This window comes from Cyanistes caeruleus, chromosome 4 (assembly GCF_971803275.1).
Source record: "Cyanistes caeruleus chromosome 4, bCyaCae1.hap1.1, whole genome shotgun sequence".
NCBI classification, from domain to species: Eukaryota; Metazoa; Chordata; class Aves; order Passeriformes; family Paridae; genus Cyanistes; species Cyanistes caeruleus.
The window spans coordinates 25694178-25982535 of NC_141704.1; the positions used below are offsets into that span (position 1 = coordinate 25694178).

A 288358-nucleotide genomic window follows, 5' to 3' on the forward strand; every position below is an offset into this window, starting at 1 on the left:
TCAAAGTGTCCTGAATGAAGAATTTGGTTTCTAACCTGTACTGAAATCTGTGATGATGCTACTCATGCTCTGTCTCTGGCATGGTTAATTTCAAGATAGTCTTGCTATGTATCTTAACCTGTACTGTACTATTAGATTACAATGAAGGCTTTCCCTTTGATATAGGCAAGGGAAATAGGAAACATTAAATGATGTGATGGAAAAAGGTGACATTTTTGAGTTCAAGAACAATGTTCTATAAAGACTGAATCTTTCCATGCATGGAGTGCCATAAAAGCGAAAGCCAAATGCTATCTGAATAAGCTGGTTAAGGAGCCACTCTTTAATTTCATATAATGGGAAGATATTCTGCATAAAGCTTGGACACTCTTTAAGAAGCTTAGTGTCTTTCTTCCTCCTGTTTGTAGCCATATGAAACAGGTTTGTGTTTCAGAGTTGGCTGCTAAAGTTAATTCTTCCAGTTGCTTTTCTCTCCATTTGGCTGGATGATGCTAAATGCAATTTAGCAGGAGATGATTTCATAATCTAATTAATGGTGAGCTCAGCCATATTTACAATGGTACATTACAGGTTCATGCCCAGTGTACTCACCTCACTGTTTTATTGAATTCCTGGTTCGTTGAAGCGGTGATGGCCAATCCTTAGCTAGAAGAAGCTGGCTTAGTCCTAGTATCTGGCTCACTTAGTGTGGTATAAAGTCAGGGCAGAATGTGGCATTGCATTTTATATCTGGAAATATTGTAAACATGGCCTTGAAAATATATATAGGAATATTTTATCTATATAGAAACTATTTACATGATGAAGTATACGTCCTAATCAGAGATTAATAGCTCCTCATTAGTGCAATATGATGTATTATTTGTGCAACATAAACTGATCATCTTAAAATAGCTTTGTGCAATTTAACTATGCAAAGAAGATAGTTTTTAAATGCTGTTCTTGTTCTTAGCCACATAAAAATAGGGAATACAATATTTGAAATGTATCACCAAAATTGTAACATCTAATACTATCAGATGGAGAGAGGCCAACATAGCTCACACACCATGGCATCTATTAATAGACCTGATCCCTATTGCAATGTCAACTGTAACATTAATCCTTGTTTTAAATCATAGTAGCTCAAATAGCAGCTGCTACTAGTTGTACAGTTCTCTTTCAGTTTATATCAGCAAGCCCAATGGAGTCTTTTGAAGGACCTAGTCAGGTTAACAGAGCAAAGTTATTACAAGTCCCCACTGGAAATGATTTCACTTCAGAGGACGAAGATGTTAATATTGACATTAAACTTCGTTTCTCCCCACGTCCCCGAAGACGGAATTCTTCAGCTTCAGAGGAAGAGGAGGCAGATACTCCCACCAACATCTCAAGAAAAGTTTCATTTGCTGATGCATTTGGGTTTGATCTTGTGTCTGTTAAAGAATTCAATATCTGGGAGTTTCCAAATACAGGACAAGAAAATGATATAGAAGACGAAGTTTTTCCTCAGGATGAATACTTTTTGTCCCAGCAGTTTACATTGCCTGCTTCTCAAGAAGAGCTTTTACAAAAGGTGCGAGAGCAGAAAGTAATGTTGGAGTCAGTCCTCTTCCTGCCTGGGATTACCTGTATGAACGGCATCATACGAGTCCTCAATGTATCCTTTGAAAAGCAGGTGTATGTTCGAATGACATTGAATAACTGGCTCAGTTATTATGACATCCTCGCAGAGTTCATGCCTAATTCTTGTGGTGGTGAAACAGACCAGTTTTGCTTTAAGATTTCCTTGGTGCCTCCTTTCCAGGAAGATGGAACTAAGGTGGAATTCTGTATACGCTATGAGACATCAGTTGGTACCTTCTGGGCAAACAATGATGACAAAAATTACACACTGATTTGTCACAAGAAAGAAACTGTGCCCAAGGTGGATAATAAACCCCAGAAAGAGGTTACAGATAGGTGTCTTAAAGGCTGCTTAAAGACAACACAAAGCAGGTGAGGTTACACCTTAATTTTTGGTAATTTAGAATATAGCTGGCTAATTCTGGCTTTCTATGTGTGCATACTCAAGTCAAGACATGTTATTGTCTTCTGTTTTAATTTTTTTTCTAAATGAAAAATTAGACCAAGAACTGTTGTTTGTATATATCAGCCAGTGGTTTTCTGCAGACATATTAGTTGGGATCATAATTTAATGTATGCCATACATTTGAAAAGGAGTGTGAGGGTCTATAAACTCTCTAGACACTGTGTACCGATTCTGATCTCTGTAGGATACAAACTGAGCTGGCATCAATGGGATCTTTGTTCCAGACTAAGGTAGCTGTACAGTTAAAATAATTTGCATCCACTTCCTTTGTAAGTCAACAAAAATTTAAAAGCAAAACAAAAGCTGGATTCTCACACAAATTATTTTATGGTTCTTTCTCTACATGCAATTATTAAATCAGAAACAGCACTGGTGGTTGATGAAGCAGAAGTGGATAACTTAGGGAAGAATCCAGCTGGTTCAATACTTTTCTGCAAGTGGTTGGGCTATTCTGCAAGTTGTATATTGGGGCTCTAATTCCTTTTCCCTGCCACTGGTTCATGCTTCTGCTTCACAAATGGTGGAAAGTAGTATATTTAATAAGGCAGAATCAGTAATATATTAAAGAGAAAATATCTTATCTAAATTTATCTTCTAGATACTGTTCTGGCAGTTGTTAACTTATACTTTAATTGCATATAGAGACACTTAGGAATAGTATTTTCTGGTTTCTTACTTTTTAACTATGTTCTTTCTGCTAGCAAAACAATGTTGCATGCAAAAATCTAATTCTTAATTATTTCCCTCCTCAAATTCACTTTAAATCAGTTGGAATTCTTTATTTCTGCAGAATTAAATCTGTATTTTGCCTGTCATGTCCTTTGCCACTTGGATGCCAGAACTAAGCTGATGTCAGGTTTTTTAATTTATGTTGGTGTTTTAGTTCCTGTACTATTTCCAAATGAGACAGGGCTGTTTGATTTTGCTGGTGCTCTTCCACTGGACTGAAGTGGTAGGGAAGGGGGAACAGAACTGCAGCAGTGGTGGGAGCTTAAGGAAGAGGGAGACAGCCAGGGCTTCTTCTGCTCCAAGCCTTCATTCCCAAAACCAGATTTGCTGTGCTGGGAACTTCTGCCAGCCCTAAGCACACATTAGCCCTGTGAGGAGAGGTTTGCAATATGGCTCAGTGCTTGTATCAACATCACAGGCTGGGAGCCACCCCAAGGCCAGCCCAAGGCCTGGTCCATAGCCAGTCCACAAAGCTCTCCTGACAAGTGTCCCTTGGGCCAGCTCTGGAACCCTCATGGTGATACTTCCATGAAGGAACATCAGAGCAGAGGGAACGATGCTTTTACATGGCCTGTGGTCAATTCCTGACATTTGTGTCTGTTTTTATACAAAATTTCTGTGTTTCAAGGAGTGTCACATGACCCATTCTGGGTAAGTAAGATAGCCTGAGATTGCCTGCAGAAGGGCTGTGATATCAAACACCATAGTGCAAACATCATGTGCAGGCAGTATGACTCCAGCCTGAGCTGAGGTAGCCCACAAGGAAAAGATGATGGATGTGGGGAGCTGAATCTCAATTTAGTGAGCCCTGGGCTTCCACATGGTTTCAGAAATAACCTGAAAATTTAGGCTTCTAAGGTGAAATGACTTCTGAATGCTTAATTCCCTAAAGTTTCCATGACATGCATAGTGCTACCAAGAGTTGTAGAAGCCTTCCTTCGCATGGATACTCTTTAACATAGATATACTAAATGATTTATGTGTAAGCCAGACAGAGAGATGTTTTAAAAAAAGAGAAAGGAGCTAATGTGTCTTTTTCACAATATAAAATTACTTTGTCTCTAATCAGACTATAAAGTTGTCTCTCCCTGTGTCAGACTGAAGAGGAATGCATATGTGTGTATGTGTGTATACATTTATGTGTATAGTTGTCCATATAGACACATACACACATGTAAATTTAAAAATATTTAAACCAAAGTGGTCAGATTCTTGTCTACATTAGGATCTACTACACATTTCTGTCGAACGGTTAACAAGCATGCACTTTCAAGACTCTCTTTAGTGGCAGAAAAATGTACAGTGACCTTACAATAAGTGCAAAAATGAGCTGAAATTTCTGAAATTCCAAATATCTTCAGAATATTGTTTCAGTGGCCACCAAGGCTTCTGAAAGACAGCTCTGGCAGTATGTAATCCAGGTCTAATTTTATGCTACAGGGACTTTGACTTCACAAGAGTCACAGATTTGCCAGTGTAAATGAGGTCAGCATCAGGGACTTTTGTTTCAAAATAACTAAGATGCCAGCTTCCATTGCTCACTTGTTTTTCAAAGTGTCTTTGTATGCATTGCCCCTTTGAGTGAGGAGGAACACCCTGCAGACATCTGCAAAAGTACCTCATTATTCTCCTTCAGACCCTCATTAAAACTCCTTTGCTTTGCTATCTCAAAAAAAGCACAGGAGAAACAAACCCCCCAAAACTGGCAAAGTGAGGCTGCTGATGTGCTGCTACTCCTTCATCTCACATCGAGCAGTGCTGCCCATTTACCAGCTCTCCTCCACCAGCCCATCTCTCTCCTCTTACTTTTAGTTTGGATGATAAACTCTGCAGCACCCAGCTATGCTGGGCGGTGATAGAACAGGTAGCGAAGCTGGGGGGAGGTGATCCTTGAACATAACTAACTTGTTCTTGGAGCTGCAGCTGAGCAAATAGGTAGAATTAAAAGCCATTTTATCTATGATTCTCACAACAAGTGACAGGTGGGGCCTATTGCTGTCTATACCCATGAGTTAGACATCTTAAGATTTTCCTTATCACAATCTGAATAAAAGGATAATTTTAAAGGATGCTCATTTATGCTTCTGTTTCAAATTTAGAAACTTGTAATAAGATTTTTAATATTTTTTTTTAAACTCTTGGCTCTGAGATATTTATACTTTCTCTAAAAATGTACAATTTACCTCTGCAGTTAAAAAATAAGACATGAAAGGATCATGTTTTATAAGCAGAGAGTCTGATCCACTCTAGGGCATACTTGTGTGACTCATTAAATGTCATTAGCAAGGATTAGTTGTGTTAGTTAGGTGAAAAGAATAATATTCCCTTTCAGTGGAAGTTACTGGGGAAACACAATAATATGACTATTTCAAGTTACGCTTAAGAACATGGTCCAGGCCTAAGATGAGTGAATGAGGGCAACAGGCTGATTTCTGACACCATTAAGAAATTAACTTTAAAAATGAACTTAACCCTCAAAAGTTGCTCCTGAAAAAAAATTCATAGTGAAAAGGAAAAATGCATCAAATAATTAATGCTGAAAACCGTCTGTATTTGGATATTCAGAACCACATTACTTAAAACTCTGCCTCTACATTTCATATTTCATTTGCTTTTGCTTCCATGTCTTCTCTTAAAGTTTCATAAAGTATTTGGTTCTAGCTGTATTTTAACAACCTAAAATTATTTCTTCTTAAGGTTTTACATTTTTTGTGGTTTTTAAAAGTTAAAGGATGCACAGGGGCAAAATACAGTTTGGAAAAATAATGTTTAAATTAATTAATTTATGCTTGCGTCTGTATGAAGAAAGTGTTTGCTTAGCTTGTCATAGTCATAAATATACTTCAGGAGAAAAATTGAGTCCTCAAATTTTAAGACTGACTGGAAATGAAAAAGCTTCTACCAATAAACAGACCTAATTTCCATCCTATTTATATAAATATATACACACAAGAATGTTTAGTTAGATATACATAATAGTCAGAAAAATGTAAATTAATTGCATCAGCTCCACTCTTTTCTCTTTTTTTGACTGTCATGCTTTTGGGATTTATCCATAAATAATGATTCTGAACATGAATTCTTCCCAGTCCTCAAATTTAGACCACATGATTTTATTGTGGACACCAGGCTCCTGCATTGGTCTGATCAGACAGGAACTGGTTGGGTGTCACATGAGGCAGACTCCTGCAGATTGTGCTGAGAGGTGCAGAGATGGAGTTACGGAAGCCATGTCCTCTGTCACGGGGGATGCTACATCCCATTTCTGTGCTCAGCCTTGGTTTGCCATCTGTCAAGAGCAAAAGTGACAGCACCAGGAAAATGGCTGATAAGCATGAGAATTGTTTTACAGGAGGGTATTTTGTGTTTGGACTTCTGTCCTCCGACAAGGAAGGGGAAGGTTAGTATTTTGTCACAACAGTTGGAGTTAATCCTCCCTTAGTTCTGTGAGTCCACAAATACACAACTCTGAACTTATCCACAAGTGAATCACTGATCCATCTGATATTGATCCTATGCTTTTTTCTTTGTAACCGCTGAACTGTACATTTTTTTTGAGTAGTAGTGCATCAATTCCCTTCCCTCCACGATGCCGCTTTCAAACATAATGCAGGATAGGACAATGGCTCTTACAAGAGCTGCTCTTTGTACAACATGCAATGAGACAGAAGACGTTGTCTGTGGGCTGCCAGTGCCAAATTTGACAGCACATATACTGAATGATCTCTAAGCAATTGTCACTGAGAAAATTTCTTCTGTGCTTGAGTACCTTTCTTTTTCAGCTGCTGATCATCTCCTTTCTGATGGGAGGCAAAGGAAGTAAAAGTTGCTGAAGATGCAGCTTGGCAGGACAGCACTGTGCTCAGTCACTCTCCCTAGGCAGATGGCAGAGCAGTGCCTAGGTTGTGCTGAGAAATGTAGTTTTGATTCAGCTCCTCTTGGCCTTTCCCACAAGCTCATCATGTGATCAAAAAAAAAAAATCAAAGGCTTCTGACAAAGATGTTTGGAAACAGTCTCTCATGCACTTTGCTATGAGGAACAACTGTATCATTCCTTTCTGTTCCATTTAAAACATGGCATTTAAATTATATTCCCTATTAATCCTTGTTCTTTTGATTGTGTGTCATCACAATCAGGAAGGGAAAAGAAGAGCAGGAAAGGTGTTAAAACACACATCTTCTTTGTGTACTTCTATTTAATCTCAGGGTTGTTTCTGGCATTTTAAGTCATGAGCTACATCTTGATCAGCATACAGATATGGGATTTGACTAAAGTTTATTGCTATTAATAGGAAATGACTGCAGTCACTGTTTTTACCAGGAGAGCAGCTGCTAGAGAAGCTATCCATTCACAGGGAGCCAGCTAAGAGGAACACTCCTCTCTCTTTGTTTAATGTGACTTAGTATTCCCAGACCTTCTCTTGTCCCCTGGTCATTGCCAGTCTTTCTCAATTGTAGAATTAGATAGGGCTGGCACCGAAATAAGACTTTTCCCTGTACTTGAGGACCATGATTATCAGGGACACAGGTTAATTTTTTAAGGTGCTCTGAAATATATTATTCAAACAAGTGGGATAAGGGCAAGCTGTGGAACTGTGTTTGACTCAGCATTAGGAATGCTTCTTAGCAGCAACTCCAGGGTTATCTTTTGAGGAAATTGCTGCAGCCTTACTCTCCAAAGTAATTTAGAATAAGCTAAGATAAACCACTTGAAAAATATTCTCCAGAGAACAATCCTACTTGGCCAGAAACTATGCTCAATTTTTTTTTTCTCTCTGTTTAATCATAATATTTCAAAATCTGGGCATGCATACTATTTGAAATATGAAACTTATTAAAGGCCCTAAAGATAGATATTTAGGTTAATGGCTTAAGTCTATGAATGCTATCTGAGAAGTGTTAAAGAGAGAGGTGGAAGATGTGGGTGAGAAGGGCATGCACAGACAAATAGACACATTCTTCTTGTACTTGTGGTCTCCTAGTTGGAGAGCATCTCAAAGCTGAAAACCTGTCACATTTTTACTTTTGGTGGTTTTAAACTGTGCCACCCATCTGCCATCCATTTATTGGACTAGAAATATTGAAAGAAGATTCTTAAATTTTCATGGGAATAACCCATGAAAATAACATGTTGCTGTACTGGCAATCCTAGCCTAGTACTTGCACTGGAATTTATTTCTTATCAGTGGGTTCTTATTCATTTCCATGATATGCTTTAGAAACTGCTCTCACCAATGCTACAGAACAGAAATTTATGTTCTATTGTGCTGAAATATTGGTTGCTACAAAGCTTTTTCAGTTGCTTGCATGAAATCATATAAAACCAATGCTCTGTAATCTGGATGTCATTTCTCAGCCATGATAAGTACTTGTATTATATATGCATTGCTTGGCTTTACACTTGTAAAATTTTTTTTTTTCCAGTTACTACAGTTTCACCAGTTTATTTAAATATGCCAATACTGTAACACTATTAGGACTGACTTGTAGAACTTTTTAATTCAGCAACTGGCTTTATCCTGCAATAGGCACAATAAATAATTTAATAAATGTCAGGAGTCTCACTGAACTTTGTAGAATTCTTCAGGTGTAAAACTGTCTTTGAATGTTAATATTTACAGGACCAGATGCTCTTTCAGATTGCTGGTTAAGGACCTTTGGAAAAATAGAAGTACATTGCTAAATGAACTCCTGTATGTTCAATGATTCTTTTGTTTAGGAAGATATCTATTTCTGCAAATTGAACCAGGCTGTAAGTGACCATTTCAGTAGTCTCTCCTGTCCACCATTCAGGTACTACAGTTCATAAATGTTCAGTTGGAAAAAAAAAAATTGTTCCATTACATTCACCTTGACTTTGCTAAATGTTAGTCTTGAAAAGAAGTTTAAAGTTAGTGCAACATTAGCTGAGAGCACTGGAGTCATGTTTAATCATTGCAATGACTACCAGTGTCATTTGAGCTGTTTATTCTGATTATGAACTTTAAGCTGTGATCCAGTCCCAGCACTGTAACTCTGAAAATGAAGCAAATTGTAGCAATGAAATTAACACTATAGCGTAGGTCTAGAGAAACAATTGCCCATGGTATTTTTAATATAAAATGTGGATTATCTTCTCATCTACAAACGGTGGAAAAAATGGTCCAAACAAATACTTTGAAAGTTAAATGAAATCTCTGCCTTAGGGCAAAGGAGAGGGTAAGACCTTTTAAACACCGTGGGAGAATGTTAGAAGTGGCTATTTGATCCCTAGACCTTCAGTGACACACACAAGTATTAGTTGACATGCCAAAGCATAATAGGGGGCTTGGTTTTCTGCGTATCTTTCACTCTCCTGATTCGTGAAATCAGCTGATACTCTAACACTAAACATGAAGAATTATTACTGCTGGTTACTAAATGTAGTCCTGAAGGGCACTGGGCTACACAATTGGATGTGAACTAGGCAAAGCTAGTATGTTTTTCTTACCTTGAACTTAGGTGCACCAAGTGGACTGACATTTACATTTTGTTTTGATGCACAGTTGTCTCTGCAATAACATTTATAGATGCTGAGTGATAATTATAAGATATGCTAGGCTGAAACACTTCATGTTATGGTAGAGGGCTGGGGAGTCTGTCAGTCTCTGCAGCTATCCTAGTAAATCTGAGCCAGTGTCTCCTAGGTTTTTTCTATGTCTTGATATTTCTATGTATTGATACCAATCACACAGCTGCCTTCCTTCTGTGGGGTAGTAAGTATGTGAAAAATGAAAAGAAAAAAAAGGTTATAAAAGTCTCTTGTCATGATAATGCCTGTGATTTTCATCCTATTGACATACTTATTGAATTTACAATTGCTTTCCAAGATTTAGATCATAGTTGACCTCTCTTAGGAACAACTCTGTAAGGTTGTTTTTTTTGTGGTCACCCTTTCTGTTCTCCTCCCCAGGAGTGATATCTGTGTCTTAGTCTCACCTGACTGCCATCTATCTCTCTACATTCTATCTAAGGCACTTACCACGTTCTTGTATACGTGCCTCGGCACACTGCAGGCAGCCTCTCGGAAAATACTCTCTTCTGACATGCCAAGAGACCTCTATTTTCCCCATGTGAGATTCAGAAAAAGACCAGAGGCAACATAGGTTAATGTTTTTCTCCTCTCAGATTTATCCAAAATAGGCACAACTTGAAAGTTTCTCTGCTTCAATATTTTAAAGCAGTGAGGAAAAGAAACAAGAGAGGAGCAAAGGGACGCCACCCCCAGCTCCTTTCTACAGAACCATTTTGATATTTGATCATGCCTCTTCCAGACGAAATAGTGACCTATGAAGCATATTCTCTGACATTAAGCCAAGCCTAGTGCTCATAAAACTTGACTGCTCACTCTCCTTTTCCTCTTTTTCAACAGTTGGCCCTGGAGATAGATATACAAATAGAAAAGTCCTGTATTACTAATTCACAATGGACCTCTCAGTAGACTTTCTAACACTGACCTGGAGAATATTTTTGAAGGAGGTTCTCTGTTTATGAAATAGCCCATTCTGTGAAAGGAAGCAATGAATTTTCTGACCAAACCACATATAAAACAGCTGTATTATACTTTTGAACAGGTACTGCTTCAACATTGCTACATGGATATCACTATAAGGTACAACAATCATGACAGAACTGTGAAAGGATCTGAAAAAAGTGGCAGTGCTCCTGCTTATAATTGCTATAGCTTAATTTAAGGTATAACTGACTTATTATGCAATGGGTTCTAATGGAATCTTCATACTCATAATCATGAGACTTGGGGATAGACAGTGCTATATTAAAGGTCTGAGCCTGGCACCAAATTGGTATTGGGTTCCTGGTTCAAACTGGATGGCACTAAAATCTTCAAATGGACACATATACATCTATATTTTTAAAAAAATAAAAATGTATGAATGTTTTGCTATTAAAACTCAAGGTCTCTTTTAATGAGCTAGAAAATAAAGACTAATTTCTTGGGACTTTGTTTGCTTTGAGGCAATGATTATTCTCATCCCAAGTCAGGCCAATGCATTTTGTTCTGTGCCACCCATGTCCCTGCTTCAATCATAAAATAAGACTGAAAAATGAAAATATTAGTAATTGGAAAAATATAATCCCCTGGATAACACCAATCCAATAATCTTAATAAAAATAGATTTATTACAAACATTGTCTGAATCCTACTGGGAATTATCTTCGCAGAAAAAATGCTTAAATTCCCTTACAGCTGCTCTCTTGATCAATCGTCCCCCTTGATACTATTAATCATAATACCATATACTGCTTATTCTGAGCATCTTTTTCAACTTCACTTTCACTTTCCAAACTTCTGTTCTACAGTCCTTTATTGTCCTTTTTTGGGCTCACTTTCTCTCCTTTTCTGGTAACAGCCCCTTTTCTTATGTGAGAAGACAAAAACTAAGGGATATTTCCTCAAGGTGGAGAAATACCACAGGTTAATATCGTCTTCCTCAAATTTCAGACATTTAAGTAGAGGTTCTTTGTGGCTCTATTTTCACTCAAGATGCTTGTGAAGTTTGCTTGACCAACTCTTCTGGAAGTGAAGTCTTCTATTCCCAGGGTAGTTTCCAAAACGCATCCGCAAATGCCCTCACCTCCTGCTCCAATAATGAGGGCACCACGCCGTCTCCTGCCCCTGTCCTCTGCTTCCTGACTATCAACAAGGAAGCTAATTAGTGTCAGTCCCATTTGTTGGGTGACACCTATTTACTAAGAACTAGGTTGAGCCGTCTCTAACAGCGCTGAGGTAGTTGAAGGTCATAGAAGAAAATCAATCTTGCCTAGATTCATAATCGGGGCGACTATTTTTCATACAGATTCATTTTAAAAGGATCAGTCATAATGGCAATATTTTAAAATATTCTTTTTATTTAGTTATTTATTTATTATCTAGTATATATGTTATCTAGTGTATATATATTATCTAATATATATTATCTAGGTATTTATTATCTAGTTATTTCTGCTTAGTGTTCACACAGCTCTTCATTTAAAGATGTTGATTTTGTCTGCAGCTTTTGCTTCTGAATCTTTTCTTTTGTGGTCTCAATCAGTTTTGAATCTAATATAATTTTAAATTATGATTTCCTGCATTGTTTACATTAAATTCTTTTTCTGTTGTGCTTCTGTTTTTTAAAATACCTCCTGAAAGAAAGTAATGGTATAAACAGAAAGCCATGATACCACCACACATGGTTCAGACATGTATAACATGGCATCTCCACAAGGAAGGATCATTTGAAGCCCAAATGTTTTCAGGTGGGAATTGGACATATTTCAGGTAAAGCCACCTGAGAAGTCAAAATTAGGAGTGTGCATTAGGAGCCCAGAATCGAGGAATGGTGCTGGATGAGCTTCAGCTGTCCTCTATTTTGTTGTTGAGCAATTCTCCACACTGTGCTCACACTGCTCTGAGCAGGCTTGGTCTGTCTCTAATTAGTGCGGCTGTTGGCTTCTGCTGTTCTTGAGGTCTAGTTCCCAGGACTCTGCCTCGAGTTTTGGAAAGAGGCAGTTCTTTCAGCCTGAGGATGCTGCCACTGCCCAGGCCCACAGCTCTGCCACCTCTCCATCTCTGCTCCCCAACACCTCCCTGAACTTCAGGGCAGCTCCATCAAATTGCAGCACAGCTCTGACAGCCCCACCTCATTTTAAGATCATCCTTTTTTAACAGTATGTAAAAGCCTGAAAAATGACCTAGAGCATTTCCCTGAAAAGTGTTTTAGACAAGTACTTAATTTCCTTGCATCTTGCTTTCAGAGCCAATTTAGAGCTTTTTCCAGCTTTCCCTGACTAATGGGTTTGGTAGTTTAGAACTTACACAGGCTGCCTCACACTGACTGCCCTTTGCTGGTTGCTACTTTTGCTCTGCTCACTTTATTCTCTCCTCTAAACCCTGGGAAGACCCTTCCCTGTTCCAATTTTATGTGCCCAATATCGCTGCCTTCTTGGACAGCCATAATTCTGTGTCCTGTTGTTTAGTGCTCTCCCTAGGGTCTAATACTAGAATTTTATTTTCATTTTCTTTTATACCTATGTCTTGCCTTAAAAAAAAAAAACAACAAAACAGAGGACTATTTAATATTCTCAAGCAGTAATGTCAATTTTCTTGCATTTTCTTTATATACACCACAGTTTGTTGCAAAACATCCACCTGTAGGGTGCACATCTTTTTTGTACGCACCCTAATCTTCATACACTCCAAATCTGGCTTGAATTATTTAAATTCTTTAGCAATCATAGCAATAACCTTTTTCTGTATTTAGATGATTTCTAAGAAAAAAACATATTTCCTTAATTTCTGGCAAATTCTTGTCAATACCTTTATATACAAGTTGCTATAAAGATTAGCTATTCTTATCTAATTGTTTCTTGGAGTTTAAGACTGTCTCAGCAGGAGTTGCTGAGGGATGAAACTTCTAATGATGATTTAAAGCAGTGAAGTGTGTAGGCTGAAACTGAAATAATTATTGCTGTAACCCTCTAAGCACTCCACGTTCCTCAAGAGAAAATACTTTGTTCAGAACAGACCCTGAACAACAAAATGCGAAGAAAGTAAAATAATAAAAAAACCCTCCAACCCTTGAAGCAGGATGATAATTTAGAAATAGAATCAGTATAATGTGAAGATGTTCTCAACAACTGCTCACAAATGCATCAGACATCACAATTAAAAGGAAATAATAATTATGGCCCCATTCTAAAGTATGGAATATTCTATTCCATTCAATAAGTCATGAACACTTTAAAACCATCAGTGTAATCTACAAACCTATATTTACAACATTAAACTGGATGTTCTGCCTTTTCAATAACTGTCATCTCATCTCTATTATTTTCACCTCAGACTCTAATTGTTTCTTTTATAGGAGCTAACCTACCAGTGTCCTTGGCAGTACAGTTTATGGCTCATGCATTTACAGTAATTGTTTGGGCAATTTGCCACACAGTATAACAATCTTCACATCACAATCAGTTTTTTATAATAAACAGCATTAGTTGTGAAAAATACAAGTGATGCATGATTCTTATGGTAGATAAAGGGCACTGAAGATGCCCTTTAGAAAAAGAAAGGAAAACGCTCAAGCCCTGAACTACTTGAGAAAAATACTGATGTCACAATAGAGCTAATTAATTTGATGGTACAAACAAGAGGGGGAAAGGGCCTTGCATTCATTAGTGTCAATTCCAAATGAGAGCATACTGTTCATAAAAATAATATTCTGCCTTGATTTAGACTAAATGTGCAGGTAAACAAATAAGAAGCACTAGGTCTGGCAATAACAATGATTCTGCTCCTTAGCTTTTTTAAGGTTCTTTCTTTCCTTACAGACACAGGGAGCAGATACAGCTTACAAGTGGAACTCTGGAGGAGGACAGATCCTAGTGCCCACCAGCTGGTTTGGTCCAGTGGCACTGCCAGGCACTGCTGGGGACTGGGCCTGGGAAGCTCAACAGGCACTTTATGGCTTCTGTCCATAGCACCCAGGTGGTGGAACATAAACGTGTCTCACTGCATGCGTCTCTGCTGCAGATGTTTTGTGGCCACCCAGTTTTCAAGAGTCCTGGAACAGGAGGTGATCAGTGGTGAGGCCATTGGACACACCCCAAGCAGGCACTCTTCCATGTTAGAAATTTTCCAGAGAAGAAGTATATTTTCCCTCTTATGCCAGTGCATAGGCAGGTAATTCTCAGCCTCCTTGTCATCTCCAGACCACATTATGGAGCCTGGTGGTGCTGCAGCACAGCGAGGCAAGGCCCCAGGAGGCACAGAGGTGGGTTTGAGCCAGGGCTGTACCTCCTCTTCCTGAGCTCACCTGTGAATTCCCTGGCAGCACCAGGGCTTGAGACTAAGAACTGCATGTGATAATAAATTGTGAAATGGTTTTACTCTTAAACTATTGCTTCAAATGCTAAGAATACAGATATCAGTTTAAATCAGTAGGGAGACTTGTCCCTGTAGTGAGTTTTGAACTCAGCAATATGGAGGCATGGAATGGGTTTGTCTTTGCTCATTAGTTAGTTCATATATCCAGTCAGTGAGACAGAATAAAATTAACTATGGAGACACCATCACAAAATGAAGTCTACACTTTGAAGGTCCACATCAGGATCCTTGGTGGCTCCGGAACCAGAATGAAGCTTATGCTTTGACTTGCTTTTTTTATTTTATTTTATTTTTTTAATCTTTTTTTTAGTATCAAGGGGTTGGGTTTTTTTTCCTTCTTGCATTTTCCCCTCAGTGTGAATTGGTTTCGGAAATATTTTGTCACCTGTTCAACTGGCATTTTAGGACCAATACAAATACAGCAATATTTTAAAGCAAGCCAAATGTTACGGGGGTTGTATTAGTAAAAAAAATATCTTGAATTCTTATTCTTCTGAGCCTTACAAGCAATTGAATAGAACATTAGAGCTCTGCTTAGAACTTTACATGTACAAAACCTTTCTTATTCCTTTCCAAAATTCTTTTTTCCCGAGAAACTCATTCTTGTTTCATGTTTATGAATTTTGAATGATACTGCATACAATACTACTGAATCTTAGAATTGCATGTGGAAAACCCTTTCTCTAGTTTCTCTCCCAGGTCTTTGAGAAATTTTGCAGGCTTTTTACTTTTGATGTTTACATAAACATTTTAAAATAATTTATGCTGTTGCTTGTTTAAATGCAGTTATTTCCTTCTTTACTTCCTTCTGAAATTACATCTGCTGCTAATGATACAAAAATAACCAAACTAAGCTGCCTGCCTTTCCCTCCCCATATTCCCTTTCTCAGCTCCGTGGGGTTACAGTTCTGTGCAGAATTGCCTGTTTGCTCCAGTGACAGCTCAAACATGAGTACTTAACTGCACTAATTTACTTTTTGCTCTTCTGCTTCTCAGTAAAACACTGCTGACACATGTAACTACCTCATTTTAGGGATCTCACATGTTGTTTACATCCCAGTGGCATCATTCTGCTGCAAGGCTGGCTATTTTTGGCACTCGATCCAAAAGCACTAGTTATATTGAAGGCTGCTGCTATATGAGGTTACTCTTAGACTTAGAAATCTGTCCTGAAATTAAAATATAACTATGGTTTGGTTAGCAACTTCAGTCTTGCTAGCTCTTTTCATGAGGACATTTTAGCTTCACCTCAGCTTCAATTTCAATACGTTCTATTCTACCTTCAAGGTAGAATTTTGATTTGTTTTGAATCTACAGTAAAAATCAGAAGCATGAAAGAATCCACAAAACCTAAGACTATTTTTAAATAAAATAATGTTAAAAACTTTTTTCCCTTTTACATATTTTAACTAAATATTTAATACATTTACATTTAATACAGAAATACATACTTTGAATGCTTTAATAACCTCATACCTCTCTGAATTTCAGACTAAATAGTATTATCCCACATTTTCTTTTAAATATAGTATAAAATTGATCAGGATGCATTAATTTCAGAGTTTTTCAGGTACAATTCCATCTCTTTATACTCTGTAATCCAGCAATTTTAGCCTTTTTTCACATTTTTAGAAATAAATATCTTATGACTTAGTAAGATCCAGCATAAGTGGATATAGCACAGAACAAAGTACCAAGAATTATATAAATATACAGACACAACTTTAGCCAAATGTTGGTGTGTGAATTAAAATCATGACAAGCTATGATAAGTCCCACCCACTATGAAGAAATTTGTTACTCCTATCTATTGTCCCAAACCTATTTCAGGCAAGACCAAAGCATCTGCTGTTCCATAGTGAAAACTCCTGCAGGCGTAACTCTCAGGGCATACAGCTGCACAGGAGCGTTTGAAATAGGGCTGGGATTGTGACTGTGGGATCATGAAAGTCTCATTCCCTTGGGAAATGTGTTGCATAATCTCATTCACAAAAATATATTCCTGTTTCCACAGTGAGACCTTCTCAATTTCTTGTGTCTGATACTTGCACCGATAAACTACAGGATAAACGTTCCTAGTGCTTGCAGATCTTTTAAGTTTTCACAACAAATACTTTTGTGATCTCTTTATATTAATGCATTAACAGTCTTGCTGCCTTTTTTGTCTTTTGAATATTTAGCCCTTTGCTATATCAATAGAGGCAGTTTATTCCTCCTTTCACACTTTGTTGTGCTGAAAATAGAACTACTCAATCTGTCTCCTTGGTTAATGTAGAATTTTCATTCTGCCAGTCTTCCTCTAGTTCTCTTCTGAACATCTTTCAGGTTGAATCAGTCTTTCTTGGACATTATAGACAAACATTCTAGAGGAGCTCTTGTTGGTGCCTGGTGCCACAACATGAACATTTCGTGGAAATCTTTCATAGCTGGGACTACCTTCCCTGAGACATTACTGCTGAACTTGGTTTGCCTTTATATCACAGTGTCTGTTTCATCTCACACCAGTGGCTTGGAAATGGTTTCTGGCAAAAAAACTCCTCTGATTTTTCTTGTTCACCTGTTTCTTCCAACTTCTGAGGCCTAGTTTTGTGGCAGAAATTCTTTCTAGTCCCTAAATGTATAACCTGGCACTTTATAATTTTGAATTTCATCCCTTATCTATTATTCTGATCCTCCAGGCCACCGATTTCTTTCAATCCTCCTCTGTGTTGGTGATGTCTCCCAACTTCCTCTCTGCCACAGATTTAATTTAACTTTGACTTCTTGTGCTTTGGTCTGTAATAACATGACTGAGTAAGTCTGATTACATGGCTTGTCCTCTCCGATTCCCCAGCGACGCCTGCTAGCTCCACAGCCCAGCTCCTGGGACCCTGCTTGGCACCGAGCCCCTCTCCCACCGCCCAGCTCTGATGCTCATCTCCCTCTTCTCTCGTTTAATTAATAAATTTCCCATGTGGCTGCACAACAAATGCTTTAATGAAGTCCAGATAACTGATTTTTAGACAAGGGAAATATAGTAATCTTATCAAAGACAGATATTATCAGGTGAGTCTGGCATTTTTACGGCATTTTCCATTTATCTTTATTTCTTCTCTCATTTTTAAGTCTATTGTGAAAACTTTTTGAAGACACTTGGGCCTGTAGTTGCCTTGACACTATTTCTCTTCCTTTTCCTAAATATAGCTTCTACTTTTTCTACTCTTCTGATATTGTTACAGTATAGGGCCACTTGACTAGATCTGAATAGCAAAGGTTTTAAACCAATATGTGTTTGTCTCTGTTTGGTCTCTCATATTTGGGTCAGAGATTATATGCTTCTCTTAATTGGAGGATATTTAAACAAGTTCTGCTAGTATTATATTATATTATATTATATTATATTATATTATATTATATTTATTATATTATATTATATTATATTATATTATATTATATTATATTATATTATATTATATTATATTATATTATATTATATTATATTATATTATATTATATTATATTATATTAATATAGCATTCTGCTATATTATTTCTGGATGAAATAATATAATTTTCTAAATTGCTGTTCACATCAGTTATGTCCTGCAAGATTTATCTTCCTATAAGAATCTGCCCCACCACTAGCCCTGTGGTAGAAGAGTTTATGAGAAGTCTTTTGTTTGTGGTGTTATATATAGATTATCTCAAATTTTGATGAAGCCTCACTTCTAAAAAAAAATTCTTATTTAACTTAAAAGGGTTGGTTCAAAAGCCTTGACATATGTGAGTTTATTCCAACCCTTCATGAAGTCAAATAAAAATTGTTTATTGACTGATTTTTTTCTTCTCACTTAGACATTTTCTGTCTACTCTTCACATCTTTAGCTCCAGTTTAACATTTCCATCAAGTTTAACATTTCCTCTCTGGCATGCAAATTCCACATAACTTTGGGACTTCTGAACTCCTTCACATAATGTCAATCACAATTTCAGTCCTCTGGTTCCTACTAATTAACCCCTGAATTTCATATTTGTTCTTTCTAATGCAAAATTACAATGATAACCTGTTTTCAGTCCTGACTTATTTTTTTAACTCAATACAAGTGAATGATAATTTCATCAAGAATTAATCATATGAGCATAGGTTTTGGGGTTTTTAAATTCATAAGTTCCTGGTGTGCTTTATGAAGCTGTGTCCCATTCAGCTGAATGAGAAAAAACAACAGAGCTTCTGCAGGTTTACAGCTACTTATGCTGGAATGGAATTGTGTAATCTGACATAAAGGATTTTTTTCTAGCTTGCATCATTGTCAGAATACCTGGGTTACTTAAAAATAACAGTAAAGGCTTTTAACAGAATACAAATGTTGTGTCTCTCATCATATAGGGTATTTAGACCATGCCTCACAACAAAGTGCAATAATTAATTTCTGAAACAAACGCTTAATATTCTAATTTAAAAATATGCTCATGGAATTCTGATACTGTGCAAGGACATTTTCAGAGGAATATAGAGAAAATATAGAGAAAAAACTTATGAACTAGAGAAACACCTTCTAATTGCCTCTGTTTGATGAAGGGGCTAATTTTTATTTGCTTTAGGGAAGTATTTCAGTCCTTAGGATATAGAAATAAGTTTCAGATTGTTCAGTAGTTATACACACCCACAGCCTCAAAATATAATTTCTTAAATTGAAGTGGTGATTTAAATTACTATTGTTTTATGCTCCTTGTGATCCTCAAACACTGCAGTATCAATATCCTCAATTTAAGCCAATTTTAAATTTCCCCTGAGAATAATTATATGAGGACAGATATTTCTCATCTAAAATTAAATTAAGTAAAATAAATGTTACATTGACGTTCCCCATACTCAGGTATTTGCAGGACAGGTGTGCACAAATAATGGGCTATAAACCAGAAATCTTTATAAAATTAATTATTATTAATTTATAAATTTATAAATTAATTATAAAATTAAGTGTAATAGGCAAGAAATTATGCTACAAGCCCTGCAGTGTAGCTGTGAGGCTGTGTTATCATTGCCATTTTTTACCTGTATTGCTGTTGTGAAAAGAAACTTGTGGGCCAGGGCTCCATATGCTACTAGAACAAAAGTTAAGGAAAAATTCAGCTCTAATCACAGCAAAAGTAAAACTGAGGGGCTCAGATCACACATACATTGAGTGTTACAGTCCCAACCACTAAAAATCCATAACTACATTCCAGTCTGAATTTAAAGTTACAAGGTGAGAATCATGCTGCTTTAGATAATTTCCAAAGATGTAGGTTCCTTTTAGTCAGTCTCTTTCAGAGGTAAAGAAGCATCTCTGCAAGATATGTCACTCCACCTTACTCAAGATTCCCATGTTATAGGGAATGAATCTCCTTTTAGAAGTGATAATTACTCACCACTGATAATAGGGATTATATACAGGACTGTCTGAACACAGATGTTAGAACAATAAGGCTAGATAAGGTAACACTATCCTGGCACACACCCATAATTATCCATTTTGAAGCATCTTTTTTCCTGTACATTTAAAGGTTTATAAAATAGGTACTCATCCTTTGCATCCTTATTCAAACCCTGTGTGAATATTTTTACACTGAAAATTTCTTAATCGAAACAAAAAATATTCACTGCATAGGAAACACAGGAAATGGGGCAGATTTCAGTTTCTCCTTTCTCCAAGGTATGAAAACAAAGCTAAAGAGTAAGGATCCTGCTTGCACATCCAACTCCATTTGGAGCAGGCAAATCTGCCCTCCAGTTTTTCCCCAGATGTTCTCTGTTCTGGTAATCTGGGTATTTTTTGCATGAATGATGTGATTTATCACATGAGGGTGTGATAGAAGCTGAAAGTGGCACTGCTACTTGGATGCTACAGAATACAAATACAGGCGCTGTGAACTCTAGCTAGCAGTAGATTAGGCTAGATATAGGCATTAACAACTCCCCTTCTTCTGGGAATGCCTCTTGAATGAAAAACCTGTCAAACTCTTGTTCCTTTAAGAAGGAGACGAGAGTCCCATCTAGCAGCAAATGGTTCCATCCCTGCTTTCCAAGAGTTGTGGCATCCATATGGTTCAACACTGTAGGTAGTCAGCTCCTTTCAAAGAAACATAGACACTTTAGGATGCTCTTTTTTTCACCACTGGGAAGCAGTGGATGGTTTCCTGCTGGGCCATGTGGTTTTGGGATCATTGTTTTGGTGTGATGATTCTGTTCATGAGTTTTACATGTCTCGGCTCCTAATCTGGGGCTTTTGCAGACACCCTAATAACATCTAAATGTTTTGATGCATCTGTATCACGGTTAAACCCCAGCCTACACAGTGCCTAGATTTATGGGAGCAGGTGAGTGAAAAAGATGCAAAAGAGGAGAAGAAAACTGGGAACTAGACGTAACACTAAGCCAAGCCTTTGAACTGTAAAAAAACCCCAACAACAAACAAAAAGCAGCCACTCTCCCCAAACCCCTATGTATAAATAATAACCGCTAATAATTTACCTTAAAACCACCACAGATCTACCGAAAAAAGGTGAATCTGCCACCTTTTTCAGAATGAAATGCAGATTATAACAACTGCAGGCAGGGGAACATGCAACTCAGTGTGAGTGGAGGAGTGAAAAATACATGGAGGTTGTGCACATACCAGAATTCAAGAGTGACATGACATTCCTACACATTGCAGGAGTATTTACCATTATTGCAATTAATGGTGAAAAAGAATCACTGAAAGAGCATTAAATCTCGTGCTTCAAGGACAGCTTCTAGCAAAAAATGGCCAAAAGGCAATTTAAGAGGGCAGTGCAAATTACTCCAAGTATTTTCCTACAACAGCTCCACACCTTCCCCTGAAGTATCTGATAGTGACCAGTGTCAGAGATCAGATGCTAGACTGGCAAGAGTTTCTGTCTGCTTTAGTCTGGCAAACCCTATAAAGACTGGTTTTTAAAAAGTTGGTGACAGTACATGTCTACGTTCTTTTAATAGAGTATAAATTTAGCATCCTCCTTCTGAATTAAGCATTTAGGTGGCAGAGTTAATGTTATATCAATTCAAATGAAAGACACTAGGAGAAAATAGAAGGAGAAAAGATTAATATTTGAAAATTAGAAAGTAATTTTCAGTAACAGAGGTGGACGGCTGGTTGAAAATCACATAAATTAAGAACTACAGAAAAAAAAAATTGCTCCTCATAGAGGAGTCATTAGGAGTGATATAATAATTTACATTTTACATAAGTGACATTCTTTTAACAATTTTTTTCTTTTTCCACTAAAGGTTAGATCCCTATAAGCAGACAATTCCAACTGCTAGGACTTGGCAGTTCGATTGATATCAACTGATATTGATGAGGACTGCAGGCACTCAGCATCTCTCTGTAGGTGTTTTTTGTGATGAACCTGGCCTTTGTTTTCACAGGCAGCAAAGCAACAGAAAAAATTGCACTAGCTGAAGGAAGCAGAATTTGTTCCTGCTGGCCAGGCATAGTTTAGCAACAGGATTTATACTGTACACATGCAGGGAGAATCTTTTGATTTATTTCAGATAACAAAGATGCCTTTTTCCAGCCATCTCTGTAAACATACAAATATTTGAAAAATACAAGCAAGAGAGAGCCCTGGCCTCTCAAACACATATATCCTTCCAGACCCTTGCCTGACCCCAAAATTATGCTCTCCTGTCACTGACCCATCTAATCACCTTTGTGCTGCTTTCTCAGAAAAGGCCTGGGAAAACCCATCAGATTTGCAATGTAATCTGAAGCTCAACACATTCTCATTTTCTTGCCCAATTCTTTCTTATGACCAAGCCTTAATATCAGGTCACTCAAAAAGTGCTACATTTTATGTAGCTGTTATTTTCAGAATTTCAAACAGCGTTTAAAATGCTGTGTAATTAACTAGTAGTCTTCACATTTGAGTCTAAGGGGAATTAGAACAATATTTTTTGCAGAATAACACAAGAAGTTTCTTTTTGTTTAACAGAAAAGAAGAAATATTGGCAATGTCTGATGATGGCACATGGAATAACTCAAGGACTTCAGGTACAACACCCGGTTTAATTAGTTCTTCCTTACTGCACATGTTAATTAAAAATAGTATAACAACCAGCCTCATGGAAATGATTCAACTGGTTTTTTTAACTCTTCAGACACAAACATCCCAGAGATTGTTTATTCACAAGCAGAAGACAAAGACACCAAACTAGCTAATGAAAATAGAAAAGAGAAAAATGCAGAATACAACCAGGGTGATCACAAAGATGATGAAGAAGAATTAGAGTTGCTGGTAAGTGTTATACAATTATATCTACAGTATTAAATGATTTGAATCCATTTACGCTTCAAAGCTGGTGAAATGCCCCCTTTTAACAGAGCTGACTGATGTACTAATTTACAAATGTAAAGCCTTGGTCTGTACTTACACTGAATCTCTAACTGATTCAACAAAAGAAGGTGCTTTGATTTCGGTACAGTGCATCAACTTTTTCTGGTCTTAAATTAATGATGTCTCCCTTTTACTTCTTTACCAGAGGCTCTGAAAGACAGTTCTAAGGAATTAGAAGGGTGACATTTAAAAAAATCTCCCCTCTTAGTTTCTAAGATGGGAATATTTTTAAATATATGCTTTCTATTTGAAAAAATTTTATATTTGCATTACTGTTTACTTACGAGATTTTTGAAATTGTAACTATATGAGCATAAGTAAGAATATATATATATATTTTTATTAGGAGATTATTCTATATCAGTATTTTACATTATGTATTTTACAATGAATTTCACACTCAGTGAATATTCAATCTATTTGGATTTGTGTGCATGCGTGTGTGTGAGGTTTGCCTTGCATTTCTCAGTATGAAAGAAAAAATGGCAATAAATGAGACACGTACAGCAATCTATTATTCCCAGTGTCTGTTCTCAGCTCATATCATTTGGGTGCACAGATTCATAATCATAGATTATAACAGCTATCACCTGTGAAAATGCGAATGCTGAATCAGACAAGAGAGGAAGATGGGAACCGTTCTTTTTTTCTTGTTGATAGAGAGTAAAAATTCCTCTCACTTGAATATAAATTTTTCTTGTCTTTTACTTTAAAAAGTTGAAAATTGTTGCTTTTTGTGGGACCTTTCACTGCCTGAAAAGTCAACCTTTTGGTTCTTTTTTCTTTATGGTGAAATGTGCAAAGGAGGACCTCTAAAATCCCTTGTTGTTCTCAATCCACCCTTTTACAAAAAAAGAAGAGGATCAAATATAACCATTTGTTTATCAATTGCCAGACTTGTCCATACAATAAATGAAGGGGGAGCTATAATTTAGATGTTAATTTGCACTGTGCGCTCTTTAATGAATTAAACAATGAAGGCTTATAATACATGGAAATACAACCAAATCTTTGAAACACACAGGCATTGGCTCACAAGACAGCTGTGCAGTTGACAAGTAACATGAGCCTTATGTGAGAAGAAGGGGAAATCGTAAGATTTGCATATAATTATTGAGATCATGCAAATGTCAGTTATGAGGAGGGGAAAAAAACACAGGCATCTCACTGTTAAATCCTGACAGTTGGCATCACTGAAGAACTCAAATACACTTGAGCACTGGTTGGCAGAGGGTCATTAAAACAGAATTTGCAGAGACATTAGCTCCCTCACTTTTCTTTGAGTGACGTTTTACTATTAATAGTTTGCAGAGGCTTTGCAGAAAACATATTAATAAGAGAAACTGTAATGGGGGTATCTACAGCAAGTGCAAATGTATAAAGGGGTGCCCAAGAAGCTAGCCTCTAATTGATCAGCTAGTGCTATCAGTGTGACTCTGCTAAAGTGAGAAGAGAGTGCAATGACAAGCAGGCATAGCTGAATAATACAATATGATATTTGGAAGCTAGGAGGGAGAATGATTAGTTTCTGGCCTTTTACTTTGCTAATCTCATTTCCAACTCATGTCTTACCAGATTGTCTAAAAACAGTCTGGTTTGAAGCCTGTAAAATGGTCCCTGAGAGAAATGAAGCACAGATAATCCTTACAGTATTTGTCAGTGTGAAATGTGTCTTTGTTTTACTGGACAATACTGTACATTACCAGACACTGATGTACTGTATCAATGCCCTCGTTTAAGCACCATTCCTCCCCCCTCACCCCACAGCTTCCTCTCTCCAAATCTAGAATCAAATGTATAGAGAACAAATTAGCCTGCCTTTAAGGGAATATTCTCTTCAGATTTAATTTGTATAAAATCCACTAGCAGCTTACTGAACTCATGAATAAAGAGAGCGGGTTCTGAGCACTATTTTATTTCCTGCTCCTTTCAGCACCACCAGAAAGCTCATTACCTATGTTAAAAAATACATGCAATGCAAATTTTGCAAATGGTTTGAAACATGTTTCCATAAAAGCTTTGTTACTGAAAACAAAACTTTCTATAATGAAATCCTGCCTCCTTCATTTGGCATATTTTTGCAAAGCACTTTTTGATCATTCTTTTCTATTCTATTGTTTCAGTTAAATCAGCACTTCACAGGAGCTAGAGGTACCTCTTCCAGAGATGAAAGAAATTTATACACAACAGAACCAATTAATTTTCTAAGTGAAACTGAAAGATTGGTGAAAAAGCTAACCTGTATGGAAAGAAGCGGTGACTTGCACCCTGTGCCTATCAGATCCTCATCTGAAAACTCTTCACATGCTATAGGAGAAGAACTAAAAGATAAAGCTAAGTATTCTGTGAGAGATTATAATAATCAGCTAACAGGGAAGGAAGTCACTGCTGGCTCAGTAAACAGCTATGGGCGGTCTTTGGAACATACTGGTACCAGTGAAAGCCTTTTATTGGCAAAACATTTTCCTCTGACAAAGCAGAATGAGGCTATCAATTTTATGGCTACTGGCTCAAGCCAACAAGGAGAGAGGCACACAGATATTTCAAAAGGTGAAATAGATAGTGCCTCGGGAAATAAGATGATGGAGAGGTTATTCATCAGTGAGGATGCTGCTGGTACCTCAAAAGGGGCCTGTGAAACGAGACCAGAAACCATTTTGCCAGAGCATGATGAATCCGTGCAATTAAATGCATGCATAGCAAGGACGCTGGACGGTAACGCTAATCCAGCTCTGGAGCACCGGGCACCACAAACGTCTCACCAGACTTTGGATTCATTGTTGTCAGATGCTGACAGAAATGAAGGAAAAATCAAGATGATTGAAAGCAAAGTTCAGGTACATTTAAGAGGAGATTTATATGCCAGCGCTTTTGAACGTGCTGGTGTCTCAACAGATTCCACACAAAAAAAAGGAGTTGGTGAAATGTCAGAAAAGAACACTGATTTAGGGAAGCAGAAGAAAGTCGTTGAAGTGGCAGACTTGGCATCAATTGGTGAGGAGGAAGCATACAGGCCTTTCAAGTCATATGGGAAACACAATGCCAAAGCCCTGAACTCAGCACCTCTGCCAGCTGAGAACAACAAGCAGGCACCCAGGGCCACCAGCGTGGATGAAAGGCGACCTGAGAACACTCAGGAGCTCAGAGGATTCAGGAGGTTAAAAGACAGAGAGAGGTCAGATGACTCAAATAAAGGGAGACCCATTGGAAAGGAAAGTGAAGCAAACTTTGCAGAGCAGAGGTGGCAAGAAACGGGGAGTGAGGCTCTGTGGAGCGCGAGGGGGAGCATGGAACCACAGACCGTGACTTCCACAAAGGAATTGTTTGCCTGCCAGGAGGCAGAGAGTTGTGAAAAGTCTTCTGTCTCTGAGCAGGTTATTACAGAGAAAACAGAGGCAGGTACAGCTTATATAATTAAAACAACATCAGAAAGTGCTCCAGAAAAAATGCCTGGCAGTGAAAAAGCAGTAATTGTTAAGCTACCTCAAGAGACTGCACTAAGTGACAGGCCCACAGAGGAAAAGGAAACAGCGTTTGATACACGTGAAGGGAGAAATGATGGTTCACATTATGCTCTTTGTCAACTCAACACAGTGGGTGTATTATATGACACTGAATTTGAAAAGGAATCAGTTTTAGGTATTTATAATGCATGCGTACATGAAACACTGCAAGGAGAAACGACGCCTGTATGCAATAGCAGGGAAAAATGTGCCAGAGCACAACCAGATAATATTCTACCTGTAGGAGAAGCAGTAAAGGCTTCTGCTACAGGAGAGAAAGATTTGCAGGAGGGTTTATGTTCAGAAGTACCTGAAAGCCCCCTGAGCACTCAGAAGCATCTATTCCTTGAGAAAGCAGAAGAGCTCTACAGGGAAGAAAGCCATGGTGATACGCTTTCCTGTTTGTGTTCTAAAGCTGAAACAAAAATGCCACCTTCTGGTACAAATACTGTGCCTACTTACAGTTATAAAAGCTCTTCAGTGGCATCTTCAGAAGGGCCCACTGTGGAAAGAGGCAGGGAGCACCTGCATAGACACTTTGAATCCAAAGTCATTGAGAAGGTAGCTGCTGAGTCAGGGTACAATTTAAATCTAACAGATGAAATTACATGTATTAAAAAAATCTGCTCTCCTGAAGTTGAGAAAGAAGAAGTACCTTCCACTTCAGACACAGCAAGTTTTGGAGAAGGAAGAGGAAGGAATACAGGTCAATTTTTTCATCAAGCAGAGCTCCAGCAAGAGAAGTCATGGAGGCCAGAGGCTTTCATTAGTAAGCCTACCAAAGAAAATGGAAGAACAGACTCTCAAGCTGACCATTTAATAACCGAAGGGAAAACACTAAACTGGCTTAATGACTCACAGAAAGAAAGCCAATACACTCCTGATTCTGCAGATACTTCTAACCAGAAGAGTGAAGCACTTAAGTTACCTAGTGAGTCTCCAGGTCTAAAACATACTGCTTTCAAAATATTTTATTTCTTCTTGTTTCTTCTATTTGCTGCAACACTCTACCACTATGATTTGATGGTCTGCCTTGCACTCTACCTGTTCTCCTTGTATTGGCTATACCACGAAGGAAGACGAAACAAGGAGTCTGTCAAGAAGGAATAACAGACTGTCAGCTGTGCTCAGGATCCATGGTCAATAACCTCCAATTCCACCACAGCATTTTCACTGTTAAAGAGTTTAGTCTTTGCTAGAACCAAAGCAAGATTTCCACAGCAGCATCTTTTACTAAGAGATCACATATGAAGTTGAGCCTTCATATAAGTAATTAAACTATGCAGGACCATTATGTTTGGATCATTAAATACCTATATGAAGATGAGTTCTGAAGCACGTCAAGTTAAAATGAAGTACAGCTGTTGCTTCTTAGCAGGATATGAAGAAGCAATGTTTCATGTCTCCATAGTACTTAAGCCCACCATTTACTTGCTTTAATTTCTTTTGCATCAAAGCTTCGTATTTTTCTGGGAAATTTTTTCCTAAGATTCTGTGTGGTACATAACAACACAAGGAACAATATAAAACCTAAGTCAGTATTTTGGTGCTGACATTGCAGTTGATAATCTGCTAGTGTAATTAGCCAATGCTCTAAGCAATGCATCTGTTGACAGTTTAATGCATTTTTCCAAATTTTTATTTCATTATTTTGACTTAGAGCTTCAGCAGTATCCCTGTTTGAAAAGTGTAAGGCTTTGACTTCAATAACATCATGTAACTTCCAGGATATAACTGTGTAGCAGAATAGATGTGCTGTTTCCACCCTGTAAAGATTGAAGGTCACAGCCACAGGCCTCTTACTGATCACTCACATGCACAAAAATTTTTTGGGTTTTGCAAATGAGGACTGAGTAACAGGACTGAGAATTTCACTGAAGTGTTATTCTGGGCAAAGCCTTTAAGTGACATTTTTCATCAGAATTGCTTGAGCATACCTACAAAGCATTAAATAAATGTTACAAAGGGATGCTATAACTGTGTGGAGCATGTCTGAATTAGATTTACTGCTTTTTTCCCTATGGCTTGCAATCTAGAGCTAAAAAAACACCGAGAGAGAGCACTGAGCATGACCCTGTGGTTCAGGGAGGCTGTTTTGTCTGGTTTGGGTAAGGCAGAAAAGACTGCAGGGCAGTCAGAATCTGCCCTAAGGAGAGCCCAAATTGACCCTGTGCAGCAGTTCTGTGGGGTAGACACGTGGGCAGCTTTGCTGCATGGTGTCCCACACTGCAGGTGTCCCACACAAGATCAAGCCCAAATTTTGTCCAGAAGGAAAAGAATGGACAGGTTATGATGCTCTTCAGCCATTTCCCAGAGGATGTTCAGAGATGCTATCACAGGTAGGATATTAAAAGAAGCACCAAGACTGCATAATGTCTCTGAAGCCATAGAAATTAAGAAGGTAAAAAAGTTGTTTTAAAGCTCTGTTTGTTTCACTGTCCTTACTACCACTGTGAAATACCATAACTGAAAGTCTTGGTTGCATATCTGACTGGTTATGTAATAGTATAATTATTTAGTTGTTAGCTTAGCTCTGGAATAAATGTTTTGAAGTCTATGTAAAACTTATTGACATATTTCAGGATGATATGAAACTCTGTTACAGGAGGCACCTTGGCATTCCTGTTCTGCAGGAATGTAAAACCTTGGAACATTTTCACTTAGCAGTGCATTCAGTGGGGTAAGCAAGTATGTGTGTGATCTATTGCTAATAGGTGTTTTGGTGGCTGGATACCTTGAAGACTTCTGACAGCAATCCATGAATGAGTTATAGTGATGGACTAGAGGCATTAAGGAGCTACCCCAAGGGCTGTGTCCAGATGTTCAAAGGTATATATGAGGAAAATATTCATTGAGATAAAGAAATTTATTCAATAGGCATTAGGAGATGAATCCAATAAAAAGCTTAGGCTTAGACTTAAAGCAGGATTGAAGTTAAATCAGTGTAAGTCCAAAGTAATGATTGCAGACCTTCCTTTATTTGGAGACAACAAATGCTGAAAGAACCTATCCTTTTCATGATGTTTATACATCTCCAAAAAGCACAACCTTGCCTTACTTCTGGTGGTTTACCTCCTGCAGTGTGACAAGTCCCTGGTCTAAGTGGATCAGATTTTCAGCTTCACTGGGATAGAGACATCAGGTATTGCTTTACTTCATAGTATGGTGAAAACTCTGAAATAACACCTAATATACTCTGAAAGAATCAAGGTCCTCAGACAGAGGTATAAAAAGTGAAGAAAGCCTCCTGTACCTGTCCTGCTGAAAGTCTCACAAGGCCAGATTCCTCAAGTGAGAGAAATCAAAGACATTGGGCACATTTCAATCTTACAATTAAAACAACCATGGCAGAAAGTAAAATCTTTAGATTCAGTCAGCAGTTAAAAGCCCCAACAATCTAATTTACCACATAGCTTTTTAAAGCAAAATTCATAAACTTCAGAGCAAGGACCAAAGTCCAGGTTCCTGACTGGTTAGGTAAGATCTCTACAAACTAAGTCACAGGATTCAAACCCATGTTTGAATATCTTCAGCTTTACCAAACCTCAGCCTTTCATCCAGCAGAATGTACTGTTGGAGTAGTAGTATTATGAGGAGTATTATTATGAGGAGGACTGTGCTCACTGGAGTTTGGCAGTACCGCTGTACATTGATGGTTTCCTACTTTCTCAGCTGAATAAAACTTAAAATGGTTCTCTGCACAGAACAATAGATTTTTTTTTTTACCATTTGAGGCTAGAGACTCATTTGATGCTCCCATCACAGGAGTTTTCTTTTCCCAGAACCTGTCCATTTTTAAGAGAGGTGTTAATCTGACACAGTCTAAATCCCCAAGCACCTGAGACAGCTAAAGAACTTTAAATGTCTTGGGCACATGTCTTGTTTTAAGCAGAGCTGAATGGTTCAGTCACCATGGAAGTATAAAAGCCTGGTTGTGTTTTTCTATTGAATCTTGGGGTTTCTAAGCAGTGTGCAGTTTAAGAATCCTTTAGCTCCTTCTCACAGAAGCACAGACATCTCTGAACCATAGTAGAGCCATACATTTGTGTGGTAGTTGTCTCTATGTAATCTGCAAGGTGAAAATTTTGTTTCTTATGCATTTCAGCCCATAATATTTGGTTCATTGTCAAAGGCTCAGCTCAGCTGATTAAAGAGCAAGAAAAGGGTTAGAGATGATTGATGGACCCAGGACCATAGGTGGAGGAAAGTCAATGAATTGAATCAGTCTCTGGACAACAGAAAAATGTTACACAGAGCTCAGTAGAGTCAATATGACCTGCAAAAAAATTGTAAGGGATAAATAGAGAGGATCTATTAATACAGACAATCATGAAAAATTAGTGGGTTTTTCATATGTGTCATATTTTAAACAATTCCTAAATATCAGCTAACATTTAGCTAAATTACTTCAATCTCTACAGAAAGTGTGCTTTAAACAGCTGTATTCCTGTATTCAACAGGTTAAACATCTGAGTTTGCCATTTTAACACGTACAGTCATCCAGAGTTGGAATTTAGGGTAAATATTTGAGTGTTAGGATAAGCATATTTCATCTACATTCAAGTGGAATACTGTTAGCATTTCTCAGATTTGGATTGGGATTTTATGTTCTATATTTAAAATATTTAATCAGCATATCGTACTTTATGATTGCAAAACAGGACTCAAGACTGATCTGTGAGCACAGGTGCCCGAACTTTAAAATATGTATGTGCTTAAAACAACAAAGCAAGTAATTTTATCTTCTTTTATTTATCATTTGATAAGCGATCTTTTAAAAATCTTCTTACTTTTGTTTCTAGTATAAAAGAAACACCTTTATAACATTGGCAAAGTATTGGGCTTTTCTTACTTCAGGGAATAAGTGGTGAGTTGTGCTCTTGCAGTGATTCATATTTAGCTTGCCTACAAGGCAACAGTAACATATTTCTAGTTAATACTTTAATTTCTAATAGATTCTAGTTATTTCTTACAGAAAGAAGGTGTGATCCTAGATGGTAGGGTAATCCTGTGGTCACAAAGGGTTTGACTCTGGTACAATATAGTGATCAAAAATAATATAATTTAAAAAGGCTTCCTTGCATTATTGCAAGGTATATGAGGTGTATCTACATTCCATACCATGGCAAGTATGTCCCATGGCTATTATCCAAGCTGCACATGTAACAAATAAATTAATTTTTATATTGTGGCATGTCTAATCTGTTGAATTGGCTTAAATATAAATTCAGGGCAGAAGAGAAGAATTTCTGCATTCAGATATCTTGCTAGGAGGTAGTCAGAACAAGCTACATCATTAATGACTTGTTGTTGCTAATTGCTTGCTGGTTCTTATCCATCAGTGACTTTTGGCTCAACAGAGGATAAGCTCTGAAACAAGATACAGCCTTTAAAGGCCTAGTTAATATTGGAAATTAAAAAATAAAGAGGACAGAATATGAACTAGATCCCTAAAGGAAGGTTAATATGATGATGTTCTGAGTCACTATACTAAATTTTATATGCCAAATAATATATACACCCCTGAATAAAACACCTGAACTCTCTAGTCATTGAACATATGAATGAGAATCAAAACAGACAATGTGTTAAATATGGAACTGTCAAATTTTTCTAATAAAAACCCCTGATGGCAGAGTTAGGTCTTACACCCTTGCCCTGCCAGTTACTGCTGGGCAGGGACATGCTTTTTTCAGGTCAGGTTCCATATTCTGCAGCCCTCTTGTGCACTGAAGTACCTAAACAGCTGCCTTCAGGAACAGGATACTCTGCAGAAAACAAACCTAGAGTTTTGGGACAAGAGAAAGTTTAACCCCTTAAGCCATAGATTAGAGGGATATTTGATATAAACTTTGTTCCAAGAATAACTCGTGCATCTTATGTGAAATTCTATTTAGATAAAATACAAAACCAATACCAAGACCTTTACATCTCCTCAGTGAGGTCTACTTCTTAGACTATAAATTTACTTTTCCAGGCTTACATCAGTGCCTCATGAATCAGGAGTGGAGAACTGTTCTAGCCATGAACTGTGAATTTCTCTCTTAGACCTATAAAGGTGCTTAAATCCCAGCACAGTTCCACTTCAGGAAATCATGTCCTTTTGTGACTCCCAGCTGGGCTTGCTAAGACTTGCAGCTCTTCTGAGAGCACTGTCTGCAAAGGAGACCTAGAGCTATATGGATAATGACAGGACTCAGAACGTCTTTCTGATCTAGAAGGTCTTGATGCTGCTGGGGATTCAGAATTCAGGTAGGTGTCAAGGGAGATTTTTTGACCAAAACTACACATGCCTGAGTGAGGACAGTATTTGTCAAAAATATAAGGAGATTGAAGGGAACAGATAATTTCTGAGTTCAGAGTAGGTATGAACCAGGTGAGCTGAGCTGTTTAACAAGTGTGATATGTGTGATTTGGTGGTACATGAGATATGTGTGTTCATGTGTATGTGGGTGGCTCTAGGAAAAGGGAATGGGAAGGTGAGAACTAGATTCCATAGAAGAATGGAAAAGAAATAGTAAACAGAATGTCTAATTGGAAAGTTTTCTCTAGAGATGTGAAAGTTTACTAAGTTCTGAGTAGTTGGACAGACAACACAAATATGGTATTAGCTATATAAAGTATAAAAATTAAAATACATGCTAACTTCTTTTTGTAACTTATCAACTGCCACTTAATGGAATTATAGTGGAGCATATCATGCCCTTGACCTTAATATTCAGTGATTCAAGATTAGAGCATTGCTCTGAGGACTAGAAACACAGCCTCCTTCTCAGGACGTTCCAACCCTCCAGGGGGACAGCCTCAGGCTGGAGCCACAAACCTGCCTCATGTCTGTTTATGCAGGTCAGTCCCCAATGACATGAAGCTATGTGTGTCAGGAGAAAACAAGAGTATGTGTCAGACAGTGCTTATTAGTGCAGAAATATAAAACTATCTGAAAATAGTGAAGCTCCCACAATCCCTGTGTTGTCTGGTATAGTTCAGAGCCATGTAGGAGCTTCTTTGATTTTCTAGTAGCATACATGGCTGCAGGAGGACATTTAGATTCCTAAGGACTACAGGGCAGGAGCATGTCTTGAATATATGTGATGACAGGGAGATCATAGAGCACACAGGCTCATTTAAGCCACCACACAAGCTATATCTCTGTGGAAATTTCTGATCCTCTCTACCAGTGATCTTTCTGGGGCTGCTAGCTGCTTGTGCTCCTGGCACTACCTTCTCCACTGAAGGACAGAAGGCAGCTCCATACTGCAGATTTTCCAGTGTCCCTGAAGGGGAAGTGAGTACTTCTGAGGAAAAGACAAAAGTTACCTTATTAAGTAAGTCCCCTTTATTAGGGAGGAATCCTTTCTGCTTCTAGGGCAGCCATGGACAATTAGGAGTGGCCTGAACTCTTTAAAAACAAAAAACAATGATTGGCTCGGGGGAAAGTTCCGATTAAGCTCCTCAGAAACTCCTTATTTATTCATACAAGCTATTTACCTGTCTGTCCCTCTGTGCTATGAATGTACCAAGATCCCTGACTGATAAAGGACAAGAGCAGGAGGCCTCTTGTGTAGGTTTCAGACCTCCTTGAATGGTCTTGGCTGTTGAATGGTCTTGGGGCAGTTAGGCACACTAAGCAAGGCCTATGGGAAATGTCTCAGCAATCACCAGTCTTGGCCTGTACCCATCTTAATTTCATGTTTTGGGAGACAGAAGTAAGGCTTTTATAAGAGCTTTATAAGATTAGGTGTGAAAGGGAAATACTGCTTGATAAATTACTGGTTTATCAAGCAGTTTTATAAAAAATTGTGACATAATTTTAGTGTCTAATCCCTCTGTATAATGCAGCATTTTTGTAGAATTATGGCAGAATTACTAATAAAGCTTATAGAGTAGAGGAAAGAATGGAAGATAAAATTAGCAGGAAAAGAGAGGGAGAAAGCAAGGAAGCAAGCAAGCAGGCATGTGCTGCACTGGTCCATAGCAGAGAAGAGATTTATAAATGGGAAAATTATCTTTTTCTAAGTTCAGGTTGAGTTTGTGATTAACCACTGTTCTTTAAGCCATGCTGCACTCCAGACAAGAGCACAAACACAGACAAGTCTTTTTATTTTCCCACCTTGTATTTTAGTAACAAAAAAAAAAATCATCAGTATTAGAAAGCCAGTTAATAAAGGCTTTGTTCCTGGGGGCAGAGGCAATTCTTCTGTTAACCTTGCAGGTGAGGTGGGCAGGCTGCTGTAAAGGCAGTGTTTGGATGGTGTGGCCAGGATGTGCTCACAGCCTGCTTTGCTGGGACTCGGCTCTGTGCGTTTCACATACACCCACTCATGTGGCCATTAGCAACCACTTGAACTACCTGTGTCCTTGCCTTCTATCTTATGCTTAGTGTGCATGGTAAACTGCATGTACAGCAATTCACTGTGCTAGTCATTACATGATATATAATTTGGTATAAAGAAATGTTTAAATAAATTGTTATTTTGAAATTATCAAACATTGGAAGACATACAGTGTAAGAAACTCAACACGATCAACTGCAGCTGTGACCTTTTAGACTAACTGATCTGAACAGACTTACACCTGCAGCTGTACATCATCCTTTAACATAAACATATCAAGTGAGAAGCAAACATGGTGTTTTTTATAAGGTGTGTTTTCTGATACAGCATAAAGTAATAGCATGACTTGCTATGTACTTTCCTTTTAATTCTGAAAAAGTCAAGAATTTATACATTCAATAAAAATTGATTTTAAATTAGATTAATGACAACTGCAATCTCATTAATTGTATTTTTAATAAACCAATGCTGAACTGTGTTCAATTGCGTGGATACAAAGTGACATTTTCTGCTATGCACTAGATATCACAATTTTCATGTTTGTTCCATGAGATATTCACATTGCTGTGGGCAGGTTTTCTTCGCAGTCCATAGGGCTTGAAGCAGGTGCCCATCAGCTGGGAGTGCAGCCCAGAGCTCTCAGTGCATGAGAAGAGACAGTATTTTGGAAGAAAGTTTCATGGTAGTCTAAATTAAATTAGTAACAAAAACTTGCATCTAGATTTCAATACTTATCATGTCTCTTTCTTGACCTTATTTGCCTCTTGTCTGGCATCACAGCTATAATTAAGACAACTTCTTTTTCAGATGCCCAGTTGGTGAAAGATGGCTGGGGATACAATTAGAAGAAACCAAGTTTTATTCATATCCTAATGTAAATTATAATGGTATAGAAATTATAAAATACAGTTGCTGGTCCCAGGATGGAATGAAGTTGGCATATTCAAATCCTATTCCCTGATGATTCCCCACACCAAAATCTGCAACCATAGCATCTGCTAAGGGGGATGGGATGGAATGGAATGGAATGGAATGGAATGGAATGGAATGGAATGGAATGGAATGGAATGGAATGGAATGTGGTGCAGAATGGAGAGAGCCATTGACCAGACTCTGTTGGAATCCTCACAGGGAGATATTTTGCAGCTGAGAAGCTGCATACACCTGCCAACCAGGGGAGATGGGAGATGTCTTGCTGTTGAGCCAACAACTGTGGCAAAATCACTCTCCTTAGATTATACCCTAATTGTAATCTTAACACACACCTTTATCCCAAAATTACCCACCTCCAAGGTATGACCACCTTCACTGGCCATTCACGCTGTACTCTTTTTGACTGTATCTTTAAAAGTGAAGTGAGAGAATTTTACACCCATCAGTAAACAAAGAATTTATTAATAAAGTCACTCAAGCTCCACTAAACATAAAGAAATATAAGTAAGTTGAAAACAGGGGGGAAAGCAGGAAAGAGTCCATTGCAACTGCTGAGATCAGTCAATGGGCTTAACCTCTCTTCGCCCTTATAGGGATACCTATTGGCATCCCTACCCATGCTAAATAATTTTATTGGACCTTTTCTGTGTATTGCTTTGAATACATTTTTGCAGTCAGCTACTATCACTGACAGTCCTCGAACCTTAACCTGCCACAATTTTACATTAATTAAGGATGTTACTCCATTAGTGTGAGTCTTTCACGAGCACTGTACAGCTGCTGGCAGTGGGTTATACTCAAATAAAGAGGAAGACCCACTGAGGGGGCATAAAGTGGAAAGACTTGCTGAGGGGTCTCCCTTATGTTGTTGGTGTGTTTACCTAAGCCACTCAAATCACCCTCTGATCCAGCAGGACTGCTCAATGAGGAGTCCCCCTAACAGAATGCTGACAATCTGGTTGGGCACAAAGGTCTTGCCTTTCCTGACAGACAAATGAAATACTAAGGTTCAAGTAAACCTCCCCAAACTAAGGGTCCAGGAAATCTCCCCTTTTTTGCACGTTACCTATTCTTTAATACCTACGTCCTTTAAAATGTTCATATTCCACAAGCTATCCCGCTCAATTTGACATGATGAAGACTGCATTTGGGTTTTTGCTTTTTTCTTTTACTTCAGTTTAGTACAAAGACTTAGTAATGCAAATATATGGCAGATAATTTACTTATATACAAATAAAACCATACCATAGTACAAACTACCATTACATTAGTGGTAAACAAATCACTGGAATTGGACAGCAGCAAGATAAACTGGTGCTGGCAGTCAGGCAGATAGAGCTCTGCTGTGGTCAGTCTACACAGAAGTGACTACTAAAGCAGAGAATTCAAACTCCTGACCCTGGAACACCTATGGAATGGTTTATCTTCTAGAGATACACTCCTACAGTTGCTAAAGTCTTCAGGGAAAACCTGTCTAACTGCAACATTTAAAATTGCAATTCCCCTTCAAAAAACCTACCTTGCTGCATCTGCAATACTTTTCCTCATGTCTGGCAGTCCAGACAAAGCTGTTTATTAATCACACTATAATTTCCCCTCCTGGCTTGGAGTCTCCTGCAGCTGTGCAGAGATGCAGGTGTGTCTAATCAGTGCCTTGCAGGCAAGGGGAGGCTTGGTCTGCTCACAATCTGGGTCAGCACGAGGCTGCTCTCCTGATGGGCAGAGGTGGCTGAGCACACTGCCAAGTTTGATCAATGAGCCCTCCCTGGGATGGGCTGCTCTGAACTACTGAGATGGGAAAGCAGTCCTTGGTTTGCACAAAGGATGGCACAATGAGCCTACATCTGCTTGGAGAAAACAGAGAAATAGTTCAATAGGTGAAGGTGCTGAAGAATGGAAGGTGGGTGGATAAAGTCAAGCCAAGCAAATTACTCCACTGAATCTGAAATACATGAACTTTAGACAAATTCTTCACTTAGATTTGTTCATAAAATCTTAATGATTTTATACAAATTTTTAAAAAGTGCAAAATTTAAGTTTTACTATGTCATTTTGCAATGCCACAAATGCAGTTTCAAGAAATTGCTGAAAATTTCATAGTTCTGCTTAGCAGATTGGTTCAAGTTCATGTTGGAAAATCTTTCTAGTAAAAATCTTGGGATTAGACAGCAGAGAATTAAAAAAAACAACAACCTTATTTAAAATGCACATGCCTAAGACACAACCTGTGGAGCAGGTTTATGTTACCTGAGAATGACTGGAAGGTCTAGCAGATTGCAGTCTAAGAGGCTTTCAGTAAGTTTGGCTACAGTTTTTGTTATATGCTACAGTGATAAACAATTTTTGTCATACCTTATTAACAGCCTCTCCTTGCTATTATTACTTGTGCTCTGTATTATGAAGACTGTATCTTTTGGCATGAGTATCTTCCCATATCAAAATGCTTCTGGCTGGAGCTGCATATTCATCTCTTGTTAATGAGTGGAAATTAAAAACAATAAATGAAATGATGGATAGGACAAGGACATTTTCTGAGGGGCTTGCCTGCAGCATAGGTGCAGCAGAAACTTCCACTGAGCTATGATTTCACAGAATGACAGAATGAGCTAAGGTTGAAGGGACCCACAAGGATCATTGAGTCCAACTCTCAGCTCAGCACAGGACATGCCCAAGAGTCACATCATGTATCTGAGAGAATTGCCCAAAGGTATCTCTGACAGACTCTGATGCTGTGACCACTCCCCTGGGGAACCTGTTGCCCAACCACCCTTTTTCTAATATCCAACCTAAACCTCCCCTGGCACAACTTCAGGCCGTTCCCTCAGGTGCTGTCACTGGGCACCACAGAGAAGAGATCAATGCCTGCCCCTCCTCTTCCCCTCAGGAGGAATTTGTAACTGTGATGAGCTTTCCCTTCAGTTTCCACTTTAGCCACTCCTCAAAAGGTTTCTCCTCAAGGCCCTTTACCTTCCTTTTGGTTCTCTTTTGGATGCTCTCTAATAGTTTTATATCCTTCTTTTATTGTGGCTCCCAGAACTGCCCCCAGCACTGGAGGTGAGGCTGCCCCAGCTCAGAGCAGAGGGGACAATCCCCTCCCTTGCCCAGCTGGCCATGCTGTGCCTGATGTCCCCCAGGACAGGGCTGGCCCTCCTGGTGCCAGGGCACTGCTGGCTCACATTCAACTGGCCATCAACCAGGACCCCCAGGTCCCTTTCTGCAGCATCTCATTCCCCAGTCTGTCCATCTGTACATCCAGAGCTGCCCCATCCCAGGTGCAGAATCTGGAACTTTCCAATGTTGAACTTCATGTGGTTGGTTGTGCCCTGTTCTCTCATTTGTCTCCCTGCCCTCAAAAGAGTCAGCAGCTCCTCCCAGTTTTGTATCATCTGCAAACTTGCTCAGTGTCCCCTCCTGTACAATGTCCAAGTCATTTATGAGGATGTTGAAGAGCACAGGGCCAAGGATGGAGCTTGTGGAACCCCACTAGTGCCAGGTCACCAGTCTGATGTCACCCCAGTCACTGTAACCCTTTGTGCCCAGCTCATGAGCCAGCTGCTCACCCATCACATGGGGTGTTTATCCAGCTGAGTGCTGGACATTTTGTCCAGAAGGATCCTGTGACAGGCAGTATCAAAAGCTGTGCTGAAATCCCAAGGGATTACATCACCTGGCTTCCCTTGGTAGGCTGGGTGAGTTTCCTTGTCATAAAATGAAATCAGGTTTGATAAGCAGGACTTTCCTCTCATGAAGTTGTGCCAGCTTTTGACATTAGACTGCATTGTCTTTCATGTTTTTTTCAATATCTCCCAGAATAATCTTCTCCATAACTTTGCAAAGTGCTGAAGTGAGACTGACAGGCCTGTAGTCCTTGAAAACCAGGACAGTGTTTGCAGGGTTCCAGTCAGCCAAGACCTCTCCAGATTCTCAGGACTGCTCAAAAATCATCAAGAGAGGTTTTACAATGACATCAGCAGCTCTTTGAAGGATTTTGGATAAATCCCATCATGCCCCATAGATTTATAGGGATCCAACTGGAGAAGCAGATCTGCACATTTTCATGATTGACTGAGAGCTGATCATTCTCTCAGCCATGGTCCTCCAGCTCAGGGCACTGAGATCCTCTTGGCTCATCATCCATGTTGAGGACTGAGGCAAAGAACATGTTAAATACCTCTGCCTTGTCCATGTCCCTGTTTGTGAGGTGACCATCCTCTTCCTGTAATTGTCAGTGTTAATTTTACACCTGGCCAATTGCCATTAATAATTTTTTTTTACAAAATATTTGGTTTTACTGTCCCCCACAGTTCTGGCAGCTTCAACTCCAGTTGAGTTTTGGCTATATGAATTTTGTCCCTGCAGTGGCAAACAGTATCTGTGTATTTGTCCCATGTTACCTGACCTTTCTTCCACTAGGCATACACCCTCCTAACTTGCCTTATTTCCAAGAGAAGAATCCAGCTCAGCTGAGCTGACCTTCTGCCTCACCTGCATGACTTCCAGCATTTAGGAGTTGCCTGTTTCTGTGCCCTAAATAAGTGATATTTTAAAAGTGACCAGCACAAATGGACTTCAACACCTGCAAAAGCATATTTTCCAGGGGAACATACTTACTAATTCCCAGAACAACGTGAAATCTGCCCTCCTCATGCCCAGAAGCTGAATTTTTGCTTCTTTTCCTCCCATCAGCAGTTTTTAAACTCAATTTCTTTGTGGTCACTGTGGTCAAGATGGCTGTGAATCACTGCTTCGCTCACAAGATCCACTCTGTTTACAAGGAGCAGATCAAAGAATTGAGAGGAAAGCAAAAGACAGAACAGAGAAACAGCAGAAAAGAACCATCACAGCATAATCCTACTGTACCTGGGTGGATTGATTTCCTAGCAGAAGGGCCCACCTGGCTTATAAGTACTACTCAGGACAGCAATAGCTGTCCTGTTGAGGATCTATCCTCCTGCAGAGCCTAGAGGATACGACAAAGGTAGGCTGGATTTGGGTGGCAAACCCTGAGGCTCTGTCCTTTATGGAGTGCAGGCACATCCCCTAGTTATTTAAGTGACAAGCAGGTGTAGTCTGCACCCCCAGCCAGACCAGAAGGGATAAGAAATATCTGGGTTTAAAAGTGGTAGATTGGAGTGGAATTTGGTTCACTGCTTTGTAGCATATATGTAAGCTGTTCATGTTTAGAACCACATTTAATTCAGGGCCTGAGCATGTCTTGGCACACCAAGGTCGAAATATTCAAGTCTAGGAAGTAAAAGATGTGTTTTTAAAGGTAAGGATAGTGAAATCAATGAAAGATGCTTAAAGCATTTCTGAATTGGGCTCTGATTTTAATTTAATAGATGATTTTTTTTTTTCCCCTTTTGCAAAATACTTTCAGAGCAACTACTGTATACTTTTCATTCTAACAAGTGAAGGTGGAAGGTTGTACTGGGGCAGTGTGGAAGCTCCAGAACAAATAGGGATAAATATCTCTAAAACTTGCTGACTGTTTCATTTTCAGGAAAGAGGGATTGCAGGATGATGGCAGCTGACAGGAGCCAGAGTCCAGGGATGTGCTGCGTGACTGTCCCAGAAGCCAAAATATTCTCTGACATCTCTAACAAAAAATTATCATCATTATTATGATCTCTTGCATAGCGGATCATGGAACTTCAAATAAGCGATTCCAGAATAAGAGACAGTGTCTATTTAAAAACAGACCTACTCTTGATTTAAGGAGAGTGAATGAGAATGCTTTGTATCCTTTGATAATCTGTTCCAGTGGTTAATTATTCTCATTGTCAAAAATGCATGTCTTTGTTCCTTATTTGGATGTATGCTAATTTCAAACAGGTGTTTTCTTTTGATTGTGCAATTAAAACACTGTAAAGAAATGTACAAGGCACTTCAGACAAACGGAAATTCTTAACAACTTCTTTATTGTAAAACTTTACAATTGTATAATTATGATAAAACTGTTTTCCACTCTCCCTTTAGCTGGCTTGTAAAGATTTTTCAAAGAATTTGGCACTTTAAAACTATAATTAGAATGTAAAGTTGTAAGACGTTTTTATTTGTTTAAGAAAGTATAGATTTTATTTTTAATGGGGAAAAATACTTTAAGATTGTAGTTTATTACCAGCTTAAATGCTATGAGGCTACATTTTTTCCAATCCAAATGGGACTGCACTGTGTGAGATAAACCATTCTGAACCAACCCCAAATATAATGTTAGTTTCAGAGTCTTATTTCTCAAAGAATAAAAATAAAAAATTAAGTTATAACGATTAAGACCCGTGCGCTGTTGCTGCACTGAATACAGAGTCAGACTACGTGCCTGATCCGCCTCTGCACGGCCCATGATGCCCTTTTCCCACATCCATGACCTTACAGCACTTCTTTGGCCATGTGGGAGTGTGCTCTGTGAGTTCTTGGCAGCGCCGCTGCTGCCTGCTGGCGCACACCACACGCAGCCCCTGGCACCAGCTCCAGGGGAAAGGCAGCAGCAGAAGAGGTCACTGCTGAAGGGCCAGAAGGAGGCATGAAGATCAGCCAGGGATGGCTGTGGTGGTGGTGGTGGTGGTTCAGACTGGATCCTGCACACAGCTGGAGTAGCTCAGGTGTGGTGTGGTGGGAGACACAGCTGGTGGCATGGCATGGCATGGCATGGCATGGGGAGGACAGCACTACAGCCTCAGCCTCTGCCTTCCACGGATGCAGCTGGGGACATGAGGAAGATTGGTGTGCTGTTTGATGCCTTTATTATTGTGACTTCTCTCTCCAAAGCCCAGCCTCACATCCTCAAGTGTATACCCTAGCATATCTCACAGTGTATTTCCTTTGTTTTTCATGTGCATTACTAGCAACGAGAGCTTGAAACATCTCAGAAGACAGAAGAACTCTGAATGCAGCAGAATCTGCCTCTCAGGATTAAAAAGAGTTCTGGACATACAGGACATGTATTTTGGACTGAATGTCATTTGTACTCCTCATGTCTTTCCTTACTGTTGCACAGGAGGCAACAGAGAAAAAACCAGCAGAATAGGAAGCCAAAATCTACTTGGTTAGAAGTGTTTCTTTAGTTTCTTAAACTTTGGTGGCAGCTTAGATCTGCTACAGCCCAAGGTCTTCCAGCAAACTGCCAAGACATGACTTTAAGCTGCCCAGTGGGAAGAACTGATAGGGCAGCTCACTAGTGAAATGTCAGGAAAGAGGCATAACATTTGGCACATTTTTGAATGTGCCTTGTGATTTGGGGTGCTCAACTGAAACAGAATATGGGCCAGATATCTTTGATGGACAGGGGATCTGCTTTTAGAAATAGTAGCTGCAATGTCTCATGTGTGCTGAAGTCACGTCATGGTCAAGAGGGCACCGTGGGTCATGACGTAGCACAGAATTTGCACCTGCAGTGTCTGCACAGAAGGATCCACAGATGTGCTGCTCTCCCACCTGTGTATATCAATAGCTTTTCCAAGATTTAAGATGTTGACTTGTATAAAATTAGAAACAAATTAATTCATGTAGCGAATAGTAATTGCAAAATTCTTGAATTATTACAGTTTGGACTGACATGATGGCATAAATTGAAATCTGTGTCACTGTTTGAAAAGCAGTTTGATATTAGATATCAATTTGCTGCTAAGTCCAAAATTATCTAAATGAGAATGAGATTTACAGATAGTTTTTTAAATGCTAATTTTTCATTTATTGTTATTTTTATTTCCCAAATTACTGTCCCATGCTGCTGTGCTCAGAAAACTTATTTAATTCAAGTATTATCTCGTTATGGTGAGAGGTTTTTGTGAGCCACACTACAGTGAGAAAAACAATGCTATATTTGTCAGTCCAGCAGCACTGATGTAGCTATAGAATAGAGCTGTGTCCCAGGCACTGCATGAATCTTTAACAAGGCTATCAGTACTGCACTTAGATGCTATAGTTATGGTCACATTAGGAATAACAGCTCAACCAGCTAAATGTGGCTTCCAAATCATTATTGCTAATGCTTATGTACTAGATTTGGCAAAAATAACACAAATTGAATTTTAAATGTCCAATATGGTCAGGCTGAGTTGTCAGTGAAAAAAAAAATTGCTTTTGACCTTGTAAAGTGAGTCCATAATTTCCTTTTGTGAATTTATTCAAATTATGAATTTAAAATAGCAAATTTTAAAATGGCACCTAAAGCTGCCAACAATAAAAGTAAGAATGTAAGATGAAACTAAGAATTGATGGTATGGTAAATAATGCAGTTTTCAGAGGTCTCATATGTTCCTTTCACAATCTCACAACCATTACCTCCAGTTCTTTTCAGTTCACCACACCAGAGAAGAGAGTTAGACAAAGTGAGTAAGTGAATTGTCCATCATTCTTTTCTTTATGTAATAGTGAGAATCAATAAATTCCCATTCAAAGGGACTGAGTTTAACCCACTCAGTAATCCTGCCTCACAGAAATTCTAAAATATTTTCTTTTCTTTGTCATCACCTTTAAGCATGCAAAATGAGGTTTATGGAGAGTGGGAATTACAGAGAAAAGCGGTTGATGGAAGATTAGGTGTGTGTTTATATGCAGAAAATTCACAGTTCATCAAGCAGGTCCTCATATAATCTGTGGTTGAGCCACTTGTAGCACTTGTAGCTTGGAAATTTTTTTGCTCAGGGACATGATTTCTCTCAGTGCTCAATTTTGTCCCCAACAATTCGTGTTGCTTCACAGCCAAAAAAAAAAAAAATGGTGCATACTTGCATGCATACAGCGTTTGACAACATTTTTGAAATTATAAACTTTAAATACAGACAAATGACTGCTCAATGCATCAGACCAAATTCAACAAACCCATTCAGAACAGCTCAGAATGACTTTGTTCACGCATCCCAACATTTTTCCATCAACAGCTGCCTTTTCAGTAAAGAAGGAATTAAGCACTAAGATCCTCTAAACATGAAAACATTGAGCAACTATGGCAACTTTCATCACTTGTAACCTTGTGAAACATACTGCAATTCATTTATGTTTTTCCACCCAGGCTTTCAGTACTGGGACTCACAGCAGTAGGTGTTCCAGCTGTTTGAACAGTACTGTACAGAATGGCTATCAGGAAGGTTTGATTTGGTGTTTATTTTGGCATAAAACCCCTAGAGTTAATGTTTGGTACTCTAAAACAACTTTAAAACTTGCTTGGGAGTGGACCACTCCAAGGCATGTACAAACATATACGGATCTGTGCTGGAATACAGTGCTGGCTTGGAAGAGGGTAACTAAATGTGCCTGAGCTAATAACCTACCTTGGAATACAAGTTGATTTTACAAACTTGATTTGGTTTGCACCCATCTACTCAGATGTAAAATCAATTGTCACTCATACCAGGGTCTACGTGGAAAAATAAATAATTTGCTAACTGAACTCAACTGATTGCACAGAAATACACTCCATTATGAAGAGAGGAGGGAAACATGAAGCTGGGAATGTGAGAAAAAGGCAACCTGCCTTTCCAGCAGCAATTCACTCTAAAACCAGCTGTCAGCACATGCCCCTACAATCTTATAGAGAAAGGTGAAAGTTTTACTGAAATTAACATTATAAGCATTTAACTAAGCATTTAAATCTAAATGCATAGAAGGTCTTAATGAAAAGTGTTTTTACTTCCTTGAAATCGGTTTTTTAAAAACCTTTAGGATTCCAGCTTTCCTAGAGAGAGAATTTACTGGAGTGGCCATAATTTGCATTTTATTTCTGTGGAAAGTTGGTGAATTTGTAGGACAGTCAAGTCACATATCCTACTGAGTGATAGAGAAGTTTGTATAGAGCTTCTTGTCTTAATAATTCATTGCAGTACCAGTCCTATTCTGTAATGTTAATGGGATACTGTACAAGACTACAGTGTATAGGAAACTACTCTTAAATACATTCATCTCCTTTCCATCACAGCCACAAGAAGAGAAAGACAATAGAAGGATGGATTTTATGTCTATTCAGTTACATTTTGTGCACAAAGAGAATACAAATATATTGTTAGTCTTGCTCTTTATTAATTGCCTCACTACCTATTGACTCAAGCTCAGGTGGTATATTTTCAAAAGCATTAATAACCTCTTTGTGTTCTAGGTCAGTCTTCCTCAGTCTTTTAAAGATGGTAATTCCTTATTTCAAGTCAATATTACAACCACCCCTACATTTATTATAAAGTGAGAGTAAAAAATGTTTATATGTGGTAATACAATGGGCTGGTTTAATCCAGTGTGTGTTGAAAGAATGGTTATATCCATGCCTGAAAATCAACCCTGAATGGTATGTCTTGGGCCTCCCTTCTCTGATTGTCTCCGTGTGGGATGTGACCCATCGGTACCCTAGGAGGTACCCATCTTTCCTATCCATACAAGAGTCCAAGACAGATTGCATGCATCCAGCTCTTGTCTCAACTGAGACCAAAAAACCAAAAAAACCCACAAAACCACAAAAAAAAAAAAAATATTTGCACCCATGTTGGAGAACTAGGAAGTGCTACACAGTCAGCATTTTGATTTTAATCAGAAAACACTGGGGACTGAAATAGGAAGGAAGAGTCAATTGTGGTGGTTGGGAGGGAGAGGATCTCACAGATCTCAGGTACCTTGATGGTTTTGACATCCTGAGAGTTATTCTGGGACTAGGGCTCTGCTTATACTTTAAACTCTTTGCAGACCCACTAATTTTGCAGTCACGAACTATCACAGCGTGATGACACAGCACTGCTTCAGGCAGATAGTGGCTGCAGGCTGAGGAGATGCCTGATGTCCAATTCTGTATTTCTGCTCTTACTCACACAGCCCAGCACTCATTTCAGAAACAACAAATAGTTGCAGGGTTTGTCACAACTGCAGTGCCTCATTTCTTCATCCCTCAGGCTTCAGCTGGCCTTTCGATTCTGTGGAACCTCTCAAACTTTCATCTTCCAGTCCAATATTTCTGGCACCAATTCACTGCATTCACCTTGGCAAACCAATAATCTGTTTCTGCACGTGAGTCCTTCTCTCCTTGAAGGCATTATAGGGCAGTTTAGCCATTTTCCAGTCTTTTAAAAGGACAGTATAATTAATGCCACACAAAAGCATACTGGAGAAGTAATGGCTTCCCATCTCTGAAATAATGGGCAACCAGTGCTTGAGGTTGTATTAAAACTTAGGTAAAATAGCTGAAGAGACTACCAGCACTGTGTTATCTGTCCAAGACAGATGAGTCCAGCTGCATTTACTGGCTTTCTTCATGTGCTCTGGACTTTCTCTGGCTAGGAAGAAGCTCTGTGCATCTGCCAAAACCTTCCAGGCTGGGAAATCTTCTGGTTCTGAGATTGTTTGTGTGACCTAATAGGATTGGGCCCACATTAAGTGTGTCCTTGCAGGGCAAGTAGAAATACTTGGGAGTGTGAGAAAATTAGTGGAGCAAGATGGAACCTGTTCAGATCCTACATGTCCGGAGTAAGTAATTGTGGTAGGAGCCAGCTCCATTCCAGAGGGATCAGCTGAGTGTTGCTGTGACGTTTGTGAGTATTTCCAGCTCTGAAACTGTCTTGCAATTTTGCATGAGCTCATTCTCCATGGAGCCAACTAGACTTTTTTTATTCTATCTCCAAGCCATATGGAGACTAGTCAAAACTTTCCCAAAGCCACATGCCAACGCTGGAAAGGGATGCTCTCCCGCACCTGCTGGACCAAAACTGTTACCCATATTTGGGACACAGACAATCCACAGCCAAATTCTATCATCATGGATAAAAATACCTCAAAAAAAATTCTAAAAATCATAATTTATTATTTTCTCTCTTATATCCTGATAAATCCAAAGTACTTCAGGTATAGCTGCACGGTCTGTTTGTCTCAATCTTGTGTTTTTTAGTTTTAGGTGCTGTGTGTGTGACAGAGAACACAATTCAATACCTCTTTAGGATTTCCCCTATGAAATGTAGGTGTTTCCTCCTCAGGAAGGTGACTTGCTGTGACCTTTCAGAAAACTCGTTATCATTCGTCTTTGGCTGCTTGGGACTTGCCTTTATTTACTCCCTGCTGTCCTTAGAAACTGCATTAAGTGCTCCTTGTTGTGGCCACTCAGGCAGCAACCTCAGAGTTTGCAAGACCCTAAAGACAGGTTTGTAGTGCTGTTCTCATGCTGTGTTCAAGTAGTCTTGGATTCTCTAACACAGGTTTCACCTATTTCAGGAGCATTTCACCAGGCATCAAAGTACTTAAAATATGGTCTTTAAATTGGAAATACAGCTCATGGGGTGTGGCTTTGAAGGCAATTCCAGTTTTTATCAAGTCAGATGTTTAGTTTAGCACTGTGCTGCTCTCTGTAAGTAAAACTTAATATAGTACTGTGTAAAACAAATTTAGATATGGTGGAAAAGTATATCGCTGCTCCCAAGATAAGAAGAAATACAGTTTCAAGTGCAGTATTTGTACTCAGACCTATTTTCTGCCTTTGAAACGGCAGTGGGTCAAAAGACAGATAAAATTTCTTGAAGTGAGTAACTCAGGGATCCTTTATGGTTGTTATTTTCTGTGTGGAAACACCATCTGAAGCTCATGCCAAAATGCTACATTATTTCCGCAGTTTTGTGTGTAAATTGTGCTGCTTTAGACTGAATAAAAATACTAAAATTATTCCTTATCGAATTTCTTGATCACTGTAGCTAGGACTTAATGAAGAATGGTGTACAAAAATAAAATAGAATGGTATGTTATGGAAAACTACTTGTCTAAAACCAGTTTATGGCTACAAAGTGTATTATTCCATCAGTATTTAGGTAGTTGCCATGACAAATTTGATACCATTTACCTAGCCTGAGTTTCCATTTGTCTCCAGGGTATTTTAGACCAGGAAAATAAAAGTAGATGTATGGTGTTGGTTTTGGGATTTTTTTCCTATTTGATAGGCTTCTTCACATTAGATGATTGTCTTAATTAAGCTATTAGGAACTTTATCATGACATATTCTCTGCATCCAAAAGACTTCCGAATATATGAAGTCATAATGCAACAAAATAAAAACTATACCACAAAATGTAAATGCAGTATGTACAGGTGAAACAGTAATATATGTGAATAGAAGGGACATGAAAATTGCCACAAAACATGATATGATAAACAAAATATGATAAACACAGATTCAAGGAAAGACTCAGAAGTTGTTATTTCCTTGGTGAGATATGGAGGTTTCCACATGACAGAGGAAATCCTGTCTAATGGCTGCTCATTACATATCCTGTTTATTCATAGAGCATCTCTAGAAAAATGTGTATTTTCACTTAGACTGGTACTAGGAAAAAAAAAAAAAAAAAATACCAGAAGATTCCCCAGAACTTCAATTTTTTTGATTGTATGAGTTCTTTTCACTAGAACAAAAGTGTGTCAATGCAAAAGTAAGAAACCAATCAAAACCAAAAAAATTCTTAAACTTCAAATCTTTTCATGTTTGAAAGATAAATATAGTGAAAGTATGCTGATTTTAGAAGTTACTTGGTAAGGACAAAAAGCAACATGTCTGCATAATGTCTGCAAGCTTTTCCAGCAACTTCAAAGATGGGCATTTATGGCAGCAAGACCAGGATGTGAATCTACAGTATCATTATGTGGACAAAACTGAAATAAACATCTACTTTATGTCTACTAGGATCTATTTTCCCATCAGTAAAACCCAATAAATGGTTAGATCTACTATTACTATGGAACTGAAGAACAAGATAAAGCAAAGAAGTTCCTCCTCCGAACTCTGCTTAGTAAGAGTCACTAAATATCAGTAACACAAATGTTCAGCTCACAAATAAGGAGATGCTGTGAGATCCTCCATTAATTTACTCTCGCCTGATTAACACCTAGCACCTGAAATTTATTCTCCCCCAATAAGTGTAGTGGGAATATTTTAAATAAAACCCAGGAAATCTTGATTTTTTTTTTCTATTAATTTCTATTCAATGGCATTTTTGTACCCTGAAAACTACATTGTTGCATTTACATGAAACAACTATTATTCATATTCATATTCTTAATAGAACAAAAATGGAATATCAAGAGAGGAATTAGAATTTTTGGCAAAATTTAGAGCAAGAAAATATTCAACAAAGAATAAGATTCTTTTGGGAAACAGTTTTAAATACTGCTGATGTGCCGTATTTCATTGTTCTAAGCATTCTAAAAAATGTTAGGGTACCCTTTTAATATGTGCTGGGGCAATTTTTCCACAACTAAGTTTTCCTTTTGCTAATAATATCATTAAAATTAATATTTTTCAAACAATTTTCACTGCATTAATAAGTTGTTTTCCCTCAGTGTGTGTTCTAAAAAAAAATCACTAAAACTATGGTAGTTTGATAATGTTGTTTAAGGTTGAAAGACAGAGAAAAGTTTCATACTAAATCTCACATCATACCCTCAGCAGACAAGATACTGTTTGGGCTGGCTTGCTGCACTCTTAATGGAGGGAAATGCTGTCTCTGTGTAGTCCCTCTTCTCACATATCTGTCTTAAAAATAACATCAATAAAGATGTGATATGCCAGTAACATTCATTAGGGCAGACCTGAAGCAACTCAGACTGTGGATCAAATTTCTAGATATTGAAAATGAAGCTAAGATTCTGACACTAAGTAACACTCACATTAGCATCACAATATTTGTATCTGAAAGGTCCCAGCTAGAAGTGATGTGATTCACTGGCTGATACCCATCTTGATGGACAACACCTAAGATTTTCTGATCTGTGAGACAGGTAACTCAGTTTCAGGAAATGTCTGGTTGCTTACAGTTTTATCTTTTTCAGGCATGGAAAGCCACCAAAACCTTGATGAAGAAATTAATTCCTAAGTAAAAAAAAAAAAAAAAAAAAAAAAGGGAGAGCAAAAAATAAAAAAAAAAAAAGAAAAAAGAAAGGAACATGTATGCTTTCTGCATGCCACTTTATATGAGCAGTCTGACACATTTTTTTTTATATTTTAGTGACATTTGCTGCAATACAGCCTGTACTACAGGGAAAGTAACAGCCTTTTTTATATATAATCGATACTGTACCAACCCAGTTCAAAGACAAGTCAGACTAACAATACTTTGAGATGGCTGGCACATTATGCATTCTGGAAATTCTAATTTTATGTAAATTTTGAAAATGTATGCATGTGCCAGAGTTTCTCTTTGTTCATGCACTGTTTTAGCATGTGTAAGTAGGAGAGGCTGCCATACAACACGGGATGCAAAACAGCAGATGGGGGTGATTTAGTCTCTGAGGAACTCTAATTTCCTCTGAAAAAGTACTCAGGTTTGTTATTTTATTACTATGGGGAAATATATATTTTAAAATATATTAACAATTAGTGCTTGTCTAGTTGGAAAATATCTCAGAATACCTTTAAGAAATAGTTCTCTCTGTGGACACTAATTCCTCTGCAGGAGTCCACTGTGAAAATGGATTAAGCTAAACTGGAATAAACCCCCGAAGTCTTAGCGTTGCAGAGCATCTACAGAGAGACTTAGAGCATAGCAGTTATTGTGCTTGAAATTTATGCCCTGACATATTTTGTTGTGACTTCCTCATACGGACAGACCCGCTCTTTATTGCCTCCAGATGCAGTTACGAAATTATACTACTTCTTTCTGCATTTGCTGATAAAACTCTACACTGAAGACTGATTAGGGGTGACTAAACTTTGCAGTCAGAGGTTGAATAGTGCATCCCTGAAATACTCATTTTATGCAGATTTAAAAAATAAATACATTTACAATGGTTTCTTCTTTGTTCTGCAACTGTTCTGGCATGTCAGATTAGTGGTAGATGCCACACAGCAGGAGCCAGGAAATTCTGTCTGAAAAAGAGATGAGGTTTAGAGTAATTTTAGTTGCTGTCACGACCAGAGTTCCCAAGTAAAGGGACACATTTAATACTGTTGTAATCAGGATATTTTAAGCATTTAAAGAATTCGTGTTTGTGTTGTCAGATTATTTGCTGGAGTTTCATACCCAAGCAACTGTACGTATGTGGTGAGGGTGTAAGAAGGAGGTTGCATTTACTGTGCTCTTTTGCATTACTTCAGTCTCAAAAAAATTGTGACTAACACAATTTTGAAGTGTCAAATGGATATTCCTGAAGTGCTCATTTTGGTTATTACCTTCCAGATACAAAATGCAAAGGTGGCTCTAGGTCTTGCTGGCGTTGGATGACCCACCACATGCCTATGTTTGTGCAAAAGTTCCCACTGATTCAACAGTACAGAATTTAAGACAAATGTATGGTGTTTGGGAAAAGTGTGCTTAGATTACAGGTCTACAAACTTTGATTTTTCTAGAAAGCCAAGATAAAAAAATTACTATATTCAACTGAAAATCCATGGTCTGCAGGTATTCAACTAGGATCTTCTGAATGTATTAAGTAACAAGAATATGTTGTATTATTTTGGAAAACACTTGTTGTGAAAAGAAATACTGAAATATTTTCCAAAAAAACAGTCACAAAAGTTTCTGTGGTGATGAACCTCTAGTGATTAATGGGCTGGCTTGGTTTCCAGATTTGCCCCACCAAGCATTTATTGTACTTTTGAGTTTGAATCCATGTGTTTGCTTGAATGCTTTTGTGCTCCTTTTGCTTAGGTCAAACACACAGGACTGTTCTTTTCCTTGGTATCTGGCCCATATCTAGTCCTAGAATGTCTGAAAGGTACATCTCCAAAATAAAATGAAACCCAAATAGCCAAGCAGCTGAAGCCCCAGGAACAGGCCTGCTAAGTTTTCCTTGGTGAGAAAAGCATTTTTTCCTCAGAATAACTCTTTCATGGAGGCTTAAAAATATGTTTCGAGGAAATTAGTTTTGCTTTTCAGCCCTCTAAGAACAAACATGTGGTGGTCAGCCACCACATTTCAAATAAGCTACTGCATTTCAAATGAGAGTATCATATTTATGGAAGTATAGGGGACATGGGATTTATGGAAGTATATTTTAATCTTTTTTTTTTATGTATAGATGTGTATAGCAGGATCCTGACCTTGGATCTTATGTTCTGGTGGGTGCACGGACCCCACTACCATTATTGTGTCCAGCTATGAAGAAATAAAAAGCATAATTTGGATGAGAGAGAGAGAGAGAGACTCAGCCTGTGGACTGGGATATGGAAGTATTTTCACTTTTAGTTTTCATTGGTGGATTTTTCACTGAGGATTCTCTTCTATCCTATCTGTTGCCTCTTATAAATCATACAAAGAAATTTGAAATCTGAAGCTTGCTGTTGTTGGCATTTGAACCTAATGTCAAAGTGCTTTTTGCTGTCCTACTTGTGAAGTAGACAACCTGTGTTGAATGTCCTTGAAACAGTAATTTTGGTAGGCTCTAGCCTTTTTCATGCATAGCAGTCTGGCTTCAGAAGCATGGATAACCCAAATATTCTTAACATTCCCTGGCATACATTTTCACCTTTGAAGAGAGTTACTAGTATTAGCTTTAAATTACCAGCTGGAGGAAAAAAGAGTAATCTGACTGCCCTTTCACAGTCAGTCTTGGACCCTGAAAGAAAGATGTGCAGACGCTTAACTTGTCCAGAAGCAGCACCAACACTTACATCTGCCTCATAAAGAAATGCAAAATCTATCCCATAGCTGCTTCACTAAATACATCTTCTGTGACACTTATAACATTAGTTTTACATAGTCAGTAAATTATATTTTCAAGTTTTCACAACTGATATGGGTTTGGATCCAGTCTTGGCCCAAACCTAGAAAGTTTACCAGTGCGTAACCTCACTGTGTAGCTTTGCATAGCTAAATATTTTCATCACGTTCAGTGAAGTTGTGGTTCACATTAATTCAGAAATAGGCATGATCCAAGGAGACCCTGCAGAACATGAACATCTGACTCTCCAGAACAGGCAGATTATATTAAAGTCTACAATGTATCCTACAACACAGATACAAGCTAAGAAGCTGGTATAGCAGTATGACTGAAGCAATGTAAGTATATATAAATAGTCTTCCTATTTTAATAAATATTAGTTCTTCTCAAATTAGAAATGTTTCCGTAGTAGAACAGAGAATAAAAAAATAAATAGAATTTTATCTCACCACTTATACATATTTACATTTTGTATTAGTCATACATTCCTTCTTTCCTTTGCTTTTCTTTTTTCCTGTCTGACGTATTACAGTTACATCCTAACACCAACTTCTTTCAGGCTGTTTCCACCACTCCTTTTTATGAAGGGTAAATTCATTTATGAAGGGTATATTCTTCACTTACAAAACTCGTTTTGTCTGTGATATTTCATCTCTGGTAGCAATGTCCAGCCTCAAGGATTCACATGATCACTACATGCCCTATTGATGCAGTAAGACAAGGATGCACTTAAAATTGTAGTGTATATTAGGGTTCAACTGAGGTTTGGGGCTGCATTTGCACATGGAAAAACTTGGGTCCTAAGGAGATGGACTGTGCAAGAGGTTTTGCACCCAGAACCAAAATATGCTGTATTTAAGCTCCTCTTGTCTTCTCAGATGAAAATTGCAAAGAGTGGGTGACAGGGATGTGTGGGTGTAATTGTATAGTTAGGCACATGCTGCTGTATTTTAGCACATACTGTCCCCTGCTGGGAATAATCGTATTACTGGTAAAAGTGAAGTTGTGTGTTCATCCTTCCATTCAAAAAGGTAGGCTGGTAAGGTCTTCTTTGTCTTTCCCTTTCAGACAAAGGTATGGTTTGCCTTGATCACCACCATGCCAAGGATGCAAACATTTCCATTTCTTGAGGATTTCATTCCATCAGATGGTATTGCTGTATGCTGGATGCAGCTGAAGGCACTGCAGAGGCTCTCATGGAGAAGGAATGGCATAGCTTGACCTGTCCATGGGATGGGCTGCCATGTGCCCACCAGCATGTATGATATCCATATTGGTTGCCCCAGGGAAAAGCTTCTCATACAGTGTTAGTGTCTGCCTGCTAGTGCCCCACATAAACCTCACAGAGCTTCACAACCATTTTATTTCTTCAGAAGATGTCAAATGGAAAGTTCTCTGTTCTGTTGCAAAAATAAGAGATGAACACTGATACTCCCCTCATCTCACCAGACATCAAGGCTTTCCTTCCCCGTGACCATGTGGTCAGTGGAAATCAAAGGTCTGGGGCAGGAGGGCAGCCTGGGGCCCAACAAACATAACAGGTCTTCTGGACTGACTGTAACTCATGCCCATCCCTGCTCTTGCCCATCTCTAGGTGTCTGGAGCTCCCTAGCCGACGGCACGCAAGGTTGTTTTGGTGCCCATGCTCTCTGCACACCAAAGCAGTCCCCTCGGGAACAGCAAGATTCTTAATACAGAGATGGGGTTTATTTGCTAAAAGATGCCATGGCTGTTTTGGTTATGTCTGGCTGTTCAATTAAAAATGGTTCTTTTGATTAAGCTATGCTAGACTTCATGAATTAGTTTATACTCCTCTTTTTCCTCTAAAATTTTACTTGTTAGCTCTATGCACATGAGGTACATTCTTGTCATTCATTCCTGCCTGGCAGTCGTAAGAAGTTTCAGGGACTGAAACCCCATACGTCCTTCATCAACAGTTTTTCTGTTTTGCAGACTGAATTTCTGATATTTAAGGTGGCATTTTCTATAAAGCTTAGCAATGCTTAGCAATATGATAACTGTCTGGTGAAGGTCTTGAATTATGTACATTTTGACAATTATGCAGTCTGTGTGTGACTTTCAGAAACAGGAACAATTTTTGTTAGCTGCATTTTATGTTGGTGTCCCTCTGTTTGTCAATTACCATTTTCTTTTATCTTTCTCAGCAGCTGTTCGTCTTCCCTTTTAGAGGGTAGACTGTATCACAGACTCAATGTGTTACCAAATATTTGTTTTTCTTAGAACCTCAGAACTGAGGGATTTGGATAAGAAAATTTTTCACTGTGAGTCACTGTTCATATTCTTTTTCAACACACTGTATAGCTAATATTAATAAAGCTATAAAATAATGTGTGAGTAGGAGTCCCCAACATTATTTTTTCCCTTATTTAAAAATACAGTAACAAATAAGAAATTCAAATTTTCCATTGCAAATGGATATTGGCTTACATGTGTGTCAGCCATGGGACATGTTGGCACATTATAGGAACATTGCATAAGTTCATTACTACTATGAGGATGCATATATTTTATTTTTTTTTATTGAACATTGGTAACTTAAACATTATAGGCCAAAAAAATGAGAATTGCAGGAGGGAAAAGAGTCTAAATTAGAGTTAACTTCTGGGACATTTTTATATAAGTGTTGGGTTTTTTTTCTTTTTTCTTAATGTCTCATCTCGAAGATTTCTTTGTCCTGTCCCTTTAAAGATTGTTAGTTTCAAGTTAAAAAACCCCAAGAGAATGAAAAATAAAAGGAAAATGAAAATAGGGGGGAAATGCAAGCTGCATGCCACATATGTGCATGTGGAAAATGGGTTCTCTATGAGACTGTCCATGCAGCACATCAGCATATTGGACAAAGTCTCCATTCAAAGCCCATTATGTTCTTTAACTAAAACTCCTTTAGAAATCTTTATCTAAAATATTAAGGAGCTGTACAATGGATTTCAGCACCCTGCATGTTCACAGGAGCGATTCAAGCCATTGATGACTCTTTAGCAGGACTGTTAGCTTCTCTTCTATGTCCTTCCTTAAATTACAAGTTCTTGTCCACCTGGCCTTCAGCTCTCAGGGTAAAAAAAGGTGAGATAAAAAGGAAGAGTTGTTTTTCAAACTAATAATCTAAGTATTACAACCACAAAAAGAAGTGGTTTTTGTGGAAGATGGGGAATTGATGTGGAAAGTAAGACTAGATTAACCTCCTGTCCTTATTCCAAGCTGCTGGAACGAGGCGGGACTCAGGCTGGAGGTTGTAAAGCCATGCAGAGATGACACACTCTCCGTGTTAATGCGCTAAAAGAGAGGTTATATTGGTCTGCACACTTCTTCAGTTTTGTGTTCTTCTGGAGCTGAATCATTCCAGAAGAGAAGGTGTTGTTTCACTGTAAAATACCTTAGGCCCTAATTATTCTTAATGCTTAAGGTTTCCTCCTGGAAAGTAGGACATGTGAGTTCAGCTTTCCTCACCAGCTGGGGACATGCTGTGTGTTTGGTGCCTGAGGAAACTCACTGGGGAAAGTAAGGGATACCAATGACACTTCTGAAACATAAACCCAAGCCCTTAACACCACACTATCTGCCTTGATTAGAAATGTGGTTTTTAAACAGAATTATATTGTTTCAGGTCTAAATCTTATGATGACCTTTGGACACAACTATCCTGTAAGTATAGTACCTATACTTCATGGTATTCTATACTACATGGCACTTCACTTAAGGTTTTGATTTTCCTCAGGCTGTCTCCTAATGGACACTACAGATCTCCTCCAGGGTCAAAACAAAGTGTTAACAGAGTTAGATCTGAAGATGGAAGTTTGGATTTAAAGTAAGAAATTTGAATTCACCACAAAGGAGACCTCAATTATTTTATTGTAATTACAAGCTGATACACTCTAATTTATTACAGTCAAGGATGAAGTTCTTAGGGAAACTTAGGTGGATTTTAGGTTACTAGATAAAAATTATATTATTTTCTTTATAAAGAGAACATATTCTGATTCATTAATTTTAAGATACATTGATTAAAAGGAATATGCTTCACTGGTCTTGTAAATCCCTGTGAAGAAAGGCAGGCTGTGGAAAGCAGAAAACACGTGCATCACTGTTTTGTGAAAGAAAAATGTTCAGGGTATTTTCAAAGGTTCAGTTAGAAGCCTGGTATTTAGCTGCCACTTGTGGCTTTCAAGTCCTTCCCCAGAGATTAGCAGTTGTCTCAAGGACAGGCAAGGGACCAGGTTACTTTCTCCCCTCTAATGAGTGTGATGGGAGCATGTGCCTGGAGTTTAGGCAGGAGACAGGAGTGACAGCATGAGATGAGTCACTTCCCATGCCAGCTACTTAATCTCTTTGCTTTTAATGCATTAATTTTTGAAGTGAAAATGTTGGTGTGAGAAAGCCATCACAAGCTGTGGCCAGGCTTTGGCTGGTCAGTTACAATAGGAGCATTGACACTCTTCTGTCCTGCTTGGGTTGCCTTTTCACAGTCTGAGCTTAAAGTCAGAACGTTCTTTTTCATGTCTGTTCTGAACCTACAGATTTCTGGAGGAAAAATTGCTGACGTAGAATAACAGAAAAAATAGGTTATTGTTGCAGGAGTTGCCTTTTGATTTAAACTAGACTGGAAAGCACAAAAAATGAGCTGTTAGTTGTAGGAGAGTTATCACACCAGCGCCACTTTCTTGTTACTCTTACTGAAGATGGAATTTTCATCAAGAAACACATGCAATGTTTAGATTCTTACTGCATCACCTCTCAAATGTAATAACAATAACATTCATGTCTGTTTCTTTGAGAACTCTACTGGTTAGTAAAATGACATCTATGTAATTAAATATGTAAATTTGTAATTAAATATGTAAACAATGGGAAACCATCTTTACAAGAAAATTATTTTGAAATTGAGACAGCATATGCTCTACCTTTTGTCTCTCACATTTAATACAACAACATGCAGTGACAACATGAATGCATGCATTGCACTGCTTTCTTCCCAGGCCATGTGTAAGGCAGAGGCCAAAGAAGTCAGCAAAGTTTTTTGGAAACAATTGTGGAGTTTTTTGGAAAACAATTTTCATTTTGCTCCTGGGTTTATGTTGATTTTAGTTATTAATAACAAAATTAATTCATGTTACTTGAATCAATGTTTTGTATTTAAGTAAATGTCAATAAATATTCACAGACATATTGAATGGTTTCCAGAGAAATTGGAGGTTTTTTATTGGTTTGGATAAACATATGTTTATTTAAATAATTCAAAATAACTAAACATGTTTGTTATGCACATTAAGACAAAGACTATAAAAGTATGGTTGTCCATAGGGTAGTTTACCATGTTTGTCCCTTTTCAGAGATGAATAGAAAAGATGCACTATGCTGTAAATCTGCTTCATTAAAGCAATGCTATTTTTTTCCCTAAAAAAGATTTTATCAGACACTTTTTTTTGTGGGTGAGCAGGATTTTTTGAACCAGTCTTTCAAGTCATCTCTTAAATACAACATGTATAGAAATAGTCACTAGATTTAAAATTAATGCTTTCATCACATAAAAATAATATATTTGTATAAATATGAATATAAGACCTTGTAAGAATGTAATCCTTCCAGATGCCTCCAGTTCTAGTTACTTGTTTAAAGGAAAGTCAACTATCTTGACCAAGTCTGGAGTGTTAATTAAACTGAATAATCTGGCATTGAATCCAGTGCATTTTGGCTCATATTGAGCTGTCTGATTTAGGTCCTGCAGGGTGCAGTGCTACCTTGCATGGTGAGCTGAATAATTATTTATATCTCAGTGAACACTAATATCTCTGCTTATCTAGCTTTACACAGGCTGTCGAGCTAGCCGTTCCTGAAGAGATCATTCAGCTGGGCAATGTTGTCCCACCCGGTGGGTCAGGGTCCAGCTGGCCTTTTCCCATTCTGTGGGGATGGCTTGAAAGTGCTGGAACAACGGTTTTACACCACATTGATTTTATAATCCCTAATCCAATGTCTCCAGGGGGACTATAATTCTTTGTAACAGGCATAAAACAAAGAGATAAATGTTAAAGTTCCTAATGAAAATGGAGGTACCAAGGATCCACTGAGGGTCTCTGTGTTTATTTGCAGGGTAGCAATTCACACTACTTAGGGCAATTATTTTTTGAAAACACTGTTTCTGAGAACAGCACAGTACAAAAAAATGCACAGGCCAAAGGTTTGTCAAGTTGCTAAAGTGAACCCACATTACTTCCACATTAATCAGGTTTATGAGTTTATATATTTTAATGATGCTATACAGCACTCCTTTGTATGAGTATTTATACTCACATTAATACTAATATTTATATGTGCTAAGGCAGTAAGGTGTGAGGCTGAATTTATGCCATTTAGCTTCATATATTCTTACAAATGTAGTCTAAAGGGTCTCATTTTGGCTTGGAATGTGAAATTATCAAAGACTAAGAAAATAATTTGAAGTCTCAATTCATAAAATACTTACGACTTTTGCCTAAAATTCCACAGTTATTTCAGGGTTCCAGAACAGTGCATGTTTCTATTTTGTTCTGAAAGTATGAAAAACTCCAATAAATTATCTGAATGAAAATAAAACTGTGAGTTTAACAATAAAAATGAGCTTTAACAGAATGAAAAGTGGATGTTGACCTCCATAAAAACAAATCGTAATTACGATAATTTTTCCCAAAACGTTAAAATGTCCTTGAATTCCTGCTCCCGTTCTCCAGCATCCTTACAGCACTTCCAGCATGGTATGGTCTTCAGGTTTAATAAGCAACCACTTTTTTCCATCATCTAGGTCATTAACAAAAGTACTGAAAATCAGAACAAGTTGGATCCCTGTGCATGCATCCTTCCATTCCTGACAGTGAACCACTACTAAGTTCTCTCTGAGTATAGTTTTCTACTGATCACATAGGAGTTTTATGAAAGCTATGTTTTCCTATCTGGCTTTTAAGATTTTCATGTGAAGTAAGTTTACTCCCTGCTGAAGACCAGCCACAGCAGCCCCAGGACCACATGCACAAAAAGGTGAGCAAGAGTGATGCTCTTACCTGAGGCTATAGCACAGAGCCTGCTACCCTGGCTAGCTTTGTCCCCACTGGGTGTGTGCAGCAGGGATGTTTCCACCATTCAAGACAGATATGTGCATATTGATGCTCCAATTAAAAAAAAAAAAAAAATTTGCCTCTCAGGTCCAAAGGGACCAAAGGGACTATGCTGATTAGTGAGGCTAACAGCTAAAGTCTAGTCTTAACATATCTCACCCCAAAATTCCTCCATGAAGCCCAGGGTTGTTCATTATCTGCACATCCTTTTGCATTTTAATGGATTTTCAGTCAGCTTGAGGACAGAAGGGAACAGGCTCTGAAGAGTTGAAGGAATACCCACAATGAAACAGTTTTCCTTTCTTTTCTCTATGCTCACAAGAGGCTAAAGGATCACCTAACATCACTGCTTAATGAGGAAGTAATTCCTCTTGGAAGTCCAGCAACTTTGGTGAAGTTTTAGCTTATCAGTCAGTAATATGCAGGAATATCCTGCTAAAGATAATCAGTGATGGAGATTTTACTAGCACTTGGTGAGCTGTTACTCAGCATAACAGGAAAGAAAGGTAGGTTTTAAGACCACTGCTTCTGATGTTCTCGAGGTTCCTGGTAATAAAGTGTCCATGACAGCAACAGCTTAGGGAAGTCATAAACTCTGTAGCCTTATTCCCATCTTATCCTGCTCTATGGTCTCATCTGTCTCTCCACCTTCATCCTTGCAACGATGCCTGTGGACATCTATTTTGTGGCTGTCTGTATGCTTCAGGGAAACATATAGTAAAATGAAGGCTTTTAATACAGCTCCAGGTATCTTAAGTAGTAAATAAGGGCAGGAACAGAATCTTATCCTGCATTCACACATTGATGAATTGTACTAAGTTTGATGTTTCTTTAAGTCACAGAGAAATATTAGTCACTGAAAATGTATTTAATGACATAAATGAAAAGGTCAGTAAGAAATGCAGCATATTACTCTAAAATTTACAGAATTACCATTTTGAATATGAAAAAAAATACAAATTTGAGAGCAATTAGAGTTCAGTGCATCTGAATTATTCAAGGTACTCATTGAATAAGGCTCCACATTATAACTGATTTCATGGAACAATTTTAACAAAATTCAGAAAACAATTTTAAGGAAAAAATGTAAAAACTGAAAAAGTTACCATATATAGTTCCTGTAGGTAACATGACTGCAAATTGAATTCTTCAAATATATTTTCAAAAAAATATTATGTAAGAAAAAGCACAAGAAAAGAAGACATGAAATGAATGTGAAATTCTCATACCCCAAACTAAAAGCAAAATAATGTTTCATTATGTCCACTACATATATGACTTTGTGTTAACTACCTCCTGAAAACAATGTGTGTTTAATCCTGAAAATCATCCGTCTTATGATATAACAAAGGGATCTTTGGGAAAATATTTCACTAATAGTTCTTCATGGTAACAAATCTCTTTTAAGATCCAAGCATTACAAACTGCTGAATTCCAAATTTTAACAGAAGAAATTATAGACTAGAATAATTCAAATTTAGTCCCAGGAGGATTGACAGATCAAGGTATTAGGAATGAGCACACATTTGAACCTGAAACATCTTTCTCAGGAAATGTTGTTGTCTGTTGTTCAGCAATAAAATAATTTGTGAAAGCTTGAAATAATATTGCATTTAAAAACTGCTCAAGAGAAACTAAAGAAGGAATTTATACAAAATAATATTCAGAGCCATGAGAGACTCTCTGAGTCTACCAAACCACATCTCATCCAAAATCTGATTTCATCCAAAGTCACTGGATAGGAGACAGGTACACATCCATAAGCTGTGGATGGTGGCCAAAAGGCAGGCATCTCTGACCTGCAAGGCAAACATGATCCAAATATTTTCAAGGGATAAATAGCAGGAAACAACAACAACAACAAAAAATGTTTGAGAAAGTATTTCTGTGCAGCTGTTTATATTAAATTCAAAGGAAAGTAATCAGAATTGTACATTGATATGAAAATGTATCAGCTATCACAATGGGCCAATTTGACTTTTCTCCCCAAATGTTCACTTAAACACTACAGCAATTGCAGGCTGCTCAGTACTTCCACAAACAGAGCTGAACTTTCTAATTCACAAATAAACATTTAAGTAAACACAGCATAAATGAGTATACCTATTTTGCTGAAAAACAAGATCGGGAAAAATTACTAAAGTGCATTTCTTTGTTTTCTTATTCACCTGTTACTATCTTGCCTACTTTCCCTTTTCCCAAGTGTAAATTATATTTAGACTAGCATACCAACATGTAATTACATGTATTTTCATTATCTCGTAATTTGGCTTGGGAATCTACACTGTATGCACAAAACGCTGATTGCCTGCAGCTGCGGACAAATGATTATTTAGATAAGCAAGCAAGTTGATGAGATGAACCAGAAACTTGGAAAAAAGTCACTCTTAGTCTTGGTGCTTGGAGGAACAGTTCAAACCCCTGGGACGCATTGGGACTAAAGGGTCTGGGTAAACTTATCTATTGTACTTGTTTTGGTATTAGCCAGCAACAGTATACAATGTCCTTGACTGCTTAAAGCATAAATATTTATTTCTAAATGCTTCTTTGATTTAAACTGTGGCCAAGTTCTAGGGATAAGGCTATGAATAGCAAAGTACTACTGTATGACATTTATTTTAACCAGCTTTACTAAACATCATACTCCCCATCCTCATTTTTTCACAGCTCACTGTTTATTTAGCAAGTGGCATCTTCAGACTTAAAAAAGAAGAAAAAAAGAGCAGCCAAGAAATATGAAAAACTATGATAATGATAATTTCACAAAGCTTTCTAAATGAGAATATAAATGTCTGCAATTAATTGTAATATCAGTGTTTTTCAGGTGCCAAAAATCCAACAAACCCCAAACTACCAAATGAACCCTGAATCAAAAGAAATCTAAACAAAAAGTTGTCTTCTGAAAAACTAACTTTTCCAGGTAGTTCAGGTACCATTAGCAACTCAGAAAACTGCTGGTAAGGAAAATACCAAAACCCTTTTAACACCTTCAATTCTTTCCTAAGCACATGAATATCTAAAACTCTCCAAAAACTCAGCCTGTCCCTATAATCTCACAAGTCAAGAAATACCAAGTGCATAACTGAAGTGCTTTAGTGGCAGTACTACAGTAAAACACCTTTACAACAAAGAATAGAGAAGTGAATTATTTGAAACTAATAGGGTGGGCCTGACAGCTTCTGAGGTGTGCAGCTGCCATAACATGCCCCCAGGTCCTGTGCAGCCTCCTCACACAGCTGGTCCCAGGGCTGCCTGCTGCTCCAAACCTCCTGCCTTTCTGCCTCTGCATCCAGGGGAGTGCTGCTGCTCCACCCCATGCTCTGCCCCAAGCGATGGCTGCAACAGCCTTCTGCCCCGCTGGAGCCAAAATAAGAAGATGCTTTACTCTGGGTCCAGTTGAAACACAGTGTTTTTGTGGTGACACCTGTTAAACTAATTTGTAATGACAAATCCAAAATGGAAATAAGCACATATTCAATTTAATAAGAGGATTTTAATTTCACGAGCAATAATATCTTAAGGATAATAAAAAGCGCATTTAGGAGACATTTTTTTCCAGCCTTGAAACAGGAAAACATGTTGGAAGAGATGGCCTGTCAATCTTACTTTGGGCAATGTTTTCTACAAATTGTTTTCTTGTGATGCAAAATATTTTTCATGTAGTAAATAATGCCAAACATCACTGTAAATCCTATATTTTCATTCAGTTTAGATTAATTCCTATTCTGGAAATAAATCTGTGACAGAAAACTTGAAAATAAAATCTTTTCTGACCTTCACTTGTGTAATATAGCTAGGTTTTAGATAGTATTTGAAGATGAAAATCACTGTAGTAACTTCAGGTATATCAGATATATATAGTTCACATGAAAAATAACTGAACAGAAGAAGCCTTCTTTTCTCTTTTTTCATTTTTTTTTTTTTAAGGATGCAGGTGATTTTATTAGGTCAAGTACACGATTTTTTTATTTTTTTTTTTACAGGGTAGAAAATAATTTCATTGTTGGCATTCTATTTTAGCAGCCTGACTGGAGTTGCTTTAGTGAGATATATATTTTAAGACTGTAGCACTGAAAGGTCTCAGCTTGAACTCTGTCCTAAATACACAGAATCTGATGCATGCATTAACTGTTGAACTTCAGTGGGCTAGTATAATTAGAGCTGAACCAGTGTTTCAAAGGTGATTCCTGTTCTTGCCTTCTGTATGCATTTTTCATTATTTCTTTATTGTTTGTTCTCTTTTTACATTGAAGAAAGCTCTGTCTAAAACAAGCTGTATATGGGCAATACTATCAACACATTTATTTGTGAAGCTTTACCACTGCAGTCTGTAATGCATTAAAAACAAAAAGGCTGTATCTGTGTATTGTTAATAATTATTAGGGAAGTGTGTAGTCCTGTCCCAGGGTTTTGTAAGCAAGGTCATGGTACAATAAGAGTTGCAAGCTCTGTAAGCATTAGTTGTATTTGCATATGTCAGAACAGTCTGTGAATACTAAAGGCACAAACACTTCACATCTGCTTCTGTTTACTCCCATGCTAACAGTCAAAAGTACAAAAGTACTGTGTTAATTGCTCTGTTACATACTGACTGTTGACACATTCTCCATAGAGCTTTCATAAATACACTGTTGCAAACAAACTACTAATGACTTTGCTTATTTCCAGCCCATCTTTAAAAGAAATCCAGAATATATACACAGATTAATGATTCCTCTATTTAGCAGTGTGTCTTGTTGCTTGCTATTGTGGAGGCTTGTATAAAGGCAGTATCAATTAAGTAGCAATTATCTATGAAGTGGGAAAAAAAAGTGATGATATAAATAAGTAATGTGCATGAAGTGAGAATTTCTGAAAACAACTTGAGGTGAACTCTGAGGCAAGGGCACCGACTAGTGAACAAACCCTCTCCATCTGCTCTTCTATCTAAAACCATTAGAGCCCAATTTGAAGTCTGACTAAACAGCGGTGATAACTGTGGGCCTCCATTGAGATTTTTCACTATATATGACATGCCCTGGAGAAATTTAAAAAAAATAAGGATGGGAGCTGAGGGAAAAAAATTAGACTCCTAAAAACCACCACTAACAAGCTAATAATATTTAAATTTGTGCTTCAAGTTTCTTTTTGCTATGACACTTCAATATAGAAATACAATTATCTAGTTATTAAAAAACAATAAAGGAGCTGCATCCCAAACCCACTAAGCACAGTGTGGTGTTTAGTTTCTGACAATGGTCTGCTTCTTCTGAAGGAGAGAGAAAAGCCCACGGTGTGCCTCACCTTCCTCAAACAGCAAGCACTGATGGTTTTCTGAATGCCCCTTCTTTTCTGGTATTGAATTTTGTCATTCTTTAAGAACCTTTCAAAAATGGTCTTCACCTCCATCATTCAGATGCTGACATCCATTGCTGTAAATGCAGCATAAGGGTAATTAATTTATTATTTATTATTTTTTTTAATGGTTCCTTCAATTTGTGTGACAGAATAAGATAAAATGAAGTTACTCTTTATATCATTTGCTATCGTATGTCTGTCCCCTGCACTTACATTTTTCCTCATTTTGGTCAAGACTGTATGACAGTCACCAGGAGCAAGTCACTCATTTATTAGCTCCATCTTATTGATTTATTCATGTCTTCGGCATTCAATCAGGTCCAGTGAAGAGTAATAAAGCATTCTGACAGAAAAAACACATTATGTACTTTTTCTCTATTTAATGTTCTTGCAAATCTCCCCACTCTATCATACATAATACAGATAGAGATGTAGACCTTAGGTCTGTAAAGACAGTCTTGCAGCCACACCAATGAGGTCTCAGGTGTCTTTCATTTCATGAAACTGGTGCTTTTCAGCCTTGGTTCACACCACACTTGGGCTGTGAACAGCAGTGGTCTCACCACCCTGTCTCTGTGTGTGCCAGTGCCCATGAATCATTTTAACACAATTTTCTCATCCTAGTTTTCCACAAATGTCTAGTTATAAACCTGCAAAGAATCAAGGCCACTCCAGATCAAACCTAAGTACACTCTCGGTAGGATGAAGGGAAGGATGCGCGTGTGAGCACCACCTGGAAGGGAAGGATGCTCCTGTCTCTACCCACTGACCCCCCCATCGAGGCTCTGAGAGAGTCCTGTTATCCCAGCATTCAGTCATCTGTACACAACAGCTGCAGCCATCGCCTCTGGCTTCTCCCACAGACATACATTATTCCTTCTTTTCCATATGGCTGTTTGATCATGCCACGTTTGACCACCTCTTCCAGATTCTGTTTTCGTGCTATGGACAATCCCAAATCATCTCCACACAAAAGCACATGTGTGTCTGTGTGTCTGTGTGTGTGTGTGTGCGCAGAAGTTACAGAAATGAAAAAGCCTAATTGTCTAAAAGCAATTGGTGACAGAAACAGGAGGGAGTGCTCTGACCATGCTGCCCTGGTCCCAAAGCCAGCAGTCCTGCCAGGGCCAAGAATGTGCTCCCTGAAGGCCAGTGCCCTCCGCATGCGGCAGACTGTGTGTGTGGGGTGAGCTCACTGCTGACCAGGGACTACTAGGCTGGCATTCTCTTACTCCTCCTGCAACTCCAGTGCCAAGGAAAGCATGATGGGGTAGAGAGAAGAGCTAAAAGCTCTTCAGTTGCCTCCCCTTGAGTGCTGGGCTTGATAGAAACGGGTTTTGCTTCTATGTTACAGCTCAGCACGACATTTACAGCAAACAGATATTTCTCCCGGTTCACAATTGCTTTTCTCAGTTCAATTATGACAAACCATATAAATTCTCCAAGATCTTGCTCTGTAGTCTCTGCTCAATCTCTTTTTTCACAAATCATTATCAGATCTTGAAGACAGATATCAATCACCATAAGCCAGAGACCAGAAGTCAGAAAGAAGCATTTTTCGAAGAATTCCAGAATTGCAAAAAAAGGTCTTTCAGCACTATTTTCCTGGACATGGAAATCAGGCCTTTCTACAGAAAATTAAAAGTGGTTTTCTCCTTAGCTTGGTTCTTGGACCCAGTATTAAACACAAAAGCTGAACACCGGCTGGAGCCAGGACTTCTTGACAGCACTCCAGCAGATGGAGTCAGCAAACACTGGCTCTAGCATGTCGTTTGCAGAAATTCAGGTTTGCTTGAGAGGACTTTAGAGTGCAACCCTGTTTAGAGAGTACTTTAGAGAGAGCTGTTCTAAGGATTTTTGTGGACTTGAGCTTCTCAATGTAAGAATAAAGTGTGGATCATTCCAGTGAATAATTCTAGGGAGCAGGAAGATGTTAGGTTCTTGAGCTAGGGTTTGCCATGAATGTGGGAGCCTGAAACTTCCTTGGCAGGATTGCTTCTGACAAAGGCCACAGTTGTCCTTAAATTGGAAAAAGCAACTTCACACCTTCATTACCATACACCACCACACCTTCATTAGAACAGTCCTGAGAAATTTTCTATTTACCTGCTAAACTGGTAATTCAGACTTTGGTTATTTTAGCAATGATAAGAGACCAGTAACAGTCAAGTTTCTTTATTGCTTTTTAACAATATTGTACCTAATCCTTGTTTGTTTGGTGAAGTTTTTTTCAGATTGTTTTGTTTTAAATACATGAAAACCCAGACAACCAGAGAACCTTTCTTTGCTTGCTCACCTGAGCAAACACCATGACACATCTGTTTTATCAGTAGTGCTCCCAAAGGTCTGACTCCTAAGGCTTCTTACTTCTAATACTGGTTGGTTATCTCATCCAGCTAATTTTATATATATCTCTATATAATATCTCAGCTATTTCTCCTTACAGCACTACTCAGCAGCAGCCCTTCATGTCTGTGTAGAGTCATATATACATATATAGCTTGATTTTCAGATCTGAACTGGTTTTTTTAGATTAACTGCAGCTATAAAGAGAGGAAATGTTTTCCTTCTATTTTCTCAAAGAGAAGTTTTGAAACAAATAGTGTCAAAAATCTTTGACCAAACCTGCAAAGAAAAATATTTCAATTTTCTCTTTATAAAACCAATGTAAAATAGAAATCTTAGGATCTCAAAGGTTTGGCCATGCCTATTTTAAACTATAATATACTTTTCAACTATATCTTAGTTGATTTTAACAGTTCCTGAGAGCTGAGGTGTTTGAACTAGCAACCCTGAACACAATAAAGTTAGTACAACCTGAGGAATGCCAGGAAGGCAGCACCAGGGGTAAGATTGCCTCGTGGCTGTGTGAAGACAGGTAAAGTGCCCCGTGTAAATACTACATCTCTGTGGGTTCTCAGTCAGCAAAATGAGAAAATTATACTTATTTTATTTATCAAGTGCTTTGAAGTCCTTAGATAAAAGGAGAGCCTTCAATATCTTGAAAGTCCTGAATAAATCGGTTCCTACCTTCATCTAAGTGCTATTGAGAACCTCAAATACTTTATTTCCTCACCTAGAGTGAGCAGTTCAATCCAGTCTGCTCAGGGCATCCCTAAACACACAGACAAAACTAAGCTTTAAAAAACATAAAAATCCATAACTTGTGATGTATGACAACCTCATTAAAAAAAAAAGAAAAAAAAAAAAAGGAGGAGAAAAAAGGTTACCTATTCTTTAATGTAGGGATCTAATGAGGAAGAGCAAGGCTCAGTTGCTTTTTCTACTTCAAGGAAATCAGATACACTTTTTCCTACCTTTTAGGCAAATCCTGAATATCAGATTATAAAAGCCCTTTCTGGGGACACTCACTTCATTTTATATTCAAATTTAAAATTAAGTAGGTTGGCTCTGGGTCTGGATGTCTCTGTGGATCTTGCATTAAGTGATTCAACTAAACCTGCCTGGAAAGCATATGTCACAGCAAGGAACATGCCATTCTTCTCTAATATTCCTAACAGCACATATAAAAGCAGGTAGGTAGATGGCTCTGTGGCTCTTGGATGTAAATTAAATGAAACAACAATGTTCCAAATCATGGTTGTATCTCTCATACTGAACTCGTAAGAGATTACAAGGAGAAAAGTGTAGCAAAGTCCTTTGGTTTGACATTCTCAGTTGCAAAACAGAGTAATAGTTTTCTACCTATATAGTATGTAAATATCTTTCTTACGTTAGATTTGTCTTCATGAACTGCCACAGTGAAGAAAGACTTTTAAAAAGGAGATATTATGAGCATAAGTAGGTGAATTATGGAGGAAAAAAACCAGAAGATTAAGTATAAGAACAGCTACTAGTCAATAGCATGTAGAGATTTATTAATGCACTTATTCTTTTCTGCTACATATTAGTCCCTTATTAGCATGTTTTACCTGAGCTTGTCACAGTCTTATTTCTGAATTAAAACAAATGACAACATTAATAAGTTAAAATTAAATATTTGAGATATTTTAATATTTGAGATACTTTCAAAGGTGAGGCAACTTTAAAAATTCTGTCACATGTAGCAAAACAATTACAACATATAAATGCTAACTAATGAAAACATGTATTTCATGAAAATAAATGTTCCATAAGTACTTTGGATGTTTAATTACTAGGTAATATGCAACTACTTTGACAGAAAGTTTCATTAAAGGATAGTAAGAAGAAGAACAGAAGAAGTATTCACTATTTTTAGAATTACTGAATTTCTCAATGCCTGTTCATGTAACTCAACAACATTAAACAAGAAATTGTTCTGCCATTGGTAGCAAAATCTCTGTAAAATCTGTAACAGGTATTTATCTCCAAACGCCTTCAATTAAAACTAACATAGCTGAAAAATAATTTGAAGGACTGTTTTTTCTCCATAACATTGATAATGTTTAAACACATATATGCAAATAACTCCAGTTTATGGACAATTTTTTCAGATACTCTTAAGATAGCTGAGCAGCCTTAAATTTTGAATGCCTTTTAATTGAGGCAATCAACAGCTGCTGCCCAAACTTTGTGTGGCCGTCACTAGGGCTGGTCCTGGTTGCAGACAAATATATGATAGACCTCAATACCCATTTTTCTTTTGACTCCCTTCTCTATGTGTTTAGATATAGCTTCTGCTTTCACTGTAAAAACTATGTAATATATTGCAGACCTTCTTAGGTGTCCTGAAATTGTATATGGCAAGGTTTAGGTAACAGAATGTATGACAACAAAGTAGTGGGTTCTGTCATTCAGTGTTTCTATTTCCTGGAATTATGGTTATTATGAAATATTCAGTGGCTTCTTGGCCATTAAAGAGGCAGATCCCCAGCCATGGGCTTGTGGAAGTCTTACAAGTGTCCTGCCCTTCACCATATGTGTGTAAGCTGACAAGTCAATGCTCCTTGCCTTCCCCAGAAAACCTGTCCTTCCACGTCGGGACAGCCTGCTCAGGTAAGGAAGGTTTTATTCCAGTGCAAGTGCTGGAAGCAGGAGTTCTTCTAACCCATCTTAAATGTCTCTGTTCACACGTCATCTGCAGCAGATTGGTGCAAGCAGTATGCCATAAAGATTGCAAAGAATACTCTGCCAATATTTAAGCAATTGTCTCTTCTTAAAAAGTATCTTTACATCATGTATGTCTCAGGTAACAATGGTACAGAAGTTTACTGTGCACTATAGGGACTAGAAATACTGTGAATCAAAGTGCTTCATGTTCATATTTTATTTTACATGTTTAGATTTTTAAATTTTCTGAACAATGCTTAATAGGCAAGAAAGTTACCTTACAACTTCAATGAGACAATGCACCTAACAAGTATAGTTTAACATGCCCATCCTCTCTGATTTACCTCTACATCCATACTTGCTCCTTTAAACCGCTCATGGTGGCCAAACATGTGTCAGTATCAGAACATTTGCAGCTGCTTCCTGCCTCTTTTTAGTGCTCTGCAGTGATCTCCTGCTTTTCTCTTGCTTTCCCATTGGCAAAGCTCATGTCGAAAAGTGACCTGATCTTCGTGGCAGTTTTCACCAGGACCAGTGTTCCATTTCAGGCTTGAGACAATCCCTGGTTCTTGGTCTTTGATTTTCTGTGGCTCTAACGGAAGTCCCCTAAGGGAAAATTGCTTTGGGCTTTCTAGCTGAGGTTTGTAGTTATATTTACCAAGAATTTCAGAAAACTTATGAGGGGGTAGGAAAAAGGACTTATTCATTGGCATATGTTTAAAAAGGAAAAAAGAATCTGTCTATGCATTCCCCAATTTCCACACTCAGAGCTTTCAGTTTCATGGCAATCTTAGTCCATTTCATGCTGGAGATGTGTCAAACTGAGAACCAAGGGAAAAGCAAGGATTGCTTAGTGAACAGAGGTTAACAATATTATTATATGCCTAAAATAAAATCATCCTTATTTTTAGAGATCAAAGTAAACCCAGGATATATATTTTTCATGTTTTTTCTCCACATCTACTCAAAGCAGCCAGATGGATTTGAGAGTCACTGAAATAACAGAGGAGGACCTGTCCAAACCTAATCATTTTCTGCTGGTAATGCTGGTAGGCAAAAGCCTTGGAGATCACTTCTGTGCCGCAGAGGAGGTGGAGCTCAGCTGCTCATGCTTGTTAACAACTGAAATGAAGCAAATAATTTCCATGAGCAATCTCTTGGGAAAATGTTGCCTGTTGGGTCTGTTTGTGAAGTGTCTGAGCAGATCATTCAATTCTTGGATTTCTCCATTCCTTTTGAATATTTGGTTACTTCCTAATTTAGTTAATCTTGTTGTGGGACCATTCACAAACACCTTAGTGCATGTTCTTGAACTAAGTACTATGCATTGTTGTGGTTTTCTGCATAAGTGGCATTGTATTCTATATTTTTTTCAGCTAAAACTCAAATGGAAAATTGCAAAAGTTACATCTCACAGTGCAATTTTGAAGCTGACTTTGTAGAACTAGTGCAGCAGCTCACTTCCAAAGCCTGCACTTCATATATACTTATGTCAGTAAAAGCTGTGCTCTTGAACATTCCTGGAAAGGAAATAAAAGATTGTTGAGAGTAAAGTCAAATTAAATTTAGTTTGGACTGCTAATATGAATATTTATAAATATTTTTTCCCAGTATTTGTGGAAAATTGTGCTGCCATAATATTCTTCTGTTTTTCCAAAATACACTTTTCTAACCAGGAAAAGTAAGCAAATACTTGAGCTACTCAGTGTAGAGAAAGACTGAAATGCCCACATGGACGTTGGATGCTATTGAAAGAAGAGGTAATTGCTCTGTCCAGAACCACTTTCTTTAGTTTGCTGGATGTTCCCTGATGGAACAGAAGTTCAGACCAGCTCATATAACACAGTATCATACAGGATTGTGTGTCTATACCATTTTCATCACCTGCCTTCTGGTCAATGTTGAGGCCACAATCCTATGAACACCTACATTCTCACGCACCTGGGTAGAGCAGGAACTCTTATCACTTCCTTTGTTTTGCTGAGCAAGGCTTTAACATTCTAAGGATACAGGAGATACTGTAAAATAAAGAGCATATATAAATCACTGAATTATGCACATTAGAAGGGCTCTTCTTGTCTATTTCTTTCAAATTTTCTTTTCATTACCATTTCTATTTCCAGCATATTCCATCCAGTTTTATACCACTGTTGTGCTGGGCTTTCTTTGTAAACTCATATCGCTTGCACTCTTTGTTAAGCAAAACAACCCTTCTTCTCTAGGAAAAAAAATTTACTTTTCCCTGAGTCCTTTCTTCTTCTTCCAGGCTAATCTTGATACTCTGCGCTGCTCTCTCTGCCCTCTAATTCCATCCATGTCTTCTCTCCATGGCCTCTCCACGAATCTTCATTTATACTATAATTCATAAATAATACTTTGAATTTACATATCCTTTTACAAATATTAATTAATTAGTGCTCATGTACTTGTAGAGAGCAAGCACATTGTCCTCGCTTGACAGATAGGGAAACAACAGCTGAGAGCACACTGCTCTCTGCTTTCATGGTGCCTAACACATTGGGGTCTCTTGCAATATTTGGTTTATGGACAATAATGTATCAAATATTCACAGCAGCAATAAGTGATTTAATCAGAAATTGAAATTGAATTGGAATGCAACAGAGGTGTGTGTACCTGCACTTACATTTGATTTTCATTCCAACAGAGCACCTAAGCCAGAGCACTGCTCTCCTGATACTATTATGAAGGTACTTCACTGTTCTCCATCACAGTGGGACAGCTGGACACCTCGAGATGTTTCAAAGGAGAAAACTGCCCTGCAGAGCAGAGAGGGAAAACACTACAGAATTTTAATTTTGGAGGAAAAAACCCACACCCTCTCCACTCCCCAGGAGAAAAGGAAATCAAAAACAAACCATCAAAATACCTAAAATCTGGATTTGATAAGCTTTTTGCTTTAAATATTGTTTTTCAGTTTCTAGAGTCTAATATAATAGGAAGGGCTGGAAATTTTATTTTTATAAGGATTATTATGATCACCCTTATTACATTTAGCGTCCAGAATCAGGGAGCTGCTTTGTCAGGTTTTCCTGAACCCCAAAGGCTCATTGTATTTGCAAGAGTAAATGTCTAAATATTGGACATCACTGAATCTATTTGACTAAGTTACTACCAGTAGCACAGCAGCTGCTGTACCGTTTTCTAACCTAACATGTGTTTGCCACCCATATTATCAGATTTACACAGAGGTTGTTGTTGCCAAAAGCAGAAGAGAGGTAAATTCCAACACTGTGACCCTTTGCAATCAAGAAACCTGCATTTATTCCAGTGCCTCTCCATAGAATGCAAGGGAATGGCTCCCAAGGAACCCAGAAATTCATCCACAAACGAAGAGTATAGATTCAGTCTTGCAAATAATCAGGTATCACTGTGAAAAACAGCAAGCCACTGCACTAAGGAGAAAATTGTGGAAACAATGTTTTGGAAAAAAAATAGGAAAAGAAAAATAATGACCTAATATATCCAAATATATTAGGTCCAAATAACCTAAAAAAATGAGAATTCAGATGTCTTAATATATTTAAATATGTGTATGCATACACACACCCCTCCTGTACCCTTCACATTAAGGCTGTTGGGAATTTTCCTGGAAGTGAGCTCAAGGTGAAAGGCCAGCACCCAGAGCTGCACTGGACAGCGGGTTCGGGCCCCATTGTCCCTCCCTGCAGCTCTCCACAGGCTGCACAGCCGCTGTCCCGGCCCCACAGGATAATTATCAATTATCAGCTATCAATTATCAGGATAATTATCAATTAGCAGCGCTTTCCGCAGAGGTGCAGCAAACCAGAGCGCAGTGGAGGAGACCAAAGGCAGCAGTTGGATCACCAGAGAGGTCACGGCAGTTTTGGGGGATATTTTGCAAAAGAGACGGTGTCCTGGGTTGATTGACGGTCACTGATTTTAACAAGAGGCCCGCGGCAGTGGAAAACCCGCGGGTGAGGGCCGGTTTTCCCGGTCTCTGCGGGAAGGCCGCAGCCGGCGGGGCGGGAGGCGGCCCGGCCAGGCGGCGGTTGCCAGGCGCCAGGCGCCATCTTGTGGCTGCCGGGCGAACTGCGGGCCCGCCACACGGGACTCGCCCCGAGGGTTTGCTGCTCCTGAGGCTACCAGGGAAAGCCTTTCCGAGGCTCCAAAAATTCACTTAAATCCGCGTTTCTACCAGGATTCCCTGCTTCCCGACACTGTCCTTGCCCACGGCTCTCACCAAGATGAGGTTCCCTGCTCTAGGGCGGTGTTGAATGTCAGAGCCGAGGCGGTGATACGAGAAATGTTCCTACACCGACCGACTTCGGGACTGGCTGCGTGCCTACCAAACATTAGAAGAACTGGCTTTTCAGTAGCCTACACAAGAAACTTGGGAGACAGAGATCTTGCACCGATGAGTGCCATTTTCTTCTTTGCCAGATAGTGTTTGCAGTATCTGTGCAGTTTCCAGGTCAAGGCATGTTATGCGTAGCTGTGTTGAAGAACTTAGCAAGAGTCTGTGTCTATGAGTGTAGATGCGCTTGAAGAATTTATTAGCCAGTGGATTGTTACATTGTAAACAAAAGGGGGTTTTGATACTATATTTAAATAATCCTTCGTTGCAACCAGGCTCCATGTACAATCTTACTTGTGCTGACTGTATAGCTAATGGATCATTCAGTTCTTAAAGTATAGGTTTGTCTTGAGTCTTCTGATTTCATCTGTGCCGTGCTGATGTGATGACCCATGGCACAATATTCAGCTGTTTCTCAGGGGGTTTTACAAGCCTAACAGAAGTTCCAGGTGTTTTCATACCTCAGCTAACTTGAACATGTCAATACCTTTCTACATTGTTTATGGAAGCCTTAGGTTTACACTTCTTCCTAAAGCAATTTCTTTTAACATTCCTGAGTACAGTTTTCACGCCCCAGAGATATGGAGACCTTGTATTGTTTAATGTCCTCCCCAGTGAATAAGGGAATAAAATGCATGGTATGTTAAGTGAATTAAAATATTAATTCAATGACCTCCTTCTTTCAAAAGAGAAAATGTTATTTTAGTATTCCATTTTATTCCTCTTTGTTAGTCTTAGTAACTTGGGCTTATTATCTCTTGCTAGTACCTTTAGATTGCCTCTTCAGTTAGCTTTCTGACTTCTGATTTTTACTTTGTCCTTTTTTCCTTTGTATTATAATTTGCTTGATCAAATAAGTTGGAAGGTTTACAACAGTTTTTCCAGCCTTTTTATGAACCATGGAGAGCACCTCTTCCAATTCTTCTGCTAGTAATAAAGAAGAAATACAGAGTATTATAAAAATACACCAAAAAAAATTATTTTGTTTTTAAACTTATGAGTGTTTGGCAGAAATTTTGTAAAAGAGCTAGTTAGCATACCCTTAAATCAAAGCATGAACTGAAGATACAGGATATTTGTGGGTGAGGATGTACACTTGGGAGCTGAGAGGACCCTCCCAAGACATTGCCTTCCGACATTTGCCTTCTTGATAGGGTATATAAACACATAGATGACAACTTACTGTGGCCTACCAACCAGTGGTGTTTCCCAAATAACTGGTTGATCTCTAGAGTTTATTTCCACTAGCTGGAGTGACACAACAGACAGCTGCACATATGTTAAATGCTTTCCTGGTATTACTTTTCCATGTGAGACACTACTGCACTTGTCACAGAGATGTTACTCACTCATGAATGGGAAGGGAGCTTGCCCACAAAACATCAAGTAGGTAGAAAGGCAGCTTGCAAAGCTGCATCTGTTGAGGTCTTCCTCTATGAAAGTGCTTGAATACTTCTTAGCTATGGATTTTGATACGTGTCGTAATTATCAAAGAAAGAAACAGAGAGGGGAAAATTTTACCATAAGCATGAGCAAAGGAGCAGCGCAATGCACGTTAATCTTTTTATTCTCAAGTTCTGATGAATTACAGCATAAAATGCTGACTCTTGATTTGCGAGTATCTTTACTCCCACAGAAAGTCTGACTTCCATGAGATGACTCTATGTTGCTTGTTTTCCTCTTGTCCCTCTCAGTGTTCAGACAGTATTTCGGCAGCAGTTGTTTGACAGAAGAGATCAGAACCAGACCTAAAGCATCCATTTATGGCTGGGGGCTTTATGGCTAATCAATTTCTCATTGTTTTTTAACAGCATACTTTGTGACCAACCTTTTCTTTTTTCCAAAATATTTTCAGCTGGGCAAAATGAAGATGCAAAATAAATTATTTCCTGTTCTTCAGTAAAAAAAAGGAATTGAGATTTCCAGGAAGTGTCAGTGCAAACACAAGAAGGAGCAGCGTGTTCCTCTCAGGCATAAATTGTTATGCATTGTGAGTAGGAGTAGGAGAATTTTACTACATATCAATAAGCTGATAACATTCAACGTACACAAATATCTGTATTCATGCATAGATCCTGATTCACTGCTCTGACCAGAAAGATTGTACAGTATAGATGACACTGAAAGCTACAGGCACAATATAAATTAGTTATTGTATAGACTCATGTATCTTCTTTTCTCTTCTGGCAGCCCCATGGGAGTCAATGTTAAGAAAAACTGTAGCTAAGTGTTTGTATCATTATAAGCCTAACATCCTTATGGCTTTCATGAATTCCAAATGAGCTTAATAGCAGTGGAAGCAGGATGCTCTTAGGTTCTTATTTTGCTGGTGCACCTGCTGACAGAAAGGACTTTTACTGCCCCATCCATGTGCAGACCTATGCTCTGTGTCAATCTGACCAAAATCATGGCCCATGTAAATTGCTTATGAAAAGGCTTAGAAGGTATACCTGATACATTAAATCATTACTAATATGCTGCAAAACTGTATCTATGATAAGGACGCTTGGGTGCTAAGTGTGCAAACTTACCGTGACGGAGAAATCACAAATTGTCCTAGATTCAGGATGAAGGATGTTGAAATGAAAACATCTAGTACTGTTGCACTTGCAACAAAGACTTGGTGCAATGCAAATATGGAAGTAGCATGGTAGAGATGAATGAAGATGCAGAGGTGAGCATGTGCTCCAAGGGAAGGCTTCTGGGAATTCCATTCACCTTGAAGGCTGGACTTCAGTTCTGGCTCTGATTGTCCCTGTTCAAACTGTGTTAGGACCATGCTTATGCAGTAGACTGACTGATTTTTTTTGCCACAGAACCAAGCCTCTGATCACTTTTTCAAACAAGCCTGGTGCTAAGACTTCTTCCCTGTATCCCTGCTGGCATTGAGGCTCTTGAAACCTTGACACTTATTTATTGAACTCAAAGACATCTTGGATAACAGCAGCAGGAACAACAAAGGCTATATTGATCAGTGGCCTCAGGGAACACTAATGAACCCACATGACACCCTGGTGTATTTTTTTCCAGAGATATAGTCTTGAAGATACATTTTCTCAAAAAATCTGAAGAGCTCCAATGACTAGAGGCTCTTTCCTCTGATTTAGAGGATGATGGGTTATATCCAGTGGGAGAAGTTTTCAACTCTTTCTTTTTTTTCCCTAAGATGCAATTGCACTGGTACTTTAAGGGTGTTCACTTAATTGAACATTCATGTGCTTTATACCACAAATGTCACTAGTTATTTCATAAGTTAAAGGACAGGTAATCTGAAATACTCTAATAGTATGATGTGTTCCTAGTGACTTAAATATCTCATGTCTCAGTGATAAAACTATATAAACACATAAAGGAACAAATAAGTAAATATCAAAGAAAGTATTTAAAAATTATGTTGATGAAAGAGGCTAATTATATGAGAAAAAGAACTTTGAAAAGAGTAATCTGCTCTCTAGATAATGATTAGTGCATATGAAATGGAGGAAGATGTCATTTAAGATTCTTCATGTAGCTTTTACCCTTGCTCTCCATTTCATCAAAATGTGTTTCATCTTTTTGCATGGAATACTTCTCTCCAAACTTGAGCAATCTGTTCTTATAAATTTATTACAAAATGTCCATCAGACTGTCTCCTTTAGCCTCTGCAACAGGCACCTTCAGAAGCTGGCTCATCCAACTGGAACACTTCTCAGAGGTACAGAAGAAGTTTTGTGGCATCCTTGTAATTTCCTGTTGTTTCATATCTAAAAAGAGGAATGATTTGCAAACTCTTAAACTTCTGAGAAAAATTATGTGAGTCCTTCCTGTATTTTCTTCTTCCTAATATTTTTTTCTAGTGGCCATATATCCTTGTTTCATTGGCATCTGAATATGTGATTTTTCCTTCATATAAATACATATAAATACATATAAATACATATATATATATATATTTTTTTTTTTTTTTTTCTTTTAATTTTAAGTTCTGTGTGGGACTGCAGAGGTCAATTTTTCTTTATTATGTGCTTTCACAAGGAAATTAGAAGTGAAGATCTATAAGTGATTTTGAGAAAGAGTGTGTAAAAAACCCTGTATTACCTCTTGAATTATATGTAGGTGTTTTTTACCTTTTTTTTTTTAATAAGGCAGGAAATCCTGAATGTACTCCAGGTGTGCCAGGGCACTGACACGGGGCTGTTGCAGGAGCAGCAGTGTTTGGCTGTGAGCACCCGGCGGGGAGCAGTGGGGAGCCAGTGAGGGAGTCAGCCTGGGGAGCCAGGCAAGCTGCCAGAACCTGAGCAGCAGACTGGAAGACTGGTGAGAAAGGACACAAAATTACTCAATTCCCTGCCAAAGGTTTTGATGGAATCAACAGGTTCCAGTGAAATGTTTTGATTTTATTAAATCAGAATTACATCAGGCTCTTAGGGGTAGATTTCTGACTCACCGACAATCTCAATTTCATTGCAGTGATGTGTCCTGCAGAATATATATATATATTATATATATATATGTATAAATATATATATATACACAATTTAGTCCCAGAAGTGCTTGACTATATTCTTTAATTCAATGCCAACTCAACAGAAATTAAAGAGAAAGCTATCTAAATCAGAGATTATTTGGTACACCAACAGTCATCGTCATTTTACATTTTATAAGTAAACAAGTCAGAGATAGCCAAGTTTGTTATTTTTTTTTAACTGATGGTCAATTAAAAAACAACAACCTTTAAAAGTTACAGTTTGCTTCTAGAAACTTCTTTACAGCTGAGAGTCACAATCTGATGTTACAGCCAGCTCTCCACCAAGATGAAACGTCCTACTCCTCTCAGTTACCTGCAGCTCTTCAACATACCTTGTGTGGCACTCACATCTCACGTGGCCTCAGCATGTCTCAGACCAGCGAGCTGATGCAGAGTCCATTTGTTTGGTTTGGTAGTGAAACTTCAGCCAGATGGGCCATTTCACCCTATAGTGCCCATCTGGTGGATCACAAGGAAAGAGCCCACCAGGCCCTTGCAAGGCAGCTAACCACCAACACGTGTACAGCATGCCCCCAGCCCTGCATACACATACAGTTGCTTCTGAAACTTCACTGCCACTGTCCACAAAAATAAAATGGTCTTCCACAAAACAATTACTGCTTGTACAATTTTAAGTGTTGGCAGTGTCTTTTGACTTTAATCTCCTGCAGTGCAGTGGCTCATAACCAATGGCTATGACTGAACTCAGATGAATATTTATTATTAATACTGCATTTACTCTCCCACTAAATTCTTTGAGACAATGGACCATTAAGTATGAGGCTGACTGAAGTGCCTCCACCATTTAGGGATTAGCAACTAAACGGCATTATATAATTTGAGTCAATTTCTGCCCAAGATTCCAGGGAGTGAACTCATCAGGATTACTCATTGTTAAAGGAGTGCCTCAGGGTTTAGTACTTTGACTTTATTATTTTTTCCTTTAGCTATTCAAAACCTTGGTTGGTTTGTAGGAAATGTTAATTATCCTTTCTGTGCTTATGTCCCACTGCTGTTTTATAAGCAGAGCTTTGCTTGTACAACTTCAAAAGAAATCTTCAAACTCAATATTACCAAGTTTGAATATTATCTAATTAACCTCCCAGTCTGTCATGCCTTGTTGGTTATCATGAAATAATCACAGCCCCTCAGGTGTTGAAGCTCTAGATGCAGCTAAGTGCCTCTAATTCCCTAAGGGGGTGATTAGCTCATGATAACAATGCTCCCTTGAGTTGTTTTATTGCTTTTATAAAAAGACTTTATTGTGGGGGAAATGTTTATTTTTATGCAGGAGGAAGATGGAGCTGACAGTTGAGACTAGTGAGTGACTGCAGCTGTTACTCCTGAGCCGTGGTGCAAACCTTGATATATTTGCTCATTTCTGATACTCCTTGGACAATCACAATATGCTGGCTGGTAATTAAGCTCCTGCTGAACTCACAGTGTGAAGACAGAAAATAAATATTTCTGGTTCTGCCAGAGGTGAGCAGTTAAAACAAAACAAGACAAAGCAAAACAAGAAGTCCCTTCTAATGCAGGGATCATAACCCCCAGAGTCTGGAGTATTTCGATGCTCTGGAAGGTGCTGGATTGATTTCTGTGCATTGTTTCCCAATGAAAGATCCCAGTAAAAGTACAGAAAACGGAAAATTCAAGTCGGTAAATTAATAACATTTCATTTCTTGCAAAATTATGACAGCATGATTTCTAAGTATAAAAACCCAATATCAGTCAATGGATTAATTGTAGGTCTCTGACTGTTGACAGCTAAAGTTATTCAGATTTTTCTAAGCCTGCTGCTTTCAGTCCTTTTCCTCCTCTCTTTCCCCACAACAGGTATGCTCCAGAACATTGCTTTTACAGCACCTCACTGTACAGAGCTGTGTAAGAAATGTTGTCTTTTCCTGCCAAGTTGTCCAGCTCCTTTTCATGTAAACAAAAAGACTCTAGTCCAAAGACGTATATTTGAGACTTGCCTGCTGATAACTAGGCAGTAGATTTTTAAAGAATTATAATACTTGGTTGCAAAATTGGTTCATTACAGATGAAAGGGGGAAAAGAATGCTTAATTGACTAAAGAAGAGTCAAAAAATGTGGGTTTTTTCTTGTATGGGATGTCCACAAAGAAAAATAAGCCAGTTTGCAAAACAAGAATACACTTAAGAGCTGCTTGCTATAGCTAATAATATAAAACTTCTTCAAGGAGAGTAATATGAGTCTCATTCTAGGCATCACTGTAATTGTTTTTATATTTAGAGCTAAATTTTCTGAAATTTTTCCTACTTTTAATGCAAACAGTTCTTGTGAGGATTTCTAAACCTGAGGCTATTGGCACGCACATTCATCACTGGCACATGCTCTCAGCTTCATCTTTTATTTTTGTTTCAGATCTCCCTTTGTCCTTTTGTTGTAGTGATAGATATCTGATATCTTCCTTCTCTCTCAGAAATTATCTTGTGTTAAAACCAGACAGTTTACTGCCTTTAATGATTTATGAAAGGCTCAGCAAACAGATGGATCATGTCTGGATTTATTCTGAATCATTTGGTCATGGTATCTCAACGCACATTTGTTAACTTCATATCCATCAGATGAAGAACCATAGAATAGTTAGGATTGAAAGCAACCTCAAAAATACTTTACTTTCAACTACCCTGCCACGGATATATGCAGGAACCCTCAAAACTTTACTTTTAAGATATCAGTACAAGTCTCAGGGTCGGTGGACATGAGATACAGCAATTTTTAGCAACTTCGTTTCACATGTGGCCTTACATATTTACATATAAGTTTGTATCTGTATATCCCAAATTACAGAATTCTTCAATTTTAAGAAAACTTTCCTGCTACCTTTAAATGTAAAGATTATTCTCAATATTTGTCTTTCTAGAGTTGAATATTTTGAAAACTCAGTGCTGTCTTTGCCACCAACATGTAACATGCAAGGGAAAACAAGCATGTAAGGATGACTACCTCCACAGCAAACTGCAAGTGGATTATGTGCACATGCAAAGGCAGGAAGGCTCACATGACAGATAAAATCTTGGTATACTTGTCCAAAAAATCCATAATCTCAGGACTAGAATAAGAAAATTAGGTGTGTGATTCAATATCCTTTTTATGATTTATAAAATAAAAATGTAAATGATAAAATTTATAATTTATAAATATTATAACATTATTAAATTATAAATATTCTTATAAATTTATAATTTAAAATAAATTATATAAATTTATTTTTTATCTATAAATTTATTTCAGATTTTGGTATGAATGGCAAAAAATGCTGAATTTAACAATGGCTATATATTTTAATCTTTTCCATGACATCTTTTTACTGGTAACTGCTTCCTACAAGTGTGTAAGCAGCACATTCACCCTCCCAAGGAAAAAAAAAAAATGGAAAAAGATGATTCATCTTAACAAAAATTCTTTTTTGTCTGAATAAGACCAGTCCAGCCAATTTTACCAGTTGTATGACTGGGCTTTTGATGATATTCAGGCAAGGACAGGTATATCATAAGTATTGGATCAAAGTGTTGAAATGTCTGAGAGCATTAGTGAAAAAGGAAACTCTGAAGGAACTCACACATTGTCCGTAAGCACATTTTGTTTCCTAGGTAACATCTCCCAGTGATAACGGTCACACATGCAGAGCTGCACATGGAAGCCATTTGCTGTGTACAACTTTCACAGGTTGATAGCACTGCCTGGTTTTGAGCACCATTTTGGCATAATATCTCTTAACTACAAAACAAACAAGTACATACAACATCTCTGAACATCTCTTGCAATTTGCGCTGTAATTGTAAAAAAACCAATTTCGGTCACAATGAAACTGAAATATTTGGAGGTACTTTGGTCATTAGGCTGTTCTGGAGGCAAAATTCTAGATGCTTCTCACTATTTGTAGATGAGGCTTGATAACAACACAGGCTCCCCCACCTGAAAAAAAGCAGGAACTACCCACTAGATGTTTCTGTTACTCTTCTATTTATTAGTCTATAAATACATCCTGTGTAATCAAAGCAAGGGCTTTATGTGAGCAATTTAACTCTTGAGTTCTCATTTTTCCTATAAGAATAAATGAAATATTCATTTAAACAGAAAGAAGTATTGTATCATAAAAATAATTCAGGAATGTGCAGGTCTAATGAATTGTGGTGTACAATTTTATTCCACTGTACAATTAATTTTTCGCAGCAATTTAAGGTTTCTTTAAAATTTATTTTTTTTCTATCTAGGCAATATAAGTTATTTTATTGTGCCGTATTGTCAATCAGAATTACATATTTAATTTAATATTTTTTACCTTATCACTTAGGTTCCAAGAGTGCTTTGCAAAATTTGTTTGCTTGTCTATGTATGATTGCATATACAGTTATGCTTCTCCATAAATGAGACAGCATGATTAATATTAAAAACAATTTTAAGGCATTCCTATGATTTTTACTGTGATGAAAATATTGCCTCTTAATGAACCCTAATGAAACAGTACTTTACACACGGTGTGAAAAGTTGCCAAGAGGTGTAAACCAATTATTATGACAAAAAGCATGAGTTTAGAAGAACCATTTCTCTCATGAGGAACATGTGTGAAAAAGCAGAATGAAGAAATCCTTAGGGAAAAAATTAATTTTAATAAGCTTCCATGCGTGCACAAAAACTGTGTAAATCTAGGCTCCATGTATAATGGGTAATACAGTAATCACCTAGAAACTTGAAATAAGAATCCTAAACAACTGTCTTGCCAGTGTGTGAACAAAACTTAGTTGCCATTGCCAAATGACAATACTTTCATGCTGGGGATGACTCAGGTGCAGGCTCTGGACACATTCCCCTCTCAGAGGCACATGCCTCCTCTCTGGACTACCCAGCCACTTGCAGCAATTCCTTTGATGCTCTGTTTTCCTTCCCTTTCATGATTGCTTCCTTATGTCCTGCGGTGTTCTACACTGTCTGTGCAGTTTTTGTCATGGTTTACCTCGAGGAAATGAGGGTTCAAATAAATATAGAACCTTGATAAAATTATTAATGCAATAAGGTAGAAAATGAAAAGGAAAAGCATTTCTAGAACCACTGATGCTTTTTGTCCTTGGCAGGCTCTATCTTCTTTTCAGGCTTGTCATTTTATGACGCCAGCAAAATCTTATTAGAAGGGGCACAGTATGCTAAGTAGGAAGGTGCTAGAAGTTTAACTGATACAACTGCCATGTACCTGGCAGACTAACTTTTTCTGATATATGAAGTACCATGCACAGATCTTTACTGTGAAGGATCTGCCATGTGTGAAGTTCAGTCCCATGAACTGACTAATTCAAACCATGTGCATTCATAAAAAAAGTATTGGGGTGTTTCTGACTAGAGAATTTACTGACAGAGTACAAATATCCTTTCTGTAAATATATATTCCTCTGTACACCATTGAGCAGTGGCAAAGAGTTAATTCTGAGGATCTTCTATCCATCTGATGTTTACCACTGTATACAGTGGAAGAAATTCAAAGGCTATTCTCTAACAACAAAGCAGTCCCTTTTCTGCAGATGTGTAGAAGCAAGAGACTGTGTGCAGTGTAATGTAGGCAGGACACACTGAAAATACCCAGGAATATTTCAAATCTGGTCACCAATATGGATTATTCAATAGGAATAATACAAGATACAAGAGTTGGTGAATATGAAGAGGTCAAAAGCAAAACAGAAATTAAATTCTGGTGGAAGAAAGTGCAAAGGAATTGTTCTATTTCAGCATAAATCCAGCCCTCCATTAGGAAGAGGTGATTATTTTTTTTTTTAAACTTGCTTATCCAGTTCCCATCAACATCATTTTGGGCACTTCTATGTCACAGACTTCCTCACATATCTGCAAAATTACTACTTGCAAAACTTCAGTCTCCTCCTAGACTTCCAAGAAATATTCCCTTATGTCTAGTATCTCCCAAGTATTTGTCCCCTTTACAATTTGTTGAGAAAAGTGAGACTGATAAAATTAAATGTAAACTGTTACATACTCAAGTGCAGTAAACAAAGATCATGAGGTCTAATATCAGTAATCAGTAGTAGATGAATCCTGTCTCAAGCATCCATAATTTTTCTTGAAGTTTGACCACACAGATATTAAGGCAGAGAAAATGATATTGGAGAATATATTTTCAATACTGTTCCTTCATCTTTCTCTCAATTTACTTAGCCCTGGAAAACTTCTCTGCCTGGAATCCAGAAGCTCTTGAAACCAGCTGGTCAAGGGCATCCAGTTGATCAGTACCACTAACATCCCCTAACTGAAGTGCTTGAATGCCACTCACTTGTGTGTTTTCTGGTCACTGATGTTGCCAAGTTTCATAACAATGACATTTTTTCTCTCTGCTTATTTTTCACTGTCTAGCTGTACTTATTTTTTCCATAAATATGTTTTCTTTACCTTTTTTCTCACTCCTATCTACTCATCTTGTATGTGTGACTAATTTTAATTACTCTTGCATTCCCCTCTGGGAAGTGAACAGGAGGCTTGATATTGCTTTGGATTGGTGCCCAAAAGGAAAGGCCACTTCTATTGGCCACTTGTGTATTTTCAAATAAGAGAACATTAGTAAAATTGTGGAGCAAACCCACCTCAGGAATGCAATAAACTGGAGAGGAAGAGTGTTCCATGCTTTTCTCACACAAGATGCAGGCAGGATGTGAAGCTTTGTCTGTACTCTGCGTGATGAAGGTAGACCAGATGAAGCGGGACAAATCCAGTGTGGCCCCTGAGCTAGTTCTCCTCAGTCATACTTTCACATGTCTGGGGTGTTACACAGTCCAGCTTCTGGTTTTCAGCTCTTAGCTGCCCTGTGCTATGGGATGTTGCATCCTCACAGCAAGGCACTTTTTTGTCCATCTTGTGTGTCTCCAACAGGCAGCAGCATGACTGCTGTGACAAAGGAGATGAACTAGCTCACACAGCAGTGATGCCTTGCTGCATCCTGACTGTCCTAGATGGGCATGTAGTCTAGACTGCCAGCTGGGGAAAGAGAAAATAAAGTAGGAATTCACCACAAAGAAAGACATCTGAGTAGAATCTGAAGCTAAAAATATAATTTTTATTTATCTTAGCACATTTCTCAAGCATTCCAATAGATAATTCACATTAAGAACAGAAAATGCCTCTGAAGCACAATGTATTCAGAGAAAAATGGAAAAGAAATTTGAATTGCTACATGAGAAGCATTAGAAATCATGAGAACTAAAACAAATGTATTGAGAAAAGTGGAATGTGCAACAGTGATTTCACTACAGTAAAATGGAGAGGACTTCTAGGCATGTAAGTCTCAGAGATTTGGAGTAGTTGGGAAGCTGGCAGATATTTTAGCATATCATTAGTGTGTCATCAGCAACAATTTATTAGCAGCTAGTGTATTATAAAAAGAAATAATTCATGGCCTTTGTGAGCCTGAATCAAATGTGATATCTTTCTAAATCAAAATAAACTCAATAAACAACTCTCTGCCAGTTAACTGACTGGAAACAGCACTGACTGATTACTTCTGTGAATATCTCAGTTTTCATGCAAGAGTGATAATTTTCCGAAAAAAAGATTTTCATTTTTCTTTTTTTTTCATTTGTTCATTTTCTGGTCAAGTTTCTCCCTAATGTTATTACACGCATGCATTTCTTTAAGGCAAAGTTTTAAGTACCTTAAGATCAGAAAAATAATTTTGTAAAGCCAATCTCTAGAATCTCCCTTCTCTTTTCCTTCTAGCCTGCTCAATCAACTGGGAAGTATGAGAATTGTAAATACTGTCAATTTCTCCAGTAGAATTTCCTGTATGTTTACTGTTCTGCTCCTGACCACAACCAGCTGTAGTGTAGTCTGACATATCTTTCAAGCCTGGCCCATGAGTGGTTCTCCATTCATCTCCTCTTCAGTACATGATTTATTAGACACTGTTAGATCAAATCTAATGAATATGACTCTGGGAAAAAAAAAAAAGATCCTGCTTGAAATGGTCTTCCCGAAAGCTCAGTGGTTTCTGTAGTCATTTGCCATGTGGGAAACATACACTCAGATTTGTCTAAGGGGATATGAACTTTTATTTCCCAAGACACTTTTGTAACCACTGGATTGTCAGATATCTTTAGGTGAAATACTCATCATAACAGTTTTCTCCACCTCTAATGTCAGCTTCTAATGTCCTTGGGCACTTAGTGTCCTAACCACTAAGTCACACATATATGAAGTTACGCTTTCTCTGGCTCCAAGAATATATAACCAGTCTACACAGATGGAATCAAAATGTTCCATTGCCCTCTGTCATAACTTGAATAATATGTTTCCTTAGGACATGATGTGAATTTAAATTATGAATGTCTGGTTAAAAAAAAAAAAAAAGCTTGTGTCACTATTGTTTCCTATGGTGTTTTGAAAGTGAGACCTATCTGAGTTTCTGAGGACTTATATATCTCAAAAAAGATTCTGAAATTTGCATTTTGAAGAGAAATGGCATCTTCTGTCAATAGTGTTCAGGACATGATGAATGCTCATCCTGAAACACTGTCCCCATCCTTCAGCATTTCTGTAGGGAAGATTTTGCAATTGGGCCCATGATACCCTTCAAACCAAGCAGATGTCCAAGGAGAGTATTAGATATCTCAAACAAATATTATTCACTCAAATTCCTACACAGATGCATTCTCTGCTCTAACAAGAGTTCTTGCTGAATTAAAAGTCATGAGAAGACTGGATAGAGTGTGATAGTAACATTGAATCACAGTTCATTTAGTACATTTAGTTCAAGTAACAAAAACTGCTCTGAAATACACATAACTTTCCTTTATAAATAGATGAAAACTCTTCATTTTTATCCAAATTAAAAAAAAAAAATCATCAGAAAATTAATTATATGGCTCAGATAGGATAAATCAAAGATCTTCATTTAGAATGTACCTTCAAATGACCTCTATACAGGGAAGATTTACATACAAAGGAACTAGTAACATTTATCAGGAAAAACCCCAAATCACGGCACTGTGTAATTTATGTGCACTAAGTCCTCTACTGTTATGAAACAAGATGTTCAAGAAATTAAGTCAACTTATCATGGAACAAACTTGAGTTTAGATGTGCCAGATTTTACAACTGCAGAACTCCCTCCTCCTTTAGCAGCCTCATACTCATGAAAGAGTTGGTTTTATTTATAGAGACAATTTTCCAGTTTGATCAATTGTGTTGATAATGTTAAAAAAGAAATAATAAGTGCTGATTGAGAACAATTAATAGCTAATTTGACAAATTGTTTCAGGGGAAACAAGACATTGCTTATTTTGTTGGTTCAGAAGGTATTAAAGTCAGTTCTTGAGAAGAAACAGTGATCTCAGAGTAAATGAGGGTTCTCTTCAACACTTGCACTTAATACTGAGCATGTTAGAGGATATGGTTCATACCATGTGGTTTGTTATTCTAGGGTACTGCTGAGTACCAAGCCCCCTAATTTTTAAGGAGGGTAAGAAAAAATTTGGGCAGTGGTATTTCGAAGCCATGTGGATAAGGCACTTAGAGACATGGTTTAGTGATCAACTTGGCAGAGCTGGATTAATGGTTGGATTAAATTATTTTAGAGGTCTTTTCCAGCCTAAAAAACTCTGTGACTCTGTGATATGTTATAATCAAAGCTTTTTCATAGGTCTGATTTCTTCATGCCCAGACAGGGGAAATGGGGCTTCAATTTTGCAAGCATCCCAACCAAAAAAAGCTTCAAGAAAATGGAAAGAAACCAAAGAGGTTTATCTCTCTAATATCAGTTGAATAAGTACAATTATTCTTGATTGCTATCAAACAATTGCTCTGATATTTGACTATCACAGATCAGCTATTACTGAAATACAGAAGAATTTGAAAGTCTTTCTTTTTTGTCTGTTTTCCTGCTTAATATTTGGACATTGAAATTTCTCTTTTTTTGCTTTATTTCTTATCCTGCTCATTTTTGACTCAAAACAGTATATTTCATACTTACTGGTTAAGCATTTCTAAGAGGAACCTGATACATGAGATTTAAGTGGATTATTTTGTTGTTCATGCTCTTATTTTTTCTTGCTTTTTACCTTAGCATGCTAGTCTTTCAGCTCAGGAAACTGAAGTTGCCCATGCAGGATGATCCCATGTAAAAATTACACCTACTCTTTGCATCACAGACTTAAAGGGGTCCATTTCCACATTACTGGATCAATGTAAAGAGTGTATAAGTTCATATTGGGAGGACTTCTAGAACATAAGGTAAACAGAAAGTGTCAAAGTAGTGCTAAACCCACAACATTTCAAAAGTCTCAAAGATAGGTGATACCCTTCTACAGTAATTATACAATAATTTCTGAAGTTCTTTTCTTTTAGTCAAGTTAAATTCTGTGAGTCATAGTAAATTCTGTGTATTTTGTATACTCACATCCTGTGTTTATTGGCCTCATTTTTTCAATTGCAAATACCTATTTTATACAGCCTGGGTCTCTCAGTTGCAGAAGTGTCACTCCTATTGTGTATTGGTATAACTGAAAGAACATTAGGATTTGTTGTGTAAATGTGAGAACCTGCCATCTGTTTGGCAATGGGAAGATAAAAACTGAGGGAAAACATTAGAGGTGTTAGAATACCTACCAGCTGGAAACTGAGGGAAAACATAGGAAGAAATAAAATATCTGCCAGTTGGAAGAAAGATACAGCTGGTTGCAAACTGCCTGCTTTAAGGGTGCAAATTCAGGCAGCCAGCTACAGAAAGACATGCTGGGAAATTGCTCCTAAAGACAGCCTTGAACTAGAAAATTAGTAGATCTAAAGAAATTGCTGGGAAGATGATCTTGAAAACATGTTTTTTACTGCAGTGTAGCTACCATTTTTCTGACACGTTATATGTCTATGATGTTTATATTACCAGGAAAAAAAAAAAAGCCAGTAGAAAGTGATATTAAGGGAAGGAACAAAATAACTTTAGTACGAAAAATTACAGGCCCACTGTCAACTCCACAGTGCTCTTTGTGTGGTTTGCTAATTAATAACTTCAAAAGCAAAGATAAACACTCTTTTGTTCCTGTTTATTTGATGATCTTGATTAATTAAACTACAAGTTTCCTTTAAAAAGTCTAGACTGCCTTTAATTATATTACTAAGTGTGGCACTTGTTCTTCAGTAGCATTACACAGTGCATGCAGCCAGTTTTGCTGATTGAAGAGTTTTAAAAAATAAGGCAGGCTGTGTGGACATTTAGTAGCTGACTACAGCAAAATTGGTTAATGACTAGTATCATCTAAATGAGGCAGCAAGCTGAAAGGCTCATAATCTCTCCCCATGCACAAATTTTAATTAAATAATTATAATGTCCTTGTTGTAATTATTTATCAGTAACTATGCTCCTGAGTATTGTCTCTTTTACTTTCATCTGTTCTCTCAGCTCAGCTGTACAATGAAAAAATCAGTTTCAAAGATCTGGTATGATTAATTCTTATTACCGAGGGCCCTATTCTGCTGCCATTATTCAACCTGATTAGTGCTTTACTGCACAATTAGTCATGTTAAGTTCAACGGTTCTGTGTGTGTGCTAAGGCACTGCTCAAAGAGTGGCAGAATTGGACCCCAACTACTGACAAATTTGGGACTTATGGTCTAAAATGTGAATTGGGTAAGATCCCAAGTCACATTTTCACCTTCTTGGTGAGAAGCCAGTCAAGAAAAGAGCTAGCCCTGTAAAGGCTTTTGGTACCTGTTCTTCCACCTGAGGACATGGAAAGAAGCTCAGCCACTACAACCTTTAGCTTCTGCTGAAGTATGGCTCCCATACTTCCTTTAAGCAGCTAAGTCAGACTTACTCATGTTTAAAATTATAGGTCTTGGCATCTCAGTAGTTATCAATAAGATGCAGTTCTTAAATAAAATTTAAATTGTTTCATCAAGCTATTTTCTTTTAATACATGAACTATCTTCACATGTAAGCATGAGAGCATGAATACGCAAATCCCAGATACACAGATGTCTCCTGTGGTGACACAATAGGGACCAAATCACCAGAATAAGACTAAAATGATAAGCATTGACCTTGAGTATCTGAAAAATTTCTCATTAAAACTGACACCAACCTTGGGACACATTAAAACCTGAACATAATAAAGTTATATGTGCTGCATGAAGGAAAAGTAAAACATCAAGAGCTGCAGGGCAACTATTTTTAAATAAAAACAGTCCTTGTGGAATATGTAAGGATAATATTTTCTTGAATCGGTAGTGTAGGCATTATGCTATTATAACACGTATGTCTTATGTGTCTGTTTTTAGAGACACAACAAGCAGTTCTGGACATAGGAATGTCTCACCATTCAAATTTTGAAAAGAAAAAGAATACTAGAATACCTCAAATTATATTACTATATTGCACAATTAAAAGTGTCAAAAACTATTATTCAGTGGTCTGCAATTATGACAAAGTAGGAATGGCTTTGTAATCTGGATTTCTCAGAAATGCTGGCTAAGATACAATTACATGCAGAAAATAAAGAAAAAAAAGACAGGGTATTTATTCAGGGTATTCTGCAATAGTTAAGTTTACAAAAAATATGGGGTTTACTCCGTTTATGCAAGCTCTGTTAACAATACAGAATTTCTTTCTCAAAACCCATCAGACTTGAAGACAGTACTGCATGTGTATAGGGAACACTCAGATCACTCCTTTGGGCAAAGGATTTAAAAGTTACCGTAGAACATGGAATGACCAAATGCAGTAAATATTTGTCTCTTTGATCCTAATACACAAACTCAAGAGGAAAGAGTTGATTATTAAGCTGTACAAAATAATTAACTAGGAAAGGGTAAACAAGAAGATTAATCAAATGGGGATATGACTTGTGCACTTAGACAAAGCCAGATTTCACAGAATACTCTGCAGGTAGATCCCAATTAGATCCAGCACATATTCTAATGCTGATGCATCTTCCTGGATAGTGTGGACAAGAAGGATCCCTTTCTTCCAAGTAATGATTATGTTTTCAGTCCCAAAAATTCATTCTAATAGTGACCTGAACAAAAAATGTCATGGGGGGCAGTATCCCTTAGTGTCTACTGGGTTGCCTGCTTAACACTCCTTTTAAGAAAGTTACACAAGAGGAAAAATTGATATCAATCTTCTTTTATACATCTGGACTTCTCATGAGAAAAAAAATAATCTTTTGATAAAGTGAATTATAGTTTTTGATGGCAATTTTTTTTAAAGGTAAATAATCAAAACAAACAGTATGAAATTCTTTGGCTGTATCGGGAAGAATAGGCTAAATAAGTGCCTGGGTCAAATGGACCACTAAAGTTGTAATTAAAACTGACTAAGAGATTGTGGAGAAATTACATGATTTCTTTGTAATCAGTCTTCACTAATGAGTAAGAGGCAGACATTTCTAACTCAAGGTTAATTTTTACAGATGAGGTATTGTCAGAGAAAGTGGCCTCTGAATATGAGACATTTTAGCAACTAGATAAAGTTAATGGTAGAAAATCCCTGGGGCTGGATAATATTCATTTGAGAGTTTTAAAAAGGAAAAACAAAAAGTAGCTGAACTACTAACGAAAATAGGCAAGATACCTCTAATAGCAGCAGCCATTCGTGAGGATTGATTTTTATCTAAGGGAAGAAAGAACAAAGGATGACCTTGGGAATTGCAGAAAAGGGAACAGTGCTATATAACCACTGAAATTGTCCAAAACTATTTTCATAACCAGCCATTAAAGAACATTTTTAAAACTACCTAGGTATTAGTGCTATAAATGTATGGTACATTTTTAATTGATCTTTACATTTTCTCTGGGTGTAATTTTTATTTTTCCAACCTCACAAAAATTCAGGAAGGAAATCACAGATATTTGGAGAGGAATACAAGTAGGTATAATTTATCTTGACTTGCAAATTCTTCTAACAATGTCCCTTGCCAAGGACTGTTGGCAAATATTAATGACAGCACATTGAGAACAAAGAATTCCGTCATGTGCCAAAAACAGTTTGGTGCATGGGATAAGGTTTGTGAGTCATCATCAGCCAGCCTATCTGAGTTATTTAAGATTTAACATGCTTTAAATTCACACATGTTCTGCAGGAAGGATAGTAATTTTTTCCAGGCAAATTCTTTTTTTGCCACGAGAACTATATCACTTAAAAAAAAACCCCAAACCATCAGCAGCACCTGCAGCAACCTTTAGGAGAGCCCAGAATTTCCCAGGTGAACCCCTGAGCTGTGGAGTGCATTCCTGTCTGGAGAACACAAGATGAATACTCACTCCTCCTCACATCCAGTGGGATGTACTTCACTCAAGGGCAACAGAGCTGTGGGCTCAGATTTTAAAAATAAACTGCAGCCTGCAGGAACACAACTTCTGGAGGAGGGCATAGGCCAGGTTTTTGAAAAATTTGAGTGGGGATGGATTTGTCCCAAAAAAGAAAACAAAAATACCAGCAAACATCTTCAAGCCAAAAATTCAGGATGTTCTTACATTTTACCTCATTATTGAAGTTAAAGTCTCTGACTCTGGCTTTTTTCATGAAAGAAATATCCCTTTTAGGGGGGATATTTACTTTGCTAGTGATATATTGTTGGAGAATATTGCAGAAATAAAGATTGTGAAAGTAATGATGAATAATGGAGACAGGCTTATTCTGTAGCACATTAAATTATTAGGAATAATATGCAAAACTCTACACAGTGAATTACAAGATGAAAAATATTTCAAAAATCATTTTTCATTCCAAGCTCTCTCCTAACATACAGTCACCTGTGAAAGCAGTAGATTGATCCTGAAAAGTGATTTGCAGCTAAATCCCACATTTTCTGTGATTTTCTTTCCATTAGCAGAAGGATAAGTTTTGGCAGGTGGTATCTTGCTTTCTGTAATCACAGTTAAGTCTATGATAATGTTTAGCAAAACAGTAACTATAGTTCCCACTGATTATTGACAACAGTGGGGGTAGAACAAAACTTTGGCATCCTAACAACCTCAATGCTAGTTTAAAGTGAACTTTTATATCTTTTACTAATGTTCAGAAAGAACAATTGTGTCTTTGTTACATGTATGGACTATTCTTGTTGCTAAGATATCAAAATATAAGTAACTAAGCTTTGATGTTTTCTTGTACTTGTATAGCTGAGATGTTCCTACTTTCAAAGAGAGGAGACAATAGTAAATTAAATTAGTTCTTAGTATAACCACATCATGCTAAGGCTTTTGTCAGTTTAATTGTGTTTATTGAAAGTACGACTTCTTCATGTTGTAACCAAATAGACCAGTGAAACTTTCTAGGGCATTGCAGACCAGGCCAGAGTGACTTTTTCATTTACATGTTAATGGAGTCTGCTCCAGTAGAGTTAATTGAAGAACATGCATAAAGATTTGTTTGCTCTGTGGACAGATGCAATGGAAAAATCTGTTTAAAGCTGTACACTAGGGTATGAATATTGATGTGAATGGGAAAGTAAATTATTACAGGAAAGTAATTTTTATCACATACACAATATAGTTTGAATTCCATGGAGAGGAAAATGTATATGTGGTTTCATACATGCCTTAATTTCAAATAAGAGGCAGCAGTGATTAAGCAAGTAATATACTCTTTGTATCCCCTATTGTGTTTCCTGCAGTGTTTCTATATTTCTATTTCCAAACGTCAGTCTCAGTTGTCAAGGTGGATAACTCAGGGGTGTGTGCAGTATGTCCCTGAAGCCTCTCTGAAAATGTCGGCTTGACCTATGTCTTTCCTTTTCCCTTCCATTTTCTCCATGTCTTCTTCGGAAGCCAAGTGAAAACAGAACAGCTTTCTTAAGGAACCATAAGAAAGCAAGTTTAGTAACAGATTTTTTGGAGGTGTAAGGGTGTTTTCCTGCCAGCTTGTTGGCTACAGCCCACCAAGAGATAGATAAGCCTTGAGCAGCCTTTTCCTACAAAGGAAAATGAAGGACCATAGGCTAGGGCTGAATTAATTTGAAGCTGATGGGAAAATTGTGGTTATTCACCCATTTGTGTGTATGGAGCTAGGAGAAAAAGATGAATTATTTAAATGAAGAAAAGGGGTCCAGACAAACAACCCAACCCAAACAACCAACCAAACAAACAAAAATCCCAACTTGTGAATGCTGTTTAGACTGTTGCATTTTCGGACAATTCCTTTCAGAGAGACTGCTTTTAACTCTGGGCAGATAAGACCTTAATTTGCTTGAGCAAACGTAAGAGTGAGCGCCATCTCAGAGGTCTTTTGATTCCAGCTGTAATTGCAAGAGGGTACAGATATCTTTCCTATGTCCTGTGCTCTATCTGGCACCCCCATGTAGATATCTGAGGTACTCTGGAACCTCTAAAATGGCACTAGACACCTATGTTTAAGAAACATAGCTGTCTAGTTGAGCTGAGGATTAAATTTGGTTTGAGATTAAGACACCTGGATGTAGACATTTACACATAGCTGTTGGCACATGACCCGAGTACCTAAGTCCCAGGAAAAGGTCATAAAATCAGTGCTGAAATGTAGTGCAATTTGAGATAATCTTGGGCTTATCTGAGACATCCATGTAGGGCTGGCAGAAGTGACAGAGTTCTGAGACACTTAGGAGTGGAAGATAGAGGCCAGGTAAGTCTCCTTATGCATTGGAAATGGCAGCATCCAAGTTAGTTTAGTCAGCTAAATTGTAAATACCAAATTGTTATTTGGTATTTAGTGAAAACAGAAATAACACAGTTTTGCTAAAATATAATTTCACTGTTTTCCCAGATATTAGCAAATTACACATCATATCATTTTGATGTTGTATGTTTTCTCACTGCTCATAAATACAGTGTGGCTAACCACAGTATTGACAAAGATATGTTCAGAAAAAAATCAAAGATACATTTGGCATTGTTACAGAAATTGAAACATGAGTGCAATTCCATAGGTTGTTGAAGCAAATTTCAAGCCCACTGATCCCATGAACTCCCAGAAAACCAGAAAGTGATCAAAATGCAATGATGTTCTTTGTTCTTTAACCTTATCTTCTGCAAGGGCAACAAGAAATAGTAAAACCTTAGAAGTGTCAAGGCAAACCACATGACATGAGAATTCCCATGGGCAGAAGAGAGGCTGAGAAAAAGTTTGTGCCACTATTGAGCTACTACAGTAGCAGCCTGGTCTCTGCCATATGCTTCTGCTACCTCCTGGTACTTTCTTTGGAACTTACCTGATCCCATGGAAATTAGATTTAAGAGCTTAAATTGGCAATAAATTAAAATTTGCAAAGAGATGATTGGACATTTTTCTACTAGTTTATTGAGTTGAACCAGTTCACTCCAGAGGTGGGAATGTGCCAAAGCCAGCACAAATGGAGAAGACTGGAACAATGGTAAAAGTGTGACACTTTTCATAGCAACTTGCTTTTAGGTGGACTAAAGTATCACATATAACCATAGTCTCATGTAGATAGGCCTGTTGTTTTTAAAACATTCTGGGCTCTTGCAACATTCACAATATGCCTGTAGTATTATCTTTCCCAGTGGAAAAATGCTTTGAGTAATAAAAATTTCATGCTATTTGTTTTCCTTTTACAGATTTCTAATATATGGTGCTTTATGAAAGCTGATGAAAACCCTGAGTTGTAGGAGTGCCAAACTCATCAGACTGCCAGGTAAAGAATAGAAGATATGGGGAGTCTCACAGCATGCCAAGCCCAAAGCCCAGACTCTGCAGTGTTCCCTTTGTAATGGAGCTCCCTCATCCTGCCTTGGAGGTACATGGGGTGTGACTGTCACAACCTGGCTTTTACTCTGAGCAGCTGAAAACAGCACACCCTGCACACAAGTAAGCAGATAGGACTTCACAGTGAAACTGTGTGTTTGTGGGGGGAGGGTGTCCTGTTCATCACACTGCATCTTCACACTAATGTGTGCGTAATTTAGCTTCACATTTGTTACAATTTGCACTACTGGGAAGTTTTTACCTTATAAATTGTCTTTCATATGTTTATTTCTGTAGCACACAGACCTAATAAGACTGAGTCAACAGGAGCTGCTAATCTAGTCCTCTCAGATATGATGTTCTACAAACAGGATGTCTAGTTTCTTTGGATAGGAGCTGGATTTGTTGGATACCAACAGTTTGATTACTTTATGCAGTCTCCTAATAGCCAAAAGAAATTGGGAACACTAAGTAGCCTTTAATTTAGGGCAAACAAAGGTTAAAGTGGCAAGAAGGGAGAAAGAAATAACAGGACTGAAGTTCAAATTATACCTAAGATTTTTAATAGTATAACTCTGATGCAAATTTAGGTGTGTAATGAAAGTATACCAACCCTGGCTTTGCTGTCCCCACAAATGCTATGGCTGCACTGGGATCTTTTGGGTATCCCCACTAATTCTGCTGCTTTAAGCACATTGATCAGTTGTCTGTGAAGAGAGACTACAGGAAGCAGCCCCTAAACTTAGATCCTCTGCATCAAACCTTGGTTAGTTGCCTCAGGTAGCTTTAAACAGATGGTGTAAAACCCCTCTTTTCTATGTAAGCCAGTCAGTGGACCATTTGAAAACACACACACTAACAGTCTACAAAACTGCAAGAGAGAACTTGGGGTCACTGCAAACCATGCTGTTTCCAGCATTTGCATCTAAACAACAGGCTCTCTGATGACACAGACTTAGAAGAAATACACTTATTTCACTGGACTACATAAAATTGATGGAAGGAAATTAGCAGTAAAGAGTTTCCAGATCAGGGTTTGGCCTCTTGGGGGTAACAAAGTAGATTCTGAAAGATACAGAACAGCATTTCAGCAATTGGGTACCATGCTTTGCTAGGTTACTTAAGACATTACCAGTAATGTATTGCTTAGTTGTACCCATGTACACCATTAAAGTTATTCCAGTGTGGCATAGAGTGAGCAAGCTGAGGTCAAAATATGCCAGCTGGAGAATATTAGGGAAAAATGTTCCTTCAATTTCTGCTTAATGTTCTGATAAAAATAAAGAAGCCACTCACTGGCACTATGGATGTGTTTACTTGCACTACATTATGACTACTCTTCTTGACTTACACGGGCTCCTGCAATATCTCTTGCCGTTTCCCATTCTTGAATTTCTCACATATTTTCCAGGAAGGAGCAGTTTATGTTCATCATGTTTCTTTTGCAGGAAAAATAGAAGAAAAAAAAATATTATTAACTGTAGCAAGATGTTACTGTAGTTGTTTTGGGGTTTTATTTTTACAATAAAACTATGTTAAAAGGAAAAAATTATATAAACACATAAGCCGCATTTGGCAATGGTATACATAAAAGTTTCATGGAGACAAAACCCTATAGGGTTCTTTTGGAGCTAATTATTCCAATATGCAAATTAAAATTGTGCATTATTCATTTTTGTCAAATAATTTTCATTTGCTTTGGTGTTCTTATAATAAAAATCTGCCAACAGGGTTTCCTCTTAACTCATCTAAGGAAGCCTGTGAAGAACACTCCATATTTAACTCTCTTTTAGATCACTGTGGCTTGAGAATACTTTTAATCTCTTTTCCATTTATAACTGTACTGCTTGACCTTTTTGCAGCAAGGTGTCTTGTATATAAAATGTCAAAGAGAGGATTATAGACATGGGACAAAGATATAGTTTAATTAAAAAAAGTCCTGTGAGACTGAAAAAGGTTACTGGCCCAGATCACAAATATTTAATGCCAGATTACTATTTATGATGTTAAAATAACAAAAAAGGGTTTATGGGTAACTTGTAATTGACCAACCTTTACAGGTGCATATGATAATATTAAGCTTCAAGTAATAACTTTCATATTAGCTTGGAAATTAGTTTTAAAAATTTAAGAAATATTTCCTTAATGTTTTCTGTGTATTATAGAACTATCTCTACAACATGAAATAGGTTAATGGTTGAAAGTCTGTTTCTAATTCAAAATGGTTCTGTAGGAAAGAATAAAATAAAGTGTGAATTTTTGAAATTTATTCACATGTTCTTTATTTTCCATCTCTGACATTTAAGCTTGGATAGGAGTATGGGCTCAATACTGAAGGAATGATTGAGAAAGACTAACCTAGATTTTGTTGCTGATTTTCCCCACAGAAGCAGTGAATGCATTTCCAAGCTGAATGGTTCTACCAGGTTTCTCCACTTCTGTTCATCCCATGTGATAATGAGATGGAACAATTATTTTTGTACTTCATAAACAAAGGGAAGGCCATGGACAAGTATTCCCAGAAAGAACCTAATTTACCAGTTAATGTATGAATTGAAATGAGTGTATGATGGTACTGACTGGATTTTGATTCAAGATTGGGTGTTAACAAATCAATGATCCAGCAATGGAGAAACAAGGAAATTTGAGGCCCAGTTTTAAGAGTAGATCACCCACAGATCTCCTTGGTTTTCACTGACAAACTTATGGAGGCATCAGAGAAAACTGGCACACTATTTATGCAACTACCTCAGTAAAGGTGCAGTAAATGCATTGTGTAGTGATAATTTGATTTTTATTTTTTAATATAAAACCAATTTCTGTGATTTTTGGTTAAACTTCCTATATAAAAGTTGGTGAAAAAAGCATAGATAGATAAAGTATAATATAGAATTTTCCTGGGTCTAAATATTTTTAGGGGAAAGTGAGGAAAAAGGGTAAGATGAAAAAATCCTTCTCCTGCATAGCAGTAGTAATAAGAATCTTCTATAAATATCCATGGTTGAGTTTGATTCTGGGCAGAAGTATTAGGAATATTATTCTAGAAAATTGCTACCAGAATTCCCATGAGAAGCCCCAAGTCACTACAGGACACTCTGGAATTTCTAGTCTGAATGGAGAAAAAAATCCTGCTAATAAAGGCACAGCTTAGTTCTGTTCTATTATGCCAGCTAGCACACTTCAATAATGATGATAGTATAGCAAGTGCAGGTAAAGAGAAGACTGGTGATGAGGATGAGGATTTGGAGAGCAGATTGCCCAAAATGATGACAGTATTTACTCAACACCCTGTTGGGTGAAGGCATACAATAATTTTTATCTTGTACTTCTGAAGAGTTGATAAATGGAAAAGCAGATATTCTAAATAAACCTGTGTGGGTACTGCCTGCTTGGAGAGCAGCACATACCGTACAGACAGGATGATCCACCCCTGGAAGTGCTCCAGGCCAGGCTGGATGGCGTCCTGTACAACATGATCTGGTGGGTGGCATCCCTGCCCAAGGCAGGGGGGATGGAACTAGGTGAACATAATGGTCTCTTACAACCCCCATTACATACAGCAATACTTTCTATGATTTCAGAAAAAAAAAAAAAAATCCTGAATATCTTAAGTCATTGTAGCCTGATCTTAAGATTACACGGCAGTACTACAGTAAATAGATGTTAATAATTAAAGACTTGTAAGTAAACAGAAAATGTAATATGATGCAATATGGATTTTCCAGGATCATCACTGAGGTATTCTACTTTTATTAGAAGATAAATTTCATAAACAAAGGAAACATGATGGATATCATCTAAGAGGAGGTAAAAAATTAGGCACTGTTTCATGTAGAAATTGATAGATAAGTTACAGAAGATGGGCATTACCAAAGCAGTAAAGAAGACAGGGAAATGTATGGGTCATTGTTAACACAGTCATGAAAGATGAGTTAGGAAAATTCTGCTTTTGAGTTCCTCCAAGTCACACTAACAAGTTGTGACTGATCTTCAGTATAATATACCAGACTAAAATACGTTAAAACAACAAAATCACCCAATGTTTTCAAAGTAAATAATACAAGATATGAAGTCATTTGTTTGAAGGTCAGTGACAGAAGTTCCTTCTTCACACTGCTGACCTTCTGCTTCTCAGAACTCTCAGGCTGTTGGGTACCCTGGAGCAGAGACCTCCAGTATCTGCCAGTGTTCTAAGTGTCCATGAAAAATAGCTATTAAGTAGCACACAGACCTCAGCTGAGTTCCCAGACACTGTATTACTGAGCTACTGTCATTTCCTATGGGTCAATGAATATTGATTAAAACCAGCATTTTCTGCTGGGCAGTTTACACAGCTCCTACCCTGCTTATTGGCAGTGGGTTATTTCATTTTTCCCAGTTTACCTCTCCCATGTGCCATACAAACCTGGAGCATAATCACTGCACTATGGTGCAGGGTTTATACAGGCTGAGCATTGCGACAGCCAGTGCTGTGTCTCCTTCGTCTTCTTGTGGATCTAAACCTCAGCACCTGAACATCATACAAAGATGAGGTTAAATCAGATGTTTATTTAATTCCTGCACACGCCCATAATTTCAATCGACATAGGCTGTTTGTGTTCAGTCCAAGGTTTGGAATGAAGTTAAGTATGGACCTGAAAACAAATGCCATGGATTTTTGTATTCAGAAATATTTGGTATGTGCTCAGCTTTTAATAAATATTTTGTGAGAGTAGAACTCACTGGTATAACCATTTTTCTTGACCAGCTCTTGACAGAGCTGTATTAAGACATAGAAACGTTTTCATTTTCAATATGCATATTGCAGTCATATAACTTGACCCTTCCCTCATCCTGATGTACACTTTTTCTTGCTTCTGAAAGAGTATGAAGTTTTCAGTTTATGAAGGGGAAATACATTTAGTAACACCAAGTACTGTGATCCTGTGGGTTCTGTGAAATGCTGCCTATGCCACCAGATTTACACTTCAGATTTCTCAACTCTGACATAGTTGCCCATCCTGTGAAACATAATGGACTGATCCGGCAAACCTGACAGAGACAGACCTCATGTTGACTTTATTAGCTCCCTCCAGCCTTTATTTCATCTGAAAGGCAATAACAGAAAGGATCATTGTCATCTGACATCATTATCCTTAGGCATGGAGTTCAGATTTTGCCAATTTCTATTGGACTCCAGTAGAACATAAGAAAGGGTCTCCCATAGCATGTCAGCAAAAATTACTCCCAAATGCATATGCTTTTTTTTTCCAGAGTGGTGTTTTTCAGACATAGGGCCATGACTCTTGTCTAGGTGTGCAGAGAATGACAGGGATCTTCTTCAGTACCCTCTTTTCAGATAGTACTTTTCAAGTTTTACTCTGCTGGGTAAGACTTTAAAAACATGGCTTTATAAATCACCTATAAGCAGAATTTGGTGTAGTGATGCCCATTTGAATTAACAGAGGGCCTGAAAAATTGGTCATATGGGAAGCAGATTGTTCATTCTCTACCAGAAGTTCCCTGAGCACCTTCCTTACATAGTAGAGCACTTAGGGTAAATATACACCCAGGGTACTGATTCACATTACAGTTAAACTAAACTAAGGACTTGCTTCTAGTAAAAGCAGGGGGTGTCAGTCCCTTTCCCACCTACTTTGTTCCTTCCTCTTTTGTGTCTGCTCCCAGAAGCTTGATGATTTCTTCCTTTGCACTGCCCTGGCAGCCATCTGATCACACATTAAACTGGGCCAACATGCTAACCTTGCAAAAAATTAATATTTTTGAGGCATTTTTGCTAGCCGTTTTTTTCCTGCAGCTTTAATGAAGTAAATTTGACTCTTCAGCCATCCACTGAGCCTTGGCTTGGTCTGGTGGCAGGCCAACAGCTGGGCTTCAGTCTGCAGTGTGTGTGCAGGGAAAGCAGGGGTACAGTGCAGGGCAGTGGGACCCCACAGAGGTTACAAGAAGCCAGTACCTCTGTCACCACCTCCCCCAAGTATGAAGCTGAAGGCAAAACTTTGGAGTGTTAAACATTGCCTTCAGTTCAGATTTTGTTCTATCCACTTGAATTCCCATCAAACTTATTGAATCCTCCATTTTCTGTTTTTAAGGGAGGGTTGATTGGATTACAACTGAATATGCAGAATGTACATTTGAAAAGACACACAAGGGAGCATCATAAGCTGTTTGCCCTTCGTATATTTCTAAGGCAGTGATAACTGTATCCCAGACCCTAAAAGCCATACCCTTTAACAGACTTAGACACCCAGTTACCTGTAACTCCAGAGCAGGCCAGCACTTTGTGCAGTGAAAATTCTTGATCTGCAAATTTAAAAACTGAAAACTTTTTCAAGTATGTTCACATTTCCTAAGCAAAACTCATTTAAATTCTCAGGGTTGATCTTAAACTTCAAGCCAGCTCACCTGATTTGTTATGTGCCCAGTAGCTATTGACAAAAATATTACTCACTGTTCTAGTCTTTTTTTTTTCCCAGAGAAATCTTCCTTATCTTGTGTCTTTCACAAGTACTATTTTCCATAATCCATCAGATTTCATATTATCAGATTGTTTGAAGATGTATGTTCAGATTTCTTTGCTTGCTTAGCAGTATGTAAACATTGGAGACCTCAGTTAGATTTATATGACAAAGGAAGTGACAGGATCTCTTTGACAAAGCTAAGCAAGGAGTCTAAAATGTTAGACTTCTGGAAGTTGTAGGTTGAAATTAGTGGTTAGGACTTGTCCTCCACCAGTGATACAACAGAAGCACAGTGTAGTTTACCTATATACGCCAGTGAGTAAACTCAGGGGTTTCCTGTGGGGACTAAGGTAATTGGCCTGTTCAAAAGCTAAATTTGGTGCCTATCAATAATTTTGCATATTTGATAGCTTCCCTGACTTTTCTGTGGGACAACATGCTGCCATAGAAGACAGGACTAAAAGTGGTGACTCATTAGGTACTTCTTATTTTTGAGAAGAATTCAATCTTAGTTCTAGATGATCATGCATATACACATAACATAAAAAATTAATTATGGATAGGATGTTATGATAAATACAGAGAAGTATTTGCAAGTTTTGTTCACTTGGAAGTTGTTGGTATTTAAATAAATTATTAGGGAGTAGACACAGATATGGCCTTTTTGGTGAGGATGAAAACATAACTTGCCACATCTCACAGTTATCAGATCTACAGTTTTTGCAGTGGCATATCTTCTCTTGGTTGGAGTTTCATCTTGAGGAACCTTTTACAGGCCGTGTGAGAAAAACTTCCCTACCTGCACGACCCTGGAGTCTGTGTTCTTGAGTGGTGTAGGTTTACTGACAGCAGTATTGCAGATAATCAGTAAAATGTCCACAGTGTGGTTTTATGGCAAGTTCTACGGCTGTAAGTGTTGTCATTGCCATACAACTCCCTCAAATCAAGCCATCCAACTGTTTGTTCAGCATCATCTGCTACTGTGCTAGAACTTTTCTAATACCATTTGAAATTTCTTACTAAAAATCTGAAAAAATACCTTAAAATGCACTATTTTCAAGTTAGGTTTTGAAAGCCATATGATCATCTGCCCTTCAGGGCCACTGAAGTCTTCTTATGATGTAGCAATATATTTTATAATACAAGAAAATATGTGAAAAGATGCAAATAATTAATAGCACCACAAACTCTCTTTATCATAACATTATTTAATCTCAGAAGACTTAATTTTCTTTGAAGCTATCTTGAAAACCATCATCAGGAATCATAGGTCCTAGGTTGTGGAATTCCAGGAACCATGGAAAATGCAAGAAAGAGTAAGCAAATGCCTCTCTATTTCTGCTATCTTTGAGTTCACCAGATTGGTCTGCCTGTTCAAAGAAACTTAAAAAGGGTCAGATTTGGCCAGCTGGGAATCCCTGCTATACTGTCCATATGTTTTAACAGGTGGAAGGATTGCTCAGCTCTTCGCTCTTCTGCTAGGAAATGGGCAATGCTTGGAGGTGTCCAGGGGATGCCCATTGGGCTGGACCAATTCCAGCACTCTGAAACTGCAACAAATAGGGTAAGGAAGAGGCATTTACAAAATCAGTCTTTAACCCCTGTGCAGTGGAGTGAAGTAGCTTCCTTCAGGGAACATAGAGAGCCGCTGAACTAGGCTCCTGCTTTCAATCTCTTTCCAGTGACTCTGCTGGGACCTTAGGGAGAGAGCTTAATTGGTCCTCCCTGATACACTGGTATAGATAATGATAAAAATCATGCTCATTTACTCCATAATTTAAGATTAAAATTCTACCAAAATGCATAAAATTCATAATTACCATTGTAGTTCTATTTTTATGTTTTATGCTCCATTCACTAAATAAAAGGCATATGGAGAGGGAGCAGGAGAGAGACAAGTAGAAATCAAGTTAACACAGAGCAAATGTGTCAAGTAAAGTCCTTGGAAGCTTTCAAGGTCAATATAATGAAAAAGTGTGTAGGAAATCTAACAATTTAGCAGGCAAAATGTCCTCACATTTATGAGAAGTCAGGTAGAAGAATATGATTCTGCATTTGCCATACTGCTGTTCACATTTCCTGTAATTTTAGTTTGTTGTTCTTAATAATAAGAGATTATTGGAGCAAATAACATAAATTTACACCTCCATCTATGGCAGGCAACAACTGCTGTGCAACTGAAAGAAGAATTCTCACTCCACGCATTTGAGGACAGTATTTCCAGAGGAATCTCTCAGGACTCATCACTACTCTTCTGAGAGAAAATTACAGGCAAACATTCACTGTCAGGTGAATAGACCTTTAGAAATGAGGATTTCCTTAGCCCAGGAATATTTAGGATTTCATGGTTATGTAAAGGACCTTTACAACATATCATAACACACTTTTGATATTTAACATATTGCATAACCAAGGAACTTTAAGCTGTAGAACAATGCAGTTATAATTTTATCAAGGTTATATGTCTAATGAGATATATTTTAAATCCATTTAAAAAGTAATGCATGACCTTTTTTAGCACATTTTCCATCCACTTTAAAATAAAATTATAAATCTGTCAGAATTTTAGATTCCTTTGGATGCAATTTTGTATGTCTATTTTGAGGGAAAATTTCAAATTTTCAAAGCTTTCCTATAAAGCCTGACCTACAGGAACTCTACCCCCGCCCCCCACCCCCCCAAAAAAAAATAGTAAAGTATGTGTCTTTAGTGCCACTGATTTTTTTTTTTTTTCTTTTTTGATTATTTTTGAAAATACAGGAGCTGTCTGCTGTGACAGTTACAAATCTGTCAGGTTATGTAAACTGGGAAAGAAACAAAGAAGATGGTATTAAAAGGGTTGCCTACAGTTTCTGAGAATTTCAGCTGCTCGTTCTGTCTCCCTGGGTTTTTGTGCTCTTGCTGCATAGTTAAGACTTGAGAAGCGTTGGTCTCCAGTTGTAGAGATGGTAAAAAAGGCTCCTTAGACAGGTAGGAATGACATTGTTGTCTGTGTAGCACTTGGAACCCCTGGTTTCTTTATGCTAAAGGCTCACTAGCTTTTCCTGATCCTTAGCAAGCTCCAAAATAAACTTCCAGAAAACGAGGTAGGTTTAGATCAAAATGTTGCCTGTATTTCAAAAGAGGATTGCCAAATATACATGCACCTATATAGTTAATATTATTTTAAAGTAATTTTTCAGGAAGAAAATTCTGAAGGTGCTAACTATCTCTCATCCTATGACATTGCCGTTAGTTAGGCTCCACTGAAAGAGTGACTGAGCAGTCAGGGATAAAAATAAACTGCTGGTTCACATGTCATTCAGGCTCACAGAGAAAGATTCAGGACATGCTGACTAAGCAGTGTTTGACCAATTAAAGTGGCTCTTTTGTGTTATTTTTTATTAACTACTCTACTGATAATTATTAATTTAAACTATTATTATTAAATGAGTGTCAAAAGTTGCAGTGGTTTAGGTCTAGGCTAATATTCCTCCTATGCTATCTGTCCTTTTTGCCTATCAGGGGTTTTATTCCTTTTAACCTCTAGGGAACATGAAGAACTGTTCTAGCTCTAATAATATTTAACTTTAAATGGTTCCCAGGATCACTTTTAACAAGCTCTTCTACCATACCTAGAGCAGGGACTAAATGTGTTTACGTTGTTGATATACTTTGCTGTTGGACTGTGATCAGGTGCTCATGCCAGTTTCATTAACTTTTTTGGCAGTAGTTTATGCAGATGATTACAAACTGAAACGAATTCATTTTCAGGGTCTAGCAGCAGTGGGAAGAATTGATTTTTAAAGGCTTATTTTACACAGAAAACACAGTGGTACACCATGGCTCGTGCAGTTCAAGGAGGTCATAACAGTCCTTTAGGGTGAATTTTTGCTATTGTCTCCTTCTCAACATGTTTGGCCTGCAGGAAAAATAGAGGAACATTGTGAACTGGTGATAACTACATGGAGCCATGTTACCAGACTAGCTCTTGCAGATCCATGTTAGCAATGATGAAGAGGTATGTTTCTCTCTCAGCCAACTGGCTCTGACTATGCCAGTGGAGCAGGAGTTAACACCCAGAGCTATGGAAGGGATATTTGAGGTGCTCCTACCATGATGTGTGCTAGAAAACACAGAGCCTCTGGGTTTGATTACTCCTAGTCTCTTTTCAAACAATCTCCTCTAGGCTGCCTTTTCAGACAGACACCTTCTGAACAGAGAAGGCTCAAGCTGTGTCCATAACACCCAGTAACAGCATGGACTGAAGGGTTAGCTGAGTTGGAAGTGTAAAGTGTGCATGACAAAAAATTCTAGAGTAGTTTTCAATTTTCCTTCCTGGCTAATACCTGGAGGAAGTGTAGCTAGATAGGATTCACATGCTGCTAGTTTAAGCACTAACATGCTTACCACCAGTAAGATAGACTGCTCTCTGGACAGGTGGCCACCAGTCAGACAAGAGAAGTTGTAATAATCTGTTCTTTGACCTTTCTGAGGTCTCCAAGATTTCTACTGCTTTCTAGCTTGGATCAAAGTTTAAATAATGATAACATTTTTCTCTTGAGTCCTTCAGTTACCAAAGAATTCCAATGATTTCATTTCTATCAGTGTTTTTTTTATCTTTCATATATTTCACAGCTTTAACATATAAAATACCTCATAGCTCAAATTTTTTTAAACAAGTAGACCAATATAACACATTTCTGAATACAAAAATGGATGGTGGCTCATAGACATGTACAGTTCAGGGTGTTTTACCTCTTCTACCCAGTAGATATTTTCACTCAAGTTTAGGGAACTTCCAAGCTCACCTTTTCTTCATGGTAAATAAGAGCATTGCAGATGCTGATGTTCTTCATCCCCTCCTGTTCAGTCCTGGATGCCCATCTGGAGTCTTTGGGCAAGAAAAGCTAAGATATGGTTGGTGTGGCCAACTTTAGGGACATAAAACTGAGGGTCAGATGAGTTACAGCAGGCACTGGTGGCATAGCAAAGAGTACTAGAGAGATTCTGTGTGTATAGTCTTCAGGAGATGACCATGTTCACGTGTTTCATATTATAGGGCAAATTGATATTGTTGGGCTGATTCATATATATAGGATAGAACTTCATCTCACAAAGGTAGTCAATTGCAGTGATCTGTTCACCAGATGTATTTTAGACACCACTTAAAAGATCAAATTCACCTAAAACAGCTCTGGCTTTTTATGTGGGAATGGCTGGCATGATCACTGTCTCTGTACCATCTATCTTTGTTTCTGCATAGTATTTGAAATCAAATAGCTTATTGACCACTTCTGTCAGGTATTTACTTTTGGGGATGAAATAGCTGAATATTTCTCATGGAAAATTCTTACCATGGGAATTGTCACCTCCTCTGATTTGTAGCTCTGATTTGTAGCTTAGATAAAAGTCACATTTACTTACTCTAGGCCTTCCTTAGAGCTAGCCTGGGCAAGCAGCCAGAGAAAAAAGAAAGAAAGCACCAGACTGGTTTGGTTCATGCCAATTTTTGATAGCGGTTATTCTGGAGACTTGATAACTGCAGAAGTCATAAACAGTGCAATAGCCAGTGTGATACTAAAAAACCAAAACTGATAGCCTATTTTTAGAGATAGTTTGAAGTTCACTTTGGGACAAAAAAGGGCTGGAGATCACACTACAGAAACAAGGGATTATGTGATTGCACCAGTTGCATAGAAACTTCCAAGCGTAAATCTTTTTAAAGACTTTCCATATGAGGAAAATGTCATTTGGAAGACCTGAGCAAGTGTCATGGGCCCTGTGGAATGTATTCATGGACTTCATTTGGTAAGCTGGATGGCTTCCCAGCGATCAGCAATTCCACTGTGGCCTGAGACAGAAACCGAAAGACAGAAGTTGCTATATTTGCTATGAGCCAAATGTAGTCTGAGCCATTAGAACAACAAGGGGGTCTTTAAAGGATTGTTTCTGTAGAGCCTAGACAAATAAAAAGCTTGAGATTCACCCAGAAGTTTCACCTCCAGTGTTCCACCTCCATTTTCCAGGTCTGCCAAGATTTTTTTAAATTGACCTGACAAAGAAGATTGAATAACTGTCTCTTCCAACAGCAGATGGGCAGCCAAAGGCTTTTGGGCAAGCAGTCCTCTGGCAGCAGAAGGGGTTATACATTTCTGACTCAGAAATTCTTAGATAAAATATAAGCATCAGTAATTATCACTGAAGAGGCTGTAGGAACTAAAAGCAAGGACAATAATTCTGGCAAATCTTAAAGAGAGATCAGATCTTTGAAGCATTAATGGTGCATTCCATTTGATACCTTTTCACTGAAATCTTCTGCATATTTTTATTCTTTGTACTGTGCCTGCACGCTCCTTTTAGCATTTTGATATGGTAACCAGGTAAATTCCACCTGACACTCAAATCTTCATACCAGTGGTCTCTAAGGACCTATGAAGAATGAGATATTAGGATACAATATAATACAGTTTCTTATAATATAATACAGTTTTCATATTAAACATAGAAATTTTCCATTTCCAAGATGCATAATACAACAGTTTAGAAAACAATGTTATACGCAGCACACATCAAGTTTTGCCTATTATAGATCAGCATATCCCAGTGGAGCCAATGGAGTTATACCAGTTAGCAGTAGTTAACAAACGTGTTGGTCTTATACTGATTTTTTTTTAAGCATTACATGCATTCTTACAACACAGTTCAGCAACCTGTGTCTCTCCTGACACTCATGTGGCCCCATGTGCCATCTAGTGGAAAAGGTCAACTTTAAAAGATACTGTCAACCTGAGTTAGGAGGGTTTACAATGGAAAATGAAATGGAAAACAAATACTAAGGAAAAAGGGAGTCTTCTATTCTGAAGGACAACATACTTTCAAACGCAGATATATTACAAGTAGGTGGATAGGGATAATATTTGACACTTTGTAATTAATCTTACAATTATTTCCAGTGTAAAACACTTTTGAGTCTTTAACTGCATAGAAATCGATATGGACTGAGGGACAAAAGGACTTATTTTTCTTAATCTAGTGATTAGTCTTGATTCCATAAAGGCAATCTGGAGAAGGACAAGAAAGATAAAGGATAAAAATAGAAAAGTACATGTGGAACTCAGAATTTGAAGGCAGTAGTAAAAGCAGTTCTTATAACTGATATCAATTTTCCTGAAAATGCTGATGTATAAAATGTCTGAAATGCAAATGTAAAAAAAATAAGTGGAAAGAATTATTTAATGACTTTAAAAAAAAAACAGTTTTCATGGGGTTTTTCTCCTTTCGTTTTGTTGTCTCTCTCCAGCCAGTCTGCTCTAGAGGTCTATTTTCTCTTTTTTTTTTCCTCTTGCGATAGAATATATCTGCTGCAGCTTCTGTCTTACTTCAGTCTTTCCTCTCTTCAGGAGCTGTCTTTACAGATCCACTCTCCCTATCTTAGTCTAATTTTCCTCCTGTCTTAGTCTAAGTTTCCTGTAGTTTATAGTATGTTTGTGACTGCAGACATACTAGTTTAACTCTATCACCTAGCAAATAATTCATACATTATTCATCTTCACAGATGCTTTTCTGAACCAAGTTTTTCTCAACGCTTAAGTCACAGCAGCAGTTCTTAACTGTACTAGAAACATGTGGAGTCCTAGTAAGCCCAGGGATGTCCCCTCCATGGAGCTGGACATAGCAGCAGTGCTCCTAGCATCATGCACTTGGAGGAAAGTTTACCTGCAGCTAAAATTCTTGTTCTAAGACCAGAAAGGCAAAAACTTGTTGCTGAGTAAAGCAGAGCAAACTAAGATTCCCACAAATGAAATTTTGGGCGATAGCAGTGTGTCGAAGTTCAGCACATTTCCTATGCCTTTGCGTGCTTGAGTCTTAGATACAACGCATTTGGCCAGGAGAAAGAGCCCCATAAACAATACATGTTTTTTCCTCCTGCTGTTGAAAAATCTCAAGCCTTTTCAATGACTTTGAGGGGAAAAAGAAGGCAAAAAATGAAAAAAAAAAAGGCTAGTAAAACAAATGTGGGCCCTAACTGTTCCCACTTAAAAGATCCATGTGTATTCATTATATGTGTGGCTGCTGCAACTTCAGCAGCAAGGTCAGTTTCATAACTGTTAACGTGCCACAAAAGCTGACCTGAAAAATGCAGGCAAAGACACAACAAAAGTTATGCCAGCAGCTTTAATCTCAGCAAACATATTGAGAATTTTGAGAGAAAAACTGTTCTCCTCAATCCAACAGCACAATCCTGTCAAGTAAGTCTCATCATTGCTGACAGGCTTAGAGGTGTGGGAACTTCTCAAAGAAAATATTTCCCAAAATATTTCACAGTGGAAAGTGTCAGTCAGTCAAAAGACAGAAGCTGCACACTCCCTTCTCTTGCTTCTTTCTTAATGGATGTCTCTGACTTGGTGAAATCATATCTATATGTCTTCATACACTAATATCAAAAAGACACTTGCAGAAGAAACTAGAAGTTCATTTCATGGCCTTCTGATCCAAGACACTGCTTCCACCAACAAAGAGTATCATAAGATGAATGAATTTTTCTGGAAGAAAAAAACACTACTGGAAAGTGTAGAATTTAAGTTATTCTAATTGCATTGCTAAAGCGTTTCTATATATTCTCCAGTTCTGCCACTCACTGCTTTATTTAAAGGTATAGCTCTCTTATGAGCATACTTCAAATCTGTGAAATGTGTATTGACACAGAAAACATAATCCTGAGCTGTGGAGATTCAGTGAGTGTGTCTATGCTGGTATTCACTGGAAGAGCTGAGTGATGATGAAGGGGAATTAGAGAACCATAGAGTTATCTTCCTCAAGTGCATGTAGTTGGTGCCAAGCAAGGAGCAAGACCTTTCCTCTTTCAACAAATCTGTCAAAAGTTTTCTGCTTGTGTGTGTATGTACATAAGTAAAATATGTCTATCTACCTATCTATCAATATAGATATATATCTATGTATCTCTCACACTTGCAGAGATTTTTTCAGGTTATTCCAAAAATGTGTTCCAAAGAAAACATGCACATAAATTATGGTGTATTCCTTTCCCCTTAAAATATTCCCTTTTAAAATATTGGAACATGATGCTAATTTCTAATCCTAAAATCAGGAGGAGCATAGTAGTACAAGTACCCATGCTCATGAGAGTGGGCAAGATGCTTAGCCCATCCTAGGACAAAGAAAAAGCATGAAATAAATCAGAAAAAACTACATTAATTGGGGATAAAATAATTAAAATATAAAGTGCATTAATATTATGTTATAAAAATTTTGGCATGAATTTATTAAAACACACCAGCAGTCAGAGCAGAATAAAAGCTAATTTGCAACTGGTTGTAATGGGCTTGAAATCAGCTTTAGTATTAGAAGAAAGTTCAAATACAGTAGAAAGGAAATGCAATACAATAAAGCTATGACTCAGGGGGCTGATTGGGATAATGAAATGCATTTCAATGAATTCTGATGGGTAAAGTGTTATTACAGAGGAGCTTATAAACGAGGGGAATAGATGAAATTTGCCACAACAGCACTACACTGTCACAGTGACTTTTATTACTATAGAAATTATTTTGAAGTGTGAAAGGTACTGTATTTGGTGTTCTAATAACTAATCTAAAGTGACGATCTCTGTTTCACTGAGCTTTGTTGTTCATCAGTATCAAAAGTATAGACTCTGTGTCTACTGTGTGACAGAACTGCTAATTCTCTGTTCATCTTGTCAGCTGTGAGTCTCCTTGGCACACTAAGACCATAGAGCAGACATTCTGCACATCTATTAATATAAAATCCAGGGAGGCTAAGGAAGTTTGCTGTTTTGCCTGCTCTGTGGGGGCCTCCTGTGGCCTGAATTAGATGGCTCCTTCTCTCACAGCAAGGCAAAAATAACTCTTGAGTTATGATTTGCGAAAACAGCAGGGCTAATGCCAAGATCAGAGAGCTGTGGTTTGCTCCCTGTGTGTTTGGAAACATTACAAGTAATATTTTATGAACTTTTAATTTATATACAGTTTCCTTTATGCAAATATATACTTTCTTGTTGAAATTTTAATCATTTTATAAACCCCAAATTTGACTCGCCTCAAAATGGAAATTAAAAACAGCCAGATTTAAAACTTGCATAACATTTTGATAGATTTCTTCTCCACTCAACCATGTAATCAAATCGTATTAGAGACTGTGGAACATGGAGCAATTACATAATTTCTTTAATTTCCCAGGCCCGTGTTGATAATTTTACAAAATTCCTTAGTCTTAGATACATTTAGTTTTAAAGAAAAAACTGTGAATCTTTGCAACTTGTGGAATATTGTTTTAGAATTTCTGTGAATGGTGCTCGAGAAAAGAGGGTAGGTAAGAAGACGATCTGTAGTGTGTCCTTTAAATATATTTAAGATAGCATTGAAATAATTTTGCATCTTGTAAGACGTAAGATATTGTCAATGTCTTGATAACTGTAAAGAGAATATCTTTTCTCATCATCTTTTGTTTTCCTTAGCTTGTGTGGTCTGGTTGGGATTTTGCATGTCTCTGACAGGGTTATGCTTTCTTACACACAATGTGTTTTGGGTATTACCACAGTATAAGAATATGTTTCAGTATTATTATACTGCTTGCAGCATAACTAACTGACTTGAGATGTCTTAACCAATTTCCCACTCACTGGCCATTATTTCTGGTTCTACCCCAAGAGGCTATCATACACACCCTTTCTTTGTGCCACTTGCACAGTGTTTGTGATCAGGGAAATTATGTTCTTCAAAAATACAGCCTCTTTTTATTTCTTGGGAAAAAGCCATGCAAAGATCTGGTAGATGGTGCAATCATGCCATCAAAGAGCACAACTAAATAATAGTGATCTCTTGCAATAAATGAGAAATGAGCAGCTCTAAGGTGAGGAGGAAACTCTTAAATCACACATGCTGCTGAAACTGAACTCTCATTCATTAGTCCTAGTCTGTTTGCAGTTCATAAATGCTTGTATTTCATAAGTTATTAAATATCTTGCCCCACAGCATGATTTGTAACACCTAATGACAGCTCATATTTTACCTGAGCAGCCTGTGAAACATGTTGAATTCATGCCCTCTGTAAGATATTTGCATCACATGTCTCCTTGTTCTTTCTCACATCTGTTGAGGGCATATAACAGAAAGGGAACATAAGCCCCAGAGAAGGAGCACATGAGCTTCACAGCAGGAACTATTCCAACTGCCAGCAAAATAAATCATATTACAGGAGGTAAACGTGAAGCCAATGAAAGTACCACTTGAGATGCTGCTATGAGTAGAACTGCTTTCATTAATAGTGTTTGCAGGCATTACCATGTCAGGCAAGCCTATCAAGGGAAAAACAAGGAGCATAAAAACAGATGTGACAGACCACAAAATGCTATATGCTGTATAAAACTAGTCCTGAGTCCATAACTGAGGCTAGTCAATAATAGGCAGTGCCTTTCCCATGTGGAGTGAAGAAGAAGAGGGGAAAAAAACCTCCATCTTGTTCCTGCCCAAGAAATATTATTCGTATTGTGTGTGGATGTGTGAGAGCAAGGGTCATCCATTTCTCAGCTACAATCAGCCTTTGGAAAGTATCAGACTCACACAGCAGGTAGCAGGTTTCAGCAATCACCATACATCATGTGGGACTGGCTGTCAGTAGAGTGCAGGAAAGCAGAAGAAACAAGCATACAGGGAGGTCAGCTTGCTGCCTTGCTGTCTTTAGTTTCTTCCTCCCTCCCTCACAGCCTCCTCTCCTGTCTGTTCAAGCTCTACACATTCAATGTGCCAGAGCAAAATAGTGCAGTTCAAATGCATTCAATAAACAAAATTGGCCTTAAAAATGGTGGATGTTCAACAATCGAATGAATACTGCTCTAAGGCAAAGGTTCACAACCTACCATGGGTTTGTTTTGTACATCTATTTGATGCATGCTCTATGCACATAGCAGCTTGTCTATCGGGAAACAAAGCTTCTAGTGCTGACAAAAGTAGAACTGTCTGAATTAGTCTTTATTTTGTAATAAAATGGTCTGCATTATGTACCATGCTCTGGGTTTATGTTTCCTTATTCTAACTTGAGAGGAGTGATAGTTGTGATTGCAGGCTATCAATAATCAGATAAAGCAGTTAAGCAGCTGTACTGATGGTGAAGTCAGAGGAAGAAGCTTCATTGACATTACCTTGATTACTCCTGTCTCTAACTGTGAGCCAAAGGGATTTTAAGGGGGCTAATGTGAGGATCTCTCCCTTTACTAACTCCTCCAGAAGGAGTAGTATGTCAGAATCTCTCCCTGGTAATCTCCCCATGGGAGATCTGCATCGTCATTGCTCCCTGGCTCATTCTTTTCCCTTCAGAACTCCATGATGCTCCTTTACCCCATATCTGATCCAACATTTATTAAAGAAAAGTTTCACCAGAGATGACACCTTATGTTCCTTCCTCTCTGTTCTTTTCCCATTATTAGAGATATCCTCTAAATATCAGCATGTCAGTCTAAGAGAAGGATTAGGGAGTAAAAATAGGTATTTTTTATTTTATAAATAATATTTCTTATAAATCTTTATTTATGCACATCGTTGCAGATATAACAGTGATGTTATTGGCACCTTTAATGTCAATACTATCAGTGTCCCTGTTCCTTGGAGCTGCAGCAATATAGTATCACAATAATGGTATATTGCCTGCCATTAGTACAAACAAAGTAAAACAGCAGCTTTGCAATACATAGCCATAAGCTAAGTAACACCCGCATACATAGAGACAAATGATCCGAATGTGATCCGTTCCTTTCGAATTGTGCTTTCTGTAAGAGCCGAGCTTGATTATTTCTAAGAGAGAAGAATAGATCCTTTCCAATAACGCGCATCTGGAGCTGGCGAAGAGCTCGGAGGTGCCGTGGGGCGGATCCGGGGATGCTCCCACCGGGGGTGCTCACTCCGGGGGTGCTCACTCCGGAGGTGCTCACTCCGGGGGTGCTCACACCGGGGGTGCTCACTCCGGAGGTGCTCACTCCGGGGGTGCTCACTCCGGGGATGCTCACTCCGGGGGTGCTCACTCCGGGGGTGCTCACTCCGGGGGTGCTCACACCGGGGGTGCTCACTCCGGGGATGCTCACTCTGGGGGTGCTCACTCCGGGGATGCTCACTCCGGGGGTGCTCACTCTGGGGGTGCTCACTCCGGGGGTGCTCACTCCGGGGATGCTCACTCCGGGGGTGCTCACTCCGGGGGTGCTCACTCTGGGGGTGCTCACTCCGGGGGTGCTCACTCCGGGGATGCTCACTCCGGGGGTGCTCACTCCGGGGGTGCTCACTCTGGGGGTGCTCACTCCGGGGGTGCTCACTCCGGGGATGCTCACTCCGGGGGTGCTCACTCCGGGGGTGCTCACTCCGCAGCCCTGCCCGGAGCGCGGGGTGCCAGGCGCGCCGCCCCCACCAGAGGGCGCCGCAACACAGCCTCAGCTCCGGCTGCTGCTGCTGCGAGCCGCTCCGCCCGCCTCCTTTATTTACATCCCTCCTGCGCCTTCCCATCCCTGCTGTGCCTTCCCATCCCTCTCGCCTCCTTTACATCCCTCCTGCGCCTTCCCATCCCTCCTGCGCCTTCCCATCCCTGCTGTGCCTTCCCATCCCTCCTGCGCCTTCCCATCCCTCCTGTGCCTTCCCATCCCTCCTGCGCCTTCCCACCCCGCCTGGCTCCCTCCTTCCCACCACTGGCGGCCCCTTCCCACAGCCGGCTGCTCCTTCCCTTCCTGGGCGGCTCCCTCCCAGCACTGGCAGCTCTCTCCCGTCCCCGGGTCCCTCCGGCTCGCTCCCCTGGCTCCGTGGCCCTCCCGCAGCTCCTCTGCTCTCCCCGGCTCGCAGGGGGAGCCTGCGGCTCAGGCGGGGCTGGGCGGCACCGAGCACGCTGCTGCAGCCCTTCGGGCTGGAGGTGGCAGCAGCCGTGAACGCCTTGGGGGAAATTCCGGGGAGGCCTGCCTAGGCTTAAAACAATGTTAAGAATGTAAATAGGTGGTGAAAGTCGTCCCTCACAAAGCTGCGTCTCTCTCGAGATAAGGCAGATGTGGGATTGGGGAGCTAATCACTGGGAATGTTTATCTTGGAAGTTGAGAGCCACATGTTGAAGGAAACAATGGGTGATGCACTTGTGGAATGATGTAATAGAACACCATGTGATGTTGATTTCTTTTTTCTTTAACCGTCTGAAAACCTTCACGGCTTCCTGCAAAGGCACACACAGAACAGTAACTAACTTAACAAAGACCTCTTCATATAATTATATAATTCCATGACAGAACTACTACCAGGAATACTCCAACACATAAAAAAAAAAAAAAAAAAAAAAAAAAAATTTAAAAAAAAAAGGCCTCCATGGCAAGCACATTCCTATCAAATATTATTATTCTATTTTTTATTTTTTTTTTTAATTACATTAACTACTTTTTTTTCCCAGTTGCAGGTCAAAAGAACCAGCTAGAAAGGGTTTTAATCTAACATCTCAGATAGAAGCTGGCATCTAACCAGCAATCTGAATCAGCAAAGTGTTAAAGGAAAAGCTTTGATGCTTTCCAGAAACAGGAGGGGCTTAAGCAGATGTTTAAAACTAAATATGTCTGTACAGGTTTTGCAGCATTTGAGAGCAGGAAAGCACAGAAATGTCAACTCTGGGCTTGCATCTCCATCTTGACAAGAGTGCTTTGGTCCTGAGAGGAGTGTTACCAATGGAGTTCAGTATTTTACAAGCCAATCCAAAAGGAGCACTGAATGCCTGCATAAATGCACATTCAATAGGTTTCACTATGGAGGTATGACAGTATTCCACAAGTGAAAGGATAGTTTTCTTCCCAGCATTCAAAATGTTAATGGGGCAGTTTTCAGTATGAGAAAGGATACCAGGAAAATCCAAGATTCCCTACCTCATCTCAGAAAGAATAAAATGTGTCTTTAATATGTTTTAGTGTTGTGATCATTATGTGATTATGTAGGTTGGTTCTAATAGAGGCAGGGTGAAAAAATGCCAGCTTTCTTAAATTAATTTTCTATGAAAAATTGTTGTTGGATACAGTTCTGACAGGTGTTCAGGGTCATCCAATTTTTCTGAAAACAGAAAAAGAAACCTGTTTTATATGGCATATATCAGAATCAGGGGAAGAGAAGTGGAGAATGAACCATATATTCATTTGCTGCAAGTCAACAGTTAGACACATTCAGTGGACTTACACAAGCTAAAGGAGGAGCTTGGTATCTTGAGGAACATGGATCACTACTGTCAGTTGTCATCACCCCAGCTCATCACTCTTCCTCTAAAATTGAAACAACTAAATGCTTTGTGCATTCTAGAGGGATTTGATGGAGGAGGAAACTTTTCTTTCTCCTTAATAGTAAATGATACCCCTGAAAAACTGGATAATTAATCAGGCCTGTATAGCTGTGATACTGTATCATAATAAGATTGATTGATCACAGGGTGTACTGTGATGGAGACAGGTATAAAAGAAATAAATTACTGACCTGAACATATTAGGAAGTTTTGGTGTACTGTGTTTGGTGGTATATTGGGGAACCTTTTCACACACACATCATCTAGTGAAAAAGGAAAAAATAGCCCCATAAGACAAAAAAAAAACCCAAAATAAAAAATTAGACTAGAGAGAGGAAAAAGATCTAAAAGAAGACTTTTTTTCCTTGGTAATAGAGAGTGATGTAGGATGTAGAAATTTGTTTAATAAGGTGTGACATGTTTTCAGACCTAGCTTTTAGTAACTGTGAAACATAAATCATCAATATTTCCTAATCTTCCAGGAATTAATGGCATTCTAGATGGCAGGTCTTGGAGAAGCATTTCCTGGAAAAATGAAGTGGGTATTTTTAATGAAATATCTGGCAAGATAGAAAAGAAATTTGAAAAAATTGCTATGAAGAATGAAAAGTGAATAGCAAGAAGGTGAAGAAAGATTTAACACCATAATTGTCCTAAAATTAAGAGAGGTAAAATATAAGGAAAACTAGAGGCCATACTCCAGTATTTACTGAAGTGAATGCTGATTTACTTCATGGTAAATCAAAAGAGATTTACAATGAAGAAAAAGGAGCTTTTCAGGTAACAAACATCAAAAGCATACAGAGGTTCAGCAATCTGTGCAAACTTAGCACACTTTGGAAAGTGTAAAGTTGTACTGTGGGAACATATAGTAAAAATAACACTAGCATAAGGTATTCTCTTACTGCCAGATCTGCTAAGCAAATAGGAGCTTCATTTTGCACCAGCTGCAGCATCCAAGTGGTCTACAAATGTGCCATATGGTCTGCAACACATAGATTGGTGCTCTAATACTATGGCTGCCCCCCACTGTACCCAAGTATGTAGGACATATGCTACACTCCATTACTTAATCGTGCGTTACCTTGCATCTGCAGGCATTCATTTACAAACTTCTGATACTTTTTCTTCAATTTAAAGGATTAAAATTTCTGAATTTTCTGTGGAAACACATTTGGATTCCAGCTAAACATTGCAATGAATCAAATCTTAGTTGCGTGCCTCGTGCTATTTTTATTGAATTAGGCATGTGAATCCATAAGCAGGTTTCTTTGCTTTGGCTGTTATGTTAGGCTAGGATCTGTTTTGGGACGGAGTAGAAAAGTTTCAGTGGAATTAACAGAAGTTTTCAAGGGGATTATACATATATCAAAGACATGAAAGAGTGAAACACTAGAACACCGAGGTTCAACATACAAATTCAATAGGCAATACTTAGGTTAAGGTAGTTTGTACATCAGATTAATTTTTAGTAGGACACATTGATATTCATATACTAAAAAATGATTTGGTGAAAAGTTCTTGAGATCAACAAAAGTAGAAAGGAAGAATTGCTTTCTGACTAAAGAATTCCACGATCCTCTATATTGCTCATAATTCTGCTGATTAGTGAACTCTTCATGTTGAGATTTTTTAGGGTAGTAAAATAATTGCAGCCAGGCCTAAATTTTTTAGATATTGTCTTTTAGGTGTTGATGGATTGTTCATAATTATGTAATTGTCTCTTCTTCCAAAACATGTACCAGTAAAATGTTAGATTATTTTTTAGTGTATTTTAGTCCCAAAGATTTAAAATTTCATGAGATACTGAATTTTGTTCTATATATTGAAAAGTTTGAATCCACAGAGTTAAAGTTTTCAAGGGTACATAGTTATTATTTTTATGCATTTTGTGTACAGGAAAGGTCAGCCTGTGAGTTTCATAAGCTCCTGATGGACAATCACATTCAGAAGAGGTTTTCTAGTTCCCACTCTGATCATACTGTCTGATAGATGGCAAATGAACGGATTCAACAGAGAAAAACCTCTTTAAAAATAGCTTATCTTTTAAACTCCTTTATAATAGCAAAGTAATGGCTATATTAGCATTCTCTAACACATCTTTAAATATGAGAATATCAGTATAGCAATGTAAAAGTCCTCAAAATAGCTCCATCTGCCTTGGCATTAACTGCTGCAGAAAACCCCGTCTGTGCTGGATGCACCCTGGAATAAAAATGCATCTTTCCCCTCTCTCATCCACCCTTTTACAGGGCTCACGACAAAGATTTATGTCCCTTTTGCAATTGCAGCATGCTGTCAAGCAATGTGATTGCAACATTGAAATAATCTAGCATGTAAAAGTTAATAATGGCTAACAGTATGAACAAATTTACACCTAAACCTACTACCACTTCACATATTGATCTTAATTAATGGGCCCTGATAAGGTATTTTCATATACACAGCTAGCTGTCTCTTCAAGTGCTGGAGAAGTAACCCGTAGATTTGTAGGAGAGTAGATTTCTGAAGGAAATTTTAACCTCTTTCTAGGTCTATCCTAAATCAAAACTGTTCTTTGTAATTATGCATGGGGAGGACAAACTTATATCAGAATGAGAGCACTGGCCTTTGCTTTAATCATATCCAGTAAGCATATATTACATACAAGCCCATGAAATTATCTTGAGTTATCAATAGCATGACGTGACCAAAAGTAAAGAAAATGAGAGTGTTTGTTATAGACACACAAATTACTTTGGCCTTTTATAAAGTAATTTGGCTGAGGTCATCTAGACAATTAGGAGCAGGAGGGAAGAGTTCTAGTTTGTTCTTCCATAGTTAGACTTCTTTTTAGTTGTGCATAACTTCCCAAGATTCAACAGGACTCATTTTCTAGATGGCTGTTGAAGAAAATGGAGGGCAGCTAAATAGTAATGTAGCATCATTTTGCAGTGTATGCCACCACATGGAGACAACATAATTCATACCTTAGGAAGCTTGTACTGTCTGATCATCAATATGATTACTTCAGTTACAATTACTTGTGGGTCATGAGGTTGGACAGATCACTATCAAAACTCATTTTTGTCTTGAATCTCTTAGCATGATTTTAGGTGTTGTTTTGGTGTTTTTTTATGGAAGCTTTTGTATTTGGGCATTTATCTGCCTGTCTGTCTCAGGCCTCAATTAAGTTGAAATACAGTTCTTGAATTGGTGTTTCCAGTTGGAAGTTTTACAGGAACCATGATGACAGAAAGCTTAGTTCTCATTAGGAATTAAAGTAGCTCAGCAGCACAGGTCATTCGAGGATGCTGATGCAGAAACATGGGATTAAATCAATTTTATATTTCCCCTTAATATCCTATCAGAATAATCTTCTTATCCCATATCATTAAATCACATAAGAACTTAAGATGACAGCTAAACACAATTAGAATTTCCTAGAGGATATAGCAGGGCATTGGAATATGCCTTCAAATGTATATACAGGAAACATGTTCCTCTTTGAAAGGGTTCTTTTCTCCAAGTGTCCTGCAATTCATACTAGAGAGCCCTTGGTGTAACTTCCTGTGCAACCAGGGGTGTTACTAGGCGGTCTAGGACAATTTACTCAGTACGGTTGAGGCCATAACTTTGAAATATTATGGACATGACATTTAAAATTGGGAAAGAGAGATAATTTTCTAACATTATTAAAACTGACTTACTTCATATACAATATGTGACTACTGGAAAAGAGAGGGACCTCTTGGCTCTTTCAGTCCTCTCCTATTTTTAGTGAGTGTGCACTGCCCTTCACTGTATTGGGATTAGCCATTTTTTGAAAGAAGGGACTGGAACTTTCTCCTATCCATCAAAATAAACATTATTTTTAGGGTGCAGACTTCTGTTAAAAAAGAGATCCTCACAGACATTCATTATGCTTAGCATAATTCCAAAAATTCCATGTTTAATTGTAAAAGTTGTTCAATTAACAGTCAGGAATATACCTAGGCCACCACCAAAGAGATAACAAGTATTTTAGTGTTTCAGTTCTTATTTTTCTAACTGTGACTATGTTTCCCTTACTAATGGGTTTAAAGCATAGTGTTACATTCATCCTCCATTTTCTGGATAATGGAAATGTTTTGTAGGAATGCTAGTCTATCTAAATGAAGATTTAGATAAATTTCACATCTTAAAGATTATCGGGGAATTGATTCTTGTTGGTATAATCTATTTTTTATTCCATTGATGGAATCAATAAAAATATTTAAATTTAAACTTTCCAAGTTATCTTCAATAATGAGAAATTAATTCCAGAGAAAAGTAAAGGACAAAAAATTTAAGTAAAAAGAAAAAAATCCTCTATTGTTTGTTTACTGTTTTAAGTTTATCACAACCTTAATCCATTTGTTGTTTTGGAAATTTATGTCTAATCTCTCCCTGCCACTCGACTCTTTTCTGTCAGGGTCCAGTACAATAAAACCCCTGTAACTCTTCATCTTGGATAAGACGAAGCTATCTGAGACAAAAACTTCTTTCTGAAATCCCACTTTGCTCAGCTGCCACCTAATGATGGAGGTGTAATTCACTCAAGGTCTCACCATAAAAAAATTATTTTATGGAGTACTTGTGTGACTAACACATTTCAGAACCCACCAGCTAATGAGGATTCATTTAGTTTCCTCCTCAATCCCACTTCACCCAGGAGAGTACCAAAGCATCAGGCAGTCTCTTAACTTGGAGGCAGAGGAGACAAGGAGGAATGTGACTTGTTCTCTCAGGACTCTGAGCTTTCTGTAGGGATTCTGGGTGCTAGTCAGGGACCACGGCTGTATTTTATGCAACAGCTGTTTAAAGGAAATACTCAGTAGATTCTCTGCTGATTTGAATTTATTCTGCTTTCATTTTTACCATATCGTAGGAAAGCACAGTCTTAATATTGCCTAAGCAGAAATGATGGCAGTCTTGGAGCTCATATAAAGAGTATTTGTGGGCCAAAGTTTGCAACACAGCCTACCTGAAAGACTGAGAATTTAACTGAGAATTAACTCCATTTTTTTAAAATCTTCATTTCTATTCTTTCTCTCCAAAAATTTCAAAAAGAAAAGTGTGCTTACTTAGATTTCATTAGAATTCATTACTGACCTATGATTTGCTTGATTTGCAGTGGTGGATGATCCAATTGTGTCAGCACAGATTTAGCTAGCCAACAAAATGAGAACTGTGGGACATGTGAAATATTGGGGAGCCAGCTGAATACTCTAGCCACAGAATGTCCCCATCACTGAAGCTGGACAGGGACAGAGGTTCTTATGAGCTCTGCAGCCATAGCAGGTCCACACCTACCAGTGACAGGGCCTACATTTCAATACTGTTTTTACAGTTGAGAGCTCTCAACTCTCAAAACACCTGTACTGTACCATGAGGAGATTACTCATTCCTTCAAAGGCAGAAACCACATTTCTCTCCCAGCCTCCTGCAGCCCTGAGTCAGGGCAGTGAGGATGAAGTGTATTTATAATGAACCTCTCCCCGCGCAGCCCTGATGCTCATCCATCACCACTCGTGCCAATCCCTAGGGCTCTCTCCACCCAGAGGTAAATCCATCCTCATCAGTCAGCGCCAAACGCTGCCCCAGCCCGGGGGATGCTGCCCGGGCACGCAATCAGCTTCTGCTGCCTTTTCCTCTGGCTTATCAAGAGATGGCAGCAAAAAGCCATTTAACCTTTGATCTCGGGGCCTGTGTGTCACCGGCTGCGGGCAGGCCGGTGTCCCCGCGGTGCCCCGGGAGCCAGGCGGGACAGGCGGGGCCGCAGCCGGGGAGGCGGCAGCTGGGCACGGCAGCAGTCTGAGCGCCTCCGGAGCCACTGCCGCCGGTGCCATCCAGCGGGAGCGGATGCGGCTCCTGAGACGGGAAAAGGCGTGGGAAGGGGATGGGCATTAGGTGAAGAGGGATATTTCTGAGAATGAAGAGAAGCTAAATAAACGCGTTGAAGAAACACCCCATCACCCACCTCAAACAAAGAAAAAAAAAAAAAAAGAAAAAGCGTGTGGAGAGTAAATTCTTGTAGACGATGTAGACCTTCACCTTGGGTTCATGGTGGTAGGATTTTCCCCTTCGAAAAAGGGCTGCAAAATACTCAAAATATGCATGTTGCTATCATGATGCTTTGTCCAAGGTGAGGGACACAGGAATGAACTTTCTGATTCACTGTGACAAGCTGACAATTCATTTTCTGCAGTGACATTTGTAAGAGCAAAAAACTGGTAGCATGACATGTCAATAAAGACAGCTAGGAAAAAATATTTTAAAATTAGACATGATCAGAAATATAACACCAGGGTCTATTTCAATTTTTGGGTTTTTTTTTTTTTTTTGTTAGCTTTCTTGCTTAAGAAAGGAACAATTGTAAAAATAATTTGATTTAAACTGGATTTTAAAAAAAAATTTAGAGTGGTCATTAATGAACTAATGACCTCATTATTAAGTCTTTCAGGATGCTTTCAGAAACTGATTTCAGATAAAGAAGATAAAGTCATCTGCATTTCAAGTCAAGGCAAGCTCTTGGGCTTTCAGTGTTGCTGCTTACTTCTCAGTGTCACTGAGGAGCTGTCAACAGGTATGAAAAGGCACCAGCTGCTTAAATCATCCAGCAGCTCAATCCTTTTCAGTTGGAGACAGAGAAAATAGGAAATGTAAATGGGTGGAAATTTGGGGTTCAAAAGGGTGGAAAGAGCAATATACTCTGCAAGATGGATCCACCTTCTCTTCTTCCTCTCCTGTGGCACTGTAATTGCATTTTAACCAATACTGGCCAAATTCCATTTTCCCGTCTAGAAATCTGAATGGTGATTTGTTTCTGCTGGCAAAATAGAGTCCCTCCACAGTGGTTAGTTTCAGCTTACCTGAAATTAGAAATTTCATCTCAGTAGTAACCACAAGCAACAATAAATGACATTCTTTTTACCACGTGAAAACTTTTGCTCTGATTGACAGTTTTATCAAATGCTTGTGCTGGTCATTTTCTGTTATGATACAAAGGGTAATTCCAGATCAATAAAATTCAATACAATCAAAGAATTGTTTCTAAATTAACATCAAGAAATGTGATGCAATTGATTTTAATTTGGTTTTAAATTTCTTATATTTACTCTCACTTTTAAACTTCTTAAATCAGCTCTAATATCAATCAACAAGATTAGATTAAGAAGACCTAATGAAATTAGATTAGCAAGAGGTCAAATGAATAAAGATCTCCCCAAAAAGCATAGACTCTATGAGAGGATTGTTTCCTGAAGTATATCTGACATTTAGGAAAAATATATTATCCTTTTAATTTAATAAATGACATAATGTTTTCTCTTCCTGTCTGGATTCTAGGGAACAAAGAGATATCTGTAGAAGTGCATGTGTGAGATCTGCTGCTTTGGGTCAGTCTCCATGTTTATCTCAGAGCATCCACCAAAGATACATTTAATTAGTTGAAGCAGTCTCAAATGTTTTAAATCATGACATCACTAATGCAATCACCTCTGGAGGAAATACAAGGTTGACTTCAGAGCTCAAATACCTGATCTCACAGGGTTTTGACCATCATAGGATTCGAAGGCTTCCAGTGACAACAAATATAAGCATTAAAAGAAATAATTTTGTGAAAAAGACATCACAGGAAAATTCGCTTTCCTTCGTATCCTTTTTCAGTCTGAGTTTTTTACAGCACTCACTAAGGAATGGCAACCAGCTGAATGATGCTGTATCTGCATTAAAATTCCAGCCACCATGCCACAGTCCTAACTGTGTGTAGGGGCTTTGCAAAATCTCTCTCTCTCATCACCCAGATGCCTCTCAATTGAAGAGAAGGGGCCAACTATTAATAGGTCAATAAGGATTTTGGAGAATAGCATTTGGCAGCTCGCATATACTTTCATAATTTGACAGATAATTAAAAAATTAGTAGCAGACTAAGTTATACTGCAAGTATATTAAAAAATGATGGAAAATTAGCAGCTGATTCCTAGGTTGTAGCCCTGGCAGTTCAGGACCTCCCTCAAAAGAGAGGAGGAGTGGACTTATTGTGAGTTTTCCCAAAAATCAGTTTTCTTTACTCCACATAGGATTTTCCCTCCACTTAAATGCTAAAAATTAACACAAATCATGTGTGAAATATGGGTCAACTTAGAACTGCAAGGTAATGTGGTAACTATTAAGTTTCCTTTTTTGGTGTTACATTTTTCAGAACAACAGTTTGAAAGATCACATGAATAGTTTAGGCTGCCATGGATCAAATACTGCAAACATGTATTGACAACATTCCTGTGGGTAGGAAATTTCATTCCAACCAACTCAACTATCATCTTCACTTCTGTTGAGTTTTATTACGCAGATATAGTGACTGCATTTACAAGTGCAAATCTGCCATATCAAGTATCATTTGGAATTCAGCAACTGACATTAATTATGCTTGCAAATAGATCTGTCCTAAGAAATGTGGTATAATGGTGATCTGCATGAAAGTTAGTTGTTTATTCGTCTGGTAAAAAAATAAGGTACAGAAAATATTTGGTTTTAGTAAGATAGAAAGCTCTGAAGTTTAATGAAAATACTGTCAACTTTATTTGTATTGTTTTAGGCTATAATGCGTTCTATGTGACTTCAGAAATTGCAAAATATATTACGTGAGCAGCAGAATGTGAGAGGGGATTTCCACAATGCATGTAATCATATATTTAATACTATATTATCAATACAAAAATTGAGAACAAACATTTGAAGAGCTAATCATATGGGAACATATATATTATGCTTGCCTGTGTGGTAACTATAGGATATCAGCAGTGCAGACATAGTTTCAAGATAAAAAAATCAATGTATTGTCCAAAATTTTCCAAAAAAATTCAGACTTCTCTGAATTCATCTAATGAATTTGCTTACCTAGCAATTATTTGTGTAACAGTTTTTTCTAGAGTAGTTATTATTTCATTTCAAGGAGCAATGGTGTGTGGTACCATTGTATGATTGTGGAGGTCCTGAGGTGCTACTGTCTTGTGATTCTGGATACTACTGCAGCTCCTGGTGAGTGCTTATCTGCTACCAATCCAAGCCAGGACTGAGAAGAGGCTTCAGCTTAGCTTCTACAGCATACAGCAATACAGTGCCAGGCTGGCCCTTGTCTCTAAAGTTAGGGGTTTTGTCTGCGTCCCTATGGATGTGCAGTTCCCATCAGAGCTTTACCAACTCGAGAATTAGAGCAGCAGCGAATTTTTTTATCCCATGTTTAGACTTGGGGGAATCCTGTCTTTGCTGAGAACAGCAGCAGCAGCTCCCATCAGACAAGCCTTGTGCTACTTCCACCCTTACCAAAGATATTTGACTCCCAGTGCTCTGGAGTGTGTATCAGCTGCCAGCTTTTTGTGTGTTTTGTTGAGGAAGAAGATAATTTCCACTCTTCTTGCTGTCCAGCAAAACGGATTCAGGATTCCTTAGACCAGAAAAGGAAAATAAAATGGTGACTTAGGACATTTGGAACTCTTATATTCCATGTTCTAAGGAGAAGGTACCTAACCTTTGAATAGTAACACTTTGGTTTGTTTTCATGCACTGTGTAACAATGTCAAGAGGCAGAGCTGATAGCACTTTCCTAAGCCCTCAGATGCCTCTGAAAATAGGTGTTTTAAGTTGAAATAAGGTGTTCCTTGCAGATATGGAACTAAAAGTACTCAAGGGGACACAGCAACTGAAAAGAAAATTTTCTGGCAGAAGAACACCAAAGGTGTTAGCAGATGGTAAGAGGTTGCCTGTTCCCTGTGACATAATCTTGTATCAAACCATTTCTTATTTGTTGGTAGACTCTCAGAAGTTGTCTATGGAGGCTGAAGTTCATCTCTGGTAAAATCTGATGTACCGTGCATTCAGCAACTGACCCCTTTGCAATGTCACCTGCAGGGTGCACATGGAAAGTGCCCTATTCATCACTTCTGTGACAAGCAGTGTTTGAGCCCTTTCAGTAAGACCTCTAATGTCATGAAGTTTGTCTAATCTTTGGTCCCAAAACATTGCTTCTGTGGTGAAGAATATCTAGTTTGGAAGGTGAATCATTGTGCTGTGTTAACCATAGCCAGCTGCCAGACATCCACACTCTCCCTACTCCTCCTCCTCCTCAGCAAGATGGGGGAGAAAATGAGACCAAAAAAATAGCTCATGTGTCAGATAAAGACAGGGAGATCACTCACCAATTGTCATCAGGAGCAAAAATGTCTCAACTTGAGGAACATTATTTAGTATATTGCAACTTCCTGTGGGTCACCCATGAACTGCAGCTCCCACCAGAGCAATGTTCTGGCTCCTGTCCACAGGCTGCAGCTTCCTGCAGGGCATGTCCACCTGCTCCAGCATGCAGTTCTCCAGTGCCTGCAGTGTGGGTCCCTGCTCCACTGGGATCCTCTGTCGGATGCAGAGAGACAACCAACAAGGTCTTCTGCACAGGCTGCAGTGAAACGTGTTCCTGTGCTGGAGCACCTCCCTTATTCCTTCTTCACTGCCCTGAGTTTCTGTAGGGCTGTTTCTCCTGCAGCTACTCCAGAAGTTTACCATTTTTACCATTACCCGTTCTTAAATATGTTCTCACAGAAGCTACCCCTGCAGCTGTCCCCTGATACAAAAACTTTGCCACACCAACTCAAAAGGTTGGCCTGAATGCACTGTAATTGCATAACTGGGTCCTTGCTTAGGAACAGCAAAGGGTCAAACTTGCCCTCACAACATGTCATTCTTCTTGCTTCAACCTTCTTCAGACAGCTGTCCTTTTCACAAAAGCACAGGATTTTCTTCATGTATCCATACAGTCTCTCTCATTTCCTTTTCCAATTCCTGTCCTAAAACTGTTCCATCAGTTTGCTTATTTCTTCACAAAGTCCCCAAACCAAAGCTTGTTGAATCTGAGAAAATATTCTAGGAAAGCACCATTATCAGTGTCAGCCATCTTCCAATGCTTCCCCTAAGCAACATCTCCAACTGGCATTGGGGATTTTGGAATAGACAAACTTTGAAAACATCTATTTTTTATCTCAGTTAGAAAGGGCCTTTTCCTACAAAAATCTGCAGGCTTCTTTTATCTGATATATTTTTACCATTATGACTTCAACTCACAGAAATACACATGATGTAATTTTGGGCTAGCTAGCATGCATGCCACTAGTCATATGGATGTAATAGCAGCACATTTCAGCAATCTGTGTAAAGCTGTGAGCAGCTGATGCAGTGTGAGCTGTGTTTCTACTGATCACTCTCTTGTTATCAGTCACCAGCTTGCACAAGTCTCTGTGAGCTGCTGTCTGTTTAAAAAAACTGTTTAAAGTTTACCAGACCTACTTTGTTTTTTAGATCCTGTGTTTTCCTAAAGCACCTGTTCTCTTCAATCTTTATTCTCCTGAAGGGTGAAAATAGGTTTTATCTTGAAGGTAAGATGCACTCTCTACAGTCAGATCTTTTAAGTTTTAATTGTTTTTGATATCAGCCTGAGATAGTCTTGCCTTCTTAACGCAAGATAAATAAGGTAGAAAACAGGAAAAGAGAGTTATATGACTTAAGGGAACAGCATGAGAGCTCAAATTGGCAGCCATAAGCCACAATGACAGATTCTGAATTATAATAAAATTTATTTAAGATGGATTAATTTAACCCAATTTCTGTTTTATAGGAAGATACATATTCAGGAATAGTTTTTGAAGACAATAACTGATTTTTTTTCCCACTTTATATTGAAGAAGCTACCCTAGCAGAATTCATTGGAAAAATATGTTGTGATAAAGACTAAATTCCCTTAAAAACCTATGCAAAATTTATTAGAAAATATATGTTTTAAACACTGAACCTGACAGAATTTTTTTTTTCTTTTTCTCCATCCATTTGTACATAATGAAAAACTGAAAGAACTTAAACATTAATTGAAAACAGATTACTTACAAGTCCAATTTCTGCAGGTCCCTCAAAATAAAAGGTTCTATATGGGATTTTGGGAAGTGAATTGGTGTTTCTTTGAAACAGTCAGTGTTAAAAACTAGAGGAAAAACTCAGTTCTCAATATTGTTTTTTCTTAGTGAATAAAGAGTGAAATAGGTACCATAGAGACCTATAAAATACTTCATACTCTTCCTTTATGTCATCTAAAATTTGCCAGCCTGAAAAAGAAAGCTGAGATTATATCAAAAACAAAACACACCCCTACTGTGTATGAAAGAAAGCAAATTATTGATATAAAATTGACAAAATATGTACTAGCTTTTGATTTCTGATCCCTTTCACATCTATGTACCAATTAATTCCCTTTTCAAATTCCCTTTAAAATAACTTAAGTGATGAATTTTCTTGCAGTAGTTATGGAATAAGTATAACCCTAAGTGAAACATTTTAAGGAAAATTAACTTTTTGTTAACAGGGCAGGGTTGGCCTAGTAGTTCTGAGATGGAGTAATTTATAAAATTGCATGGTTGAGCGTACAAGTGATGGGACACAGAAGACCAGCTTCTCCTTTTTCTTTACTCCCTTTTATTCTGCACCACTTTTTGGTCAAGATGCTTTCTCCTTTCTCTGAGAGAATGTCTGGGTTCCCTTGCAGGGAATGACTGCCCCAGGTCACTCCTGAAGAAATGTGTGGGAGGCAGTACCCCCTTCAGTCAGGAAAAACCAAAAACCTCAACACTTTGGATAGAAGCAGCTCTCCCCATGGCAAAGCAGGACAAAGCTGGCCAGGTCACTTGATCAACCAATTATTCTTCCTGGCCTACTTCAGAATATGATGAAACCAGTCATTCCCAGGGGATCAGATCCATTACCTGGGGCCTGGGATACAGAGTTCACAAGCTGTATGCAAAATAAGGAGAAATCTTGCCAGCTGTGACCTTTTCAACACACCCTCCTCCCATTCCTCAACCTCCACAAATAATGCTTTTGAGTAAGCATGATTTGAATATAGGATGAGAAAAAATGTCTCTACTAGCCCCGTAGGAACATTAACAAGTCAAAATTCAGGGGCAAGTGGTAGGTTTCAACCTGGAAAAATGTAGGATAATTGTACAGTGGAGACACTCAGTTGTGTGTGTTGCCAGGGCTAGGTTGGTGCAGCATAGCTCTGTAAGTTTGACTTGGTTTCACTGGGAAAACTTGAATGTGCATGCTAAAACTGTGCAAGATAAGAAAAGAAACACATAGAAGCTAAAGTTTTGCAACTGCAGTAGGTAGAAGGAAGGGATTAAATGAGGAAAACACTTCCTTGAAGTATATAAAAAATCCAGGAATAGAGTATAAAATTAGTTGAAAACTCAGCAACCCTGATGAGCAGCCCACTTGAAGGAACAATGGCAACCAGTCCTCTCTGACATGACTGATGACTGCCAGGCCAGTGAAGATACATTGAGTGTCTCATTAAGGTTGTGAGAATGTTAACACCTAGTTCTGTAACTCATTAATCATTTGTATCAGCCAATAAATAATTGCACTGCACTCTTAAAGGAAACTTGCAAAGTCTCCTTGAAAGTAAAAAGTGGCTGAGAGAAGCACCCAGTGCCATATTTCTGTGACTTGGGTGTTGCCCCCACAGCTGAAACCCATCCCTCCTCCCAGCATCCCCAGCTGCAGCCCACTCCTGCCTCCGCAGCAATCACTCCCACACCATGGCCATGCAGAAGGAGGTGGTGGAGACACAGTGCTACCACACCAGGCTGTGTCTGTCCTCTCCTGCAGATGCTTTCCTCACCTAGTATGTCTCCAAAGATTTTCTCTATTAAAATCCCTGGGGTCTGCAAATAAAAGATTCTTAAACTGTCTGAAAATCAAAGCTCGTTGGAAAAGAGCTGAATTTCAAAGGAAGTAACATGATGAGGGTTTTAACCTCAAAAAAAAAAAAAAAAAAATTATTTTACTTCTAAATATGTTTATGTGGCGCAGCTAGGGGTAAAGAGTAACAAGTAATTATAGAGTAATCATCTGTGGCTGACTAATTGTTCTTCAGCAGTAACTCTCAGTAGTACTTATTTTTAAATACAAATTACTTTTGTAAATGTATATGTTATACATGTGCTCTAAGTCTCACTAGTTTCTATTAATTAAATGTAACATTGTATAAATTACTGCCTGTGTTTCCCTGAATAAGAGAAATTAAGTATATGGCACCTATTTGATATATAAAGGCGTCCATGTCATTTTTCTTACAGATATGTTCAAGGAATAACCCATAATATGGAGAAAACCAAACCCGAGAAAAGAAAACAATGAAATGGGCAAAGGTATAATAATCAATTCATCACATTTGAGTTTGCTGCAGAGAACTGATGTCAGTTTTTGTGCAGATACTTCAGGTAAGCAAATGGAGCTTTCTTAGACGTGATGATCCAAGTTTTGCTCTTAATTACACCATGGTTAAACTTCAACTTCAGTACGTCGATCAATTTGAATTACATGCTGCTTACTCTAGGTCTTTGGAGCAAAAAGAGTAATTTATCTCAATTCACATTTCCTCAAATTTCTTTCTTGGCCTCCACAACTCTGAAAGAAACACAAATAATTTCTTATATGAGAGGGGTAAACATTTTTTAAAATAGAAAGCCACTCAGGTTTTTTGAGTGTACAAATGAGTTTCATAGAGACAAAAGGCTTTTTCCTTCACCTGAGGAAAAGTGGCAAGACAAGTGAGGGAGCTGTGTTCCCCACAAGGTGTTCCATGAAGTGATGCTGACGATAGAGCCTCTTCCAGCCACAGATAGGGAGTGTCAGGTAAAGCAATGAAGTACCTAATAAAATCCTTGAAGGAAAAGTAGAACCTCATAACCTCTGCTGGTAGTCAGCTGAACCAGAATAAAATTATTTTGAGGAGAACAGCTGTATTTGAAGCAATATTTTGATTGTATGGTTCCTGTAGAATCCTATAAGTTTCTTATTACAATAATATTCATAATAGCTGGGCAGAAGATCCGAAGGCCTTGTCCTTCCACTGTATTCATACTTTGAATTCTTGGAAAATAACTCATGTAGTGAGCCATGTGGGTAGGAAATATCTTATCTGTGAATGCCAGAGTATGTGTGAGTTGGGATCCTGAACTCAACAGCATCAGGATTTGTTGTATTCTTCACAGAATATATTTATATCTGCAGCCCTTTACAAGCTGGAAGGTCCATGTGCCCAGGTCTTCTATTACAACCAACTTAAATTAAGTTGCTGTTCTGTAGGAAGAAATACTCAAACCCAATTTTGTCTCAAAAGAAAAATTAGCTTGCCTAGTAAACATCATAATTTTACTTGGAAATAAATTGCATGGAATTATTACCTTAATCACTGCTATAATTATTTCCAAAATTAAGAACTAAATAAAATGTTTTCTTTGGAATAGAATTAAAGTTTCCTTGAGGATTAATCTTTTCCACTTTCAAAGAAAATCCTCTTGATAGAAGTACTTTTTATATAGAGTATGTAAATGCTTGTCTCAATGACTTTTTTTCCCCCCTCCAAAAGGCCTGAAAGAAGGTTTGTCCATCTTTGAGTATAGCAGAATCCTCCTGTGTTTTCCTAGATAGAAAATTACTGTTAGGAATTTGTTTGGCTTTCCTATTTCCAGAGCTTTTCTGAACCAGGTACATTGAGAATAATGCTTTTAAATTTTTGCTTGTTATGATGTCTTGGTCAGATCTTAGCCATATTGGGGTGAAAATACTAGAAAAATCTCACTAGTCAACAGAAAAGAAAGAAATATCTACTCCTACAGAGGAGCTTCCTCAGGGAATTTGTGATGAGCTCTCAGACAGGAGTTCACTAGAACCAGTAAGAATAAGGCTATTGGAAAAAAAATCCTTTATTCCAAAGGAGAAACTGTTGAAATCAATAAAGTATTGCGAACGTAGGAGATGATTACAGCGTAGAAACCTGTGTGCCCTTACATCCCATACACAAATAAAACAACTAGTGAAGGCAGTGCAGAGGAGTTGCTGTGTTGTCAATCTGAACTAAGAGTTGTGAAGACAGGCACAGACAGACCAGAGAGATGTTGTGGAGAAGCCTCCTTGAGAAATGTGTGTTCTGGAGCATGAGAGGCTGAGCTACATATTCCTACAGCTGAAGAAAGGTCTGTCTCTTGTGTACACGGGTCTGACTCCAGATCACTTAGTAAACACTGCATATTTCAGGAATTACCTCAGCATAACACATCTTACTTTTTGTTTGAAACTGGTAAGAGTGGAAGGATTTGATTTATCTTACAGAGGCCATTAACACAACAGGTCAGTGATTTCCTGCAATGAACAGAGAAACGTATCTTTTTACACATTTACCATGCACAGAAATAGCTTGTTTTTACCACCAAAATATGAGTAGGCTCCTGATATGTTACGTGGAACTGCAAAAATGAATATTATATTTAAAGAAATCATGAATTCAAGTCTGGAAAAGAAGATTATGTATTTATACTGGTTATTAGATGTAGAAATTCTTAACAGTCATATACCAGCTTTACTAATGTAGTTTCAGGGCAGACAAAACTGGATTGCCATAATAGAATAAATCTTTGAGTCTTGATGAAGATTTTATAACCTTCTCTATCATAAAAGTAACAAATACTCTTTACATCTATAATACAACTGTTTTGTGTTTAAAACAATATTAACAAATATCTGTTAAAAATATGAACTGAATTAAAATTTTATCTTGAGTTACTCTTACAGAGTCATTCAAAGTCCAATAAAGTAATTTCTTTGGCTCCCACTTATGATTGGTCAGTGCTTTGTCCTGAACAACTTACATATATTTCATGCCTTAAGACTTACAATGCCTATGATTAAATATGCAAAGTTGTTTAAATAGACAACTTAAATGTTTATATAGAAGTGTTTTAGCTGTCCTCTGCCCATCAGAAATAAAGTAGCAAAGTACTACAAGTGTGCTATTCTGTATTCATAACTCTTTTATCTCCACAATGACAAATGTGTAATAGCATTTCTCTGCTGTTCCAACAGCCAGGATAACCCCCTGAGACCACAGAGAAAGCCCTCTGTAGTATGCACCTGAAAAATTAGAGAAAGGGGAGAAAACCTACAGACATTGTTACTTTGTTTCAGTCTGACCATAATTCCCTTTTTGGGGAATTTGGTCTGCAGGTAGGTCATTCTGTCTATCTTTCCCAGCTCCAACAACCCAAGTTATGGCCTTTCCTTGCTTGCATGGTTGTGCAGAGAAGTGTGACGGCACATGGTGTGGGAATAAGCAAAAGAGGTAAAGGATAAGATTGATTTTCAAAAGACAATCTGCCTGAGACCTCCAAGACAGACAAATTGGTTTCCCCAGAGTCTGACCTCTGTGAAATGTTAAGATAAAAATGTTGGAAAGTACTGGAGCATAAATGCTCTTCTGACCTTAGGCTGTATAGACGTGATCCAGACCATCTGCTGGGAGCCTTACATCTATCACTTTTATTGCTTTATATTAAAAAAAATAAATAAAAGGAAAACCAAAAAGAGAGGTTTCAAAGAGCCCTGAATTCTTCAGGTGTCATTGTACAGATGGATACTAAAAATCAGTTTTATTTTCCATTCTTGAAAGGCTAGTTGATAGTAAGTAATGGCCAACTGCTGAGGCATTGTATACATAGACACAGGGAGTGTCCAGTGCTTGGGACAGTGACTTAAATTTTAATAGCTGACTGGCAAAACTCAGTTCTGGCCAAATCTATATCTTGTCTCTTTGCTGCATTGCATTGTATTAGACTTCACTAAGTCACTGTCATTTTAAAACTTTTGGTTTCAAAGCCACTAATGTTTTAATCTAGCTGCCAGCAAATGCTCTGACCTGTCTGACATCAATTCAGAACAACAAAGAATTTGTGTGTGGTAATTTCACATGTAAATGTTACTATAAATTATTGTGCCACCGAGAATACTTTTTTATAGCACTTCAGCTCACAAGATGAAGATAGGTTCAAAAGTCAAATGCATACAGTATATCAGTTTATTTGCTGTAATTTTAATAGTTTTATGGTAATATTCAAATGATTTGATTTATAGGTCACAGTTTGGGGCTTGGATGCTTTGATATCATCTGACATCTCATCTGAAGGATCAAGTTCCTCACTAAATCTTTAGGAATCTTTTACTAATTTGCAAAATTGACTTTTCAACATCTACTCAAGTAGTCTTTCTAGTTCAGAGGTAAATTTGTGATTAGCATGGATTCTGATTCCATCTAATTAAATGTTAACTATTTTAAAAATACCTTAGTTAAATTTTAGACTTTGAAGAATTATTTTTAAGATGTTCCTGTATCTTTTACCCTAGTTTCCTTTGATTTTTGCTTCTCAGTTATAGTTTTGAATTGCTTAAAATAAATGCGGGTCAGGAGTTTGCCAAGCTGTTATTATACTGCAGCATTGATTGCTAGTGATAATCTCAGTGCTTTTAGAGAGACTTCTAATTCATGTGCTATCTAAATCTATTTTGATTAGATGCTTGGGGACAATACAGGGTACAGGGGAAAACTAAATATGGAATGACAGTTTAAAAAACACAGTCCTGTTAAATGCAGGTCCACCAAAGTGAGCATCACTTGTGCATATTCTTTGCTGTGCGTTGGAGTCTCCGTTCAGTTAAACCCTTGTTGAAGAATTGTGAGAGGTTTGACAGATGAATTGCTGAGGTAATTACTTAGTTCCTTTCCATCTCACTAGCTTTTTTCCAATAAATGAAGGCTTAAATTCTGGTTTCAACAATTCTAATCTCAATAGCACAGTCAATTACAGTAAAATGCCTATATATTTTTTCCAGAGTCAGATTCCTTCTTTCCAGTTGTTTATTGTTTAAGTCAAGAACTAGCATGTGTATGATAAATTTATCCAGTCACAAATGAAAAGGAAATGAAACTTTCAGTGGCAGGTGCATTTTTAGCTGATGCTGTTACCATCCACCAAATTATTCTGTTTTTAAGCAACAAATGAGTATTAAATGAAAGCTAAAAGAAAAAAATTACTGCTTTGTATAAATATCTCACAAATAAAAACAAGGAGAGAGAAGAGCTTCTTCCAGGAGAAAAAGCTAACAGACTGTTGTCAGAAGAATACATGTTTTTATAAATTTAAGAAAAAAAATAGTATACTTGCCAAAGTAATGTTTTCCAAGTATATTATAGCATTTATTTTGCCAGTGTAGCTTTCATAATTACAATAGTTAAGGTGTTTTACGTTTCTAACATCACTATTTTTGACACTATTCTGTTATGATCTTCTTTTCCTAGCTAACTATTACAGTGCAGTCAGTATTCATTCTGTATGAACTAAGGCTACATTAAAGTCTCATATAGTACAAATTTTACTGTCAGATACTGATGAATGCTGATTGTCAAACATTTCATTAAATTAAATACATATCTCATGTAACTTGAATATAAATGCCATGTCTAAATCTAAACTTTTTAGAAGTGTTTTATAACTCTCAGTAGTGCTCTTAATATCAAGTAGCAGAATACCTGATATATAAAGGCATTAACAAATACATTATTTCCTACACATTTTATTTCAGTGAAAGGTTTTCTTTTCTCCATTTAGTTGCTTCAGAAATTAAAGTTCCATGAAAGCCCAGTTTAGCACATTAGATAGTTTCCTGAAGTTTGATTATGAATTACTCTCTATCTTTGCAGGAAAGACAGTATTTATGTCAAAGGCAAAAGCAAACATTTCAATGTCAAGCTTGACATTCTTCTTTTAGCCCTTTGACACATTAAATAAAATAGAACTCAGACTGCAGTGGGTAAGGTGTTTTTTTAAATTTCCATAAACAGAACTGGCTTATGTCTTACAGTCAAAACAATCCTGCCAAATCCATATGCCTTTCTAAAGCTCAGATGTGATTGTTGCAAACAAAAATTTAAAACTGATATAGAATCATAAAGTGACACTTGGTTAGACCACTGTCAATGTTCACCTTTCATTTCATTTGGAAACTTAAATGTGAAACAAAGCCAGTACATATGGATCCAAGATGAAACATTAGATAATCAGTTAGAAAACAGGTAATTCTGGAGATATACTCTTTGAACCCCCATATTTACTAAAAGGAAGATTCCAGTCCCAATATAACTAAAAACATGGGCATGTCATGTATATTTGTAGTCATACATGGAGTAGTCTGTGCTAGGATTTGAGAGCAGAGAAAATAAAGTGAGAGTTCTTCTCACATGCTCTTACAGCTTTAATATAAGCTAAGTATGCAAAATGTTAGATATTAATTTATTGCTCCTTTCCTAAGGGCTTTTATTTCCTTTCTGTTATCTAATCGTCTCTGTCTAATTTATTTGAGGCTAACACACTTACATGAGAAAAAATATAACTCTTCTAAATTCCTCCAGCTTCTCAGAATGATGATTTTGAATAATGCTGCTGATCATTATTTGTATCCCTTTGTAGGCAGATGTTGTCTAGAAGAAACATTTTTGTACTCTTGTAGAAACTGTGTGTAGACAAAGAATGAAAATGAAAAAAGTCACAATGTACTAGTGTTCCAAATGAAAATGAGGGAAACCTACACTGCAACTGCTGTCATTACAATGAAGTTAGGACAACCATGTTCTCTGTTGTTTCTTTAAGAAAGTGATTATTTTTCACAATTTTGCATTTTATTTCTTCACCTTCAAAACTGCCACTGTGTCATGTAAGAAACTTAATTTCTCATTACAATTTCAGCACTAGAACACATTAAGGGTCAGCATACACAGTTAAATGAATGTCATGTTTTTCAAGCTGGATGTGAGAGGTCTTAATTCATATAAAGCACTGTGTTAGACTAGGCATAGCACATAGTTACATAGCACTTAGAAGTAATATAGATACACAAAAGGAAGTTCTTTAGAGTGAAATCTGCTGCTGTTAGTGGAAAAGAACTACATTGTCATGATGTTCACCTGAAAAAAATGTACCCCAACATTACCACACATCCAACAACAATCTTTCTATGTGCTTAAATAAATAGTATCTTAAATTGGAAGTAAGGTGAGACTTTGTATTTGAAATTGCAAAGCATTCCACATTTCAGTGAGTGAAAATTTGCAAATGTGGGAAGCCTAAAGATTACTCACAAACCTCAATATATTAATGTAAAAAATGCATTGACATCAAAGTATGAAAGATACCCTTAGTTCTCTCTACCTTTGTCCTAACTTTTGAATTCTCAGAATATATATATAATGATTTTTTAAGATCTGTCTTTTTTCTTATAAAATAATATAACATTATTCTTATAAAATAATTTGAAATAAGTAGCATCAAATATTGCAGGTGAGTTTAAGATGGACATACACATGAAGCAACAGTGACAGGAAAAGAGAAATGAAAGAAGATAATAATGTTTACTCAGAATAACAATTTCTCTGGGTTTGCTAACCCTTCTTTAATTACAAGTATAGGACGCATGATAAAAAATTGCAAACATATGTGCATACACATGTGGATAAAAACTCATTCTGAAAAATGTCTGCTGTTTTGGGAACACATTTTCTTGTCCTTTGTTTTTTTAATTCTGTTTTCATATTTCAGTTTTTTGAGTTTTTATTTCAAGCAGAATATTCACTTTGTTATCTGATTGTTAGTGATGTGGCTACTTTTCTAATAATACATATTTACATGAAAGATGTGGAAATAATTTGACTCAAAAAATTCCATTAATATCTCTGACAAATTATAAAAGTATCAGGGCTTTGTATTTGTGATATTATAAGTCCAGAAGGGAAAATAGAAAATTTTGGCACATAAAATTTGTGAGCTAGTTTAATGCAGTGGAGGTAGCCATGAAAGTCCAAAAGAAATTTAAATATGGAAATTTCAAATTTCAATTACTCCTTAAGAACTTGACAATTCCTTGCTGTCATTTTGCATTGACATGTGGACAGTGTCAAAGTTGTCCCAAGGGTTTCTCCTAAACAAGTAAAAATGCCACCCTAACTTTTCTCATTCTCTGTATAAGCAGAAAGTTACTTTCTTTGTAGTGCTGCTTGCATTTGAGATCAGGACCAAGAACCAGAGCAGAGAGGGAGAACTAAGAGCAAGGAAAGAAATCTCAAAGATCAGCAATAATTCTGGAAAATTTTCAAACATCTGTATTTCAGGTTTTTAGGTTTGAAATAATTTCACATGTGTGTAACTACATCATACTTTGTTTCACACTCTTATTCCAGGTCTCACAGGCTTTTTTTTTTTACCCCTTGCTAGTGCCGTAGCATCCATTTACAAGATTCTCACACTTGCAAACTTGCCTGCTCTGGAATTGTTTTGGTGAAAAACATTAAGTCTACTCAGAGGCTTTTGCAATCTGTGAGACTTAATGACAGATTTCCAGTTCTTGACTATGTTTGACATCTTGTCTGAGAACAAATTTTAGACCAAGACCTATATTTGCAATGTCCAGAACTCTTTTTACTTGGTGAAAACTGATTTTGAAAGTTATAAGAAGAAATAGTGTTAGTCCATTTCAGGCTGGTAAAAAGTTACAATTTGGGTTCTGAAGGTTATTTCAGTGTTTATAAAATTGAGGACAGAGGGAGGGAACAAGAAAGTAATCATTCTGATACTTCTAATAGAATTCTGTGGATTTATGAGTGAAAAAATATATTTTTATGTTCTTGAACTTCAAGATAACTAGACAAAAAAGACAGTTTCTCTCTTATAAATATCTTCAGTGATCATGTATGCTGAGAATCCTCCCTCTAGATTATTTCCCTGTGAGTCACACGCAAATTCTTGGTCAGACTGTACTGAGTTTTCCCGTAGTAAATCATCTTGGCATAATCCTGGGCTCAATAACTAGAAACAGTTACTTAAAGAGGAGAGTGAGATACTCAAAAGTTTGGCATGGGTACACTTCTGGAGCTGGAGAGGAGCAGCACCTCTGCCTGATGTTCCACTCTGCTCCTGCAATCCTGCTGGCCTTTTCTGGCCCCTCTGACTGCGCTGTGTCCCTGCTCAAGCACCACCTGCACTGAGACTTTTGTCCAAAAGCACTGGGGAGCTCCATACTGTGTGAAAATATGCCAACCTACCTGTCTCAGAGAGCTTTGACCCAGCCTGAAACATTGCCTCATAAATTCTATATTTAAAATAAAACACCAAAAATACAGAGGAAAATTAATATTTTGTTTCTGCTGATGCAGTTTAAAACAACGGTAAGACTTCAACAACGTGAAATTTACTAAGACTTAGAAGAAACTGAGTAGCAACTAGTTTAATTAAAGAACCATAAAAATTTGCTGAGGCTAAACGTGATGCATTTAAATGAACAAATAGCAACACCTTTGCCACTTGGGTCACAGATGGCAATGCTATCAACTCTTTGATTTTCATTAATTTCTACTTTTTTGAAGGTGAGATGTGGAAACACACTCAAGCCTGCAAAGTAATGGCCTAAACAGAGATCCAGGAAAAAAAAAACCAAAAAGGCCAGATCTAAATGGTTGGCTTTTCTGTATATTTATCTTTGAGAATCACTTGAACTGCTAAAGAACAGAAATGCTGATTAAGTAAGAGATTTCAGAAAATTACTGAAAATCTCTAAAATCTGACCGCCCTACAGTGCCCATACCCATTTCCAGGATAATAAATCCTTAAACACAGTGAAAGTGATGCATTAGAGAGTGTCAAAATTATCATTTGTTCCAGACAAGCTGGTAGTGAGTATGCATATGTTATTAGTATGTGGTCTGGTATAATCTGTGAAAAATGACTTTGTGAGCACAGCAACAACGGAGTCCATCCACTAAAACATCTAAAAATGCTTTTTTTCTCTCTTCTATGGATGACAAGGGCAAGTTTGGAATCATTAAAAAAAATCCAAGACAGAAAAATCTGTTCATATTAGAAACAGTCCTAGGAGAAAATTCTCTTTTATTCTTAAGCAAGTTTTGCTGAGCCCAGGAGCGTTGTATGAAAATATTGAAAATTTAGCCAAATTAACCACAAATTTAATGCTATTCAGAATAACAAATAAGATAATAACAATTACAATATCCAGTGCTAGATCAGAAAGTACAGACTTGTTTAATAGTGGATTAAATATCTGAGAGATTTTTTTAAATTTATATAAATATAAATATTATTACAACTCTTTTGTTCTATTTCCACCCCTTTCTTATAGAGAAAGACATTGTTAATGCAAACTCAAAGCAATGGCTCAGTTTAGCAGGGCATTCAGTTAGAAAACAGCAGGGTTTCTTTTGCCAGACCATCTATTTTACAAGTCCACCAAGGGAAAAGGAGGTAAACAGTTAATGACAGACTTGGGAAAAACTCTTATTGTGAATTAATTATTTTCAGAAAACTGTGCTTTAAAGTTTAAAAAAAAAACTAATAGAAAATTTTAAGATTTTATAGGTCAAAAAGAGAAATATCAAAAATTTTTAAAAATGGAAAATACAACAATTTAAATATAGTTTGTTTTGAATTTAGCCAAATACATTTTAAAAGAAGATTACACAGGTGAAAAGAGTTAAAACTTTGCCTTGAACTGAATTAATCATTTAATTGAAACATTTTATATTTCCTGCCAGTGAGATAAAACACATTTTCTGTTTCAGATTGACCAGAAATTCACTTTCTCATTTTTTTATATAATAAATGTTAAATAAATTTATATAATAAATATTTTTTATTTTAATTTATATAATAAATATTTATTTATTTATCTATTTTTAAATATGCTTTTTCCCCCCATTCTTTTCACAAGGGAAACACCTGAGCTGATAACACTGAGCTGTTTAGATCTACTGTGTCCACTCTTGCAGCAGCACATTTAGGGCTGTAGACCCATGAGGAGGGGTTACATCAGAGATGAGCAGAAAACAGGGTTAACCCCAGTTTTAAGTTCTGCTGGGCTCGTTGGCACAGCTCTCTGTGTTAACATCATGGCATTAAATATCAGGGGAAAAGGAGGGAGAAAGAAGCATTTTGGGGGAGAGCCAAACACCAGCACACATCTGCAGCAAGCAAGGAGGCAGATGAAGGGAGCAGCAGTGCTTGGCCAGAGGTGCAACACAAGGCAGGCAGCAGAGACACTGGCTCCAGGAGCTTGGGAGATGCTGGTCTGCAAGAAGCAGCTGGAGGTGAGATAACAGCTGCTCCATGGCAGAGGGCAGATATCCATCAAAACTAACAAGTTACAGAATTAATTAAATCCCCAGCTTTTGCTTTTAGGCAAATGAGTAACACCATTAATTAGGATGGCCTTTTCCCCATCCCTGCTGGTCAGAGGGCAGCAGCTTTTTGTTTTGCATTCAGACTGCACTATTAGAAACTATCTCTGCTATCTCAGGAGGAAAAGAAATGCTTTCAGAAAAGGAGTCTGTGTCTGATGTGATAAACCATTATATATTATTATATATTTGTGGAGTGTTCAGAACTTCTTATGTACAAAGGATTCTGGTCTCAGCAACTCCACATAAATCTCTCTGTGCCTTAGCACTATTATTTTAAAAGAACAACCACCCAAACCACCCTCCTCGCCCCCACAAACCACAACTGAAAAATAAAGGTGAACAGAAGAAATTAGGAGGGTTTCTTTCTATTTAATTTTGAATTCTCTTTTCCACATGGGCAAACAACAACAGCAACAAGGTCGGAACCCCACAGAGCAAAACATAATAATGCTTAGGTTATGGAGTTCTACTGCTATTTGGCTGCTTGAGTTTGGAGCAAGGATAGTTGCATTTTTAGCTGCATAGTAGCACAATTTCAAAAGCGCTCACTGTGGGTGTTAGCCAGCAGCCTAGTTGTTCAAGCAGTAATCTGTGAACAGACTTGGAAGTTATTTCCTTCTAACTTCAGCTACAGGCTAACATGGAAACAAATCCCAGTTTTCAGCTCATAGCTCTGGCAAGATCTATCAGAAGTAGAGCCTAGATCATTATTCTTGGTTAGCTTTTTGCCTCCTGTGCATTTTGCGGTTTCATTGCTCCTGGTCTGAGTTGTCCATGGATATACCTGGAAAATGGGCTCCTGGGGAAGCAGGAATCACCAGTGGCTGGTGCTCAATCCAGAGCAGGCACCTTGTACACTGGTTCCTTGCAGAAAATTTCATGTTGTGCAAGGAGGTGCCCAATGAGTTTTGACAGGTGCTTTAGTAGTTGGACAGTGCTAGAAAAGAAAAGGCTTTTTTTGACTGCTTTGGTTGCTCCCATGGACGGAGAGACTTAAATTCTTCCCAGTTTTGGTTCAGTTTACACAATTTATGTCTTCATCTGATCCCTTACTTATATTACCAATGCATTGAGGTAGGTTTTGATCAAGTTTTTGAAGCACTTGTCTAACTTTAAAGTACTGTACATTTTGGGTTTGTTCCTTTTTGAGCTGAAGGCTCTCAAAAATTAATTTCCAAACTTTTCTATTAATTTTCTAATGTATTTTGTTTTGGGCTAAGCTAGGGACTGTTGCCTATGAACTACTCAGGGGATACACTGCGTAACATATACCAACCAAACTGCATTTAAATATTTAATGCTGTACAATAGCATAAATGTATTTTATGCTATTGTCTTTCCCTCAGAGGTTTATTCCAAAATTAACAAATAAAACTAATCTATGCAGGATGCTTTGCTTCCCTAAGACAGAAATGTCAAAAAAAATTTAATGAAGAATTTTTACATTTCAGTCTAGTGATCTGTAGCTGGTTTCTGTTCAAGATTTACAGTTCATGACAACATATGATTTATTTTTCATAGATAATATTAACAGTACATTCATTAGGTTTATACAGAATTTGAATATCTATAATAGGCATAAGCCATGCTGAAATTTATCTGATATTCTCTTTGGAGCTGATGATTCTGTATTACCCATGAATTTAGTTTCATAATTAATCTTAATTTCTTGAGCTCCATCACATCTTCACTTTACAAGTTACATGTGGACTGTCAGCTCTTGAAAAGCTCTTTTGTTCATGATCAGTCACAACATGGTGATATAGCAGAACCAGAGGTTTAGAACAGAGGCAGCACACTTCAGGGACTTCCTGACTCCTGAAATTAATTCCTTTTTCTTCCCCTGAATATTAAACATTTGAATTTTGTGCATTATGGGCATGCCACAAATCTCATCTTTTACAGTGGGCCTGAAAGACAGAATTTTGAGATTGTTGTAAAATACTTTTATTTATTATTATCTTTCTTGCTTAGCTATTTTATTAAAATAGTTCAGTGATCTTTGCGTGTATTGCAATTTGGAAAGATGGCAGATTATCTTAGCAGTACAACAGAATTTGCAGATGTTAGAAGCTTGAAGAAACTAAAGATATGAAACCAATTCATCTTATAACCACTTCAATTCTATAAAAATAAGCAGATGGATTCAGCTTAGGTGAAAGTGTAAGCCAACCTCAGTTTCTGTTAAAAAAAAAAATGCAATTTAATTACTTATTCTAGCTGATCTACCAGTTTATCTTCATGATGCATAGGCATTGGAGATGCCAAGTGCTTTGGTTGCAGTACAGGATACAAAAAGATAGCATGCTCAAGATTTGATGAGTAACACCTTTATTATGCCCATTGACTAGCACTAAATTAGAACATAACACCCCTGGCAGTACACATGACAGCTGCATGAACGCAAGATGAATTCCTTTCATCAGTATATTACAATTAATGGCATGTGAATTCATAATGATCAAACACTTCTCATGCCCAAGATGTTTATCAGCTATTCAGAACACAAACTGTACCAGCCAATCAAGGTACCTTGGAATGAGCAGCAATTTTTAATAGGCTGGTAAGTGGCAGTTAGAAGACGAGGTGACAAAGTCATTATCAAATATATATGTCATCTTATTTGACACTTTCACAATGACAAAGATTTGACAAATACATTAAAATTGGTGTTTGAGATGTTTAGGGATCCTGGGAAACTCCACTGTCTTTTGTTCACTGCCAACACTTGTCCTTCATGACCCATTCAGTCAGTCAGGCCAAAGGACCCCAGCTCAGTCTCTAGGCTTTATAAATAGGGCTTGGAGCCTGATTGTATTTTTTATTCATATTGCTACGCCTCAAAATGTGTGGTTCTAAGCATTTGTGTAGCATCTGTTCTGGTGGCAGCTGAGGATGTTAATAACAGCTACCCAAAAGGCACCTCTTTGAAGAAGAGAACTTTTTCCCTTTCAACTGAGATACGTCTTTTAGATCTAGACTAATGAGGGATGATCCACATTGCTAAGAACTTAACAAGTGTCACATAATCCTCTGAATCCTCTGAAAGGCCATATTCAGCACACAGCATCTAGGATTACCCCTGAGGAGCTAAGTCCAAGAATGTGCTCCATTTGCACTCACAAGCCAACAGCCCCTGTCATCTTGGTTTAGGTGGAGAAAAAACCCCCAGACACATGTCCAAACAGGAATCTAACAGTAGCATGAATTGTGGAAATAACAGAAAAAGAAGATCACACAGGTCTGGTAGGGCCTGCTGAGCCATTTTCACAACTGACTGTACAATTTAGGAATAATTCTCATCTCCCACTGGTGTTTTTGACACATATTTTCTGTTAGCTTTATTTCATCAACCAGAGTTACAAAGTACTTACAAATGGGAGCATATACACTTTTTGAAACAAAACCTTTGTTTCATCTGGATTGCATTTTGTTTTATTAAGGTCTATTAATTGCACTCTCCGCATGTGCACAAGGCAAGTCATTAGTTTTTGATGTGTTTGGGATTAGGCAAATACAGTAAGAAATAACTTTATTTCCAAAAGCTATGAAGGCTAACCCTCTCTTCAAACTGAAATATTCTCTCATGTGCAGAAAATTTAAAGGCTTGGAATGAACTTTTCTACATCCTAGAGAGTGTGCTGAGAGCTCCTTTTGTAAGCAGAGCACTCAAATCCAGGAGACTGAAGAGATGTCTGAAAGACAAGTTAACTTCCATACAGAAAATCATTCTTGCTCTTGTTTTCCACTAAAGGAGTGATGTCAGATAGAAGATTTAGCAAGAAAGATGGGGAAACTTAATCCAGTCACAAAGCAATTAATAACTGAATATTGTTCTGCACTGCCTTTCCATTTATTAATGGCTGCTTCCAGCCTGATAGCTAAAGTCTTCATTTCTACATTGAAAACTATATTTAAAATTATTTTAGTGTAATCAGTGTTTTCCAGTTTGTAATATTTAATCTCTTGAAAGCAGCAATAATAAGAAGGAAAAAATTGAACCCCCACACAAGCAAACTAAAAAAAACACCAAAGAATGAAAATTACTGATGTTTGCTTACCTTCCATAAAATTGCTACTCCTGAATATTATGGAATGAACCCATTCTAATCAACCTAATCTTGTTTAAAACTTCGCACCTATTTGTATTTTTATTTGATTAACTGTGACTTATCCAAGTGCTTTGACTTGCATCTAGCTAGTTCCATTTCATCCTTTAATGGATTTGCATGTTGTGCTTGTGTTATGTAAGATTTTGCCAGGCATTTGTTCATATTAAATAATCTGAGTTCTTTTCTATGCACCCTCAGAGATATTACACTTTCAAAGGCTCAAAGATGTATTCAGAGATCTGTTTCAAGAGCACCTTTTCACAAATACGCAAAGAATGAAATCTTAAAATGACTCCACTAAAATCTTTCAAGCTGTCACTTAATATGCCACCAGGGAGAATATCATGGCTCTAAAGAACATAAATAAACTTTTATTTCTTCTTTGGAAAAATAATTACCTTGTTTAGAATCGAATGAAGTGGCAGAAAATCAGCCAGTAATTTCTCACAAAGGAGCACTCGCTTTAATGCAATCAGGCTTAGAAAACAAAGAGGTTGTTTTTTATTGTGAAATATGTACACTTGTGCCAGCACTGCATGTGACTGTATAAGAAATCCCATTTCAGGTACAAAAATGATAAAGTAAAGCAAGCTTTAGTCCCCCTTAAAATATTGTTGTTGCAGTTGTCATTGTTTTGATGACTCAAAAATAGACTGACTTCCTTTGGAATCTTTGATCTTTGATATCCAATAAATGACACTGTCTACCAGGAATATATTATTTATGGTTCGGTATTGCTGAATTTCTTGTCAAGTTTGAGATTAATAAAAGTAACACCCCTGCATTTTCCTATCATTACTGTACTCTGGAGCTTATCCTCTAAACTTTCATTTGTGTATTATTGCTCAACCTTCTGTGTAATGCTGGGAACTGCATAAGCCTGTGAAAGCTATTGAATTGAATTTCAATTAAGCAAGCAGAATCAGAAAATAGTAAACTGACGTCTGGAAAGGTTGGAAAACAGCCTGGACTGGGAGATGGCAGGTTCTTATTCTCCTGCCTTGGCTTAGCAGTACGTGATGGAGCACTTCACACTACAAATGTGTTTCTCTGGGAACTGAAATCTGTAGTATGTGGCAGATGTTAGTTTGCTTCTGGTTAAGAAGATCACTGTTACTGGAAGGGTTTCCTTCAAACATAAATGAGGAGTATTTCTATTTATATTAAACTACTAAAGGACAAATGAAAAAGAAATACCTAGAGCAGGTGGACATGAAGGGTTAATGATGATTTCAAAATCCTTTTCATTTAGAAATTTGAACCCAACATTCTCCAAGAGTGGCTGAGGAGATAAATCCATGTCACCACAGGCTATATATTATATATATTATATAATATTACAGTATATTTCTTATTATATTACATCACATATACTATATGTTATCAATTATATAGTGAAATTAATAATTTCTATAGTTTTCTAGTGGAACACAGTACTAGTTATAAATATATGATCTATTCTGTATTATATCTTTCATTTATATTATAAAATAAGATATTTAATGTATTATAAGCTGCAGGCTCTAGCAGTAGCTGGGATCTGAAGAGATTTTTAAGGACTAGTCTATAGGCACTTCACAGTCTATTGGACTTTATGGGCACTTCATTGTATTTCAAGTCAGATGAAGAGAAAATGCTGATATTAGGACTATTTTTTTCACACTGAAATTTTTTGTAAGCTGCTGGTCTCTCTGACCAGGAAGTGAAAATTTTTAATTTGATACTTATAAATTTTAGGTTTCCAAACCTTCCCTCCCAGGTGTGAGGATGCTTACCTGGAAACCTCTGTATGGGCAAAGAAATTTGTGACTAATTTGATGCAAGTGTCCTTTCAGAAAATAATGCACTGGATCTACTCTGTTTTAGGAAGCTCAGTACCATGCATCAAAAGGCTTTTTAACACAACTCTTTCCTGTCAGAGTTTGTAACTTGTGTTCCCTGGTCAATGCCAAAAAAATATCCTCAGTGCTGCAATACCAGGATTTGGAAGAATTGCCTGTCGATCTGTGCTTCCAGGAAAGGAACAAGAATTAATACTACGAGAGAAAGAGAGGGCAGGAGCATATGGAGGCCATATCAGGAAAAATTTCACAGTGGGTGTTGTTGGATGATACACCTGTGTCAAAGGTGAAATAAAAGGTGGAAAATCAGAATACATTATCTCTGTTTTCAAGTGGCATTAATATGCAAATACGAAACATACTAACATAAAAAAATAATAAAAAATATATATTAGATATCACATTGTAAACGAAATCTTCATCAAGAAGCCTAGTCTCTACATTAACCTTATTGGTCAAGAGACTATGCACAATCCTAAACCCAACAGAATACATGTTTTTACATCACCTGGGCAAATGGGAGACTAATTGACCAAAACAGGGTAATGATAAAGTAGTATCTACCTCTTAGGAAGTAATTTTTTCCTTCCTGACAGTAATTTTGCAGTACTGTGTAATTCTTTGCTGTAACTTCAGTCTCATCTCTGCAATATTGTCACTTCACTCACATCTGGTAGTAGCTTTAGCTCCATGTACATGCCAAAAAAATCTTTTTATATTTGTGGCTAAAAGAAGCATTTTTCCCCAAAAGAATCAGAAATCTGTTTTACTGTGGAATACAAAAATAGAAATCTACAACACCTCTGCCACAAGAAAAGAAATGGTTTGGCAGATATACCTAAGTTGCTGCTTCATCTCCTCATGTCTTCATGATAAGTAAATTTTCATATTCATTGAGATCAGTAATATTGATACAAAATACTTTAGTGCTTGATATATATACATAATTCACAGGAAACAGACTAGAAAATTAAATAATCCAACTCTAATATTGGGAAATCCTCTTTTTCTTACTTTATCTGGGTCAACTCTGGAAGTTTCAACTAAAAAAAAAATCTCTATTTTATTACCAATTTTTAATTTCTAACCTGATCCTATTCAAATTTTAAAAAATAGACATATGGAAATTTCCAGGTGAAATGATCCTAATATCAAAATATTTTTTCCTAATGAAAAATCTACGTTTCTTTAATTTTTACTGCCTAAATGAGACATTGGTCCTATACAGTGGCTAATATTGAAGCTTGCCATTTTTTATGCAGTGAGAAATGACCTTCAGTAGTGTAGGCAGGGAACAGCACAGCCACCCACACATCCAGGCACACAGGCATTCGCTCAGCTATAAAAACATGACCTAGCTTCACTCTGGTTCCAGCACCACACCAGCGAAGCCAGGTTTTCTTCTGGCAGGGGATAGACTCACTCTGTCTAAAGCCTCTCTAAAGGAATTATTTTTGCAGTATGGAATTTTCAAGGGTGATTCCAGAATGCAAGCATGCAACAGACTATGTAAGAAAATACAAAAAAAAAAATAGCAAAGAAAAGAAAGTATCCAAGATGACAAAATGAAAAAATACAAATATTGAAATTAATTATCATTCTGAAGTCAACAGATTTATGGTTATTTCAATTACATAAACTTCATAATGTTTTAACTGAACAACCACTTGAATTAGTGATACAATTGGGCTGCTAGAAATTCATTAAAATATTACTATTTTTACCTCAATTGAAGTGAAAAAGGGTGATGGTTCAAAATTATCACTACAAGATAAATGTATTTTTAATGTGTACTATAAAACACAAACTTCATGTGTCAGTGATCCTCGCTTGATTAAACATTATTAATTATCAGTTTTCTCCTGCTTGATGTGAGTAAGAACTACATGTATCAATCACACAGACATGTATTCAAAGGTGGTGCTACTCCAAATTGTTGTGCAGTCATTATACTATAGCCTCTCCTTCTGTGACTCAGATGAGAAATGGAGAAGCCATAAATAAGATCATCTCTCAGTCAGCCCACATATTCTTCTTTTGGGAACATTTTCTTTCTATATCTGAGGTATGCTAAGCTAAATTGGATTTCGTTGGTGTGAAATATCACCTTTCTATAAACAATTATCAGCTAGCAGCACCTGCACAACCTCTTCAGATTTTATGAGTTGTAAAAACATTTAGATTGGAAGGAGTTTCTCTTAGACACCAAAATAGCTTAAAGGGTGTAGCACTGAAATTATTCAGCCATTCTGTTTTGTTTGTTATTTAATTCTTTCACTCTCCAAGCAGAGACAACAGAAATGCATACAGACTGTAAGGACAAGGACACTGTCCCTTAAAACCACAAAACTGCACTGAAGGCAAGAATATGGAGGATATAAAAAGGGCTGAGTCCCAAAGGAAGTCTCAGGGAAGTTCTGGCTAGTTGAAAGATGAGATCATTTTAGTAATCACAAGTGTAAGCCATATTGAAGTGTGTTTTTCATGACATGAAAGCAGACAGGTCCCAGGAGTTGCCTCTTCCCTTTGTTCATCTGTCTAAAACCAGCTACAGTCTGTCTTTGCTTTGATTCAAATCTCTGGACTATGCCATACATTAAAGCATGACCAAAATGCACATTCTGCTTTAGAGGCTGAGAAAAATACTTGATTCTCAAATTTACAATTTTTAATGAAAAAGTTCCAATTTGGAGGAGTTAAATGCTTACTCTCTTTGCTTGGCAGACAGCTCAGGAAAAACCTCCACTTACCTGGCCACTAATGCTTCTCACAGAGAGTTCATTGTCCAACCCAGCAGGCTAATCAAAGATGCCTTTATTGCAGCCAGTTCTGATAATGGAAGGGAATATATTCATCATCAATCTTAGACTTACACAAATGTTCATTATTCCAGGAGAGAGATGAGTAAAAAGCCAAAAGATCTTGTAATCAGCGAAGGTTTCTGTCATTGGACCAAAAGTAAAATACCATACAAAGTTATTCAAGGGCTGCTCTAACTTTGGACAGCTGTCTGACCCCTTGTGCTCTTCTGAAAATTTTCTGATCCATACTCTTTTCCTCTGACTGATCTCTTTGTCAGCCTCAAGGATGGGGATATTGCAGGACAGATATCATTGACCCTGCGCAATTTGAGGATTCCTTTACATACCTACATTTACGTATAGGTGTAGATGGATATGGGTGTCTCATATTGTGATTTAAATGATTGAGTGCTTCAAGTGATTTAGATTAAAAAAGGAATGTCTTTGCATGAGTTTTCACTGTTTAGAGTTCTCTTAAAACCTGCTTAAGAATATTCTATGGGAGTTTAGGGAAAATAAGTAAATCCTTATTTATAATTAAGAAAGACATTGGTTACTTTCTGCAAATCTGCATTGATATTCAATAATACAGATTATGTTAGAATAAAAAGTATTGATTTGGGCATTGACTATTTTTTTTTCAATTTCTAATTGACTACCAACCACACTTCTGTTTTTCATTTTTATATTTTCTTAGGTCTGTACTTGCAGATGTTTAGACAGATGCTGTTGTCAAGGAATATGCAGTCACATACCTGGAGCTCTATACTGTTTACTCTATAAAAAAATTAATGGAATATCTTGGGTAGATATGGATTGTTTATAATAACAATTTGCAAAAAAATTTTCACTGCTTTTAGTTCATTAATGTTAACTAGCTCATCGATTAAATCTTAGAACTTTGCAGAATATGTTGCTTTGGTTCTGGCAGGTATCATGCTTAAAATTTAATTAATGTGACATGTATTGTGTGCTGTGAGGACTCAAGAGAAAGATTTTAGGATGTCCTCTATGCCTGTGCTGTTAATTCAGGGAAATGTTCCACCTTGGGGACTCTGACTTCAGTGATTTTTAGGGGCCAAGGGGCCATGGTGTGGCCAACATCTTTTCTGGCTTTTGAATATTCAGCCTTTTCCTACTGTGGCTTTTTATATTTCTTGTTTTCTTTGTACAACCTCTTTCTATATGGACATTTAGACAAAATAGTGTTGCCATTAATGAGAAACTGTGCACAGAGATCATGGTTTTAAGGGATTACATTAAAAAAATAAACATGTGGTTTGCGAAAGGCCTTACATGTATCCATAAAGAAGGGAAAAATAAATTTCAAGGATCATTAAAATAAACATCTACATCTTCTCAATGGCTTCCCCAGTGCTTCAAACCTGTTCTGAAATAAGGAGTCTTATGACCTTTTTTCCGAGCACAGTATTGCCTTTTATAATGAGCAGTTTTAATGTCTATTCTTTCTTTGACTCTTTCTAAACATGTGGATTCTAATAATGTTTCCTCATACTGAAAGGTATTTCAGCTATTTCTGCATATTTTTGATAAAATATGTATCTTTCTGCATATAGTGAAACAAATTTGAAAAAAAAAAATTAGATATCAATACCAGTTTATTAAGCCTCTCAGAGTTGTAATTTGCTACTGCTAGCCAAAAAAATAAGATTCAGTACCAATTCAGGGCCATTATTTGCTCTTTTGTTCTCTTACCACCACAGTGATGTCCTGAGACTCCTAAAGGGAGTAGGGCCATTTAAGAATGAATCTTTTAAATGCCAGAACTGCCTCCCTCTTGCTTTGAATATCTAAGAACCTTTTCTGGCTAATTTTTCTTTCAGAAAAACGGAGGAGGAAATCAAACTTCCCTAGGTCCAACAGCAAGTTTGTCATAAATCGTGGATGACACCCTCTCCAACAAAAGAAGCCTCCCGCTTAGGCTTTTTGAAAGAATAATGCTGTGAATAGGCTATTAAAAGAATATATATTTTTGTCTTCTAAATCTCAAATCTAGTTTCTTTCAGCATTTTTTTGTTCCAGAAAACTTTGGCTCTAGAGAGAAATGTGTTTTCAAAGCACACTGCTACAAATACCATGCAATGCTTTAAGGAATCCCTGCTGTTCACATGCTTTTCTGAGGTGCCTGATTCCCATTTCATAAATAAAGCCAAGTGCCTCAGAACACAAATGAGTACTTCACTCTGAAGGTCTTAAAATTTTACTGCCAGATTTACCTATTAGAGTCATAACTTGTTCTCAAGGGTAGCATATACCTATGCTCCAAGCGAGAACTGTTAGAAGAAAACCCAAGAGTAACCTAATGAAACTGAGCCCATTACAGGAAGAGGATGGTCACCTCACAAACAGGGACATGGACAAGGCAGAGGTGTTTAACATGTTCTTTACCTCAGTCTTCAACATGGATCCAAGAGGATCTCAAAGCCCTGAGCTGGAGGACCATGGCTGAGAGAATGATCAACTCTCAGTTGACCCTGAAATTGTGCAGGATCCAATGTTCCAGCTTGAACCCTACTAATCTATGGTGCCTGACGGGATTCATCTAAGAACTCTCAAAGAGCTGCTGATGTCATTGTAAAACCATTGTCAAAGATTTTTAAGCAGTCTGGGGAAGTCAGAGAATTCCCAGCTGACTGGAAACTGGTAAACATTGTACCAATTTTCATGAAGGAGAACCCCGGTCTACAGGCCTGTCAGTCCCACTTCAGTGCTTTGCAAAGTTATGGAGAAGATTATTCTGGGAGATACTGAGGAGCACCTGAAAGCCAACACAGTCATTGGTCACAGCCAGCACAGCTTCATGAGAGGAAAGTCCTGCTTATCAAACCTGATTTCATTTTATGACAAGGAAACCCACCCAGCCGACCAAGGGAAGCCAGTTGATGTAATCCCTTGGGATTTCAGCACAGCTTTTGATACTGCCTGTCACAGGATCCTTCTGGACAAAATGTCCAGCACTCAGCTGGATAAACACCCCATGTGATGGGTGAGCAGCTGGCTCATGAGCTGGGCACAAAGGGTTACAGTGACTGGGGTGACATCAGACTGGTGACCTGGCACTAGTGGGGTTCCACAGGCTCCATCCTTGGCCCTGTGCTCTTCAACATCCTCATAAATGACTTGGACATTGTACAGGAGGGGACACTGAGCAAGTTTGCTGATGATACAAAACTGGGAGGAGCTGCTGACTCTTTTCAGGGCAGGGAGACAAATGAGAGAACAGGGCACAACCAACCACATGAAGTTCAACATTGGAAAGTTCCAGATTCTGCACCTGGGATGGGGCAGCTCTGGATGTACAGATGGACAGACTGGGGAATGAGATGCTGCAGAAAGGGACCTGGGGGTCCTGGTTGATGGCCAGTTGAATGTGAGCCAGCAGTGCCTTGGCACCAGGAGGGCCAGCCCTGTCCTGGGGGACATCAGGCACAGCATGGCCAGCTGGGCAAGGGAGGGGATTGTCCCCTCTGCTCTGAGCTGGGGCAGCCTCACCTCCAGTGCTGGGGGCAGTTCTGGGTGCCACAATAAAAGAAGGATATAAAACTATTAGAGAGCATCCAAAAGAGAACCAAAAGGAAGGTGAAGGGCCTTGAGGAGAAGCCTTTTGAGCAGTGGCTGAGGTCACTTGGTCTGTTCAGCCTGAAGGAGACTGAAGGAAGACCTCACTGCAATTACAACTTCCTCATGAGGGGAGGAGGAGGGCAGACACTGATCTCTTCTCTGTGGTGCCCAGTGACAGGTCTCAAGGGAATGGCCTGAAGTTGTGTCAGGGGAGGTTTAGGTTCAATATTACAAAAAGGGTCTTCTCCTAGAGGATGGTCAGGCACTGGAATGGGCTCCCCAGGGAAGTGGTCACAGATAACACCAAGCCTGACAGAGTTCTAGAAGCTTTCAGACACATGGTATGACTTTTGGGGATGGTTCTCTTCAGGGCTGAGAGTTAGACTCAACGATCCTTGCGGGTCCCTTCCAGCTCAGCTTATTATGTGATTCCGTGAAAATCTATCCATCTTCCAGATCAGAATTGTTCCAGCATTGCCCTCTATGCTCCTAGATTGTCTAGCACTCATTTATTAAGTAAATATAATTAATATTCAATCAGTAGCTAGTTGATATTCAGCTGTGCCTTTTCTACATTCTTAGCAATTCAGCCATTTCTGATGGGAATGGTTGGAAACAGCCAGTGGTACAAGTATTTGGGAGGCATCAGGTTGGCTGGCCACCATAATCTCACTATTTTACAGATAATCAAAGAAAATTTATTTTAAAAAGAGTAAGTTGTCTGAATGACTTTACTGTATGACAGTGGGTCTTGAAGTGGTGTAAATATGACTAATGAATACAGCATCCCAGAGATAGTTTGCCATCTTTCCCCAATCAACCTCTTTGTTTTCCTTTATTTGAGCTGTAGGGTATTTAACTTTTAAGCATCCTCATTCAAGAACCAGGATATATCCTGCCACAGAAAAAATTTGGAACAGTTTAGCCTTCCAATTCAGCCCTGTTGCTGCAGCAGTGCAACCTACCTTTTAACTTCAATTTTCTATTCATATTCCTGATGGAGAGATTGCCACAGGGTTTTTTTTTTTCTGCTTCTAAAAGATAGGGACAAATTATGTGACACAGCCACCTGTAAAAATTAGCTTTGCCTGGAATGTTAGGGTGCAAAACCAGTAAAAAATTAAAGACTTCCATTTAAAGGGTGTCTCATTGGTATTATTTTTTCATCTATCAAAGTTCCTGAAATACTGGGAAGTAATTCCTGCAAGAAAGCAAGCAAACACAAAAGAAAAGCATCACACAGAAAGAAAAGGTAGCAAAATCTTTATTTTTCCCAGTAGAGATACCCACTTTTGAAATGGTTAAAAATTTACTGTCATGCAGAGGCAAGCATTTGCAATGGGAAAGTTACCCAGTTTGTTATTCCCTCTCAGTATCTAGAAGACATAGCATTTAGAAACAAGGTGTTTGTGACTCATGCAGCCCAGAAAATTATTTCTGAAGCTTCCATTCTCTAGAAAATACACAGAGAAGTAGAGACAATTTTATTACAGATTTACATTTCTTTATTTAAACAATGTGGCAAGAAACTTGACCAAATTCAAATTTACTGAGACAAGCTCATTTACTGACCATGCTAATTTACAAGTTTAAAATACAATGGGGGGAACTCTGCTATAGGTTGAAAAGAATGGTGGGTCAAAAAGAAGACAGCTGCTACCTAGTACACACACACGTGTTTGTTTACCTTTGGGGTGGTTTTCTCTCTCTGAGATATGGACAAGGGTTTGACCAATTGTTTTTACCCTAACTTAGTTTTCTGAAAAGGACAAAAATACAGGAATATTCTGCTAACTTTAGTTAAATTGCCCTCTTTCTTCTGAGATAAAAGAGGGGACCACAGAATGCCATCAGGAGTGCTGTATGTTCCAGGTAAAAAACTGCAAGATATCTCTGAGTTATATCCAACTCATCCAGCCATGTAAAGACAGCAGAAAACTTTAAAGGTGTTTTTAAAGGATTGATTGCATAATTGAAGAGATATCCTTGCTCTCTAGTTTAACCATGCTGTGTATGGACAAACATCAGATATTTTCATAGCAAGTACTATGAATCACACACTCAAGAATGTGGAGTAAGAACAGCAACTAAAATGTTAATTTCCTCTAAAAAAATGAATGCAGTGTAAATCATGAAATCAACACCTCCAGAACCCAGATAATTTTGTAAATATTGTTGCTATTTTTAATATTTTAATTAAAGTTGAAATTCAAAAAGATTGAAAGACGAGAAGCAGACCACAGAAAGTGTGCATCAAGGCCAGGTTTATGCATTGGAGTGGCAAAAAGTAATTTAAAACAGGGAATAAGCATTGATGAAATTCAGAAAACAGTGAAACAGTGAAGGAAGTACATGGTAGAGGAAGTACAAAAAGCACAACAGAATTAGAATATTATGCAGACACTGAGGGGAAAACAGAATTTATATAATCTTGCATTTTATCAGAAGGGAGACATGAATACAAATACAAAACTCTACAGAGCAGAAGATAATTCCTGAGAGAAATATTTATGTGACATACTGAATGATGCTGACAACTTTATTTCTCAATATCTGTGCATACATAATATATCTTTCTTTGACTTACCTATAGTGTGAGACTGTGCCATAATGAACAGAATATCTATGCAAGTGGCAACGAAATATTCACTAAGGCAGTTGATACTTCTGAGATACAATCCAAGGTTAAGAAATGTGTAACCCTGAGACTGACAAAAAAACTAACACAAAAAGACATTTTTGTCACCTGAAATAATTTTTAAGATTCATAAATCTGAGGTTATTGCTTGCAATTTTTAATGAATAAATTATTTGAGTATTCTGTTGCTTTCAAATGCAAAAAGTATAACAGTAGCCTCATCTTGTATACTTTGAGTAGGGATAATGGGGAAAAAAATGATTTACATCCACTTCTGTTGTGTCAAATACATTACAAAACACCATACTAGTGTTTTGAAAATGGTGGTAGAAGCTCTTGAGAAATAAGATGGTTACAAAATGCAGCAGACACATCTTCAGTGATACCCCCCCATTATTGATCATAATGTTTTGATCACTTTCTTCTAGCAGTGCATATAAAATCACAGTTCAGCATTTCTTTGTGCTCATTTGACCTCATTATTTAATGCCAAAGCTTCATGAAGTTGAGATTCTTTTGCTCTCACTGAGCATCCAGCTCAAAACAGATTATCACAGATTTATTTTATAATCAATGGAAACAGGTCTCTTTATCAGGAAATTCATCTTACTGTCAGCAAAAATGAAGATTCAGTTTCCCCAAAATAGTTGTCTTGAGCTTCTTGAGTTCCAAATACCTTCATGTGCTTGTCAGATGGGATGCAAGATAGGTGGGACACCCATTGCCATATGACAGGCATCCTGCTAATCTGAAGTGCCAAAAGTGACAGCAGACACCTGAATTCTGACAAGTGAGTCTTCCCCTGAGCATCCAAGGTAGTGGTCATTCTGATGGGCTCTAGCTATAAATGGGGCTTAGGATAATATTTTAAATTAATGTTTATAGCTTAAACATTAATTAAGATACTTAAATTGGGTCCAACTTTTATACTAACATTTTTCCTGTGAATAATGCAACTCACACAGACAAAGAAAAAGACCCTCTCTGCTTTATATCGTTGGTTTAAAGATCATCTTTATCAAGAGAATCTATGCAAAAATAATTTCCTCAGGTGATGTGAGATTTACCACAGCAGAGATTGATTTGAAGGAGACAGGCACGAAATATCTACCAACAGCACCTATTTTGAGATTTAGAAAAAAATGTGAGAGAAAGAGACAATAGATATTATGGGTGAAAGTATTACCTTTTTTCCTGCTTTGCTCTCCAAAGTTGTCACACTGCCCAATATTGCCCAGCTAAGGGCAGTATTACTTTATGTGCTTAATTTAGGTTTACATAGCAAGAGGAGAGAGCGTGGTTTGGAACAGGTCTCTTTGCAAAGTGCTCTGAATTGCCATCTAGAATAGCCATGTCCATGCTTTGACCCTAAACAGCCAAGAGGAACAAGTCTCCCTGCTAAGCCATGTCAGTCCCATTTCATGTCAAACACAGACAAACACAGACAGCTTTACCTGCATCTTTATTCTGCCTTTTTTGTCTGCTTCTCTATATGTTTATGTAGGTGGCAGAAACATATGTTCACATCCTCATTTTCCTGCTTTGGGGAACACATTAGAATTTGCCTCTTCAGACAATCTCCTGAATAGTTCAGTATATATAAAGTAAAGGTCTATTTGTTCTTCCCTATGGAAGGAGTTCCCTTTGTATAACTAATTATCCCTGGAATTAGGACTCAGTTCCAAGATGCTTACATCTGGCATGGGCATTCTGTTATGTAAAAGCTTGCTATTTGTTTCCCTGGTCCAATAAATGCTGTTTTATTTGAGGTATATGTGGGAGAAAGGAAAATACACGTTTCTCAGCCTCATTCCTTTGAAAGTACAAAATTTAAATTCAGGTGGGTTGTCTTATATTGTAACTAGAGAATTAAAATTAGCTGGGGTCTCCACAGGCTGTTTTGCTTTATGCCTTATCAAACTACATTTTTTATGGCTTGCTAGCAGGCAGCAGGCTGATACGATGATGATATTATTGGTGTATATGCAGATGCATAGTCAGACATTTACTCATTAGAGAAGTTATCTGGTGGAAAATTGGGTGCTTTAGATAAGGTAGCAAATATTTAACAAGGCCCACAATGTGGGTCCAAAATGTGGAAGCCAATTTAATGGTCGGTAGACACCTGCATAACACTGTGTCCAAAAATATATGACAGCCTTTTGTGATGGATGGCAGATGGTTTTTTTGTTGTAAAGCATGCATGGGAGAGATGAGTACAAGTTACTTATTCATAAAGTCAGCAATGGATGTAAGTATTGGGTTTGTTATACAGTTTCATCATGTAGTTTGCATGAAATTATTTAGGATGATAACATTTCATTACAGGAATGGTTATGCTAAGATGATTCTTTGATAGAATTTGCATGCTTTTAAGTGTCTGCATGATAACAGCAACAGTAATGAAAATAGTGGGGTTTGGTTTTTTTTGTAAAAAGGCTAGAGCCAGCTGTCAGTTTTGGTAATATAGATGAACAGTCCTTTATAGAGCCAGGGGTAGATAATTTCTAGGCAGATTGTTTCTTAGTTATTCTTAGAATAAGCATATGTGCTGCATATCAATGCCAGGAAATCACTTGCAGCAAGTGTGTTAGTAGCAAAAAAATACTGCTATTAATTGACACTTATAAATTTAAACTACTCATATATTTTAGCCAGTAATACTACAAACACAGAATAATTTAAGTAAGGCTGGGAATCTAGTGCAAAATAATCTAGGTTTAAGTGTTAAAACAGGATTTCTGGAAACTTCCTTTAACAGTATATTTTGTGGCAATACAAAAATTATGCAGAGTTAGTTCTACTGATAGAACTATTTTTAGTCTTTTGGTGAGAATTTTTCATCGAATGCTTTTGGAATTCAGAATAGCATAATTGCTTAAATTTCATTAAATGGTACAGTTTAACTGACCCAGCTCCAAATTTCCAAATTGGATCGCTAATTTTGGAGTCATAGGAAGTAAAAAGTTAGTCTTTAAAATTAGTAAGGATACACAAGGTAGGTGTTGCAAGTCATCTAGGAGAAAACCTAACCATAAAATGGGTATGCTGAGAGTTTGTAATTTCTCACCATCTCGTTATTTCTACTTGGGAAGCAGGGCTGAGTGAACACTAAAACTGCTTTCCTCAAGCTGTGAATGTTACACTACAATGAATCTTGTCTCTAAAATGTAACCCAGCTTCTTCTTATATTCTTTGTAGTAGCAGTATTCATCAGGAGTATTTCCTTATTTTTCCCATGGCATTTGGATAAGTTATTTAGCAAAACAAAGAAAATAACCTTGCATGTTGCACACCAGATTATTAAACCATGCTGAATCAAAGAAAGTAATTTCATTTTTTAAATAACCATAGCATGTTTCTATGTACACATGCAAATAAAGAGAACTGGAATGGCTAGACATGTTCTGTGAAAACTGTTGTTTGTTGCAGCAAAAATGCCTGAGGAAATCTAAATGTAGTTTTTCAGTCTTTGAGAAACTCAGAGACTGTAGAGTTTTGAAGTACTTTAGTTTTAATATATGGGAAGCCATGGCTCTGGCTTTGTCCCATTGACCTTTACTAAAGTTAAAAAAAAAAAAAAGATTCCACACAAGAACACAAGCTTTGGGAAGCTTATTTTTATAAAAGAGGTATTTTGATTTCTCCATTAAAAAAAACAAAGAAAACAAAAAAACCAAAGCATATTAAACTCTCCATAATTTGTTTTTAGCCAAAATTTATCTGTTTGAACAGTACAAAATCAATGGAGGAGAAGAAGACTGCACAGTATAGTTACACTTCTGATTTAAATCAAAGCTTTTTGGATGGAAAGTTCTCAGACTTCAACAATGACATATGAAAGTCCTAGTGTATTATTTGGTTTTCTGTAGGTTGTAAAGATGGAGATTAAAAATGGGAAGCTAATTTCAGCCTGACTAGCACAGCACAATATTACTCATTTGGCCTATAACTGAAACATTCTATATTCCCTGAAACTTATGCAGCATCCTGCTGTGGAAATGGGTTTATTTGCTGCTGTTGCTGGTTGATATTGTTATGCCTTATTTTGCTAATCTTCAGAATAGCAGTTAGCTGTATGTAGTGCACAGTTTGTATGGATCATGTTCAGAACAGCTCAAGCTATATGTTAGAACAGAGAGAAAAGACCCAATTTGGTTTCAAAGACTTCAGTCTTGGAGATATGTTACATTTCAAGGATTTTTTTTAATAAATTAATATATAATATACCTTGTGGTTTAGTCATCTTTGGTCTGCAGCCAGTTAGCTTTCAAGGCCACTGGTTACAAATTTGAATGAAACAGATAATAGTTATCATGGGAAAATAACAGTAAGTCCTTTGTATAGGAGACATGTTTTGCTTTCTTCTTTTTATTGTTACAGTAGATGTTTCTATATTAATTCTGTCTTGGTCAGAACATCTGACAAATAAAAATAATAATATACAAATCAGAAGCTACAGTTCAGATTTTCAAAAACTAAGTAGCAGAAAATGCTTCCATCTGCTTGCAAAGAACTGGTTTAAAACTTTAAAAAACAAAAACCAAGATACCCTAACATATGTAAGAAATACTGAAAGCAATAAACTAAGAAGTAGCTATATTTTAAAACTAAATGGAGATTCTAAAAAACAATGCAAGAATTCTTCTATTTAAAAGAAAATCTATTATCTCCTTGCTTGAGGTGTCTCCCTTTTCCTTTGAGATCGGTCACAAGAACTAGTGAAATCACATTTGAAAGCTTCAGTGAACACTGAAGATGCTTGTTTGGTGCTGTTCAATTTCTTCCACCATAATCATTTAATTAGTACTAAAATATCTTCTGAATAGAAGTGTTTACATTAATTAAACACTGTAGGTTATTAAGGATGTGAAAAACCGCTTAAACACACACAAAAATGTTGGATATTAATTAAATAAAAGATCTTAACCTAATAACATCTGTGACATTATTTTCCCTGTTCTTCTTTCTGATGAATAAAATAATATTGCTAGGCATAGTATTTTTCCTTTTATGCATCTTAATTATTGTATTTCTTACTTTTGCATGTATAAATGATATGAAAATATCATTTTCTATCTTATTCTTTCTCAAAGCTACTGGAATTTGCTTATTTTCCATGTTATTTATGGGAGGTTCCTGAAGAGGCTGTAAAGCACACTAAACTCCCCATGCTTCAGTTTAAGCCCACAGTTTGTCCTGCTTGCCATGAACTTGCAAAGTTGGATGTTTGTGTTCTCCTTGCAGCAGGCAGCACAATTAGATGCCAAGAATAATGACACACATTCCCTCTACCTTCTCTTCTCCAGACTAACCAACTGCACTCCTGTCTAACCCTTTCCCTGGAGAATATTTATTTGTCCTCTGAAAACTTGCAAGCTTTTCCTCTAGGCCAAGCAGCTGGTCCACATTTTTACTGATGATGATATTCCACAGTGGATATGATACTTGTGATTTAGGAATGGTATCCCCCAGAATAGTATTCCCCCTAAGAAAACCCAAAATACAATGTGAACCCCGCCCCATATGGTGGGAGATACAAAAGGCAAAGACCATGGCTTGAGATAATAATCCTTTACTGGAAACAGCAATGAGGTAAGAAAACAGCAACAACACAAATAACAAAAATCTACAAAGAGAGGGTGACTTACATGCAAAAATGCTCACCAAGCCTGGGACAACAAAAAGCAGTGGCAGGCAGACCCTCCACCTACCACACTTTGCCCACAACCCTAAGCCACACCACTCCTTCTCAGAAGCAGAAGTCCCTGTGATGATATAGGTGTTATTAATTAACAACCTAGACATGTCCACAGAGCACCAGGCTTCACCCCATCTGGGTACTGTGAAGAAATGATCTCTGTCCTGCCCAAAACCAAAACAATACTCCAGTGAGGTATATTTTCAATATTCAATGCACTGATAAGCAGTGAGATGATTATGTATATTTTGGAGGCCATACTCTATGGATGCTAGCTTTGGAACAGGCTGCAGGGAGCTGCAGAAACTGCAGGCCCATGGCCTCTCAGTCCTGCCTGAGAAGCTAGCCTGAGAAATTCATGGGAGGATTTCAAAACAATCCTCAGACACAGAAAACAACTGCCAAGTGCTGTTTGTCTGTCCTCTTGTTTTCCTTGCAAGAGAGGATCAGGGGGGTGGTGAAGCCCACTGACCAATGATGGTGATGTAGCACTTTGCTAACCAATAAGAGTTTCCTTTCTGTACTTTTCCACGTATCTGTCTATAAGACAAGCCTAGAGCAATAAACTAGAGAAATTCTCGTGTTGTGACTCCCAGAGAGTCTATGTCGTTCTTTCCCGCCGTTCCCAATCAGAACAACAATACTCCCTTTCTATGTCTATTCATCTTGGTCACCATTTCACAGTACCATGACATTGCAGCCTTGTGTAACCCAGACCTTTCCTTTCTAAATGTTATGTACACAACTGTAGTACTTCCTATAGGTCAGCTCAGAATTTCATCTTTTTATTTATTCCACTCCTCAAAGTTAACAGGCCTATTTTGAATGTAGTTTAAATCCTCCAACATAGAGGCTGTCCCTCCCAGTATGGTATCAGCAACAAACTTAATGAGTAAACTCACTGCTCTATCATTCAAATTTTTAATGAAAATATTTAACTAAACTATAGAATTGACTAATTAAAAATTCTTTCTCTTACATTCTTCTGTCTTAACAGTGAACTATTGATAATTGCAGTCTTCGGGTGTTTTTATGTTCTCTTATGAGTTAGACTGACATTACTTTACTAGTTTATGAGAATTTCATGAGACAGAATGTTTTCCTGTCCACATAACGTGCCATCCTGCTGGGGAAGGAAATTAGATTAGCTAGATGTGATTTGTTGATGGTAAATCCATGCTGCCTGATGTGGATTTCCTTATTGCTTTGCAGGTGCTAATGGTACGATGACCTGTCCAACTGTACAGAAAGGACTGTACTTAACTCATCTTTTACATCATATAAGGTAAGCTGTTATTGCAAAACACAGGTGCCATTTTGAGCCCTGTTTCAGTTGATCCTTTGTTTCAATTGATCCTTTAGCTAGGACCAATTTTTCTTATTCATAAACCAGAGAAAAGTGCTTAGGGGCTAGAGCAGTTATTAGAGAACTGCTCTTAATAAGTTATATGGCTATAACTAGATAAGAGTTATTATATAAGTCCCCATTTTTAATTTTACTAACCAAACTCTGGGACTCAAAATGAATTTTAAAATGAAAACCTCTGTTGTTAACAAGGGATAAAATGTCTGCAGTTTCCCTTGTTGGAATTTAGGTCCATCTTAAGTGAGATGAGGAAAAGACACTTTTTAAGTTTTGAAAGGTAGTCATGGAAAATCTGCAATCACCATGAATCCAGTTAGAGTCCATTATGACAGACCAATCATAAGAAGAAAACTTCAGTGAAATGCAAGTATGAACATTAACTGAAACACTTATAGGCAGGAGGCCATCAATGTTTCAAACTTCTTATGGAAATACCTGCTTCATTAAGTGTATTGGGTTTTTTTCCCAAGACTGTTTTGGACAGACTCTGTAATTTTGCAAAGTATCATAGCCAGATAAATGGTGGTCTACAGCAGAGTTCTGTGCTCTCAGATCCCAGGGTCTAGATAAGCTGCTTCTGTTCTTGACCATGAGTAGGATTTGAAAAGGTGCTCTCTAACCTGAATAATTCTGTGAATCAGGAGCATGGTCTTGTTCATACTGGGGGAAAAAAATTGTAATACAAATATGATCAAATAATGACCAGATAATTATCAAAACAACCACAATTCACTGATTTAATTCTGTGGCTTGTAAGTAGCTACTTATGTCAATTATTATATAGCCTAAAATCATCATAAAAATATGTCTCAGATATTTGTAGATTGAGTTGTAAGTGCTGGAAGATGGCACTATCTCTTCTTCTGTACATTTTCTCACGTTCTTTGTTTCTGCACATTTTTTTAAAATTTATTTTTAAGAAGAGTAGCGGTGGTAGCCTGTGTGCTTGCAGTGGTTTCAAGATCTGCAGAGGTATGTGTTTCAGAGCTGCACAGACATTATGTATGAGTGAGGGATGGCTTTAGACACACACGTCTTCAGCCTGGCTTAGGAAGTCTTCATGTTCAATCTCTTGATATATTTAGGTCTCTGAGTAAATATCTGTAAGTTGTCTGTGAGTATAGCATATTTGTTGCTGGATGGCATGTCAAGTATGTGCATGTGTTTAGAAAGGTTGTATGATTTTGTAGAGGATGCTCAAAAAAAAGAGGCATAACAACACAGTTGGCATTTCTTAATTGTGAATTTAGGATGCTGAACCGGTAGAGTCCTTTTAGTTTAGTTTAGTGGTTGTGCTCTTATTTTCTGTGCTGGATGAAGTTCTTGCTGCTGAAAGAATATAATTCTAAACAAAGCCTTTACATGATTTTTCAACCTGAACAAGGATTTATGGATTTCACCTGCTGTTGCTAGTAGTTGGGACAAAAGATACAGTAATTTGTGACTTGCTGGACCAGCTTAATGTAGTCCTCAGGATCAGGAAATTATAAGTAGCTCTCAGATGTCTTCTATTCTAGGTGTCTCAGATTCTAAGTGCAGTTTCAAATTCAATTAAAAGAAAGCTTTCTGAAAGTAACAGGTCTGAAGCATCATAATTCTGTGTTTCTTACCTTACTTTGGAGCTTGGGTAGTTGAAATAGTTCTGAATTTTCTTCATCAGGGGAATACTGTGACTCTGTAAATCTCTAACACAAGTGAAAGCACTGAAAAGGAGGCCTTTATTTTAAAAGCAGCAGCAACTGAGTTCTAGGTGCTTTAAAATTCAGACCATTTAAAGACAAACTACCAAATCTCCTGGACTCTCTTTCCTTCTTCTTTCTTCCCTTCACCTCTTTCTTATTCATCATCACTCCTACACTAGATAAAAGTTTAAATCCTCTGTCGAAATATTTCTGTCAATTTCTCTGCTAGTTTCTAAATCATGCAATTTTTCCCCAGAATGAGTCCTTTGATTCATGCCATCTGAACTTCAGAATATTTTGCCTCAATTAAAACAAAAAATTGCCAACATATTTTCAAAAGGTGGTCCTTTTCCTCTGCTTTCAATCAGAACTTTTACTCATGCTTTAACTGTGAAGTTAAAGCCAAATCACATACTTTAAGAAATACACTTTCATGGAGCTTGGGCTGCGTTCAGTATCTGGGAATAAGGCATAACTGGAGTTACACTGGGGAGAGGAGCCTGATCTACAGCATTAATTACTTGAGGAATAAAAATACCAGCAAATTTTGAGTGACATTATAAGATGCTTCAACAAAGAAAATGGGTTTTACTGAATGCAACCTACACTGACATCAACATCTGCTTTTGTGTCTAGAATTTTTAAACAGGACTCTCTTGTGTATTCTGATTTTTTTTTCCTAAGAAAAGCATTATGTAAATGTTTTGTGTAAGCCTTTTCAGCCTGAATTTCCATTGTATAAGGAATGACTCACAAGTCTTCATTTCAGGGCCTATCCTGCCTCTAAGTTTGACTTTGGCTAAAATCCAGGACAAGCAACAAAGAAAGAACAACCATAACTCCTTGAGAATAAGTTAAAAATAAATAATATTAGGCAAAGAGATGAAAAATAAGAAGGTTTTAATTCTAGATTTTTTAATGGTTTTCAGTGCATAGATAGCTCTGCCTAGTATCTTCTAATGTTATGTTGGCACTTTTCATTCGCTCATGTTGGTCTCTTAGGGTTTTGGAGCAAAAGACACCTTGACTTGAGCAATCTGGTCTAGTGGTAAGTGCCCCAGTCCATGGCAGGCTGGTTGGAACTTGTGATCTTTGATGTCCCTTCCAACCCAAACCATTCTATGGTTCTATGAAACTGTGGATCATGCCTTTATAATAGCACCTGGGAGAGTTTTTTGTTCCTTATGATGAGCAGTATACCAACTGAAGACATGTCACACAAGCTTTGTGCTCACCAACTCCTTCTGAGACAGATCCACTAGTTTGCATCCAAAGGCACTATAGTGTTCTCCTATTGAAAATAAGAGAAATCTTGGCTGTGATCAAATGCCTCAAAACTGCAGAGACCAGCGTAGGATATGGGATGTTGAGTATGACATTTGGCAGCATTTCTGATCAGCTATGCACTGAATTTTGTGTATGAATGCCTGCACTGAAATGCTGCAGCTTCCATCCTTTCTTCTTTCTGTCTGTGTTTTTTTTTTTTTATTAGGTGTTTTTTATTACTACCTTTTCCTTTCTGGCTACCTTACTTTGCAACTGAAAACTTACAAGAGAGTAGGTTGGCTACTAGCTTGAGATTTATGTATCTGGGTTCAGTTTGGTTGCTATAATTATGTGATTTTTGTACATATTCTAGCCACTTAGAAAAGTTCCTCTTCACAGTTTCATTTTTATGTAATAGTCTAATCAGAAATCGCACTTCTGTGATTCCACTTCTTCATTCCTCAAATTTCCAAATTAAAGTTTTATTCTATGTCCTTTTTCTTCCCATAAGCACATCACCATACCACAGTAAAATATTGCTAAGGATTGATTGGTGTTATTTTGGATAGGCTTCTTATGTATTAGATTCCAGCATCATTTTCTCCCAATGTATCTGACTTTCATATAATTTTAAAAACCCATCACAATGCTTTTCACTTTTTTTGAGAAGCTATTTGATACATTTGAGTCTTAGATTTTTACAAGGCTGTTCTGAATGAGCCAGTCTCATATCAGTTATAGTTATTTATTTTTGGTAGCATGATTCTGTTGGTTTTAATATTTAAAGCTAATTTTATTTTAGAATGTTATTTTTATAGAACTGCCACTTTCTCTTCAGTTTAAAAGCATGAATATTTGTTAAAAATATAAAGTTCATCCTATTTTGGAATAACCTTCATGAGAAGAATTATAAAGACGATATCACACTGTTATATATTTCATCAGTTTTAAAAACAATCATGACCATTTGTAAGTTTACATTTAACAAAATACTTCTAAGCTCTCTTGTATTGTACTGATTTCTCCTGATCATTCTGTCATGCTGTTCTTTTTTCACCTACTTCTGATGTCAACAATTTTAGAAAAAGTGGCCAGTTCTCGGCTATGGATGACTAGACCTGAGATAGAAGGTACAGGAACCCACTGGCAACCACACTGCACCATAATACCTAAGCATTGACTGTAATATGAAGCAAAATGGAAAAGGATTTCTACAAATATTTGGATTTATAACATCAAGAACAACTTACAGTGGAGATTCAGTCACCTCTGGATATTTTTAGACAGACCAAGACCATCTTTCCCAGTTTGCAAGAAAAAGCGTGCTATATGTTTTGGAATATCTGCTCAGCTTGCACATCTTTTTCCATCTAAATGATTTAACCTTTTAACCATCTGGAATCTAGAAGTAGCAGTACTAAAACTGCTATACATAATTGAATTACAGATGTAAATTTTGCAAAGTATGAACAGAAATGCAAGTCTCACCTTATTGGAAATTTACCTCTTCATTTCTACATGTTCCACTACAGAAAAATGTGAGTCAAATCTGTGATGTCAATGCTTGAGAATTTTCCATTGGCCACCAACTCATTACAAACAAACTGTAACAAATAATTATCATGAACCTTAGAGGGACCTTTTAGTATAGAAAAATCTCTTCATTTGGCTAATCACTTTTGTACAGCTTCTAGTTCCTCAGGAGTCATTCAGTGGTCCCCTAGCCACTGCAAGAGCTCCATTAAATTGGGCCTGTGACTTTCTCTGCCTGAGAAAACTCTATGTGAAACACTACTGGTGTCACCACAGCTTTTATCATATCCATACAATGCCTGGACCCTAATCTCCACCTTACCCTACTTTGCTGCTGCTCAAATTCTCTTCCCATTTATCCCATGAATACCCACAAACTGATGCCTTTTCATGCCTGCATCTTGTCATGAGGACTGAATTCTTGCCATGTGAATGATGTGGTCATTCTACAGGATAAAAGGGGAAGAAGCAACATGTATTCTTTAGAGACAGGGTGACTATGGAAAAGGTTAAATATACAGCAGTGGAAACAAGCCCTATTGTCTTCTTGATTTCAATGTGGTTGTGAGGAATTGTCATCACTGTGTGATAATTCTGGAATTTATTCCAACTGATTTTGTGTAACCAGAATAATGTCTCATTATGTTTTGTAATACACCTCAAGAAAAATAAGGTGAAGTAAAGTAGTGCTGCAGTCAGTGGTGTCCTATGTGATAAGGATTCTCCTTACAAGAGGCTTTGTCCCATTGTGTTCTCCAGTGTCTGGCTTTTTTTGTCTTTTATTTATTACTATTTTGTTATGACAGTAACACAGATGTTGCTTTTCAAATTCATTATCACTGTTGTTTCTCAACATTTCCCAAATGGCAACATGGTGAGACAGAGCACCATGCTTCCATTTCCTTGATAATCACTTTCTCCAAGGAAGCTGTTAGGTTTCAAATTTATGTTGATGATGAAGGTACTATTTGTATACAGCTAGGATTGGTGAGTTGGTTTTTTTCTCTCTCTCTCTTTTTTCCCCTCCTTTTATCCTTTTTTTCCTTCTTTTTTTTTTATTTTTTCCCTCTTTTTCCAGCACAACAGCCTTTGTGTTTTCCAGGTCACTGAAAATGGGACAGAATGCTTTGAGCTATGTGCCCTACTGAGTGGAACTGTTTTGTTCATATGCACTGATGCTCCCTTTGTAAAGAAATAAAAAAAGCAAGCAGGAGAATGCAGAAGTGAATGTTTTTTATTCTGTGCTTTAAGTTTAACAAAACAAACAGATTACAAACCTCCTTTGTATTTGAAATATTTCACATATTTGGTTAGGTACATTTTGCTATGGCTTTTGATAATTTTTACTGCACTACAAGGTTAATGTTTATATAAAACTCTTCTATTTCTGAAATGAGACTTTAATGCAGCAGTATTTTTCAAAGAAAACATTTCTTTATGGATTTTTCTCTTCATAAACAGATTTTCCCTCCCATGCATTATCCTAATATTTATAATGTTAAAAAAAAATTTTATAAAACCATGTAACAGCATCAAAATAGTCAAAATAATTGCAAAATTTGTTTTATTTTAAAGGATCTAATGCTGTGCACAGAAATGTAATGAATGCTGACTGGCCTGAGATGAAACACAGAATAAAAGCTGAGGTGAGGGAAATCTTTGCTACAAAGACATGTTTTCTATAAATAAGAAAAAAGGAAATATCTTGCTTCAAAAAGAATGGAGGTGGGGAGCTCACCCTTTCTTGGGTGTAACTTACTAGTTTTCCTGTCTGCCATTTTTTAAGTGCCCTAAGACCCTAAGATGGATTCTAGTGCAGAAGACAGATGTAAAAGCAAAGATTCAAATGTTTCAATACAGTGCAATTTTAGTGATATTGGAGAGGAAGAGATGGGAAGGGAACACACTTTGAAACTGTGAGTGGGTAATCATGATAATAGAAAATATGTTCCAAACATGTTTTGAGTTATAAAATACAGTGGATGGAAGCTTCCTTCTTATTCATGTCTGTAAAACAGCAAATCATTGCAGACATCTAACTTTCATCTCAGATTGAAATTTCAGTGATGAGACTTCCTTTTCCTGTGACATCACAATTTTTACATCTATGGTAAAAATATTAAAATATGCTTGCAGATTTTTTCTCTTAATGTCATTATATTTTAATAATTTCAATAGAGGAATTGGTGTTGAATATGCGCATTCAGAATCATCCACACAATGTCTGACAAACTTTCTTTCACTAACATGAAACCAGCACATATAAATATACATCTACATATTTATGTACACACAGCTATAAACACAGTGACAAAATTTGAGATTGTTCTATATCTAGGCCACTTAAATTGTCCAAAGTGAGTGTTGATTTTGAATATCTTTGTTTACCAGTAGCAGTCTTGAAATATCTGATGGGGACAATCTTCATAAGGCAAATGTAGGTCATTTTCCCTAGATTTTAATTTTTAATCTGAGTACTTAAAACATAAGCCACTGCATAAACTTCATTTTTTTGTTTGTTGGGTTTTTTTATTTTCAAATATAGGTCAATGGTTCATAAGATCCTGTATGTTACTTATTTTCTTTCCTTCTCTTTCCAATATGTTAATGAAAAGAGAGAAACAGATAAGCTGAAAAATTCAGTCATGCAGACTTTTGCTAGAATTAATGAAAACAACCCAGCTATGTATCCTGTGACAAAAAAGGAGGCATAAACACAGGTCTCCAGTGTACCAAAGCCTTTGACTCAATCCAGACAAGTCTGTACTCATGAGTCCATTTTTAGCAAGGAACTGGTTGTAAATATTTCACCCATTTTAAGTACTTTATTGGAGCAGTTATTGAGTGATTAGCACTTAGCAGTATTTGGATTTATATGCTGTTCATCACCTCCTTGGTTCCCTCAACTTTGAAGCATTCCTTCTCTTACAACTCAGAGGCAGACTGCCACCTTCTGAAGCATTAACACCGCTACCTCTAGCATCTGGGGGTGGTTTTTGTGAAGCTTTCAAGCGTATATAAATCAGTCTCTGAGCGTAAGAAGTAAGACCAGATCTTGGGCTCGGGTGGTGCCTCTGATAGGTTTCAGAAATACATATTCTCAAGTAAACACGAGCATGTGTGCAGCATGTCAACAGAACTTTGTCAAGTCAGAACACTGAAATGTAGCAAAGCAAATAAGTAATCAAATGTTATTAATTATCCCAGACTACTTTATACAGAGCATATCCTTTATCATCTGCTGGAAATCTTTGCCATTTAGTCTGAGATTTAGGACAAACTGCCTAACCTCAGGTTTTAATTCTAAGCATGCTTCAGTTTCTAAAGTTCTCCCCAGGCATAATCTCTTTGATTCAGTGCAAAATGAAGTTTGACATATCTTATTATGAAGAAATACTTCATTTGAAAATGTACAGAGTAGCTCTAGGAAAACAACAGCAAACTGAGAAAACCTTGACAACAGCTCAGCTTTCCTACAAATGCAAAAAAATACAAGACTAAAATAATATTTCTCATTAACAATGAAGTTTTCAAATAGCAGTGAGTGGAATCTGTGAATGTACCCTAGCTATAAAACTGTTAGGCAGAAAATGTTGAGAATTTATAAATTGGCTATGCTGTCCTGAGAGCACTTACAGAGAATTCAGTGGTCTGATGCATTCTTGGTAACCTTGCCACCTCCCTTTGTTGTTGTGGGAGAAACACAGGCAGAGTATTTATTCAGCAGGTCCTGTGGTACCAGCTCCTCTGAGTCACTGTTGAAGACATTTCACAAGTGACTGCATCCCAGGTTGTACAAAACCAGTCTGTCAAAATCTCATATCCATTTTGTCCCTCTCAGCAGAATGCTATCGTTTTTGTGAAATCAGTGCTTTAATGTCCACTTACAAAAGGCTTGGATTTAGTTCTGCAGCTTTCCCTCTTCACATTCTCCTCTGTTCTTTCTTCTCCTCTTTCACTGACATCCGCAATGACATCTTACATCCAGATATGGCTCATAATGCACACCCTATAAATCAGATTGTTGATTTGTATTGTCAAGTGTTTCACATTTTCCGAGAATTCCTTGGGATGTCATAACCTTTTCCTCTCAAAGAGAACTCCCTGTTAGGCTCAATATGTTGATACTTTTTCATTGAATGTGCTGAGGGGGGAAATGAAGAAAAGGTTACTCTCTATTGATGTATCTTCACATTGGTTAAAAATATTTAAAAAAATATCAACCCTTTTGAGTGGAAAGGTCATTAATGGAGAATGCAGGAGTGCATGGGACACTGGACTCAGGTTAAACCTTCATGGATTCATCATCATCTCCAGTACCACTGTGAACTCTATGAAACTTACTCATGTTTGGAAGACATCTCAGTAATAATTTGCTGGATTGGCAACCTCATCACCTTGATCTGCTCCTGTGAAATCTCCATGAGTACTTTAGAGAGAAATACATGGATCCTGTCACACCCAGTGGGTCATTTCCTTCTTCAGCTTTTTTCCTTTAAAAAAAAAAAATTCCTCTTCATTTTATGCCAAAACAAGTCTGTAGTTTGCAAGTCTCACCACTTTGCTGTGAGCCATGACTGACACGCTGAGAGAAATCCCTTCAGCAGCCAGACAAGAAGGACTTGGGAGGTGTATGAACAGCCCATCTGTCCAGGTGCTGTATTTCTACAACAAAGAGGGCATAAAAGGGAGTCATCACCAGAAATAGATACATTTCCCAGAAACTTTTTCCCTTGTCATCCTTTTGTTTTCATTTGGAACCCTTTTTGGTTTTCAAATAAGAAAGATATTCCAATTATAAGAACAGTCCCAAAATTTCTCTTCCTCACACAAAAGGCTCTTCAAATTATTCTTGATGCCATTGAAAATATTGCCCTGTGGTAGGAGGGAGTTTTCTGAACTTCTGAATGAGCATTATTTTAAATGCAAATTTTGCTTGACTGGATGCTTAGGAAGGAGGCAGTAGCTTCATTGCAATATTCCTTTCACTGGTTCACAAGGAAGAGGTTGAGATGCATTTTCCTGTGCGGGCCCAGGTGTCTCATTGTGTGGTTAGGGGGTGTGACTTCATCAAAGAGGGGTGTCTTCTCATCAAGGACCAATTAATGCAAAGCCAGCACAGGGGGAGAAGAAGGCAAAGAGCCAGTGCTGCTCCCCTCAGTGTCTGTGCACAGCCGAGCACACCGGTGGCTGCACGATGTTGCCAGCAGCCTGACCACAGCCCACTGAGTCACCAGTGCTCCACTCAGATGGCAGTCCAGTACAGTAATCAACTTACCTGCTAATTGGAGAGAAAAACTTTGCATGCTCTTCCAGCTCCAGCACAAACATCAAAAATTCAATATTATTATTGTTTAATATTATATGCAGCTGCCTTAACATTTCATGGCAATAGAGCATTCTTTTTTATTTTTCTCACTTTCATGCATGTAAATATGGGGGTGTACAGATGCAGAGGGCTGTCAGTTACCTCATTTTCTAACTTCTTGGCTATAAGTAATTCAAAAATACAGTTTCATGCATGTAAGGGTAGCTTTAAAAGAAAGATTAAAAAAAGCCTCCTTTACATCAAGGCATCTCCTTTCATAGGTGCACTGAAGCAGGAGACCTAATTGCTCTTCTGGCTCTATGCAAGCAGACAGAAAAAAAGTGAAAAATTACATCCTAGCAAAAGGTGATAGCAGAAGATAAAGAAATTGTGACATTGTTACTGCAAGGAAATCAGTTCAAATCTTTGGAGAAAGCTGCTGAGTAACTGGCCTTTAAATCACTGAAACTAGTACTTATACAGCCGTCTTTAAAAAATTAATATTTCTAACTAGGTATTTAATTAATAGGATTTAATAGAATGGGTTTTTCCATCTGCTCCATCTACAATTGTATTAAAAACAAAGTGCACAGAGGGGCTATGACCTCCATCTGCAGCATCAGCAGCACCTTTGAGACCTCAAGAGTTCTCTACTACTTCTAAATACTTTCTCTCTTTGGAGATGTGTGCAGGTGAAAAATATCTGCAGGAACTGATAGAAGCAGTTCACCAAGATAAAGTGTTCTTACATTTCTGACATGTCAAGAACATCTGCTTCCTTCTTACATAAACCATTGAACAAATGTTCTCATACAGCATTATTGAAGCATGCAATACTGCTTCACTAAGAGCCTTCCACTGCCCTCCAGATACACTTAAGAAAATAACTCTAAATGGAAGGATGATACACACAATAGCTAAAGGGAATGCAATCACATTCAGAGAAGATAAAGAAATCATAAACAGACACCTGCATTTCTGGAAATTCCTTGGGCTCTTGCTATTGGCAATTCTAGCAAAACACTTCACAACATAGACCTAGGTCTGGTCCCAGAGCTTTCAGGTTGAACCACAGGCTCTGGCTCACATCGCTATTGTGAGAATAAACTACCTCTATGAAAAGAAGTTACTTAAGAACAAGAAAAATATTATTAGAAATAAGGCAATTCTTCCCCAGGAACTGAAGGGAAACTTGTAAGCATTAAGAGAAAGTATGAGGAAGAACTGCAGAAGACCTAAGGGATGGATCCTCAAGACTCTTTGTGCTCATGTCAGAATATTCAGTCCATCTGCCTGCATAGGGAACTTAGGTTCAGCTATTTCTTGTACTATGGGACAGAGGGAAAATTTCTGTCCTGAGACCACCAGGTTAAAAATAAGTTCAAGAAGACCTGATCATGCCATTTTTTCAGAAGAAAATAGAAAGCACTTTGGAAGCAGAAGCAAGAGAACACAATTAGCCTTGTATCAGGTCATATAGATAGGAATATAGAGTGACTTTAATCTAAATTTATTCTGGTTCTGCAACCTCAGATTTCCTTCTTCTTCACAGTTTAAATAAAATTCATTTGCCTGCTATTTTTTATTACTGTTGTGTTAGTTTCCCCCTTTAAGACAAGCTCTTACACATTATCCTTTTGTCTTTACTTTTCACCAGTTCCTACACTGGGCAAGTGGACTGTCCCCTAACTTGGCTGCAGCAGGGTACTGTCAGTATCCCAGGGAACTCTCTCCTAATCTTCCCAGCTGAAACAACTCTACCAACTGTGCTTGCTCCGTTAACATCTTGACTACCTGACCTTTGAGCTCCACAACAAAGCCTGAACTGAAACATCAAACAACATATTCTTAAAACACCAACATGTCATATTCTTCATAAAGGACATATAGGTCAGTGCTAAATTTTTAAAACCCCTTTCCTTTTTCTATGAATAAGACTTGGATTTTTCAAGTGTGTAAAATGCTGGAGTAAAGGGTCTTCCTATAGTCTTTGTCTCCTGTAGAGTTACTACCTCCTCAATAAGACAAAAAGGTGCTCTTGTTTAAGGCAATGGGGGGCATACTGAGCTTCCCATCCCCTCTCTTAAATGTTCTGCCTTTTTTTCCCTTAAAAATCCTGTTGAAAGGAGTATATTTCTTAGAGTGAAATTCAGAGAGAAGGACTAGAATAGCTTCCTGCAGGCAGTTGCCAGGTTGATATATCAAAGCGATATTGCTTTCTGAATTGAGTGGCACCAATCAGCAGGAACTGTCAGTCTGGGGATATAATAACTGTGGTGCCAGTCGTCAGGAATCTAAATGAAAGTTTCAGCTGTACTTGTATATTTAAAGTGCCTGTTGGCTCAGGGAGAGAAAGAGGAAGGGAGAAGAGCTTTTCTGGCATTGTCAAGGAAAGGATGGCATCTGAACAAAAAATTGGTGAAGCACACAGCACCTTGATCCTCCTCTGGGACCAGTATGAGAGTGAGATGACCGAAGGCATGGATTGGATCTCACATTTGCAGTCCCCTTAATTACAAAATCTGTTAACTATCTTTCCAAAGAGAAAGTGAAGATTTTTACAAGCCTGTCACATTTGTCATTCTGATATCCTACCAAACTGCCTCTCTGGACTGAAGTCTAAATATAGATCCCTGAAACCTCTGCTCAGCTGCTGTCTGACTCTGTCAATGCCTGAAATATGTAGACACCTGATTTTTAAATTAAGTTCCTCATTTCTTACCATGATGGTGACACAAAATCCCTCAGAGCTGGCAGAGCTCATGGCCTTCCCTTCATCCTGTGCAGACGCGGCTCCAAGCACATGGGGAAGCTGACGACACTTGAGAGCCAGTTCAGGTGAGGAGGGCAAAGCAGTGGACTCGGTCCCAGCACTCATCCATCAACCATAAGGATGAGGGAGCCCATTTCTACTTTCCCACAAAACTTCTCTGGTGTCCAGGTTGTCACTGTAGGCACAACTGCTTTGCCCCTCCTGTTGAAGCTGGCTCCTTCACATTACACAGGTGTGACTGGTAAAAGGTCAAGGCTTTCAGGTGATGCCAGAGAGAGATCAGGCTGTTTTCTGCTTCCAGGGGTCTCTCATAATATTATCATATTAAGACTTCTCATCACAAATAAATACTGTTTGAGCAGGAACAAACCACCTGTGACCCCATCCAGGAGTGCCCAGAGCACCACATGGTGCATTTTGGAAATCCTGAGGTACTGCCACTTACAGTGCTATGACTGACATTGGAGGCCCTTTGCAGGTCTAGGACTAAAATAACTGATGTAATCAGCTGTATCACCCTCCTCTGAGGGAAACAGGTCTTGGGATCAGAGCTCTTTTAATCAAATTCTGTTATGTGAATCATATTTCAATTGGATTTTGTTTTTTTAATAGTCTGCACTGCAAACATGAGATAAATCCTTATATCCATGCAGTACCTGTGACTAGTGAGTAAGGTCACAGCGCTGATTCAGTTTTCTGCATATACAACTATGATTCACCAGGCACAGGAAAACTCTCCAGCCATAGCAATTCAGGTATCAATAACAGGTTAAAGCTGTCTTTTCTGAGCCACACAAGTGAGCCTTCATCCCCAAAAACCTCAGGCTGATTTAAGAATTATTGTGAGGAGTGTAGATCCTCAGCTTTGGGTACTCCCATGTTGCAGATCTCTGACACTCAGCTAACTTGAAAAATTGTCTGGAAAACCATTTTCCTGCTGCATCAAGCAAAAATGTCACCATCTACTAAAAAGGTTGAAATGACTTCACAGTTCCTGATATGGAGTTTCTAGGAGAGTAAGACAAAGCTCCCACAAAAAAAGATCAGAGGAGGGCCAGGCACCTTACCAAAAGGATTCTTCCTAAAAGTTCATAAGCTGGAAGCATCTGTCATTCATCCAGCCATTAAATAATCTGCCTTTAAACGTATTTGAGGTTTATCTTCTTAAATTATACAAAATTGAAACTAAATTGCCTAATGAAGAGAATACCTTTTAAAATAAATTTAATTTAGAATAATTTTAAATATGTATTCTAAAAATTCCCTTTTCTCATTTGCATCTTCCGGTAATGAAAAGAAGAAACCGTGGTGTCTGTGGAGTGGGACTAAATGGACATTTGAAATATATTCTTTTCCTGGGAAAGAAACAGATAAAATTAGTACAGGTCTGATTTTTCAATTTAACTGAGCATGCTCTCAAAGATGATAAACACTGCAAAAGTGACAACCAGTTTAAAAGGATATGTAATACTGATTTTATAAATGGATTCAGGTTAACCAGATATGACTGCAGAGTTTCCTGCCATCTGTCCCTTTGGGGAATGCTCTGCAGTATTACTGAAGATACGTGGCAGATCTCATGCTTAGCTTCTCCAGGGTGTTTTGTCCTCCTGGATGTTGTCAATTGCATTTGCATTTCTTTTTATTCTCAGATTTTTCATCCTGGTGTCCAGTGAGGAACAGATTCTTGTGTACACATCCTGGAGCAGTGTTACAGGCAGATAGTTTCTATCCCTGTGCATCATTGGCTGTCTTAAAATCCTGGATTTCTTCCTTAAAGGATTTTGGCTAATGTCTGCTGTGCCAGCAGTTGAATGATCTTTTTTATTATTCAGCTTTAGAGCAGCTGTCAGAATAAGAAAGAATTATACAAGGTATCCAAAACTGTTTTTCATTAAATAATCAAAAGAAAATTAAGTTCCTCAAAATGTTTGTGAAATATTTAACCTGAAAAAAAAAAGGCCAAGCCAATATTGAATGGCTGGAAATTTAAACTAAAAGTATTCAAAATATAAATAATGTGCCAATAGATAATAGTGGCAGTAATTAACCTGATTATGGGGAAAGCATAATAACCTTTAGTCTCTAAATGAACCAATACCTCTTAGTATTGATAATCCTACTCCAAAACAACTCCTTCATAGGGACTATTGGTTCAGATTATCTGATTTGCACCATCTAAAAATTCAGAAAATGTGTTCAGGAACATTTCTATCCTAATATTTTCACCATGGTTTTACTTGGAAGCTATTTTCTTTGGCTTCATGAATGGAATGAACCACAAGGAGCCAACATAGCTTAACTATCCAGTGAAAATCAAAAGCCAAGGATGAAAAGAATTAAGGAAAATTTAAGCTCTTGATTCTTGTTTATTTTTAATGTATGATATTTACATTTCCACTAGCTATCATTGTATCTGGGAGTTTATCAGGATATTATGAAAGACAAGCAGTCACAGAAGGAGAATCTCTACAAATCAATAGCTGTGAGGAGATTTGGGAAAAAATTATCCCTGATGACTCTGTAATTGTTGCTTACAGTGAACACATTCCTCTGCAGAATCACGCGTGGGCTGAGATGTGGATATGGCACAAAATGGATCAATGTCCTGATGCTCCAAAACCATTACATTTTCATGATGCAGCCTTTGTACTTTGAATATTTTTAACCTTTTTTAACAGAGTAAGAATTGTGAATTTAACATTTCAAAATAATAAGTTATTAGATTCTAAATTATTTTATTTATTTATATTTTCACTCTTTTTATTTATATTTTCCCTCTCCTGAATATTTTCCTTTTTCTTTGTTTGTTTGGAAGGCAGAGACCATTCCTTAATATATTCAAGGACAAATTTGAAGAATGTAATGCTTGCAGGCAAGCTCCACATTTTTTGATTTATAAATTATACTCCCATTTAGCTGAACATTTGGCAGTGTCTCAGCTCACCTGGATTATTCTGTTCGCCAATTTGATCTGTCATTTGATTGATTCATGAGAAACAGAACAGTCCTCTCACAGTGTGAATGCTCTGAATATTAGAAATTTCATGAGGTTGTCATATAAATACCCTGGCCTTTATTTACAGAGGTTCAGGTAGGCATTTGGCTCCTTGAATTTTGATATATCTGTTTGTTTGCAGCCTTAATTTTATTAGCTTTATTGGCAGAAGATTGTGAACTGCTTGGTGGGAACAAGCGTATTTTTCAAGAGCTTGTCAATTGTTCCGTCTTTCACAGCTTTTCAACTAGCTTTAGATGAGCTCAATATTAGAGACATAGAAATAAGTAGAAGGAACTGTGTGACTTAGCCAGCACATTGGTAGATAAACAAATTTTTTAGCAGATTATTTCATTACTTAAGAACAGGTAATGAAATTACACACATCAAACTGTCTTCTGCTCTCTGTTGACTGCTACAGGAAGCACCACCACTGACAGAGTGAGTAGAGATGCTGAGTTACACTCATCTGCTGCTTTGCATTGCTCATGTAAGGAGGCAAAAGTCAAGCAGAAAGACTGATCAAGAAACCAGGTTCTGAGTGTGCAAGAGCAGTGCTGTGGGGTAGTGCTTGAGAAGAAGAAGAGACACTGAGTCCATAGAGGACAACAGGTTTTGGCAGTGATCACCTGTATTGAAAAATCTGTGGGAAGTGTCCAAGTGTTAAGTATTATGATGAGGAAGCCAGTATTTGGAGGGGGTAAAGGTACAAAACCCCCAGATTAAATAGAAGTGTTGAATTGATAGAAACTTGCATTTATCTTTTTAAGGAACAAATATTGACATGATTGAAAGAAGCTCTCTGCTTCGAGGTTAAAAGTTGCTAGGAGAAATATAACCCTTCAACCAGTTAAAGCCATAACAGTTTCCCATCTCCTTGTCTGGTGAAGGGCTAATGTGACAGATGCCATGAGGCATCCACAGTTATTCTAAAAAACTACAAGAGGATGTAGGAAGATGTAGCAGTATGAGCGAGTGACAATAACTTTTCATTAGTTGTCTTCCTGATCACGTCAAGGCTTTATGCTGAAAGTGATGGCACCTCCAGCTGATCCCAACAGGGACAATGGGGAAGCTCTGTTGCAACCAGGATCTCTGCATCACTTTGCTTATGATGCTGCAGCCCACACTGCTCTGTCTTCAGTGAATGATACTGAAAATTAACTAGATTTAAGATCAGTTTCCAAAACCATTCAAAGGTTGGACTTAATGCTGAGTTTTGTGTAATGTTCGTATTTTACTTCCAGTATTGTCTGATCATGTGAAAGATTTCAACCTACCATCATCCTCCAGTTTGTCCATTAGCTTAAACAGTGGACTCAGATACTCAGAATAAAAATTTGCACAAGGTGGACCACTTTCTGGGATGGGTCAAGTTTCTGATGTAAGTTTCCTCAGTGCATCTGTAACAGAGGCTGAAAGGCTTGTGCTGAGGAAGACAGGATTTTTGTTAGAGAAAGAGTGGTCTTGTGATTAAGACAGTCTACCAATAATTCTGCACTAAATATTCTACAAAGTATATAGTCTTTGGTGCCTCAAATTAGCTGCCCAAATTAAAGGCTAATTTCAAGCCTAATCTGTCTACCTTTTTTCAATGCAAAAATTCAGCTAATATCACCCCTCACCATGACATCCTGCACAAATAAAATTTGCAATGAGTAACACCACAGAAAAATTCCCTGAGGACATCTATAATTCTGTCACATGGAAAGGTTTGAGTAGCATAAAATGTGTCCATGGGGCATGCGCTGAAATATGAGGGTAAAACAAAAATATTGAGGAGCCACTCAGTCCCTGAGTACTCTTCAGCCAGGGCACTGAATGAGACAGCCTTGCAGAAAAAACTGTGGATGATCCTCAGTCAAACTGCCAAAATTCATACACAACAAGGGGACAGCCCAGGGCTGTATAGATTGAAATGCAGAGAGATACACAGAAAGCTTAATTCTGGAATTTTGTAACTTTTCACCATTAGCTTTACAACCTTAATTTAACTTTATTTGGTATCTTTTTTAGAACAAAAGGTTGACCAGAGGTGAAGGGTATCCTCATAATTTTATGGAAGTTCTATTGTCACCTGTGTATTTCTTTTACATATTTTCAGAACAATCCACTTTTATTTTAATGTGGTACAATTGTGCTGAGCTCCTGTTAAAATCTCCTGGTTCAGTAGTCTTACTGGATAGCTATGAGAGGAAACCTTTCTTAGTCTGATGTTCACTGTATTATCATCATTGCAATTTGTTCCATGGAACACACTCACCTTGGATGCCATATAATTTTCACTAGAATTTGATTTCTTCTGTTTTGACTAGCATAAGTTTCAGAAACCATAGGAAGCAAGAAATTTTGAGCTCATTCAGGTACATCTTGCATCTATGGTGAGGAAATTGACTGCAGTAGCCAACACCAATCTAGGTAAGACACATGCAACTCAGCCCTGATGAGCTGGTGCCTGCAGCAACTCTTGCTCCATGATAGGTGCAAGGCAGGGCTGTTCCCTGGTTCTGGCCCCAAGGAATGGGCTTGCTGCACATACAGATGGGAACTCATGTCATGCTCATTTAAGAGTGTCAGGAGCTGATACAGCAGCATGTTCTATCGTTCAGGTGAAGGGAAGGTTCAGGTTAAGCAGACCAGAACTCGTCTTGGAAGTCCCATTTTTCACTGTTCCTGTGTGATCTGGAAATGAAGGGAGAAAAAAATCAAAACAACAAAACAGAATCAGACCTAATATTCCTTAACACATTTAGTTTGGTAAAATATGAGGTCTTCTTCCTAAATGTGTTGCAGTTTTCTGTACCTTGTCAGTTGAAAGGAGGGGAAGTACATATTCTCAGTGAGTGTCACAAATATGCCCTAGCGGCTTGGTGCAATATTCAGAGGATGAGAACTGACAGTTCATCCTCTTTTGCTCTAATATGTTGAATCTAAATGCCCTAAAGTGAAAAAAGCTAGAATTTCAATTCAAAATTCAACACCCACATCCCTAAATTCAAGAGCATTTGAGATTAGTTTTTATGTTCATTCCTTACAGGGATAAAAACAATTTGGTCTGAAGCCAAAAAAATCTGGGGTCCTCTCTGCTCCTTCCTACTGTTGTCTGGCAAATCAATCTCATGCCTAATTGTAGACTGCACCTGCAGAATATTGAAAGTGGGGAGTGTGCAACGCATTTTGAGTGACACTCACCTTGGTATGATGGATGCTTTCTGACAGTGCTAAGACAGTGAAAGGATAACATCTGTCCTCTCCCATCACAGGACCCTGACAGCAGTCAGACAGTAGGCATCCTGTGTCAGCCACTGACTGGGCTGCCCAGTAGGATCTGACTGTCTCCTTATGCCCATGTGTTGTAAAGGGGGCTGTTGAGCCAACTCCTCTGAAGCTGTCCCTTCTGTGCCCCTCAGTTTAACACTGCTGGAATGTCAGCTCCCTGTCTGCTCAGGAGGCATTACATGGCATTGGGATTCAGACATTCTAAGCTAAAATACTGATTAAGCAGATGTTAATCAGTGCCAGCTGGTATTCAGAGGAAGGGCCTTTAGAAAAGGAAACATTAAATACATACAAAAATATTAGAAATAATATTAAATATTAAATATTATCAGTAACACTTTGCACAACTAAAAATAAGATGGAGTTAGCTACCAGAGATACTGTGGTTCTTCCTACACAGATATGGCTCTTTTCTTCTCTTACCTCTATTAATAGGATTGCAGCTGCAATATTAATTTACATAGCATTTATATTGCATTAAGACTAAAATAATTTGGTGCCCATGTAAATTCAATCCTCCACAAGTTTCTTTAAGAGGTGGTTTCTTGGTCTCTCCAGGATATAGATGATAACCTATTGCCTGGGCTCCAGAGCTGAGAAAGAAAGGCAGCATCTCAGTCAGTCCTTTCAATGTCCTCCTGACTCACATTATTAAACTTGTTTAATTCCCTACATTCTGACTGACACGTTAATCACAAATGACCCTTTACTTAACAGTTAACACAGAAGTAGGGCTGATGTTGAATTTATCAATAAAAGATCTCTTCCTTCTATAGGGTTTCACTTGAGAACCTGTATCACTTGCCTATGCATGGGTTATTAGGGCTACAAAGTATGGTCTTCTTCCAGTAAAGCCAGGTTAAATAAAATATTAATATCCACACAAGCATACAATCACCCCAGGTGCACCTGCCTGCATTCTCATCTGGAGAGGCAGAATTCCAGCTTACAAATGAAATGCAGTCTGTAATCTATGGAGGTCACAGCTAGTTCATTCTGCACCCTGTCTGGTCCATAAAAAATCTTATGGTAGGTCAAACCACACTCATGGCAGAGAAAGAAAGCCATTATATGTATTTGAAGTGGTGAATGTAGGGACAGACAATAGAACATACAGCAAATACATTTGGTTCTGCGCTGCTCAAGTCTTTTTATTGCAATCTTTTTTTCCAACACTGTGACTGGAAACACTGCTGAAGGGTGAGCATTTATGTCTTAGGGGAGTAATCAACCAGAATCTTCCTCAGATAGTGCCAGAAAAGCTACCAAGCATTCCTTAAGATGACCATCCTCCACTCCTGATTTTTCTGAGTCTCACAGTTGAATGCCTCCGCCCTCTACATATGGGTAGGGACGCAGAATATTCCAATTAAGATCCAACTTTCTCTTTAGCTGTTTTGTTGGTTTTTTTTCCTGTCCTGTGGAAAAAATTCAAGTGCTTGGAGTACCAAAGCATGTAAACTACATGATTAGATCTCTTCCCCTTTATCTACTCATCACCTCTGCTCTGACATTGAAACAAATGCCTATTTTTGGAGCTGAGACATCTATTTGAATCTGGGCACTTAACACAGCAGGGTCATAGTCAGTAGCAGATATTCCCTGGGGACTCATTAGGACTTCCAAAACTGTATATAAATGCAGTATGGATGTATATATACGCTCCTGTAGCTTGGAAATTCCAGTTTAACTATAATGTACATACACTGAAGGCCAGAAAAGAAGTGGGCATCTTTGCAATCACACCCAAAGCAGGAAGATCTGTTTCCATTCACTATGAATTTTTTCCACTGAAAAAAGCTGAATCACAAAATTTTGCTTTAACTACAGCTCATAACAAATCTTCCTCCATTCTTTGTCTACCAGGTGAAGCTTCAGGATGTCTGAGTTGGACCTGAACACATCTGTCTTCAAGTGAAAGAGATTCATTGGTGCTGGAGTAATTTAAGGACTTCCTCTAAGCTGATACTAAAATTACTTGCCAGGATGACCCGTGCAGGACAAGCTTCAGAATGAGAAAAATTAACTGGAAGAGGTAGTTTATTTTAATTTTTGTTCATCTATTTCCTTTTTCCTACACTGCTAAATAATAATGAAAACCAAAAAACAGCCTGGCCAATGTTACTTCAGCCTACCACCAGTGCTACCACCAGTGCTGATGGGCGCAGCCTTAGCCAGCAGTGGATTCACAGGTCAGCTCATAACAGGTAGTCTCTGCTGCTTTTTCCTCATAAGGGGGAGGATTCTTCATGCTCTTCTCCTGCTCTGGGGTGGTGGGGTGGGGTCCCTCCCACAGCAAACAGCCCTCCACGAACTCCTACAGTATGGGCTTTCCCCATGGGCTGTAGTTCTTCAGGAACAGGTCCAGCATGGGGTCACAAGTCCTACCTGCAGACTTGCCCCAGTGTGGACTCCTGTCTCTGTAGGTCCTGCCAGGAGCCTTCAGCATGGGCTTCCCACAGGCTGGCATCTCCTTCAGGCATCCACCTGCTCCGGTGTGGGGTTCTCCATGGGCTGCACAGGGACTGCCTGACTCACCAGGGTCTGCAACGGGGGCTGAAGTGAAACTCTTCTCCGACACATGGGGCACCTCTTCGTCCTTCTTCACTGACCTGGCTGCCTGCACAGCCGTTCCTCTCACGTATTCTCACTCCTCTCTCTGGCTGGTGCTGCTGTTGTGCAGAAAATTTTCCCCCTTCTTAACTGTGTTATGCCAGAGGCACTACCATGGTACAGATGGGGTCAGCCTTGGCCAGTGTGTCATGGGGCTGGCTGGCATTGACTCTGTGGACATAGTGGAAGCTTCTGGAAGCTTCTGACCGAACCACACTTGTAGCCACCCTTCTATCAAAACCTGGCCACACAACCCCAGCCCCACCCAGACCTTTCTGTTGTTTCTGTGCTGTATTTTTTAACCTCATACAGATGTCTCAGACACACAAATACAACAAATTACACTTCAACCTTCATTCACTTAAACCAAAGTCTAAAATCTAGTTTATATGGATACAGTTAAAGTTTGTGAGAAAGGATGGCAATGAGCTGGTTTACATTTAAACTGAACTAAAACCACAGTAATATTTTTGTTCTTTCATGGAAAGATAATGAGTTGTTGCAAAAGGCCATGAGGAGAAAAGAAGTTACAAGAAATGTAACTTTTGACTTTTGATTGCTATGAAGATTTTTATGGTTCAGAAGTATCTGAGGGTTTGTGTTCTAGTTCTGTGGAAACCTAGTGAATGGAACACTTTAACATCTAACATCATATTTGTTAACTTGAATATTTTTACCCAGCTCAGCCAGATTATGTCTCATTATTTTCATGTTTCAGCCCTAAATTATCAGCATGAGGATCAATTGCAACACTTAATTTTCCTGTTTAAAAAAGAAGTTCATGGAAAAGTCACAGAGTGCTGAAACAGCAAAAATATTTTTTCCAAAAAAATAACCTTTTGTGCAGCAGTCTCACTGATAACTTTGTTAAATTATGGAAGATCTCACAATACCTATAAAATTCCATATAGGTCTCTTGTGCCTGTGCTGTCTTGGAATATTTGCACTTACCAGAACCAAGCTATGAAAAAAGAGCTCTTTCTCCCTCATTAATCTAGACTTACATTCCGAGAAAGACAAGTGTTCTCAGGTGGCTTGGTTTTTAAGTGACTACCTTGAATTACTGAAATCTATTCAAAAGTACCAACTACCTCTCTGAGACCTGGGTCTTATTAAACTTTCTGTTTTGGGCAACTTAAACTGGCTAAATTAAATCTCACACTAAAGCTAAATGTAGATGTATGTTAATTTATTGCAAATGGAGGTAGAAAACATTTAGCACTGCAGGGAAGTTTCCTTTTGCTTTCACATGATGCTTTCATGGTACATGTGCAGGTTTTTTCTCTCAAGTACCAAGGCTACCAAATTCACCTCAAACTTGAGAATCAGGCAGTTTTATGCTCCTTTCTCAGTGACAAAGATGTTTTTGGATGCTTGTGAAGTACAGCCCTGCACCTTTCTTCCCGTTTTTGACTTTGTACCGCATACAGCTGTTCAGTGGGTCACCGTGACCACACCACGGGCGTCACCAAGCAGGAGCAGAAATGGGGTAGACCCTGCAGCCTGGTGGGGTCCTCAGAGGAGCTCTACAGCCTGGCACCCCACATGTCTGCAGGTCACTAATGCCCCATAAACTGATCTACAGTCACACTGCTGGCTTATGGAAAAGGGTAGGAATAGAAGATGGTTGAGTTCTATAAACAGGAGAACTAAAAGATGCCCTTCCTCCACAGAATAAAAGCTTGAGTAGATGAGTCTATCAGTAGGATTTTAAAAATCATCTCTGACAAGAGATGGCAATACAACATTTGTTTCTTCTGGTAGATTTTGCAATTCAGATTTAAGCTTGTGACACTTTAGCGTATGAGAAAGCTGTCAGAAGCATTTTAAGCATAGTTATTTTTCTCTTTCTTAGGCTGTGTTAAGGTGATCTGCGTTTGTATCTTGAGGAATTAAAGTAGAACATTTTGTATAATTCTGAAGCAGTTTTTAAATATTGTCTGTAAGACATAGCTTTATGCTGCAAATGTGATGATGAGGTAATGTTTATTAGTATTCATTTGATATAACCTAATTTATTCATTGCTTAATCACCTCTGAGAAATGTGCACCCCTCCAAGTAAGATGACTAAACAGTATATATTGCGATCATACATTCGCTCTCCATGAGATTCCAAAAACATTAAATGCATGGGAAATATGTTTCTCCCACCAAGAATAATCTGTGCAGTCAGACTGATGTATTATACAGCAATTCATTTCAGTGAAATATTTCTACATGACTGTTGATAGAGAACAAAGCTGGAATTTGCTGAAATGGTTGTATATGGTATGCACTTGCCTCACAACAGCAGGAAACTTTTAGCAGTACAGCAGCTCATTCCTAAAGGGCTCTTTTCTTAAGCCAAGATGCAGCAAAGTTGGCAGCTTGGCCCCATCCAAAGTGGTGCTAGACAAGATGCAGAACCACAGGGTTTGGACAGATGTACCACTGACAGATGGTGCTGAGATTAGTCATTATCAATCAGCTTCAACTTGCATTTATTCTCTAGTTCAATGCCAGTCAGCGATGAACCCTGACTGATAATGCCTTATTACAGGCTAATATTTATTAAGAATTGCTGACTCCCTAGAGGATGAAGTGGAGGTACAGACCCTGCTCATAGGAAAGGACAGACATAACAGACCGAGTTTGCTCATTATCACTAACACTGATGCTTACAGCTCCAGCATCAACTCTGCCACTGCCACTCTCTGTAGAGAGATAAAGGGTTGCAGAGAAGTGGAAGGACCAGCTGCCACTTCTCTCAGAGGGATTTCCACCCAGTTAGGGCCGAAGTGTGCTTTTTTGGGAGAGCATAAGAGGAGCATAAGTAGGCACTGAAATCCAGGACTGGTAACTATATTAGTACTATATCCACTATTTCTCAGTGAAATAGAAAAAAGCACAATGTATGCCACTCTGTTGTATAGACATATATGTATAAGAAGGTAGATGGGCCTGTATATTTACACCTGTCTCTTCCTCCATAATACAATCTTATATAGTGGCAGTAACAAAGCAGGACTAGATTCACTACAGCATCTATGATCACCCATAAAATTTTAATATAATATTAAACTCCTCCCAGAGCCTTAATCTACTAAAATCTAATAAAAACCTAATCATTAATACACTAGATTCAGCCTTGATTTACACAACTGAAGTTCACAGCAAGGCTCAAGTCTCTCCCTTGGCATTAGGGAGATTGAAAAATTTATGCTAAAAATAAAGATAGTTGTCCTTACAGTCTGACTAGTATCCACAAATTATATTAAATTTCTCTAGAGAAAAAAAGTGAAATTATGCTATAAGCGGTAGACAACATATTGCATGTTCATTGTTGAGGCGTCATGGAAAAGTTTTCCAAAATCTTCGTTGATGATACTGACTTGAAGAAAAATAAAGCTATAATAGATAGCTGGTTTAACAAAACTGTCCTAGCATGTCTTTTATTTGATAAGGATTAAAAGAAAATTACTGCATAATGCAATATACCCAAGCCAGCACTGTAGTAAGAGGAGTCATTTTATCAACAGGATTAAGTCTCACAATAGAATAATCCATAATGGAAGTTACAGGAATGGAGCAAAAGAGAGAGCTAAAATGGTTGTTCTTTTTCCCCACGAGTTATAAGGAGATGATCTAATGCTATGTTTTTATAAGCAGAGATCTTTCCCAAAGCATTTCCTAGGACCATTTCTTTTATATTTAATGAATTTCAGGAAGTGAGAAAGGTTGATGTTTTATGTTTAATGTGGTCCCTGAAGAGCAGAATAAAGTCATGAAGATATTCTATGTATCTTATTTTACAGCTGCCAAATATGCTATTTTTTTCTTGAACAAAGACTCTCCAGCAATTTATGAATGCAGTTAAATGTTCAGACATTTCAGTGCAGGAGAGGTTTTACCTGTGCAATTAGAATATAGTGAATTTATAAATCCCAGGTTCTCAGCAGAAACCTGCCTCCAAAGCAGTGCTTGTGAAGTGATTTCTCCCCTGCAGATAGCTAGGGTTACATCACAAACTGCCCCCACAGTCATTTCACACCAATACTCTCCAGTGTAGGCTGGGCAGTGTCCAGCTACCTCTCCCAGGATGGAAGAGCCTTTCAGCAAGGGAGGCACGGTGGGATGCTGCAGTCTGTGTTTGCAGGTGAAGTTCAGTAAGAAAACCCAATTCACAGGAGAGACCACCACTCAGTTGCACCTCCTGTGAGGCAGCACCCAAGAATCAAGAAATTTCTAACACAGGATTTTCTCTACAAGCTAGGAAGCACAGGTGCATTCAGAATCCCTGTAGATACTCATGTCACTTCCATAGGTACTTTTCAAGGCTAATGGAATCTAAGAAAAAACCCAAACAAACAAAAAAACCCCAACACAACAAAAAAAAAAATCTTTAAAAATAATTACCTACTCAGAATTCATTATTCAGTGCAAAATAGCAATTTGCACAATTAGTTTATCAAAAAACACATCTAACTTTTCAGTGTGAAATACAGAGAAGGAAGGTAACATCCTTTAATTCCTTTTTCAAATTCACAAACAGAATTTCAAGTAAATAACCAGCTAGTAGAAAAAGAAAATATTTGAAACATCTTAATTCACTGACAATCATGAGAAAATAATCTGCAACATCTGATGTGTTATAAACTGCTTTATGTGCAAAATATCACATTGGGTCATGTTGTACTTGATAGCTGAAACACAAGCTCAGCTGACAACTGCCACTGTTATTTTGGGGAAATATCTTATTTACAAAAGCACTTTTCCTGATATTTTCTAAAATCCCACACAGGCTAATGCAGTTTGGAAAAAAAAATAAATTGAATTGATGCCAGGGAAACGTACCAGAAAAAAGATTCATACCTTAAATAATACAGGTCTGAACTTGCAGCACTGACATAGATAAATAGGTTGCCTGGTAGGTTGTTTACTGTGCTATTGGACCTGGAGCATGATAAAGTAAGTGGAAAAGGGACTGCATAAGCTTTATCTCCATAACAACCAAGAAAAGAACGATTACAAAAGAGCATGGAAAAGCCACCTTCACAAAACAGGCTTTAACCTTAGAGCAATGGGAGCAGCACAGCACACTGTACTGCTGATGTCTAAATAAGAAAAGACAGTCTTGGCTCAAAACTATTGCATCTCACACCAACTTGGGTGCTGTGGTTGGAATAATAAAAGCTATCTAATACAGCAGCCATATGGAACAAACAATAAATTCTTTTAGAGGAATTGAATTATGATCAATATGTTGCAGAGGAAGGAAAGATAGGATGGCATCAAAGTGACTTTCAGAATATACCTTTATATCAAGAAAACATTCACACACTACTTTCCTTTAGCATATTTCAGAGCATTAAGCCATTTTAAAGTTGTTAGTTTTGCTTTGTTTTCCACAGGTTTCATGGTTTTAAAAGCTCTTCACTGTAGTTTGACCTAACTGGGTGAGTTCTTTTAGGCTTTACAAGAAAGACAGCATTCAAATACAGTCTTCACAGAAACCTCCTAGCTGAATAAAAAAAGGGACAGACATCTGAAATGAAGAAGTCATTGGGAAGGTAGACTCACAACCTGAACCTTTTCCTACTCAAAACATTATTGAAACTCCTGCTGGCTTTAATGAGCATTGGATCAAAACCTTGGTTTTCTCTTTGACTGCGAATTAAACTCTTTAATGTTAAACTACTTTTGAGGGGAAACTACAGCTTTAATGTACAGGCCTTCAGAAACACAATGTCTAGAAGAATCTTACTTTGACCAAAATACCTGGGGGCATTTTTCTTCCCCCCAGGTACAATAAATTATCAATGGAAATAGTGCAGACATGCTACTGGTATATGTAGCCATGCAGAATGGGAACAGCTACCCTGGCTGCCATTAACAATTTAAGTTAGCGCTTTCCTTCTTTTGCAACCCACAAACTTTTTGCATGGTCTCTCTCACACAATGTCATTTCAGTGGGCTAGAGGCATAGTGACAATTACATTCCCTTGAAGAATGTAGCAGCTCTTTTATCTGGGACTTTCCATTTACATGCAAAGAGGAAAACCCAACCTGAAATGGCTATTTGGTTTGGATATTTTCCCAAGGCTTTCTAATGCTTGAAAGATAAAGGGATATTTTTTTTTCTTGGTCAAATAAGGGTTCTAGTAAACAAGAATTGATGGCACAGATTTTCATATAAATATAAATAAATCTGAAGGAAGAAAAAAGGCAATTTTCAATAGTAAAGCACTTTATTAAAAATAATTCCAGTCTCTAGAAAGAAATCCTTTCCCATGCAGCAGATGTCCCCTGTCCCTGTTCTTCCTACCTTGGACCCAGCCTGTGGGAGAGAGCAGTATTTGTGCCTGGGCACAGCACAGCAAGAGAGTATGCTTGTCTCAGTTTCCTTACTTGTGTCTAGTGCCATTCCACAAAATACAAATCTTGCCTGAACTGAGCATATTTGTCCCATTAACCTACCTACCACTAACCTGCCTACATGAACAACTTTCACAAAGATTTTCATTCCAAATACCAATGAAATTTACTCTAGGCAGATATGCTACTGGCATCTGTACAATGCAAACTACAACAGCTGCAAGTAGCAAATATGTGTAAGATTTATTCAAGTCCTAGTTGTTCAAGACTAATTATTTATTTATTATTCTTTTCCTTATATATTATTCTTTTCCTTGCTGTCATATGTTTCAATCAAGTCGTAATTTCATTATTATCTGTGCCAAAATATTGGAATTGCAAAATTCTTTCTCCTGAACAATGCATAAGAAATACAGTCGCAAAAGCTCTGTCAAGGCTGATGTGTCATATTTACTGTTTTGGTATTAGTTTTACACTGAAACATGTAACTTCAAATGTATTTTTAGTAATTTTGTCTTTTTTGTTTGTTTGTTGGTTTGTTTTGTTTTTTATGCTCATGCTGTGCTCACTGAGTATTTGATACTAATCAGGGGAAAAATGAGAAACTAATTTTAAGTTTAGCAGATATTTGTGTAAAGATGGTAAGTTATGCCTCTGCAGAAAACCAGCCTATTCAGGTTCATGCTGAAATACAGCTTTCTAAATTAACTCTGCACTAAGGATGCTGGAAGTGGCTAGTTTTCAGTAAAAGACCACAGTCCCTTTTAAATCCCATACAACTGGAAGTTTTACTTCTCTCTCTGGGAAGTGGATTCAGACATATTGTCATGACTAAAAAATGAAAGAAAGATTTACTGTGTAAAAACTTCCTCTGCCATTTCTAGCAGATTTCAAAAGATTTATTTCCAAATCAGTTTTTCATGAACCTACTCTGAGGTACTCTTACTGAATAACTGATGGGAAATGATCACAGTAGCACTAGCTAAGTTTGTTATTCAGAACACCTTTCCTTTTGGTATATTTGACAAACACTGAAGTTTTAGACCAAACCTTACCAGCACATATAGTATCTAATTATAAAGTGTCATACCCATTAGTACGATTCTTTTGGAAAATTGAAACCCCTCCCAAGACACACGCATATTTATCCCATGTAGCATTCATAAACAATTTTCATTAAAGCAATTGTTTCTTTGCAGTCTACTGTGCAAATCCTACTTACAAAGCTTACAAAGGTTGATGGTATTATTTAAGCTATAACCAATATTTGATAAACTACTTCATTTGCTTTCACAAGAGAATTCTTAACTTTTCCTAGAAGATTTATGTCATAAGTGAGCATCTATGCTGATTTTGGCTGTGATAGATTTCATTTTCTTCATAGTATCTCCTACAGGACTAAGTTTGGATTAGTGCTGCAAGCAGTGCTGATAACACAGGGATGTTCCAGCTGTTGCTGAGCAGAGCTTACCCAGAGCCAAGGCCTTTTCCACCTCTCACCCCACCCCAGCAGTGAGGAGCTGGGGGTGCACAAGGAGCTGTGAGGGGACACAGCCAGGACACCTGACCCCAAGTGACCACAGGGATAGCCCAGAGCATGTGGTGCTGTGCTCTGCATACAGAGCTGGGGGAAGGAGAAGGAAGAGAGGGATGTTTGGAGCGATGGTGTTTGTCTGCTCCAGTCACAGGCACCCACAATGGGGCTCTGCTTTCCTGGGGATGTCTGAACACCTGCCTGCTCATGGCAAGAGGTGAACAAATCCATTGTGCTGCTTTGCTTGCATGTCCAGCTTTTGCTTTGCTTGTTAAGATGTTTCTATCTCAACCCACGGATTTTCTCACTTTTACTCTTCTGATTTTCTCACCCATCCCTCTGCAAAGAGACTGAGCAAGCAGCTGCAGGGGGCTGCTCTCTGAGGTTAAACTACAGCAGCAGCATATACCTAGACAGATACACATACAGAGTATGCTAGTATTTTATTCAGCTGTGACCTAATGAAAGCTCTCTCCTAGTCTGTAACACAGGGAACAAAGTCAGTGATACAACCTCTGTGTGTTCTTCTGAGGTAAGCCAGAAGTCTTCCAGGGTAAACCTCATTTGCACAAACTCCACCAGTATTCCCTGTTTCACACAGGCAGATAGATTGTGATAGGACAAGCATAAAAGGTTTTAAACTGAAAGAGAATAGATTTAGGTTAAAAATCAGAAATTCTTCACTAAGAGAGGGTGAGGTATTGGAGCAGAGAAGCTGTGAATGCCCCATCCCTGGAAGAGTTCAAGGCCACTCAATGGGACCTTGGGAAACTTGATCTAGTGGATGGCATTCCTCTATGGCAGCAAGTTGAGATAATCTTTAAGGTTCCCTCCAACACAAACCAGTCTAGGACTTTATGATTCTAGGATTGTTAGCACTGCCAACAGTGTTGGAGGATCAAGTCTTAAATTTAAATTAATGGGCAAACTTGTAGTGCAGCTGCCCCTTCTTTTGATTAAGATTTGAGTGTGTACAAAACAAGATGCAAGGTTCCTTTCATATCTGTTCAGCTACTTGTGTTTTTCAGAACACTTCAGTATATTAGAGAAGAAGTTAAGAGCTCCATATCTGAACAGTTTATTTCAATTGTATCTTCATGCAGAGTACAGATATATTAGGGAAAAATGTTTTAATCTCCTATAACTTAATTTTCTATAATTTTACTGGCCTCAGTACTATCATCCTAAATTCATGCTGTACATATTGCACTGTTGACCATGTTTCTCCATTACTGAAAAATATCCTGTTATGCTCAGTATTGGTCAAATTTACAACAAAACCTGTTTCCTTATTCATGAACCTGCAATCTAAACAATACATGCACTTGACAAGGTTTTGTGATCAACATTAACAGGTTAACTTTGTTTCAGAAGCCTTTCTTTCTGAATCCCTGTTTGAATCTGGCTCAGCTATGAGGAAAATGAGTTGGGTCAATTTACATGTATGATTAAGAACTGAGAGCAGGAAGGTTTCACAAAGCTAAATCAGCTCAGTTCACATCCTGAAGAGCTTTGCAAAGGCAAATATCTCTCCTCAGGCAATCAGGTTTTGAACAACTTGGTGACTAGCCTGCACGCAACAGGAATTTCACAATGTCTGCAGATAGCTCATTATTTCCTGCAAACTTACTTCCTCATCCTTATCGCTTTATATAAAAAGGCTTAAGATCCTTTTGAAGGTAAGCAAGTACAAATAGGCTCAAAAGATTAAATAGCAGAGGAAATTTTTTCCAAGGCACAAAGAAAAGTTAAGTACTTATCTCTATACATGTTCGTCTTTAATGACTCTTGCCAGGAACCACTGCAATGACATTTACAGCAGGGTAACTGTGGCACTTCATGGCAGCCTGAGCTTTGGAGATGGCATTGAAGTAACATGGTAGGGGCAGACAGATGGAGAAGTGGCAGCTCCTTTCTCAGCATCTCAGCTCTGGGAAGTCATCCTGTCTGTAGCTACTTCTAGGGTGGCTGCATGAAAATAACACCATGAGGATACTACTGGTATGCTGTAATCCTGCCATAGTGTAATACTGGATCAGCTAGAAATATCCCAGCCTGATCTTGTCTCCTGACAGTCAGGAGAGTGAATTCCACTGTTCCTTGTTACAGCTCAGATGAGTCAATTTGCAGTTCAATACAAGAATGAGGCAAAGTCACACAGTGATGAGCAGCAACCCTTCTCTCTCTCTAGGCAGTGAGGCACTTTGGCTTTCCCAGGGAGCCAGCATTGCCCTCTCTGCTGCTGTAGTTTACCCATTCACACCTCCTTTCCTTTTCTCCCTCTTTGCTAAAAGAACCACATTGGGTTTTCCTCTCCCTCTTAGAACACAAAAAAAAATTGTATATACCCACTTATTCTAGGTTAAAAACCTATATAGACACTGAAAACCAGAACTGCTGGTCTCATTCTCAGGACCTGTGCATGCTTCCTACACAGTCAGCAACAGCTGCACTATTATGCTCTTAAAATACCCACATAACTCTTAAGGATTCAGTCAGGTTACAATACTTATGCTCCCTAATGGTCTTCTGAGGACCTCATGTTCAGCCCTCTTCCCCAGGAGGAGCATTTGGATGTGGAAGCAGGGCTGCTTCCCGGTGTTCTTTTCACATCACACAACTGCAAGGCACAGGATGTGCTTCTTCAGCACAAACTGCACCAGAGGGGCTTTCATACTCTTTTGTAATTTAAACATTAGCTTTCCCTTGCAATTATATTTGTTTTCCTACTTTCTAATTACATCTGTCTAGAAATACTTACGCTCTGCTTTCGTCTGCTCTACCACCGCATTGTCCTGGGCACAGGCAACAGGCTTGTCAGCTTAATATCTAGATACTGGTAAGTCTGTGTGTGGAGGAATATGAGGATGTTGGCAAATAAATTACTGTCTGCAAGAAAATTCTACTAGGTAAGGTCTGTTTTGGCAACAACCAGATGAGTGGTATCTCAGTCTTTGTTTTACTGAATCTGGAGAGACAGGAGGAGAGGAGTGGAACTGGCACATAACATAGCGAGAGACAAGCCTGCTAAAAAGGGATTAACTTGATCTGAGACAGAGTGAGAGAGGTCAAAGGAGACTGAGATGCCTTCAGAGGCCTTGATCATCAGCAAATGCTTAGCAATTTACTAATTCCTTACCTGTAAATGACTAGTTAGTTTTGAATCTTAAGTCACTAGACATCATTAATTCATGCCCAATCTTAATATTTAAATAAAATATAACTATTCACATATTTGAACAATTGTGTATGATGTTCAAAGAGCAGAATTTAGAGAAATACAAAGTTCCCACAGCTGTTTAATATGTGGCTCTGTTAATTAGCAGCATTTATAGAACATATATCATGTAGCAACACCATTCTGCTAGTCATGTGGTTCTGTACATTTAGTAGCAACACAAGATTAGAGAAAATAGTCTCTACAACTTAGGATACAACTAGATAACTATATTCAGTTGGAATAGTAGTTCATTTTAGAAATTGAAGCCACTTTATCACCCAATAGTTTGTACTGCAGAGTATCATCTTTGAATAAAGTCAATGAACAGTTGTATTGCCTGCTTCAAGTACCTCCAGCACACAGACAGAACAGAACCAGAGAAAAGAAGACAGAGAGACAGAGAGACAGCTAGATAGATAGATTAGATAGATAGATAGATAGATAGATAGATAGATAGATGATAGATAGATTAGATAGATAGATAGATAGATAGATAGATAGATAGATAGATAGATAGATAGATAGATAGATAGATAGATAGACAGATAGATAGATAGATGGCAGTGTTCAGCTCTACATGGATTTTGTTGATGTTGAGATGTTCAGCACTTTCCCAAACCTTTTTCTTCCAGAGCTAACACATTACTTGAAAATCTTTAGTTTCATTAGAAAAACATAAACTTTTGGTACTCAAGAGTTCAGAGAAAAGCTTAGGAGTTTTAACTGTTATGACTTCAAAACTGATCTCATTTATTGGCAATTTCCCCTTTGATTTTTTAATGCTTTAAGCTACCATATTCTAATTATTTTCTCTAATGATGGTGACCCAGGATCATCTGTGCCAAGCTTGATTTTGACAAAAAATTGAATTGACACCAATGATATGCAAATATTTATAAGTCTATGTCTACATTTATCTCTATATATTTTATATAGTAGTATGCAAAATGTGGTCACACTCATAAATAATCTTATAGCTGATGAGGTAGTTATTCTAGATGTGATTCAATATTATTACTATTCAGTGAGAAATTAACATTTAAAATGCTTTCAGAAATTATGTGTTCTAGATTTGAAAAAAAAGCACCTAAAATTGACCCCAAACAAAACCAAATTGTACAGGACATTCTAGCACTGACTACCTTTATTCTCTGAAATACAACCTTTTGATGCTTCATTTATTCATTATTAATCTTGTGCATATCATGAGAAGTTCAAAGGTTCCCAGTTTTCATCAGAAAAATTAAGCCATTAGAACCAGATTTAATATGTGACTGGGAAAGGACTTTCTGTGCTCCCTCTCTTTCTCCCTTGTACATGCAAGTGCCACATGACCCCTGTGCATTGTCTATTAACCCACTGAGGAAATTCTAAATTGTGAAGCTGAAATGATTTCCAGACACCAGGCTATTGACAATTAGTGATAATTCATTTTTGATGTCTACTTTGCTTGAAAATAGAAGCAAGCTTGTATGCTTAATTTGTCTTTTTGACCTGGACTAGCTGATCTGAATTTCAGAACATTAACAAACCCTTATTTTAATAAACAAACTTGATATTTTAAATGCAATGGAAAACATAATTAACTTAAGAGGGTGAAGAAGACCTTTCTTAATTGAGTAGCTGATATAAGAGTCCGATGTTGCTAATAAAATACGTTTAATAGAAACTCAGTTTAGTTTTGAATACAAAAGAGAATTGGTGGTGAACATTCTTGATGAGTCATATATGTTTTTCATTACATAAAGGTATTGTGCATTTGAATGAATATGTGCTTTTCATTTTACAAGCCTCTTATAAAAATATATATCACATACATATGTTCTCAAGTCCAGGTGGGCCAAACTGGAGTCACTTGAGCCTCTGACAATAGCAGGTCTCCATAAAACTGCTCTCCTTCCTTTCTAGGAGACAAGGAATAGCTGATATGATATTGTGTACAAATGGTCCAGCACTTAGTCCTAGGCTACTCTGTTCAGTTAGGGACAGGCACAGATACACATCACCTCCTCTGAATTCATCCAGCCAGGACCTGTGGATGATGAACTGATGCACCTACATGGGGAAGAAGATGTCAGAGAATGCAACCTGACCCTATGGGTTTTTTTAAAAAATTGACATGGCCACATAAATTCAGATTTCATATAAGAAAGATTTTTTTGTTGCCTATGCTGTCATTCATGATGAAGATAACCTCAAAGGAGACCAGACCCAGTATTGACAAGTGTGACTAATCAGTGAGCACCTTGAGTCCATGGCATCCCTTGTTCCTACAGCACTGTTGTGCTCACTTTGCACCACAGACAAGGAAAGGGCACAGAGATCTCATCTGTGGAAATTTTTCATGCTGGGTGATGCCTGTGTCCAATTAGTTTTTCTGGGAAAAGATGCAGTCATTTCTAATTACGAGAGCAGATGCAATATACAGCTTTACCTACGTGAAGCCTGGCAGTCTTGCTGCAAGCCTCTGCTGACCTCATGCTTCCAAGGAGGCAGCTGACATCAGTCAGAAGAGTTAATTCATAAGGGTGACATGAAATTTTATCAAACCTGTGAAAACCTACGCAAATTCAACCAAGTGATAAATCACTGGAACGCTTCCAATCCGAGGACTATTTTTTGCTCAATTTCCTGTCTTTGATGGTGACCAGTATCTCAAGGAAAAGTATCAGAAAAGGGCAAGTATGTGCTACTCCTTGGCATTCATCCAAGCCTTGGCCAAGACTTTGAGGTTAGAAAGTGATCCTGATGCACTCTTGATTTCTGAAAAGCAATTACATGTGTGCTTTGTGGGCTCACCTAAGTTCTCATAAAGATAAATTGGATGAAAATTTTTGAATAAAGGAATACTTTCATTTTTACAAAATTGGAAGGGTTGAAAGGAGCTAAAGTGGAATCCAGAAATGTAAGAAAAAGAGGGGGAGGGGAAAGTAGAGGAAAAAAATATAGAATATAATTCTCTCATAGGATCATTTATCACATAGTTAATGACTATCATTATAAGCTTTCACAAGGAAGAAATAAAATTTCTACACACAAACTATTACCAGCTGTTTTCTAATTATATAACCAGAATAGTGTTTCTTAATAAGAAAACTTGGTTACTGACCAGAAGTTAATACAAAAATGTTAAGTGGTACACAGAATAAAGAAAATTAAAATAATATGTTTTACTTTGGTAATTTATAATGACTGTATAATTTTAAAAGAATTAGAAGAATTTTTAATGCAAATTGAATTGGATTCCAGTTTGTTAATATATCTGAAGTTTTGAAATAAAAAAAAAATATATTTTTAAGCAAACATAGAATGAAAAATAAGACTTTCTTTCTCTAAATTTTTGCTGGTGTCCTCTCAAAATATAGAAACACATAAAACAACATCTCTGATGTTTTTCTCCAAATGCCAGGTTACAATTTGACCCATTCTGCACACAAAAGCGTACAATGACAACATACATAGAACATCTCTGCGCAACAAACATTAAGAAAGAGGCAGGAATAGTTCTATAGCTCCATCTTGATGATGTGTTTTCTTCTTTTGTGAATGTAAGGTCAATCAATGTCATTATGATTTAATAGCACATATGGATCACCTTTATAATACAGGGAAAAGAAATGCTTCCTTCATATATAAAGGTCAATTATGCCTTGAAGGCTTGTAGAAGTCAAGGTAATAATGATAATTAAAGGTTATAATTTAGATGAAGTCTAGCTATATGAGTTAAAATCCAATAATGAAAACTTGAGAAGTGCTCCAGACAAACCCCACAGTTACAACTCTAATAAAAAGGCTGTTCCAAGTAGCTTATCCAACATTAAAATATTAATAAAAATTTTGTGTTTGAGATCAATTCTTAAGTCTGCTCAGAGACCAAATGATAAACTTATTAAAAGACCATGTGAGTCTCATACCCATGCATGACTGCATATTTTGACTGTAATTAGAAATGGTCACCTGATCTCATAATCAGTAAATAAGTTGAAAGTAATTTTCCTGGTTAAAGTGGTTCCACTAATGCCCACTAATGTTACTACAGATAGGAGTCTGACAGCATTTTCATCATGCAATCTTATTTTCAGAGATTTAACACAAGTTGGCTGTCTAATCCAGTTCATTGTTGAAATAAGAAATAGAGTGACTCAGAGCAGTGAATTTGCCTTAACACACGGCAAGAAAAGAAGCCTTGTGTTTAACAGTATTTTGGTTAAGACACACAATCTTAATTTTTTTAAAGGACAGGTTTAGGTTGCATAGGTTAGCTATGAAGTAGACATTTAAACCCACCTAAGTTTGCAGGACCCTCTACTGGTTGGGTTAAATTATACATTTAATTTAATGACAGCTACATTATAGATCTCATTTAGTAAAGATTCTAATCATGTAGGTAATTTAAAATGTACAAATATTCCTTGTATGCTTAAGGCAATTCACACATATAAACAATTACCAGATCAGAGAAAAAAACCTCAAAGGTACTTTGGAGTGCAAGCACCAAGAATGTAAAAAAGATCCTCAAAGCCACATGAATAAGGAACTATTTATGATTAAGGAGTAAGGATTAAGACATTTGGCTGCAGTGTCTGACTGTGTCTCTCCACATCTTCCTCCAGCTGGGGTCCTGTGAAGCTGACTCTTTTCTTGCAAATATGTCCACAAGAACAGCAAGACAGATTTCTTTGAGAGCTGAGCCAGCTTGTGCACTTTCCTGGGAGTGGGTTTCAAACTTTTTTCCTCAATCATACTACAGCTACAAGCTCAAGTCTTTCCACTTAATACTGCTCCACTTCATACAATGGCAACATATTCATTCAGGTATTGTCAAAGCTAAATATTGAAGAGAAGTTAGAGAGTCTCGTTGACTTTCGCAGGTGGGATTTATGTGTGATCATCAAATCACTTTACCTCACTTGATTTAAATGACTTTTTTCAAGTACAAACGATTTTGAAAGCAGGTTAGACATCGGGTCAAATACAAAACAGCCATTTGTTTATTAATAAACACAAAAAACTAAAATTAATGAGCTCATTACCCCAGTAAAACATGTTTATTGAAACAGTAGGCATCAGTTAGCTGGGGAAGATCTGACTTCCACTGGTCCCAGGAGCAGATCCTCCATGCTACTGACTTACCATCTTCCAAATCCAGGGGCTATTTCCTTCAGAAAACATCTGTCTTTCTGAGCTAGGGTTTCTCTTCCTGAACCCTTGACTTGCCAATGAGCCCAGTCTCAACAGTCTCACACCTTTCTGCCTTTTTTTGTTGTGCATGGCATGACTCCATGGTCTTTCTTACACATCTTCTTCACTTTGCTATCACAATCACAGAATCACAGAATCACAGAATCACAGAATCACAGAATCACAGAATCACAGAATCACAGAATCACAGGATGGATAAAGCTGGAAGGGATGTCAGAGGGTCATCCAGTCCATCCTCCCTTTTCAAGCAGGGTCATCCCACAGCATGTGGCAAACGATTGTGTCTGGATGGTTCTTGAATATCTACAGCAAGGGAGGATCCACAGCCTCTCTGGACAATCTGTTCCAGTGCTTGGTCACCTGCACAGTAAAGTTCTTCCTCATATTCAGGTGGAATTTTCTGTGCATCTGTTTCTGCCCATTGCCTCTTGTCCTATTGCCTGACACCACCAAGAAAAGCCTGGATCCATCATTTTGACACCCTCCCTTCAGATACTGACATTCATTGCTGAAGTTCCCCCTCAGCTTATTCTTCTTGAGGCTGGACAGGCCCCCTTCACATTTTTTAATGAGAGATGCTCCAGCCCCTCACTCATCTTTGTTGCCCTCTGCTGGACCTGCCTCAGGAGCCCAGAAGTGGACACAGAGCTCTAGATGTGACCTGACCAGGGCTGAGTAGAAGGGCAGGATCACCACCCCTATCCTGCTGCCAATGTTCTTCCAAATGCACACCACCAGGACTCCTCCTGTTGTCAGTGAGCTTGCTGAGAAGGCATCTGCCCCTTCATCCAAGTCACTGAGGAGTAAGTTAAAAAAAAAAATGGACCCAGTATTGAACACTGGGGGACTCTGTTAGTGACAGGCATCCAATTAGTCTTTGTGCCACTGATTACAACTTCTGGGATTTCCTTCTCAGCCAGTTCTCAATCCTCCTCACTGGCAGCTCAGTCAGTCCACAGTTCCTGACTTTTCCTATGAGGATATTGTGAGAGGTAAGTGTTGAAAGCCTTACTGAAGTCAAGGTAGACAATGTGCACTGCTTTTCTCTCATCCATCCAGGTAGCTGTTTCATCACAGGAGGTGATCAGGTTGGTCAAGCGTGATTTACTGTTAGTGAATCCATGCAGACTATGCCTGGTCACCTTGTCATCCACATGGCTAGAGATGGCCTCCATTTCAGGAATTTCAGGTTCCTCTTCAATTAATATTATTGGACTGGAAGAGCTACAGGAAGAGAGGATGTGAAAGTACCATCCTAGAATAACTAAAAATGGATGGCTAAATTTTTATGCATCCTCTTGGAAATAGAAAAGCTAATAATCTTAGAGAAAATTTAAGATGAGCAAGGATGTGAAACCCGGTGCTGTGCCTCTGTGACACCCTTTGCTTTTTCTTAACTGGGCACTTTCACTGTGAGTCTGAGGGACTGCAGCACAATAAGAGCTAGTTTACATGGGAAAGAGTCTCTTTTGTGCCTATCCTCAAACAATGTTCAGGCATTGACACTGTAAGGCAGCACAACACTGTTTCTGCAGGCATTAAAAACACAGTACTTTGAACAAAATGCATTATAGGTCCTGGGACCTGGAAGGATGCTGAAGCCTGAAAGTTTTTCATTTAGCACCCTGAATAAACTACATATTCCTGCCAATATATTAATTCATTAATTATACCAAGAATGGCTGACAGAGTCTATTTGTGAGGGTGGAAGACTTAATTTTCTTCTTGCCAGGCAACGAAAGCTTTTGTTTCAAAAAGATAAGGACAGCTTTGAGTCCATTCAGAAATTTAACTATAGTGGCTGAGGCACAATAAAATGAAAAATATAGTACCTGTGGAGGCCGAGAGGTGACTGTAGTGGAGCAAGGATTATACTCAAAAACATAAACTTATAAAGTCCATCTTAAACTTCTCCTTAGATACCTATCACCTGCTTCTTTAGGATATTCAGTCCTTTATCTAGAGTACTCAAGTGATAAAATCAGGGCAGTGGATATAAACAAGCCCTTCATTTTCAGTATTCATGTTGCATTCTGAGGCAATGATTTAGATCCAAATTCTATTTACAGCTAGGGAAAATATCTTTCATAAAGAAGTCATTGTAAATTTTGGCAATTTTTGCATTGCTTATTCACAGTCCTTTATTAAGCTAGATCTATAAATGGCTAAACAATATCATATGAATAGCATCCATTGCAGATTTTTGTGCCTTTTTTCAATGAATAATTATCTATCTTGACATTTTCTAGTTGCTCAAACAGCCATTATTCTCAGACATGCATATATACCACTACTAATACTACATTTGGAATATGCTGAAAGTCCAAAATATCCAAGAATATATTTTCAAGCAATACAGAGACATTACAGCATGCAATGCCTGAAGTTTCATAAGAACCAAGCTACTAAATCCACAACTCCTGTATGATCTCCCAGAGCATGAAAGAGAGAGGCATCCTTTGTATTGAATCCAGTGTTAATCTTCATTCCCTCTCTTTTTCATGGTGGACCTCAGTAAATCCTCTCAGTTTGCTAGCTCACAGACCTAGCTTGAATAGTTTGTGTTTAAAGCCATCACCACATAAAGTCCCCATAAATCCTCCCAGTGGACTTAGGTATCTATGAAATGTGCTGCAGGCTGTATTCCATTCCCCATTTTGAAAATTTAGAGGCAAATGCTTAAAGAATGCTGTGATTAAGTTGGGTGCTTTGCTTGCCAATAAGCTGGAGCACACAGGTGCCTGCCACAATTTATGTTACTTCAGGGAGCGGCCAGACTGAACTGGATATTGCTAAAGAGAAAAGAGATATGTTGTAACATCAGCTGGTTCTACATCTGCTAATAGAAAAATGCAGCTCATGAAAGCATTGTTCTTTAGAGGCTTGCTGGTACTTGGCACAATAACTGGAACTAGCAGATGTCTAAAACCAGGTGGTAACACCCGGATTTCTTAATCATAATCACAGTTAAATATTAAGGGCTGGCATAATTTCTCACAAATACATTGGGTAACAGCTTTTGCAGAATTTCTTGTCCCTACTTTGTCTTTGGAAAAGCACTGGCATGTACTTGGTTGCTGCTCCTGAGGGCACAGTCAATGTGTGGAGCACAGTGGTGATGTTCCATGAGCTGCCTTTCCCTAAAGATTTCTCATGAGCTGCTGATCAGCACCTCTGATTTTCTGGTGTCCTTCCTTCAGCACCTACCACGTTGTGTCCTGCCTTCCCCTTTCAATAAGAGAAGGAACCCAGGTCCTGAACCAGTCTTGACTCATAGTTTAAACTCTAAAATTTAGTTCTGCTTGTTGTCCTGGTAAGTCTTCTAAAGCTTCCACTTAGAGGAGCTTTAAAATAGAGGGGAATTAAGCCTGACACATTTTTAGCCATATAACTAAACAGTGTTGTATTCAGCAGAAAGAGAGTATTTTTGCTGAATCCATAAATTGATTTCCATGGGAATGTTGTACCTAGGAAGTGAAATTCTTGTCTTAGCATAGATATGGAAAAAAAAATGTGGGAGCTGTTTATGTCACATTTGCTATTGGTGTTTTGTATCTGGCTAGGTATGCTTTGCATGCACCTGCAGACAGAAGAGTTCCTACCACATCTAGCTTAGGGCTGGATTCTAAAAATAATAGATGCACTCTCTCATTTCAGGTTTTCAGTAGAAGTTGTACTGTTTTAGCTTTCAATGTCTAAGTTCCATATAAGCATAAATTAAATGTTCCACATAAAACAAAAATTAGACACTACTGTGACTAATTTTAATCAGAAAACTGACATGAGCTCTCAATTGAAACAGAGACAGAAGCAGACACTTCTGGAGTAAACTTTTTATTAAAGTACTTTTACCTTTTATATTTGTCTTTAAATTTTTCCTGAATGAAAGCACTATAATTTAGTCGATGGAAGACCTTCAAATTGTGCATAATTTATGAGGGATAAGAAAATTTCCTTCTCAACTGTTCCAGTCTATTGGATCTGACCAAATTTGAAAACATTTTGCTTCTTGCATTGAGAAACAGATATTCTGAAATGAGTACATATTCAACCAACTTCTGAATAAGAGTTTTTATTTGTTAGGATCTGCACCTACGTATCAGCCACAGCTCCCTGAAGGGTTTGGAGGTCAAACTGGAACTGTGGACAACCCCCAGGCCAGGCTCCCCACAGAAGCCAGGGCTGAGGACCAGGACAAGGCAGGAAGGGCATGGTCTCAGACAGGAGCCACAGCCTCAAGTCAGCAAGTGAGGTCAGAACTTAAGCACTGCAGAAGAAGCAGCCTGTTTTCAAAGTATTTTTATACATCACATATAAATTAAAAGTACTATTCGAAAACTTTTTTTAAAGTGTTCTTCAGTCTTTTAGAATCACTGTGAGTAGTGATTTGTGTCCTCTCAGAGGAAATTGCCCTCTTCCTGACAATTTCTGTCTTAATGTTTGCCTTCAGATGTGAAAGCAAATCCTCCCATTTGGGACAAACATCACACAATGGCTGTGTTACACAAAGCTCTTGCTTATCAGGTACTGCTTGTCTTTATTTTCTTGTCAAAAATACCATCTTAGTATCCATTTCATAATAAAATTGAAAGACCTTTCAACCTCAGAAACATGAGTACAAAATTGCCAAGTAGATGTTAAAATGCAAGGAAGGACATTTCTGGTACAGCTGTCACTGATGTAAAAGCCAAGTTTTCCCCTGGCTGGTTCAATCCTGACTCTGCATAGAAGATCTTGGAGTATGCAAAGCACATTGAAATAAGCTTGTGACTAGAATGCTAAAATATCTTAAGGGACCTGCTCTTTCCCTCCCTCAGCACTCTTTTTGCTTGTGTCATTGGCCTTGTGGTAAGAGTCACCATTTTTTTCTGGAATCCACTGATTACCCATTTTGAACTCTAGGGTCATCCTCAGTTCCCCAAACAAAATTATCTCCAAATGACTTACAAAGGAAACTTGAAATCCTGTGGGATTTTGTGCATTTGATGCAAATTTATCTTGGATTGTCCTAGTTTTCTGATTCTCAAGGTGTGGAATAAAGAATTTTCGAAAAGGAAAATAAGGATAAAAATGTGTCAAGTAGGAAGCCTGGGTCATTTCTTACAGATTCAGACTACCCCTGCTCCAAAATATTTCATTTAATGTAATTACAAATGGAAGTTCAATGAAGTCTTGTCCAGGAACCAAATGCTTTAAATTTGAAATGCCAGAATGAGTGAATCCATTTTTTCTCATTAGAGATTTTAGTGAAATAAACAGCTTTATATTATGTCACAATAAGGCTTTACCAAAAGTAATTTTGTAGTCAGAAAGGGATTTTAAGAGATCATTTTTTCCTGCCCACAGCACAAGACCAGTTGCAGCTATGCAATTCTAGCTCACTGGGAACTGAGGCTGCACCAATGCTGTTGAGCTGAGCGGTGCCAGCACTCACACCACAGCAGTTCTGGTAACACCTGCCTCTGTGCCAGCCTGTGCTCCCCCAGGGAGCTTCTGGCACCATTCCTGGGTCCCAGCATGACAGAGACTGACCACAGCACACACAATCGAGGTCAAAAATTCATATTTTTAATTCTATTGATAGGTGAATGACAATACTGCAATTTTAGAAAATTGGAAAAAAATAAATAAAAGTGGTTGTTTTTTTTTTTGTCATGAAATTAGATCTATGAATTTACTCCTGGATGATGAACATAAATTAATCAGAAAATCATAGGATAGTTTGTACTGGAAGGGAGCTTTAAAGGTTATCTAGTCCAACTTCTCTGTCATAGACAGGGACACCTTCCATTAGACAAGACTGGTCAGAGCCCCATCCAGCCTGACCTTGAATGTTCCCAGGGCTGAAGCATTTACTATCTTTGTGGATAATCCATGTTACTGCTTCACAACCCTCATTTAAAAAAAAAAACCAAAAAAAACAAGAACTTTGATATCTAGTGGAAATTTATCCTACTCTAATTCAAAACCAGTACCCTTTGTCCTATCACTACAGGCCCTGCTAAAAAGTCTGTCACCAAATGCCTTCTCATGGTTAGAAAAAAACCACTTCTCTTGATAAAATAACTTCAGAAGTTCACAGCCATTTTTGCTCAGTACCTAATAAAATTAAAATATCTTCTGTCATTTTTCTTGTTAATTGTTCTGTGGCTTATGAGTCAATTCAATTTAAACAGTGTCAAATTTTGTTTAGACCTAACTGATTTATAGTATATTTTGTGACCTCACCTTACTGAGAAAGCCACTTTGAAAAGAATAATTTTGCTTTAAGGAGCATTGCAATTATCTAATATAGCTCAGGCACAGCCTATCTTTACCTCTAGGAAAATATTTCTCATGCATTAGTTCTGTGGAGTTATATAACATGAAGATACAGGAGTAAAACTTTTTGTTTGATAACTAAAACATCCTAGTACTTAATTTATAGAAACAGAAAATTTTGAAAGTGTCAAATTGTAATGCTTGATTTTCAGTAATGTCAAGAACTGCTACTCACACATTATTTTTTAATTATCAGGTTGTTTACAGACTGATTTGTCAGATTAACATTATAGCTTAAAATATGCTGGTCATAAACTTTGTGGAGCTGATCTTACTTTGGTAATGTTGCCTTAATTGTAAGTATTAAATTTTAGACTACAAGGATTAGATAAAAAAAAATGCCACAAAAAAATATTGAAAACAGTAAAATGTGCAATCTAAATTTTTTTTGCCTCTTTTCTGATGCTGATTGTTCTTGACTTATTTGAAAAGAAACCCATCAGCTGTGTTCCTGAAATTTCTTTCTTAAGCAGGTAAGTTAAATTGCTTATCAACAAATTATCTGTCAACACTTTGATCCAAACTGTTATTACTACCTGGTCGGTCAAAAAATTTTATCAAAACAGATTTGGTGGAAATTGAGCTATAAAACTATGTCATGAGAAAACAAATAGGAGAGAAACAACTTGAACTGGAAGGGAATAAAGAGGTTTTAAATCTCTGTTAATCAGCTTCTTCCTTAATACCATATGTTGTAACTATGAGATTGTAATTTAAAAATGCAGAAATAGAGATTAATTTTCAGATATTTCCATTAACATAATTAAAATTTGCAAGTTAAGTTTTTTGAACCCCCCCCAACCATGAGAAATACTGAACATATTTTTGATGTTTCATGAAAACATGAAACATGAAAAAATTTTAAAAATCAATATACCATCAGTTCAGGGGTTTAACCAACTCAGATAAGTGCAGAAAAAAATGACAGGATACTATCTAATAATTTTATCATTTAGCCAATAAGGATTGGAAAATGAAGCATGAAGTAATATGTTTCTGATCTTCACAGGCAAAGAAGTCAGGAGAAATAATACAGTGTGCTGAGCTTTCAGCTACTTGCATTTTTTTCTTTTGAGACTCCCAGCAATAAGTATCAGACAGACATTTCTTCCTGCTTCTTGGTCCACACATTTTGCTGAGGTGTTTGAAGCTTCCTCTGTGATTAAACACTCACATTTGTTTACAGTGGGACATGCAGAAAGCTTGCCTTTGACCTGTGTTCATTTTGTGTCAACTCTCTTCAGGCATTTTTGAAGTCATGGGAATCATCTGTTCTTTGCCTTCATTGTCTCTATTTCATAATCTAGATCTGTGATTAAAGTAGTTTGCTTTCCCTGACTGCGGTCCCTAGTAAAAACAGTCAAAAATATATGCCTTAAGATAATTTACAGTCTTGCTGTATCCATGGAAACACAATGGGTGGAGGGAGTTCCAATGGACAATTGTTTACCCAGCTGTTTACCCTTGCTAAAAGCACATATTTTTTGGTTGCCTTTGCCAAGTTTTCTTATCGCTCTACCTTCCAGGGCAGAGAACCTGAATACAGAATGTGAGCATCTGATTTTCATCTGTGTTTATGGAAATTCCCATTTTTATATTATCTTCATGCTACCCAAGTGCATTTGGTCATTTTTCAGAATGATGCATGGAATTACTAAATGCATTTTATTTATTTTATATTATTTATAGTTGTGATTAATTTTATTATGATGTTTCAACAAATACCAGTCTAAAAAGGTGACCAGAGTCTGTCACCATCTTAACAATTTTTGTTGTTGCAGTGGGACAGGAAAAAGAAGATTCATTATTGTTATATTTTAAAAATCAGATGAAAAATATAAATGAGAACACCACAGTAGTATGTAAGGGAACACTGAAATTCATCTGCGCTCAGTCATACACTCACTGCTCATTTACTCACTGTGTTATTAATAGGCAGAGGTTCTATTTTTGTCAAACAGGCTCAAGTCATCTATTCTTTTCATTACAATGCTCAAGAGCACTGTAAGACATTCAGGAACAGGATTAGAACAGTAGAAAAACAACACAGAAATGCATCGCACCAAGTCTTTATTCACCATAATCAAGTACTAGAAAAGCAGAAAAGCGAAGGAATGGTTTCCAGAGAACTGCCTCTTTCCTTGAGACACTCTAATAACCCAAACATCTGTCTCCCACCTTTTACACACATGGAACACCTTGCTAACTCCTTACTAACAAACACAGTGTTGACAGTCATTTAGAAAACCTTTTCATTTTGTATCTCAAAAACCAGTCACTTTTTTAGCTCTTAGTATTCTTATTGGGAAACTCTTGACCACCCCCCCTTCCTGTGATCAGAAACTATTTAATAATTTCCATTCAAAATATAGCTAATTAAATAGTATTAGATATTGAGGGTACTTTGTTCTTTAACACAAAGAGCATTTCTTCAACTATGATGTCTACTTTATTTTCATACTTACAGACAAAATCCTATCATCTTTAATCAGTTTGTTCAGATTGAGCAAAGTAACTTTTTTTTATGGTTTGACTAATTGAATAAGAACTCATGACTTTATATATATATCATTATCTATCTCCCAACCACTTCCATAATATTTCTTCTTACTAAGTTCAAGACTTATTTTTCAGTGGGAATGAAGAAAGACTACGTTGAACTTACCATGAAGTGAGTGCAGACAGGCACAAGGTAGATACTACCTTTTGGTAACTACTAAATCTACATCCTTTCCAAACTGGCATTAACTCATACACATATCAATCAGTATTTTGTGACCCTTCTTTCACTGCAGCACCTATTTAGTTTTGACTTTTTAGGGTAATTTTTGTGTACACGTTCGAATATACTAAAAAAAAAAAAACAAAACAAAATGTTTCAAACGTTTGAGTAAAGATTTTTCCATTTCTAGCATCACTGGAAACACTTTGCATGTACTTTTTGACAGGCATATCCTTTGAGTGGCTCACAGGTATTCTGTAGTTAACACTTGCAAGTTTGCCCTCCTTTCTTATTTGCACCTATTATATTTCCAGTATATGGCAGTCATTCTTCTTCTCAGTCCCTGGCTGCATGACCTTGCACTTGATACTACATGTTATCCTTCTTATCAGTCCAGTTCTCAAGGTCACACAGCTCTTCCTGTATGATATTCTGATGCTGCTCTGTATTGATTGCTGTTCCCAGCTTTGTGTCATCAGCAGATTTTATCAGGGCAGAGCTACTCATTGTGCCAAGGTCACTAATAAAAACATTACATATAATTGGCCTCAAGACCTATCCTTGAGGATAGCTACCTTCTCCCAACAATGCTGTTTTCTTTTTAGCAGTATCCCTGTTAGTCAGTTTTCTACCTGCTTTGCAGCTCTCTTGTTGTTCTTTATTGTTGCCTAGAAAAGGAAGAAAACCCCTCCAAACTAAATTAGGATTGATAACATAAAGGGGAGTTGGCAGTCTTTTCATGAAAGTTTTCAGGAGCACAAAATATAGCTATGTGCACATGGGGGCATCAGATTTTCACAATTTTTTTAAGTATGATTAATTAGTGTATCTAGCAAGTAAATCCAACAGGAGACAAGTTGCCCTGGTAACCCACCCTTGGACCTGCCCCATTGGAATCCCTCCAAGGGGATCTTAGCCCTGTGTCTTGTTATGTCTCCCAAATGCTGGTGCAAAACAAGATGTCCTTGTTAAAAATTCTTTTCTTGAAAAATGACTGAATAGAATTTCGAGAAGGTGACATGATGTGTGAGAAAGGGGAACTACTATTCTAAAGTGTAGGAAAGTGCTAGAAACTATACTGCTATATATTAAAATCTATAAAGCTACAAATGTGTGAAGAAGGTAAAAATCTTTAGGCATCATTATCATCCCCAGAAAACTGTATTTAGGGGCACATGAATTCATCCTTTAAGATTTTGCTCTCTTTCCTTTGTCTATGATGTTTGCTACATCAGCAAAGACAGAGACCAGGTTTGTCTGGCATGATCTGTCATGCATTATCCACCATTGTCCTTCCTCCCTATTTTCCATCTGCCCCTCTGCCTTTGCCTTTTCCTTTAAATGCCCTAATGCTTTGCATATTGCTGTAATCAGACAGTCTGTTCATAGTAGAACAGGCATATGTGACTATGACCTAACTTGTAAATAATTAGCAAATGCAAATTTAGATTTTTTTCCATGGGACACAGTGGTAAAGCCAATGTAGAGCCACCTCCTGCTGTTTTTAAAACAAAGCCCTAACATCAGTGTTTAAGTCTCCTATACTTTCGTGAGTACCTTTGCTACCAGTCTTGTGCTTAAAAGGACATTAAGACTCGCATTTCCACCCATTTCTTGGAATAAACAATCTCCCTTTGAATGCTGAAAATAATTAAGTTCAGTTCCTTGTTATGAAAGTGGTTCCCACCTCTGCCTCAGAAAAGTTAACTGCCTGTCATAGGCAGGATTTAAACAATTGTACTCTCCTTTGTACTTCTGTTATAGCAAACCCCATCTTTAAAGCACTCTCCCTGCATTATATAAGTGAGCATGGGTGCCTCATGCAGGATTGTGAGCTATGTTGGGTGCCAAGGAACTGGAAGTTGCTCACATTATTATTAATTCCATTTAAGAACCCTTCCTAATGTGATCTAGAAATTAGATTTTTTTAAGACAGCACAAAGACAGCTCAACAGAGAGGGTTTGTTTCATCATCCTCTATTTTTTTCTGATCTAAGGAGAGAAGGATAGGAAAATATCTTCTCAAGGTTGCAAATCTCCCAGGGTGAGTGTCTAACTCAGTGTTTAGCATCATCTCAGTTCCAATATACTTTACCAAGATGATTTTCTTTCACATTTACCCAGAATATCAAGAGGTTCAGCTCACCTTTGTAGTATTTTGTCCCACATAAGTTTGTAAGGAATTTCAAAGGCACCCTCTACAGTAAACTAGGCTTTAGCTTTCACAGACATTCTTCTCTGCTCTCCTGTTCTCACATTATATTCTCAGGGACAGGCTAAATCCTCCTCCCTGAATTAGCTATAGAGAAGTTTATGATAATAAGATGGTGTTGCTTTATGCACAATGGGTGTCCTCTAGCTTGTTTCTAACATTTGCTGCATTATTTTGGTTGCTTGGTCCTTCAGAAAACTCTCATACATTGACCAGATGCACATTATGATCTTTTTGCATGTTCTCTAAAAGAAAATGCTTTTAGAACTTCTTTCTTCTAGACAGAGCAAAAAATAAAACTCATTAATCATGTCCTGTAGAATGTCACTATTATAGATGCTGTGGAGAGTTTCCACAGTGGCAGTAAAATATTCATATTTTTAGAGAACCAATTACAAGGTACAGTAAATCATTTAAACATGTTATTGGTGATATTCAGAAATCAGTGCGAATTTCTTCCTGTACGCATAATTACCTGAGGCAACCACTTCTTTTCATGGTCAGTGAGGGGAAAATCATAGCTGATGGTGAAAAGAAGAACTTGTGTTTGCAGAGAAATTTATGGCATCAAAAATCACCATTTTCCACCTTTGACTTCAGCACTGGGATGCAGTACTTGCCTCAGTGGGTAGCAGAAAACAAGCTCCAAAATTCTTTATAAAACCATACCAATACCCCACTGGAAGTACAGTTTGATTACTCTTCCTACTCCTGTGGTCCCTCTGTCTATTTTGTCTGCACTTTCTCTGAAAACAAGACCAAAGAGAATTTTCCTAACACTGTAAAAAGACACAGATGCTTTGTTTTCTGACAGAGGTCCTTTTTCTTAGTATTATTCCTTAACTTCCACAATAATGTAAGTTAAAGAGAAACAAATTCTCCTTTCACCATTCCTCATGCTTTCAACTTTTTGTGTTCTAAATCCCTCTCTCAAGCTTGTCCTGTCACAATGCTGCCAGGTCAATGGTGTTTGTCTTGGGGGACATTGTGAGCATTTTATATGTGTGTAAGAAAACCCATGGTTATTGTCACCTTACTCCCTTCCTTAGGTCCACACCCCTCATGTATCTACATGCCTTTCACAACTTACTATAAATGTGGATTGCCATCTCTCTGGATTACAGTACAGCCTTTTCTTTGTATATTTTATAGTCAGGAACTCCCAGGAATACCATGAAAGAATGATATAACAGTAGAAAAAGTCCCACAGGTGCATCTTCTCAAGCTGCTGTGTACAGCTGAACAACACCGAGTAAGTGGCAGTGTAATTGTTGAACAAAAGCTGCATGCATTTTCTCTGCCTAGCTTCTGCTAATAGTTACTATGGAAATGTAGATTAAATAATTGGTGATGTGTTGGACTATAAATATACCTCTAAATGCTGTCTGAAGTTCCTGGTTTTTAAAGTAAAATTATTATGAATGTATATAAATGCAGCTATGTGTCTGAAACACAAGAGGTGTCCTGCCACCATTACTGAACTGGTCTCTAGACAGCAGTCCCACACCTAAGTGAGAAGATATGTTGGTTTTGGTACAAAAGACAAAATCTCTCTCCTTCCTCAAGCTCTCCTTGTTTTATTCCTTTCCTTGTCTGTTTTCCTTTCTGTTTTTGTTGCCTTTATTGTTTACTTTTCTGTTAGGCAGTTTTTTGGTTCTGTTTGACATCTTTGTCTCAAATATAATTCCTTCACTCTTGTCAGAGAAACTCTGTGGAGTTAAACTGCAAAGTTGAAAAGATGGAGAAACATTTTTAAGCACACTTGTCTGAGTTTAATTGGTTTTGCTTGACAGTCACTCTAAATTTCCCTCTTGTGATAGACCTCCTTCCTTTGCCATTAGTGACTTGATCTTCACACCCTTCTGCTCTTACCCTGCCAGGCCTCCCAGAAAAAATAATGGATGCTTCAAGGTATCTCTGACCTTCTTTAACTACAGAATGATTATGCTGTGCTTTCCAGAAAAACCATGTCACCCAAGAGCCAGCAGACAGCAACCTCTGATTGCAACCAGAGTGATTCTCCTTTGTTTACACTGACATCGACTGTAAATAACCCCACTGAAATCAGTGAGTCAACTCTGCACTGGTACGTATCTGAAATGAGAATCAAACCTCAGCGTTATTATCTCCACACATTGATAAAAGCTCCCTACAGTCCCACTGCAGTAAAAAGTCTACACACGGCAGCTTTAATACCCATGGGCACAGCTCTTACTTATAAAAGTTAACTGAAATTAAGTGTCTAAATAAAGGCAAGCTCTTTGAAGATCGGGTTGTTTCCCATTGCTTCGCTTGTGATCACTACTGCATAGCACTACTGTGATTGCTATCAGGTGTAAAAAGGTACATGGCTTTGCTTTTAGAGAAGAAGCCCTTGTAACAGGGGTGGCACTTGGCAGTTTCTCACAGCAGCACTCTGAAATGTATTTGCAATGCTTTAGCCCTCCATACACACACACAGATGCGACACATCGGACTTGTAAATGCTATTCTTATACACATAATCTACCTTACCCAAACTTCACACATACTTGGAATGAAGCCACATAATCAGTCACTTAGCACTGATTTCATGGGCAGAAACCATGACTTCATACCTCCTATTTTTAAATTTTTTTTAACTTATATGATCAGAGCTCTTCCTAGTGGTGTGTGCACATAATTATATACACACATATATAATTGCATTCACAAAGACACAAAAACACATGCATCCTTTACAGAGATTTTGTTGTTGACCTCAGTGAGAGATGCATTTTATCTGTGTGAAACTGTGAACTGATGATAGACAAGAAATAAATTACAGCTTTTTGCTCTTTGACCACCTTTCCTCTGCACGTGCCAATGCATCACCCTTGGGAATGCCTCAATACAGGAAACCAACAGGCCCTCTGAAAAACAGATTGAAGTGTTTTGAATCAGCCTCCAAGACAAATGCTCCCTCCTTCTTCAACATGGCAGAATTTCAGCATCAAAATATCATTGTATTTTTGCCTAACAGGTATAAAAACTTTTTTTTTTGTTGTGCCCCAAACCCTAAAATGAATTTCATTTCACTTGCTAGCAGGTTTCTTTTGAAATGCTTGTCTTAAAGCAGGCAGCATAATGCATGTGACTGTGTACTGTGAAGTCATCAGCAGGAAGTTCATAGTTAAGTAGTTTGAGATTTGAAGGATTAAAATGACTTTATTTCACACTTTACAGACTGGATTTCATGTCCAAATTCAACAATTCAACAAATTAATTCTTCAGAGGACAATTAAATTACTATAGTATTGTTTAATTTGATACTTGGTGGCTGATGCATCAGAAACAATTAAAATTAGTTCACTGGAACAATTAAATATGAAGAAATGGACAACTGTAATCCCTAAAATTTTCAAATTTAAAATATGCCTTCAGTTTTACAACATTTCACAGAATATTTATAAATTTTTAAATATAAACATAAACTATTTCCAGTTATTTTCATAAAACATCCTTTTTACAGAAATACTGTTGGAACCTCTTATCATCATAAATAAACAAACATCCTTCAGACTCCTTAAAGTTAATGTTAGTACATTTTGTGTATCCTTTAGGATGAAAGGAAATTCCTATGGAAATAAGAGGTATGTAGCTACATTTGGATATGTTTGGGATAAACTTTCACTGCACAAGAAGACACAGGAGCAGTAGTTGTCCTTTGCACTGTGTGACCCATGTGAACTCAGGAAATATCTTGAATTGCAATGTTCGTGGCTCAGTAGTCATTGCTGTTACAGATGTTTATATACAGCGTCCCAAGAGCTTCCATGTGTTTCAGGAACTGAAAAATCACCATTAAAATAACTGTGTATTTTCAATGACAAGAGTTCCTGATGGATTGAACACTAATATGTTTACCTGTCACAATTCAAGTGTTTATTCAATTTAAAAACAAACAACAATCTTCAAGAATATTTACTCAAGGTATTGCCATCAGCAGAAAGAAAAATAAAACTAAAGAAAAGAAAAACATTTCATTAGAAAAGAAAAAGATATTATTTCAATGAATCCAATTATCTTCTTTAATTAACCATGATTGCATCCCTTCAACAGGTTCACTTAACTTGCCATTTTAATCACTCATTTAATTTATCTAGAAACAATCATGTAAATTATAAGCAGTAAATCAGGTAACAAGTAATAATGATAGATAATGCAGTTACTTTATTTTATTTTCCATGCAATGCAATGATGTGACTTTATCAGAGAAGGAAAAGAGCAACATTACCTGATGTGTCAGTGATCTGTTTAGATATGCAGTAAGTTGGGAGACTTGGTTTTGAGTGTGGGAGAGCTGACCCCAGAACCTTGAGACTGGGAACAAAGATTAGCAGAGATCAGCATCTATACACAAGAGGCCTAGTACACTATCTGAGAGCAATTTGTTCCTGGGAGGTGCAACAAAACAACTGTAACTCTGAATTATTTTGCTCTAGAATTTTCCCAGTCCATAGCTGTGCACCTGCAGAAAGTCAGAAGAATGTGTATAGGATTGTCCTCTGTATGCACAGATACACATGTAGATAACCTGAACCAAGGTAAGAAAAAGGTCTGTGAGTGATAAAATATTATCTGAACTTCTTTAAAGAGATTTTTTTTGTCAGTCAAATGCCTAAAGGAATTATATCCTGCCATTTCAGCAGCAACTGGATTTAAGAATTGGTCCTGAGGAGTGTGTTCTCCCACTGTCTTGGCAGTCCTGTTCTGTAGACATGTACCTCTCCTCTTATGAGCCCTCAGGCCTGTGATGTACCGATCCTGGATCATTCCAAGCACATGAAAATCTATTGAAAACAAATAGAAAAGGAAGAGTGGCAAATGCAAATCAGACATTTCTTTTAAAGTCTAAGACGCAAAGGTATAGCCCATATTTTTTACAAATATGCAGAATTTGTATCTCTGTAATACCTATATTTGGTATTGAATGGCAGAATTGCTCAGGATGATCAGTTCATACCTGCCTTCCACTATTTTCCAACTACATGATGATGTACTATAATTGTGTGAAGCATAAAATTACCGCTTTTGAATAAATGATTTTAGAAAACAAGCAGTGAATTTTCTTTGTCTACTTAGGCAAAGAAAATTATTGTGACAGTGAAAAATGAAACCTACAGTAGCATCTAGACCACAATGTTGATAATTATCCACTTTAACAGAAGATTATGTTTGACCAAAACAGCAGTTGCTTACACTTATCATTATATTCACTCCGCATATGCACGATCGATTGGAATACCCATTTAAGAATGAAAACACCAGCTACAGGTTTCAGAACAACATGCCTTCAGTTTTCTTTACATAAGATGGCAAGGTATATTTGAACATTTTTAGTAAAAACTGTTCAGTAAAACCTTCTTTAAAAAACCTTCAACTGTGACTAATTTTCTGTTTTGTTCAGTGAATTAGGTTTTTTCTGTAAATACACAGAACTTTACCATTTAAAATTTACTTTGGTATTTAGAATTCCAGAAAAGAAACAGTAAAATAATTTTACATATCTAAATAATTTTACCTACAAGTTTATAAATTGCCACCATTGATGCTTCTACCTCCGTAAGATATTACATTTTCCTCTTTATTTTCCCAGATTTACATGCATAGCACATTTTTCTACACATAAATTTTAATTTCTGTCATGCTGCAGAAATGCCCACGTAAAGTCCTCAAATTCTGTCTTGAGAATATTTTGGCAAGATAGATTAAAAAGTTTATTTGCCTCAGAACTCCTGACATACCGTAATAATAACAAGAAATCAGTTTTCTGGTGATACTCCAGAAAACTTCACTGCACACCACAGAGAGATGTTTATTGCCTTTTAGGGCTGTCAGAAATATTCATCAGAACAGGTTTCAACACAGTTCTTAAAATCATTTCATGTTTGTGGTTCTGAGCCTCACTTACTGGAAAAAATCTGTGGCTGCTTTGATAAAGCTTTAGTAACATCACTCTTCTGATGATGAAAGAGCAGAAAGGGATTCCTGGGTCTAAGTGTCGTCTTCTGCAGTTGATTCCATGAACTAAAGACCTGAATTTCAAAGTCGCCTTCAGCAAGTCCCTACATAGTTCTCACTTGTTACAACTTCTGCTCCTACCATCAACTACTATCTCAGGGGTCCAAACAAAAATCACCAAGGTAATTGAGAGCAAGTTTTCTTCTGATCACTTTGTTGAAGACCATTTTGTTTAATTCATCTGGTGCTCAGATGAGCCATGTTCCTATTATACTGTATCTGATAGTCCCAGCTATTCATTTCTTATTCAGGACCATAACCAGGGCACCTTTCTTGACTTAATTTTGCCTTGGCTTCAAGGTTACGTCTATCTGCTGCTTCCTACATGGAAACATTCTATGATGGTCTCGTTCCAACTACCTAAGTGAAAGTCTTTGTGAAACCTAATCATTCCTTTTATAGTTTTGGTTTGGTTTGGTTTGGTTAGACAAACTGTAGAGTCTGCTCAGTGGTCAGTTTTGTACTGCTTTTGTCCACTGAGATTAGCACTGGAAAAATCAAATTTCAACCTAATTTTTATGCCTTTTTAATCCTTTAATTTTCCACTAGCATTTTCTTCTCTACAAGCTCATGCATAACTTAGTCATCTAAATTTGCAAGATCATTCACGACCTGCTATACACTCAGTCACAGCTGCCTTTTTTGTTTTGTATTCAGTCTTTCTTCCTTATTGCTCTTCATGCTTGAGAGACCTTACAATAGCTGACCCTAAATCTACTTCATTGTTGTCCTTCACATTTCCACTTAAATCCTCCTGTTCTGTCATATTTAGAAATACCCAAGTTAGACCTGTTCAACATCTTCAGTTGCTGCTGTCTAAACATTTCCTTGTTTTCCTCTTTTGACTGTATCATATGTTATCTTTCCTTTTAATTTCAGATTGCAATTACTCTAGAACAGACACATTTTTCTTCTGTCTTCCCACCCCTTCTCACATTACCATTTTATCCATGACTGTGAGCTAACTTAATAGAGGCAAAAACTATTGATACTGAATTATGGCTGATGCACAGAACTACTAAATCCGAATTTATAACAGAAAGCTATATTTCCATGTTGCTTTTTCATGTCTCTCTTTTCTCTAACTTTTCTCCACTGAGTTTCCTTTTCACATTTTTGTCTACTATCATTTAGGAAGTTCTCTTCTGTCTCTTCCACCATTATTGCCTTGTGCTTGTTTGTTTGTCACAAATGAATGTTCATTTATGTTTCTACTTCATTTACATATCTTCTTCCTTCTTTCCCTCCAATGCCTCTCTCCTTCCCCCTCGACCTCTTATCTTTCTTTACCAATTATTTAAAAAAATTCAATAGCCTCACCTGCAAAAATGGAAACAAATTCGAGTTGTTCTTGACCTTAATACAAACACAGACATTCAAAAAAAATAAGATATTTTTGCAATGCTTTTTTTCACTCTGTTCTGTGGCATATATACTTGGATCAAGCTTCCAAACCAGTCTCACCTAATCAAAATTCAGACTATCTCATCTTCCTGCTTTTGGGCTCCAAAGAATCAAGTATGGAAAAACAGAAAGAATTGCTACAAAAGAGGTGTTTAAGAGGGGGAAACAACTGCTTCAAGTCTATTTCTTTTTGGTGCAAAGTGAACTCCCATGATATTGCAAAAGGTGCAGCACTGCATTTTTCTAAGAGATAGTGTTCCAAGAAATTTGCAGAATACGTCATGAAACCCCATCCTTCCCCATCTATTTTCCTAATTTTATTTCAGCATTTTGAGGTTTTTTTATTCAGTAGAGGCAAGCTGGCTGAAGCTAGCTGGAAATAGATTTTTTTCCCTCTGGAAAAAAAATAAAATGTACATTTTTCTGTCAAAGACTAAAACAAATATATTTTTTCCTACATTGTTTTTTCAGTGAAGTAGACGAGTCTGCTGTTTTGCCAAGACAGATTTTAAGATGATCATAGACTGTTTTCTTCCTCCAAATTGTTGAGAAATTGATAAATTTCTCTTTTTGATTGACACTTTTAATTTCATTTAGATAAAAACATCATTTTTATTGAAAAAAGCCATTTCAGTAGTTTATTTTTATAATTTAATAATCAAGCTTTCAGACCAGGTAAGAATCAGGCTATGTGATTTCTTTTGCTCAAGATTTTTTTTTTTCACTTTTTATCTGAAAGAATTTACAATCCCACTTGCAATATGTGATCAGAACAATCACTGTGAGGGTATATTGAGGACTAAGAAACAAGCTTTGGAACATGTGAAGTTGAGAAGCTGAAAGTTAAGCTTTCAACATGTGAAGTTAAGAAGTGGAAGCTCAGAAAGTGCTAATGGAGGAATATTTAATGGAAAGAGCATAAAAAATCTTTAAAAAACTACTTTTTTAATGTTTCTGCCCCCAGAAGACCTTTTCTCTCTGGGTAATACCACTTACATGATCTGTTGGGGGCTTGAGCTCTAAGAGTTGAGCTCCAACAGATGCTGCTTCCCAGCAGCCAGGAGCTGTGATAACTTCCAGCAGAAGGTTATTCTGCTCCACAGGATCCCCATGTCCTGGACACTACAGTTCCTTGCTCAGCAAACATGATTCAGAACCTGCACACCACATCCACCTCAACAGAAAATTTTCTGTGATAAATCTGTTTGTCATTCTGGCTGTTTTGTCAGACTGTACATTTGGTCACAGTATATTTCCATATAAAACAGTACAAAGTAAGGAAACAAGAATGACAAAATGTACTGAAAGGCTTCGCAATGAGTGCTGCTGTGTAAATTTGGACTGCGATTACAGACTTTTACAAGAACATAAAACCAGTTCAGGGTCACCATAATAACGATGCTGCCAGTTCCTTAATCTGTCTGCTTTTCATTGGTTCAAAAAGTGGTTTTTGAACCTTGTTTTGCATCGTGAGGCAAAGCCATTGGACCTTGTGTCACATCAATGAACATAAATAAACTCTCCCTAGAGAGTCATGGTGTGCCTGAGAGCCTTCAGTGCCTCCTAGGGCCCCTGGGGGAGTTTCTGCTTCCTTTGGCCCGTGTGGTGTCACCTCTCAGTGCTGCCTGCACGTCTCCCTCCTTTGCTTTTTGGCTACAGAAAAGGACATGCAGGGGTCCTGAGCAATTGCTAGGATGTGCCAGAGTCCTGCTTTGTAGATTTGCCATGCTCCGGGGTGAGGAGTGCTGTGTCATTTTGTAGCTCACCTTAGAAACATCTGGCTCCAGGAAGGTTAAGGCAACTGCAACTCAACATAATTTCCAAGGCAAATTACCTAAGGAAAGGAAACATCTACGGCATTACTTGGTCTGAATAGCACAAATGTAAAAGTTCTTGAATGCTAAAAAGGTTTCACAAAATTTTAAAGAATTGCTCATCAGAAAAGCACGTTTGGAAAACTTTATCTTGCAAAGTAAAGGCTCTCCATTGCCAGCATGCTGACAGTTTAAGTGTGCTTCTTTTCATGGTAGTTTATTGCTAGTGGCACTAATGGTTGCTGATCCACCAGTCAATATGCACATCACGTTTCCTTAGGCAGTGGAGCCACATAAAAGTTTGGCTCATGTATGAATTTTGATGTTACAGAGAAAAAAAATAATTCCAGACTACGGTGTACCTGCCTTGTTCTTCACTTCAGAAAAGCCAGTGTGCAAAAAACACATAAGCAATATCCAGTACTGCATATTAATTAATAACCAAAGTTAACATAGGGAATATTTTTCTTCCTTAATATTTTAAATGAAATCACTATGAAGAAAATAGCTTACTAATCTAATAAAATTTTCTAATCACTCAGAGGAGAAATAAAAACTGTCTTAATCTCTACTCCATCTATTGAAAATTTAAGATACTTGCCCTTAATTCTCCAAAAGCTTTTGTAACTCAGCTGTCAGTATCTGCATCTAAACATACCTAGTTATTCATGCTTTTTCTCAAGCCATTGCAGGTCCTTCATTCAGCTCTAGAAGTCTTGCCACAAGTCCCCTGCCCTACTCTGAGTCCAAGGCTGCAGTACTCTTGCACTGCTGACACTGTGGTAAGATGGCAGACACAGATTTCCATCATTCCTACCATCATTCCATTCATTCCATGAACACAGCAGTCCAGCTTGATACTGCCAAACTCAGGAGTTTAACCAAAATCATATTTTGATTTTCAGGACACACTAACTTCAAGAAAGTGTAAGGGAAACTGGAGCCATTACTTGTAGGCAGGTATTCATATTTTTCTTCTTTGATTGTTAGAATAACTAATAATTTAATATTTTTTATACTCTTGCACCACAGAACACGAAATAATTTATATGATTAACTGATAAAGAAATTATGGACAAAAAAAGTATTTAGAGATGATTCCTAACTGAAAATCTATCTCACATGCTTCAGTGATGGAAAATGTGCATCATTAGCCCTGATTTTGACTACTAATGTAAAAATCAGAAGATTTGAATACAATCTACCACCTATTAAGGAAAAAATATAATAATAATTATCACCCAATCCAGATGACCGGCAGAGTAAAATTTTGCAAATCCAGTTTTAATCTTGAGGGTGATCTTTAATCACTTTTCCGTTTTTGACTTCCCTATGCTGCCTTAGTTTGTGTCCCAGGCCTCTAATCCATCTGGCCTACAGGTGAATCTATCATTGCTGTCCATGATTTGTCACTATTTCATAAAAATTGTGGTATATATAGGAAGAGTGAGAAGAAACAACAGAAGCCTTTACTTACTGAAGAATCAAGAATAACTTCATTACTGACTCTTCCTGCTTTTTATACAGAATTACAAAAAACAAACTGGAAACATTAATTCTCTTACTCTTCAAAGATACATTCTTGAGCAAAGTAAATTCCTTTTTGGTTTGGGTTAACAGTTTGAAATGGAGAACAAAAATGGTTAATTTTTTTTTATTAACGGTTAATGGTTAAATATTTTTTTTAGATTAACCTCATCCCCAGCAGGAATTTTTGTTTGGTTAATTCCACAATTTTACTTTTTCTCTTGTGAGTTTTCCTGCTAGGAATTTTTCCCAGATTTCAGTGAGGAGTGACTTAAAATGCATCAATCTAAAGCAAAAAAATAACAACAAACAAAAACAGACAAAGTAAAAAAAAAAAAAAGAAAAGAAAAAAAGAAAAGAAAAGAAAAGCTTCCTTTCGTTCCCCAGGCTCCTCACTTGATATTTTCCAGCCCCCTCTAAGCTGGCCATCAATGCCACTAGCTGTGAAAGTGAGAACCACAGGGTTGCTGATGCTAGCACCTCTGTGTCAATTGCTGTAATATCCAGTGCCCTTGGGATGAGAATATTTCTCCAAGCTGCAAGCCATTAACGCCACTGTTAAGGGTCCTCCTCAAAAATCCATTGAGAGAAAAAAGAGTGCTCTTGCTGCAATCAATAGAATAAAATGCAGCATATGGCAAAATTAGGTAATTTTACAGATAATCTCTGTAAAAGAACAGAGAGACACATTTAAAATATTATTTAACCCCTTGGTTATCTAGCATAAGTACTGCACCTGTGAAGAAAAGCAAGAACTGGGATTCATCTGAATGTACATATCAAAGCACTTGTCAAATTTTTTTCATAGAAATGGGCACACCTGAGGTTCTCTTTATGTAAACCCTTCAAGATGTGCAGTAAATCCCTGTCTGAAAAAAATGTAAGAATTCATTTTCTAGGGAGATTTCTAGATTTCATAGTCTTTACTAAGATGATCATAGCTTCTCGTCTCCCTGGTATTAAAAAAAAAAAAAATCCTAAAATACTGCTGCTGTTAGCTATCTTCCTGTGATAATGTCCCTAATTCTCATTTTCTAAATCACCACTAACAGGGCTGAATAGTCACTTGGAGGATAACCTCATCTCAGTCACTTCCTTTCACTGGAAAACTTCAGGATGGAATGCTGGAAAAATATAGTAAGGAACTTCTTCAGGCTGCAGGTGGGAGGTAGATGGACTTGCTATTTCCTATATACACCAAGATTAAAGTATACTTGTTACATATCAATGGACGGCAAGTAATTATGCTGCAGTTCATTGACTGTGAGAAAAATCTGATTCTGGAAAAAAAGCAAAATTTTTTCCAAGTTTCCCCAGCAATATAAGTTAAAGCTGTGACAAATTGCCTATCTATCTTAGCATTCTCTTAAATAGATCAGTGGCTTTTTTTGTTATTTTAAACTTTTATATAAATCAAAACACAACTGCTTTTATCTACATCCAATTCTGCAGACACAATATTGATAAACAAAATATATAATCTGGATTGAATAACACTGATTCCTTCATCCCATTCTCACTCTTCCCAGAGAAAAGAATGAAATATTGGTTCCTGCACTAAAATATAAATACAATGAGATGGATTAAGAAAGCAAGCCTTTGTCAGTATATCTTTATGATTTCTTAATTAAGGGATGCTTTGATCTGGAATACTGAATAATAATGCCTTTACAAACATCAGAATTTTTTATTAAAGAAATGTATATAATGGAAAGTAATGAAAAATGTCATTATCCAATGAATAATGAAGTTAAAAAAAGACATTATATGAGGGATAAATATAAAATTAAATTGAGTGATAAACTGCACAATGAAGTTTAAGTTAAACTTAGATCTTCTAAACAAAGGAAACTACTATACATCATAAGCTGTATTGGACTCATCTCTACTTAATTTAAATATTTAAGAACTCCTGGATTAAGTGAAAAGCAATGGACATATAAAAAAATATTATGATCAATAAAAAATTACTATAAAAATCTCTTAGATGGGAATAATTGTGTCACTGAAACCTATATGGAAAAACAATCAATGTTTAGACATTCTTATTATTTGAATAAACTTTCCCAGTATTATCCAGGAAAACAATTTACTTTTCCAAAATGTTGATAGCTGGAATTCTCCAGTTCTAAAATTAACTAAAACTTTCAAAATCTATTATTACTCACCAGCTACTTTGCAATCCAGATGCCTGAGGGAAATAGAAACATCCATGCTGTTCTGATAAATCAGGCAGCAACTGCAGGATGGACAGATCTGATGGAAGCTATCATGATTAGCCTTATCTATATTTCCTTGTTTATTACAGCCATTTGCTTCTTCAAGAAAACACTCCTGTCTGCCTGCAACATAGCTTAGAGCTACAGTAAAAGTAATCTGGTTTTTCTCACCATACACAAGCAGACTAACACAACAATCATTACACAGAACAGGCAAGGAGAACAGAAACTCAGAATGTCCCATCAACAATATCACATTCTCAGTTCCTGTAAATCCTTTGGACTTCTACAGTTAAAAATGGCCTGTTAGGGGCTGATAGCACTCTTTTAAACTGCATTCTGGTAGTCCATACTGATTTCTAAACTATCAATAATTGGTAGCTCAGTTACTGCAGAGCCAGAGCATAACAAGCATTTACAATGGCACTGTGTTATTTCATCTAGGGTAACCCAGGCTAGAATGCTAACAGAACTCATGGCAGAAAAACAAAGCAGAAAGCTCTTGAAGATCCTCCTGATATCACCATCAGGAAGCAGGCTCAGTATCATTCCAGTCCTGAGGATTTGAAAGCAGCACAGGGGAACAGCAAAGAGACCACAGGTACCTTTGCAAGGACTCAATCACCTACACAGAGTGCCCAGCATTCAAAAGGCATATTTATGTACTTACTCTCTACCTCTTCTCATTCTGTTTGATTGAAGCAGTCATTGAAACAAGTGGCTACTTGTTGTCAACCTTTTATCATCAAGATGCAGGAAGGATCCTGTACTGCCTCTCTTTGCATCTCCCCTACCACAGCTGGTGCAGAGCAACCTGTGACCCCAAACCTCCAAAAATCCTAGAATACTTTTTCAATGCCTTTTTTTCAGGAAATCTCCCTGATCAGTTCCACACTTTAACTTTGCTTTCCAGTTGTCATAGTCTAAGCATTATAAGATATTCCACTGTTTTATGTAACTCAATAGCCAGAAATAATTAGCATTTTTGTATGAACAAATTTTGTTTCTATTAATCATACTTCAGAAGGACCTTCTGTAAAAGTTTTTATTTTAGTGAGACTGAAAACTCCCAATTTTTCACAAAAAATGCATTGAGCGTTTTCTTCAATATGAAAGATGACTCATTTTAAAATACTGTTTTTCTCTGTAACATGATTTGGGAAGTAATCAGCCACAAATACTGACTGTTGCAGTCTAGTTTCTGCTGGATTGACTTCCACTCTGATTTGAATAACCTTGATTCCTACTGAAGCCAAATGGAGAATCAAATGTTCAAATCCTTGAAAAATCAGGCCACATCTAAGAGTGTTTATTTCTCTAATCCTTCCTGTCCTCGCTTGCTTCTTAATTCACAAAGGATATAGCAATATCTTTGAACATACTCTGTAGATTTTCTGGTGATTAGTTCCCAATCACAGTATTTCCTATGGTTAAATGTCAACCATGGACTAGATCTGAAGCATCAGTACAGGGGTGACAAGTAATAGAAATATGTGGCAATGTTTGGCATCCATAAAAATCAGTTTAACATGCATGGTGGTTTGACCTTGGTGGAATGCCAAGTGCCTGCCAAAGGCATGCTGTCATTCCTCTCCAGCTGAACAGGGGAGAGAAAAAGAATTAAAGGCTCCTGGGTCAGAATAAGGACAGGGGAAAATCATCCATTGATTACTGTCACAGGCAAAACAGATTTGACTTAGGGAATTAATTGAACTTATTACCAATCAAATCAGAGAAGAATAATAGAAGTAAAAAAAACCAACCAAACAAACAAAAAAACTTAAAAATACCTTTCCCCCTCCCATTCCTCCTTCTCAGGCTCAGCTTCATTCCCAGTTCTCTACCTGCTCCCCTGCAGAGGTGCAAAGGGGTAGGGAATGGGGACTGTGGTCAGCTCATCACATGTTTCTGCTGCTCATTCCTATCCAGAGAGAGGGCTCCCCTGCTCCAGCATAGTGTTTCTCCCATGGGAGACAGTCCTCCATGAAGTTCTCCAATGTGCTGTCCTTCCCACAAGCTGCAGTTCCTCACAAGCCGCTCCAGCATGGGTGCCCCACAGGATCACAAGTCCTGCCAGCAAACCTGCTCCAGTGTGGGATCCTGTCTCCATGGGGCCTCTCCTGTCATCTTTGGTGGATTGAGTCTGACTGAGACAAAGTTCATTTCCCCAGAGCAGCCCCCACGGTGCTGTGCTGTGCACTGGTAGCCGGAAAGGTGCTGATACCACACCGGTGTTTTGGCTGCAGCTGAGCAGCACTGGCACAGCATCAGCGCAGTCTCCCCAGCTTTCCATCCACCCACCAGAAAGATGGGCAAGACACTGGGAGGGGACACAACTAGGACAGCTAACCCAAATTGACCAAAGGGATATATTCCACACCATAAGATGCTGACTCAGATATAAATGCATAGAAAAGGAGGAAGAAAAAGGGGGCATTCATGATTTACAATATTTGCCTTCTTCAGCAACCACTACACCTGCTGAAGCCCTGCTTCCCACAGAGTGGCTGGACAACCCATGCTGCTGGGAAGTACAGAATAAAATCTTTAGGGCTTTTCCTTTGCTTCTGCATGCAACATTTCCCTTTAGTATACTGCTTTATCTCAACCTATGAGTTGTTTCCCATCTTATTTTCTCTATTCTGTCCAGCTAAATAGGAAGAGTGGTAGAATATCTTGGTGGGCACTTGGCATCCAGTCAAAGTCAATCCTCCACAGTCCTTTTTGATACCCAACACGAGGTGAGACAATGGCAGTTTTGTATGAAGCACACTATAGGTAATTATCCAGTAGAATGTACATGGAGTTTGTCAGCTGCAGTGCTTATCTCTTTATCTTGCTGAGTTTGGGAACATATTAGCATGAGCAATGGTCCTGTGCTTTGCCCTTATGCTGACAGCCTTGCTGTGTTGGGGGAGCTATCATGTGGAGATGATGAGTGAACACATCTCCCTCCCTCTACTCAGGATTTACATGGATGGGTTTTTCATGCAGGCTCCCATGATCCTTATTCATGCTTACATGCATTTTCAATACTATTATTTCATACTGCTAGCATATTACAGGGTTTGTGGAATATGGTGTAATCCTGGTGTATGACAAAACAAATTCTGAGTGAGAAGATATTGAAATGTATCCTGAAGTGGGCAGTCTGTGGGTGGCAGAGTGTGTGGGAGGATTTGGGCAGGTTCCTAGGGTGGTTATCACCTCCCATCACCTAGGACTTAACACCTGAACAGCCTGATCAACCCTGACAAATTGACCTGTCACCTGCTAGAAGGGGGCCTTGCCTACCTCAGTGAAAAGCAGCAGCCTCCAGCCCTGTGCTGGGGCATGGTCTGTGCCCCTCCAGGCACAGCTCAGAACTCTCAAGGGACTGTGATGAGGCAGGAGCACAAACTGCACCTGAGAGCACCGGGGTGAGATAGGGATGGAAACAACAGCTACAGCAATTGCTGAAGAAGGAGCAGGAGGACAATCAGGAAAGGAAAGATCTGATCAAGCCAGTCCTTCAACAAAGAAATTTAAGAAAGTAGTGAGGGAATTCAAAGATAAAGTCAGTAATTATCTAGTCCCTGACTTTAAGAAAATTCTCTGACTATTTATAGCAGCAAAGCTGGAAATCACTAGGACAACTACAATGTTTCTGAAACTGTCTCATAATCTCACTTGGAAAATGGTAGGATGACTCAGCTAAATAGTAATTTTTATATCTTATTGTGTTATTCTACCTTAGTATTTTCATATATTATATGGCTGCCAGAATAGCATGTGAAATAAATAGTCCCTGTCAAATACACCTTCAAATCATATTATCAAATTTAGAAAAAATACTACAATGCCTGAGGAGACTGGTATGAAAAACACACTTTTTTTTTTTTTTTTTTTACTTTTTTAATGAACTAAACTTTTATATGCTATTTTTTTTAAAAACAGAGATATGATTGATGTCAGTCATTCTCAGATGGGGTGTAGCACTTCAAATGTCTTCTGCTGAAATGCTTTTGCATCTTTTGACAGCGATGTTCATCTGATACATATGAACTCTGGGCAGCACCTCAACATATAATAATGCCTGTGAAAAGCCAGAGAAATGCACTACTGCAAAAGTTGCATCTGTGCTGACATTGTATAAAGAAAGGAAGTATGAGAACTCTGCATTGATAATGAGTACAGAACCCCTGAATATCAGCAGTCAGTAGTTAATAAAAATTCAGAGTTTTGTTTTGAGTCCATTGGAAGCTGGATGACAGAAGAAGCTATGACAGCAGGAAGAGAAGCTGTCAAAGGAGCACCAATGTGTAATGAGAGAAGACATTTCAGAAAATAGAATATGCCTCCATTTCTGCTTGTCAGGATTCATTGGAGCTGAATAGGTCTGAATTCACCGCTCCAAATGGACAGTGTACACTGATGACTTGTAGCAACCAGCCGTTCTTCAACTACAAATTCATCTCGGAGTGGAATGCATGCCCAAGCACTTCCAGAGCACAGTGTCTGGTTGCATAAGGCTCTCCTTTCATGGTGATTAACATGATTGTCAAGCATTTACCAGTACTGGCAGTGTGGCCCATTTACAGTGGAAAATCTTTATTATTGAAACACAATTTCTCCCATTTTTATAGTATGTGCTGAAGAAGGAGTTAGTACTTTTTTTTTTCTTTGGCTTGCAAAATTGATGTGTCCCTTGGAGTAAATTCATTATCAGGAAAACATGGAAACATGAAAAGAAATTCACAGAACAGTTCCTAACACCATATAGCTATAGACTATTACATATGTCAGGAAAGTGCCATTTCAGTTAAATGTGGGGTAAATACAATTTAGTTCTGCATTGTGTCTTTCAAGTAAAAATCAGGAAAATACATGTTCCTTTTTCCCTATTTTCCTTTAAAATACCTGTCTCTGGTGGATCAGAGCTAGAGATTCTTGGAAGCTGAATGTCTACAAATAAATGTGTAAGATGCTTTTTTTCTGTAAAGAAATCTCTAAGGCAAATTGTTCCAATGTGCTGAATGACACTTTACAGACACGCCACAAAGATGCATGTCCTAAATACCCTGATACAAAATATTTCCTTCCCAAATCTTACATACAGACCTTAAAATGCTGTTTTCTTACCTAAAATTTGTTTACAGTCTGAGTCCTGCTACAAAAACTGTTGAGAGATAAAGAGTAAAACTCATGCTAATTTTGTTGTTGTCTAAGATCTACATTATCTCCACTGAGAGAGAGCAGAGAGCAAGTCCCTCTGCATTAGGTTAGAGCTGCACCTGGAGGCCCATGCAAGGCACCAAATCAGCTCTAACCCTGTTAGTTCAGGGCTCCCACACAGATTTACAAAGGCCTCTGCAGAGCTACATGTGATTTTGTATTTGGCAGCTAAAGGTGGTACCTCAGCTTGATTAAAAGACATACTGCAATATCATTGAATCCCAGCATAGCCATCTTCCACCCCACAGAGAGAAACAAGATATAGAAGCAGCCCAAGAAGTCTGGGAACTGCACAGAATTCTCCTTTCTAGCAAAAGGCAAAGGAAACGGTAGGCTTATAAACTGCAGAGACGAGGTGAATATTTGGGTAGCCATATGCTCTCTTTCATCAGTGATAAATGAGCATAAGACATGCAACTGCTTTGTTTGGGGGAGGAATACTTGGGAAACTTTGGATTTGAATCATATTACAGAATAAGCAAAAGGGTCCAAGAGAGTCAGCAGTGAATAATAAAGCAAAATACTGCAAGTTCAGAAAATAACTGGTTGGACATTAGCATATATCTTTTAACCTGCCCAGGGAAACCTCCAGAGCTCTTCATGAGATGGTCCTGGAAAAGGCCAGATTCTCCAAAATGAAGAGAGACATGGTGAAGTCTGAATCCCACCTGTCTGAGGGATTCAGGACTCTGTAATCAGAGGCACATCTTGGACACTGCCCAGCCATATCCTTGGCTTAGGCTGTCAAGGAAACTGTGAAGCTGTGAGAAAGAGAACTCAGAAGAGACATAGAGCAGCAGAAAAGATAAGGAAGTTAAAACTGTAGACACAGGGATGGTGAGACAGGTTGTTAGCATTTCAAGGAGTCAAGTTCAAGAGGAAAAATATGAACTTTAGAAGGTACAAAATCTTAAAGGAAAACCTAGGGATCTGAAGAGAAGGAGCTCTCATCACCTCTGAGAAGGCCAGGGAAGTCCAGCCTGTAATCATTTTACTTGTGTTAGCCACGAAATAATGTTTCTATACTTGTAAGTATATCCTATTTGCAGCCTCTTTGCGTACAGTAAGAGGTGCCTGACCTGGAAAATTACAAGTGACAAAAAGAATATGAGCAATTAAAAAAACCTTAGGATGAGGAATAGGCAAAACTGAAAACAAAGTAAATAAAATATGACCATGAATAAGCCATGGATGTGTGCCTACAGCCTATTTAGCAAATGTTACCAAGAGAGAGATTGCTGTGACTCCCTGCTGTGCATGTTCTCTGAAATACATGATATTTATTTAAAAATAAGTATGCCCCATCAGGAGGTGGATTTCCAATGAGTACCAATAATACCAAATAAAATCAGCATTGCATTTCAGCTTTTTATATACATGAATTGTTCATCTGACATTAGCTATGCCTGCACTGCATTTGCAGATTGACATCATGGTATTTTATACTGTACTAATTAGCCTTGAATGTTAGTGGCAGTCTAACTTTAGCAGAAAACAGGCCCTTTCTCCAGCAAAAACTGAAAAATTCTGCCTTTGTCCATCTACTGAGTACCATGGTACTGCAGCTAGACTTCTGCTAATGTTTGAATAAAGCCTGCATTGCTGTAGCTACACTGCATACAAACTGTTTCACTCCAAGATCATCACAGTCACTTAATGAAGCACTGAATGCAGCTGAGAATGCTGCTGACCAAGAAAATGTTAGTAGCATAGGATTTTGAGACAGGCTGCTGGCACACTACAGATGGACCCCAAGGAATGAGAGCCACAGTGACACAGAGAGAGACTCAGCTACCATTTCCTGTCTCAGACATGTGGCAGAGGAAGGAGTCAGGCTCTTACACACTCTCAGAAACTTTTCTGAAAAGGGGTAGTATTAAGCCTTAAGCAAAACACTTCATAGAATCATGATGTCAAGAAGAAAATAATAACAAACAACAAATTTTATTACAAAAAGAAGCTATACAAGTAAAATGAAGAACAAACAAAATTCAGAGAAGAGCTAGAAAGACTGCTGAACCCACACTACTTGAAACTTGGCCAGATGGCAGGATGTCATTTAAAAAAAAAACCAACAAAACAAACAACCAAATCCCAGTATAGCTACTTTATTTTTAATAACTGTCCCATTTTCCCTTCACCATTAATCTACTTGGATTGATTCTGCACAATGATTAGCCACAGTTCTTTCATTTCCATCTTTGGACCTGGTCTGGTTTCAACAGTGTTCTCCAAATGCTTTCTAGCCAAAGCTGTGATCCAGTGCTCCCCCCTTGTTATCTTTGAATAGTCAACCCACTCTGGCACTGGTTTTCTAATTTCCATGTTTTTACCTAGTCCTTTCTCTCATCTTGTAGGTTATAACCTGCTGACCTCTTTAGCTAGTTGGATAGAATGATGAAATGCTCCAGAAAAAGTAACTTTATTGGTTTTGTGATAATCTTCGTCTGGCACTTTATACTAAGAAGGAATTTAATTAATAATAACACAGTTTTCTCTATAATACAAACTTATTTGCTGAGGCAAGAGTTTAATTTTGTTTGCAAGCACACTGGAAGAAATATAGCAATTTAAATTTGAGTTCTCATTAAATAAGAAGAAGGGTTTTAGATTAACTATGTTTTATGTTTTCTTTTCTTCCACTGTTTTCTCTTATTCCTCACTCACTGTTTCAATTCTTGTTAAGCTGTCAGTTAGCATTTTTTCCCTCTGGAATGACAGCAGGACATGCTGCTTACACTGGCTAGACAGATGCCTACCCCAGAGAGTTAGTATATCAGCTTCTGGACTGCACAGCCTGTACCAACATGGTGTGTGTTCTTGACATTAGATCTTTGGCATTAATTGTGCCGGTGACAAGCTCGTCAGCAAATCGGGTGGTGCAAAAGTTATGCAATGAAAATAACAAAGAGCTAATTTTAGCCCCTGAAAATAAATTAAAACTATTAGTAACTATTATTAACTATTATATTAAACCCCTGATATTTAAATTGTTAATATTTTCTTATAAACCCTGAATTACTGAAAAATGCTTACAGTTTAGCCTTATTTTGAACAATATTTAGCAGGTGCCAAATTATTGCCACTGAAGTGCTTAGAGTGCCAGCATAAACATGACTTCTGCTGTGGGAGGGGATATTATGTATTCATAGGGTTTAATGTTTCTAGAGTCTTTGAGGAACATTTTGCAAGACCAAAACTTTGAAAAGATGCAATTAACCTGCTTATACCAGCATACAAGTCATCAAGAAGAATGAAGTCTCTCTTTGCCAGTGCTCAAGCTGCAAGGGTTGCTGCAGGGTGGCTGCACTAATTTCATCCTAACCTGTTTCCTTCATAAGTGTAGACATTGCTATTATGTCATCATGGGTCCTCATTTCACACTTTCACTCCTGCTAAGTCCATTCAATGTCAGGATGGCAATATCTTAACCAAGAGTTAACATTTCTCAAAAGAAAGGAAGAAGACAATCATGCTAAGTTCTTTTGAAGGACTGTTTTGATGAAGTGCACATAATTGTACAAGATATAAAAGAATTTAAAGCAAAGGGTTCATTTTCACACTCAGGATAACTCTGGATTTGGTGGCATTTCTAATACACATTAGTGACTTTATTGTAGATAAATACAATAATATATAATAAATTTAATAAATAATATTGTAGATAATAATATTGTATAATACAATAATAGTAATAATAATAATATAAACAATATTGTAGAAAAATACAGTAATATATAATAAATACAGGTTTCAGCTGATCCACCACCAGTTTGGTTGAAATCACCACACTTACATAGAAATGCGGTTAGATCCATCTGGTTCACCGTTATAAAAGTTTACAATGTAGACATCTGCAACTATGTTGGAGTTGTAAATTTTACCATTTATAGAGGGGAAATTGGTGCTTCTGCTCTGTGATTCAACCCATCCTAAAGTATAGGTCAGAAAAATTGCAAGTGCATCTATTTCTCTACTGACTATTATGGGAGTCAAGGCTGACTACATCAAAAACAGTTGTCTACCTCGGCTATCTCTAAAATCAGCTATGATGAATCCTACCCTGGTGTCTTGACACCTCAGTTAATTCAGAATTATTAAGGTTAATTTACATGATGGTTTTGTTTTTAATTTCCACTTGGAGAGCAGACTGCTTCAGGTTTTTTACTAGCTTATGCCATGGCAAACCAGCACTATTTGTGTGCCATGGAAAAACACACAGTCCTATCTTAGTGCCAACAGGAGAACGTGTGAATGGAACATCTTCAGACTTCAGACTACACTGTAATGTGAATTTCAAACAGCAAAGATTTGGCACAGTTCTCATTTTATCCTAGATGGTTCTCTCCTCCTGAGGCTCAGGTAGGCTGTCAGCCTTCAAATGGGATGAGATCCATTTAAAGACTGTGACATTGCAGGTGTCAGAAAAATCACAGATTCTACTTGAAACCAACATTTTTAATTACTTTTGGCATTCCCATGCACATTGCTGTCACTTCTCTACCACTGATGGCAATAGGCTAGGGAATGTTCAACATAATTAAAAGCTTTCATTTCTAACACATTCCGTGACTTCTATGTACTTGCAAACCTTGGGAGTCCTGCACTGAGCAAAGTGGAATGGAAACTACAGGAATCTTGACACCTCATACACCAGATAGAAAGATCCTGCCCAAGTACTCCAAAAAGTATCTGCCAAAACAAATCATCAGGAAGCAGCTGATTTTATTCTGTCACCCCACTACAGAGCCTGAGACTTCTTCAAGTATTAGCTGCTTAATTGATCACACTTACTTTTGAAAACAGGCCTGAAGGAGAGGTGATGACATTGGTCATGATTTCCACATTCTTCAGAATAGCATTGTGTCACTCTAGAATGTGGAAAATGCATTTTAGGCTCTCTTACAGGTGACAGATTTCAAACTTCCTCGGAAGACAAAAGCAACAGTAAGTTAGAGTTGCTGTTTCCCCCCCTTCTGCCAAAGCAAAATCAGTATAAAAAGAAGGCATCCATAGTCTTGGGGTCAAAAGTTGATCAAACAGGAAAGGTGCCAGCACTATGATTTTGTGATTAGGGAATTCATTTAAGATAGGGTAGGAATGAGTGGTCCTGCTCCCTATTACCAGAAAAAGTTGTGCAGCTGACAATCAGGTGGGAAAACTGGCATGATCCAGAGTGAAGAGTGCTGAACTTTTCATCCTCCCTTTTGAATTACCTCATTCAGAAGATAGCAAATCAACAGCAAAGCTTTTCAAGGCTCTTCTAGATAAACTTCAGCATAACATCTCCCAAACATATACATGAAGTGTTTGATTCCTCCACCATGTTAAAAAGCACCCACCATCAATCTCCTACAATACAATACTCCTCTCTGAGCAAAGCCTCAGATCCTGAGGGTATATATTATAATTTGGTGTCAAATTATACTAACTCTTCCAGCTCCACAGGACACCATAAAGGAGAATTCACTTATGGTTGCTGAAAGTGAGAGGTAGCATAAACACCATGTCTGATCCCTTCCTGAAGCAATTTATCAGAAGATGATCTGTTAGGTCAAATGGCACTATGGTATTATTCACAAGTTCTTCTTACAGTGAATTAGGGAAAAGGATAAATTGGAATGACAGTGCAACACATGCCTCCTCTCCCATAATGTGACCTCCATGCAGCAAAATTCTAGAGCATCCTTAACTTCAATATCCCATCCGTAGCAGTACATCCAGTCTAGAACAACCACACATTTTGCCTGTATTGTTGCTATGACAGAGAGTCAAAGAACACCTGATATCATACGTTCATATTGTAAGGAAAGCTTGGATTTTGGTCTGAAGAACTGTACTAAAAATTAATGAAGGCATTTCAGAAGATTTCACCGTTGGATTACTAGGCATTTACTAGCCATTTCTGTAGTTTCTCTTAAATCACTATGTAAAAAAAAAATCATTCTGTGCCACTGATGTTTAAGTCTGGGAACATCACATTTTCTATTTCCTCTTCAATCATGGTTTTTTAAAATAAATTGCAATGGTTCTGCCACTGCTGAACAAGAAGTCCATAATCAGAAGAGTGACTTATCTCAATTATGAGATAAAAATAAAGAGTACCAGACTTACTGTTGGCTGTCCACTCTTCCAAAGGAGTTGCACAACAGCATACCAGGTCTAGCCTGAAAGTTTACAAAGCAGTGATCCAGAGTTAAGCAATTGGAACGTACTTTTGAATGAACTTTACATCTTGTGATTAAAGGCCTCAGACCTAAAAAATAAAAAAAATAAAAAAAATTAAAAAAATTTTAAAAAAGTATATGCTTACAGTAAGACATTGCCTGCAAAGTTATGAGTCACAAAAAAAAAAAATAGCCATTTGTCTGGCAAGACATTTAACAAAGTTACAAAGGAATAATGAAGAACAGTTTATCAGATGGTTTTGTGTAAGTAAGCTTTTAAAAGTCTTGTGCATCATCAAGATAAAATCAAACAATGGTGGACATTTCTAAGTGCATGGAGTACAAATCTCTCCAGCACATATAAAACCAAGCAGCACTAAGCATTTTGGAGCAACAAATGCTGCCAGATATCTGCTATCCTAATAATGTAATGGTTTACATGTTAGAAGTAAAATGAGAAAACAAATTTTCTCATTTTCTCAAAAGCATTTCCCCAATGCTTTAGAAAGATATATTTTATAAACATAAGTGATTCTTATTCACCTTTTAACTAGATGGATAATCACAGTCTTTTTGTATCATTTGCTTTGGGAAACAGTTGTCATGGAATACTAAGAATTCTCATTGTTTGCCCACTAATGCCTTACTGGGCTGCCTTAATCTTGTACAGTAAAAAACTCTCCATTTCTAAAGGAGTACAGTAAGTAGTGGCATTCGTAATCTAGACATTATATTTGATTGAATTTTAATTTAGCAGGCAAATCTTTTTTGCAAAGTAAAGCGGGGGGGATATTTTTGTACTGCCTTAACAGCAGATTCCAAAACCCTCACTCTAGATTCTAAAGATGTTGAGTGGCCACTAAGTCCTGAACCAGATATTGTGATCCAGAAGTTTCTGCCCAGAGTGGAAATATGGTTATGCACTGTTAAGAATGTCACAATCTAAGTATGTGCCAATCTAAGTGTCACATGAAGAATAGCAAACATGGGTATTAAATTCCTCCCATAGATGTTCCTAGGCTCAGAAAGCAGCAGGCTTCAGCTGAGTAAATCAGTAGTACAGAAAATGCTGACCCAGTATCTGACATTAATTCAATAGCCAAAGGCTGCTTTCCTGAGGTAGAAGAAACATTAACAAAACACAGGATTTAATCTGCAAGGTATTTCAGGCAGCTTCTGTCCACATTCAGAGCATTAGCATATGGCAGAGAGATTTCATTTGTTTGTTGGTTAGATTGGGAACTACAACAGACCTGCACAAAATGTCCAGCCTTTCTACATGCTTATATCCCATGTTTTTAATGGAATTTATAGCGAAATGTATCGTTTATGGGGTAGATGCACAGCAGCGAGGTGAGCTTGTTTTGTGCATTTTAAAACTTCATTTTTTATTCTTTTTTAGGGTTTGCTTTCAGCTGCATTTGTTTTGTTTATGTGATGTGAACAATGTTTGAAATCCCTTGACTTAGTGCTTTTGTGTCTGCCACCACCACCTCCATTTGGATAGTAAAGGACTTAGACTGATGCAATTAGTAACTACTTTCTGATGAGAAATGCAATTATTTTCAATAAGAGAATTTTGAATAAAATTAATTTCTAATAATAGAATAACTAAAAAAAAACAGGCAAGGGGTTTAAACAAAGTTCTGCAGTCATCCTTTTATTTTGTCTCTTGAATTAAATTAATAATGTTTACTTCTAATAGTCAGTTTAAGAACCAAAAAAACTTCTTCAGTGATGTGAAGGCTTAAACATGTCCATTTTTGAAAAGGAGTGTACAATACATGCTGGCTTTTTCTATCAAAATGGTGCATAAACAACACACATCAGACACTGCAGAGCTTTTTGACATTCATATTGAATTTTTGGTTTCAAAGACTTAATCCAAAGATGGAAAGTAACTGAAGGCTTACTCAGGCTTTGCAGAGAAAGCATGAGAAATTCCAGGAATGAGCAAGTTGGGAATTCACTATATAACAAGAAGAAACAGCAAACCAAGTTTATTAGCGAGGTTATTAAACAGAGTGAATGCCTGAGAACAGGCCCTGCACTTCCACAGTGGGCCTGTCTCCTTCTCTCCCTTAGTACTGCCACTCCCATCAAAAAAAAACATTTTCACCAGATGGAGCAACCTTGCACTCCTTTCTTCAGTTTAACTTTTCTTATCTCTCAAATCTACCACATCTTGCATTACTACTGGGATGTGCTAAGCACATACAATGAGCAGGATATGCCAAAGATCTTGTTTACTTTAAGACTTAAATACTACTGTTGCTTCAAGATTCAAACACTTCATAACTTTCATTGTCAAACTTTTTTTTTCTACTTTTTTTCCTACTTTTTCAAACTTTGTTTTCTAATTTGCAATGCACATGAAACACTCACAGCAGGTTTGCCATACAGTCAGGTAGTCACTTTTTCCTTCTTTTTGTAGCAAGGAAGACATCAGGTCAGATTCACTTCCCTGATTGTAGAACATGACCTCATTAGAGATGTGATTTTTGTGTGGCATCTCACTTCCTATTGCCAATCCAGGAGGGCATGAGGACTGTCTGAGGTAAAGCCTCCTGCACATTTCCTGGAAATGAAAATATCTTAAACGGCCATAAAAAAAGCATTTTTAAGCAGCTGGATGCAGACTTTCACTTAGGAGTTAGTCTGAGACTGACATCTAAATCACAGTTTGGAAGGAGAGTGAGATCACATATTAGGAGACCTGCTAAAATTAATGTTATGCATATTAGAATGACAAACATACATCCCCATTCCCATTTAGGGGCTGAAACCTTGCAACATTAAGGAAATTAGGATATATTATCACCTCCATTTTGTAAAGAGTGAAGCTGAAGCAAACAGGATTAAGGGCTGGGGTTTGATTTCATGCTGGAGCAGTGTGCTTCTGAAAAACAAGCACCATGATCTAGACAGGGCACTCCAGCCTCAAGGCTTGGGTAATTGTCCAAAATTTTAGGACAGTACAGGACACTACATAGGCAGAAAGCTTGTGCCAAACACTCTGGTCTAGCAGCTGTGGCTATCCTGAATTTTTTTCTGATAGTTACCATTAAAATTGTTTGCTTCGCTTCTATGCAGTGTTGCTGCTCTTTGGACAGTTGTTGTTAACCAATGGTGTCCTGACACTGTTGTTAAGCCCTAGCATTTGAGTGTATTTAAACTCAAAGCATTTGAGAGTATTTAAGTACTTAAACCCCTTGCTGCCCATGGTGTCCACGTCCAGGCACTGGCCATGGGGGCTGCAGAGCAGCATCTGTGAGGAGAGGCTGGGGCTGCTCCAGGTGAGACACAGCTGGCTCCAGGTGGGACACAGCTGGTTCCAGGTGGGACACAAATGGTTCCAGGTGGGACACAGACTGTTCCAAGTGGGACACAGCTTGTTCCAGGTGGGACACAAATGGTTCCAGCTACTCCTGCCCACCTGCCCCAGACAGGGAACAGCCAAGTCCCTCAGGCACAGCGGTGGTGGTGCCTCAGGGATCCAAGAAAGGGCAAAATGCCTGACGAAGGAGAGTGAGAAACAGCCTTGCAAACAATCAGGTCAGAGACCCACATTTGAGAAGCTGGTGAAGAACTGCATTAATTGGCAACAAATTAAATTAATCTGCCCTGAGTGGAGTATGTTTTGTCTGTGACAATGATTGGTGTGATCTCCTCATCCTCTCATCCCATGGGCTTTTATTTTATTTTGTTTCCCCTGCTCTGTTGAGGGAATGAAGTGAGAGGAGTGGGCAGGTGGGCATCTGGCAGTCAGATCAGGTCAGCCCAGCACAGGTTTATAGTGAGTGGTAGTTACACTGATTGCATTTAGGAACTTGATCACAGCACAGATTTGATGAAAGCTTAACAGGGCAGCTGCAAGTCTCCAAATCATACAAGCTACTTTCTTGCTGTTAAAAATTATTGTAGTAGATCTATTATCATGCACATTCCACAGGTCCCCCTGGTTTGATGTATATGCATGGCCCCACCTTCCACAGGATTTTTACCTACACACCATGCAGGCTGCTAGCTCTGTAGTGCCCTATAGCTCTCTGCTTCCTAGGCATCGTACTCACAGCCACTTTGGTCCCTATATCCCACTTTTGCTTGTGACCTCCAGCCCCCAGCTCCCTTTTCTTTCCTAGATGAGCACTTCTCTATCTATTCTGCACTACACCCTGTACACAGGGCCTTTGACCAGTCAGAGCCCAAACTGAACAAATAACTCTTCAGATCACGTATCAGCCTCTGCAGGCATTTAAATGGATGTTTACCAGTATGGCCTTTTATCCTCTATTCTACCCTTGCCTTTTATGACATTTGTAAGAGCTTAATGTCTTCAAGACTTCATTTCAGAAAAATTTTGGGGAAATTAGCCAGTCACTTCAAAATGTATTTGTGGCAGGGGAAATTACTTTCACAGAGAGACAGAACAATCACAAAAAAAAAGAAAAAGAAAAAAAAGGGGGGGGAGGAAATCAGTCTATTGAGCTATAAGTCTTTTCAACTTTAATGAGGAGGAAAAATCTGCAAAGACTTCAGAGACAACAGGTGCCATCTACAGCATTTCATCTTGATCTAAACAGTGTGAAATTGTATATTTGTACCTGTGACTCCTGCCATCTGCTCCTGAGATCAGGCTGAAGCATTATATGCTGAGACTGCATATTACATTACGAAACATTACATGCAGCAACCTTCAATCTCCAGGGGCCACACTTTGGTTATTAAATATGAAAGAGGTAACAATCTTCACCTTTTGGTTTCTGGCATAGAAACTTCTCACTGTGCAAGGGATTAGCAGTATTTCTAAAAATTATTTTCTATAGCTGTTATTCTATTTTCTATAGCATTATGTCAACTTGGTGGAATCATTTTCTTGAGAAAGAATGGAACTTTGCATCAAAACCAGGTTGAAAGGACAAATTCAAAATCTATTTTAGAATTAATGCAACTGCCTTTTATACTGGGTGGGTAAATAATAACCTTACCAAGAAGGCTGCCTTGGGAATATATTAAAATATGTAACTGGCATCTCAGTGCTTCCTCCTCCACATCTGAGCCAAGAAATTATCTGTGCCCCTTAGCCAACTCATCATGCCTTATCTGAGAAAGTGTCTTTCTTCCTTCTGAAATTTGAAAGCAAGATTACAAATATGAATGTGCTGTATTTTTATTGGCATTCCATTTCTATTAAACACTGTCTGCAAATATTTGTGGGAGAAAAGTTCTTCTGCTGGTAGGCAATTGGGCAACTAAGAGCCTTACTTTGCCCAAGCTCCCTCAGGCTAGTCACAGAGCTATAGACCCATTCAGGCTGTGCAGAAGCTCAGTGCTCTGCTCTTAATGCTCATTAGCAACAGGATGTATCAGCTCTGGAGAAGAACCAGGGTAGCAGAGCTGCATGGTTCTGTTCTCCAGGCTAGCACAGATGGCTCCACATGCTGCACAGTTGTATCCTGAGAACCCCAGTAACAGAACAGGGAAAAATAACCCTCTCTGGAAATTGGTTAGAAGTCAGAAATCCAGCCTTTGTTAATGCAGAAATGTGTACCATTCATACTGCTGTATGCATGCAAAATGCAGGACAGTCTTTTCTATGGTGACTTGACAGATGTCACAAAAATGCAAAATGGGGATTGGCCTTAATAGTCCTGCAAACTGCCACAGAATTTATAAAATGGGATCTAGACCCAAAGAGGCAAAGCTTACCAGTTCCATGGGATTTCAATGTTTCAAAGACACCATCACAACTATATGTATACTCTAATTTTCACTTTCTCTAATTGTTTCATTTTTTTCTTGCCCATCAGAATTTAAGTTTTCTGCTTTGGGAGCTGGTAAGACCTTAAAGAAATTAGAAAATATCACAGAAAATTTTTAGAGTTTAATTAAAGCCCATTAAGTGATTTATATGTTTCCTACCTTGAGTTTAGAAATGGGAGTTGAGGCTGAAAGGCCAATTTTATCACCCATTAAACATTCACTGTGTTGGGAGGTAGCCTGTTCCTTTCATTTCACTGGCAAAAAGGAGAGCAACTCCCCTGAGATTCCTAAAGCAGGCTCGGGTAAACAACCTCAGAGAGGTGAAGTGAAATGAAATCAAATCAAATTAATATAAAAGTGAATTCCATCCAAGAGTACTCCATCTTCAACCAAATACTCTACAGTCAGAAAACCTGGCTACTGTGACCAGAGAAGTGAACTATTGTTTTAAGATATGCTAGAAATTTTCTTCCTGTATTCTCTTCCCCCCAACACAGGAGCAGATGAGGAGTGTCTTTGTTGCACAATGCTTTTGTGGTGCTTCAGCCTGTGCCACTTGTCTCACACAGGGCTGTGTCTTTAGACACACACATGGCAGAATGGCTAGCAACAAACATCAGCATTGTAGTCAGGCATAAGAACATTAAACTTAAGAACATTAAAAAAAAATGATGGCTCCACTGACTGAGATTAAAAAAACATGAACTAGGCATAAAAATTAATTTAGTTTGCAAAACATATATTAATGCAACAAGACCTTTTCAGGCACTGTATGGTGTTGGTCATCACACAGGGAAAGTATTTTAAATATGATTTTCATCATCATCCTTTTAAACCATCATATATGGACTATACTTGCACTCCTTATAATAATTTTGTTCCTCGGGAAAATCTCTACTAAGATATTACTGCAAATTAGGAAAAGGATCAAGAAATTCCCAACCAGTTTAAAACATTTTTTCTCTGTGTCCTCCCCACTCCGAATCTCTTCAGATTATGTGTAGGAGAAATGCAATGCAGAGTGTCTTGTGGTATGGATTCTCATTTAATTTAGAAAGCCAACACCTGCATACTTTGGCCAATAAAGCACTCTACTTTTGCCAAACTATCTGATCTCTTAGCATCCTTCTTGAGACAGATGTAGAGCCTCCAGTAGCATTTGAGTGTTTTGGATGTGTGAGACAGTGAATTCTTTAAAGTGTACGGATTCCTATAATTTGAATGAGTTAATTAGCTACACCTAAGGAATTGGAGTACAATGGGTGAAATAAAAAGGTAAAGAGGCTACAATATGAATGGAGTATGACAGGCTGGGCTCTTTGAAGGTTCAAATGCGAGAATGGAGAATGTGCTCTTCTGCTCTGTAATTTTAAAACTAAAACTTTCTAAAACTAATTTCACATTTGCCTACCTATTTTGGCTTCTGCTGCACATAAATGACTATATATTATTCATAATATTCCCTTCATTTTGATTTGATCTTCCCACTCAACTCTTAGTAAGTCCTGGTCTTAATTAGGCCAGCTGCATCTTGTAAAGTAATGGAAGCACAACTTTAAAACTATGGATTCAAAACAGTAAGTGCAGACTCACATGAAGAAACTTATAATGAAAAATAATTTGACATTAATGTTCAAAGCTTTGCATTTCTGTAATGTGATAAGTGAGAATAATTTCCTCTAGCTGTAATTCTTATAGGACACAATGTTCATTTAACACAAAATGTAATAGAGCAGAATGTGCTCATGAAATACAGAAAGATTAGAAAAAGTTATGCAGCATGCATTTCAATGCAACTTGTCCCACACATCTATTTTAGTTATTGCAGGCCACCTGTTAACTAGATGCCTCATGTGACTAGACAAAAGTATCATGCATCTGCTGTGGCTGAACCACTTTGGATACTAAGGAAGAATAACACTTATCATTCACATCATTGACTAGAGAGAAGATAGCAGGTCAATTTCCTGATAGCTGGGATGTATCACTAGGATAGGATTCACTGCTGAATTTTCATTTGTCATTTAAAGGCACAATAATTATTACATTTCTTGTTAAAACGTTTGAGGGGTACCCTAATGATGTGTAAGTAACATCTAATCAACACATTGAGATTCATAATGATTCACCACAAACAAATATGCTTCAAATAAGTAATTTATTTGCAAAGACACTCCATGCAAACTAAGACTAGTGAGCTCAGTCCACATTCCAAGGTAATCTTGTTTCAGTTGAATAAACAAGGATCCAGACATGAATAACAATAATTCATGAATAATAACAATTAACAAACAGTATTCATTATCTATTCATCCACAAGTTGATAAAATGCAGCTTGATCTCTAAACTGAAATTTCTGAAAATCACAGACTGATAGAATAGTTAGTGTTGGAAGGGACTTCTGGGGATCATCTAGTCCAATCCCTCTGACATGGCAGGGTCACCTAGAGCAGGTTACACATGTGGGTTTTGAATGTCTCCAGGAAGGGAGACCCCATGACCTCCCTGGGCAGCTCATTCCAGGGCTTTGCCAACCTCAGCCTAAAGTTCGTCATCATGCCAAGCTGGAACTTCATGTATTTTAGTTTATGGCCACTACTCACCATGTTACTAAGCACAGCTGAAGAGTCTAGAACCATCCTCTTGACACCTGTCTTTGAGATGTGTGTATGCCTCAGTGTTCTCTAGTCTACACAGGCCCAGCTCCCCCAGTCTTTCCTTATAAGAGAGTTGCTCCAGACCCCGAATGATCTTTGTGGCCTCTTGGGGACCCTCCCCAGTAGCTCCATGTCTTTCTTATACTGAGGTGCCCAGAACTCAACACAGTGCTCCAGGTGAGGCCTCACTAGGGGCATGTAGAGGGGCAGGATCACCTCCCTTGACCTGCTGGAAATGCTTTCCCTAATGCACCCCAGGATACCATCAGCCTACCTACACAATTTGGCAAAACATTTGTCAAAACCAATAATCCACTAGAGTTGACATGCTGAATTGCTTTTTTCTATATGACAAAGTCTTTATAATTCCATGGTTTACCCACAAAAGATTTCTCTTTAAAAAGTAATAAAAGAACATGCTATGTACTGAATGAATTTATTATTTATATCTTTAATAACTTTCTCTTAATTTAAGAATTACATTTGTAAGTGTGCAAACAAGATGAAATTATGTGAAAACACCAGGGTTTGTGAGATCATGATAACTGGATTAAAGAAATAAATGCCTGATGTGAGATCAACCTGTTTCAGTACCAATTTCCATTGTTGACAGATCTTACTCAGTTTCCAAAACTGTTTCCTACTTCCATTTCATTGCATGAAACTGTCAATTAATTTTGAAATTTTCCTTCTGCCATTTTTAATTACATTAAATAAAACTATCAATATGACAACTATCACTCAGTAATTGGAACTGTTAACATTTTAAAGTTTGTTTGTGAAATTACTGTATATTTACTTCTTGCAGAAAAAATTAAATATGTTCTACTGTGAGTCTGCAGCAAGTCAGAAACTTTGACATAATATCTTGTAGATATTGCAAGTTTGAACATATACAAAATAATTTTCTTTACCTCTGTAGTCCAAAATTGTTTCTACAGTTAAGATTTTGGCTTAGCATTGCATGATTCCTTCCCACTCCTGCCCTTTCCCAGTCCAGAATGACAGCATTTCCTGACTGTCCCTGATTTAATCTGTTACAAGTTTGACAGAAGTCTGGGAGATTGTAGTAGTTTGACCCTGTCTGGATGCCAGGCACCTACCAGAGCTGCTCTACCACTCCCCAACTAGTTGGTGGAGACAAAACATAACAAACGGTTCATGGTTTGAGATAACATCTGGGAGAGAGATCACCCACCAAATACTGTCGTGGGTAAAACAGACTGGAGGATATTAATTGAATTATTTACTAAAAAAATCAGAGCATAATAATAAGAATTAAAATACATCTTAAAAACACCTTTCCCTCCTTCCCAGTTCTACCACCTCCCCACAGCTACACAAGCAGACAAGGAATGGTCAGCTCATCACCTGATGTTTCTGCCACCACTCAGGGAAAGGAGTTCTGACTGCTCCAGTCTGGGGAGGAGCTGTCCCACAGAAGACAGTTCATGAACTTCTCCATCATGAGTCCATTCCACAGGAAAAGTCCTTCCCAAACTGCTCCACTGTAGTTCACTCTTCCCCAGGGTGCAGCCCTTCAGGCACAGCCTACTCCAGTGGGGGTCCCCCACAACATCACAAGCCCTACCAGGAAACCTCCTCCAGTGTGGGCTCCTTTCCCTACAGGTCTGTGGGTCACTGTCAGGAGCCTGTTCCAACACAGGCCTCCCACAGATTCACAGCCTCCTCTCCAGCATCCACCTGCTCTGGTGGGGTGTCCTCCAGTCTGCATACCTGTGGTCCTATATGGGCTGCAGGGGGATCAGCTCTGAGGTTTGGAGCAGTTCCTCCCCCTTCTTCTCCACTGACCTTGGTGTCTCCAGGGCTGTTCCTCTCATATATTCACTTTGCTCTTCTCTGGCCTCAATTGCATCTTTGAAATAATTTGGGGATTTTTTTTCTTCTTAAATATGCTATCACAGAAGCGTTGGCACCATTTCAGATTGGCTTGGCTTTGGCCAACAGGGAGTCTCTCTTGCAGCTGTCTGGCATTGAGTGAAGCTTCTGGCAGCTTCTCACAGAAGCCAGCCCTGTAGCCCTCCCACTACCAAAACCTGGCCATGTGAACCCAGAACAGAGACATTGCTTCAATCCCTTCAAATATGCTTCAAGATATGCCAAAGTTTGACTAAATTTGGCATGTCTGAGCATCCATACTCCTTCGTGAATTGAAAAGCCTGTTTCAAAAGTCCCCCAGAGACTTATCTATGGATCACTGACACAATAAACAAGAAGCTTTCAGGGTCATATTGCTTTGTGCACAGTACCTGGGTAACATATCACTTATTGACACAATTCAGAACCATGTCAGACTACTCAGGCTGTACTTAAGGATCATTAAGGCAATAAACCTGTACAAAATCCTAAACTCAGACTCTTAAAATCCTTACTGATTTTTTTCAGCTAAAATTATTCACAATTTTGTGAGTGACCAGTTCTTTGTGTGAAGTAACTTGTTTTAAAGCATGTGCCTGACACAACATAATCCTGAATGCCACTCTGGCACCATCTGGAGACTGAGAACTGTGTCACCCTTCAGGAGTAACTAAAAGATATCCAAGGATTTTGTGTCTCTTGTTTGTCATCCAGAAAAGCACTAAGGATACCATAAATAATCTGCCAAGGCTTAGGAGCACCAAGCAGCTATCAGTGACTTGACAAACCCCTGTTTTTCTCCATAGTTTCTCCAGTCTTACATTCAACTCCTGCTCAGATTTTGGCCAGCACACAGCCCATGCCAAGGCCTCTTGCACGTGCCCTGCAACAGCACTGGAACTAGTGCCATTAGGTCAAAGTGATGGCAACACATAGGCAGGACATGACTGCCAGAAAGGACTGCACCAGGACACAGCCATGTCACCTGCAGCTTGCTGTCTCCTGTAGCCACAACCCTTGCACATTGATTTACTGGAACTTTTCTTCAGAACCTGCTAACTCAAAGAAACTGGACTGACCAAATTTTCCAGCTTGAAGGTGCAAATACTTCAGTTTGCACAAGGAGTTTTTGAAGCAGATCTAGCAGCAGCTGGAGAGCTGGAGCTCTCATGGTCCCTGGTCTGATACAAGGGATGCTACATTGCGATGGAAAAGGAAGAATGAGCACTCTCGACATTGGCTAGATTACTGTTTTGCTTACAGGTGCACCAGTTACAAGTTATGAGCTGCAAGTAATAAATTAGAGAACTAGTAAGCTAGAAACTTCAAGAATTAAGTGATGAATTTGTGAACTCATTTTAGACTAGTGTGGACAGAGGGGACTGAGCCCCTGTAGGCTGTGCTTGTTTTCTCTTCTAACATGTTGATATAACAGTTTATTTCACAGAACACCTCACCTGTAAATTTTACAGATCCAAACAGACCATGACAGTAGTCATATTCCAGGCCATGCTCAGGTTCTGCCCTGATCTGGTGTAGCCACATTACCTGGGATCCAGTTTTGCAGAAGAAACCCAAGTGGATCTTGCTCGATCTCCTACTGCTTGATACAAAACTGGTTGGACAGCTGGAGGCTAGATAGCAACTTACAGTAGCTACGTACCAAACACAGAAGGCTGTATAGAAGTTCCACTTCTATAGTAGTCTGTCCTGGCTTTAGTATTAACCAACATTTTCTTCAAGAGTCTGAAGATTAAATAGAATGGCTTCCTATGCTGCTTGTATTCTATTATTGCAGTGATTGTATTTCTGAAAGATAAAACTAAAAGGGGCTGCAACATATCTAGGCTAATATCATTACAGTTCAAATATCTTTAACAAACAAGAAACAATCTACTGAAATACTGGAAACAATTCACCAAAAATAAATGCAGGTTCCTATTCATAGCAATAATTGACTACACAAATGTAGGATGTACAGTATTTGAATTTGATAGCAGATCTTCAGAAATACATTTTAGGGATCACAATGGATCACAAACTGAACATAAGTGAATAATGAATATCCACAAGATAAAAACATCCAGCCATGTAAAGATTTGTAATTAGGAATATATGAAGACAAGAGGAGCAGTCTCCTTGCTCTGACTAATATGGATTAAGTTTCAGCTTGAATATGGGATCCAGGACACAGAATTTCAAGAAGGTGGTAGCAATCTAAGCATAAAATATAAACAGTCAATAAAAATGGAAAACTGTGGTTATTTAGTCAAAATTACAACTAACTTGGAAATGGCTTATGCTGTAGCAATAAATATTCATGGTGGACACTGGGAAAATCTTACCAACAATGGAGGAGAAAAGCCCTGGAACAGGTTGCATATTCTGAAGGGGGATATTCTGAACAGGGAATATTCTGAAGTCTTCTGTAGTGGGAGCATATTAAAAATTGTCATAATAAATGCCTTTGTCAGAAAAGATATTATACATACTACAGTGCCCATTGTGGAAGGTCATTCTAGCCTATTCCAAATGTTAAAGTGCCACAAGTTCTGCAAGGAAAAATTATAATTTTGATTATTCTTGTTCTTGTCATTACTGTTTATTTATATTGCAAAAGCAACATTCACCATGATGATGTTCGCTCAATTTTAATCCATGTATGATCCTTTTCCAAAGTCTATTTCTTTTCTTGATGAAGGGGGATTTTTTAAAATATCATGACAAAGTCTAAAGATTAACAGACATGTAAGAGATTTGATAGTTAAGTAAGCTGTCTTTACATGCAACAGGAAGACTTTTAAAAATAAGTTAATAAACACATATCAGATTCAATATTTAATCTCCCAACAAGAAAACAAGTATATTTTATGTTCTTGTACCCTTAAAGCTGTATATCAATATTATTAGGTTATATATTGTGTATATTCTCAGTATGGTTTCCTCAGCAACTATATTTTGGGTATCTTTGCTATGGCAACCAAAGATGATTGCTTATTTTACTGTTTCAATTAATAATCCATGGCCTGAACCACAAAAGCAATAGTTAGATAATACATCTACAAAAGGCTAAATAAACATGTATTACACAAGTACAAGTTTTCTGAAAGAGTTATTACTCTGGTGTAGGCATAATATATACATCACTAATTACACTCTGTACTTCAAAGCTTAAAATAGAAACACTGGGCTCAGTTCTCGCCTTATACAGAGGAGGGCACAATAGTGGGTTTTACAACAAATGTGACAGTCATCTATTATGCGAGAATCACATTATGTCAGAATCAACTCCTTTCATATGAAGGCAGGAGAATGAATCTCCCGGTATGCCCTTCTGCTCCAGTCTACCCTCAGCTGTATGAGAACAGATCTATTAAGTCAAAGGAGTCTCTGTAAACTGTAATTGAATTTATGACTTGAAACTCAGAAAACTGAAAGAGAACTGGGCCTTTGTCAATTTTGTTTGTAGGATTTCTAATCACACTTAGCTTATTCTTATGTAACGGGTAAAGTATGTTTCCATAAGACTTCATGAAACTGGTGACAAAATATTCTCAATCAAAAGCATTTTAGATTCAGGATGGCAAGCACAAAAGCTGAATACATCTCTAAGTAAACATGTTTTTCTGTCTTTACTTTAAACAAATATAAAGAGTATCTAGATGATCTTAACCATTTTCCACTTATATAAGAATTATTTTATATACTTTTTTGCAGCTCTCCACATTTCAGCACTCTGTCATCTGACTATGAAGTGGCTCACAAATTTAATTATAAACACAAGTCTAGAAGCATGGTTTATGTTACCAGTCTGGACTTGAACCTTGCTTTCATAAACTACATTTACACAACAAATGCCCTTATATTGCATGCAGGTCAAATCATCCTCTCTTAGAAGTAAATGGTCAATCTATGTAATTTACCTTATACATGGTCTGAGAATTTAAGCATAATAAATTTGGGAACTTATGCAAGTCTAAATACATGGTCTTACTTAATAATTATTCCATTATTTTTTGATATACACATCAGGGACTCCCAAGGTACTAGAAGCCAACAGGAAAACACTACTGAAATATCTCAAATGACTTAAGGAGTGCTCCTCTAGGAAGGCAACACATCCAACAGCCCAGCTGACGTGCCTTTACATCAATGCACAGAGCATGGGCAGCAGGAGGAGTTGGAAGACACAGGCTGCTAGAAAGTTATGACCTTGTTGCCATTACTGACACATGGTGGGACAAATCCCATGACTGGAGTGCAACTAGCAAGGGCTGCAGGCTGTTCAGAAAAGACAGAGGAGGAGAGGTGGAGAGGCTGTCACCTCTCTTGATGCAAATGATATGAGTGTGAAGACTTGTCTCTGAAGAACAGCCACAAGAAGGTTGAAAGCCTGTGGTTAGGAACCGGAGACTGAGGCAATAAAGGGAACCTCATGGTCCATGTATTCTACAGGCCCTTGATCAAGGTGAGCCTACCAACAAAGCCTTCTTTGTCCAGCTACAGGAGGCATCGTGTTCGCAGGCTCTTGTCCTCCTGGGGGACTTCAACCACCCCAACATCTGCTGGGAAAGTTTCACAGCAAGGAGTAGGCAATCCAGGAGACTCCTGGAATGCATGGAGGGCAATTTCTTGAGCCAGGTAAGAGGGAGCAGAGGGAATGTGTTCCTGGATCTGATGGTCACCAACATACATGAGATAAGCAGGGACATGAAGGTTGGAGGCTGCCTGAGTGGCACTGATCATGCATTGGTGGAATCTGTAGCCCTGAGGGATATGGATCAGGTATATAGTACAGTTAAGCCCCTGAACTTTAGAAAAGCAAAATTCCAGCTCTTCAAGAAGATAGTCAATAGGATCCCCTGGGAGACTGGGACCTCTGGGACAAGGGAGCAGATCTGGCAGATCTTTAAGAAAGTCTTCCATAGAGCACAAGAGGTAGAAATTCCCAGGAGCAAGAAGCTGGGCAAGGAAGGTAAAAGCCTGGCATGGCTGAGTAGGGACCTGCTGGTCAAACCAAAGGCAAAGGAGCAAATCCACAGGCAGTGGGAAGGAAGACAGGTAACCCAGGAAGAGCACAGAGGTGAAGGTCGCTCATGCAAGGATAGGGTGAGGAAGGCCAAGGAGAAGCTGGAACTGAACAAGGCACACAAAGAATAACAGGAAGGGTTCCTATGGGTATAATAACCAGAAAAGGAAGGTCAAAGAAGGTGTAAACCCCCTAATAAACAACACAGATAAACTGGTAACAACAGATAATGAGAAAGCTGAGGTACTCAACGACATGTTTGCCTCAGTCTTCAATAACAGCCTCTCTTTCCATGCTACTGGAGTGGATGGAAATGGGATGGGGACTGGAGAAGCAAAATCCCCCCTGTGTAAGTAAAGATCAGGTCCATGACCACCTGAAGGACCTGAATGTCCATAAGTCTATGGGACCTTATGAGATGCATCCCAGAGTCCTGAGGGAATTGGCTGGTGTAGTTGCCATGCTACTCTCCATCTGTGCCTGGGAAAGTCATGGAACAGATCCTCCTAGTAGCTATGTTAAGGCACATGAAGGACAAAGAGGTAATTTGAGACACCAGCACAGTTTCTCCAAGAGCAAGTCCCACATTATCAACCTAGTGGCCATCTATGATGGAGTGACTACAGCAGTGAACAAGGGAAGGGCTACCAGCTATCATTTATCTGGGCTTCTGTAAAGCTTTTGCCATGGCCCCCCACAACATCTCCTCTAAACTGGAGACAGATGGATTGGGTGGATGGAGTGTTAGATGGATAAGAAGTTGTTTAGACAGTCATATCCACAGGGTAATGATCAATGGCTCAGAGTCCCAATGGCCATCAGTGACAGGTGGTGTCCCTCAGGGGTCAGCACTGGGACCAGTGTTTCTGAACATCTTCATTAATGACTGACAAAGGGCTCAAGGGCACCCTCAGAAAATTTGCAGATGACACCAAGCTGAGCAGTGCAGTTGGCACACCCAAAGGATGGGATGCCATCCAGAGGGACCTGGACAAGCTCAAGAAGCAGGCTGGTGGGGATGTCATGAGTTTTAACAGGAATAAATTCAAGGTGCTGCTGCTGGGTCAGGGCACACCCCAGAATCACCACAGGCTGGGGGAGGAACAGATCCAGAGTGGCCCTGCCAAGGAGGACTTGGGGTGCATGAGAGGTTGGGCATGAGCAGGAGAAGTGCCCTCCCAGCCCAGAAAGCCAGTTGTAGTGGGGCCAGCTGGTCAGGAGAGGGGATTCTGCCCCATTGGTCCACTCTGGTGAGACCCCACCTGGAGTGCTGCATCCAGCTTTGGGGCCCCATCACAGGAAGGACATCACTCAGTTGGAGCGAGTCCAGGGAAGGCCACCACAATGGTTGGAGCACCTCTCCACTGGGGAGAGGCTGGGAGAATTGGAATTGTTCAGCCTGGAAAAGAGAAGGCATTGGGGTGACCTCATTTGGGGTTCCATTCCAGTACCTGAAGGGAATATACAAGAAAGATGGAGAAGGACTTTTTACAAGAGCCTGTAGTTACAGAACAAGGGAATACAAATAGCTGTATTACTCTCCAAGTCATTCAGTATTTCACTGCTTCCCAACTCAGTTTGATGGGAATTCATGATTAACAAAATCACCCCTCTCCACATAAACCAAGGTTTCATAGTTTTAATGATCTTTGATGATCAGATCCTAATGGAAATACTTCAGTGATTCCATTTATTTGAAGAACTGAATAATCCCAAAACAGCCACTCTTACCTACTCTTTTTCTACAGCAACTTTGCTAGATGATGCTCTTTTTGACAATTACTCGGTGTCTTTTTGAAGGTCAAACTACAGTCATCATTTTCTTAAGAGCACACAGGAATTTCTGAAGATCACATTACCTCCTGATTAATCTAAATAAAAGTGGAAATACAGATCAAAATCCTCACCTGCAGGTGTAGAAGTACCCACTGAATTTTCAAAATACAACACCTATGTATACTTTTCTTGAACGAATACAGATGTTTTCTGGTTCACTGCACCATCACATTAAATGTCAAGATGACCTTATTGTTCATCATCAAATTTTCTAAGTGCTCTAAAATCCACATGCTGGCCTAGATTCCCTCAAAAAATCTCCAGACCTTAAAATAATCAGACAAGGATATCTGAGCAAGCCACAATGCAGTCAAATACCACAGTAAAAAAAAATTTAAAAAAATAAAAAATAATACATTCTTAATTTTTTTTTCCTCCATTCCCTGAAAAACTATGTCTCAAACTAGTACTTTAAGCTTTTTTTGAGGAAAACATTTCTTACAGTTTTTTTCATGGTTAAAGTCTGAATATCTACAAACTCCAGGTAAAGATTATAAAGAAGCATTTTCCATGAGCAATTGGCTATTTTAAAGGGAGCTTGGTGATTCTACCACTGCTCGACTTCTGTTAATGTGCATTAATCACAGACTATCTGTCAGATTCTGAGTCTGGATCCCCAAAAGTCTGTTTACTAGGAACATGTCATTCTCCATCTGTAGCAGTACATCTCTTCCAAGATTAATGATTCCAAGACTAAGACTTCTGATTTAAAACGTGATGGGTAAGATTCATTTACTATAATTTTAAGTATTTAAAAATTTGGACTTTATAGTACAAGCTACTTACCCAATGACCAGAAAAATATATATATGGGCAGAAAAAGATATATAAAAATATGTTTTCTCTTATGTCAAGAGAAAGGTCTAGAAGATGTTGAGTAATTTCTAGAGAAGCTCATTTCCTCACTTTTGAGTAACTGATGTCAGAGTCGAACTGATGCATCATCTCAGCACTGGTGAGGTGAAGAGGAGAAGGAAGGCACAGGTCAGAAAAAGATGGAGGAAACCAGAAGATGTCACAGTCCTTGTGAAGGAAGTTATGCCTCACTGGACAAAACTGAAGTGTTGTCAATGAGATGCAACTACAATGGATTCGGAGAAAGAACCAATATAAAACAGTGAATTTTCTTCTCCAGATGTCATTCTCAAAATGGCAATCCACAATTAGAACTGCTCCTGGATACCAGTGTTCTAACCTGATTTTTGCAGATACCAATATAACAGTAGACACTGTCCTATACTTAAATAGTTTAATCTTATTCTCATTGTATATTTCTTGGTGCTTTATCAAGAAATTATTCCTTCTGTTTCAAGATGAAAATTCTTCCACTTTTAGTTGTAAATGCATTTAATGTTTCTTAATTAAAAACCCTCACCAAACTGCAAATGGTTCATTTCACTGAAGTGTCTGGACCAGAATTATAATTAAATCACCAAAGACAAAAAAAATCCAAAAGGAAACTCTTCCAAAAAGTATCATATTAGAACCATTAAAGAAAAAGGAAAGGAATAGGAGGCATCTTAGCAACAAATGTAGCAGATGAAGACCTCCTACACATAGTGGTTACATTATTTTGAAATTAATTTCAACACTTTCAGATATTTCAACATTAAATATTACCAATTCTAATTCTATTTTTCCCATTAAATAGTGTAACTGACTTCTATAATCAGTTCCAAGAGGAACGCACACATGTGGTTTGAGACTGAGCTCTTTGCATAATGCATGCATTTGTGTTGGTTTTCACACTCTAGTAATTATCAAGAAACTTGCCAATGTTAACCTTACTTCTTGCCAAAAGCTCTGTTCTAGTAGTAATCAATCAACACTTGCTCAAGAGTAGATTAAGTTCCACAGAAACATTCAAAATACGCCACGAAGTATAGGAATATACTTGTGAGGAAATTGCAGACACTTTTCATACTTAACTGCATGATTTTTTTCCTGTTTTACCTTAGTAAATATGACAACGGTAAAAATAATGCCCTGAATTCTGCATTAAAAAAAAACAAAACAAAACCATTAAATTATAAGAGGTGATAAGTAGGCATTTAAATCTTTGAAATCAATTCCTTCAGAGTGAGGAGGCAAACACAAGGATGAAAATCAGAAAATGTTTTCTAGGCAACGAAAGAAATGTCACCAGTTGAAGGATGACCTCTTTAGGACTATAGAGATTTGGGCTTACCAAGAGTAAAAGATGTATCTGCCTTAGAAAATGCTAAAGAAGAAGATACAGAAAAGGAGGTGACCAACTTCCAAATTAGCTGCTGGAGAAAAGAGCACTGAGCTGAACTGTGAAGAGTATAGTTTCAAATGGAGATCCTAAGAAGCCCAGACAAAGATACCTACAGACCTGAAACAAAAGTATTTTGAATACTGAGTATTTCTTCCTGGTGATACAAACCATCAATCAAATTTTGGTATATCAATAGTTACGATCCTGAGGGGAAATATAAGAAATAAAAATAGAGTAGGACAGTTGTGATTTTTTTTCTGGTTTTACTGCCAGATAATGAATAGTCACTAGAAAATTCAGAAAACCTGACATAACTTGTATAGTAACTTATTTAAGTGTGTTGATGATATTATGCAGAGAAGCAACAGCTTGCTAGCATTCAGGACTGATTGAGTTCAATAAGCAAAGCTTAAGTTAAGCAAGAAGCAAGAACAAGGTAGTTGCTATTTGATTTACCTGAAAACATGAAACACGTGAAGTACAATGGAGAAGTTCTCAAATAAATTCTAAAACACAAGGTAAGCATGATATTCAAAAGCATATATATACAAACTTCAGAGAATGAAGAACAACAAAGGAAGTGCAGAAAATTCCAGCAAGTTCAAGAGATATCTCTGTGGTTTGAAATAGACACAGTTCCCAAAGACTCAAAGTAGAATAAGGAAATAAACTTTAAAACTTTTTCAGCTTCTCACAGAGCACACCAGTAGTGGTATCTATGTCAGAATTGCACAGCTGAGGCACACACCTTCAGCAGCTGTAAATTACTCTGAAAAAATAGCCCTATTAGTGCCTCTTTATGTGTTCTGAATTTAACAGCAGCAATGAACGAGACTGAAAGAAGATCACTGTAATGTTGTGATTGTTGAAATGAAGTCTATTTCTTAAACTCAGTCTTAAGCTATTACAAGCACAGTGGGAGGAAATCAAGCTGTTCCATTGAGAAAATTGGTACTGAGGATCTGGGATCCCTTCAGTGGGTAAAACGACTCCTGTTAAAGAATGAGGTTGCTCCTGGCCATGATCAGCCTCAACTTCTGCCACCAAAACATATTTCTGGGAGCAGATTGTCACTCTTACAGTCTGCAGATAAAGTGTGAGTGTCACCTGATTAACAATTGCAGACATGCTGGCTTTTCCTAGAACATGTGTAACTTGTGACTTTTTTTGGCCGGACGTTCATGTGAACACCTACGTGTACGTCCATGCAAAGTATGCCAAGTATGTCCAGCGAGATGCTCTTGCTGTGTCTTGCTGCTGTAACTGCTTCTTCTAGTACCATATCTGAACCAAGCTTCAGCCTCTTTGACTTGCAGCACTTCTTATATCACATAGTACGTGAGCCCAAATTATTTTGTACAGAACTCCTTAGCAAAGCTAGTGTTGCATACGGGTGCAAACAACTGTGCCAGAATTTCTCAAAAATTTGCTGTCCTGTGTGAACTAAGAGAAAATTTTTTCTCTCTCATAAAAGACATTTCAGAAGGAAATAAAATATTTATCCATCTTTCTGCATCATTCAAGAAGTTGAAGGGCAACATGATATCTTAAACCACATCAGGTCAGGAGGAAAACAATCTTGTCTTCACTTTTTTTTAAAGAAATAAACTTTCCTAATACTTCTCCACCCCATTTCTGTCCCCACCATAAGATAATACATAACCACAACTATAGTAAATGTTCCCAGAGATGGTATCTGGAGAACAAGAGCAGGGAGTTTTAGGGAGCTGTTTGCACACTGTCCTCATGATCATCTTCAGATTTCTCTTACTTAGCCATAGCTCCAATGTACAGTATTTATTATGACAAGAAAAATGTGCCTGCACAGCTTTACTCTCTGCATATGTCTACATTCCTGCTCAGCAAGGCACTGATGTGGAGACCACTGCAGCCTGGAAAGCCCAGGTAAAGTTCTACACATCCCCTTGCTTCACACAGAGACTTATGCTCTGACACTTTCTGTCACCAGCCTGTACTGCCCATACTGCACCCTCCAGCCTTTCCCAGTATGATGTGATGAACACAGGCAGGGATCCAAGAAAGTCAGTTTCCTCACCAGGCAGGAAAAGAAATGCTCATTTTCTTTAGTGAAATTAAAATATTTACAAGTGCAAAGTCAACACAAGACAGAGAAGAATCAGGCTTAGATTTGTGCTTATCCGCTTGTCTAAAGACATCATTAGAAAATGGCTTTATTGTTGAGAATAGCAAATGCAGACTTCTACAGAAGCACAAAATACTACATTATTATATCATTTGTACCATATTCTTTGAAAAATAGCATGAAAAATGTCATTTCTAATATCCTCCAAGATGTCTTTCTTCCAAGGAAAAAACTTTATTTAAGGTAGCTTAAAAATAAGACTCCAAGCAACATGCTCAGAGCACCCCTCCAGGGACAAACCTGTTAATGGACGTGCAAAAGAAGCAGTGTTGCCCTTGCATATAGCCATGGCAGAAAGACAGGCTGCAGAATGCCTTGAGCAACTTGGTCTAGTGGAAGATGTCCCTGTCCATGGCAGTGGGAGTTGGGACTGGATAATCATTCCAAACCCTTAACATTCTCTGATCTCATTGGGAGATGTTTCTGCAGTGCCTGATGCAAGAGAGACCCACCTGCAAATCTTCTAACAAGGAAATACACAGGAAGTGCAAATCCAAATTATTCATTTTGTGCATTTACCAGAACCAAATTAGAACAGAGATAAAAGCATCTTACCACCACACAGCTATTTAGCGTGCAGTGATACCTTTGACATGCAATTTGTCTTTCAAAGCAGGGAAAGATTATTCAGACTGACATACCTTTGTGTTTCCTCTCTGATCTGAGGTAGTGGAGTTGACAGCAATGTTCCTTGGTGTCATAATCCGGCTGCAATCATCAAGCTGCCCACTTCCAGAGAGGCGAAAATTTACCATGTTGACATATTCTTACTGGCAGTGTAGCTGTTTCATCTCATGTAGAAGGAACATACTGCCATGTTAGGTTTTGACAGGTCTTCAGAAAAATAAATGCACTCAGCTGGCAATTTCTCTGCAGAGACACTACAATACTTAACCCACTTTCATGAAGACCAACAGAAACATTTTCATTATTATTGGCAGTATAAAAAGCATGGATTTTCATTATATTACTTTCTTGTTAGTTGGCTTTTAGAGAAGCATTAAGATCAAAAATATTGTTTGAAGAGTATCTAATCTGTAGTAATAAATTAAGGCCACAAATTTCAAGCTCTGACTAGCATTTTCTCTCAACCATTAGTTCCTTCCTCTCTCTCAGGAGCTGACTGGAAGAAGTTTTGACATTGTTGCTCACTCTGTAGAAGACACTGTCATTTGAAACCTTAAGCCTAGGCTGTTGCAGTATATGACCCATTTATCTAAGAGAAGTTAAATAAATTCAATCTCCTTTGTCTTCATGCTGCCATCTGATCCGAATCGGTGTGCTGTTTAAAAAAAAAAAAATCATTTATTCTTAACACAAACACATTCTCTCTTGGAAAAGAAATTCATTCTAGTTCAGCATGGGTTTATAGTCACCAAAGTAAATAGGATGTTGCCATAATTGGGGGATAAATACCTTGCCCTGCTGCATGTCCTCTCCTCATTTGATTGTTCTTCACTATGTTTTCCCCTCACTCCCAAGCCAATTGTTTGTCCTGAGTTATCCTTGGTGTGATCTCTAGTATACTTCACGATTTGCTGTACTGCCTGTGCTCTACTTCTGGTTACTGAACAAGTCTGATTCTTTGGGGCTGTAGATGAAAGAATATACTGGTTGCAAAGAATACTATGTGGGCTACATTAAAAACAGTGAGCAAACATTACTAATTAATTATCTAAAGCTATTTTAAGGGCTTGTAGGTATATATTTTACACACACCTAGGCATAATTATCACTTTACAGTACAGAAGAACAACACTGGGGATACAGGGATTGTCACAGCATACATAAAAACCTGGTGATGTTGCCAGAATCAGAATAGCCCCAGAGGCAGTCTGCATGGCAAGAATGAGGTGTGTTTTTGCAGTGACTGAGCAGTATTGGACCACTCAAAAACCACAACATGGTGGGGTGAAGTGGGAAATAACCCTCTTAGGCTGGTAGCACACACATATCTTTTTTCTTACATTAGAAATCCCCATTTGATCAAATAATGGTGGTTGAAATAATTCCCTTCAATAATTCCATTCAATCCCTTGATTGCTCATATGTACCATTTTTAAGATTGGAAAACATCTCTAAGATCATTGAGGCCAACTCTTAACCCAGCACTGCCAAGTCCTCCTCTAAACCCCATCCTTAAGTGCCGTATCTTTTAAATACTTTCAGGGGTCGTGACTTCTTCCCTGCCAGCTCATCTTTCCGCACATGGGGACAGTCTGCTCCTGTGTCTTGAACATTTTATTCTGGAATAATGACCAGCCTTCCTGGACTCCTTTGCCATTCAGGACTGCCTCCCAAGGTAATCTCACAACTAGTCTCCTAAACAAGCCAAAGTCTACCCTCCTAACTTCTACAAGAATCAAAAATTACCATTTAATGATCACTGCACCAAAAAAACCTCCAACCATCAAAGCACCCAAAAGTCCATTATGGGATCCAAAAACCTCCCCAGAATTTTTAAGTTCTTGAGCCCAGAGTCTCTGCACTGTTTTTTTTTTTTTATTACTTGGAATCCAAACTCCTGAATCAAACTACTTGTCTTCCTCTGCAGTGATGCAAAGATGATTTTTTGCCTTTTCTTTTATATGCTTTTTATATAACTTTTATATATCCTCAATATTCTCAACATGTGTACTTGCAATTCCTTGCAATCTAATAACTTAGCAAAACCCTAGTATTTTGTTAGGCCAAGAGACCAAACATCCTAAAGGCCTCATAGTCAGAGGCTGGAAAACCCTACACTGTCTTGGGAAACCAAGATCCTCTCTAGAACGTATCCTATAAACTAAAAATTTGGCCCATCCAGGAAGAAATTCCTCAAATGAAGGAATATCACACCATTCATCCAGGCCTCCCATTAGAGCATCTTTATTAGAAATGCTAATTTGTAAGGTCTATAAATTATATATGTGATTTATCGTATGGGTACTTTGCGGCGTATCCTACCTTGACAGAGTGGTGCACCAACAAGGATCCTTATTAAAATACCAAGGTAAAAACCCCTTATCCCTTAACCATGTCTGACTCTTGGTTTTTTTTCAGACCAGAAAAAGCCATCAGCAATATGTGGGAGACCTGCAGCCTAAGGACAGGACTCTGCCCAGGAAACTAACTGATGAAAATCTAGCTTAGTGCCAGCCCTTTCACATGACTTGTGCTTCATTTGTTTAACACAGGTGCAATATATAGACATGTTCTAGTCTGGTTGCTGTCTCCAGACCAACTTCAGAATGAGCACTGCCAGCAGAAATCAGCCAAGAGTGTCAAAGTCAGCCTTGCCTTCCCAGAGCAGTGCCAGGGGTGCCTCAGCAAACACTGGAGCGTGGCATGTGGTGGTGGTGGCTGTGTACACACCTTTGAACTCTCCCTTACAAACTAAATGCAGGAGAAAGCCAGGCATGGGCAAAGATAGTTTGAAAAATACTACCTGAATACAATTCAAATATAACCCCCCACTGAACGGCAATCCACAACCTAGGACCCTTGTGTGTGCTTTCAAAAAATAGTCTGTAGGAAATTTAAATTGCAAATGAAACTACTCTAATCTTAGCTTCTTTAAATACCTTACTACATGGATCCTTTAGGGTGACAGATTACTAGATTTAGATTTCTTTCAAGTTAGTCTCATGACAACCATTTGGGAGATAATATAATCTCCATTTCTCTGCAGCTCTGAGGTAGGCTTTGGCAGCTTGATGCACAATAAAGATACCTTTGTTCCAGCTCCTTAATACCCTGCCCCACAGAAACCTCAGCTACTCCTTCATTCTTAGTGCAGGGTCTGTGTTAGTCTTTGCCTGTTAACAATAAAAAAAAAGCCCTTCAGATCACCAACATCACACACACTGTGGCTGAGCATATAGCCATTGTTCACCCACATGGACAATTACAGCATTTCTAGTGACTAAACCTTTCTGGCAGACTGATTGAGACTTCTAATGCAGGGAAAATATTGTCTGAAGCTAAATATATATTGTAAGCTATTTATTGGTTAATCACCAAACAGTAAAGTTCTTGGTACAATTTCTCAGTAGAAGTATATTAAATTCAACTGAAGCAATTTAGGGAAAGAGATAATGCTCTGTGCTCTAAGAGTATTTTATTTAAATATTTACTATTGCTGAATTTTGTTTGAACATATAATCTCAAGCTACATATTTCAAGCCCACAAATGTCATGCAATAATTACTAGAAAAAAAATGTCCTCTATTGTTCCACATCTTATCTACAGTGGGATTAAACTGAAAAGCAGAGTTCTAAACTGAGCTGTAACTATTCTCAATGATGTAAATAATACAGTATTTCAGAACTAAACCTACAAAGGAAAAAGTCAAAACCTGATTGTTTTTAGTTTTGCTACACAACACCACAAAAAATTCCTATGTCAATGTCAACATCTAGAAATTGATATTTTCCTTTGAAAATCTCTTTCTTTTAAATAGTCTGACAAAAAAACTGATATTCCTATTCTCAAAGTAGAATTAATGATCTATGCACAAGCCCCAGTATTACTTCCATACCTTAGAAATAAATCTGAACTGATGAATACTTTCAAATAAAATATCCACAGCTATGTTGTCACAATGGACATTTCTAAGAGGACATGAAACTGCACCTTGAGACGACTGCAATAAGAGTAAATTACTTCTATACTATTTCCTACTCCTTCTACATTTTGTCAGAAAAATTAATATATCTTACCCTGCATTCTGTACTTGCTGTAGTCTGTCTCAGGAATGAATTATCACCAAATTTTAATGCTTCAATACTGCGCATTTTTATTCTCATTATATTCTCCCTTTTTTCTCAATCTTGTGAGAAAAATTATAATAATAAAGAGAAAATAGCAGAACATTTATCCATTTATCCATTCCCTTGACATCCTTAATATTGCAACCAGAACAGAAAATTATATGAAAATGATTTGTTCTTATACTAAATATAGACACAAGGAAAGAAATAAGTTTAAAATTAATCAGTCCCCTGAAGAATATGAATCCTTGGTCCATCTTCAGTGCCCTAAAATGTACTTCTACATTGAGCATTGTCATCAATTAAAGCTACAGTCAGTATTAAACATTGACATCTGCTACTGCGATGTGAAGACTGCAATTGGACATGATACTATTTTGGTACGGTGAGGCATAGAGAAAAGAAAGGCAGAGCACTAGGTCTCTGAAATGTTTTATAAAAGCATAGATGTTAGGAAATCTGCACTCTGCAAATCCTTGTCTCTAAACTGAAAAGGATCACATTTCTGCTAAATATGCAGAATGTGTTCTATTTAATGTTATTTGGTCATTCCTACTTTTATGACAGAATGAGATACAAATGCATAAATTGTCATTTTCTTGGTATATAACATTTCCATACCAAGGAAGAAAATAAATCCATCAAATAATTTATTAGAGTACCATTTCATAAGTATAATTCATCTTTAAGTACATATACATTTCTTTAAATACACAAATATCATTACAATATCTGCACACACATACAAATACAGAACAATAGTACTACAAGTAAAAACAGCCAAGCAACTTTTTGCAAGTGGGTTTAGGAGAAATTTGCAGCTAGGTACATTGCCAAAACTGTGTGCACATCTTTACCAAGGAAGAAGGGTAAAGAAGAAGGGTAAAGAAAATTATCCTGGATGCCTGCAGTATGTGTATAGTCAATAGCAGTGACCATGATCAAATTCATATTGTACCTTTTTCGGACATGACTAGTTCATCTGATCCAGTGTCAGGTCTGTCCTTTAGGGTGCTCTACTAGTAAGTAGCCAAGAGCAGTTCCTGTCCCAAAGAGATCATAAACTGCCTCAGTAAGAAAGGGGGAAAGAAGCTGAGGCACAAAGACTTGCCATAGGGATGGAAAAAGAAGCAGTGACAAAGAATATGATTTGAGTTTCATGACTGTCATGCCAATGTCCTTTCACTTTCTAGGAGACTATTTACCAATCTGAAAAGCAAGATATTTTAATGACTGGAGCTGAAGATTTTAATTATGATATTGGTGGAATACATCCAAATGCACCTGATATTTCAACTCCCTTTAAAAAATACTTTTTATGTCATAAAGCGTATCTAAAGAAGTCTAAACATTTTACAGACTACAAGTACATGTATTTAACTACCTGCTTGAATCTGAATTCAAGTTCAGATTAGAAGCAGTGTGAATTGGGGGGCTGTGAATTCCATCAAGGGACAGAAAACCCAGAACCCCTGGGTGATGCTGGGATGCATGCTACAGCCTGTTTCCCTCTGCAGGTAAATCTGTACATCTGTCCTGCCCCTGTATTCGCTTGGTAATGTCTCACTGTGTTTTAAAAGACTGCTACTTACTAGTAATTCGTTCTTTTGCCCACAGTATCTTCCAATGAATTCTAAGAATGGAAAAACATGTTCATGTAACTGAGATAATAACTAGTGTCTTAATAAACTCATATTGATGAGTTCCACTAAAACAAAGGTGTCCCCTGGTTTTAAGGTAACACAACATAAATACAGTAGCTTATCATTCACTTTGGTCAGATAAACAACTAGCCTTGTGTAATAATCAAAATGAACCTTTGGTTTGATTTTTAGTAAGCATAAGGATTTATCACATGCCGTAACTGGCCTCCTCCCTACATTCAATGCATCATTTTTGCTTAAAAAGATTTTTTTTTTTATTGAATTTTGTTTAAAAAGAGAAGGTCCTTCCTGGCACTAAATTATATAATCAAGCCCAACTCTGAGTCTAGGAAAGTCATAGTAAATTAACTTATTATTAGTCTGGAATGCACCTCTGTGAATATACACAAAAAAAATCCTATTGTTGACAAGAAGCAATTAAATACAAGCCTTAGCAGAGTCTTAGGGTACCTAGAAGTTCACATTATTTGAAAAACTAATAACTAGGTCTGTTAGTTCTGTATCTGCACTGTAGGTAAGCTTTACTACTTTAAAAGTCAAATAAGAGCTCCATTATCCCTGATAAACAAGTAAATTATTTTCATATTAATAATACAGTGATATTATTATGGTAGTGTAGTGGAGGTCTTTTTCTAATTAAGAACTCAATAGTGTATGCAAAGGAAGTAGAAATCTACCAGTATGCAGAAATAAAATTGAAAAGTATGGTCAAAGTCCATGAAGATGTTAGATCTTGTGGGCAAGGAAAACAGATGTATTTTCAAAGAAAATGAAATATGAAATATTTCATGAAATATGAAAACAATGTGTCACATGGTTTAAAATCATAGGGAAAGAAATCACAATTAAAAGTTTCCTATTTTCTTATTTGAATTTGTGATTCTGTGTCAAAACCTTGACAGAACTATTTCTGCCACAATAATTTCTGAAATTTCAAGAAATTTCATGTATCCAATGTGTTGGTAATGCATAAGAGCAGCAAGTCTGGGAAATATGAAAATTAAGGACAATATAAATTAATGAAATTGAATATCTGAATTAAAAAGAGCAAACCCATAGAATTAAGATTTTTTTAAATGTAAGAACTTGAAGATGAAACCAAGAGAACTGGTAAAGAAATACCTTGGCATTCACCACAAAAAGTAAAAGGTGTCTTAAGTCCTTCTTCAATCATCTGAAATGACAGGAGATTTGAAAAAGTGGCAAGAGTAACAAGACTTCAGATCAACAAAGATAAAAACAGATTTGTGCTTGGAAATTGACAGAAATAACTTGCTGAATTTTATGTAATAATAACCAGGGATATCAGTGCAAGCATCTTAAATATCTATCAACAAACAGTATTAGTAGCTATTGAAACAGAAGTAGGACAGTAGTATCAGAAACATAGTAGGACACGAGAATTACATTTTTGTCCTCTCAGGGACTGCTTAATTCTGATAAACACCAAGAAGAACCAATTTAAAGATAGCTATGCAAATCTCCTACAGGGGACCCTCTAGATGTAAACTATTAAACTCTACAAGTAAGTAAATGATCACTGGAATGAATTTTGGGGTCAGGAAGAAAGCAAGATTAAGAAAAGATGTAGAAGAAAGTGTGGAAAGCCTAAGAGAAAACATCTGTAGAAAATACAGTGAAATTTTGTCAGCCTTGATGAATGATCAGCATGATGAGTGAAGAAGACATGAGGTACATTCTCTGTGAATACGAATTTGGAATCTTAGGACTTTGCAAACTGTTTAACTACCTACATTTTTCTGTAACCATTAGAGACCTCCTGCAGTTACCATCATTTTGCCTGAAATATATTGGGGTCTCTTAGAAGAACCTTTCTGGTTTTTTGCTGGTGAAACTAAGAAATAGTATCTGACTACACATTATTAATATTCACAAGAAATATGATCTTAGAAGAAAGTGATGCAGTGAAATTATGAGAGCAGGAGGGATCTTTCAAATGCACAGTTTCAGCATGCCAGGAGCCCACCCTGCTAAACACACTCTTCTAACATAAGAGGACTTTTGGTATGACTCTACTAGAAGCCATGGTGTCTCCTCCTCTTCAGTTCTCCTCCAGGCTTAACCACACACTAGGTCTTCCTGCTTCTCCATAGCCTGACACCTAGAAAATTTACAGTAGTATGCCATCATTTTTACACAATCATTTACTTAACCTTAACAGTTTTTGTGCTCCTGGCTGTCACAGTCCGTTTTGAGGGGCAGTTTAGCTGGACACCTTCGGTTTGGCACTATCTTTGCAAGTAGCCATACATAATGACTAGCTATTAGGCATCAGTATGCTTACCAACCCAAAGTATTTGCAGGTGGGGAGGGAGGGCTCATTCTCTGCAGAAGACTGGAAGGGCTCCCAGGTGTTGCAGAGCTGCTGTCCCCCACTAGCTCCATTGGGACAGATAACAATGATGACTCAATGACTCTGATTCCTAGACTAACTCTAGACCAAACTTCTTGTTTTTCCTTTAAGATTTTACATCTTTTCTTGTTGTGTTTTTCTCTTGAATGCTTCAGCTGCTAACGATCCTGTCTCAACAATTTCACTTTTATCTCTGAGTTTACCTTTGTGACCTTTCTGCATAATTTCTGACAGGTCTTCCTCAGCAGCATGAGCAATGGTTATGCAGTGGGGCTGTATGAGAACTAGGACTTAGAACTTGTGACACAGGTGCAAGGACCCCTGGGTTCATCTGCACAGCCCTTGCTATTCTTTGCCAAGCTTTGGATCCTCATTCCCACATTTCTAGGAAAAGATTCTTTTTGTCTCGCCCAGAGTTGACCTGAAACCACATGCAGACTGAACAGAGTGTAGCTCCCCATCCATTACCAGGTCCAGCTCAGGGTCAATCATCAGAGACGTCACAGACCTAACATAAAAAGAATATTTAAAACAAAGTGAGATCTATTGCTAGTTCTGGGGCAGAAATTGTGTCTTTTAAAGCCCAGATTCTTAGTGAGGGAGCTTTGATGTGATACTCAAAGCTTTTTTTTTTTTTTCCTTCACAGCCCACTGTACTAAGGGACCAAAGTGCAGCCAGAGAGCTGACATGGTATAGGAAACATGGCAAGCTTTTAGCAGTATGATACTTCACAGCTGGTGTTTAATACAGCCGTTTGCTTGGCCAGCTGTGACAGAACACATCGCTGGCCAGATGCTGCCTTCTTCTGCAGGACAGTTGGGACAGGGTTGGTGAGCTTTTCCTCTGGTCTAACAGAGATTTATACAGTCCAGGGATCTTAACATGCATGACCGACTATTCCTTCTCTTCAATGGTCACAAGAGCTTAATTTTTTCATGCCTGACCAGGAAAGGAGAGTCTGCACATTAATCACTGACTCAGGTGTTATTTCAGGTAGATGTGAGGGAGGGTTATAACACATCATGTAGCAAAGCTGCATTTTCCAGGCTTGGGTACAGTGCTGAAAAAGTGCTTTGAAACACAGCACTCCTATTATAATCATACTGAGAGAGAAGGAGTGACTAACCATTGATCACTCTGGTTACTTTTTACTCAAGTGCAGAGACAGTGCATAACCTTTTGACTACCAGCTGTGATAAAATCAGGCCACAGAATTTGGCATCATCACTACCTACAGTTTATGATATCAAGGAATAGGACTCATATTTTATCAAATATGATAAAGTTTATCCAATATATTTATCCAATATATTTATCAAATATTTTCTCAGAGGCATTTGCAACTCCAAAAGTCTAGCTAAGGACCTTAGAAATATCAAGTCTTGTTGCACAAGTGTTAAGCATCTTGAGAAGATGTTGGGCTGGAGATGGGAACCTATGACTTTCCAGTAGAAAATAAAACATATTTTTATGTTTTTGCCCCACTGCATAAAGGGCATTTTCATCTGAGGGGAAATGCAAAAAACAGTTTAAACTGCTAAAAAAAACCAACATATAATTTTCATTCTGTGTTTTGGAACAAATTAAGTGAATTTTACAGAATGCTAGGGTATTTCATAGTAATCTAAGACCTTACCACTGTGCCTGCTCCAACAGAAAAGATTCACAACAGTTTCTCACAAGAACCACTAATGTTCCTTTTCTTGATGCTTGTACAGGAAAGCTGAAAGTGCAATCACAAGAAAACACATAATGGATACAACATAGTGGTATTAATAAAAAAATTGAGAATTTGAACACATCACCTAAAAGACTCATCAGCCCAGATGTACAATGACAATAAATACACCATTAAATGCTCCATGAACATATCCAGAGGGAGCACTTGAAGAAGACTTCTTACCATGAAATGATCAAAATGAAGGACCAAAGTTAACGCTGTGATACTTAGCTAGTTCAGACTTTTCGAGCTTTTACCCTGATTGACAAAAATTAGGTATCCCTACTACATTTCCCCCAGATACCTACAACTGCAGTTCACTAATAACTTTTTTGCTTACAAATCTGCTTTTGCCAGACATGCTACATCTGACAAGAGTGTCTGACAATGGGCTTATAGCTTAAAGAACATTTTAGGCATTTTAGGATAGTGAGTCCATGTTAATTCTCAATACAGACTAAAACATGTTAAAACAATAAACCAGTACTGAGGTAGTTGGTCTTGGGTCGTACAGAAGAATAGGGATGCCTGCTACTGAGTCCTCATCATGTCTTCTAGGGTCTTCTTAGGTTAGTGATGACATGCTGGTTTTGGATGTGCTTTCCAGTACTCCTTTAAGAAGGGAATGCAATTCAAATGTCTTTTCCACCAAGTCTAAAGACTCAGCGTCTCTTGGTTTCTGATCTGGGTATCCTGAGAAGCTGTACATAGATAGATTGAGATCCTGAAGACCTGCTGACATTGGTGCCAACAATACATGACAGTTTTCTGTTGTTCTTTCTGGTGCTTCTGCATTTCCATTCACTATGCACTCATATCAGTTTTCATGGTTCTTTATAATTCCCTTCACAGATAATATAATCACAAAATTATATCAATGAATCATGTGCTGACAGCTCCTGACACTTTGCTAAACAAAAGCAAAACACCTGCACAGTAAGAAAACAATGTCAGAGTTACACTGCAGGATGAGAAAAGGACAAATTTGGGTTTGAAAAAGACCTATCAGTATTGTAGGACCTGCCACCACCTCCTGAAAACAACACTGTTCATCTCTGGGATAAGAAACTAGTCACCAGCATCTGTTTTTCAGTACATTGACCCAAGGCTTATGCAAGATTTTCTCTCAACAAGTATGAGAGATGGACAAAAGTGTTTAGGAGACTGGGGAAAAGGAAGTACTGTGAGATGTGCCAGAAAAGACCACAGATAGGAATAATCGGATCAAATTGCTCATGGCATAAATGGGTATCTGAACCTGCCACCCTTAAAAGTAGTTATGCTAAGAGACCAGAGACTTGTTCATCCAAGAGCAACTCAAAGATTCAATGAATGTGGTAAGCATAGAATTTGTTTGGCAGTATCGTAATTTCTTTATAATGGCATGATATATTAGTGCTATTTTTAATACTAATCATCAGCAGGAAGAGGAAAATATTACACTGGACAATACTGCTTTCAATGACTGAGCTTCCCAGGCAGAATGTCTGTGAGCAGCACAGCAGAGCCCTTGAAGCTCCACACTGCTGACTGAGTCAAATATGGACTAAGCCTGACCCCTGGCAGGATCCCCAGCACTGCACAGCCACAAGCAGAGGATACTGCATGTTTCTTCAACAGTGCCTAGCTCTGAGACACTCTTGGTTATTCCTGCAACCTGATAACCAGACATCTAAGCCTGCTACTACTAGTGCCAGGTCACACTGGTGCATAATTCCATGCGGACACAGCCTTGTCCATGCACTTCAGGGGGTGAGGGGAGGCCAGAGACCTGCTCTGTGAGATCCTCAGAGGCTATACAAAACTTGATTTCACAGGAAAAAGTTTGAGTGCAAGCAAAGCAGCTAACCTCTCTGGGTTAACCCACTCATTTTTACCTGAAACACTTGATTGTGCATCTTTCTGTATTTAAGGACACTTTGCCTTCCTAAGAGGCAGAGCAGCTTGGCAGCCAGGACACTCCTGCCTTATGTCAAAAATGCAAGTCTGAGCTCCTACTCTGAATAAGGTCCAAGTAAAGATTTGAAGCTGAATCTTTTGGGCTGCTACCCACAGTACACTATCGTGTATGCACATTGGCATTTATGCACCTGGTTCCTGGGCTGGGGTGAAAACTACATCCAGCTGAGCTGCACCTTGAGCTCAGCCAGAGTCTGGGGCTGCACTTGCATGGTGGAGATCCCTACAGCCACGCTGAGGATCCCTTTCTTGGAGCTGCCAGTTATCTCTCTTGAACAATTAACCAGCAGCTTCTTAACCATGTAGCAGTGTCAACTTACAGATGGTTCTGCACATGCCTGGTGGCAAGGTTATAGACTCTTACTGGTTAGGAGATGATGACAGTGGTGTCACATGGAGATACACTCAGGAAATAAGTCCTCTTGATGAATTTGACCTATAGTTTCCAGGGTTATGACTACAGTGCTTTCAGGGTATGATAATGTGAATTTTTACTGCTTTTTCATCAATAAATTTCAACTGCTAAATTGATAAAGCCACCAATACTTTAATTCAGATTCAGTTACTCATCATCTGATGTCATAACTGAAAACAACACTGAGTTCAGTTCAGTAACTCATAGAAAGAGTAAGCATATAGTAAAAAAAAAGGTGCTAAGCCAAATTTCCTTAAATAATCACAAGAAGGATTAAACATTATTTATCCTCCCATTACTCATCTCATCATAAGGCCTATTGCATCTAAAGGCTAGATAATATGCTTTTCTATAGTACTGTTTCTTCAGAGAAGAATGACCTGCTAAATCTTATCTGCTTGGAAATGTCAATAGGAGGAACTGAATCAAAGAAATCAAGGTTTCTTCTGCTTCAGAATTATCCTAAGCTCAGAGCAGATTCTCAAATAATTGTTAGAAAGAAAAGTAGTAATAAGTACATTCCACTTACAGGAATAAGTTATGGTTCTAGTATCAGTTAAATGGGGGCAAAGAATTTGTATTGAACTTCTTCAACACATCAACTCCAGATGCAGACAAAGCACTAATCTCTATTAATCACTTGCTAGAGCTTATAAGGCTAACAAGTAATAACACTTTTCCTGCCACAAACTGACATCAAGAGCTTATCATTCATCCTTCATGTAGACAGCATGAAAACTGACACTCCACAGAGACATTATGAACAAAGTCAAACAGCACAGGATAATTCAATACTCCAGGTAACTTTCCTCATCTTCCAAAGAGACATTTTTGCACACTATAACTTTCTACAAATGTATTAGTGTCGCAATGACTTGCTCTTGAGGTTTTCAGTCCAGGCACAGAGAAAAAAGTGCTCCTGTGCCATGTGAAGGACTACAGCGTGGAAAACTTTCAGTAACATCTTTGACCTTTCACTGTAGAAAAATGTCAGAGCAATGAAACTAAGAATGAGGATTTTTCAGTGGCTGCTGGGGTGTTATATGGTGTTTCATGTGTGTACTAATTCATATTCTGCCTGGACCAGTATTCTTCTTTCAGCCATACTCAGCTGGCAATTACTCTGCTAAAGTTAAATGATTGCCATCAGATTTCTCCTGAAGAAAGCAAACAAGCAGTTAAGTTTTAGCCTCTCTCTTGTGTTCTCCAATATAATCCTAGTTCTGTGAGACTTCCTCAGACAGCCTCAGCATCAAAGCACAAGGTACCTATTCTAGCGGCAATGAAAGTTACAGAACTGATCAGAAATTACTGCTTTAAAGCAATAAATTTAGATGACGGCCATATGGCTTCACATCTGAACACTCACCAAAACTAATCTTCTGTTTTCTTTCCCACAGTATGAAGAATACAACCACTATCTACAGCTCCAGCATAATCTTCTATCTATCCATACATTCCACCAGCACTTAAATGTCAATGGGCCTTGATATGGCTTTATTTTTAAATCAAAATCAGACCTTTCCACTCTACACCTCCTGTTTAAATACCAGTCCATGCTCCTACCATCACCCTCTTTGACCCATACAACCTCCTCCTTTATGGCCTCCCCACGATCTGCATAAATCTTTTCTGATGCATTGAAAATAATAAAATCAGCATGAAACAAAAGTACAGTATTTGTAAGGAAAGCAATGTCTAAACCAATCTGCATACAGCTATTGTGTTACAAAACACACAGCCTAATGGATATAGGCTTTCTAATTTCCTGCAGTCATGGATAAATAAGAGGCCACATTACTACAAGCTAGGAAGGAAAAGTGTGACTTATTATCTCAATTTGGACTGCAAATCATAAAAGAATCAGAGTAAATTTTGAATCCCTCAGTGTTTGACACTTCCAGAAGATGACAGATACTGACAAAAGAAGAGACTATGAATATAAGCAATTAACATCACCCATTAAATATTTTCAAGATATTCTGCAATAAGAACAAATAGGCAATGGGTTTATAATTTAGTCAAAAGCATTAGAATTCAGATGCTCAGAAAATTGGTTTCAAATTCAGTAATCTCCTGTCATCCCTTTTTTTAGGAGTTTCTACATCCTCAGGAAGCATTACATAATAGAACCTATTTTCAAATGGTCTTTAATGTAGATGTCTTTTCTACACGTTTGCATGTAACCACAAGGTTTGTCTGAAAGGCCTCTGTTTGCAGGTATGCAACAGTACATAGCATAAAGCTCAGTTTCTATACACTGAAAATCCAACCTTAACACCTAGAAAAGTGTTATCAAAAAGTGGGATACTAGTTGAAGGAATTTAGTGCCTTCTCTGTTTGCTGGGATACATATTTAGGGCATGATCTGGCAAGGTCTTAAATGTATTGCTCCTGACACTGTGAGCAATCAAGCATGTGAGTAAATTTAAACAGCTGATCCATTTCTTTGTCTCCCTGTGTTCCACGTACATGCCTTGGGTGGCATGTGACTGATGAAGTGCTTCATGGGATGTCAGCCAAAATGTGCAGACTCTCACACTGCTCAGACTATGGGGGAAGTTAAATATCCTAAATACTTCAAGAGAGTATGTGTCTTTATACACAAACATACATATACACATATGCATACATATGTTTATATACATATAAACACAATTTTCTGTGTGTGTTTCATACATTTATGAATTAATATCATGGTATTGCGTATTTTTTTAAGAACTGACAAAGTTTGAGCCTTGTCCTGCTGATACTAACGAGTTTACAGCCACAGATGAAATATTGCAGACCATATTTCTAGACACTTCTGAAGAGAAGTAACACATCCTTAATGCATAATATGTGTAATTTTCTCTAGTCCTGGTCTATAGTTACACAAAACAGCAAAAAGCCCTCTAAGTGAAGCAGTGTTGGTCCATTTGAATTTGAGCATTAGTAAAATCAAATGTTTTGCAAATAAGGATGCTACAAATAAATTCTGAAATAGTGACAGAAGTATATACCTATGTTACATATATCTTTACAGCTTCCATCACATCTTTGTGATCTTTGGACCTCCGCTGGAACATACGGCCAGTCAGCAGAGAAAAGATTGAACTCTGTCATTGCAAAAGACATTTCCTCAGACATTCATGGGCACTGTGGTTTTGGCAGGATATTTCATACATCCTGACAGACATAGTGCATTTTCACAAAAGGATTTTCCTTTTCTGTTTCCACATAAATCTGTGGAAGTTGCCACAAGCTACAATGGGAACAGAAGTGGAAAGAATAAGAAGGCACAGGATCCTTCCCTGACTTTGCTGTTGAACTTCTGCAAGAATTCCAGAAATCCATTTCATCTTTCCATGTCTTGATTATCTCAGATGTAAACTGGGGATGATCATTCCTGCTATTCTTCATAACACACCACAAAACACATGCATGAAAGCTAATATTTAAACAACACCTAAAATGTACTAAATCTATGAAAAAAAGATTCAGTTACTTTGGTTGGTGAGTTTTGATTGGGTGCTCTAATACTAACCTGGCTATTATTACTATTATTATATATTATTTATATGTATATTATTCCAAACATACACATGTATATAGCTTCCATATTTCACAGGTCCTAGGTTTTTATCACCATGGTCACTTAAGTAATTAGCATGAGATATATCACTTTTAATTACATGTATTTAGAACTATATTTCTCAGTTTAAACATCCCCAGTGATATTTTTTAAGTCATGAATTTTCAGACTGGTAATAGAAGCTAAATAAATTTTTCTTTTAAAGTATTATGTGAAACACAAAGTCATTAAGCAGTTCTATTTTTCTGAATCACAGTGGTTTTTGTAAGAACAGCCGTATATTTAGTTCAACTGTGAAACTCAAACCGTAAAGAAAAAGGAGCCAAATAACCAAGTACTGGAATAAATTGTAGGCTATTGAAAGCAGATAGTTGGCTTGCTCAATATGTCCCTCATGAATGATGCCACTTCCCTATAGACTGGCATTGAAATAATCCAGATTTACTTTGCATTCTACAAAGTATTTATAGGACTATGACAAAGATAAAGAAAATGCATTCCACAAGAAAATACAACTTCTTAGCTTGCAACAGAAAAACTTCAGCATTTACCAAACAATTACATCTAGCTTCAAGGATAAATGACTTTTGGAGAAATTATTTACAAGTGTTCCCATGGGCTTACCACTACCATTAGCCTGCTGCACATGCATCAGAAAATTTATTAAATTTTTGTAAATTTGGGAAGAACAATAACTTGTTTTTTCAGATACAGGTAGATTCATTGGCATACTGAAGGCAATGGGAAAACTCCAATATAAGTGAATAAGACAGTACTTTGTACAGGAAATTCAAGAAAATAAAAACATCCAAGGTGAACTGAAATATTTTAATTAGTTTTCAATAGAGTGATCTGCAACTCTGACTTCTTTCTTTAAAGAGCGTTCTCATAGTTTCATTCTATGTATGTCTGTCACTATTTCAGAATTTATTCTTTCCCAATTTCCTTCTTTCAGCATTGTTAATTTTTAATTATGTATATAAATTTAATTACTTCTTGCCTTGAGTATACTTCCATAAAAATCCATGTATCAGGACTGTTCACTCTTCACGCATAACAGTTGAGCAGCCTGTTCTCTGACCAGGTTATTGATAGTGGACCATGACAAAAGGGTTCTGAAAGATTGGAGTTAGTGTTAAAAGATTGTTTAGAAAAAGTGCTGAGTTGATGGACAGAAATAGCGAGCTGCATTTTTAAAGACCCATTGCAAGAACTACACAAAAGCATGTTACAACTAGTGACCCAAAACCACAGAGTATTTAATGTGCGGTAACTTTAAGAGTCATCAAGGGGTGTATAAATTCTGCCCAAACGTCTCTACTCCTCAGATCAGTGTAGAATTTATAGGACATAGCAACATTGTAGAGACATAGTTTTTGCCAACAGCATCCTCAGCTGTGCTAGGAAAAGCATTGCCAGCAGTTAAAGGGAGGTGATCCTGCCCCTCAACACTTTGAGACACAGCTGGACTGCTGAGTCCAGTCCTTTGCTCTCCAGTACAGTGACATGGATATGACTGGAATGAGTCTAGAAAAGGGTCAGGAAGGTGACTAAGGGTCTGAAGTATCTGGCATGTGAGGAGAAACTGAAATTAGAGGGATGGCATTAGCTTGGAGAAGGCAGGAGGCAGATTGTTAGCAATGCATGCAGCAGTGAGTATACATACCTGACTGACAGGGGCTTAAGGAAGAGTGAGACAGTCTCTTTTCAGTGATGTTCAGTGACAGGATAAGAGACAATGGGTTCAAACTGAACCCATAATTAAACATATGAAAAAATTTCTTTACCATGACAGTAGATGAAACACCAATAGGTTGCCCAGAGAGGGTGTGCTGTATCCATCCCTGGAGCTATTTAAAACCAGGTGGTTGGACTAAGTGATCTCCAGAGATGCCTTTAACAGCAAGCAGTTCTGTGATTCTCCTTCCCTGGGTAAGGAATTTTAGCACGTAGCACAGCTCTTCCTTCTGAATTTTGTCCCTTCATCTGACGAAGATACACCACCTTCAGCCTAACTGTAATTTTTTGTTTTCCCAAACTACCTTCTAATTTCAGCAAACATTTCTTGCAGCACCAATCTTGAATAAAACATATTTTATGCATGCAAATATGAGGGACAATTTGTATAATGTCAGTTTTCTCATTTATAACTAACATGCTTAGATTTAGATGGCTCAAACTCCATAATAAGGTAAACTTTATTTCTAATAATACCTAAAGCCTGGGGGAAATAAACAACCCACTGTGGGCATTTTCCTCTAAACAGGGATCCAAATGTCGATTAGATCTAGATTTGAAACATACGATTGCACAAGTTTATGATGTTAAAATCCATTTTTGTTTTCATGAAACTTCTCCTACTTGGAACAACCATATGCACAGAAGTTGAGAAAACGTCTGACAGCATAGCTTGGAAAAAAAGATGCACTATAGAAAAAAAATGTGTCGATGACAGCTGCTACTCCCCCTTTAACTCTTATTTAGTCTTTCTCGTGTTAAATGGTATCTTCTTTTATTTACCATTCTAATGAATGAATTTACCAATACTAATGAAGTTGTCATCACCAGGCCCTCTGAAGCTGAACTGTTTCTGCTGTATACATTTTCCTGGTTAATATTGCAAAAAACATTTTTCTCAAAAAGAAACAGGCAAGCAATATAAAATAGTGAAACTACATGTGGAAGCACTCTTGAAGAATGTGAGAATATCTCAACAGCTTACATGAGTAGAAATACTGAAATCAAGAAGACTAGATTCAGGCTTTACTTTTTCAAGGCTGAAGGTAGTTTGGATGCATCAGTTCAGTTGATGCCCACCTCTACTTTTGTTATGCTTCTACAAAAGCCCAAGAAACCTGCTTCTTATCATCCATAAAAAGCATGAAGTATTCATAATAATCACAGGGAATCCCCAGAATTGCCATTATTGATGAGTAGCTCTCACATTCCCCTGTGGAGTTCAGTGGGGAAGTCAATCAATGGGTGTTTAACTCTGGCTGGCATCCTCTGCACTCACTCCTGCAGTCTGGCTGCTGCTGCCTCCTGCCAGCACCAACTCCAGAGCTTTTTTTATTGCAGGGCTGGCAGCTGCCTCCATATCTCTCTGCTCCAGCCAGCGCTGCACAGAGACATCTCTCAAGTGCTGGCAAGAGAGCTCAAAGAGATTCCAGCAGGCAGAGGAGATCCCCTGCCAGGCTAAAGGACTGAGGGAAAAGGAATCACTGGGCTATTTAATCCCTTTTTTTTCATGTCTGTATAAAGGACAGCAGGAAGTACATGACCCCAAAGGAAAGAATTTTTCTATCAAAAAATGGTGCCATTCTTTCTGTAAGCCTTTCTGTGCTCTCAGAAAGAAGCAACTTTTACTTCTTGGAGGGATCAGAAGAAGTCTGCCAGGGTGACAAAAGAAAAGAAGAAGTTAACCTCCTGACAATGGTAATAGGTTAAGCCAGTATGAAGGAAGCTTATACTGCAAAGACCTTTTAGGACAGAGAAGAAAATTGTCTTTGGTTCAGCAAAAGAGGAAATGCAACACCAGAGGATTAAGAAGAGAAGTAAAACTGAGAAGCCAGAAAGACGTCCCTTTGCAGCAGCACTTTGAATAAACAAAGCTGCAGGGGTCACAAGGAGAGACAGGACATGACTAAGTCATACAGCCAGAGAGAGTTGTTAGCAGGCCTGTGCTACAAGCAATAAGACTTCAACACAATCAAGTGTGAATAAAAAGAGAGGCAAGATGAAAACGTGAGTCATGGATGGTATTCAAAACTATTTGTCAATGGGAGCATCCAGGGGACAGTATCTAGACAGTCAAAAACTGAAAAACACACAGATGTTAATCTAGCACACCCGCAGCAGCAGAAGAAAGAGGACCCAGCACTAAAGTTTCAAAAAGCAAAAGTGAAAATGAAATGGGAAAGAACAATTTTTTTTTTTTTTTGGAAGTGCACTGGGGTTTTTTTTAAGTGTTTGCTGGATTTAGGAACAGGAATGACAGTTTCTAAAGCAGTACATCAGTCAGAGCCAATGATGAAACACAGACCTTTATGTCTAAGTTGTTAAGTGGAGATATCAATGTGATATCCAGCTGATGGAAGAAGGATTGAGCCATACTGAAGGAGATGCAGGATTAGAGCAGTTTTGAACAGTATGTTTGGAGCGATTAGAGATGAGAGGAATAAAACAGATGAAGTGATAGGTTCAGGAAGGGAATCCAATGGATATTTTTATGACAGGGATGATTTGTGACTACCTACCTTTATTTTAGATGAAACTTAAGGACTTTGAGAAACAGAAAGGAAAAAAGGCAAGATGAAGTAAACACACAGGATAGAAAGGAAAGGGATAATAAGAAAGGAAGTAAGAGAAATAATGAAATCAACATTTGTGTGACAGCAGACCAAGAGGCAAATATGGAAAAGGCTAATTATAGAAGTAATTAATTCTGTATTTTAACTTCGGGCTTTTTTCTGCAGAAGCAAATGAGGTAGTTACAGTAGGGCCTGTTTGTTCAAAGAAGGAGAAAGACATGGTGAAGTCCAAATGAGGAAATGTTTGGTGTAGGAGAAAAACTGGATGTAGATCTATGACTGAAAAGATGAAGACATAGTGATAGTCAGCTAAAATGTCAGATTAAGTATCGTCAGAGAAAAGTAGCTCAAGGGTGAACATGTGCTTGCAGAAGTGATAATCTCTGCCCCATAGTCAGCATGTTATCTATAATCAGTTAGCCTTTCTCATTACAGCAGTGCAACTGATGTCCAAAAATTATTCAGAAAGCTTCTCAGACATGCTCATTTCAGCCAGGGTAGACTTGATTTTCTTCACAGTGGCTGGTATGTGGCTGTGTTTTGTACTTGTGCTGCACACAGTGCTGATAATGTAGGGGTGTTTTTGTTGTTTCTGAGCAAGGCTTACACAGAGCCAAGAAATCGAAATTAGCAAATCTAAACCACAATAGGTTAGACTGGTGCCCAACTAGAACCAGCCAAGCAGAGGAACCTCAGTTCTGGTGCCTGGAACGCCTCCTCCCTCTCCTGCACTGAGCTCGGTGTCTGCAGAGTTGTTCCTCTCACATATTCTCACCCCGCTCTTCTCTGGCCACAATTACAACCGTGCAATAGCTCTTCTTCTTAAATCTGTTATCACAGAGGCACTACCACCATTTCTGATGGGCCCAGCCTTGACCAGTGGCACATCTTGGGAGCTGCCAAGGATTGGCACTGCCATGAAAACATGGAAAAAGGTTCTAGCAGCTTCTCACGGAAGCCACCCCTGTAGCCCCTCTGCTACCAAAGCTTAGTCAGGCAAACCCAAAGCACAAAGTAACTGTTATGTGTGAAGGAGTCCTGCTCTCCTATGGATGGCTGAACACCTGCCTGCCATGGGAAGCAGTGAATTAACTCCTTGTTTTGCTTTGTGAGTGCAGCTTTTGCTTTTACTATTAAATTATCTTTATCTCAACCCTTGAGTTTTCTAACTCTTACCCTTCTGATTCTCTCTGCCAAGCCTGCTGGTGGGGCAGGGAGCAAGTGGCCACATGGGGCTACATTGCTGGCTGGGGTGAAAGCATGACATCAGATCACTGTGGTCATGCAATAAACAAACAGCTCTCGAAAAACTAGATTAACCAAGAAGGAGGAAGAAAAAAATAATCCAAAACCCCCACAAGTACCCCCTTCAGGGTGTAGCTGATTATAACTTTTTCCGCTCCAGAAAATACACTTTATTTTCAATTTCCAGTCTCACATATACCTACCTCCTTAGCCTTGTGCTCAAAATTTACAAAGCTTTAGCTTGTCAGCTCTGGGAATCCTCTGACTTTCCTCTGAATATTAGTTACATAATAGCTTGAGCTAAGCAATCAAAGCTGTGATAGGTCAAAAGGAAGATTTGCCTGAGGTGATGCAGGAAGTTGATGGCAGAGCTTGAAGCTGAATACACATTTCTCTGCTATTCTGACAGCACAAAACCAATAGAGCCTCCTTGACTGTTTGGATTTTGTTGGCTTTTTGCCAAAGAAGCACTGTTTCTGAAAGCCAAAGCTACAAAATGCAGTGGAATTGAAAGAGCTAATAAGCCAAAGAAATATCCCCAAATGGCACTGTTCTCTAGCTCTCAATGGCACTTCCGTGATGTTACTAATAAATCATATATCTTACAATCAATATTTTCCACATACATACTGTACTTTGTGTCATTACAACTGCCTGCGAATGTGTATAGTTCTTGAGATATTAAGAGGAGCGTGTTAACCCGGTCTTTCTCTTGGATTTTACACTCCTGACTGTCAAAATCCTTAGGTCCAAAAATGCCACAGTTTTTTGGTACTGACATTTCTAATTATAAAAGATAGATTTGAAAGTCATTGTTCAATCCCTTTGTGTCTTTTTTGTGGGACTAAATGGCAAGTACTGAAAATTTTAGTTGGTAGGTGGTGGCAACAACAAATAGAGCACCAAAATTTAGAGGGATGAATTCAACATTTTTTGACACTTCAGAACAATATAACATTTACTTGTCAACAGTGCAGGATGCAGTAAATAGACTAAGCAAGGAACTAAGAGGGCCAGGACTCCAAGGCCCATTCTTCTGAGGTGACAGCAGTGATTGAGATGACATATCTGCACTTCAAATTGCATTCTTCAGGTTTTTAGGGGTTATGATTTATCTGCGACTGATTAAGGCATCACAGCATTACTCTTTTCCATCCCACGACATGCTCAGAAATTTCAAGATTTTTCTGATGTGAGTTTATCTGGCATCAGCTTATTGAGAAAATGCCTTCAGAACTGAACATGAAGAATCAAATATTTAAGATCTGAAAAACTGTAAAATAGGCATTTCATTAATAAAAAGGATGTTTATGAGTTACACTGATATTCATTATTATTTGCATTATCAGAGTCTAGGCACTCCTGCTTATAAGGATGATGCTTTCATGGTACTTTGAATAAAGGAGCAAAAAGATGTTTCTATCCCTGGAAATTTATCGTCTTATGACAATTGATAGCTGATGGATCCTGACTGATGGGGAAAAGAAGAACATTAATAAAAGGATTAACCTCAGATGTGTGAAGTTCCTATAGCTATGAAGAATGGCTGCTCAAAAGCAATTACAGTGAAATTTCATAAGGCAGAGGCAAAGCTGTATGTATGTTGAATCTTGAATGATCTTGATCTCCGCTTCTCTTTAAAGAAGCTCATTAGAAATTGCTTTGGTAAAGAGAAATATTTATAAAAGTTGCTTTTTTACAGAAGTCGTGGGGAACATTGTGAGGACATGGGTTCTCAGTCATGAGTTAATGCTTGTCATAATGAATTACAAATTCTAGACTGATTTTGACATTAAATTAGGATACTTTCTTTAGGTTATTTCTCTGAGCGCTCCACAGACATACTATGAACTTATAATATTTGCTTACTGGTCTTTTATCTAAACTTGGGCACACACCTTTGCCACTGAAAAATAAAGGCTGGGCTCTGCTTCGGAATTACCTAGTGCAACAAAACAGCCTAATACGCAATTTCTACAAGCAGCCTTACCCAAAGCATAAATAACATAAAAGCTGGGACGAGCTGAGATCTTGGGGAGTGCTCTCACTTAATTACCTGTTAACACTTCCCTTAGATTTTTGTTTAGCAAGGCTGCGGCTGCTCTCTACCATATAAAACTGCTTTAACTGCTTTCCTCACAGTAGGAATTGGTTATGATGGCACATATTAGTGCTGTTATCACAAGGGCCTGAATCTGAAATGACGCGAACTCATGGTGACTTCTTCTACTCGTTTATTTGTAGAAGATCAGACGACCAGCCCAAATCGGCGTGTTTCTACACTTTGACTTCCATGGAGCTGCAGTGAGGGCTCGTGTTCCCGCTTCTCCCTGTTGACACTCTCACGAGCCGAGGTTCATGGGACCGCGGGCACTCCGCGGCTCCGGCTGGGAGCCGCCCTGGGGAGCAGCCGGCACCGGCGGCCAGGGCTCCCGGGAGGCGCCCGGCCCCGCCGCGTCCCTCCAGGCCCAGGCCGGCCAGGCTAGCACCGCTCGCGGGGCCACCGGCGGGGCCTGGGGCCACCCGGGCAGCTGGCGACGCCTGTTCCCCCGAGCCGCCCCCGGCAGTCCCGGTGGGCGCGGCGGGGCGAAGCGGGCGGGCGCCTCAGCGGGAGCGGAGCCCAGCGGAGCGGAGGAGGCCCGGCCGAGTCACGCCCGCCCCCGGCCGCGCCACCGCCCCTTCCTGTCATGGCCGCGGCCGGGCAGTGGCAGCTCGGCGGGGCGGCGCGGGCCGGCGCCTTCGGCTGCTGAGCGCCCCGCGGGCGGCGCGGAGCGGGGACGGCCCCAGCCCGGAGCCGGCGGCAGGAGGTGACTGAGGGGCACCGTGCGGGCAGGGCCTGCCGGGGGCTGCCCCAAGGAGCGGCCGGCCCGCAGCCCCGCGGCGGCGGGACGGGGCGGCGCGGCCGCCCCGGGGCTGGCGGGGTCCGGCAGCGGCCCCGCCGGGGTGCGAGCGGAGCAGCCGCTTATTCGGGTGTCCCGGCGCGGGTTTTCGTCGTGTGCACCCCGGGAGCGAGCCATCCCCGCGGCAAGAACTATTGCGGAGAGGGCGGTCCGGGCTGGTGCCGGCGTGCACCTTTCCGAGTTGCGGGAAGCACGACAGACATTCGTCCCGCAGTGAGGGTGTGCACGGTGGCACTGCCCGGGAGGTTAAATTCACTCCCTGCCCAGTGTACCGTAGTCTGTTCGTGCTCACGGATCCCGAGGATTCCCGGTGTTAGAAGTGTGGGTGGGGGATGTGCAGCAGCCATCAGGCCCTAAACACCTGGTGAAACAGGCCCGCCTAGCAAAGCACCAGGTAAGCAGGCTCTGGTAGCTGCAGACAGGAGAGCCTGTTCTGACTTCACCTCACGGTAAGTCTTCATAAGATTAGTTTCCACAACAAGATAGCAAATCCACTGTGGCTGTCTCACAATAATAAGTCATTTGCTTTTGTAATTGAAAAGATAAAACCTAAATTTCATGAGCCCCACACAAAGACCTGTAATGCATCAATGAGTTGGCTTTTGTAAGACAAATCGAGGGGGAAAGGAAGGAAGATCCTGTAATGTTCCTTCTGTTTTCCTTGTAGATACCTGCGAAGTACCTGCTGTCCTCCACTTTCTTCATTTAACTTCCCCGTGGGGTTGGCTGGTCTTCAGCATGCCTTCAACCAAGAACACCTCAAAACTTTTCCTGGTCCTCGTGTCACTGCTGCTGGTGCTGCCAGTAGCTGAAGCCCTGGACGCAGGAGATACCATTGCCTTCCTCCTAGGCCTCGCTGTCAGTGTCGTCGGATTCTGCGCTTGCCTTGGCTTGTATGCAAGGAGAAGGAATGGGCAGCAGTGACCTCAAGAAAATGCTCAGATGAAGTGAATTTCCATACATGGCTTGGGGTTGGGTGTAAGACTGAGCTTTGGTTCTAGATAACTTTCAAAAAATATGTAGTAGATACTTCTGCAAACCCCTCTTACTGTTCAGTACAACAAAGACTCTGCCCAGTAAAAGTGATTTGAATGATCTGTCCTCATTACAAAAAAGATAATTTTATATTGTTCATGATTAAATATTCCCTTAGGTAAATATTGCCAGGTAAAAACTTTTTGAATGGAGAAGTAAAACTGTAGAGTGGCTCACAGTGAAAGTTTATAAATTTAGCACGTGAAGGAGGCCATCTACAAGTTCTATAATTTTGGTTTCGAAGTTTAATCAGGAGGAAGCAGCTATTAATCTTCCAGTCAAGATGACAAGACTTTTGAAATTAGTCTTAACTAGATAGCTAGTGAGCAGACTGCTCTAAGTTGTGTGCTCATGCTCACGTTCTCTGTAATGACAGTTTACACCTAACAGCTCACTGCTGCTGTCACATGGATGAGACTTAAGAGAACTAAGGAAACATGAAAGGGTTTTGTTTTTTTTTTCTTTTAGAATATTTTTAGAGTATTTTTATTTTAGAATATGCCATTCTGTAGCCCATGTTCTTACTACCAAGTAAATACACCTAAGAATGATATCACAAATACCATTTGTATTTAACATCTAGTTCAAGTAAAGTACATGTAAGGCTATGTAAATCAGATTAGGGGTATGGACTCTGTCTCTTGTTTATTTTTTGTACTTATCCTTTTTTCTGGGCACACTAGGTTTATTTGATATTTGTACTTTTTTCTCCAAAACCTAAGTCTTAACTATTTTGTGTGAGAAATTCTGTGTATTTCTGCATTAGGAGGTTATTAGAACTATAGTAATATCATTGTGCACATGTTTCTTTTACAATGTTGGAAGAATTTGTTAAAACCCTGGGCTTAGTCAATTAGTCTTTTGTCCTTGAGTGTATTCCTCATAACAAACCTATGTTAATAACTAATAGGCTTCTCTAACTGATGCATATGACTTCCATAGAAGGTTTGGACCAAAACCAAAGTAAAAAATCCTGGTGCAAAATGGGAGATGTAAATAG

General features: G+C 38.0%; 2 protein-coding genes and 5 long non-coding RNA genes across 11 annotated transcripts in view; 5 read left to right on the forward strand and 2 right to left on the reverse strand.

Annotated features, from left to right (window-relative positions):
* Positions 1–1159: 1159 nt before the first annotated feature.
* PPP1R3A (protein phosphatase 1 regulatory subunit 3A) lies at positions 1160–35397 on the forward strand. The gene is made up of 4 exons (XM_023930324.2): positions 1160–1977; positions 22682–22740; positions 22848–22984; positions 25207–35397. Exons 1-4 carry the CDS (start codon positions 1184–1186, stop codon positions 27694–27696), a joined length of 3480 nt encoding a protein of 1159 aa, XP_023786092.2. The 5' UTR covers positions 1160–1183; the 3' UTR covers positions 27697–35397.
* A 1784-nt stretch (positions 35398–37181) lies between these two features.
* Positions 37182–44150, forward strand: LOC111937098 (uncharacterized). 4 transcript variants are annotated; one of them, XR_015286267.1, is made up of 3 exons: positions 37182–37752; positions 40266–40830; positions 41356–44150. It is a non-coding gene; the product is annotated as an uncharacterized LOC111937098 (long non-coding RNA). The 4 variants fall into 4 exon arrangements; XR_002868420.2 differs by having other exon boundaries at positions 37208–37752; positions 40542–40830; XR_015286269.1 differs by lacking the exon at positions 37182–37752 and having other exon boundaries at positions 40071–40830; positions 41356–42454; positions 42698–44150.
* Positions 44151–69763: 25613 nt separating this feature from the next.
* On the reverse strand, positions 69764–75008 carry LOC111931633 (uncharacterized). Of its 2 annotated transcripts, none has more exons than XR_002865694.2 (5): positions 74780–75008; positions 73578–73710; positions 73042–73288; positions 72875–72951; positions 69764–72453 (listed from the first exon to the last, which is right to left on the reverse strand). It is a non-coding gene; the product is annotated as an uncharacterized LOC111931633 (long non-coding RNA). The 2 variants fall into 2 exon arrangements; XR_002865692.2 differs by having other exon boundaries at positions 74739–74988.
* Positions 75009–75482: 474 nt separating this feature from the next.
* Positions 75483–190047, forward strand: LOC111937119 (uncharacterized). Its single transcript, XR_015286270.1, has 16 exons — positions 75483–79061; positions 79394–79565; positions 81068–81258; positions 97345–97594; positions 99859–100229; positions 101197–101278; positions 106092–106221; positions 106693–106902; positions 133401–133544; positions 136189–136329; positions 137233–137376; positions 137750–137860; positions 166282–166354; positions 172492–172562; positions 177882–178114; positions 187141–190047. It is a non-coding gene; the product is annotated as an uncharacterized LOC111937119 (long non-coding RNA).
* On the reverse strand, positions 172133–179220 carry LOC147653494 (uncharacterized). Its single transcript, XR_015286271.1, has 3 exons — positions 178947–179220; positions 175261–175409; positions 172133–175060 (listed from the first exon to the last, which is right to left on the reverse strand). It is a non-coding gene; the product is annotated as an uncharacterized LOC147653494 (long non-coding RNA).
* Positions 190048–231763: 41716 nt separating the features above from the next.
* Positions 231764–233566, forward strand: LOC147653495 (uncharacterized). Its single transcript, XR_015286272.1, has 2 exons — positions 231764–232138; positions 232480–233566. It is a non-coding gene; the product is annotated as an uncharacterized LOC147653495 (long non-coding RNA).
* A 52519-nt stretch (positions 233567–286085) lies between these two features.
* Positions 286086–288358, forward strand: part of SMIM30 (small integral membrane protein 30) — a 3371-nt gene continuing 1098 nt past the window's right edge. Inside the window, exons 1-2 of the mRNA XM_086887053.1 lie at positions 286086–286230; positions 286991–288358. The exon at positions 286991–288358 is cut by the window's right edge and continues 1098 nt beyond it. Coding sequence (XP_086743179.1) covers positions 287062–287247 — 186 coding nt within the window. The 5' untranslated portion in view covers positions 286086–286230; positions 286991–287061 and the 3' untranslated portion in view covers positions 287248–288358. The remainder of the gene's footprint in view (positions 286231–286990) is intronic.

Coding starts and splice junctions, on each gene's coding strand:
- PPP1R3A (XM_023930324.2), top strand. CDS start 1,184: ATGGAGTCTTTTGAAGGACCTAGTCAGGTTAACAGAGCAAAGTTATTA. Junction 1,978..22,681: donor TTAAAGACAACACAAAGCAG/GTGAGGTTACAC, acceptor TTTGTTTAACAG/AAAAGAAGAAATATTGGCAA. Junction 22,985..25,206: donor AAGAAGAATTAGAGTTGCTG/GTAAGTGTTATA, acceptor CTATTGTTTCAG/TTAAATCAGCACTTCACAGG.